Below are 288,358 nucleotides of genomic sequence, written 5' to 3'. Positions count from 1 at the left end.
ACGGGCTGAGTGGGGCCTCCTTGGGGGCATTGCCCAACTGGGCACACGTCATGCACCTGTGAACACAGTGTTCCAAGTCTGCATCAATTCCCGGCCACCATACATGTGACCGGGCAATGGCCTTCATTAGCACAATGCCTGGGTGCTTGCTGTGGAGTTCCCTTATGAATGCTTCCCTTTCCTTCTGGAGCATGACTACCCAGCTGCCCCATAGTAGGCAGTCGGCTTGGATGGAGAGTTCATCCATCCGTCTGTGAAACGGTCTGACCCCTTCAGGGCATGCTCCGTGTGCAGGCGCCCAATCCCCAGTCAGGACACATTTCTTAATCAAGGATAGGAGGGGATCTCTGGTTGTCCATGTTTTGATCTGGTGGGCTGTGATGGGGGAGCCTGCGCTGTCGAAAGCATCGACAGCCATGACCATCTCAGCAATTTGCTCCGCTGCCCGGTCAATTCTCGGTGCCTGGCCGGTGCCGTATGGTGTAGTCATACGCAGCCAGCGTGAGAGACCATCGCTGTATGCGAGCTGACGCATTGGCATTGACAGCTTTGCTGTCAGACAGCAGGGATGTTAACGACTTGTGGTCCATTGCTAACTCGAACCTTCTGCCAAAAAGGTACTGGTGCATCTTTTTCACCCCGTAGACACATCCCCTTTCTGCTTGGGAGAGCGACCTGGAAGCATAAGCCACAGGTTGGAGTTGGCCCTCATCATTACTCTGCTGCAACACGCACCCAACCCCATAGGATGATGCATTGCATGTCAAAATCAATTTCTTACAGGAGTTGTACAGGGTCAACAGCTTATTAGAACAAAGCAGGTTCCGCGCCCGATTGAAAGCCCGTTCCTGACAGTCCCCCCAAAACTAATCGCAACCCTTACGCAGGAGCACTTGTAGCGGCCCCAACAATGTGCTTAAGTTCAGCAGAAAGTTCCCGAAATAGTTCAATAGTCCCAGAAATAAACGGAACTCCGATGTGTTGCCGGGCCTGGGCGCGCAACGGATCGCCTCTGTTTTGGATTCGGTAGGCCGGATCCCGTCTGCGGCAACCCTCCTGCCCAAAAACTCGACCTCTGGGGCTAAAAACACACACTTGGACTTCTTTAGTCGCAGGCCTACCCGGTCCAGTCGGCGTAGCACCTCCTCCAGGTTGTGGAGGTGTTCCTCGGTGTTTCGACCCGTGATAAGGATGTCATCCTGAAATGCGATTGTTCCGGGGATGGATTTGAGCAGGCTTTCCATGTTCCTTTGAAAGATGGCGGCTGCTGAACGAATGCCAAATGGACACCTGTTTTAAACAAACAGCCCCTTGTGCGTGGTGATGGTGGTCAGTAGCTTGGATTCTTCAGCCAGTTCTTGGGTCATGTAGGCTGAAGTGAGGTCCAACTTGGTGAACAGCTTGCCGCCTGCCAGTGTGGCAAAAAATCCTCCGCTCTCAGAAGCGGGCATTGGTCTTGTCATGACACTCGGTTGATGGTGGCCTTGTAGTCGCCACAGGTCCTGACCGAGCCATCCGTTTTTAGGACAGGGACGATGGGGCTTGCCCAGTCGCTGAATTCAACGAGCGAAATTATGCCCTCTCTTAGCAACCTGTTCAACTCACTCTCAATTTTCTCTCGCATCGCATATGGCATAGCTCTGGCTTTATGGTGCACTGGTGTGGCATCCGGGGTGATGCGCATCACTACTTTGGTACCTTTGAAAGTCCCGACACCAAGTTGAAATAGTGACTCAAACTTTTGCAGGACCTGTGAACATGAACTTCGCTCCACAGATAAAATGGCGTGCACATCCCCCCATTTCCAGTTCATCTCGGCTAGTCAGCTCCTCCCCAAAAGCGCGGGACCATTTCCGGGACAATCCAGAGTGGCAGCCGGTTCTCTGATCCATTATGTGTGACCACCAACATTGAACTGCCTAGCACTGGGATGATCTCTTTGGTGTATGTCCTTAATTGCGTGTCAATGCATTCTAGTTTGGGTCTGCTAGCTCTGAGTGGCCATAGTTTCTCGAATTGTTGGACACTCATAAGTGACTGGTTGGCTCCTGTGTCCAGCTCCATGCATACTGGGATGCTGATTAACAGTACTCTCATCATCATAGGTGGCGTCTTTGTCTATGAGCTGTGGACGTTTGCCACCTGAACCCGCTGAACTTCAGCATCCATTGCTGTGTCCCAAGCATAACCCTGCCTTGCAGACCCCTCTTGTGGTTCATCCACTTCATAAACCAGCACATTCTGGCGAGATGTCCACTGAAGTTACAATTTCTGCAGATAAATTGTTGAAACCTGCAGATTTTCGCTGCATGTCTGCCCCCGCACCTCCAGCAAGAGCTGAGATTGTTGTGAACAAAACAGCTGTTACCAGGCATTCCTCTCTGATTGTCTCTTTGATTAATCTTGAGCACTCTGTTAGTGGGTGTCAATGGCCCCATCCCGGGACGTATTGTCTCTTGTGATAGTGTAAATGTCCATTCAACCTGCCATTGTCTGTGTTGAGGACTCACCCTAGAGTCTGTTACTGCCTGGTTGGTGTCGAATTGCCCTTGCCTGCCTGAGGGGTTCTGAGTTGCGTTTACCATATTAACTCCCTGCTCCATCGCCATGTTGAGAGCAGAGTTGCGCGCGTATATGATCTTGGTTTCCTCCTCCCCTGCCATGAAGGTTTGAGCCATCAATGCCACTGCTTCCAAGGTCAAGTCCTTGGTCTCAATTAGCTTCCTAAAAAGCTCGGCATGACCAATGCCCTCAATGAAGAAATCCCGTAACATCTCCCCCCTGCAGGTGTCTGTGAACTTATAGAGGCTGGCCAAGCGCTGAAGGTCCGCAACAAAGTGCGGTATGCTCTGCCCTTCCCGACGTCGCTGCATATAGAATCGGTGTCGGGCCATGTGTATACTGCTCGCCAGTTTGAGGTGCTCACCGATCAGTTTGCTGAACTCCTTAAAGGTTTTGTCCGCCAGCTTCTCGGTGCGAGCAGTTTTTTCATCAGCGCGTACGTCTTAGGTCCACAGCTGGTCAGTAGATGCGCCCTTCGCTTGTAAGCCGCTGCCGCTCCCAACCAGTCCTCCGTGACAAAGCTCTGCTGGAGCCTCTCAACAAAATCGTCCCAGTCCTCACCAACACAGTACCGTTCCTCAGTGCTACCAGTGGCCATTCTCGTGAGTTGTTGATTCCCATTTCTCGTCGCCAAATGTTGTGTCCTTAGAGTCTACTGTAAATCAACACAAGGTACATACTGGAGGCAAGGTCACTCTGTGACCTGTACCTTTATTCACAGGTCCAAGAAGTGATGACCCTGCGTGGGACCTCCCTTTATATACCTGGATGACCAGGTGAGGAGTGTCTCTCACAAGTTCACCCCCTGTGGTCAAGGTGTGCATTACTTAGGTGTATACAGTGTACAGTGTTGTTACATGAAGGTTACAGTTACATGAAGGTTACATACATGACAGTTCACATACCAGATACGAGACTCCCTTAACAAATGCTTTATGCGGAGCTCCTTCATGGTAAATGAGCCAAAGGTGGGCAGCGGAAATGTTATAAAGACACCCTCAAAGCCTCCCTGGTAAAGTGCGACATCACCACTGACGGCTGGGAGACCCTGGCCGAAGACCGCCCGAGGTGGAGAAAATACATCCGGGAGGGCGTTGAGCACTTCGAGTCTCAACGCAAAGCATGTGAAGAGGTCAAGCGCAGGCAGCAGAAGGAGCGCGTGGCAAACCAACCCCACCCACCCCTTCCCTCGACGAATGTTTGTCCCACCTGTAACAGGGTCTGTGGCTCTCGAATCGGACTGTTCAGCCATCAAAGTACTCAATTTGGGAGTGGAAACAAGTCTTCCTCGATTCTGATGGACTGCCTATGATGAGCATCCTCCTCACAGCTCACACTGCCACCCAGCTTAGTGCCATCTGCAAACTTAGAGATCTTACATTCAATTCCTTCGTTTAAATCATTAATGTATATTGTAAATAGCTGGGGACCCAGCACTGAACCTTGCGGTACCCAACTAGTCACTGCCTACCATTCTGAAAAGGATCCGTTTATTCCTACTCTTTGCTTCCTGACTGCCAACCAGTTCTCTATCCACATCAATACATTACCCCCAATACCATGTGCTTTCATTTTACACACTAATCTCTTGTGTGGGACCTTGTCAAAAGCCTTTTGAAAGTTCAAATACACCACATCCACTGGTTCTCCCTTGTCCACTCTACTAGTTACATCCCCAAAAAATTCGAGCAGATTTGTCAAGCATGATTTCCCTTTCATAAATTCATGCTGACTTGGCCAGGTCTTGTCACTGCTTTCCAAATGCGCTGCTGTTACATCTTTAATAATTGATTACAACATTTTCCCCACTACCGATGTCAGGCTGACCGGTCTATAATTCCCTGTTTTCTCTCTCCCTCCTTTTTTTTTAAAGTGGGGTTTCATTAGCTACCCTCCAATCCATAGGAACTGATCCAGAGTCTATAGAATGTTGGAAAATGACCATCAATGCATCCATTATTTCTAGGGCCACTTCCTTAAGTACTTTGGGATGCAGACTATCAGGCCCTGGGGATTTATCGGCCTTCAATCGCATCAATTTCCCTAACACAATTTCCTGACTAATAAGGATTCCCTTCCATTCCTCCTTCTCGCTAGACCCTCGGTCCCCTAGTATTTCCGGAAAATTATTTGTGTCTTCCTTAGTGAAGACAGAACCAAAGTATTTGTTCAATTGGTCTGCCATTTCTTTGTTCCCCATTATAAATTCACCTGATTCTGACAGCAAGGGACCTATGTTTGTCTTCACTAATCTTTTTTCTCTTCACATATCCAAAGAAGCTTTTGCAGTCAGTTTTTATGTTCCCTGCAAGCTTACTCTCATTCTCTATTTTCCCCCTCCTAATTAAACCCTTTGTCCTCCTCTGCTGAATTCTAAATTTCTCCCAGTCCTCAGGTTTTCTGCTTTTTCTGGCCAATTTATATGCCTCTTACTTGGATTTAACACTATCCCTAATTTCCCTTGTTAGCCACAGTTGAGCCACCTTCCCCGTTTTATTTTTACGCCAGTCAGGGATGTATAATTGTTGAAGTTCATCCATGTGATCTTTAAATGTCTGCATTTGCCTATCCACCGTCAACCCTTTGAGTATCATTCACCAGTCTATCCTAGCCAATTCACATCTCATACCATCGAAGTTACCTTTCTTTAAGTTCAGAACCCTAGTCTCTGAATTAACTGTGTTACTCTCCATCTTAGTGAAGAATTCTACCATATTATGGTCACTCTTCCCCAGGGGGCCTCGCACAACAAGATTCCTAATTAATCCTCTCTCATTCCACAACAGTCTAGGGTGACCAGCTCTCTAGTTGGTTCCTCGACATATTGGTCTAGAAAACCATCCCTTATACACTCCAGGAAATCTTCCTCCACCGTATTGTTACCAGTTTGGGTAGCCCAATCCATATGTAGATTAATGTCACCCATGATAACTGCTGTACCTTTATTGCATGCATCCCTAATTTCTTGTTTGATGCCATCCCCATCCTCACTACTACTGTTTGGTGGTCTGTACACAACTCCCCCGAGCGTTTTCTGCCCTTTGGTGTTCCACAACTCTACCCATACAGATTCCACATCATCCAAGCTAATGTCCTTCCTTACTATTGCGTTAATCTCCTCTTTAACCAGCAACGCTACCCCACCTCCTTTTTCTTTCTGTCTATCCTTCCTGAATATTGAATACCCCTGGATGTTGGTCACCCTGGAGCCATGCGTCTCTGTAATCCCAATTACATCATATCCGTTAACAGCTATCTGCGCAGTTAATTCATCTACTTTATTACGAATGCTCCTCGCATTGAGATACAAAACCTTCAGGTTTGTTTTTTTAACGCTCTTTGTCCTTTTAGAATTATGTTGTAATCTGGCCCTTTTTGATTTTTGCCTTTGGTTTCTCTGCCCTCCACTTTTCCTTATCTCCTTTCTACCTTTTTCTTCTGCCCCCATTTTACTTCCCTCTGTCTCCTTGCATAGATTCCCATCTCCCTGCCATATTGGTTTCAATCCTCCCCAACAGCACTAGCAAACACTCTCCCTAGGACATCAGTTCTGGTCCTGCCTAGTTGCAGATCGTCCGGTTTGTACTGGTCCCACCTCCCCCAAACAGGTTCCAATGTCCCAGGAATTTGAATCCCTCCCTCTTGCACCATTCCTCAAGCCACATATTTATCTTAACTATCCTGCTATTTCTACTCTGACTAGCATGTGGCACCGGTAGCAATCCTGAGATTACTACCTTTGAGGCCCTGCTTTATCATTTAACTCCGAGCTCCCTAAATTCAGCTTGTCGGACCTCATCCCATCTTTTACCTATATTGTTGGTACCTATATGCATCACAACAACTGACTGTTCATCCTCCCCCTCCAGAATGCCCTGCAGCTGCTCCGAGACATCCTTGACCCTTGCACCAGGGAGGCAACATACCATCCTGGAGTCTCAATTGCAGCCGCAGAAACGCCTATCTATTCCCCTTATAATAGAATCCCCTACCACTATAGCTCTCCCACTCTTTTTCCTATCCTCCTATGAAGCAGAGCCACCCATGGTGCCATGAACTTGGCTGCTGTTGCCTTCCCCTGATGAGCCATCATCCCCAACAGTATCCAAAGTGGTATGTCCGTTTTGGAGGGAGATGACCGCAGGGGACCCCTGCACTTCCTTCCTACTCCTGCTGTGCCTGATGATCACACATTCCCTATCTGTCTTTGTAACCTTTACCTGCAGTGTGACCAACTCACTAAACATGCTATTCACGACATCCTCAGCATCGCGGATGCTCCAAAGTGAATCCATGCGCAGCTCCAGTGCCTCAATGCGGTCTGTCAGGAGATGCAGCTAGATACACTTCCTGCACACATAGTAATCAGGGAGACTGGAAGTGTCCCTGATTTCCCACATAGCACAGGAGGAGCATGACACGGGTCTGGGCTCTTCTGCCATGACTTAACCCTTAAATTAACTTAATTTTGCAACAATGCCAAAGGTTTCTTACTGATACGAAAAAGAAAAAAGAAAAAGAAAAAAGAAAAACTACTCACTAATCAACCAGCCAATCACTTACCCTCTTGACTGTGACGTCACACCTCGATTTCTTTTTACTTCTTTGTTTTACCTTCGACCTCGATCTCCAGAACTGCTGCTCCTCGTCCCGAGCTCCGCGCCCTTTTATCAGGGCCTCGATCTCCTGAACTGCTGCTCCTCCTCCCGAACTCTGCAACTTTTTATCAGGGCCTCGACATCCCAAAATGCATTGGTTAATCTTCACTTGCTCACCCAAGGGCCCATTCATTATATATGAGTAAGCTATGGCAGTGAGTGCTATTCGGCTGTGGATTGTGATCTTGTCCTTATTTGGCATCCGCGGCCATATGCATTTGCACTCGGGGCCGAGCAAATCATGAGTGGGAACTCTGCAAGGTCATCCCTTCCCTAACCCGGGTCACTGTGGCCAAGGCCAATTACACCACACCTGCTGCTGCCCTGGCTGAAATCAGCAAATTGAATACAGATTGAGCATCAAACCTGGGACCATCTACATCTGTGTGGGTCAGAGATGAAGGCTTCACCTCCGGGCAGGTTTCACAAGCAAAATAAAACTTCTTATATGTACTGCGTTCCTAACATAGATGAGGCTGCACATAGGGAGGTTAAAGTAACAATGACCTCAGTCTTTAATAAGACACTCCAGAGTGAGGAACAGGCCTTAGGGGCCGGCTTATATACAGTGCTCTCAAAGGATGCTGGGATCCCTTGGGACTTCATGGGATGAGCTCCCTGGTGGCGGAACATGGGAGTGCATGCTTTACAGATACACAACATCACTCCCCGCCCAAAGTCAAAGTGAAAACTATTTACAAGGTGAGGCGGTCGGGAGCCTTTCTTTCCCTGATGGACCGCCTCGGTACAAATGTCTGTTCTGGTGTGTTGGCTGTGCCCTCGCTGGGCTGGCGTGTTGTTGGCCCTGCAGGGCTGCTAGGTGAGCCTGACCTTGCTGGGCTGTTGGGCGTGATGGGTTTGGTTTCCTGGTCCGGCGTGGTGTCGTTGATCCTTTGGGTGTGTGTTGTGGGCTCGAAAAAGGTGATGTCTGCTGTGGGTTGTTCAGGGCAGTCTGTGAACCACAACCTCGCTTGGTCCAGGCGCTTTCTGCAAATTTGTCCATTGTCTAGTTTGACTACAAACACCCTATTCCCTTCTTGAGCTATCACTGTGCCCGCGATCCACTTGGGACCATGTCCATAGTTTAGCACATACACAGGGTCATTCAGATCAATTTCCCGTGACACAGTGGCGCGACCATTGTTTACATTTTGTTGCTGCCACCTGCTCTCTACCTGATCATGCAGGTTGGGGTGAACCAGCGAGAGTCTGGTTTTAAGTGTCCTTTTCATGAGTAGCTCAGCCGGGGGCACCCCTGTGAGCGAGTGGGGTCTCGTGCAGTAGCTGAGCAGTACTCGGGACAGGTGGATTTGGAGTGAGCCTTCTGTGACTTGTTTAAGGCTCTGTTTGATGGCTTGTACTGCCCGCTCTGCCTGCCCATTGGAGGCTGGTTTAAACGGGGCCGAGGTGACATGTTTGATCCCATTGCGGGTCATAAATTCTTTAAATTCGGCACTGGTGAAACATGGCCCGTTGTCACTGACCAGTATGTAATGCAGGCCATGGGTGGCAAACATGGCCCTCAGGCTTTCAATGGTGGTGGTGGCGGTGCTTCCCAACATTATTTCACATTCAATCCATTTTGAAAAAGCATCCACCACCACCAGGAACATTTTACCGAGAAACGGGCCCGCATAGTTGACATGGATCCTTGACCATAGTCTGGAGGGCCAGGACCACAAACTTAGTGGTGCCTCTCTGGGCGCCTTGCTCAACTGAGCACTCACGCTGCATTGCCGTATATACGACTCTAAGTCAGAGTCGATACCGGGCCACCACACATGGGATCTGACTATCCCTTTCATCATCACTATAACCGGGTGTGTGCTGTGGAGATCCGAGATGAACGTCTCCCTGCCCTTTTTTGGTAGCACTACCTGGTTACCTCACAACAGGCAGTCTGCCTGAATGGACAGCTCGTCCTTTCGCCGCTGGAACGGCTTGATTGGCTCTTGCATTTCAGCTCCCATGCAGTACACAGTTTTTTTACTAGGGTCATCAGAGGATCTTCGTTGGTCCAAGTCCTAATCTGACGGGCCGTGACAAGTGATTTATCATTTTGAAACGCTTCCATGACCATCAACAAGTCTCCGGGCTGCGCCACCATCAACAATTTTGCAGGCTGCGCCATTTCTACCAACTGAGAGCATCCGCACAGTTCGCAGTGCCTGGCCTGTGGCGGATGGTACAGTTATACACTGATAGCGCGAGTGCCCACCTTTGTATGCGGGCTGAGGCATTAGTATTTATCCCCTTGTTTTCAGCGAACAGGGATATGAGGGGCTTGTGATCGGTTTCCAGCTCAAATTTGAGGCCAAACAGGTACTGATGCATTTTCTTTACCCTGAACACACACGCTAATGCCTCTTTCTCAATCATGCTGTAGGTCCTCTCAGCCTTAGACAAGCTCCTGGAAGCATAGGCGACAGGTTGCAACTTCCCCGCAACTCTAGCTTGTTATAATACATACACGATTCCATAGGACGACGCCTCACATGCTAGCACAAGTTTTTTTACACGGGTTATACAATACAAGCAGGTTGTTGGAGCATAAAATGTTTCTGGCTTTCTCAAAAGCAATTACTTGGTTTTTTTTCCCATACCCAGTTCTCACCTTTGTGCAATAACACATGTAGGGGCTCTAAAAGGGTGCTTAACCCCGGTAGGAAGTTACCAAAATAATTGAGGAATGACCGCAGCTCCATGACATTCTGTGGCCTGGGCGTGTTCCTGATAGCCTCTGTCTTGGCGTCTGTGGGCCGAATGCTGTCCGCTGCGATCTTTCTCCCCAGAAACTCCACTTCTGTTGCCGTGAAGACGCATTTCGACCTCTTCAGCCGCAGCCCTACGCGATCCAGTCACTGGAGGACCTCCTCCAGGTTTTGTAGGTGCTCGGCAGTGTCCCGACCCATGACTAATATGTCGTCCTGAAAGACCACCGTGTGTGGTACCGACTTGAGTAGGCTCTCCATGTTTCCCTGGAAGATCACTGCAGGCGACCGAATTCCAAACAGGCATCTGTTGTAGATGAACAGTCCCTTGTGCGTGTTGATGCAGGTGAGGCCCTTCGAAGACTCCTCCAGCTCCTGCGTCATGTAGGTTGAAGTCAGGTCGAGCTTGGTGAATGTCTTGCCTCCTGCCAGCGTCGCAAATAGTTTGTCTGCCTTAAGTAGCGGGTATTGGTCCTGTAGCGAGAAACGATTAATAGTTGCTTTATAATCGCCGCAAATCCTGACCATGCCATCACTTTTGAGTACTGGAACAATCGGGCTGGTCCACTCGCTGAATTCCACTGGGTAGATGATGCCCTCGTGTTGCAGCCTGTCCAGCTCGATTTCCACTCTCTCCCTCATCATGTGAGGTACCGCTCGCGCCTTGTGGTGAATGGGTCGTGCCTCTGGGACCAAGTGGATCTGCACCTTCGCCCCGGAAAAGTTTCCAATGCCTGGCTCAAAAATGGAAGGAAATTTGTTAAGAACCTGGGTACATGAGGCTTCATCGACATGTGATAGCGCTCAGATGTCATCCCAGTTCCAGCGGATTTTGCCCATCCAGCTCCTTCCAAGCAGTGTGGGGCCATCGACCGGGACAATCCAGAGTGGCAGTTCGTGCACTGTGCCCTCGTAGGTGACCTTGACCATGGCACTGCCCAGGACAGTGATAAGCTCTTGGGTGTATGTTCTCAGTTTCGTGTGGATGGGGCTCAGGGTTGGTCTGAGTGCCTTGTTGCACCACAGTCTCTCAAACATCTTTTTACTCATGATGGTTTGGCTGACGCCAGTGTCCAGTTCCATGGCTATGGGTAAGCCATTCAATTTTACATTTAGCATTATAGGTGGACATTTCGTCGAAAATGTGTGCACCCCATGTACTTCAGCATCTGCCTCCTCTCTCTGAGGCTCAAAATTGCTTTGATCCACCATGGACCGATCTTCCTCTACCACTTGGTTGTTAACAGGTTTTGCAGAGCTTGCAGCTCGTTTGCAAGCTCGTTGGAGGTGCCCCATTGTTCCACAGCTCTTGCAAACATACCCTTTGAAGCAGCATTAATAGGCTGAATGGAAGCCTCCACAACGCCAACAAGGTGTGAGTCATCTGGGTCACCTGAGGCCTGCTGGCTGTTGCAGACTCGTGGTTTCTGCCCTGTACATTTCTGCTCGCAAACACAGTTCCAGTTAATTTATAAACATTGCTAGCACTTGTGTACTGAGAGATTTGTTTGGTGTTATCACTGGTGGACATAAACGCCTGTGCTATCGCAATGGCCTTACTGAGGGTCGGTGTCTCTACAGTCAAAAGTTTTCATAGGATGGTCCCGTGGCCAATGCCCAGTACAAAAAAGTCTCTGAGCAATTGCTCCAGGTAGCCATCAAACTCACATTGTCCTGGCAGTCGCCTTAGCTCAGCGACATAGCTCACCACTTCCTGACCTTCAGATTGCTGGCATGTGTAGAACCCATACCTCGCCATCAGCAAGCTCTCCCTCGGGTTAAGATGCTCCCGAACCAGTGTACACAGCTCCTCACAGGACTTATCTGTGGGCTTCACCGGAGCCAGAAGATTCTTCATGAGGCTCTAGGTCGGTGCCCCGCAGACTGTGAGAAGGACCGCTCTTCTTTTTACAGCACTGCCTTCTCCGTCCTGCTCATTGGCTACAAAGTACTAGTCTAGCTGTTCGACATCGGCTTCACAGTCCTCACCCTCCAAGAACTTCTCCAGGATGCCCACAGTTTGCTGCATCTTTGCGTTGAATTCGTGTACTCATCGCCAGTTATTGTGTTCCTCACACAGATGAGGCTGCACACAGGGAGGTTAAAGTAACAGTGACCTCAGTCTTTAATAAGACACTCCAGAGTGAGGAACAGGCCTCAGGGGCCAGCTCACAAGGGATGCTGGGATCACTTGGGACTTCAGGGGATGAGCTCCCTGGTGGCAGAACATGGGAGTGCATGCTTTACAGATACACAACAATATAGAATATCACATTCCAGACGGTGTTGAGTCCTATCTCTGTAATCTCCTTCAACCCCACAACCCTCGAAGTATCTCCTCTCCTCTAATTCTTCCCTCTTGAACATCCCTGATTCTAATTGCTCAACCATTGGTGGCCATGTCTTCTGTTGCCTAGGCCCTCAGCTCTTACAATCCCTGCCTAAATCTCTCCACCTTTCTGCCTCTCTTTCCTCCTTTAAGACGCTCCTTAAAACCTACCTCTTTAACCAATTTTTTGGTCACTTGCCCTAATTTCTTTTTATGTGGCTCGGTGTCAAATGTTTTGTCTTATAATACTCCTGTGAAGTGCCTTGGGACGTTTTACTATGTTATAGGCGCTAAATAAATGACCTGATTGCTGATCCTTGGAGGATAAGACACACCCAGCAGTTTCTCTGGAATGTGCAATTAGAACTGTCCTGTCTACATAATCAGTGACTTTGCAAATTATAATTTGAGCCATTCTGATTGTTGATTCCAGACAGGATAGAGCTCACTCTCACAGATTAAGACCTCCCCCACCGCTCCAAAGTTCCTGCCCCATCCCCCAGCCCAGTTTACTGACACCCCTCAGCCAAGTTCATGTCCCATTTGAGCCCAAGTTCTTGACCCCACCAGCCCAAGCTCCTGGCCCCCACAGCCCATGTTCATGCCCCATCCCAGCCCAAGGCCCTGCCCCATTCCCCCATCCCAGGTTCATATGAAACCCATAAGAAATAGGAGCAGGAGAAGGCCATATTGCCCCTCGAGCCTGCTCTGCCATTTAATACGATCATGGCTGATCCGATCATGGACAGGTCCACTTCCCTGCCCACTTCCCATAACCCCTTATTCCCTTATTGGTTAAGAAACTGTCTAATTCTGTCTTAAATTTATTCAGTGTCCCAGCTTCCACAGCTCTCTGAGGCAATGAATTCCACAGATCCACAACCCTCCGAGAGAACTAATTTTTCCTCATCTCAGTTTTAAATGGGCGGCCCCTTATTCTAAGATTATGCCCTCTAGTTCTAGTTTCCCCTATCAGCTGAAACATCCTCTCTGCATCCACCTTGTCAAGCCCCCTCATAATCTTATACGTTACGATAAGATTACCTCTCATTCTTCTGAATTTCTATGCATAGAGGCCTAACCTACTCAATCTTTCCACATAAGTCAACCCCCTCATTTCTGGAATCAACCTTGTGAACCTTCTCTGAACTGCCTCCAAAGTAAGTATATCCTTTCGTAAATATGGAAACCAAAATTGCACGCAGTATTCCAGGTGTGGCCTCACCAATACCCTGTACACCTGTAGCAAGACTTCCCTGCTTTTATACTCCATCCATTTGCAATAAAGGCCAAGATTCCATTGGCCTTCCTGATCACTTGCTGTACCTGCATACTAACCTTTTGTGTTTCATGCACAAGTAGCTCCAGGTCCTGCTGTACTGCAGCACTTTGCAATCTTTCTCCATTTAAATAATAACTTGCTCTTTGATTTTTTCTGCCAAAGTGCATGACCTCACACTTTCCAACATTATACTCCATCTGCCAAATTTTTGCCCACTCACTTAGCCTGTCTATGTCCTTTTGCAGATTTTGTGTGTCCTCCTCACACATTGCTTTTCCTCCCATCTTTGTATCGTCGGCAAACTTGGCTACGTTACACTCAGTCCCTTCCTCCAAGTCGTTAATATAGATTGTAAATAGTTGAGGTCCCAGCACTGATCCCTGTGTCACCCCACTGGTTACATGGATGTGGGTTTCAGCAATAGTTGGGCTGAGGCAGAGGTGGAGCTGGGCAATGAAACGGAGATGGAAGTAGATGGTCTCGGTGATGGAGAGGATTTGGAGTCAGCTCAGCTCAGGTTCAAATAGGATACCAAGCTTGCAAATGGTCCGACTCAGTCTGAGACAGTGGCCAGGAAGGGGGATTGAATCGATGACTAGGGAATGGAGTTTGTGGCGGGGATCAAAGACAATGGCTTTGATCTTCTCAATATGTAATTGGAGGAAATTCCGTCTCATCCAGGACTGGATATCAGACAAGCAGTCTGACAACTCAGAGGCAGTGAAGGAGTCGAGAGAGGTGGGTGAGTGTACACAGAATACTTGAATGTCATAGTTGTCATGTAATTTTGGTGCAGGGCCAAACAAAATGGACATCACATAGGAAGGTTGTAAACTTTTCAGGTGGGATAGATGTACGAGGTAGAGTTTCTTTTTATATAAAGCAGGGCATAAAAGTTCAGGAAAAGCAAGACAGCAGAGAGGATGCAGAAAAGACTGGATGGAGCTAAATGAGGGAAATGAAGGAAAACTGGCATATTTGTAACTACAATGTAACACCACTGTATTACTGTATACACTCAACTTAGATACACACCTTGAGCACAGGGATGAACTTGTGGGAGACACTCCTTACCTGATCACACACGTATATAAAGGGAGGTCCCACGCAAGGTCATCATTTCTGGAGTCCTGTAGTAAAGAGCTAAGGTCACGGAGTGGCCTTGTCCCTGGAATGTGCCTCGTGTGGTTTCATGCTGTAGAGTAAGGACTTTACATTGGCGACGAGAAACGGGAACTCACGGCTCACGAGAATGGCCACCGGCAGCACAGAGGAACGGTACTGTGTTGGGGAAGCTTCGTAACTAAAGACTGGCTAGGGCATGCAGCGGCTGACAAGCGACGGGCTCATCTCCTTACCAGCTGCGGGCCAAAGACTTATGCGCTCATGAAGGACTTACTGGCACCCGAAAAGCCGTCAGACAAAACCTTTGAAGAGTTCAGTGTCATGTGTCTCACACTACTGTACACAACTGTATCTTACCATGCTATACATGACTGTAACTCTGTAACTAGATATGACCTGTAACCACCAGTATACCTTACCACCAGGGGTGCACTTGCAGGAGACACTGGATACCTGTCCCACACAGATATGTAAAAACAGGTCTCAGGCAAGTGTGGCATTCGAGTGCTGTGTAATAAAGGTGCAGGTCCTGAGTGACCTTGACTTCAACATGTGCCTCGTGTGAGTCTGTACTACGGGGACAGGACTTCACAGTGGCGACGAGATACGGGATTACAGAATCCACAGAATGGCGACCAACGGCTCAGATGAAAAATACAATGCTGGAGATAATTGGGAGGACTTTATAGAAAGGCTCCAGCAAAGCTTCGTAACCAAAGACTGGTTAGGCGACGATAAGGCAGACAAGAGAAGAGCCCATCTCTTGACAAGCTGTGGCTCGAAAACATACGCCTTAAGGAAGGACCTGCTGGCACCCGAGAAACTAGCAAGCAAGTCATTTGAAGAGCTGAGCACACTGGCAAGAGACCACCTGAAGCCAGTGAGCAGCCTACACATGGCCAGACACAGGTTTTACAACTACAGACGCTGTGTGGGCCAGAGCATACCTGACTTCGTGGCGGAACTTCGGAGTTTGGCTAGCTTATGTGAGTTCTCCGATGAACTAAGGAGAGAAGTACTGAGAGACTTTTTTATTGAAGGAATAGGCCACGCAGGCATATTCCAAAAACTCATAGAGACCAAGAATTTGACTCTAGAGGCAGCAGCATTGGTTGCACAGACATTCTTGGCAGGAGAAGAAGAAACGAGGTTGATCTACACTGCGGGTACGACAACTAACGAAACATCGGAACAAGGGGTTCACAGCTTGAAATAAGCCGCTACCCCCACACACAGACAAAGGCAGGAGAGCAGGCCCTCAACAGCAGGCAGTGGCACCAGAAGCCATCAAGGGCCACATGAACGGCCGTTCACACCTCATCAACCCACAATGTGAGCAATCAACTACAATCTGACAGAAGTTCAAGAGAGATCAGCCAGACGCAGCTCATCTTTCGGAAACAATGGAAGCGGTCTGTACTGGAGATGTGCAGGAAGGCACTCATCAAGGGGGTGTCGATTTCAGCACGCCATTTGCAGAAACTGCAGCTATACAGGGCATCAGGCCCGCACGTGCAGGAAAACAGCAGCTCGGCTGGTATACGAATCAGAAGGGTCGGAAAGCGGACCAGAAGGCGGTTGGGACAGTACCCGGGACACCGAGATACAGCAGGTCAACGCGATCAATGGCCACTGTTCTTACAACAAGATGCCTCCAATAATGATGAAGGTCCTACTCAACGGGATACCCGTCAACATGGAGCTGGATACTGGAGCGAGTCAATCTCATGAGCGCTCAACAATTTGAACAGCTGTGGCTGCACAAAAGCAACAGACCAAAACTCACAAGGGTCGACACCAAACTAAGGACCTATACCAAAGAAATCATCCCAGTCCTTGGCAGCGCCATGCTCTCAGTCACACACAAAGGGACAGTGAACCGACTTCCCCTGTGGATTGTTCCTGGCGATCTCCCAGCACTGCTGGGGAGAAGATGGCTGGCTAAACTAAATTGGAAATGGGATGATGTTCACGCCATGTCATCAGAGGAATGGACCTCCTGCTCAACAGTTCTAAGTCGATTTGAACATCTCTTTCAGCCAGGTGTGGGCACCTTCAAAGGAGCTAAAGTCAAAATCTACGTCACACAGGATGCTAGACCGGTCCATCACAAGGCTAGAGCTGTACCCTATGTGATGAGGGAAAAGATTGAACATGAACTAGACAGGCTTCTGCGGGAAGGCATTATATCACCCGTGGAATTTAGTGACTGGGCAAGTCCCATCGTCCCAGTCATGAAGCCTGATGGATTTGTACGAATCTGTGGGGATTACAAATCTACCATAAACAGAGTCTCCCTACAGGACCAATACCCGCTGCCCAGAGTGGAGGACTTATTTGCCACATTAGCTGGAGGAAAACTTTTCTCGAAACTGGACCTCACATCTGCGTATATGATCGAAGAGTCTAAGCTACTCACCACCATCAACACACATCGAGGCCTTTTCATGTACAGTCGATGCCCATTCGGCATCAGGTCGGCAGCTGCTATATTCCAGCGCAACATGGAGAGTCTGCTCAAATCCATCCCAGGGACGGTTGTATTTCAAGACGACATACTTATCACGGACAGCGACACCGACTCCCATCTCCGCAATTTGGAGGAAATACTAAAGCGGTTGGATTGGGTAGGCCTAAGAGTTAAGAAATCCAAGTGTCTGTTTCTCGCGCCCGAGGTTGAAATTTTGGGCAGAAGGATTGCCGCTGATGGAATCCACCCAACAGAGTCCAAAACTGAAGCAATTCGCTTGGCACCCAGGCCCCGGAATATCTCGGAACTGCACGCCTTTCTCGGGCTGCTCAATTTCTTTGAGAACTTTATGCAGAACCTAAGCACATTGCTGGAGCCTCTCCACGTGCTACTCAGAAAGGGGTGTGATTGGTTTTGGGGGAACGCCCAGGAACGCGCCTTCAATAAGGCACGCAACCTTCTGTGTTCCAACAGTGTTTTGGCTTTTTTTGATCCAGGTAAAAAGCTAGTTCTTACATGTGATGCGTCAGCGTATGGGGTCGGGTGCGTTTGACAACATGTCAATAGTGCGGGTAAATTACAACCCATAGTTTATGCCTCCAGGTCACTTTCGCGGGCGGAGCGCGGGTACGGTATGGTGGAGAAGGACGCGCTCGCGTGCGTGTATAGTGTCAAAAAGATGCACCAATACCTTTTCGGGGCCAAGTTCGCATTAGAAACCAACCACAAGCCCCTCACGTCCCTGCTATCCGAGAGCAAGGCAATAAACGCCAACGCCTCGGCGCGCATTCAACGGTGGGCACTCAGGCTGGCGTCTTACGACTACACCATAAGGCACAGACCAGGCACAGAAAACTGTGCTGACGCGCTTAGCAGGCTACCCCTGGCGACCACGGAAGGGTCTGACGAACAGGACTGTGAAATAGTCATGGCAATCAATGCCTTTGAGTCCACAGGTTCGCCCATGACAGCTCGCCAAATCAGAGCCTGGACGGCCAGTGACCCCACGTTATCCTTAGCAAAAAGATGTGTCTTAGCCGGTGGCTGGGCAGAGGCTCGCGATGCCTGCCCCGAGGAGATCAAATCCTTTCATAGGCGCATGCATGAGCTATCACTACAAGCAGACTGCCTGATGTGGGGCAGCCGAATAGTTATGCCTCTGCAAGGCAGAGAGGCATTTGTCTGGGAGCTCCACCGCGAGCACCCGGGGATCGTTCTCATGAAGGCCATAGCCAGATCCCACGTCTGGTGGCTTGGCATTGACGCGGACTTGGAGCTCTGCGTCCGACGGTGCGCCATTTGTGCTCAACTAAGTAATGCCTCCAAGGAGGCTCCCCTGAGCCCCTGGCCCTGGCCCACCAAACCGTGGTCGCGGGTGCACGTAGACTACGTGGGTCCATTCATGGGCAAAATGTTCCTCGTAGTTGCAGATGCATTTTCAAAGTGGATTGAATGCACCATTGTGGAGAGCCTTGCAACCATGTTTGCAACGCATTGAATTCCTGACATATTGGTCAGTGATAATGGTCCGTGCTTCACCAGCGCAGAATTCCAAGATTTTATAAATGACCACGGCATAAATCACGTTAAGACGGCACCGTTCAAGCCGGCCTCCAACGGCCAGGCGGAGCGAGCAGTGCAAATCATTAAACAAGGCATGCTTAAAATCCAAGGTCCCACGCTGCAGGGCCACCTGTCGCGACTGCTGCTGGCATACAGATCTCGTCCGCATTCGTTGACCGGGGTTCCCCCCGCACAACTATTGATGAAAAGGACCTTAAAGACAAGGCTCTCATTAATCCTCCCAGACATGCACGAAATCGTTGAGACAAAGCGCCGTAAGCTACCGAGTGCCATGACCGAAACTCGAGGGGGAGGTGGAATGTGATAGGGGACAAAGTGTTTGTACTAAACTATGGCAGGGATCCCAAATGGCTTGCAGGGACAGTAACGGGTGAGGAAGGAAACAGGCTACTGGTAGTACAAATGGACAATGCCACACCTGCCGGAGGCATGTAGACCAAGTCAAAAACAGATTCACCAACAACACTGCTGAACCAGAGGCAGACTACAATGTGGAACTCACACCACACCTGGTGGGCAGACAGAGGGAACAACCTGAGGAAAGGGCAATCCCAACAGACAGCCCAGGCGAGATACCAACAATCACACTAAACGAAACAGACAGTCCAGGCGAGATACCAGCAACCACACCCAAAGAAAAACAGATACCAAGGCAAACAACTGAACCACAACTAAGACGCTCCACACGAGAGCGTAGACCACCTGAGAGACTGAACCTGTAAAGACAATAAGACCTTGGGGGAGGGTGATGTCATGTATCTCACACTAATGTACACAACTGTATCTTACCATGCTATACATGACTGTAACTAGATATGACCTGTAACCACCAGCATACCAAGGTATGCTGGTGGTTATAGGTCATATCTAGTTACAGGAGACACTGGATACCTTTCCCACACAGGTATATATAGACAGGTCTCAGGCAAGTGTGGTATTCGAGTGCTGTGTAATAAAGGTGCAGGTCCTGAGTGACTTTGACTTCAACATATGCCTCGTGTGAGTCTGTACTGCGGGGACAGGAGTTTACACTCAGCAAATTAATCAGGGAGCACCTCAAACCGGCGAGCAGCATACACATGGCTCGACACAGATTCTACACCCACTGACATCGTGAAGGACAGAGCATACCGGACTTTGTAGTAGACCTCCGGCGTTTGGCCAGCCTCTGTAAGTTCACAGACGCCTGCAGGGGGGAGATGCTAAGTAACTTCTTCATCGAGGGTGTCGGTCATGCGAGAATTTTTCGCAAGTTAATTGAGACCAAGAACTTGACCTTGGAAGCGGCAGCTTTGTTAGCTCAAATTTTCATGGCGGGGGAGGAAGAGACGAAAATGATTTACGCGCGCAATTCTGCCTCTAACGTGGCGATGAATCAGGGAGTCAACATCATAAATGCTACTCAGAGCCCCGCAGGCAGGTAGGGGCAGTCCGACATTTACCAGGCAGCAATAGATCCCAGAGCAGGTACTCAACAGAGACAATGGCAGGCTGAACAGACGTTCACACCATCACAATGGACAATGCGGCCCGGGATGGGGCCATTGACACCCACTAATAGGGTACTTAAGAGCAGTCAAAGGGACAGTCAGCGCGGAATTCCTGGCCATAGTCCCTTTGTCCCCAACAATGGAAACTTTAACTCATGCTGGAGGTGTGGGGAAAAACACTCAGCCAGATCTTGCAGGTTCCAACATTTTGTCTGCAGAAACTGCAATCTCAGTGGCCATTTAGCTCGAATGTTTAGAAAACCTGCGACCAGACTGATATATGAGACAGAGGGACCAGAAGAGAGTTCTGTGAGGCAGGATGACTTTTGGGGCAAATCGATGGACGGCGAGGTTCAGCGGGTCCATGCGGCGAATATTCACAGTTCATACACCAAAACGCCACAATGATGATGAGGGTTTTGTTGAATGGCATCCCAGTACGCATGGAGCTGGACACTGGGGCCAACCAGTCACTCATGGATGTTCAGAAATTCGAGAAGCTATGGCCACTCAAAGCTAGTAGACCCAAATTAGAACATATTGAGACACAGTTACGGACTTACACCAAGGAAATCATTCCGGTGCTAGGCAGCGTAATGATGGCTGTCAAACATAATGGGCTAGTGAACCGGCTGCCACTCTGGATTGTCCCGGGCAATGGTCCCGCTCTGTTGGGGAGGAGCTGGTTAGCCGAGATGAACTGGAAATAGGGGGATATTCACGCAGTGTCCTCGGTGGAGCGAAGTTCGTGCTCACAAGTCCTACAACAATTTGAGTCACTATTTCAACCGGGCTTCGGGACTTTCAAAGGCACTAAAGTAGTGATACACATCACCCCAGATGCCAGGCCAGTGCAGCACAAAGCCAGAGCGGTGCCGTATGTGATACGGGAAAAAATCGAGAGCGAATTGGACCAGCTGTTGCGAGAGGGCATCATCTCGCCTGTTGAATTCAGCGACTGGGCGAGCCCCATCATTCCCTTTCTAAAAGTGGATGGCTCTGTCAGGATCTGTGGCGACTACAAGGCCACCATCAATCGGGTGTCCCGACAAGACCAAGACACGCTCCCAAGAGCGGAGGTCCTTTTCGCCACGCTGGCAGGCAGCAAGCTGTTCACCAAGTTGGCCCTCACTTCAGCCGATATGACCCAGGAACTGGCCGACGAATCCAAACTACTGACCACCATCACTACGCACAAGGGACTGTTTGCGTATAACAGGTGCCCATTTGACATTCGATCAGCGGCTGCAATTTTTCAACGTAACATGGAAAGCCTGCTTAAATCCACTCCTGGAACGATCGTATTCCAGGACGACATCCTCATCACGGGTCGAGATGCCGAGGAACACCTCCACAACCTGGAGGAGGTGCTACGCCGACTGGACCGGGTAGGCCTGCGACGCAAGAAGTCTAAATGTGTGTTTTTAGCTCCTGAGGTTGAGTTTCTGGGCAGGAAGGTTGCTGCAAATGGGATTTGGCCCACCAAATCCAAAACAGAAGCGATTCGACGAGCACCCAGGCCCTGCAACACATCGGAGCTGCGTTCATTCTTGGGACTGTTGAACTATTTTGGGAACTTTCTGCCAAACTTGAGCACATTGTTGGAGCCATTACATGTGCTCCTGCGTAAGGGTTGCGATTGGTTTTGGGGGGACTGTCAGGAACGGGCTTTTGATCAGGCGCGAAACCTACTTTGTTCAAACAGATTTTTGACCCTGTACGACCCCTGTAAACGTTTAGTTCTGACTTGTGATGCATCGTCCTATGGGGTTGGGTGCGTGTTGCAGCAGGGCAATGCTGAAGGTCAGCTACAACCTGTGGCTTATGCCTCCAGGTCGCTCTCTCAAGCAGAACGGGGATATGGCATGGTCGAGAAGGAAGCGCTTGCATGTGTCTATGGTGTAAAAAAAATGCATCAGTACCTCTTCGGTAGAAAGTTTGAATTAGAGACAGACCACAAGCCACTCACATCCCCATTGTCAGACAGCAAGGCTGTCAATGCCAACGCATTAGCTTGCATACAGCGGTGGGCCCTCACACTAGCTGCTTATGACTACTCCATCCGGCACCGACCCGGCACTGAGAACTGCACTGACGCAATCAGCAAGCTCCCACTGGCCACCACCGAGGGGGCAGCTGAGCAAAGCGCCGAGATGATCATGGCTGTCGATGCCTTTGACAGTGCAGCTTCCCCATCACAGCCCGCCAGATCAAAATCTGGACAAACAGAGATCCCCTCCTATCCTTGATTAAGAAATGTGTCCTGACTGGGGATTGGGCGCCTGCACACGGGGCATGCCCTGAGGAGGTCAGACCGTTCCACAGGCGGGTGGATGAGCTCTCCATCCAAACCGACTGCCTACTATGGGGCAGCTGTGTAGTCATGCCCCCGAAGGGCAGGGAGGCATTCATCAGGGAACTCCACAGCAAGCACCCAGGCATTGTGATGATGAAGGCCATTGCCCGGTCACACGTTTGGTGGCCTGGAATTGATTCAGACCTGGAACACTGTGTTCGCAGGTGCACAACCTGTGCCCAGCTGGGTAATGCCCCCAGGGAGGCCCCGCTCAGCCCGTGGCCCTGGCCCACCAAGCCATGGTCACGCATTCACGTTGACTACACGGACCGGTTCATAAGAACATAAGAACATAAGAACATAAGAATTAGGAACAGGAGTACGTCATCTAGCCCCTCGAGCCTGCCCCGCCATTCAATAAGATCATGGCTGATCTGGTCGTGGACTCAGCTCCACTTACCCGCCCTCTCCCCGTAACCCTTAATTCCCTTATTGGTTAAAAATCTATCTATCTTTGACTTGAAAACATTCAATGAGCTAGCCTCAACTGCTTCCTTGGGCAGAGAATTCCACAGATTCACAACCCTCTGGGAGAAGAAATTTTTTCTCAACTCGGTTTTAAATTGGCTCCTCCGTATTTTGAGGCTGTGCCCCCTAGTTCTAGTCTCCCCCACCAATGGAAACAACCTCTCTGCCTCTATCTTGTCTATCCCTTTCATGATTTTAAATGTTTCTATAAGATCACCCCTCATCCTTCTGAACTCCAAGGAGTAAAGACCCAGTCTACTCAATCTATCATCATAAGGTAACCCCCTCATTTCTGGAATCAGCCGAGTGAATCGTCTCTATACCCCTTCCAAAGCTAGTATATCCTTCCTTAAGTAAGGTGACCAAAACTGCATGCAGTACTCCAGGTGCGGCCTTACCAATACCTTATACAGTTGCAGAAAGACCCCCCTGCTTTTGTACTCCATCCCTTTCGCAATGAAGGCCAATATTCCATTTGCCTTCCTGATTACCTGCTGCACCTGCAAACTAACCTTTTGGGATTCATGCACAAGGACCCCCAGGTCCCTTTGCACCACAGCATGTTGTAATTTCTCCCCATTCAAATAATATTCCCTTTTACTGTTTTTTTTCCCAAGGTGGATGACCTCACACTTTCCGACATTGTATTCCATCTGCCAAACCTTAGCCCATTCGCTTAACCTATCCAAATCTCCTTGCAGTCTCTCTGAGTCCTCTACACAACCCGCTTTCCCACTAATCTTAGTGTCATCTGCAAATTTTGTTGCACTACACTCTGTCCCCTCTTCTAGGTCATCTATGTATATTGTAAACAGTTGTGGTCCCAGCACTGATCCCTGTGGCACACCACTAACCACTGATTTCCAACCGGAAAAGGACCCATTTATCCCGACTCTCTGCTTTCTGTTCGCCAGCCAATTCTCTATCCATGCTAATACATTTCCTCTGACTCCGCGTACCTTTATCTCCTGTAGTAACCTTTTGTGTGGCACCTTATCGAATGCCTTTTGGAAATCTAAATACACCACATCCATCGGTACACCTCTATCCACCATGCTCGTTATATCCTCAAAGAATTCCAGTAAGTTCGTTAAACATGATTTCCCTTTCATGAATCCATGCTGCGTCTGCTTGATTGCACTATTCCTATCCAGATGTCCCGCTATTTCTTCCTTAATGATAGCTTCAAGCATTTTCCCTACTACAGATGTTAAACTAACCGGCCAAAATTACCTGCCTTTTGCCTGCCCCCTTTTTTAAACAGAGGCGTTACATTAGCTGCTCTCCAATCCGCTGGTACCTCCCCAGAGTCCAGAGAATTTTGATAGATTATAACGAATGCATCTGCTATAACTTCAGCCATCTCTTTTAATACCCTGGGATGTATTTCATCAGGACCAGGGGACTTGTCTACCTTCAGTCCCATTAGCCTGTCCAGCAATACTCCCCTAGTGATAGTGATTGTCTCAAGGTCCTCCCTTTCCACATTCCTGTGGCCTGCAAATTTTGGCATTGTTTTTGTGTCTTCCACTGTGAAGATGGAAGCAAAATAATTGTTTAAGGTCTCAGCCATTTCCACATTTCCCATTATTAAATCTCCCTTCTCATCTTCTAAGGGACCAACATTTACTTTAGTCACTCTCTTCCGTTTTATATATCTGTAAAAGCTTTTACTATCTGTTTTTATGTTTTGCGCCAGTTTACTTTCGTAATCTATCTTTCCTTTCTTTATTGCTTTCTTAGTCATTCTTTGCTGTCGTTTAAAATTTTCCCAATCTTCTAGTTTCCCACTAACCTTGGCCACCTTATACGCATTGGTTTTTAATTTGATACTCTCCTTTATTTCCTTGGTTATCCACGGCTGGCTATCACTTCTCTTGCCGCCCTTCTTTTTCACTGGAATATATTTTTTTTGCTACTATGAAAGAGCTCCTTAAAAGTCCTCCACTGTTCCTCAATTGTGCCACCGTTTAGTCCTTGTTTCCAGTCTACTTTAGCCAACTCTGCCCTCATCCCACTGTAGTCCCCTTTGTTTAAGCATACTACCCTCGTTTCTGATACAACTTCCTCATCCTCAATCTGTATTACAAATTCAACCATATTGTGATCACTCATTCCGAGAGGATCTTTTACCAGGAGATCGTTTATTTTTCCTGTCTCATTACACAGGACCAGATCCAAGATGGCTTGCTCCCTTGTAGGCTCTGTTACATACTGTTCTAAGAAACAGTCCCATATGCATTCTATGAATTCCTCCTCCAGGCTACCCCCTGCGATTTGATTTGACCAGTCGATATGTAGGTTAAAATCCCCCATGACTACTGTCGTTCCTTTTTCACATGCCTCCATTATTCCCTTGATTATTGCCCGCCCCACCGTGAAGTTATTATTTGGGGGCCTATAAACTACGCCGACCAGTGACTTTTTCCCCTTACTATCTCTAATCTCCACCCACAATGATTCAACATTTTGTTCATTGGAGCCAATATCATCCCTCACAACTGCCCTGATATCATCCTTTATTAACAGAGCTACCCCACCTCCTTTCCCTTCTTGCCTATCTTTCTGAATCGTCAGATACCCCTGTATGTTTAATTCCCAGTCTTGGCTACCTTGCAACCATGTTTCTGTAATGGCCACCAAATCATACCCATTTGTAATGATTTGTGCCGTCAACTCATTTACTTTATTTCGAATGCTGCGTGCATTTAGGTAGAGTGTTTTCATCCTCGTTTTTAAAACCATGATTTTTAGTTTTTACGCCTCCTGCAGCCCTTTTATATTCAGTGGCCCTTTTTGTTTCTTTCCTTTGGTTTCTCTGCCCTCCATTTTTACTCATCTCTTTTCCGTTTTTTGTTTTTGTCTCCTTTTTGTTTCCCTCTGTCTCCCTGTATTGGTTCCCATCCCCCTGCCATATTAGTTTAACTCCTCACCAACAGCACTAGCAAACACTCCCCCTAGGACATTGGTTCCGTTCCTGCCCAAGTGCAGACCGTCCAGTTTGTACTGGTCCCACCTCCCCCAGAACCTGTTCCAATGCCCCAGGAATTTGAATCCCTCCCTGCTGCACCACTGCGTAAGCCACGTATTCATCTGTGCTATCCTGCGATTCCTACTCTGACTAGCACGTGGCACTGGTAGCAATCCCGAGATTATTACTTTTGAGGTCCTACTTTTTAATTTAACTCCTAGCTCCTTAAATTCGTCTCGTAGGATCTCATCCCTTTTTTTACCTATGTCGTTGGTACCAATGTGCACCACGACAACTTGCTGTTCTCCCTCCCTTTTTAGAATGTCCTGCACTTGCTCGGAGACATCCTTGACCCTTGCACCAGGGAGGCAACATACCATCCTGGAGTCTCGATTGCAGCCGCAGAAACGCCTATCTATTCCCCTTATGATTGAATCCCCTATCACTATCGCTCTCCCACTCTTTTTTATGCCCTCCTGTACAACATGGGGAAGATGTTCCTCATTGTAGTAGATGCGTACTCGAAATGGATCGAGTGCATCATCCTGAATTCATGCACGTCATCCACCACCGTGGAAAACCTATGTGCAATCTTTGCAACCCATGGCTTGCCGGACATCCTAGTTAGTGACAATGGCCCGTGTTTCACGAGCTATGAATGTCGGGCAATGGCACCAACCACGTCAGGACTGCGCTGTTCAAGCCGGCCTCCAATGGCCAGGCGAAACGGGCAGTCCAAATCATTAAGCAAGGTATGCTCAGGATTCAAGGACCCTCCCTACAATGCCGCCTATCACGCCTCCTGCTGGCCTATAGATCCCGCCCACACTCGCTCACGGGGGTCCCGCCTGCAGAGCTACTCATGAAACGGACACTCAAAACTCGGTTGTCCCTCATCCACCCAGTCCTGACTGACATAGTTGAGGGCAAGCGCAAGTCACAAAATGAGTACCATGATCGTAATTCAAGGGGGAGATGTATAGAAATAAATGATCCTGTATTCATCCTCAATCATGGGGCCCAAATGGCTTGAGGGTTCTGTAATTGACAAAGAGGGGAATAGGATCATCGTGGTAAAACTCAACAATGGCCAGATATGCCATAAGCATCTGGACCAAGTAAAAAAAAGGTTCAGCATGGACACGGAGGAACCTGAAGAAGACCATGAGATGGAGCTCACACTATCACCAGCGAATATGCAACAAGAGCAATCATAAGAATGCACAGTCCCTGAGGTCAGCCCGAACAGGCCGGAATCACCACAGGTGACAGACACTCACATCAGCGTCCAACAACCAGAACCCCAACTGCGGCGCTCCACGAGGGAACGTAGACCACCTGAAAAATTGAACCTATGATCCCAGTAAGACTTTGGGGGGGGGGGGGGCAGGAGAAGGTGATGTCATGTTTGTAACTACAATGTAACACCACTGTATTACTGTATACACTCAACTTAGATGCACACCTTGACCACAGAGGCTAAACTTGTGGGAGACACTCCTTACCTGATCACACAGGTATATAAAGGGAGGTCCCATGCAGGGTCATCATTTCTGGAGTCCTGTAATAAAGATCTAAGGTCACAGAGTGGCCTTGTCCCTGGAAAATGCCTCATCTGGTTTCATGCTGTAGAGTAAGGACTTTACAAAAACTACTGGTGAGAATTTGCTACAGACTGACAGTCCAGAAAGACGACACTAATGAGTCAGTTCACAAGGACGTAAGGAAACCATCTAGCCAACAACGGGGGATTTTACCTACCTGAATAGTGAATGGAATTTGAATAGTGCCAGAGTAAAAGGAGTCAGGAATTTCTGGATGCCGTAAGGGACCAGAAATCTGGCCGCACCTGATTCTGTGCTGACAAATAATTAGGACATTATGGCAGGAGTTGAACTACAATAGCAGCTGGGGAGAGCATAATGATAGGGTGGTAATTGAAGGGAAATAAAAGAGTAACAATAGCATTAGACTATTAAACTTTGGGAAGAGAGTGGCAGCTAAATGGAACAGACTTCAAAAACAATTGACAGGCCAGTGACAGTATGTATAACTAGGAATCGTAGGAAGAATAGTGAGCAATAAAAGCCAGCCTGCGTGACAGGGATGGTAATTAAAGCTATTCAGAATGAAGCTTACACATTCAAATCCGATTAGTTGTCTACAGCAGAGGATAGTAATGGCCAATATAAATAAAGACATAGAGGACCTAAAGGGACTTTTAAAATGGCATGTGAATTTAGGACTGCTGTGAAATGAAAACATAATGACAAAAAACATTAAGTAAACAGGAAATCTTCTTGTGGATGCAGCGGGTATGGCTGAGGTACTAAATGAGAACTGAGCATCTGCCTTCACTAAAGAAGAGGATGATGCCAGTGTCACAGTAAAGGAGAAGGTAGTAGAGAAATTGGATAGAATAAAAACAGATAAAGAGGAAGTACTTACATGGTTGGCAGTGCTCAAAGTCGAAAAGTCACTCAGGATGCATCCTTGGTTGTTCAGAGAAGTAAGGGTGGAAATAACAGAGGCTTTGGCCACAATCCTTTAATCCTCCTTGGGTATGAGAGTGGTGTCAGAGGACTGGAAGGTTGCAAATTTTGCATTCCTGTTCAAGGTTCAATCAGCCTAACATCGCTGTTGGGGAAACTTCTCGAGGCCATAAACCGGGACAAAATTAATTGGCATTTGGAAGAACATGGGTTAATAAATGACAGCCAACATGGATTTGTGAAAAGGCAAATTGTATCAGACAAACTTGATTATGTTTTTCAATGAAATATCAGTGAGGGTGATGAAGGTAGTGCAGTTGATTTCAAAAGGGTTTGATAAAGCGCTACATAATAGAATTGTTAGCAAAATTGAAGCCCATGGGATTAAATGTGAAGTGGCAACATGGATACAAAATTGGTTAAGAAATAGAAAGCAGTTAGTGGTGAACGGTTGTTTTTTGGACTGGAGGGAAGTGTACAGTGGTGTCCCCCTGGGGTCAGTATTAGGACCACTGTTCTTTTTGATATATATTAATGACATGGACTTGGGTATAGGAGCATAATTTCAAAGTTTGCAGATGCCACTAAGCTTGGAAATGTAGTAAAAAGTGAGGAAGATAATAGCAGACTTCAGGAGGACATCGCCAGACTGGTGAAATGGGCAGGCACATGGCCGATGAAATTTAATGGCGAGAAATGTGAAGTGATGTATTTGGGAAGGAAAACTGGGAGAGGCAATATAAACTAAATGGTACATTTTAAATGGGTGCGGGAACAGCGACCTGGGGATTCACATACATATATATTTAATGGTGGCAAGACAAGTTGACAAAGCTGTTATAAAAGCATACGGGATCTTTGGCTTTATAAATAGAGGCATAGAGGGAAAAATGCATCCCCTTAATGCATTTCCCATTAGTAACAGTAGATGGCATTAATGGGGTGCTAGAATCCAATACCGCACGCTAAGTCCGCCCCGCCACCCCACCCGCCAGTGCCACCGGTAAGAGATATCGCCGGGGGCGTCAATGCCAGGTAGAACATGAAGTCAGTGAGTGTGCAACGCTCACTGACCACCCAATTTGCGAACTTGAGTCTCGCCAGTTACCTCACCACCTGGAGTAAATGCTGACAGGGAGAGCTGGCGTGCAGCACCAGAAAGCCGACTCCGGGGACATTATTTAAAGGGATCATCAGTAGTCACTTGCAGCTGTCAGGTTAGTGCAGTTTCAGTGGATTTTTGTTAGTTTCACCCACTGCAACAGTTTCATTCAGCAATGTCAAGGTTCTTTTGTATCAGGAGTCTTCTGTAAACTAAAAAGTAGCTACACTTATTCTTCAAAGATTCAAACTGCTACGCTTAGTATAGACTGTGGGCCGAAGCCTGTTTTCTTGCCTAGATTTTTAGTTTCGTAGTCTCTGTATGGGAAGTACCTAGAATCATGCTTGTGATGTATGCATCTATGAGGATGCACATAGGTTTGAGCTGCCTGCGGGAAATCCCCTCCGTGCCTTTCAGTTCTGCACAGAGGGGATTCCTGTATGGGCTGCTCTTGCACACCCTCCATTTTTCCATCCTTGTCTGCTATCCGGACACGCCATGGCACACTATCTTTCTGTCTGAAGGAGGCAGGTGTCCCCAATGGAGGGCTCTCTAAGCAGGAGTCCTCCCTTTATCTATTGGGGACTTGGCCTGGAGGGTGTTGCATGGGGCAATCCCATGCAATAAGTTTTTAAGTCGGTTCACGGACTCCCAGGCCGCCTGCATTTTCTGTGGTCTGGAGGAGTCCGTCTTCCATGCTTATATGAAATGTGTGATGTTGCAGCCCCTATTCCATTATTTGAAGGGGCTGCTCTTCAATTTCTAGCTGCACTTCAATCCCATGCTCCTGATGTTTGTGCACCCAGTGCGGAGGGGAGCGGGCAGGTCGGAGGGCCCCCTCGTAGGATTGCTCCTGGGCCTGGCCAAGGTGGCCATTAACCAGTCCAGGCAGCGGGCAGTCGAGGGGGGTCATTGAGCCCGACTGCCTGCCTCTCTTCTGCGGCTACGTTCATGCCAGGATGTCCCTGAAGATCGAGCATGCAGTGTCTACAGGTACGCTTGCGGCCTTCTGTGAGAAGTGGGCACCGAAGGGACTGGAGTGCATCAAAACCTCCGGCAACCAAATTCTAATTTGATTGGTTAAAGTTCCATTTAAAGTTTTATTTGTTAATTTGTGTGTTCGAGTGTCCCTTTAATAAGGGGTCACTCGGCTTTATCTGTTTATTTAAAATAGTTGTAGAGCTGTTAAATGGGAGTGGTTTAGCCAGTTAGGTGATGTTCACAAGACTCAATAAAACCCCGCCCAGTTGGGTTTGGGGAATCCATAATGAGGCAGGTGGTTGTGAACCTGATGGATAAACTGGTAATGTGCTGTGTGATTGTTCAACCTTTTGCTAATAAACCAACTAGTTCTTAATAGCAATGTGTTGCTATGAATTCTTAAGCAAAGAACCTATGAAGCAAAAACATTATAGTAAACATATGTATCTGAAGCAAAAACCAAGTGTTCCCAAGTCTGAAAATTGAGTGTTACCAAGAAATGGCCAAAAACAAAGAAAAACATAAAAATGGTTGTTATGGGCTTTCTTTTCCCTAGCAACAGTGACATATCAGTGCTCCTGATAAATTTTAAGGATGGATAGTGTAAGAATTGGTTAAAAGAAGTATCACTGAGGACATCTGAGGTGTGGACGCATCATATGGTGCAATTATACATAAATCTAAGTTTTGTTTTCATATCCGTTGCTAAGAAAGAAATCTACCATAGCAACCATTTATTTCATACACACTTATTGACATTTCAGACGGACACCCGCACTCATTTGTCAACCATATAATTATAAATAATAATAAAAGTAAGAGTATTGATTTTTTTAAAAAGATAGAAATGCTGAAAAAAATAGACCTGAAAAAAAGTTAGAGGCTGAAAAGGAAAGCATATCGAGAAATCATCATCAGAATCAAGGGTATCTGTTTCCTCAGCCCTAGAAGTCATGGGCAAAGATGCAACATTCTCACAACCTACACACGATGAAAGATAGCTTGTTGAGAAGACAAGAGCACCTTCCTTGTGCACACTGGGTCTTTTTGCATTAACAATGTGCAAGCTCCATTACACTTACTGGAGCTGGAGGAAGGGTCATCCAGTCTCTGACAAGTGCAACGTCTTCAAGTTTCCACCCATGGTCCTTTGGAGATGGGATTTCCGGCATATTCTCAAGACATCGCTTGTGAATTGCGGACGGGCAATTGGCACGCTGTATATGCTTGTACAGTGAATCTTTATTTGGTGGCAAGCACTTCTCTGCATAACTTCCAGTCTTCAACATGTGACATCTGGCCTGATTCACATCTTTGCATCCACTCTGCCCATAGAGTTTGCAAATGTATGCCTCTAGTTCTTCACAAAGGGATTGTGAAACAGCAAATGAGGTCCCTAACTTCTCAAATGTCGAACAGTGCTATTTGCTGGCAATCAGGACTTTCGCTGATTTCACCTTCCCCATTCCATACAGAGCACTCACTGAATCACAACCGGAAAAACAGTGAAACCCTATGAAAGCAGCATATACATCTTTCCCAAAGTGATCAAAGGTGCGATGAACATCTATTGTACACGTGTTGTTTCCTCTTCCTGTGCGAGAGTAGAGCTTGGCATCAATGTCCTTGCAGAACACCAAACACAGTACAAAGACATCAGTGTCAGGACTGTTTATGACGACATGCTCACTGGAACTGGCAGCAAATGCGCTGTGAAGCAGTAGTCGTGTGTCGGCTTCTTCCTGGTTGGAGAACAGTGCTGGGGTTGGTACCATCTCCAGATCTGTTTTGCTGTCATTCTGACATATAGCATGACACTCACTTCCATGTCCAATAAAGAGTGTTACATCATCAATAAGCTCCTTTGCAGATTTGCACCATCTTTCATGGAGGAACTGGAGAAGATTTTCCTTGTTGTCACTGCAAGAAAGACATTTTGTCCACTGCTTTGGAATTTTCTCCAACAGACCTCTGCCCCCTTTCACCACTTTTGACACTGTTGGTCTTGGTATCTGTCTGGAACAAAATGGATCACTCTGGACTTATCCATCTTTGCTTCTTTGCTTGTCTCACAAAAACTTTCAGTACTTGGTCAACAAACTGTCCAAATATTGATTGTGGTTTCAAGACTTGAATCAATGCCATAGCATCCCATACTCATGTTGAACCACTTGCGATCAATGGTTGGGGGGGTAGGGTTTGGTTTCACTTGTGCCTGTTTCTGAAAGCAAATCTCTTACTGCCTCCTTAACAACTTCTTTTGTTGCAAGACCTTCTACAAAAACAAAATCACTCTCATTACTGTGTGGTGATCTGACAAATTTCAGGAAAGGATAAGATTTCTGCATTCTACGTTTAAGATTATACATTTTATAAGAAGAAGCATCGATATACTCTTTCCCAAAAATGCATTTCTTAAACAAACTGTTCAGCTTTGTCATTCTAAGAGCTTCACGGTTCTTTACAATCCTGTCCTCTATCACAGAAGTGTCTATATCTTGTCTGGTAGAGGTTTCCTTCTGGAAGGCCTTCTTGTTCCTTTCTGGTCAGAAATCTGGTGTAGCTCTGGTAGCAGCTTTGATGATACCTTGCTTCAAGGGCAACAAAATCTTGTCTACGAATATGCAACAGGATTGCCTCATCTTTGTGGGTTTCTGCTGCAAAGAACAGCTTATCTGCAGTTTTAGTCTCACATTGTACCAGCCTCTCTTTTCGTCTCTTTCAGATGTGCCTCGCCACAATGTTCTTGTCCTTCTTGCAGAGAAGGCATTGCACTGAAGAAGCCCTCGCAGGTATAACCTTGAGATCTGTTGTCTTTGAGTGAAGCAGTCGAACCTTGGTGGTAGCTATATCCCCTGCTCTTCTTTCTGTACTGGTTCTGCGATGACTCCGAAGGAATGATGAAATGGATATTTTAAACAGCCCCACTGACAACGACCCTTGTTCAAAAAAACTGTTTTTTGTTGTGTTTGTGTGTGTTATGACCTGAATGAGAAGTTTAGAGTCAGTGGGGTCGAAATTGCTCCTTCCCTTAAGGCCTGTTACCTATTGTCCATGGTGATTTTGGAGTGGATTTCCCCCATGGTGATTTTCGAGTGGAGTTTGCCTTATGGGGATTTTGGAGTGGAGTTTGTCCATGGGGATGTTTGAGTATAGTTTCCCCATGGTGATGTTGGAGTGGAGTTTGTCCATCGTGAATTTGGAGTGGAGTTCACCCCATGGTAATGTTGGAGTGGAGTTTGTCACTTGTCGATGTTGGAGTGGAGTATGCCCCAAGGTAATGTTAGAGTCGAGGTTGTAATTAGTGATGTTGCAATGGAGTTTCCTGTATGGCTATATTGGAGAGGAAATTGCCCTATGGTGATGTTGGTGTGGAGTTTGTCCATGGTGATATTGAAGTGGTATTTCCTCATAGTGATGTTGGAGAGGAGTCTGTCCATGGAGATGTTGGAGTGAAGTTTCCCCCATGTTGAATTTCGAGTGGTGTTTCCACATGATGATATTGGACTAGAGTTTCCCCATGGCTATATTGGAGTGGGGTACATCCATGGTGATATTTGTGTGGTGTTTTTCCATGGTGATATTGGAGTGGAGTTCGCCCCATGGTGATATTGGAGTGGAATTCGCCCCATGGTAAAGTTGGAGTCGTGTTTGCCCTCGGTGTTGTTGGACTGAAGGTTGCCCATGGCGATGTAGGAGTGGAGTTTGTCTATGGTGATATTTGAGTGGAACTTGATCATGGTGATGTTGGAGTGGAGTTTTTCCCATGTCAATGTTGGAGTGGAGTTTGTCCGATATCGATGTTGGAGTGGAGTTTCACCATGGTGATAAAGAAGTGGAGCTTGCCCCATGGTGATATTGAAGTGGAGTTTCCTGCATGGTGATGTTCAAGTGGTATTTCCCCACGGTGATGTTCGAGTGGTATTTCCCCATGGTGATGTTGGAGAGGTATTTCCCCATGGTGAAGTTGGAGAGGTATTTCCCCATGGTGATGTTCGAGTGGTATTTCCCCATGGTGATGTCGAGTGGTATTTCCCCATGGTGATGTTGGAGAGGTATTTCCCCATGGTGAAGTTGGAGAGGTATTTCCCCACGGTGATGTTGGAGAGGTATTTCCCCACGGTGATGTTGGAGAGGTATTTCCCCATGGTGATGTTGGAGTGGTATTTCCCCATGGTGATGTCGAGTGGTATTTCCCCATGGTGATGTTGGAGAGGTATTTCCCCATGGTGAAGTTGGAGAGGTATTTCCCCACGGTGATGTTGGAGAGGTATTTCCCTACGGTGATGTTGGAGAGGTATTTCCCCATGGTGATGTTGGAGAGGTATTTCCCCATGGTGATGTTGGAGAGGTATTTCCCCATGGTGATGTTGGAGAGGTATTTCCCCATGGTGAAGTTGGAGAGGTATTTCCCCATGGTGATGTTGGAGTGGTATTTCCCCATGGTGATGTTGGAGAGGTATTTCCCCACGGTGATGTTCGAGTGGTATTTCCCCACGGTGATGTTCGAGTGGTATTTCCCCACGGTGATGTTGGAGAGGTATTTCCCCACGGTGATGTTCAAGTGGTATTTCCCCACGGTGATGTTCGAGTGGTATTTCCCCATGGTGATGTTGGAGAGGTATTTCCCCATGGTGATGTTGGAGAGGTATTTCCCCACGGTGATGTTGGAGAGGTATTTCCCCACGGTGATGTTGGAGAGGTATTTCCCCACGGTGATGTTCGAGTGGTATTTCCCCATGGTGATGTTGGAGAGGTATTTCCCCATGGTGATGTTGGAGAGGTATTTCCCCACGGTGATGTTCGAGTGGTATTTCCCCATGGTGATGTTGGAGAGGTATTTCCCCATGGTGATGTTGGAGAGGTATTTCCCCACGGTGATGTTCGAGTGGTATTTCCCCATGGTGATGTTGGAGAGGTATTTCCCCACGGTGATGTTGGAGAGGTATTTCCCCATGGTGATGTTGGAGAGGTATTTCCCCACGGTGATGTTCGAGTGGTATTTCCCCATGGTGATGTTGGAGAGGTATTTCCCCATGGTGATGTTGGAGAGGTATTTCCCCACGGTGATGTTCGAGTGGTATTTCCCCACGGTGATGTTCGAGTGGTATTTCCCCACGGTGATGTTGGAGTAGAATTTGTCCCACATTGAAGTTGGAGTGGAGTATCCTTATGGTAATTTTGGAGTGGTTGCCCATGGTGATATTAGAATGGAGTTTGCGACATGGTGATAAAGAAGTAGAGTTTCTCCCTTGTAGATATTGGAGTGGAGATACCCTCACGGTGATGTTCAAATGGAGTTTCCCCATGGTGAAGTTGGAGTAGAGTTTGCCCCATGGCGATGGTGGAGTTGGATTTCACCATGGTGATGTTGGAGTGGAGTTTTCCCCATGCTGATAAAGAAGTGGAGTTTGGAGTAGAGATTGATCCATATCGATGTTGGAGTGGAGTATCCTTTTGGTAATGATGGAGTGGGCTTTGCCCATGGTGATATTGGAGTGGAGTTCGCCCCATGTGAAGTTGGATTTGAGTTTGCTCTCACTGATGTTGGACTGAAGATTGTCCATAGTGAATCATCATAGAATCATAGAAACTTATAGCACGGAAGCAGGCCATTTTGGCCCATCGTGTCCATGCCAGTCTAATCTCACTTTCCAGCTCTAAACTCACTTTCCAGCTCTATGTCCGTAGCCTTGCAGGTTACAGCACTTCAAGTGCACATCCAAGTACTTTTTAAATGTGGTGAGCTTTTCCACCTCTACCATCTTTTCAGGCAGTGAGATCCAGACCCCCACAACCCTCTGGGTGAAGACATTTTCCCTCAAATCCCCTCTAAGCCTTCTATCAATTACTTTAGATTTATGCCCCCTGGTTGTTGACCCCTCTGCTAAGGGAAATAGGCCCTTTCTATCCACTATATCTAGGCCCCTCATAATTTTATACACCTCAATGAGGTCTCCCCTCAGCCTCCTCTGTTCCAAGGAAAACAAACCCAGCCTATCCAATCTATCCTCTTAGCTATGATTCTCCACTCGTGGCAACATCTTCATAAATCTCCTCTGTACCATATCCTATATAAAAAGGAAAAGAATGGCTAAAGTAAATATGTCGACTATGTCTTGGAGTACATGCGCAGACGCAGGCGTCGTCCGCGTACTGTAGCTCGACGACAGAGGTTGGGGTGGTCGTGGACCTGGCCTGGAGATGGCGAAGGTTGAACAGGTTCCCACTGGTTCTGTAGTTTAGTTCCACTCTAGCGGGAAGCTTTTTGACTGTGAGGTGGAGCATGGCAGCGAGGAAGATTGAGAAGAGGGTTGGGGCGATGACGCAACCCTATTTGACCCCAGTCCGGACATGGATTGGGTCTGGACATAGTCGACGTATTTACTGAGGCGTACGAAAGCATGGGCCTTACGCTAAACATCCGTAAGACAAAGGTCCTCCACCAGCCTGTCCTCACCGCACAGCACTGCCCCCCAGTCATCAAGATCCACGGCGTGGACCATTTCCCTTACCTCGGGAGCTTCTTATCAAGAAGAGCAGTCATTGATGACGAGATTCAACACTGCCTCCAGTGCGTCAGTGCAGCTTTCGGCCACCTGAGGAAAAGAGTGTTTGAAGACCAGGCCCTCAAATCTGCCACCAAGCTCATGGTCTACAGGGCTATAGTAATACCCGCCCTCCTGTATGGCTCAGAGAAATGGACCCTGTACATTAGACACCTCAAGTCGCTGGAGAAATACCACCAACGATGTCTCCGCAAGATCTTACAAATCCCCTGGGAGGACAGACGCACCAACATTAGCATCCTCGACCAGGCTAACATCCCCAGCATTGAAGCACTGGCCACACATGATCATCTCCACTGGGCAGGCCACATTGTCCGCATGCCAGACACGAGACTCCCAAAGCAAGCGCTCTACTCGGAATTCCTTCACGGCAAATGAGCCAAAGGTGGGCAGAGGAAACGTTACAAGGACACCCTCAAAGCCTCCCTGATAAAGTGCAACATCCCCACCGACACCTAGGAGTCCCTGGCCAAAGACCGCCCACGTGGAGGAAGTGCATCCGGAAGGGCGCTGAGCACCTCGAGTCTCATCGCCGAGAGCATGCTGAAATCAAGCGCAGGCAGCGGAAAGAGTATGCGGCAAATCTGTCCCACCCACCCTTCCCTCAACGACTGTCTGTCCCATCTGTGACAAAGACTGTGGCTCTCGTATTGGACTGTTCAGCCACGTAAGGACTCATTTTAAGAGAGGAAGCAAGTCTCCCTCGATTCCGAGGGACTGCCTATGATAATGAAAGAGGATGAGACAGGGCAATTAATAATGGGGAACAGGGAAATGGCAGAGACTTTGAACAAATATTTTGTATCGGTCTTCACAGTAGAAGACACTAAAAACATCCCAATAGTGGATAATCAAGGGGCTATAGGGAGGGAGGAACTTAAAACAATCACTATCACTAAAGAAGTAGTACTCGGCAAAATAATGGGACTAAAGGTGGACAAGTGCCCTGGACCTGATGGCTTGCATCCCATGGTTTTAAAAGAAGTGGCTGCAGAGATAGTGGATGCATTGGTTGCAATTTACCAAAATTCCTTGGATTCTGGGGAACTCTCAGCGGATTCTGGGGAACTCCCAGCGAATTGGAAAACCGCAAATGTAACACCGTGTGTTAAACACGAGGCAGACAGAAAGCAGGAAACTACAGTCCAGTTAACCTAACATCTGTAGTTGGGAAAATGTTGGAATCCATTATTAAGGAAGCAATAGCAGGACATTTGGAAAAGCATAGTTCAATCAAGCAGAGTCAGCATGAAAGGGAAATCATGTTTGACAAATTTATTGAAATTCTTTGAGGATGTAACGAGCAGGGTGGATAAAGGGGAAACAGTGGTGTGGTGTATTTGCCTCCACGGAGTCGGCTTCGCCATCAAAAACAAGCTGGTTGACCGCCTCAAAGACTCCCCCTGTGGGGCTAACGAACGCCTCATGACTCTTCGACTCACCCTATCCCGTGCGCCACAGTTATCAGTGCGTACGCCCCAATACTCGATGCAACTGATGAGGCCAAAGAGGGTTTTTACACCAACCTCGAAAAATCCCTGTCCTGCGTCCCCGCAGGCGACAAACTGATCCTCCTTGGTGACTTCAATGCCAGGGTTGGCAAGGACACAGACTTCTAGGGGGGGCATGATTGGCAGAGAGGGGGTAGGGAAATCCAACTCCAGTGGTACCCTACTCCTGACAAAATGTCTAGAGAATGAAATTGTCATAGAAACATAGAAAATAGGTGCAGGAGTAGGCCATTCGGCCCTACCATTCAATAAGATCATGGCTGATCATTCCCTCAGTACACCTTTCCTGCTTTCTCTCCATACCCCTTGATCCCTTTAGCCATAAGGGCCACATCTAACTCCCTCCTGAATATATCCAATGAACAGGCATCAACAAATCTCTGCGGTAGAGAATTCCACAGGTTAACAACTCTCTGAGTGAAGAAGTTTCTCCTCATCTCAGTTCTAAATGGCCTACCCCTTATCCTAAGACTGTGTTCCTTGGTTCTGGACTTCCCCAACATTGGGAATATTCTTCCCGCATCTAACCTGTCCAGTCCCGTCAGAATCTTATATGTTTCTATGAGATCGCCTCTCATCCTTCTAAACTCCAGTGTATAAAGGCCCAGTTGATCCAGTCTCTCCTCATATGTCAGTCCTTGTTCCAACACTTTGTTCCACCAGAAGCACAAATACAAGGCATTGTGGCAACATCCTCGCTCCAAGCACTGGCACCTGCTCGACTATGTCATCATCCGAGCCAGGGATCGCAAGGATGTGCACATTACCCACAACATGACAGGAGCCAACGACTGCTGGACGGACCACCGCCTAATCTGATCCATCATCGACACCAACATAGCCCCAAAGCGGAGGGGGCAGCAGAAGTATTGCCGCAAAAAAGTCAATGCCGGAGCAATTAAGGGCCCAGCTAAGAGAGCCCTATACAGCCAGTGCCTCACAGCTAACCTGCCGTGCCTTGACGACCCCGAGACGCAGAATGCCCACAGCACTTGGTCTGCCCTCCAGGCCTCCACAACCAGTGCCTGCAAAGAGACACTCGGTTACTCAACCAGGAAACACCAGGACTAGTTTGATGAGAATAATAAGGAGATCCAAGAGCTAATAGATCGCAATGCAGAGCATTTCTGAGCCTTAAACAACAACCTAACGCGGGAGCGGCAAAGCAGCATTACAGACGGCTCAAGGCTGAGGTCCAACAAAAAACCCGGGACCTAAAGAACAGGTGGTGGATGGAGAAAGCACAGGAGATACAGCAGCTCGTCGACAACCATAATGTGCAAGGATTCTTCATCGCAGTCAATGCCACCTACAGGCCAAACACCCAAGGCCCCACCCCACTGCTGGCCAAGAACGGTGAAAACACTCATCAAGGACACCAAGGCAGTCAGGGCCCGCTGGAAGGAGCACTTCAAAGATCTCCTCAATCGAGACTCTGTCTTTGACTCGAGTGTTCTCGACTTCATTCCGCAGCATGCTACCCACCACCACCTCAGTGAGACCCCAACACTGCACGAGGTAGAAAAAGCCATAGACAGCTTAAAAACAACAAGGCTACGGGTGCGGACGGAATCCCTGCTGAGGCATTGAAGTCTGGTAGAGAGACACTGCTGGCACGAATACATGACCTCATCTCTCTCACCTGGAGGGAGGAGAGCATGCTGGGGGATCTCAGAGATGCAGTAATCGTGACCATCTTTAAAAAAGAGGACAGGTCCGACTGCGACAGCTACAGAGGAATCTCCCTGCTATCAGTCACTGGGAAAGTCGTCGTTAGAGTCCTCCTCAAACGTCTTCTTCCCGTGGCCGAGGAGCTCCTCCCGGAGTCACAATGCGGATTTCGTTCCTTATGGGGCACAACAGACATGATTTTTGCAGCGTGACAGCTACAGGAAAAATGCCGGGAACAGCGCAAGCTCTTATACATGACCTTCTTCAACCTTTGACACTGTCAACCGCGGGGGTCTATGGAGCGTCCTCCTCCATTTCGGATGCCCACAAAAGTTCATCACCATCCTCCGTCTGCTCCACGATGACATGCAGGCCGTGATCCTTACCAACGGATCCATCACAGACCCAATCCACATCTGGACCAGGGTCAAACAGGGCTGCGTCATCGCTCCAACCCTCTTCTCAATCTTTCTCACTGGCATGCTCCACCTCACAATCAACAAGCTCCCCGCTGGAGTGGAACTAAACTACCGAACCAGTGGGAACCTGTTCCGTTTCCAGGCCAGATCCAAAACCATCCCAACCTCTTTTGTCGAGCTACAGTACGCAGATGATGCCTGTGTCTACGCACATACAGAGGCTGAACTCCAGGACATAGTCGACGTATTTACTGAGGTGTACGAAAGCATGGGCCTTATGCTAAACATCCGTAAGACAAATATCCTCCACCAGCCTGTCCTCACCGCACAGCACTGCCCCCCAGTCATCAAGATCCACGGCGTGGCGCTGGACACCGTAGACTACTTCCCATATCTCAGGAGCCTCCTATCAACATGAGCAGGCATCGACGATGAGATCCAACACCGCCTCCAGTGCGCCAGTGCAGCCTTCGGCTGCCTGAGGAAAAGAGTGTTTGATGACCAGTCCCTCAAAACTGCCTCCAAACTCATGGTCTACAGGCCGTTGTAATATCTGCCCTCCTGTATGGCTCAGAGACATGGACCATGTACAGTAGACACCTCAAGTTGCTGGAGAAATATCACCAACGATGTCTCCGCAAGATCCTACAAATCCCCTGGGAGAACGGGTGCATCAACATCAGCGTCCTCATTCAGGTTAACGTGCCCAGCATTGAAGCACTGACCACACTCGATCAGCTCCGCTGGACAGGTCACATAGTTCACATGCCAGACATGAGACACCCAAAGCAAATGCTTTACTCGGAGCTCCTTCACGGCAAACGAGCCAAAGATGGGCAGCGGAAACACTACAAGGACACCCTCAAAGCCTCCCTGATAAAGTGCAACATCCTTACTGACACCTGGGAGTCCATGTCACAAGACCGCCCTAAATGGAGGAAGTGCATCCGGGAGGGCGCTGAGCACCTCGAGTCTCGTCGAGAGCATGCAGAAATGTGCAGGCAGCAGAATGCACATGCGGCAAACTAGTCCCACCCACCCCTTCCCTCAATGACTATCTGTCCCACCTGTGACAGAATCTGTGGCTCTCATATTGGGCTGTTCAGCCACCAAAGAACTCACTTCAAGAGTGGAAGCAAGTCTTCCTCGATTCCAAGCGACTGCCTATGATGATGATGTATTTGGATTTCCAGAAGGCATTTGATAAGGTGCTACATAAAAGGTTACTGCACAAGATAAAATTCACGGGGTTGGGGGTAATATATTAGCATGGGTAGAAGATTGGCTAACTAACAGAAAACAGAGAGTCGGGATAAATGGGTCATTTTCTGGTTGACAAACAGTAACTAGTGGGATGCCGCAGGGATTGATGCTGGGGCCTCAACTATTTACAATCTACATTAAAGATTTGGATGAAGGGACCGAGTGTAATGTAGCCAAGTTTGCTGATAATACAAAGATGGGTAGGAAAGCAAATTGTGAGGAGGACACAAGAAACCTGCAAAGGGATATAGACAGGCTAAGTGAGTGGGCAAAACGTTGGCAGATGGAGTATAATGTGGGAAAAGGTGAGGTTATCCACTTTGGCAGAAAGAATAGAAAAGCATTTTTTTTTTAAATGGAGAAAAATTGCAAAGTGCTGAGGGATCTGGGTGTTCTTGTGAATGAAACACAAAAAGTTAGTATGCAGATACAACAAGTAATCAGAAAGGTAAATGGAATGTTGGCCTTTAATGTAAGGGGGATGGAGTATAAAAGCAGAGCAGTCCTGCTACAACTATACAGGGTATTGGTGAGGCCACACCTAGAGTACTGCGTACAGTTTTGGTCTCCGTACTTAAGAAAGGATATACTTGCAATGGAGGCAGTTCAGAGAAGGTTCACTAGGTTGATTCTGGAGATAAGGGGGTTGACTTATGAAAATAGGTTGAGCCTATACTCATTGGAATTCAGAAGAATGAGAGATGATCTTATCAAAATATATAAGATAATGAGGGGGCTCGACAAGGTGGATGCAGTGAGGATATTTCCACTCATAGGCGAAACTAAAACTAGGGGGCATAGTCTCAGAATAAGGGGCCACCCATTTAAAACTGAGCTAAGGACGAATTTCTTCTCTCAGAGGGTTGTAAATCTGTGGAATTCTCTGCCTCAGAGAGCAGTGGAGAGTAGGTCATTGAATATATTTAAGGCAGAGATAGACAGATTTTTAAGCGATAAGGAAATAATGGATATATTAAATAAATGGTTATGGGAAGCGGGCAGGGAAGTGGAGCTGAGTCCATGATCAGATCAGCCATGATCTTATTAAATGGCAGAGCAGGCTCGAGGGGCCAAATGGCCTACTCCTGCTCCTGCTCTTGTTTCTTATGTTCTTATGTTGTCTCCAATGCAATCACACCTTTCCTGTAATGTGGTGATCATAACTGCACGCAGTACTCTAGCTGTGACCTAACTAGTGTTTTATACAGTTCAAGTATAACCCCCCCCCATGCTCTTGTATTCTATGCCTCGGCTAATAAAGGCAAACATTCCGTATGGCTTCTTAAACATCTTATCTACCTGGCCTGCTACCTTCAGGGATCTATGGACATGCACTCCAAGGTCCCTTTGTTCCTCTACACTTCTCAGTGTCCTACCATTTAATGTGTATCCCCTTTCCTTGTTAGCCCTCCCCAAATGCATTATCTCACATTTCTCTGGATTGAATTCCATTTGCCATTGTTCTGCCCACCTGACCAGTTGTTTGATATCTTCCTGCCATCTATTGCTTTCTTCTTCATTATCAACCACACTGCCGATTTTAGTATCATCTGGCAAACTTTTTAATCATAACCCCTATATTCAAGAATAGGTAATTGATGTATACCACAAAAACCAAGTACTGAGCTCTGTGGAACCCCACTGGAAACAGCCTTCCAGGCACAAAAACACCCATCGACCATTATCCTCTGCTTTCTGCCTTTGAGCCAATTTTCCATCCACCTTGCCACTTTACCCTGGATCCCAAGGGCTTTTACTTTCGTGACCAATCTGCCATGTGGGACCTTATCAAAAGCCTTGCTAAAATCCATACACACTACACCAAACGCACTACCCTCATCGACCCTCCTTGTTACCTCCTCAAAAAATTCAATCAAGTTAGTCAGACACAATCTTCCCTTAACAAATCCATGCTGACTGTCCTTGATTAATCCGTGTCTTTCTAAATGAAGATTTATCCTGTCCTAATTAAATCTTTCCAATAATTTTCCCACCACCAAGGTTAGGCTGACTGATCTGTAATTACTCGGTCCATACCTTTCTCCCTTCTTAAACAAGTGTATCACATTAGCAGTCCTCCAATCCTCTGGCACCACACCTGAAGCCAGAGAGGATTGGAAAATGATGATCAAAGCCTCTGCTATTTCCTCTTTTGCTTCGCTTAACAGCCTGGGATACATTTCATCCAGGCCTGGGGACTTATCCATTTTCAAAGCTGCTAAACCCCTTAATACCTCCTCTCTCACTATATTTATTTTATCTAATATTTCACACTCCTCCTCCCTGATAGCAATGTCTGCATCGCCCCTCTATTTTGTGAAAATAGGCAGAAAGTATTCATTAAGTACCATGCCCACAACTCCTGCCTCCACACACAGATTACCCTCATGGTCTTTAATAAGCCATCCTCTTGCTCTTAATATATTTATAAAACATCTTTGCGATTTCCTTGATTTTACTTGCGAAAAATGTTTCTTGCTCTCTCTTTGCTTTCCTAATTTCCTTTTTAATTTCACCCCTGTACTTTCTATACTCCTCTGGAGATTCTGCAGTATTTAGCCCTCGGTATGTCATAATCCATCCTTTTTTTCTTTATCCTACCCTGTATGTCCCTCGACATCCAGGGGGCTCTAGATTTTAGTCCAACCCTTTTTCTTTAAGGGCACATATTTGGCCTGAACCTTACGGATCTCCTCCTTGAATGCCTCCCACAGCTCTGTTTACCTTCAAGTAGCTGTTTCCAGTCCACTATGACCAAATTATTTCTCAGCTTAGCAAAGTTGGATTTTTCCCAATTGAGAACTTTTATTCCTGATCTATCCTTGTCCTTTTCCATAACTACCTTAAATCTAACTGAATTGTGATCACTAGCACCTAAATGCTCTCCCACTGATACCCCTTCCACCTGCCCAGCTTCAGTCCCTAAAACAAAATCCAGAACTGCCCCCTCCCGTATTGGGCTTGCTACATACTGGCTAAAAAAGTTTTCCTGAATGCATTTTAGGAATTCCACACCCTCTATACCGTTCACACTAATTTTATCCCAGTTAATATTAGGATAGTTAAAATCCCCTACTATTACTGCCCTATAGTTTTTGCACGTCTCAGAAATTTGCCTACATATTTACTCTTCTATCTCCCTCTCACTGTTTGGGGGTCTATAGTACACTCCGAGCAGTGTGATCACATCTTTTTTGTTTTTCAGTTTGACTCATATGGCCTCTTTTGATGATCCCTCTAACATATCATCCCTCCTCACAGCTGTAACAGTTTCTCTAACCAATCCCGCGACCCACCCCCCCTCCTCCCTTTTTACCCCACTCTCTATCCCGTCTGAAAATCTGTAACCAGGAATGTTGAGCTGCCATACCTGCTCCTCTTTCAGCCACGTCTCTGTGACAGTTATATTATCATATTCCCAAGTTCTCAGCTGTGTTCTCAGCTCATCTGCCTTATTCGCTATACTCCTTGCATTGAAGTATATACCATTTAGTACAGCCAAATCTCCTTGCTGACTACTTTGTTTCCTCTGTCCTTCTACAATTTTGCTTTTCAATTAGAGCTTTACTTCTATCCCTACTGAATCTATTCTCAGGTTCCCATCCCCCTGCCAAGCTAGTTTAAACCCTCCCCAACAGCACCAGCAACTCCCCCTGCGAGGATATTGGTCCCAGCTCCGTTCAGGTGCAACCAGTCCGGCTTGTACAGGTCCCACCTCCTCCAGAAGTGTTCCAATACCTCAGGAATCTAAAGCCCTCCCTCCTGCACCATCTCACCAGCCACGCATTCATCTGCTCTATCCTCCTATTTCTGTTCTCACTAGCTCGTGGCACCGGGAATAATCCGGAGATTTAATCTCTCTTCCAGCTGCCTAATCTCTGCCTGCAGGACCTCATCCCTCTTTCTTCCTATGATATAGACCACAACCTCTGGCTTTTCACCCTCTCCCCCCAGAATGTCTTGCAGCCACTCGGTGCCACCCGGGAGGCAACATACCATGCTGGAGTCACGTCTGCGGCCGCAGAAATGCCTGTCTGCTCCCCTGACTATTGAATCCCCTACCACTATAGCTCTTCAATTCTTCTTCCTCCCCACCCCTGTGCAGCTGAGCCACCCGTGATGCCGTGGACTTGGCTCTGGCTGCACTCCCCAGAGGCACCATTGCCCTCACCAGTACTCAGAAGAGAATACCGGTTGGAGAGTGAGATGGACTCAGGGAATTCCTGCACTACCTGCCTGCTCCTCCTCTTCTATCTGGCGGTCACCCACTTCCTCTCTGCCTGCACACTCTTAAGCTGTGGGATGACCACCTCTAGAAACGTGCTATCCACATAGCTCTCAGCCTCGCGGATACACCTTAGTGACTCCAGCCGCCGCTCAAGCTCCGAAACCTGGAGCTCGAGTAGCAGTAGCTGGTAACATTTCCTGCACATGTGGTCATCCAGGCTACGCAAAGTGTCCAGGACTTGCCACATGGCACACACAGGGTGTGCATTCCATGGGACTGAGCTGCCCTACCATGCTTCTATTTAATGGACTAAGATCTAAACCAGCAGAAATAAATTTATAAAAAAGAACACTCACCAGCTACTCACAAATCAGTTCTTTCCCTCTATTTTATAGATTATGAACTAACTTAGCAGAAATAAACTTAAAACCTAAAACAATACACTTACCAGTTACTCAGCAATCAGCTCCTTCCCTTGTGCCGACGTCAAATTTTCAACTCTGACATCACTTTTTCAAAAACCGCCTGTGTTGATTTGCTGCCGCTGGGGACTGCTCTGCGCTCCTCCAATACTGCCACCGCTGTTTAAACCTGGTCAGGCTGCTCCCTTGGTGCTCTGCCTTGGTGAAGTTGGAGTTGAGTCTGCACCATGGTGATGCTGAAGTGGACTTTATCCATGGTGATGTTGGAGTGGAGTTTCCCCATGGTGATTATGAAATGAAGTTTGGAGTAGAGTTTGACCCATATCGATGTTGGAGTTGAGTATCCTTTTGGTAATGTTGGAGTGGGCTTTGCCCATGGTGATATTGGAGTGGAATTTAGACATAGACATAGAAAATAGGTGCAGGAGTAGGCCATTCGGCCCTTCGAGCCTGCACCGCCATTCAATGAGTTCATGGCTGAACATGCAACCTCAGTACCCCATTCCTGCTTTCTCGCCATACTCCTTGATCCCCCTAGTAGTAAGGACTATATCTAACTCCTTTTTGAATATATTTAGTGAATTGGCCTCAACAACTTTCTGTGGCAGAGAATTCCACGGGTTCACCACTCTCTGGGTGAAGAAGTTTCTCCTCATCTCAGTCCTAAATGGCTTACCCCTTATCCTTAGACTGTGACCCCTGGTTCTGGACTTCCCCAACATTGGGAACATTCTTCCTGCATCTAACCTGTCTAAACCCGTCAGAATTTTAAACGTTTCTATGAGATCCCCTCTCATTTTTCTGAACTCCAGTGAATACAAGCCCAGTTGATCCAATCTTTCTTGATATGTCAGTCCCGCCATCCCGGGAATCAGTCTGGTGAACCTTCGCTGCACTCCCTCAATAGCAAGAATGTCCTTCCTCAAGTTAGAAGACCAAAACTGTACACAATACTCCAGGTGTGGCCTCACCAAGGCCCTGTACAACTGTAGCAATACCTCCCTGCCCCTGTACTCAAATCCCCTCGCTATGAAGGCCAACATGCCATTTGTTTTCTTAACCGCCTGCTGTACCTGCATGCCAACCTTCAATGACTGATGTACCATGACACCCAGGTCTCGTTGCACCTCCCCTTTTCCTAATCTGTCACCATTCAGATAATAGTCTGTCTCTCTGTTTTTACCACCAAAGTGGATAACCTCACATTTATCCACATTATACTTCATCTGCCATGCATTTGCCCACTCACCTAACCTATCCAAGTCACTCTGCAGCCTCATAGCATCCTCCTCGCAGCTCACACTGCCACCCAACTTAGTGTAATCCGCAAATTTGGAGATACTACATTTAATCCCCTCGTCCAAATCATTAATGTACAATGTACAATGGGGCCCCAGCACAGAACCTTGCGGTACCCCACTAGTCACTGCCTGCCATTCTGAAAAGTATCCATTTACTCCTACTCTTTGCTTCCTATCTGACAACCAGTTCTCAATCCATGTCAGCACACTACCCCCAATCCCATGTGCTTTAACTTTGCACATTAATCTCTTGTGTGGGACCTTGTCGAAAGCCTTCTGAAAGTCCAAATATACCACATCAACTGGTTCTCCCTTGTCCACTCTACTGGAAACATCCTCAAAAAATTCCAGAAGATTTGTCAAGCATGATTTACCTTTCACAAATCCATGCTGACTTGGACCTATCATGTCACCTCTTTCCAAATGCGCTGCTATGACATCCTTAATAATTGATTCCATCATTTTACCCACTACTGAGGTCAGGCTGACCGGTCTATAATTCCCTGATTTCTCTCTCCCTCCTTTTTTAAAAAGTGGGGTTACATTGGCTAACCTCCACTCCATAGGAACTGATCCAGAGTCTATGGAATGTTGGAAAATGACTGTCAATGCATCCGCTATTTCCAAGGCCACCTCCTTAAGTACTCTGGGATGCAGTCCATCAGGCCCTGGGGATTTATCGGCCTTCAATCCCATCAATTTCCCCAACACAATTTCCCGACTAATAAGGATTTCCCTCAGTTCCTCCTCCTTACTAGACCCCCCGACCCCTTTTATAACCAGAAGGTTGTTCGTGTCCTCCTTCGTGAATACCGAACCAAAGTACTTGTTCAATTGGTCTGCCATTTCTTTGTTCCCCATTATGACTTCCCCTGATTCTGACTGCAGGGGACCTACGTTTGTCTTTACTAACCTTTTCCTCTTTACATATCTATAGAAACTTTTGCAGTCCGTCTTAATGTTCCCTGCAAGCTTCCTCTCGTACTCTATTTTCCCTGCCCTAATCAAACTCTTTGTCCTCCTCTGCTGAGTTCTAAATTTCTCCCAGTCCCCAGGTTCACTGCTATTTCTGGCCAATTTGTATGCCACTTCCTTGGCTTTAATACTATCCCTGATTTCCCTTGATAGCCACGGTTGAGCCATCTTCCCTTTTTTTATTTTTACGCCAGACAGGGATGTACAATTGTTGTAGTTCATCCATGCGGTCTTTGTCCCATATCAATGTTGGAGTGGAGTTTCGCCATGGTGATAAAGAAGTGTAGCTTGCCCCATGGTAATATTGAAGTGGTGTTTTCCCATGGTGATGTTGGAGTTTAGATTCCTCACTGTGATGTGCGAGTGGTATTTCCCCACGGTGATGTTCGAGTGATATTTCCCCACGGTAATGTTCGAGTAGAATTTGTCCCACATTGAAGTTGGAGTGGAGTATCGTTATGGTAATTTTGGAGTGGTTGCCCATGGTGATATTGGAATGGAGTTTGCCCCTTGGTGAAAAATAAGTGGAGTTTGTCCCAAGGTGATAATGGAGGGGAGTTTCCCCCATGGTGATGTTGGAGTGGAGTTGGCCCAAGGCAATGTTAGAGTGGAATTTGTCCTATTGAGATGTTGGAGTGGAGTTTCCCCATAGTGATGGTGGAGTCAAGTATCCCCATGGTGATGTTAGAGTGAAGTTTGTCCCATGTCAATTTTAGAGGGATTTTATCTCTTGTCGATGATGGAGTGGAATTTTTCGGTGGTGATGTTGGAGTGGAGCTGGTCCATGGTGATTTTGGAGATGAGTTTTCCCCCTGGTGATTTTGCAGTGAAGTTTGTCCATGGTGATGTTGGAGTAACGTTTGTCCCATATAGATGTTGGAGTGGAGTTTCCCCATGTCAATGTTGGAGTGGGCATTGCCCATGGTGAGATTGGAATGCAATTTGCAAAATGTTGATAAATAAGTGGAGTTTGTCCCATGGTGATATTTTAGTGGAGTTGCCCCCATGGTGATGTTGGTGTGGTGTGTCCCCATCATGATGCGGAGGTTAGAGTCAAGTTTGTCCATGTCGATTTTGGAGTAGCGTTTGTCCCATATCGATGTTGGAATGGAGGTTCCCCGTGGTAAAGTTGGAGTTGACTTTGCCCATGGTAATAAAGAAGCGGACTTTCCCCATGTTGAAGTTGGAGTGGAGTTTGTCCATGTTGATGATGGAGTGGAACTTTCCCCCTGGTGATGTACAGTGGATTTTGTCCTTGGTGATGTTGGAGTCATGTTTCCCCCATGGTGATGTTGTAGTGGAGTTTGCCCCATGATGGTAAAGAAGTGGAATTTGTCTCATGGTGATATTGAAGTTCTGTTTTCCCATGGTGATGTTGGATTGGAGATTCCCCCACGGTGATGTTGGATTGGAGATTCCCCCACGGTGATGTTGGATTGGAGATTCCCCCACGGTGATGTTGGATTGGAGATTCCCCCACGGTGATGTTGGATTGGAGATTCCCCCACGGTGATGTTGGATTGGAGATTTCCCCACGGTGATGTTGGATTGGAGATTCCCCCACGGTGATGTTGGATTGGAGATTCTCCCACGGTGATGTTGGATTGGAGATTCCCCATGGTAATATTTGAGTGGTGATACTGGGACACAGTTTGCAAGGAAGATTATTCCAGGCTGTACTAAGTCCTCAACTTGCTCTGGACATGTCCAAAGTGGAAACAGGACCCCTTCATAAATCAAAAGGTCTTTGCATTTCAGCTATTTTAATGATACCACTGAATATTTTAAAATATTGGACAAGAATCAATGCTCTCATCATATTATTGTCCCTGTAAAATGCTTTAAAACTGACAAGAATGCAAGTCCATTTTTTCCTGCAGGTTTGGTCCACCACTCTTCCGCCTTCATCCTCTCTCCTGAAACTGTTACCTCCTAACTGGGGCCTAGTAGTAGGTCAGCCAAGTGACCATGTCTGAACCACGACATTGAGCATCAGCAAGATATTCAGCCACAATTTGCATCACAGCCGTCGTATCCTGGACCAATGCCAGCACATGAGTCTACCGGCAAGAGTCACTGGTCAGCAGCCAGAAAAGCTCGAACCCTGGCTCATTTGTCCCTCCCTAAGTGCTAGATGCACTGCATTGGCTGAGATCTGCTAACTCAGCACAGATCAGGAATATAGGGTTAGATTTTACACTTTTGTGCTTATTGCCCAAAAATGGGCGTTATTTCTGGCGTGGGTGCTAAAAATGGGTTTTCAGGTTGTCGCCCATTCTCAAAGCACCTAATCTCCATTTTTGAAATTGGGCGTTACTGCGAGCGATATGAAATGGGCAGTAGTGTTAAATCTCTCTGACCTTCTACTGTAAAGTGTCGCTATCCTTAGCAACGGCATGGCAACGCTCAATTCTCACGATTCAGAAGGTCAAGGGTCATCATGACATGCGCAGAAGAGGAGACATAGAAAGAGGGAGCTGAGAGGGACTGAAAGTGTGTGTGGCTGTGGTGTGTGCTTGTTTGGCTGTTGTGGGAGGCACGAGGGAGATTCACCAGCAGCAAAAAGCCTACTAAGCACCAAGAACATAGTTGGCACCGAGTTTATGTCCAACAAACAAGATATAACATAGAAGGGATGGTGGAGGCCCTGGAGCTGTTAGCCAGGAACACTAGTGGCAGAGGGCTCACAGTGGTCCCGGAGTGCGGCACTGCACCCCAAGGTGCTGCAGCCCCCATTGCCAACGACACATGAGATCCAGGAGCAACACCTTGCTTCTAGCTCAGAGCACTTTTCCACCTTGGGACCGTACTCTCCTGTATCCATCCAAGCAGCAGTTCAGTCATCATCACCACTGCCCGCCCCCCCCCCCGGCAATGAAGCATCACCTGAGGAGCTCCTCGGCCAGGCGGCTTGGAGTCAAGAGGGGGAGGGGAAGGGGAAGGGGTAAAGGTGGTGAGGAGAAGCGGGAGGAAAGGATTGGATTTTACAGAAATACTGATGATTTCAGACAAATGTTCGGTTTAAATGTTTTTTATTTAACAAACCTTGTTGTGCATTGGCTCAGATGGCTACACCATTATGCGCTGGTGATTCCTTAACATCAAAGAATATAATTACACTTAACTTCAATCAGCTTAAACTTTAACTGTCACCAAGGTGATGCCCACCACTGATGTATGACCTGCACACCCAGCAGTATGTCAGCCTTGTAAATACCACCAACGTTCTTTCAGGCAAAGCGATCATTGATGAGCTCCTGATGTAAGGCTCCTGCAGCTATCATGCCACCACGGGCCCTTTCATGCGGTCTACAGGATGACGGGGGCATGGCTTCAGCGTCAGCCTGATTGTGTGGGCCGATGTTAGCGTCCGTCTCCTCATCCTCTTCTTCTTCTCTTTGCTGAGGTGGACTGTCAGACTCAAACTGGCAATTCTTGTCCCCTTCTGATAGCCAAGTTGTGCAGCATGGAGCACACCACCACGAATTGAAGGTGGTATTGGACATCGCCTCTTGAGTGGTCCAGGCATCTAAAGCGCTGCTTAAGCACTCCGATGGTTTTCTCCACGATATTGCGAGTGGCTCTGTGGCTCTTGTTGTATCGCCTCTCGGCTTCGGTGTGGGTATCACGCAGGGGGGTGTCATCAGCCAGTGGCTCCAAGCATCCAGCATTGACCTTGTGGCTGATTGTTAAACAAGTCAGATACAGTATTCTCATGCAGGATGTGAGCATCATGGATGCTGCCCGGAAATTGAGCATTCACTGCCATAATAATTTGCTGGTGGTCGACAACGAGTTGCACATTCAGGGAGTGGAATCCCTTGCGGTTCCTGAAAACCTCTGCATCCTGAAACGGTGCCCACATCACGACGTGCATACAGTCTATTGCTCCCTGCACCTTGGGGAAGTTTGCAATTCTGGAGAATCCTTGAGCCCTCTCACTCTGTGCCTCCCTAGTCATAGGGAAGCAGATCAAGTCCCTTCTGCATGGGTACAGGGCTTCAGTGACCTGTATAATGCAGCAATATGTGGCATGCCGAGACAGACTGCAAATGTCACCAGCTGAGGCCTGAAAAGAACCCGACGCATAGAACGAGAGTGCCGTGGTGACTTTGACTTCGACGGACAGTGCAGTACTGATGGTGCTGGCAGGCTGCAGATCTCCCCTTATGAGCTGGTATACCTTAGTGATAACCTCTTTGTGGAAGCGCAGTCTCCGAAGGCAGATGGTGTCGGGCAAGTCGAGGTAAGACTGCTTCTCCCTGTACTTGTGGGGGGTGTAACGTCTGGTCCTCCTCATCAGTCTGGCACATCTTACATTGGGCACATAATGTTGTGGAGCGTACCTTCGACGATCTCGATTCTGCTGCATGTAATTGGGCATCAAGAGAGGGTGAGAAGGTTAGGCCCCATTGCAATAGATCTCTGTTTTCCATCGACTGGTCACAAACAATGAATGTCCCGACTAAGACACCTATTCAATTCCAATCGGTCACAGTATGGTCAAGATGTTTGAGGAGATGTTCACATCAACTCCAACGATCTCCAGAGTACATCCGAACTCCCCCGAGGTTGAAGCACAGCAGCCTTTTAAAGGATGCGACATGTGATGGCGCCCACATGGCGTCCATAACGCTGTGAGTAGTTCCGGTTAGTTCCATTTATCCTGGGTGTTTTTTTGGACGAGCGATATTGTGGGTGGTATGTGTGCGAGGTGGTGAAATTGAAGCTGGGTGATCTCATGGCTGCTAGTTTCGGGAAATATGCTCTTTATGACAAAAAAAAATGGGTGGGCAGTATTACTGAATCTCGGCATTAATTCCATGCGGAAAGTAACACTGGGCGATATTATGGGCATTGATTTCGCCCATTCTGATGATTCCGCCCAAAAAAAGTGGGCGGGTGGTATTATTTGTCCCCGGCATTAGGCACATGGGGAAAGTAACGCTCGGCGATAAGTGTCCGAAAAATGCCTGCCAGTTTCCATTTTGTGGCTAAATGGGCGATATATGGGCATAATACTTCATTTCAGCGGTAAAATGGGCATTAAGTGGGCGTTAAGCATGCAAATAAAAGTGGAAAATCTAGCCCATAGAACTGACTTTACATGGCTCAATTATTCACCCTCTAAGCTATCAGAGAACCTGGGTCATTTCGGTACGTATTAGGCTGCTGCTAAGGTTCTCATCTCTGCTGAGTCTCCTGTCGGATGCACTGAGCAGGGTCTAAGTACCTGCTTTGATGAATTGGAGGGAAAATAGGACAATGAGTCAAACTAGGCCCAGTTAATGCACCTGATAGAGTCACACTGGCAACCGGGTACTTCCTCCCTCTGTCCCCAGTGAGGGATGACAGGTGTTGGGAGGGCTTTCTAAGGAGAAGTGTTGATGCCTTTAAAAGTGAGACAGGAGCAAACTTGTCTTTAACAAATCCATCCCTTTTCATTGTCTGCAATCTCTTCCATTTTCATGACTAGCTGGCCTGATGCCATTAGCTTATAGGAGCTGCCTGTGAGTTCTCATGTGCCCATTAAATACTGCTCCTCGCCCCCAGTAACTGTCGGGGAGGTGAAATATGTAGGTATGGATCTGACTAGAATTTTCCTATTCTAACACATGAACAATGGAACCAGTGTCCCCCATCAGATGCTCGAGGCTTTGCTGTATAATAAGCTTTCGTTATTGGCAGATTGGAGCTTTGTGGCAGATTTACCTGTGGAAATAGAAAGCTCTCCGGGTTTAAAGCTTGTGTCATTATTGAATGTGCTGTTAAAAGGCATCACTTGTCCGAGTCATCAAGACAAGTGATGGGGATTACAATTGGCCTTAGGGTTCCTTGGGCCAGGAAGGGATGATTGACCAGACTTCCAAACTTCTGAATACTACCATGCGACCTCTGCTGGAAGGCACATAGGCAGGTGCCGATGGTGATTGGATCAGGCCAACAAGGCTCGCACTTGACTACAACCTTAGGAAAAAAGGGGAGAAACGCGGCTTGGCTGTAACATGCATCACAGAACATGTTAATAAACAGGAACGTGCAGCGATGTTCCCGGCAACACATGCTACCAACAGCGTCTGGCACTACACCTTTTCTTTCTCTGAGTTAATATGGCTCATTTTGGAAGCAATTTTGTTCTAATTACTCCAGTTGGAATTCCCAACAACTGTGAGCCATCAATGAGTGAGCCATTCCTGTCAAGCAATAAGATGCATGGGAACTCCCAAGGTGGGAAAAATAGCTGATTCAGTAGTCCTATGGAGAAGTATGCTCCTGTCCAAATGTCAAAATATAGGTGGAGAGGAAAAGGCCTGGACTTGCACCAACGCTGCTTTAAAACCAGTCACTAGAATGACAAAAGAGCCCTGGCGACAACTCCAACTTTGATTTTCTTCTCTTCCTATGATCGTGCAATTGAGATCAATGGGTGTTTGTTTCCTTGGTGCTATCCAATTGTTTTTCGCTTAAACTTTTCTTTCTCTAATTTTCTCCTCTCCCCTTCATCTTTTGAAGATGTTGACTTCTTTCTGGGTACAGTTCCACAGGTGCCAGTTGCCCAAGTGGCCATTATTTATATTGGTGGTGGGAGGCTATTGGACTGTGAAGCACATCACAAACAAATCCAATTGTGTCCTCGCCCCATGTCGAAAGTGGAGTTGAGGTTGAAGATCAGCCATGATCTTATTGAATAGCGGAGCAGGCTCGAGGGGCTGTATGGCCTACTCCTGCTCCTATTTCTTATGTTTTTTTGTTGCACAGTGATTGGAGCAGAGATACAAATAAATAGATGCAGGGTAATCCTATTATACTGATGACGGTTTGCAGTGATCAGTTGATTAGAATGATCAAAATCTGCCTTTCAAAATCACACCCTGTGATATGTTTTTCCACTTGTTCTCGTCATTGGGTTGGTTGTGCTGTCACTTTAGTGCAGTTCCGCACTGTTGAAAGATAATTGCTTCAGTTGTGATATCTTTAATCTGCCTGATGAGTATGTGTGGCCGACAGCTTTATGAATGGGCTGGTACTTATCCTGAACTGGTTATCTGTAAAGCTGATGATAAGTAAATGATTGCACTGTTGAACAGTAGCTGCTTGACACTCACCAGCACCTGAGGCAGCTGAACAGTGCTCCAATCAGAATGCCGTGTTTTTGTTGAGAGCAATGAATGGAACAAAGTGAAAACACGGACACACTTTGGCCTTGAGCGTGCTTCAATGCCCCTCCCCTTCGCTTAAAGGGGAGGGCCGCTGTGCACTCTGCAAGGCCACTGATGGCCTCCACTTGGCACCCAAAACAGAGTTTCGGGCTGCACGATAGCGGCCACGCTAGGTTGCGCTGGTTTTTTCGATGCAATTCACCCAGAATTGGCGAAATTAGCGTAAAAGATCGGGAAATTTTAAGCACAAATTGCGTTCAGCGCAAATCGAGTTTCCGCATCTATTGCGCTATTTAAAAAAACATCGTGCTAGAAGCCAACTCCTCCCACAAAATCAGTCATGCCCAGATGTAATTAATTACCATTGGGAGTTTCTGTTAATTGCGCCCGTTTGTGGGCCTCCGAGAAGGCTCTAAAAAATTAAGTTGGTCAATTGGGTGCAAGGTCACTAAAAGGCACGTTTTAAAAGCTTTTCAATATAATTTTTAAAAATTTACTAAAGAACTGTCTACAGTGCACCAATAGAACTAGCAAATGGTCTGTATATCTTTTTAAAGTCATTTTCATATATTTAAAATCGGTTACTTAGAGGTGGTGGACTAGACACTCTGACTAAAAGGCTTATTTTTATGATAAACCCATTTTCAGCTATATTAATCAAACTGCACCAAGTTCCACTCTTAAACATATCAAGGAATATTTTAGAAAATGATATTTTTTTTGAAAAATTAAGTTGTAAAACGCTGCCGGATTGCGCTGGCTCACGGGAGATTTTGCATTCAGCGATACGCAAATAAGTTTGAGTAGAAACTTGAGATGAAAAAAAAATTCTCAAAATCAGCACAACTTTGGGCGCCGGGATTGCTGATTGCACCCAAAGCAGAAACTCTGGGGGTGAAATTTCCCTGTGCCCAAATTGGGAGCGGTTATCAGCTGGGTGTGCAGAGGTCACGCCCCCGCCGCTGAATTGGGATTAGCGCCCCTCAAAGGAAGCCGAGCGCAATCTCGCACACTCCACGTCCTTTAGGGGTGCTTCCCAGGGTGGTACATGGGCAGGGAGTGAGGTGCTTTGCGGAGCATGCTTCAACGCCCCTCCTCTTCGCTTAAAGGGGAGGGCCACTGCACACTCTGGAAGGCCTCGCGGCCTGTGGGGCAATTTCCCTTGCGGGGCAGTAAGGGGTTGGCATGGAGTGGTGAGGGGTCACCGTGCACAACGATGACATCATTGCTGGTTGTGCGGCGGCCCAGGGCACTACCTATAGGGCCTTCGCAAACTCCCGGGCAATTTCCCAGGAGCCAATAGCGCTGCCCCCAACACCCACCCACCCCCCCCCCCACACTGGTGAAAAGTCTCTCCTGCCCCATTAGAGCCTCCTAATTGGCCTCTAAAAAAAGGAGCAATTTTGCCCCCTCTATTTTAAATGGCACTAACATTGAGAGCAACACCTTGGAAAGGCTGAGCAGCTAGAGAGTCAGCTGTTTAAAATGCTGGTGAGTGTGAGCAGCACTGTTTCAGAGAGCAGTGCACCACATGTATCATGGGACGCGCCGCACATGCTGTCTATCATGGGATCACCAGCCTACATCAGGCTAGGTTTTCGTCTGTGGCTGGTTTTCGGATGGAAACTCACTGGACTTCCCTTTTTCCCGTCCATGCAGCCATTCTATGCACTCAGTCCAGGAAATTATTTCACCCCCAAACGCAAAGGAGGAAAATCCATTCACACAATGAATAATTTTTTGTTGGGAGAGTGCATTAACCATTGTCGTGTTCAGTTAATTCAGCACAGACCAGGGATTGCATCTGAACCTTTCCTATTCTGCATTTGGCTCAGATATGGCAGTATCTTTATCGCTGAGCCATCAGGAGAACCTTGATAAAACCACAAACAACACATTGGAAAAGTTCCCAGAGCAGTGATACTTGCTCTTTCCACAGCAAGGCTGGCAGGGTTGCTGGAATCAGACATTCTTTGTTCGTCCAGTAATTGGGCTTCTTAATGAGGCAATAATGTTTCTTTAAATATGGTGTTGTGCAAGCAATTGCTAGAAATTGTATGCATCTTCCTAATGTTCTTCCAATTGAGCCGCAACACTGCCAGTTCATCAGTGGTGTGCCAGAATCTGTGGTGGGAACGCAGTCAAACGTTGGACCTTTGGGACAATTGTTTTATATTAAGTCAAACCAAGCTCCTCTGATGGATAAACCATTACCACATGTGGTACGGAGTCATGTAGACACATGTTTCATGCCAGGTCTGTGCTGAGTTAGCTTATTTTACAGTAATAGGAGGCACTAAAATTGTCTTCAGCGCCTCTGGGCAGGGGAGGGCGACATAAATCAATCAGTGTTCCTCTTTCTAATTGTTGCAAAATGAGTATCGATGGATGCTGGGTGAGGGCAAGATCAATCTTGGCTGGGATGCCTGCCCGGTTGAATTGCCTGTTGCTAGTCACTATCTATGCCCGCATGTTAAAGAATTACATTTATCTAGCGCCTTTCATGTAGTCAGGACGTTCCACGGCGCTTTGCTGCGCATGAAGTCACTTTTAAATGTGGTCACTGTTGTATTGTGGGAAACGCAGCAACCAATGTGCACACAGCAAGCTCTCACAAACAGCAATGTGATAATGACCAGATAACCTGTTTTAGATGTTAGCCAGGACACCGGGGAAACTCCCATGCTCGTCTTTGAAATAGTGCCATGAGATCTTTTACATCCACCTGAAAGAGCAGATGGCGCGTCAGAAAGTGCAGCACTCCCTCAGTAATGCACTGGAGTATCAGTCTAGATTTTTGTTAAGTCTCTGGAGTGGGACTCGAACCCACAACTTTTTGACTCAGAGGCAAGAATGCTACCCATGGTATGGGGGTGCGGGGGGGGGGCTGCAGTGGGAGGGTTCAGGGGTGGTGCGCAGGGGGTGGGGTGTGTGGGGCCAGGTGCGGGGGGTTTCTGGGGTGGGATGTGGGGGGTTGCGGGGGGGGGCTGCGATGGGGGTGCGGTACAGGGGGATGCGAGAGAAGTTACAGTGGGAGGGTCAGTGGTGTGGGGTATGCGGGAGGTATGTGGTGGGGTGTGTGTGGTGGGGTATGCGGGGGGTAAGTGGTGGGGGGTGTGCAGTGGGGGGTGCGGTGGGGGGATGCGGTGGAGATGAGGTGTGGGGGGTGGTGCGGTGGAGATGAGGTGTGGGGGGTGGTGCGGTGGAGATGAGGTGTGGGGGGGGGTGATGCGGTGGGGATGAGGTGTGGGGGGTGGTGCAGTGGAGATGAGGTGTGGGGGGGGGTGCGGTGGGGATGAGGTGTGGGGGGTGGTGCGGTGGGGATGAGGTGTGGGGGGGGGGTGGTGCGGTGGAGATGAGGTGTGGGGGGTGGTGCGGTGGGGATGAGGTGTGGGGGGGGTGCGGTGGAGATGAGGTGTGGGGGGGTGCGGTGGGGGGTGCGGTGGAGATGAGGTGTGGGGGGTGCGGTGGAGGGTGCGGTGGAGATGAGGTGTGGGGGGGTGCGGTGGAGATGAGGTGTGGGGGGGGTGGGGGGGCAGTGGGAAGGTGCGGGGCGGTGAGGGGGTGCAGGGCAGAGGGGTGTGTGGGGCGACAATGCAGTGGGACGATGCGAGGGGGTAGGAGGGGTGCTGTGTGGAGGGGGAGACTGCCAGGTAGGAGCGGTTGCGGGGGGGGGGCGGGGGGAGGATGGTGGTGCAGGGGTGTACCGGTGTGGGGGTGCGGAGCTTGCAGTGGGGGGGGGGGGGGGTCGGTGAGGTGGTGCGGTGGGGTTTGCGGGGGGGCGCGGGACTGCGTGGGGGGGCTGGGTGGTGGGGGAGCGTGGTGCAGTGGGAGTGTGCGGGTGGATGTGGGGCGTTGCGGGGGGTGGGGTGAGTGCGATGCACTGGGGTGGGGGGGTGCAGTGCGGTGGAAGGGTGCGGGGGGGAGGTGCAGTTCATTAGTGGGGTCATAATGGGGGGTATGGGAGGGGCCACGGTGCGGTGGGGGGTTGGGGGTGATGTGCGGGGGGGTGGGCCGCGGTGGGAGTCGGCTGTGCGGGGGGTTGGTGCCGGGTGTGGGGGTGTGGTGCTGGGCGGGTTCGGTGGGGGGGTAGGGGCAGACTTTGGGTGATGCGGTGCGGGTGTGCCAGGGGTATGTGGCAGGGGGGTACCAGAGTTGGTGCGGTGGGGACGGTGTAGTGGGGGATGCGGGAGGGAGCATGGGCGGGGCTTTGCCAGGGAGGAGGGGTTGTGGTGGGGGAGGGGAAGCAGGGATGGCGCGGTGCGGTGGGACTGTGCCCTGGGGAGTGCGGTGTGGGGGTGTGGGGGCAGGAGGGGGAGGTGCGCAGTGAGGGGGGTACAGTGAGGGGGTGTTGTGAGGGGTTGCAGCAAGGGTCTTCAGTGAGGGGGTGCAGTGAGGGTGGTGCAGTAATGGGGGGTTCGGGCGGGTGTGTGTGCACAGTGAGGGGGTGCAGTGAGGGGTTGCTGCGAGGGGGGTGCTGCGAGGGGGATTCAGGGAGGGGGTGCAGTGAGGAGAGTGCAGTGAGGGGAGTGCAGCAAGGTGGGTGCGGAGGGGTGCGGGGGGTGCAGCAAGTGGGGTGCAGTGAGAGGGGTGCGGGGGGGGCTGTGGTGAGGGGGGGTGCTTTCTGGGGTGAAATTGGTCTTGGGCGTCGACACAAAACAGACAATAACGGATCAGCAGCCTAGTTTTACACTTGGTCCAGGTTTTCTTTTCCATTGGCTGATTTAGCAGACGGGTTTGGAGAGCTTCCTGAATATGACCAGGTGAAGGAGCTAAATTAACCCAGAGGTACATTAAATCGACCACTGCTTCATTTGAATTGTGTGCAATAGTTCGGCTCTCTCATCCTGCTGACTTCCTGACATCTGCACTCACTGTTGAATCAAAAAATTCATGACATCTGCTGAAATAATATGAGTAATAAGAATGTTAAAATGAATAATGATACTTTGATTGCTGTAGTTTAAAATGCACTGACGGTGAGACTGGCTCTGTAAAGGTGGTCCTGATCATAATGCTCATCTCTCTTTTATTAAATGGTGTGTTGTTAGTGAATGGTATCCTTGAAAGGAACACCCTCTTCGAAAAGAGTCGCCATGAAGGGAAGACACCTTATTGGAAAAGGTTCTTCCTTGGGGGGCACCATCTTAAGTGTGGCACGGATGGGATGATAACATCCTTTAGTTAAATGGTGATGATGTAAAGATTGAGCTCCACGTGAGGCCAACAACAGTGCGAACACTGCTATTGAACAAATTATACTTTGCTACGACAGACAGAATGTCAAAGTAAACGAATGCAAATGTCAGAGAAAAAATAAATCTGTTGTTTTTAATTAAGCCAGGAGTTAATGATACATTCAATCATAAAAAAACTGCAAAACATTACACATTGAACTAATAGTCTTATTGCACAAAATGGCAGCTTAGGTTACTTGGGCAAGAAAAGCTGCTACATTCAATGATCACACAATGCTATAAAAATGAACAAAGTTGGCTAGATCTCTTTTGAGAAAAATTCTTAATTTTATTTTGAAAAAAAGAGATAATTGGGGTGAAAGTGTGGGACACAGTGGTTTTCGAACACTATGCTTTCACCCCGCGGGGACCTGGGTTTGAATCCAGTCCAGACTAACAGGGTGAAAATTTCATCTGGCCTGCTGACTGGAAGAATCTTGGAGTGAAACAAGCCGCCGCAGACTAATGGATGCATGTCCACAAGCAAAAAAAAAACTTTCACACCAATTCGGCAATCTCACTCCGAAAGGCCACAAGGCCAGCTGTTGCCAGGAATGGAATTTCACAGTGATGTGGCTGTCAGTGAGACTGGAGGTTAAGGCATGCCGTCGGGGCAGTGTAGAGGAAGCCTCATTACACAACTCAACCGTGCTGTACCTGCCCTCGGAGTGCTTAGTGCAAAGACTGCGACAAGCAGCACAGCCATCCCGCACCTGGAGTGCGGAAAGGTCACATGATTCATATTATCGTAGAATAAACTCATCTTCAAAGGTAGACTGAGCCAAAGGAAGCTGTTCAGACAGATTTTGTTTTAATTTCAAACGAAATTAAAATAAGAAGTATGAGGAAATAGGATTAGCAGTGAAGCCAGAAAGCATTAAGGATCAACTTCACTTCAGGTTCTCTCATTTTTGATGTGCAAGAAAAGAGTTGAATTATGGACTCCCCTCTCCCCCTACTCCGCAAGGAAAAGTCAATGCGTAGAATCGGCACTGCGCTTGAGGCAATGCAGGAAGGAGTGAAGTCAGATTGTACAACAGACTGAAAATTATAATCAGTGCTCTGACAAATCTAAACTCATTGGTACTCCCAGTCCTGTCAATTAGGCCAACCTTGCACTGAGCAATCAGTCATGTGGCTAGTTTTGATGCTGTTACAGGCTGAACTGATTGAATGTTTTGGCTGGCCCAGCAAACCCAGACATTATAAAAAAGATCATTTAAGTTCCTCTAAAAACAGGACAAAGCCATAATTAATTTGCCAACTTTGGCCCACAGCTGCCTGAAAGATTATCCAACTCGTTCTGAAAAATGTGTCATCCGTTTTGCCGAAGGCTTCTGAAATTAAAAAGAGAGAAAAGATCCATCTCCCAGACACCGTTGGCTGGGCTGACTGCAAGGCGGGAAGGTCTGTCCATGCCGAGGGTGGTGGGGGCGGGGGGGGGCGAGAGTGAGGGGGAGAGGGGTTCTCTCTTTGGGCTACTTATTTTCACTTTTCTCCGGTCTGGTATCTTGAAACTCGTGAGAATTTTGAGCCAATTTGTCTTTTTTCCTGTGAAGGAAAAAAAAAGCGATGAATAATATCGATGTGCTTGATCGAACGGCAGAGCAGGTGCTAGACTGTCTGAAAATAAGGATGGATATATGGATATAAGGTTTGCTCTTAAAATAGACAAAGCACCTCATCCAGACGCCTTGCACCCAGGATCTTTAATGGAGACGGAGCCTTAAACGATATTTTTGCACAAAATTCTTAAGGATTAGAAAGTGGCTAATATAACTGCATTATTTTAGAAAGGGTCAAGGGATAAAGTCTTCCACTTATCTTCAATGGTTCTTCAATGGCCTGCCCCTAATACAGTAACAGTAAGACATTCCCCCAAACCAGCTGTATATTCCTCCGTGACCCATCCTTTTCGTTACACACCCCTTTGCTTTCTTTGCAGACAAATAGAAGGAAGTGTTTGCAAACCGAAGGGAACACATCGGATCTCAGGTCCTCAACGTTCCTGGAAGAGCTGATCTTGGATGGAGTGGGCCAACATGCCATGGTCCCCATTGGAGAGGAGGGCATGGAGGTGGTGCATCTCTCTCTTTTCTCCAGGATGTGAAACTCTTCTTCATCCTCCATCTCCCAGAGGATGGAGGAATATAGGGCCCAAATTTCCCCAGGAGTTGCTCCGTTATTTTTGGAACAATGTGATTTTTCTGGAGTATCTTTTTAGTTGCAATTCTGGCCATTTAATTTGCGCCAGTGTAAGTGAGTTAGTTAGGTTTTTTATTAGTTTAGTTTTTTTTTCAAAAGTGGGCGTTACCAGCCACTTATGCCTGTTTTGGCCAATTAAGCAAGTTTAGCCAGCTAAATGTTACTCCAAACTAACTTAGGCCAGCGTAAGTGGGCAGTCTTGTATGTTCAGAAAAACCTTGCGGTGACTTAAGAAATCAGCGCAGAGATGGGGGGGGGGAAGGGGACCTTGCGAAGCACTAAATACCTTCACAACAACATTAAAGAAGCATAAATGCATTTAAAGCACCAAGCACTAAACAAAGCACAAAAAGTAATAAGCAATTAATTAACAAATAAAAAATAGAAGGAACCCTGCACCTAAAGCACCAAAGTAATAAGCAATCAATCAATCAGTAACAAATAAAAATAGAAGTTCTACCGTAGGGAACGTAGCAAGCCGCCGATGAGGGAGTCCATTCGGCCAGGGCTAGGGACGGCGTGCTTCAGGACTCTAGCGTGCATGTGCAGAGGTCCCGGCACTGTTTTCCCTGTGGTGGCGTAGCGTGATCCCCAATCCACTGGGCCACGCTACGCCACCACCGAGGAGAGGCTAGGGAGCGGCCAGAATCGGAAGGAAGATTTTCGGCGCGCTTGGAAGCGGACAAAAGCGGCGCATCTCAGGCGAGGGCGCCAGATAAAGTGGTTGGGGAAATTTGAGCCCATAGACACTACCAGTACCTATTTAGGTAAACCATCTTCAATGGAAGGGGGAGGCATTTAAAATTCTCATCCTTGTTTTCAAATCCCCCCGTAGCCTCACCTCACCCTCTCTCTTTAACCTCCTCTAGCATTTCAACCCTCTGAGATCTCTGCGATCTTCCAATTCTGTCCTCTTGCACATCCCTGATTTTAATCACGCCACATTAGTGGCCAAGCGTCAGCTGCCTCGGCCCTAAGTTCTACAATTCCCTCCCTAAATCTCTCTCTCCTTTAAGATGCTCCTTAAAATGTACCTATTTGACCAAACTTTTGATCACCTGTCCTAATATGTCCTTTTTTGCATGGTGTCAGTTTTTTGTCTGATTACACTCCTGTTCAAGTGCCTTGGAACGTTTTACTACATTGAAGGCATTATATAAATTGCAAGTTGTAATCTGATCCAAACACACCCTGAGCCAATGACCGTACAACGTGAAGAAAAGAAAAGCTGCACCAAAAAAACAGTTCTGCTAATTCACCATAATAGGTCAGGTAATACAGCTTTAATAGTACTTGTGGTGGCTATACGCTGACAGAAGTGTGTTTTGTTCCAGGCAGTGATGGACTCGCACCAAGGCCACATGGTGCAGGAATTCCTGGGGCAGCCAGCAGGCACACATGGCCCAAAATGAATGGTCCAATGAGGCTCACTGCACCATCAACACAGGCACAGCAGAAAATCCAGGCCCAGCACAAAACTGGTGTAAGGTCTGTGCCCATTTTACGGTCCCTTTGCACCCGGTTTCCCGTGCCAGGTTTTCCACTCCCTCTGTGCCTGGTTTTCTGCTTGCTCTGCTCTGGATTTACATCCCACTCTGCGCTGGGTTTTCCGTTCCCTCTGCATCTGGTTTTTCTCTCCCTCGCTGACGGGATTTCTACTCCTTCCGTACCCGGTTTTCCAGCCCTGGTTTTCCACTCCTTCTGATCCGGGTTTTCCATTCCCTCCGCTCTCGGTTTTCTGCTCTTTCTGCATCTGGCCTCCCTCTGTGCCGCCAGGAACAGATATGGTATTTCAATCCTGAGCAGATGTTATGCCATGAACACTTAGCACAATCATATCGACTTCCTCCTTCGCTGTTTCACTGGGTTGATACCTCCATTAAAATGGCTGTCAGAGGAAGCTGATACAAGTGCTGTACCGCCAGTAGTCATTTCCAGCCTTTGATAAGTGGTAAATGGAGTTGATTTATGAAGAAGAGATGGGCTTGTTGAGTCCAATAGCTGCTTTCTGTTCCTGATGCACTGTTGGGACCATAGATGAGTCACCTGTGGAATTCAACTGAGTTAACTTACAGTTTTTTTCTGGCTAACCAAGCATCTGAAAGACACAGTACTCATCCCGTACTTAACACTCTCCAAACAAATCACGGGATGAATCACGTAAGTAGAATTCCCATTTGCCCAACACAGACTGTGTGCACTCGCTCCTCTCACCCCACTTACAGAAACCCAGAGAACCTTGTCAGGGGTTGATAGGAGCCAAAATATTGTTCAACCAAATTTTAAAAGCATGCCCTGCAATAATGCCTGCACAACAGGGACTACACTTCAGAAAAGGTCTTTCATTGGTTGTGAAGATGTGAAGGCTCCTGCCTGCTGCTTTTTTTCTGTAGTCTGGGGCTAGATATTCTCATCATTGAAATGAATAGGCCCTAATTAGAGACTTGCTTAGTTAGCCGTGGTTCTTAGTGGAGAAGTCATTTATGAACCATTGGAGATGTGTTCCAAACCAGCCATCTGTTATCTCCATATGATTAATTAGCAACATTTGAGCAAACGCAGAATTACAAGCAGTTCATAAATGTTGAATGTGATGATACTGTAATATTCTTTCATTTATTCCCCATTGATTTGCAATATACACAGGAGTATAATAGTCCGTTAAAGTCTTCTTTTAATGTAACACTCTCCTGACACATCAGACAGCCCCGCTAATGGCCTAGTGATTAAAGTATGGCACTGAGCTGTAAAGTCTTAGGTTCAATCCACAGTCGGTAATGATTTAACTGGGGCAACGGGTCAGGCACTGGCATGAGCTTCAGTGGCTCTGGGGAGGAGGAGAAGGGGGAAAGTATCAGCCAGGATCCCACTCCTGATCGTTATCCGGTGACTCCTGTTGGGAAATACACATGCGGACATCAGGGGAGGTCAGGATCAGGCTCAGCTGTGATACGCCCTCCCCTCCCGATGGTACTGAAGGAATGATCAGCCATGATCTTATTGAATGGCGGTGCAGGCTCAAAGGACCGAATGGCCTACTCCTGCACCTATTTTTCTATGTTTCTATGTTTCTATGTTAAATAGCTCACCAAGGCTCACATTTCTAGGCTCACACGTGAAGATTGGTCAAGGGGATGAGGTGGGGGAGGGTGGGTACTCCAGAACAAGTCGGTGCTTCCAAGAGAAGTATAAATTTCTCCTTCTGCCTGACACATAGCAGCAAATCACATGGTTCTGACAGACGAAGGAGAGAGGAGGAACGGACAGCTGTGGCAGAATATACAAACCCCACCAGCAAGACTTGAGTCTGGATATGAAAAGGGCAGGGGGTGGAAGGAAAACTATATACAAACAATAATTGATGCAAAACGAGTATCTATGGATGCTGGGTGAGGGCAAGATCAATCTCAGCTATGATGCCCGCACGGCTAAATTGCCTGTTGCTAGTCACTAAGCTCGCATGTTAAAGAAAGACTTACATTTGTACAGCGTCTTTCAAGGCCTCAGGGAATCCCAAAGTGTTTTACAGCAAATGAAGTACCTGTGAAGTGCAGTCGCTGTTGTGATGTAGGAAACACGGCAGCCAATTTGCACACATCAAGGTCCCACAAACAGCAACATGATAATGGGCAGATGTTGGTTGAGGGATAAATATTGACCAGGACACCAGGGAGAACTCCCTTTCTCTTCTTGGTTTAGTGCCATGGGATCTTTTACATCCAGGATCTCGGTTTAACATCTCATCTGAAAAATGACTCCTGTGACAGTTCAGCACTCGCTCAATACTGCACTGAAGTGTCAGCCGAGATTACACGCTCAAGTCTCTGAAGTAGGACTAAAACCCACGAGCTTCTGACCCAGAGGCAAGAGTGCTGCCAACTGAGCCATGGCTGACTGAACACTATACTGGATACAGCATCAAGCTGGGCGGAAATATATTCTAGACCATGAACCATACGTAAAGATACTCTGGAACTTTTTTGGGCTCCTAAAGAAAGTCTCAGACTTGCAATACACTTTCGGCCATCTCTTATTCATCCACGCAACTAATACTAACTCTGTGAGGCGGCGAAACAAATTGCTTGTGGGAGGTGAAATTGTTTTTGGGCTGTAATGCAAAATGAGCGATGGCGATCGGCTGCCCGTTTTACACCCGCCTGATTTTCTTTTCAATTGAAGTCGCTGATGCCCAAGGCCAAGTACCCTCCCTTGGAGTGTGACCATGAATATCCTTTATAAAATATAAACCCTTGCAAGGAAGGTTCGCTTTAATGGCCAGGAATTCCCTCCGAGCTACTCCCGGTCGGCTGCCGCCACTTTGCCAGAGCTGCTGCAGAAACTCCATTTACATAAAGGTGAGTTTATTAAAATATACTTCGCTCTTTGGTGGTGGCCTCCTTTTTGCTGGTTAGGCTGCATTGGGAATCCACTGGAAGAGGCCCGCGCCGCCATCATATCCCAGAGAAGCTTTAAACAGGCCTCAAACCCCTCATTAACATATTCAAGGGGCTCAATGCCTGTCTCAGGCAGCCGCTAGCGACGTCTTGAAAATCGCCTTTACCAAATGCGGCGCCCCTAATGCAGACACAGATCGGGCGCCGGACGTTAAGCTTCAAGAGTGGCCCATTTTTCCCCCCTTCTTCGCATGAAAAATGGGCACAACGAGGAAGAATTTCCCCCCAGCGTATCTTTGTCAGGACTAGAATGATGAGACCAAGATATCTGCTGCTTCTATTGTTGAGTAGATATAAACATAGAACTGTTACTAAATGTCTACGGGTAAACTGATAGCTGGATTCACTCTGTACAGAAAAAGACGACTGACACTGTCCACTTCTTTCATGCCCACCACTTTCAGAAGCTAACAGGGCCCAGCTTCCCAGCCTATTTCCCTCTTGTTTGCCCCTGTACCTGCTGCTCCCTGGGACCACCAGATAAACACTTTCGGTAGGCCCAGGATAGCAGTGCGAATGTCCCTAAATGCTGAAAATGGAGGGAAAATGCCTAGAGAGGTATTGTCTGCCTCCAATTTGCCCCGAACGTTTACCTGCTGAAGGCCTCAGGCTTGGTCAAGCCCTTCAGTGGGCAACGTCTTCAAGTCTTCGAGGCCCTGTGGTCCCTTTAAGTTTTCTTCTGGTCACTTCTGGTGCTGTAGACGTGGCCCTGCTGCAGAATCACCTGGCCCGCTGGCAGGCTCACACTTGCTATCGGAAATTTGCCATGAATACATAGTGACCCCCTAACTCAGGAAACTGGCCCAGGGCCATGATATGGTCAGGGGCTTAATGCCTGTTTCGGGCAGCTGCCTGAAAAAAGTCTGAGGTCAATATAGTGGCAGACATTTTGCAGGCACCCATGAGGCATAGCCCAGCTATATTGGCCATTGTTGACCCTGTTTCCCATGTGGAAAACAAGCACACCAATGACCAATTTCTACCCCAAAAACTTTAGAGATATTTAAGAGACAGTTAAATGCTGTGGTAGGTTTGAGATGGATAAAGAAAGGAAAAGAGAAAGGGAAAGGGAAGTCTGCATTTCTGCAGTGCCTTATCAAATCTTTTAGGAGCATCCTGAGACGGTTCTCGTACAATAAGTTAAAGCACAAGGACTGCCAGAACACTCAGCCATTTTGCACATAGATAACAGTAAGATAAGTGATTGGTTAATCTGTTCCTGGTTGTGTTGTTTCGGGGAGGGATATCTGCTAATGGTCACCAGGAGAATTCACTACTCTTTTTTGGAAAGTGTCACTGCATCTATCATATCCACCTGAACTACTGGGAACTCGCTTTAATGGCTCCTTCCAAAGATAGACTGATCAACCTTCCTGATCTGTACTTATATTGTGATCTGCTCCCTTGCTACTCGCCCACCCCCCCATCTCACAGTATAGGTTGATCAGATTCTACAGCACCAACAGCCTCAGTGTGTTACTAAATTCTTCCTCTTAATCTGGCTCTATAAAAAGGGACAGAGATGCTCGGGCACCTGCCGAAAGATTTTAGCAGAATTCTACTCGATATTTCCCCAGTAAGGCATTCCTAGCAAACGTCCAGGCACATAGACACCTGGGACCAAGTCCCAAAACGGGTCACTTTTCCTTTCTCATTCTGAGATAACTGGGAGTGAAGATGCACAATGGAGAGAGTCTGCTTTGCTGCAATAAGTGAGGTGTTGCCACTCTATGAGACAGCACTTTGTGCACTCGGTCAACTCTATAGAATAAAGGATACTCGGTACACCTGGGTGTAGGGTTTGTTCAACATTTGAAAGCTATTTCCTGCCAGGGATTATGTTTACAATACAAGTCACAGAGTGAAACCCTCTTATCAAATGGTTTTAAATCCTGTTCTTACTTACAGATTTCAAAATGGTTGAAGTCGCTCTGCAATACGATAATCACCTGTCATTAGGAATCAAAGTCTGGTAGGTACTTTTTTTGGAACTGGTTTGTTGGTGATTAAGGTGAGGTGCAATTTTTAAGTGTCAGCAGTCTGTCTCCACCGTGGCCAAGTGACTATTCCTCCTGTATGACTCTAAACGGTGCCTGTCTTTGGGTTATTTTTAGGGGTTATCACAGCCAGGCCTGATCCTTGTTCTCATTCAATGTCCACACACACACACACTTTCCAGCAGGGGTCCCTGGCCAGCACTCAGGAATGGGAACTGTAAAGTCCTGTCCCCGTAGTACAGACTCACACGAGGCACATGTTGAGGTCAAGGTCACTCTGGACCTGCACCTTTATTACACAGCACACGAATGCCACACTTGCCTGAGACCTGTCTTTATATTCCTGTGTGGGACAGGTATCCAATGTCTCCTGCAAGTGCACCCCTGGTGGTAAGGTATGCTGGTGGTTACAGGTCATATCTAGTTACAGTCATGTATAGCATGGTAAGATACAGTTGTGTACAGTAGTGTGAGATACATGACAGGAACATTGGCTGATTTCTCACTTTCCCTAGTCCAGGGAATATAAAGCCTCTAACACTAGGCCCAGCTGAGTTTGGCTTCCTCAACACAGAGCAGGAATCGAACTTTGGGATGCATGGCTCAGATTGGAGTTCGATATTTACTCACTGAGCCAGTTAGAGGAGCATAAAATATTTGTATCCACTCATTCCTTCCTTCCTGTGGAAGCCTGGTCATTAAATAAATTGAAAACAGAGATAGACAGCTTCTTAACCGATAAGGGACGATAAGTGATTAAGGGGTTCTAGGGAGCGTGCAGGGAAGTGGACCTAAGTCCATGATCAGAACAGCCATGATTATATTAAATGGCGGAGCAGGCTTGAGGGGCTGTATGGCCTACTTCTGCTCCTATTTCTTATGTTCTTATGTTCTTTCATTGTTTCACCCATTCAGTTCGTTGTGACGTGCCTTTCAATATCAAAATTATTTGGCATTGAAATGTTTCACATCTGCTAGGGAGGACGATGATAATGGCAGCCATATTAACTTGTACATCCAGAGTAAGTGATGCCATTCTGCACTATGGATAAGGATTATCAACAATTTCACTTGCAAGCTGCAGCCCTCATTAACTAGGGAGGGGGTACAACAACAACAACAACAACTTGCATTTATCTACCTGCAGCCAGATAGGTTACTCCTGCCCCCCCACCCCCCCGAAGAACGTCCTGGTGCAAGTACCACTGCCAGCTTTTTTGGGGAGTTCCCCTGTGTTTGGGCATAAAAGGTGAGGAAGGAGGATCAGGAATGCCTCCTCCCACCTTATTAACATAGGAACCCTGAAAGGCCCATTCAGAGAGGCGCAGGAACTGCCCAGGCAGCGTGGTGGTGGAGACTTGATGCAGCAGGTCTCCATCCTTCTCTCTGCACCCGGGTTCCTGGATACTGTGAGGAAGAAAATAAGTTCTACTGGTGTCAATTATAGTTTCATGATTTCAAGGCTGCCCATTCAAAAGCCAGACTATCTGACCCAAAATCCCCCTTTCCTCCCCTCATTGTAACTCGCCCCTTGGAAGATAAGCATTGAATGTTATAGTGGAACAGTTCCTACATTGACTATTCCATAACACATAGAAAAAGGTTATACCCCCCCCACGAGAGTGAATAGTTTGAATAGTAATGCACTGCCTGAAAGAGTGGTGGAAGTAGTTTCAATAATAATTGGATCAATAATTGAAAAGAAAAAATGTGCAGGGCTATGGGGAATGAGCGGGGGAGTGGGACTAATTGGATCAATCTTTCAAAGAGCCGGCACAGGCACGATGGGCCAAATGGCCTCCTTCTGTGCTGTATCACTGTATGATTAAACAAACAGGAAATGTCTGTCATTCCCGCACAGGTAATAAAGAGGATGAGCTGCTGTGAAATCCTCAACTTCCAGACAGAGGCAAAGAAACTGATATGGAAAAAGAAGAGGAGGCAGAGGCTGGGAGAATAATAGTAAAAGAAAAATATCCAATTGCCTTTTACTCACTCTTTTTAAGGTACTTTTCTACTGTGCCCTGGATCATCCCTGGCACACAGACTAATCAGCCTACTTATTCCTGTAGTGGTCCTTGCTGTAACCCGTATTGTGCCATACCCCACTGAATGCCTGTGCCACACAACTACCGCACTCTCAGTTGGTCAGATACGCAAAGGAGATATTGTTTCCTTATTAAAGAACTCAAGACGAAGGGCCAAGAATCATAGCACAGGACACTGAAAACAGGAGGAGGGAAGATAAAGCGAATGTGGTTGAATGATGTGAAGCATGAGTCTTGCAGATTGTAGATTACAGGTAAAAGGAATGACTGAGGGAGGCAAGTAGTTCCACAGCTGTGGTCCGAGAAAAGAACGAGTTGGAGGAGATTGTGCAATGAATCTCAATTTCAATACAGGGAGGAGGAGAGTGTGCAAGATGGTGTGGTGAAAACAGAACGAGTGAGTGACCCAATAGTTGAGCGAGCTGTAAAGTTGTCCCTCACATGTTACATATAAATACACCTCAAGTTTTCCCACCACTTATTCTATTTGTGATCGGTAAGATTCGGGTTTTTAAAGCATTGTTTTCCCTTTAAACTAATTCCAGTCAGTGAACCTCGTCGTACACAATCTGACAAATGCTACGACCAAATTCTCTGACCTTAGAGTCTCCCGACACGATTTAGAACTTTGCCACAACAGCAGTAACATTTGATGGTTTCCTTAGTGCTGATCCAGACTTCCAGTTTGACGTCAAACCTGTACATAAGTATAAACATAGAAACATAGAAAATAGGTGCAGGAGTAGGCCATTCGGCCCTTCGAGCCTGCACCACCATTCAATATGATCATGGTTGATTATGCAACTTCAGTACCCCATTCCTGATTTCTCTCCATACCCCTTGATCCCTTTAACCGTAAGAGCCACATCTAACTCCCTTTTGAATATATCTAACGAACTGGCCTCAACAACTTTCTGTGGTAGAGAATTCCACAGGTTCACAATTCTCTGAGTGAAGAAATTTCTCCTCATCTTGGTCCTAAATGGCTTGCCCCTTATCCTTAGACTGTGACTCCTGGTTCTGGACTTCCCCAACATCAGGAACATTCTTCCTGCATCTAACCTGTCCAATCCCGGCAGAATTTTATATGTTTCTATGAGATCCCCTCTCATTCTTCTAAATTCCAGTGACTATAAGCCTAGTCGATCCAGTCTTTCTTCATATGTCAGTCTTGGCATCCCGGGAATCAGTCTGGTGAACCTTCGCTGCACTCCCTCAATAGCAAGAATCTCCTTCCTCAGATTAGGAGACCAAAACTGTACACAATATTCAAGATGTGGCCTCACCAAGGCCCTGTATGACTGCAGTAAGACCTCCCTGCTCCTATACCCAAATCCTCTCGCTATGAAGGCCAATTGGCATTTGACTTCTTCACCACCTGCTGTACCTGTATGCCAACTTTCAATGAATGATGTACCATGACACCCAGCGACAACTCTTTGAAAGGGTAGAGAGAGAAATTATTTCCTCTGGTGAGGGAGTCTAGAACAAGTTGGCATAACCTTCAAATTAGAGCTAAGCCCTTCAGGCACAATGATAGGAAGCACTTCTTCACACAAAGGGTATTAGAAATCTGGAACTCTTTCCCCTGAAAAGCTGTCGAGACTCGGGGTCAATTGAAAATTTCAAAACTGAGATTGATATATTTTTGTTAAACAAGGGTATTAAGGGATATGCAACCAAGGTTGGTAAATGGAGTTAAGATACAGATCTGCCATGATCTAACTGAATAACGGAACAAGCTCAAGCAGCTGAAAGGCCTATTCCTGTTCTGATGTTCCTATGTAAAGACAATTAATTTTGCAATGAGTAAAGGGCTCCAATTTACAGTATGGCTGTGACTTGATTCAACAAATACAGATGCCGATACTTGCGTACGGCTATTTAATCACACGTCCCGAATTTCCCATACAAATCACAGCTGAGCAGGAGCTGGCAGGCTTTTTGGATTTAGAGGCAGGGGCAGACCAGTATCTGATTTTTGTGACATCAGAATTTTAAAAATAATTTTAAATTATCAAAAAGGTGAATTGTCCATATTCTGCAAAGCAACACGCACGCATTTTAATTCTTCTCAAAGATGGACTCTCACTGGGCACCTTAAAAACCGAGGGGGCAAATCTCCACTATTCCGAGATTTCCAGGGCTCTTCTGCCGAAGTTACGGGAGACGAGAGGGAAAATCCCCTTGGAAATTCTAACGCCCTCCAACCCGCAAGAGCTTTATAAAGGTTCATCACCAACGTCCTTTTGTTTCTTTCTGTGCTGTTTCCACTGGTTTTGAACAAAGATAGCAGGGGCAATTTTAACTTTGGCGGGGGTATAAAATAGGCCATGTCGAATTGTCCGCCGGTTGTACGCTCCACCTAATGTTCCCTCTACTGACTTCAATCCACAATGGGAGACAGTCTTCTTGTGAGTACAAGGCATAAACATGTTTTCTATAAAACAAGGTACACCGAACACACAAAGAAAACTGTCATGTATCTCACACTACTGTACACAACTGTATCTTACCATGCTATACATGACTGTAATAAGATATGACCTGTAACCACCAGCATACCTTACCACCAGGGGTGCACTTGCAGGAGACACTGGATACCTGTCCCAGACAGGTATATAAGGACAGGTCTCAGGCAAGTGTGGCATTCGAGAGCTGTGTAATAAAGGTGCAGGTCCTGAGTGACCTTGACTTCACTGTGTGCCTCGTGTGAATCTGCACTGAAGGGACAAGACTTTACAGTGGCGATGAGTTACGGGATTACAGAATGCACAGAATGGCGAACAACGGCTCAGATGAAAAGTACAATCCTGGAGACAATTGGGAGGACTTTATAGAAAGGCTCCAGCAAAGCTTTGTAACCAAAGACTGGTTAGGCGACGACAATGCAGACAAGAGAAGAGCCCATCTCTTGACCAGCTGTGGCTCGAAAACATACGCTTTAATGAAGGACCTACTGGCACCTGAGAAACCAGCAAGCAAGTCGTTTGAAGAGTTGAGCACACTGGTAAGAGACCACCTGAAGCCAGCGAGCAGCCTACACATGGCCAGACACAGGTTCTACAACTACAGACGCTGTGTGGGCCAAAGCATACCCGACTTTGTGGCGGAACTTCAGAGGTTGGCTAGCTTATGTGAGTTCTCCGATGTACTAAGGAGAGAAGTACTGAGAGACTTTTTTATTGAAGGAATAGGCCACGCAGGCATATTCCGAAAGCTCATAGAAACCAAGAATTTGACCTTAGAGGCAGCAGCACTGGTTGCACAGACATTCTTGGCAGGAGAAGAAGAAACGAGGTTGATCTACACTGCGGATACGACAACTAACGAAACATCGGAACAAGGGGTTCACAGCGTGAAACAAGCTGCTACCTCCACACACAGACAAAGGCAGGAGAGCAGGCCCTCAACAGCAGGCAGTGGCGCCAGAAGCCATCAAGGGCCACATGAACGGCTGTTCATACCTCATCAACCCACATTGCAAGCAATCCACTACAAACTGAGAGAAGCTCAAGAGAGATCAGTCAGACGCAGCTCATTCTTTGGAAACTGTCATGTATTCAACCAGCATTGTAACCCATGCATAATCTGACCTAAGTTGTACACTGTGAGAACAATGACCACTAGGTGGGAGACACTCCTAACCTGGACCTTCAGGTATAAAAGGGGAAGCTCCACCCACCTTCATCATTTGAGTGCTAAGGAATAAAGGACAGGCCACAGACTGACCTTCTCTCAATCATGGGCCTCGTGTGCATTTATATTGTATAGTAAGGACCTATCAATGGCGACGAGAAACTGGGATTTAAACCACACGAGCATGGCCACTAGCAGAACAGACGAGAGGTACTTTGTTAAGGAATGGTTGGGACAGAGATTCAACATTGTTAAAGCAGCACACAGTTCTCCAGGCAGACAAGGGCAATCGGGCATGCCCCAACATGTAGTCGAACCCAGAAGGGGAGTTCGACAGAGACAATGGCAAGTTGAACGGCGATTCATGCCATTGCAAGGGACAATGTGGCCAGTAATGGGGCCATCAACACCTGTTAATGGCGCATTGAAGGACAGTCACAGGGGCAGTCAGGGACGATCGACTGGCAAGGGACCTTTTGTTTCAAACAACAGCTCATGTTGGAGGCATGGAGGCACACACTCAGCCGGAGTTTGCAGAGATGAGCAAAATACCAGCAGAAATTGCAGAAGTGAACGCTGGGGGAAATCCCTGGAAGCTGAAGTTCAGCGAGTTCATGTGGAGCACCTATACAGTTCATACACCAGGACGCCACCGATAATGATGAAAGTGCTCCTCAATGGCATCCCAGTATCAATGGAGCTAGACACGGGGGCCAGCCAGTCCCTGATGGGTATCAAACAGTTTGAAACGTTGTGGGCGTCCAAGGCCAGGAGGCCAAAATTATCGCCGATTGACGCACAGCTACGAACTTACACAAAGCAGATCATTCCGGTGCTAGGCAGCGCCACGGTAGTCATGACCCACAAAGATTCGGAGAACCGGTTGCCACTCTGAATTGTCCCAGGGGACGGTCCCGCACTACTGGGGAGGAGTTGGCTTGCTGTCATGAACTGGAAATGGAGCGATGTCAATGCAATTTCCTCTGTGGAACGAGTACCATGCTCACAGATCCTGGACAAATTTGACTCATTATTTCAACCCGGTATCGGCACTTTCATGGGGGCCAAGGTAGTGATTGATATAAACCCGGACGCCAGGCCAGTACACCACAAGGCCAGAGCGGTGCCGTACGTGATGCGGGAAAAGATAGAAGGCGAATTGGACCGCCTGCTGAGGGAAAGCATCATCTCGCCAATCGAATTCAGTGACTGGGCGAGCCCGATCGTGCCGGTGCTCAAGGCGGATGGGTCAGTCAGGATATGTGGTGATTACAAAGCCACCATCAATCGGATGTCACTCCAAGACCAGTACCCGCTACCGAGAGCGGAGGACCTCTTTGCGACGCTATCCAGTGGCAAACTTTTTTCAAAATTGGACCTGACCTCAGCTTACATGACCCAGGAGCTGGCGAGTGAGTCGAAGAAGCTGACCACGATCATGACACACAAGGGGTTGTTTGAGTACAACAGATGTCCATTCGGCATTCGCTCGGCTGCCGCGATCCTCCAACGAAATATGGAAAGCCTCCTCAAGTCGATTCCAGGGACGGTAGTTTTTCAGGACGACATCCTCATCACGGGTTACGATACTGAAGAACACCTCCACAACCTGGAGGAGGTGCTACGCAGACTGGACCGGGTAGGGCTGCGACTGAAAAAGGCGAAGTGCGTCTTCCTAGCTCCAGAGTTAGAATTCCTGGGGATGAGGGTAACAGCAGACGGGATCAGCCCTACTGCGTCCAAGACGGAAGCGATCCAGAGAGCATCCAGACCCTGTAACACGACGGAGCTGCGTTCGTTCCTGGGGCTCCTGAACTATTTTGGTAACTTTCTTCCCAAATTGAGCACGCTGCTAGAGCAGCTACACATGCTCCTATGCAAAGGTCGCGAATGGGTCTGGGGGGACAGCCAGGAAAGGGCTTTTAATAGAGCACCCAATTTGTTATGTTCCAACACTCTGTTAACACTATTCGACCCATGTAAGAAACTTGTGTTAACGTGCGATGCGTTGTCCTATGGTGTCGGGTGTGTGTTGCAGCATGTCAATGTCAAGGGTCAGTTACAGCCGGAAGCTTATGCCTCCAGGAGTCTGTCCCAGGCAGAAAGGGGCTACGGGATGGTCGAAAAGGAGGCGCTCGCATGTGTAAATGCTGTAAAGAAAATGCACCAGTACCTGCTTGGCAGGAAATTTGAGCTGGAGACAGATCACAAACCCCTAACGTCCCTTTTGGCCATAAATGCAAACGCATCAGCCCGCATACAGAGGTGGGCACTCATGTTAGCCGCCTATGACTATACAATTCGGCACAGACTGGGCACCGAAAACTGCGCCGATGCACTCAGCAGGCTCCCACTAGCCACCACTGAGGGGCTACCGAGCATGCTGCTGAGATGGTCATGGCTGTTGAAGCTTTCGGAAGCGAAGGCTCACCCGTGACAGCCCGTCAGATTAAAGTCTGGACAAATAGAGACCCGCTATTGTCTCTAGTCAAGAAATGTGTCCTGAATGGGGACTGGGCAGCCACGTACAGGGCATGCCCTGAGGAATTTAACCATTTCTCAGACGCAGGGATGAACTCTCGATTCAGGCCAATTGCCTACTGTGGGGAAACCGCGTAGTCATGCCCCAGATGGGCAGAGAGGTGTTCATCAGAGAACTCCACAATGAGCACCCGGGCATTGTCATGATGAAGGCAATTGCCAGGTCACACGTTTGGTGGCCAGGGATAGACGCAGATCTGGAACTTTGTGTTCGCAGGTGCAACACGTGTGCCCAGCTGGGCAATGCACCCAGGGAAGCCCCCCTTAGCCCCTGGCCATGGCCCGCCAAGTCTTGGTCACGCATCCATGTGGACTACGCAGGTCCTTTCATGGGAAAAATGTTTTTGGTTGTAGTAGACGCCTACTCCAAATGGATCGAGTGTGTCATTTTAAATTCAAGCACAGCCTCTGCCACGGTAGAAAGTCTACGGGCAATGTTCGCCGCCCACGGTCTACCGGACGTCTTGGTCAGCGACAATGGCCCGTGCTTCACAAGCACTGAATTCCAGGACTTCATGGCAGGCAATGGAATTAACCATGTCAGAACGACACCATTCAAGCCGGCCTCAAACGGCCAGGCAGAACAAGCAGTGCAGATAATCAAACAGGGGATGCTCAGAATCCAAAGGGGTTCCCTACAAACCCGCTTATCATGCCTCCTGTTGGCCTATAGATCCCGACCACACTCGCTCACAGGGGTTCCACCCGTAGAGCTGCTAATGAAAAGGACGCTCAAAACCCAGCTATCCCTTATACACCCCACTATGAAAGAAATTGTCGAGAGCAGGCGCCAGCCACAATATGACTACCATAACAGGAATGCGAGGGCGCAATGTATTGATGTAAATGATCCTGTTTTTGTCGTCAACTACGCTGCAGGGCCCAAATGGCTCGCAGGCACTGTGATTGCCAAAGAGGGAAATAGGATTCTGGTAGTTAAACTTACCAATGGACAAATCTGCCACAAACACGTGGATCAAACAAAAAGGAGGTTCAGCAACCCCATAGAAGAAGCAGAGGAAGAACATGAAATAGAGTTCACTCCACCACAGGTGACCGAACACCGGAACCAAAGGGTGGAAAGTCCAATCACTGTGGGCAGTCTGGATAGGCCTGAGGCACCACAAACAGCAGACACTCAGGCCACCGCCCAACAACCAGAGCCCCAACTCAGGCGCTCTACAAGAGAGCGTAAACCACCAGAGAGACTCAACCTGTGATCCCAATAAGACTTTGTGGGGAGGTGATGTCATGTATTCAACCAGCATTGTAACCCATGTATAATCTGACCTAAGTTGTACACTGTGAGAACAATGACCACTAGGTGGGAGACACTCCTAACCTGGACCTTCAGGTATAAAAGGGGAAGCTCCACCCACGTTCATCACTTGAGTGCTAAGGAATAAAGGACAGGTCACAGATTGACCTTCTCTCAAGCATGGGCCTCGTGTGCATTTATACTGTATAGTAAGGACGTATCAGAAACAATGGAAGCGGTCTGTGCTGGAGATGTGGGGGAAGGCACTCATCAAGGGAGTGTCGATTTCAGCATGCTGTTTGCAGAAACTGCGACTATACAGGGCATCTGGCCCGCATGTGCAGAAAAACGGCAGCTCGGCTAGTATACGAATTGGATGGGTCGGAAAGCGGACCAGAAGACGGTGGGAACAGTACCCGGGACACCGATGTACAGCGGGTCAACACGATCAATGGCCACTGCTCCTACAACAAGATGCCTCCAATAATGATGAGGGTCCTACTCAACTGGATACCTGTCAACATGGAACTGGATACGGGAGCGAGTCAATCTCTCATGGGCGCTCAACAATTTGAACAGCTGTAGCCGCACAAAAGAGACAGACCAAAACTCACAAGGGTCGACACCAAACTAAGGACCTATACCAAAGAAATCGTCCCAGTCCTCGGCAGCGCCATGTTCTCCGTCACACACAAAGGGACAGTGAACCGACTTCCCTTGTGGCTTGTCCCCGGAGATCCCCCAGCACTGCTGGGGAGAAGCTGGCTGGCAAAACTAAACTGGAAATGGGATGATGTTCATGCCATGTCGTCAGAGGAACGGACCTCCTGCTCAACAGTTCTAAAGCGATTTGAACATCTCTTTCAGCCATGTGTGGGCACCTTCAAAGGGGCTAAAGTCAAAATCTACATCACACAGGATGCTAGACCAGTCCATCACAAGGCAAGAGCTGTACCTTATGTGATAAGGGAAAAGATTGAACATGAATTAGACAGGCTTCTGTGGGAAGGCATTATATCACTTGTGAAATTTAGCGACTGGGCAAGTCCCATCGTCCCAGTCATGAAGCCTGATGGATCCGTACGAATCTGTGGGGACTACAAATCTACCATAAACAGTCTCCCTACAGGACCAGTACCCGCTGCCCAGAGCGGAGGACTTATTTGCCACATTGGCTGAAGGTAAACTTTTCTCAAAACTAGACCTCACATCTGCGTATATGACGCAAGAATTGACCGAGGAGTCCAAGCTACTCATCACTATCAACACACATCGAGGCCTTTTTATGTACAATCGATGCCCATTCGGCATCAGGTCAGGAGCTGCCATATTCCAGTGCAACATGGAGAGTCTGCTCAAGTCCATCCTGGGGATGGTTGTATTTCAAGACGACATACTTATCACGGGCAGGGACACCGACTTCCATCTCCGCAATTTGGAGAAAGTACTAAAGCGGTTGGATTGGGTTGGCCTAAGAGTTAAGAAATCCAAGTGCCTGTTTCTCGCACCCAAGGTTGAAATTTTGGGCAGAAGGATTGCCGCTGATGGAATCCGCGCAACAGAGTCCAAAACAGAAGCAATTCGCCTGGCACCCAGGCCCCGGAATGTCTCAGAACTGCGTGCCTTTCTCGGGCTACTCAATTACTTTGGGAACTTTATGCAGAACTTAAGCATGCTGCTAGAGCCTTTCCATGTGTTTCTCAGAAAGGGGTGCGATTGGTTTTGGGGGGACGCCCAGGAACGTGCCTTCAATAAGCCACGCAACCTTCTGTGTTCTAACAGTGTTTTGGCTTTCTTTGATCCAGGTAACAAGCTAGTTCTTACATGTGATGCGTCAGCGTACGGGGTCGGGTGCATTTTACAACATGTCAATAGTGTGGGTAAATTACAACCCATAGATTATGCCTCCAGGTCACTTTCGCGGGCGGAGCGCGGGTACGGAATGGTGGAGAAGGAGGCGCTCGCGTGCGTGTACGGTGTCAAAAAGATGCACCGATACCTTTTCGGGGCCAAGTTCGCATTAGAAACCGACCACAAGCCCCTCACGTCCCTCCTATCCAAGAGCAAGGTAATAAACGCCAATGCCTCGGCGCGCATTGAACGGTGGGCACTCATGCTGGCGTCTTACGACTACACCATAAGGCACAGACCAGGCACAGACAACTGTGCCGACGCGCTTAGCAGGCTACCCCTGGCGACCACGGAAGGTTCTGACGAACAGGACTGTGAGATAGTCATGGCAATCAATGCCTTTGAGTCCACAGGTTCGCCCATGACAGCTCGCCAAATCAGAGCCTGGATGGCCAGCGACCCCACGTTATCCTTAGTAAAAAGAGGTGTCCTAACCGGTGACTGGGCAGAGGCTCGTGATGCCTGCCCCGAGGAGATCAAACCCTTTCACAGGCGCATGCATGAGCTATCACTACAAGCAGACTGCCTGATGTGGGGCAGCCGAGTAGTTATTCCTCTGCAAGGCAGAGAGGCATTTGTCTGGGAGCTCCACCGCAAGCACCCGGGGATCGTTCTCATGAAGGCCATAGCCAGATCCCACGTCTGGTGGCCTGGCATTGATGCGGACTTGGAGCTTTGCGTCCGATGGTGAACCATTTGTGCCCAACTTAGTAATGCCCCCAGGGAGGCTCCCCTGAGTCCCTGGCCCTGGCCTACCAAACCGTGGTCGCGGGTGCACGTAGACTATGTGGGCCCATTCATGGACAAAATGTTCCTCGTAGTTGTTGATGCATTTTCAAAGTGGATCGAATGCACCATTTTAAGCTCGAGCACCAACTCCACCACTGTGGATAGCCTCGCAACCATGTTTGCAACGCACGGAGTCCCTGACATATTGGTCAGTGACAATGGTTCGTGCTTCACCAGCGCAGAATTCCAAGATTTTATAATTGACCACGGCATAAATCACGTTAAGACGGCACCATTCAAGCCGGCCTCCAACGGCCAGGCGGAGCGAACAATGCAAATCATTAAACAAGGCATGCTTAAAATCCAAGGTCCCACGCTGCAGGGTCGCCTGTCGCGACTGCTGCTGGAATACAGATCTCGTCCACATTCATTGTCTGGGGATCCCCCCGCGCAACTGTTGATGAAAAGGACTTTAAAAACAAGGCTCTCATTAATCCTCCCAGACATGAACGAAATCACTGAGGCAAAGCGCCGTAAGCTGACCATGACCGAAATTTGAGGGGGAGATGGAATGAGATAGGGGATAAAGTGTTTGTACTAAACTATGGCAGGGGTCCCAAATGGCTTGCAGGGACAATAACGGGCAAGGAAGGAAACAGGCTACTGGTAATACAAATGGACAATGGCCAAACCTGCCGGAGGCATGTGGACCAAGTCAAAAGTAGATTCACCAACAACACTGCAAAACCAGAGGCAGACTACAATGTGGAACTCACACCACACCAGGTGGACAGACAGAGGGAACAACCTGAGGAAAGGGCAATCCCAACGGACAGCCCAGGCGAGATACCAGCAACCACACCCAAAAAAAAACAGACACCAAGGCAAACAACTGAACCACAACTAAGATGCTCCACACGAGAGCGTAGACCACCTGAGAGACTGAACCTATAAAGACAATAAGACCTTGGGGGAGGGTGATGTCATGTATCTCACACTACTGTACACAACTGTATCTTACCATGCTATACATGACTGTAATAAGATATGACCTTTAACAACCAGCATACCTTACCAGCAGGGGTGCACTTGCAGGAGACACTGGATACCTGTCCCAGACAGGTATATAAAGACAGGTCTCAGGCAAGTGTGGCATTCGAGAGCTGTGTAATAAAGGTGCAGGTCCTGAGTGACCTTGACTTCACTATGTGCCTCGTGTGAATCTGTACTGAGGGGACAGGACTTTACACAAACCTCACTCACCCCCCCTCCGCCCCCCAGGTTACCCTTCATGCTGAGTAGCAGAGGGGGTATATTGATTGGGTGGATAGGGAAACTATTCACTCTCGTGGGGGGCATAACCTTAAAATTAGAGCTAAGCCATTCGGGGGTGATGTCAGGAAGCACTTCTTCACACAAAGGGTAGTGCAAATATGGAACTCTCTTCCCCCAAAAAAGCTGTTGAGGCTGGGGATCAATTGAAAATGTCAACACTGAGATTGATAGGTTTTTGTCAGGCAAGGGTTTAAGGTTTACGGAACCAAGGTGGGTAAATGGATTTAAGATATAGATTAGGTATGATCTAATTGACTAGCAGAACAGGCTCAGGGGGCTGAAAGGCCTACCCCTGTTTCTATGTTCCTGCTTATGTGCACAGCTTCACTCATTGGCAAACTCATGTTGTCCTGCCTGGTCTGCACCAACGTTCCATTATAATAAGAGCACAAGTAGACCATTGACTGCATTGGAACTGAATATCAGGCACTATGTATAACCAGCGGCCGACCTGATACCGCTCATTTTGCACCACCGCCCAACATAAATTTCTAGGCCAATGTGTTTGGACATTAGGGGCCCGAAACTGGGCAGAAATTGTGCCGATCCCTTACACATCTACATACAAAATAATATATACTTGTTTTAAATCACTTGGTGTAATATTAGTAGGTGCTCAAAACGAGCATTTAAATAGCATTCCACGGATTAAGACATCAATCCAACTTTTAAAATAATACTAAATCCTCACAGCATTCTGCTGCTGCTCACCCTTGAATAGTAGTAAGAAGAGGAATCAAACCTCACCCTTACTGGTCCGAGGGTTTGAACTCTGTACTTGTCATTTGGGAATGTTATTTTTTTATTCATTCATGGAATGTGGGCGTTGCTGGCAAGGCCAATATTTATTACCCATCCTTAATTGCTCTTGAGAAGGTGGTAGTTAGCCGCCTTTTTGAACCGCTGCATTCCTTGTAGTGAAGGTACTTCCACAGTGCTGTTAGGGAGGGAGCTCCAGGATTTTGACCCAGCAATGATGAGGGAACGGCGATATACTTCCAGGTCAGGAGAGCGTGAAAGTGATGGTGTTCCCATGCGCCTGCTGCCCTTGTCCTTCTAGGTGGTAGAGGTCGTGGGTTTAGGAGGTGCTGCCAAAGAAACCTTGGTGAGTTGCTGCAGTGCACACTAGTACATACTGCAGCCACATTATGTCGGTGGTGGAGGGAGTGAATGTTTAAGGTGGTGGATGGGGTGCCAATCAAGCGGGTTGCTTTGTCCTGGACGGTGTCGAACTTCTTGTGTGCTATTTGGAGCTGCACTCATCCAGGCAAGTGGAGAGTATTCCATCACACTCCTGACTTGTGCCTTGTGGATGGTGGAAAGGCTTTGGGGAGTGATGAGGTGAGACACTCGCCACATTATACCCAACCTCTGACCTGCTCTTGTTGCCACAGTATTTATGTGGCTGGTCCAGTTAAGGTTCTGGTCAATGGTGACCCCCAGGATGTTGATGGTGGGGAATTGGTGTGAGTAAGCATATGCAGGAGTAGGGTAGGGAAGGCAGAGTGATGAGGATTTGATGAGTTGCACAGCAGGGTGAGGTTGAGTGTGGCTTGCAGTAACGTTTCGTGATCTACTGAGATCATTGAAAGGTTTGCGCCACTGCAGCCAAGCCCTCCTGACGACATCCCTGCTTGTGCCCTCCTGTGCAATGTGCAGCCAGGCTGTGTTGGTCTCCTGGGGAGGTCTCTTCCATCCATTGGAAGGGAAGAGAATCTCCCTGTGTGCTGTGACTCCCTCCATAAGCATCTGGAGGGAGTCATGGGAGCGGCTAGGTGCAGCCGTGCACCATTGTTCAGTGATTGTCAGTGTTTGCAGCACCTCAATGCTGTAGAACACTGACAGCATAAGTGTCAAAATTAATTTGTGCATGGTCCCTTTAAGGAAACAAGGCTGATGCCACGTCATCAAAAGACGTCAGCAGACCTGCTTCCGTCAATTGGCCGGGAACCCCACAGGGTGGGCTGAGCAAGCTCAATCAGCGGAGAATCATCGTACACAGCGGGCTGGAGCCAGCAATGGGGTAGGGACCCGCCACCGATGTCGCCCGCCACAGATCCGCCAAGGTAGGGGAAATCTCCAATCTCAATTCATTTAAATGAGAACAATTTTAAAAGATGAAAGTCAGGTGGGCTCCATTAGTCATGTGATCCTCCACACCCAGTTTCTCTCTGTGCGCTCGGTCCAGGTGATGACTAAATGCCCAAGCCCAAAAAGGAAAAAGCCTGCCCCTTATTTGCCAATTGAGACACTGGTAGTGCCCAGTGGGCCTAGTAAGCACAGCAACTGTGAAGTCACCTCGACACACAGACCAGGTGGTCAATTGCCAGTCTGTGCTAACCTGAGCTAAGTCAGCTAATCTCAGCCAAGGCAACAGTAGAGTCCTCGGTGCCCAGGGACAAGTGAAGGTGACAGAATCAGAGTCCCAGCCTTGATTGACAATTTCTGAAAAGTGCCATGTGGGTGACTTGGTGAGGACAGGATCAGACTTGGCTCTTCCATGATCTTACCTCCTCCCAACACTCAGGAGAACAGTTCAAGTAAATATCTATAAAATGCTTTTGCATCTTTTTCCTGGACATTCCCTTTAAGGAGTTAATGCTGATATGCATAAAAGTAATTTAACTAATTACAGTAGGAGGTCTTATGATGCCACTTTGTTTTGCATTCTGACTAGTACATTAAAATATAAATCAATTATTGAAGCACTCTGTGTACCGATAAATTATGCAGAAAGATTGGGGGTCACGAAGATATCATTAACTTAATGGTGCCACATTCGCAGACACAGAAGCTTACAGACAGCTCTGCTTTCTCACTTATTTAATTAAAAAAGGGGTAGGTAGCTCCCCCAGTGGCTCCAGTGATAACTGCACTGCTCAGTAAACTGCTGAGCTTCACAGAGCAGGGTATCAGCTTCAATCTGTCCTGAGGTAGTCAATCTCAGCTCGGGTGGTGATAGGGATGTTAACAACAACAACTTGTATTTATATAGCGCCTTTAACGTAGTGAAATGTCCCAAAGCGCTTCACAGGAATATTATGAGATTAAAATAAATGAAAGCACCCCCATAACTAGCGGTGAGTGGGGAAAACATCAGGCAGGCTTCCCACTCCTAACCACTATCCAGTTGCTTGTGTTACATAGGAACAGGAGCAGGCCATTCTGCCCCTCGAGCGCATTCCGCCATTCATGGCTGATCTCTATCTTAACTCCATTCACCTGCTTTGGTTCCATATCCCCGAACAACCTTACCTAACAAAAATCGAGCGATTTCAGTTTTGCAATTTTCAATTGACCGACCCTCAGCAATGTTTTGGGGAGAGAGTTCCTGACGGGTGAAGAAATGCTTTCTGACATCACTCCTGAATGGCCTAGCACTCACTCACTTCTGCCCCCAGAGGAAATAGTTTTTCTCTATACCCTATCAACTCCTTTAATCATCTTAAACACCTCAATTAGATCACCCTTTGATCCTCTATACTCAACGGAAAACAAGCCTAATGTATGTCTGCGGATGTTGAGTATCCCAAAACCTCTTTGCTTCTCCAGCTCTCCCTCTTCTCCTTTAAAAAACTCCTCAAAAACTTTCTTCTTAGACTAAGCTTCTGACCACCTGTCCCAATATCTCCTTCTTTGACTCTGCACCAATTTTTGTTTGGATTATGCTCCTGTGAAGCACCTCGAGACATTTCACTATGTTAAAGGCATTATATAAATGTAAGTTGTTTGTGAGTGAGGGCAGGGTCCGGTTCAGTTGATTAGCCCACTGGCACATTTTGGGCAGGCGCGTCAGCAAAGGCCAGGGGGGTGAAAGATCAGAGAGTGGCTTGTGTCCCCGGGGCGAGTATCCCAGCGCGAGTCGCTCCTTCGGCAGAAGAGGACAGAGGATTGAGGGAAGGGGGAGGGGGGAAAGAGATGAAAAGCACCAACGGTGAAGAGTTTCACAAAACCATCACGCACCTTTGCAAACGCTTTTCGTTCAAACACAAGATCACTCCAATTAGAACCAGGGAGAAGACAGCAAGTAGACTTCCCAGCACGATGCCCAGAATGTTTTCTGTAAAACAAAGACACTTAAAATGACTCGAGTCAGATGCTTCAAAGATACCTTTCCCTAATTATATTTCATGTGCCTCAAAATGTAAACAAACACAAATTAAAAATGACTTTGATGGGTAATTTTTCCCAATTTGTTCTGGTGATATGACTTATTCACATCAAAACACTTGGAATAAGGTGGCCTTCTAATACACTCCTAGTCACTGATTATTCTCCGTGGAAAACATTGTTGATGATGATTTATCCCGAGGTCGCTTCACACAATCTTGTGACCTTCCTCTGTCTGCTATTTTAACTCAAGCATCATACCATTTATGCTAACTAGGTTGACTCCTCTGCTAAATTACAAATGCAGGTCATGCATGCGAAGGCAGTAATGCAGCCAGCAATAACTTATCTCAGCTCAGGTTACTGTCACTGTGTCCATGTTGTCTGAACATGTTAGCCACAATAGGGCCAAAGAACTTCCTTTTCAGTGTGAACTGTTGCTATATGTGGTTCCTTTACACCTCAATAAAAGATCAACCCAGGGGTATATTTTAACTCAAGTGAGTTACAGACAGGCAAATTGGTTATGCACCCAACAGCAGCAGGAGGCCTTCACAGAGTGTAACCACCACCACCAACTACTTCTATTTATATAGCACCTTTAACATAGTAAAACATCCCAAGGCACTTCACAGGAGTATTGTAAGACAAAAAAATTGACACGGAGCTATATAAGAAGAAATTAATGCAAATGACCATAAGCTTAGTCAAAGAGGTAGATTTTAAGGAGCATTTTAAAGCAGGAGAGAGAGGTAGAGAGGCAGAGAGGTTTAGGCAGGGAGTTCCAGAGATTAGGCCACCAATGGTTGAGCGATTATAATCAGGAATGCTCAAGAGGGTAGGATTAGAGGAGCGCAGATATTTCGGGGGGTTGTGGGGCTGAAGGTGATTGCAGAGATAGGGAGGGACAAGGCCATGGTGGGATTTGAAAACAAGGATGAGATTTTTTTAACTGAGGCGTTTAAAATCGCATAACCGTGAGCCAATGTAGGTGAGCGAGCACAGGGATGATGGGTGAACCAGACTTGGTACGAGTTAGGAAACGGCAGCCGAGTTTTGGATGACGTCATGTTTATGTAGGGTAGAATGTCGGAGGCCAGCCAGGAGTGCGTTGGAATAGTCAAGTCTAGAAGTAACAAAGGCACGAATCAGGGTTTCAGCAACGGATGAGCTGAGCCAAGAGCGGAGATGGGCGATGTTACAGAGGTAGAAATAGGCGGCCTTAGTTATACCACGGATATGAGATCGGAAGCTCATTTCAGAGTCAAACATGATACCAAGGTTGCGAACGGTCTCAGACAAATGTTAGGGAGAGGGATGGAGTCAAAGGCTAGGGAATGGAGTTCGTGGCAGGGACTGAAAATAATGGCTTCGGTCTTCCAAATATTGAATTGGAGAAAATTTCTACTCATCCAGAATTGGATGTCGGACTAACAGTCTGACCATAGAGGAGTCGAGAGAAGTGGTGGTGAGGTAGAGCTGGGTGTCATCAGTGTACACGTGAAAATTGACGCTGTGTTTTCGAATAATGTCGCCGAGGGGCAACATGTAGATGAGAAATAAGAGGGGGCCAAGGTTAGATCCTTGGGGGACACCAGACGTAATGATGCAGGAGTGGGAAGAGGAACCGTTGCTGGTGATTCATGCAGCTGAACCACCGGGCTTCAGTTAAATGCCATAGAAGCTGCCAGCTGATGAAGATTGGGGGGCCTTGGCCTCCCGCTGGCTTGCAGTTAAATGGCAGAGTGCGCTTCTCGAGAGGGTTTCACAGGAGAGGGCGGGGGGGTGGGGGGTGGGGGGTGGACTGTGACTCTCCTCTGGGGCCTGGAGCAGCAATCCTGCTCCTCCTGGCCCCAGTAAAGGTAAGTTTCTGGCACATCTTTTTGGGACTCTTCATCCTTCTCGACAGCTACCAACCTGCTTTCGGCCTGGCCGGAGTGCTTTCTCCGCTCAGGCCTAGGTTAAAATGCAATCGGTGTCCTATTGACGTATATGAGCCGATGGCCTAAACTCGCTAGGCCCCTGCCTGCTTCAGGGCCGGCTGCAGAACCCTACAGGTTACGATCGCAGGCAGCGAGAAAGGGGAGAGTTCCAAGCGACTAAGTTACTGCTCGGTTTTAACTGTCCACCCACCTAATTTCCACTGGATTGAGAGGGTTAAAGCCAATCCCCAGGTGTTAGCCTTGGCCCAGTAGTAGCACTCTTAGCTCTCAGTCAGAAGAGCGTGGATTCGAGTCCCAATCCAAAAACCTGAACACACAATCTAGGCTGACACTTCAGTGCAGTACTGAGGGAGTGCTGCACTGTTGGAGGTGCTGTCTTTTGGAGGAGATGTTAAATTGAGGCTTCTTCTGTCCTCTCAGGAGAATTTTAAAGGTCCCGTGGCACTATTCGAAGAAGAGCAGCGGAGTTCTCCCTTGTGTCTTGCCTAATATTTATCCCTCATCTCTCAACCAAATATCACCTGATTATTTATCACAATGCTGTTTGTGGGACCTTGCTATGCACAAATTGTCTGCTGCGTTTCCTACATTACAACAGTGACTACACTTGAAAAGTACTTCATTGGCTTTGAGATGTCCTGAGTAGTGAAAGGAAAGGCCCTATATAAGTTCTGTCAAAGGGGTGGGAGAGAATGAATTCCTCCTAAGGGGCAGGGAGGGAAGTTCCTCCTCTCCGCCCTCTATGAATTTCTGTTGCCCTCTTTCGAATAGCTGCAGCTCGGTTCCACAGCTGCTGGTCGCTCTCTGGAGCTTCACCCAAGTAGCCATTCTTCATGTATGAGCTTGGACAGACAGTGCTGGCAGGCAATTCAACTACAGGGTCATCACCCTCGAGCCTGACCCTGCCCTCACCCAATTCCACACTGATACATTCCAATGAGAATTACCGGATAACGATCATGAATTCATGATCTTAAACTCTGGGTAAGCCTTCTCCTCCTTGACCCAGAGACGGTGATAACAACTACAGTGACCCTCCTTCTACCCACTCCCCGCACAGCCCCAGCAGAGGTCAACTGGCTCAGCACAAACCGGTGATGAACCCCATGGCCCTGGTTGCTTTTACAGCTCAGTTCCCACACTACATGGTACATTTACCCAATGAGCAATCCAGTTCCCACCAAGACACAAAATTCAATAGCATGGCAAGCGAAGTCAAGTTAAAATTTCCGTGCAGCCTTCAGTAGACTCAGTGCCAACATACTGAATGTGTTTGAAGTTTTATTGTGCTCTCTGCACAGAGACACTGCTGTTTACATGATAGCTGTCTCTCTTCCTGCTGGTAAGGAATCTAATATTCTGGTTTACGACAGGATGTGGCCACTTTATTGCCGTAATAATATTCTGGAGTTTCACCAATACAGGCACAATCAGATCCTTCAATAAATAAGAAATGTTTTCATTTCAAAATCTTAAATGGAGTCATACCATCTAATTTCTAAATGTGTTCCTTAGGTGGGGTTTCGTGTCTGCTTGAAAGAAAGGAGTAAAAATGATGGAACGTCGTGGTCATTCTCAGATGCGTTGGGAGTGCAGAGGGGCAATTATTTTTATCTGTAGTATGCATTTATATAACATTATCTTATCATCGGGACATCCTAATGTGTTTCCCATTTAAAGGGCCGTCACTTCAATGTTTCTCTTGCTAGATGAGGGAGTGCTCCCACTGCAGTACTCCTACTGCCCCATTGATATTAGATAACCCCCTATAGATAACCCCCTATAGACAACTCCCTATAGCCAATTTGTGCACTGTAAGGTCACACAAACACAAAGTAATGAATTACGCGGCAATCAGATTTTTGGTTGCTTTGGTTAAGGGAGGAATGTTGGGACAACTGACTGATTTTCTTCAAATCGTACAACAGGATCTTTTGCCTCCACCTGATCCCACCTCTCGTCTGAAAGATAGCACTTTCAACAATGCATCCCTCACTCAGTACTTGTCTGAGGGTGGTGCAGTATGAGGTGCTCCATTCTGGGGCAAAAACCTCATAGAATAGCACTGCAGCATTCCTGGAAGGAGATGGAGGCAGATTTGAGGCTGAAGCTATCTGTTATTGTCACTGGTTGTGCCAGGCCTGTCATGCAAGTTAGCTGCTGGTATACTTGCAGCAGATGGCACAGCTCTATATCTGCCTCTCTGCTGACCTAGAGTCTGTGATGTCAGTTCTCCATGGTTGTTGCCAAGCAGGTGTCCCAGGATCTGCAAATATGGTTGGTAGCATCATGGTGCATTTAGCCATCAGGCTCTGCTGGTCTCCCTGCCATGGTGGGTGCAGCCAATCAGGCTCTGCTGGTCTCCTTGGCATGGTGAGTGCAGCCAATCAGGCTCTGCTGGTTGCTGGATTCCCTGACATGCCTTCTTTCATGCAGTGCCACCTAAAGCATGGAACACTGTGAAAATGCAACTAATGTAGAGATCAATTTGGAAGTTTCAGTCTCAGAGCATTGGCCCATCCCAAGTCCCAATTTTTCCCGAGGCCCGTTTTCTGGCATATTGCCAGACTTACACCCGTTTTTCTAAGCCAGAAATGCACCAGAAATATTTTGCCAAAGTTTCCCCGATGTATAATTCGAATTTGGTGCCGCGCAGCGTGTCCAGTCGCCTCGGGGGGTGGGGGGATGGAGCCTGCTGTCTGCGCCGAAAAACAATGCTGTACCTTCTGCGCATGCGCGGGAAAAAAAGGTATGTTTTTGACGTCGTTCCAATGGACACGCATGATCAGTACAACTTGGATTTGGCAATCGGTTGTGTGTGAGAGAATGTTGAGTGCTGTGTGAGAGCATTGGTCTTGTGTAACGAGAGAGGATTAATTAGCAATCTGGTCGTGCTTCCCTTGGGGAAGAGTGCCCATAATATGGTAGAATTCTTCATTAAGATGGAGAGTGACACAATTAATTCAGAGACTAGGGTCCTGAACTTAAAGGAAACTTCGACGGTATGAGACATGAATTGGCTAGGATAGACTGGAAATGATGTTAGGGAAATTGAAGGGACTGAAGGTTGATAAATGCCCAGGGCCTGATAGTCAGCATCCCAGAGTATTTAAGGAAGTGGCCCAAGAAATAGTAGATGCATTGGTCATCACTTTTCCAACATTCCATGGACTCTGGATCAGTTCCTATGGATTGGTGGGTAGCTAATGTAACCCCACTTTGTAAAAAAGGAGGGAGAGAGCAGACAGGGAATTATAGACCAGTTAGACTGACATCGGTGGTATGTTGGAATCAATTATTAAGTATGTAATAGCAGCACATCTGGAAAGCAGTGACAGGGTCGGTCCTAGTCAGCATGGATTTATGAAAGGGAAATCATGCTTGACAAATCTTCTAGATTTTTTTGAGGATGTAACTAGTAGAGTGGATAAGGGAGAACCAGTGGATGTGGTGTATTTGGACTTTCAAAAGGCTTTTGACAAGGTCCCACACAAGAGATTAGTGTGCAAACTTAAGGCACATGGTATTGGGGGTAATGTATTGACGTGGATAGAGAACTGGTTGGCAGACAGGAAGCAAAGAGTGGGAATAAACAGGTCCTTTTCAGAATGGCAGGCAGTGACCAGTGAGGTACCGCAGGGTTCAGTGCTGGGACCCCAGCTATTGACAATATACATTAATGATTTAGACGAAGGAATTGAAGGTAATATCTCCAAGTTTGCAGATGACACTAAGCTGGGCGGTGGTGTGAGCTGTGAGGAGGACGCTAAGAGGCTGCAGGGGGACTTGGACAGGTTAGGTGAATGGACAAATGCATGCCAGATGCAGTATAATGTGGATAAATGTGAGGTTATCCACTTTGGTGGCAAGAACAGGAAGGCAGATTATTATCTGAATGGTGACAGATTAGTAAAAGGGAAGGTGCAAAGAGACCTCGGTGTCATGGTACATCAGTCATTGAAGTTGGCATGCAGGTACAGCAGGCAGTAAAGAAAGCAAATGGCATGCTGGCTTTCATAGCGAGCGGATTTGAGTATAGGAGCAGGGAGGTCTACTGCAGTTGTACGGGGCCTTGGTGAGACCACACCTTGAGTATTGTGCGCAGTTTTGGTCTCCTAATCTGAGGAAGGATGTGCTTGCTATTGAGGGAGTGCAGCGAAGGTTCACCAGACTGATTCTTGGGATGGCAGGACTGACATATGAAGAAAGATTGGATCGGCTAGGCTTATACTCACTGGAATTTAGAAGAATGAGAGGGGATCTCATAGAAACTTATAAAATTCTGATGGGACTGGACAGGTTAGATGCTGGTAGAATGTTCCCGATGTTAGGGAAGTCCAGAACCAGGGATCATAGTTTAAAGATAAGAGATAAGCCATATAGTACCGAGATGAGCAGAAACGTTTTCACCCAGAGAGTTGTGAACCTGTGGAATTCTCTGCCACAGAAAGTTGTTAAGTCCAGTTCGTTGGACATATTCAAAAGGAGTTAGATGTAGCCTTTACGGCTAAAGGGATCATGGGGTAAGGAGAAAAGGCAGGGGTGGGGCACTGAGGTTTCATGATCATATTGAATGGTGGTGCAGGCTCGAAGGGCTGAATGCCCTGCTCCTGCACCTATTTTCTATGTTTCTATGTCACAATAGTGTGCTGCAGCGAGGCACACCCACGACCCCACCGTCCCAGGCTGAGGGTCCCAGTGGTGTGGTGCAGCGAGGCACACCCAAGGACCCACCTTTCGAGGTTGCGGATCCCAGCGGTGGGTGCAGCAAGGCACACCTGTGGGGAGGAGGGGAAGGAGAGCTCAACCGCGCTCTCCTGAGGTGCAGGATCTAATAGATGTGGTTCAGATGATGTCATTGAGTGCGGAGAGCATTGACCTTACCCGATCACTCCTGAACGCCATGAGTGGGGTGAGTGATGAGGCAGTGGGACTGTCAGGAGAAGTAACAATGATACAAGAAATGGGAACGATATCTGGGAACATCAGTGAGGGAATAGTGGCCATGAGGGAGGGAATGTCAGAGGTATTTTGCCAAAGTTTCCCCGATGTATAATTCGAATTTGGTGCCGCGCAGCATGTCCAGTCTGATTATGTCGTTACTATACAGTACAAATGCACACGAGGCCCATACTTGAGAGGAGGTCATTCTGTGACCAGTAACCTTTAATTCCCAGCACTGAAGTGATGAAGGTGGGTGGAGCTTCCCCTTTTTTACCTGAAAGACCAGGTTAGGAGTGTCTCCCACAAGTTCACCACCTAGTAGTCAATATTCTCACAGTGTACAACTTAGGTCAGTTTATACATGGGTTCAATGACAGTTAAATACATGACATCACCTGCCCTCCAAAGTCTTATTGGGATCACAGGTTAAGTCTCTCTGGTGGTTTACCCTCCCTTGTAGAGCGCCCGAGTTGGGGCTCCGGTTGTTGGGCGCTGGCCTGAGTGTCTGCTGTTTGCGGTGCCTGAGGCCTGTCCAGACAGTGTCTGGGCTCTCCTCCACTTGGTTCTGGTGTTCGGTCACCTGTGGAGGAGTGAAGTCTACATCAAGTTCTTCCTCTGCTTCTTCTATGGGGTTGCTGAACCTCCTTTTTGTTTGATCCAGGTGTTTGCGGCAGATTTGTCCACTGGCAAGTTTAACTACCAGAATCCTATTCCCCTCTTTGGCAATCACAGTACCTGCGAGCCATTTCTGCCCTGCAGCGTAGTTGAGTAGTTGAGAACAAACTCAGGGTCATCAACATCAATACATCACGCCCTCGCATTCCCGTCGTGGTAGTCACATTGTGATCGGCGCCTGCTCTCAACAATTTCTTTCATGGTGGGGTGTATAAGGGATAACCTGGTTTTGAGCTTTTCATTAGCAGCTCTGCGGGTGGGACCCCTGTGAGCGAGTGTGGTTGGGATCTATTAGCCAACAGGAGGCGTGATAAGCGGCTTTGTAGGGAACCGCCTTGGATTCTGAGCATCCCCTGTTTGATTACCTGCATTGCTCGTTCCGCCTGGCGGTTTGAGGCCGGCTTGAAAGGTGCCGTTCTGACATGGTTAATACCATTTCCTGCTATGAAGTCCTGGAATTCAATGCTTGTAAAGCACGGGTCATTGTCATTGACCAAGATGTCAGGTAGACCATGGGCAGCGAACATTGCCCGTAGACTTTCTACCATGGCAGAGGATGTGCTTGAATTGGGAATGTCACACTAGATCCATTTGGAGTAGGCGTCTACTACAACCAAAAACATTTTTCCCATGAAAGGACCTGCGTAGTCCACATGGATGCATGACCATGGTTTGGCGGGCCAGGACCAGGGGCTAAGGGGGGCTTCCCTGGGCGCATTGCCCAGCTGGGCACACATGTTGTTCCTGCGAACACAAAGTTCCAGGTCTGCATCTATCCCTAGCCACGAAACGTGTGACCTTGCAATTGCCTTCATCATGACAATGCCCGGGTGCTCATTGTGGAATTCTCTGATGAACATCTCTCTGCCCATCTGAGGCATGATTACTCGGTTTCCCCACAGTAGGCAAACGGCCTGAATCGAGAGTTCATCCTTGCGCCTGTGAAATGGTTTGAATTCCTCAGGGCATGCCCTGTATGTGGCTGCCCAGTCCCCATTAAGGACACATTTCTTGACTAAAGACAGTAGCGGGTTTATATTTGTCCAGACTTTGATCTGACAGGTTGTCACAGGCGAGCGTTCGCTTTCGAAAGCTTCCACAGCCATGACCATCTCAGCAGCATGCTCAGTTGTCCCCTCGCTGGTGGCTCGTGGGAGCCTGCTGAGTGCATCGGCGCAGTGCCCGGTCTGTGCCGAATTGTATGGTCATAGTCGGTTAACGTGAGTGCCCACCCCTCTGTATGCGGGCCGATGCATTTGCATTTATGGCCTTGTTGTCGGCCAAAAGGGACGTTAGGGGTTTGTGATCTGTCTCCAGCTCAAATTTCCTGCCAAACAGGTACTGGTGCATTTTGTTTACAGCATATACACACGCAAACACTTCCTTTTCTGCCAGCCCGTAGCCCCGTTCTGCCTGGGACAGACGTCTGGAGGCATAAGCTACCGGCTGTAACTGACCCTTGGCATTAACATGCTGCAACACACACCCGACCCCATAGGACGACGCGTCGCACATTCAAATAAGTTTCTTACATGGGTCATATAGCATTAACAGATTGTTGGAGCATAATAAATTTCGTGCTCTATCAAAAGCCCTTTCCTGGCTGTCCCCCCAGACCCATTCACGACCTTTGCGTAAGAGCCGCTACACGTGCTCCAACAGCATGCTCAATTTGGGAAGAAAGTTACCAAAATAGTTCAGGAGCCCGAGGAACGAATGCAGCTCTGTCATGTTACGGGGTCTGGGTGCTCTCTGGATCACTTCTGTTTTGGACGCAGTAGGTCTGATCCCATCTGCTGCTACCCTCATCCCCAGGAATTCTACCTCTGGAGCTAGGAAGATGCACTTCGCCTTTTTCAGTCGCAGACCTACCCGGTCCAGACTGCGTAGCACCTCCTCCAGGTTGCGGAGGTGTTCTTCAGTATCACAACCCGTGATAAGGATGTCGTCTTGAAAAACCACCGTCCTTGAAATCAATTTGAGGAGGCTTTCCATATTGCGTTGAAAGATCGCGGCAGCCGAGCGAATCCCAAATGGACATCTGTTGTACTCAAACAACCCCTTGTGTGTCGTGATGGTGGTTAGCTTCTTCGACTCACTCACCAGCTCCTGGGTCATGTAAGCTGAAGTTAGGTAAATTTTGAAAAAAGTTTGCCACTGGATAGCGTCGCGAAGAGGTCCTCCGTTCTCGGTAGCGGGTACTGGTCTAGGAGTGACACCCGATTGATGGTGGCCTTGTAATCACCACGTATCCTGACCGACCCATCCGCCTTGAACAGCGGCACAATCGGGCTCGCCCAGTCACTGAATTCGACTGGCGAGATGATGCCTTCCCTCAGCAGGCGATCCAATTCGCCTTCTATCTTTTCCCGCATCACGTACGGCACCGCTCTGGCCTTGTGGTGTACTGGCCTGACGTCCGGGTTTATGTGAATCACTACTTTGGTCCCCATGAAAGTGCTAATGCCGGGCTGAAATAGTGAGTCAAATTTGTCCAGGACCTGTGAGCATGATATTCGCTCCACAGAAAAAATTGCATTGACATCGCCCCATTTCCAGTTCATGACAGCCAGCCAACTCCTCCCCAGCGGTGCGGGACCGTCCCCCGGAACAATCCAGAGTGGCAACCGGTTCTCCGAATCTTTGTGGGTCACGACTACCGTGGCGCTGCCTAGCACCGGAATGATCTTCTTTGTGTATGTCCGTAGCTGTGCATCAATTGGCAATAATTTCGGCCTCCTGGCCTTGGACGCCCACAACTTGTCGAACTGTTTGATACTCATCAGGGACTGGCTGGCCCCTGTGTCTAGCTCCATTGATACTGGGATGCCATTGAAGAGCACTTTCATTATTATCAGTGGCGTCCTGGTGTATGAACTGTACATGTGCTCCACATGAACTCGCTGAACTTCAGCTTCCAGCGATTTCCCCCAGTATCCACTTGGCCTTGTAGGGCTTACATTGTCCCCGTCCTGCTCGTACATCAACCTGGCCGCAGGCTTCCTGCACATACGCGCCAAGTGACCGCTGACGTTGCAATTTCTGCAGGCGTATTGCTGATACCTGCAAGCTCTGGCTGCGTGTTTGCCTCCACACCTCCAACATGAGCCATTGTTGGAAACAAAAGGCCCATTACTAGTCGATCGTCTCTGGCTGTCTGTGTAACTGTTTTTAAGCACACCATTAACAGGTGTTGATGGCCCCAGTACTGGCCGCATTGTCCCTTGCGATGGCATGAATCGCTGTTCACCTAGCCATTGTCTCTGTTGAATTCCCCCTTTGGATTCAACTACATGCTCGGGCATGTCCGATTGCCACTGTCTGCCTGGAGAACTGTGTGCCGCGTTAACATTGTTGACTCCTGTCCATTTGCTGCATTTAAACCAAGATTTTTGTCAAACATCATTCTGGTCTCTTCCTCCCCTGAGATAAATGTCTGGGTCATCAAAGCCACTGTTTCCAGGGTCAAGCCTTTGGTGTAGATTAGTTTCCTGAAAACCCCAGCGTGCCCGATGCCCTCAATAAAAAAGTCTCGCAGCATCTCCGCTCTGCATGCATCTGGGAACTTACATAGGCTCGCCAGTCGCCGGAGGTCTGCCACGAAGTCTGGAACGCTTTGCCCTTCTCGCCGCCAGTGCGTATAAAACCGGTGTCTCGCCATGTGCATGCTGCTCGCCGGTTTAAAGTGTTCCCCGATCAAATAACTGAGCTCTTCAAAAGTCTTGTCCGCCGACTTCTCTGGCACTAGAAGGTCCTTCATCAGGGAGTACGTCCTGGACCCACAAACCATCAGGAGATGAGCCCTGCGTTTGTCGGCCGAATCCTGTCCCAGCCATTCCTTAGTGATAAAACTTTGCTGTAGTCTCTCAATAAAGTCATCCCAATCATCACCAACACAGTACCTCTTGTCTGTGATGCTAGTGGCCATGCTCGCGTGGATCAAATCCCAGTTTCTCGTCGACAATGATATGTTCTTACTATACAGTACAAATGCACACAAGGCCCATACTTGAGAGAAGGTTGTGACCAGTAACCTTTAATTCCCAGCACTGAAGTGATGAAGGTGGGTGGAGATTCCCCTTTTATACCTGAAAGACCAGGTTAGGAGTGTCTCCCACAAGTTCACCACCTAGTGGTCAATGTTCTCACAGTGTACAACTTAGGTCAGTTTATACATGGGTTCAATGACAGTTAAATACATGACACAGTCACCTCGGGGGGGTGGAGCCTGCTGTCTGCGCCGAAAAACGAAGCCGCACCTTCTGCACATGCGCGGGAAAAAAACAGTTACATTTTTGATGGCGTTCCAATGGACGCACATGCTCAGTACAGCTCGGATTTGGCAATTGGCCATTTTTCAAGAGCCAGTTGTGTGTGTGAGAAGGAGTGCCGTGTGAGCATGGAGAAAATTGCAGCTGCAGCAATAGAAGATGCAAAGCAGTGCAAGGACCAAGAATTTCTTACAGGAAGAAGTGGAGGCACTAGTTACTGCGATTGAGAACAGATGGCAGGAGCTGGACACCAGCAGAGGTTACATAAAAGTTCCACCCGGGTTATGCGTCGGGGCGTCACGAGCCAGGTGGCGAGGCCTTACCCTTTGTCTCCCAGTAGCCAGCTCTGCCCTTCTGGCTGCTGCTGAAACATGGCAGATATAGCGCTGTCACGGAGGATGAACACATCATGGATGCTGCCAGTGTATCTTGCATCAACTGACATGATATGATTTATGTCGTCACACACGAGCTGTACATTAATGGAGTGGAAGCCTTTTCTGTTCCTGTACATCTCGGAATCCTTCACAGGTGCTCACAAGGCGATGTGGGTACAATCAATGCAGTCCTGTACCTTTGGGAAGCCAGCAATCCTGGAGAAGCCTCAGCGCTGTCATGGATTGCTTGGGCGGTCAAGGGGAACTTTATGAAGTCATTCCTCCACGCATATAGTGCAGCCGTCACCTGGCGAATGGAGACATTTGTTACATGTTGAGAGATGGCGCACACATCCCCAGTTGTAGCTTGAAACGATCCGGAGGCGTAGAATGAAACCTTCATTTCAACTGACAAAGCAGTCCTCCTTATGCTTCTAGGTTGCAGGTCTGCTTTGACCAACTCACATATCTCACTTACAACTTCTTTGCGGAAACGCAGCCTTCTGACACAGTCTGCATCACTCAGCTGGAGGTACGAACACCTATCTCGATATACCCGAGGTAGGTAAGGCCTCCTGCCCAGCACCCTATAGGCTCTGATGTTCCTGATGCGATGAAGTCGAATCAATTATCTCCTACATAGCACCATGACGCAGAAGGCTTGCACAAGGAATGGCATTGTCACTATTGCCCCCATACTTAAATTTAACCTTTGAAAGAAGCTCAAAACGGCAGGGAAGCAGGCAGCACAGGTTTGCAGTTGTATCTCTCCAGGTCTGTATAGATGGACCACATCCAAAGGTCTTGTGACTTCTCCTCTCTTCCCTGCTCCCCCCCCCCCCCCCACCTCCCCCTTGAGTCTTGTGACTTCTCTCCCCCCCCCTCCCCGGGCTCCAAGCATTCCAATCAGCACTTCTCTCTCTCTCTCTGTCTCTCGCTCCTCTCCTCCCCGCCTCCCACCAGCCTTTACTAATTGGAGTCTTGTCTCTCACTCTCCCCCTCCCCGGGTCCAAGTCTTTCGATCGGCACCTCGCTCTCTCTCTCTCTCTCCTCCCCCTGGCCCCCACGGCTTGTTTTGTAGCCAAACCCCGAGCCCCTGTGTCTGGGCACGGGGCCGATTCTGCCGGCCAAAGCTATGACCCTCCAGCCCTGCTTCAAGTCGTTTAGTGGTGGCATGTGAGTGAGTAAAAAATGAGAAAACTTTATTATTGATTTTGACAGATTTCTTGACTCCCTCCAAAATCTTCGATTTAAAAACAATGGCGTCTTTCAGTGCTGATTTGTCAATATGCGCTGGTTTTCTTAAGTGCCCAGAAGGTTTTTTGGGAGTGGCCAGATACGCCGACCGAGGAGGAAAAAATGTTGGCCAATCTGCGAACAATTGAAACAACCGGCGCAGACATGAGGAAACGCCTCATGACATAAAAAAAAACTGGCCTAGAAAAATTGTAACCAAGTCAGTTACGCCGGCGCAGATCGCAGGGGGAAACTTGTAAAAAAATAAATACGCCAGAAAAAATGGCACGGGCCAAAAAAAACGGTGCAAATGACCAGGAAAAATTGAGCCCCCAGCTTTCCATCTGGCAGACAGCACTGCTTATAACTTTGAAAGCTATTCATATTTACACCTGTCTTTATGTAGGCAAATTAGGTCCAGATGGCAGTACTGAGTAATAACAACAGTACAGTTCCTCAGATTCAATCCCTGGTCTGTGCTGAGTTAGCCGATCCCAGCCAGGGCAGTAGTTGGGACAGTATGATTGGACACATTATCCTGGGATGGGGGAATACCAGCTTGGCTTCCTGCACCGTATTGCTGTCCAGTAAGCAACGATGGAAGATGCTCAAAGTTGGACTTCAGCCAAGGACAGCATTGAGCAGATAGACACTCAACCAGGCTCACTCGTGAAGAATGGTAACTTGGACAACATACTGAAAGGGCAGCCAATGGCCATGGAAGTGTGTGGAGGAAAGGAAATAGTAGTGTAACTGTGTGTATAGCACTCTAGCCTTTTTATGAGGGAACTGCCTTACCAGATATGCAGAAAGTGGGTTCCCCAGACCACTGTCCAGCTGGCAGACATGTGCGCACCTGCGATCCTGAAAGAACGTGGCCCTGATTACAAGTAAAATTCACGGATGATCCAACCAAGTAGATGTTCCCTTTCTTTTTCCCATTCTTGGGCTCTTCCAGAAGGCCACAGGAGGTCACTGAAGAAGAAAACAACATCAAAAAGGAGAGTCAATGATGTGAAATCCAATATTCACAAACACAAAGAAGCTTCAGAAGATTATAAGATCCAGTCTGTCACAGAGTCTCATTTATTCATTGGGATTATCTTCGTGTGACAGTACTCTCTGCAACTAAACATTTTATCTAACACCGACTGCTTTAGGAAATCATGATTTATGAATTCCTTCCTCCTGAGCATTGATCTGAAAAATGTATCTGAAACCAAGAGAAGCTGTATTTAAAAATCTGATCCTTTAGATCACTGATTCAGAACACACAAATTATAAATTCCCAAGGGATCTCATATTGACTAGCATCAGCTCAGTAAGTTTTAGAGTATCAATGATTCTGATGAGCAGCCCATTTTTCAGTAAAACCATCTTAGTCAAAGACACCAACAACATCCACGTTATCCCCGAGTCCTGCTTGACCTTCCTGCTGCATTCAACATGGCCCACCATTGCATCCTCCTCTGCCATCTCTCCTCCCATTGCCCATCAAGCCATGAGCCAGAACCATCTACAACTGAACAATGGCCTTCTATTCAGCTCCCACCAAAAGCTCTTCACCCATCCCACTCTCCTACTGCTCTCGCAGGCTGAACCCGATACCGCACAACCTCAAAGTCCCATTTAACCCCAAGATGAGGTTTGAACCCCATATCCTTTCCAAAACCAAGACCGCTCACTTAGATTGCAGCAAAGTCGCTTCACCATTCCCTCACCTCCCACCACCCAAAAGCCATAGCCATACTTTCAAAATTAGTAACTTTCAAAAAGGAATTGGTTAAGTACTTGAAAGAAAGAAGTTGCAGGACTATGGGGAAAGGGTAGCGGAATGGGACTATTTAGATAGCTCTTTCAAAGAGCCAGCAAATATGCTGCATAAATTACCTCCTTCTGTGCTGTAAGATTCTAAGCTTTTGATATCCCCAAGCCTGACTTTTCCCAAGCTCTTTTCATGGCCTGCCAAGCACCACCCTACATAAACTCCAACCATTGAAGACTGCACTGTTCACACCTTGACCTGCAGGTCCAAAACCTTTATCTTCAGGATCTCCCATTGGCTCCCATCCTTGTTCTAATTTACAACTCTCTCCACAGCCTTGCCCCACCCAACCCTTTGCAACCGCCCAAGGCCCATATCCCGGCTCATGCCCTAAAGTCTTCCACCTCAGGTCTTCTGTCTATTGCCCTGTCTCTCTGTTCTATTGCTAGTGTCACAGCCTTCAGCTGCATCTGCTCTACACATTAAAACGAACTCCTCCACATTTCTACCCATCAAGCAGCCCCGTCAAAATATCTTTAACCATGCCTTCAGTCATCTTTCCAAACTTCTCTCCAACTAGGTTAATAGTTGGCCCCACTTCAGGAAGAAAGCACATAATCCAGGCTGATAATTCAATATAGTGCTAATGGAATGCTGCATTTTTGGAAGTACCATCTTTCAGATGAGATGTTAAACCGTGGCCCCATCTGCCTGCTCGCTGAACATAAAACAATACCATCGCGCTTTTTGATGATGATCAGGGAGTTCTCCCAGTGTCCTGAGCAACATTCTTCCCTTAACCAACGCAACCAAAATCAGAATATATGGTTATTCATTCATTTGCTGTTTGTAGTCCCTTGCAGTACCCAAATTGGCTGCTGTGTTTACCTACAGAACAATAACTACACTTAAACAGTAATTTATTGGCTGTAAAGCACTTTGGGGAGGACCTGAGAATGTGGTAAGTTACTATGCAGATACAGTTTTTTCTTTAGTACTTGTTGATGTCTGTTTTTCTTCTGTGAAATGTCTTGGGACATTTACTATGTTAGACATTCTGGGGTGGGAAATTTCCCTCTGCCCTGTTTCGGGCGGATAATATGAATTATTTGAGGGGGGGAGGGAGGGACGAGGCGGGAAACTGGACTCTTTAAATCAAAAAATGTCTGCTGTTGGCGGCGGTAGCAGGGCGAAAGCACGTCAGTGTTCACTTAAAGGGGAGGGACGCTGCGAGGCCGAGTGAGGCCTCCGTGGCACCCACTGGACCACCAGGGAGGGATTCAACCGGGCCAGAGGCCTGGCACCCAAGAGGGGGTGCTGGGCTGCCTGTTGGCGGCCCAGCCGAACCAGCAGCCGCCCTTTTAAGGGCCGCGCCACGCCCAGCCACCTATGGCACTCCTGCGGGGCGCAAAAGGGGTCAGCGCCGGGCGGTAAGGGGTCAGCGCACGAGCGAACCCCTCTCTGGTGGCCCAGTGGGTGCCACAGAGGCCTCACTAGGCCCCACAGTGTCCACTTCATTGGCTGTAAAGCGTTTTGTGACGTCCGGTGGTCATGAATGTAAATTAATAGACACAAAGATTTAATCTTTATGTGTGCTCCCCACCCAGATTCAATGGTACACAGTCATGCAGTCCACAAAAAGCAAAAAGAATGGATGGTCCTAAATTAGAAAATCGTGTGGCCATCACGGTTCGTGCACTGCATCATCCACATCCAGGATCACAGATTGAAGGTCCCAAAGCAGTAGGAATGTAAATATCAAAGATGGAAAGGATATTGAGTTAAAATTATGAAAGGGATTGATCGGGTAAATGTAGAGAAAGTGTTTTCGCTTGTGGGGGAACCCAAAATTAGAGGTCATAAATATAAGATGGCCATCATAAATATAAGATGGCCATTAATACATCCAATAAGTTATTCAGCAGAAACGTCTATACCCCGAGAATGGTGAGAATATGGAACTCGCTGCCATATGTAGTTGAGGCGAATAACATCGATCATTTAAGGGGAAGCTAGAAAAGTAGATGAGGGAGAAAGGAACAGAAAGGGGTGCTGATAGGGTGAGATAAAGTAGGATGGGAGGATAAATATTAATATAGACCAGTTAGGCCAAATGGTCTGTTTCTGAGCTATAAATTTTATGTCAACAGGTTAACATTTGAGGTGGAACAGAGATTACATATCTCACCTGGCTCAAGGCTTTTCATCAACGTAGCATAACTTTCATAGGAGACCTTTGTTGCATTTCCCACCTGGAGGCTCTTGGTTACAAGAGTATCAAACCGGCAAAACTTATCCCCTTGGCACAGGGCAGACATGTCAGCATACAACGGATCTTTTGGGTTGTCTGCCACAGAGAAGACGGGAGTGAAGTCCGGGTCGTGCTTGGGAGCGTGCAAGTAATTGTCCAGCAAGAACTGGCTGTCGTAAGTGAAGAGAGAGCTTTTATTTTCAATCGCCCCTAAAAGGAAAATATTAAATTAGTGAAGTCTACATACGCATCAGAAACCACCAAACAGTGCGTGGTGACAGATTTATAGAATCAAAGCTGGTTATTATAAACTGCTCAGAACAAAAAAATATTTGCTGCTTTTATCTGAAAAACCCAGTGAAGGGTCCAGACTGGTTGGTGAAGAGATCACAGAGATTGGAAAATGTGAAAGAGATGAGGTGAATCACAAGGCAGTGACTAGGCAAAGCCAAGATTGGATTTGAAAAACCTGAGAATTATACAATCATAGAATGATACAGCACAGATTGAGGCCATTCGGCCCATCATGTCTGTTCTGGCCCTTTGAAAGGGTTATCCAATTAGTCCGACTCCCTGCTCTTTCCCCATAGCCCTGTGGATATGATCTGATAGTCTTTTATAGTGACTGAACCGGAGGACAGAAGACATTATTTTGCATTAAATACACTTTAAGTGCAAAGTACACTTTTATAACCTGGGGGTCAATAATTAATCTTGTAACCCCAAATCTGCAATCATTAATTGTTTTATCACTTCACTGACTAATTGTAAAATAAAAGGGATGACTTGAGGGAGGAGAAGGGTTCCACATTTCTGAGGCCCTGGGGCAGTCTGAGCCAGGCGCGGAAGTCTCGCCCCTCACGAGGGTTGCACGGCTCAGCGGCGCTACGCACTGGGCTACGTGGCGTTGCCGCATATGAAGGGCTCTTCCCTGAATTAAAGGGAAGGGTCCAAGCTACATACTCGGCATAACAGGAGTCCACCTACCTGGAACCACCGAGCAGCGGTGGTATAGCGCTATCAGTCCAGCACTCAAAGCAGAATGCTGGGCTGAACGATCGCGGCACCAATGACGGGACCATAGCGGCCCCGGAGCAGGAAGTGAAACGGGAGGTTCTTTTTCAGCAGCAGCCAGCCGCTTCCCCTTTAAATGTTGCCACGGTAGCGGCCGGCCGCTGGGTACGCGTCCCCTGAAGCTGTCGCTGTTACCGCCCGCCGCAGCTTCAGGGGGCGAAACCCAATTTAGCTGCTGAGGCGTTAACAGGACGATGCGCACAGCGATGACGTCACAATCTCTGGGTGCAGGAGATCAGGGCGCAACACCGTAGTGCCGCCGCTAAACTCTGGCTGAATTTAACGGGAGTATCTAGTGGCACCCGGTCGTAAAGTCATTTGGCATCTGGTTAACGGGAGGCGCAAATGACCCCAATTTCTCCCCCTAAAACTCTAGGGCCCCGGTTTTCATGAGCTGCAAGGCCCGCCCGTTTGCAGCCTAAAGGACCGCCATGGCAGCTGAGAGACCGGGCGGTACTTTGCCTGAAAGATTCCTCTGAAAGAGGTGGCAGTACTGGCTGGCGCCCAACTAATGGCTTATGCCGTCAATCTGGGCGGCAGTGGGCGGGAGCTCTCAATCTCGGCGGCAAATGAGCTTGCCGCCCAAGTGCCGCCGAGGATGGAGTCAGGCCCAGGTAGGGTGGAAGAACTGAAAAGTAAAAAACATGACCAAAACAAATGCCACCGGAACACCTTCAGAGGACCCCGTCCAGGTAAGTCGCTGTAAAACATTTTTTTAAAATATGTTCACTAACCTTTTCTTACAGGTCTTCATACCTACCGTCGGGGTTAGACCTGCCTCCACGCAGCAGTCCTTCTCCCGACTGGTGCCGACTCCCGCCAACTCCCGCCTGCACCAATCTGGCAGCTCAGCGGGCAGGAGGCCACTTACGTGACTTGGCTGCCAGAGGACGTCAGCGGGCGGTTCCCGGCGGTACTCCCGTCCCGCCCACTCCAGCCCAAGTGGAAAATGGCGAGGAGAGGAAAACGGCAGCAAAGCTCGGCGGCAGTCGGTGGCAGTGGGCGGTAAGGCCACCAATATCGGGGCCTAGAATACTGAGCATGATCACAAATCCCTTGAGGTGGCTGTGCTGACATAGTGCAAAGGCTTTCCATAGGATTCAATCGAGGAATTATGTGGTCATTTTGGAATAAGTTGAAATTTATGTGGGAAACATTGCATTAAGTATTAAATTGAAATGGAAGCGCATTCCAGAGAAATTGTGGTAGAAATTTATCTGAGCCCATCTTTGGTCCCAGAACCGGCACTGCGCAGGCAGCACACACCCTATCTGAGAGGTCAGAGGCCGGCCTATAATTGTGCCTCATTTCAATAATTTAGGCAACTTTTCGGCACCTGTTGTGCCTCCACACAGATCGCCCATTTAAAGACATGAATACTGGGTCATTTTCCTCGTCGGCAGTGGCCCAAAGGTAACTCCCGGGAGGGGTGGGGGGTGGGGGGTGGGGGAGGCATGGGGGGGGGGGGGAAATGGAACGGCAATGAGGGGTAGGCAATCAGGAAATTGTGGAATTGGGGGAGCACTCCCATTTCCACAGCAACTTTTTAAATCTTACCGTTTATTGCCAACCGCTGCTCAGGCTGCAGCGGCCACTGAAAAATGCGAAGCCGAGCAGGACTGACACCAGTTCCACTCTGCGATATCCAATTTCTGAAACCGGCGTTAGGCCCCTCATTTACATATGTAAAGTGTCTAATGCCTGTTTTCGGCAGGCTTCAGGAACTCCTGAAAATGGCCCAGCCCAATTTTCGCAGAGATCTCGGAGGGCTGTAGGAGGTTAGAGAGATAGAGAGGAGCGAGGCCATGAGGAATTTTACACACCGAGAATAAGAATTTTAAATTCGAGGCGTAGCTGGACCAGGTAGGTCACGAGAACAGGGGTGAACGGGACTTGGTGCGAGTTAGGATACAAGCAGCAAAGCTTGGGATGAGCTGAAGTTTGTGAAGGGTAAAAGATGGGAGGCCAGCCAGGAGAGCATTGGAATAATCAAGTCTGGAAGTAACAAACGCACGGATGAGGGTTTCAGCAGCAGATGGCCTGAGGCTATAGGGGTGGGGAGACGGAGATGTTAGAGATGGAAGTAGGCAATCTTGATTATGGAGAGGATTATCGAGTCGGAGGCTTAACTCAGGGTTGACGAGAATGCCAAGCTTGCAAAAAATCTGGTTCAGACAATGGCCAGGGAGAGGGATGGAATCGGTGGCTAAGGAACAGAATTTGTGGCAGGGCTCAAAGACAATGGCATCAGTCTTCCCAATATTTAATGAGAGGAAATTTCTGCTCATCCAGTACTGGAGGTCAGACAAGCAGCGTGACAAATCAGAGGCAGCAGTGAGTTAGAGCTGGGTGTTGTCAGCATACATGTGAAATCTGACGTGGTTTTGGGTGATGATGACAAATTTGAAGGAGAGTGAACCATTTACTATATTAGCTAGCATGGGGGCCAGAGAGGGAAGTTGGGTGGTCAGTGGTTTTCTGGGAATAGGGTCGAGGAAGCAGGAGGTGGGCTTCATGGATAAGATGAGCTCAGAAAGAGCGTGAGAAGAGATAGAAAATAAACTAGAGAAAGATGTGCATCCAGGGATGGGGCAGAGTGGAATCTTAGGGGAAGTTTGGCTTGGTGGGTAAAGGGAAGGGAGGGAAGTGACAGAAGTAGCTGAACGGATGGTCTCAAACTTAGTGACAAAGAAGTCCAGGAGCTCCTCGCACTTGTTGGAGGTGAGGGTGGAGGAAGCAGGAGAAAGGTGTTTTGGAAGATGGTTGGTAGAGGAGAAGAGAAGTCGGGGGTTATCAGGATGATCCTGGAGTAGTGAACAGTTTTGGCAGAAAAGAGGAGCACCCAATCAGACAGGGAAGAAGCTGAGTTGGCATCCCATACTCTATTGCAGAAACTTGTTAGCTTGTTGGCCCAGAAATTGCTTCCAACTGCAATAATTTCTATGAAAGTACCTGGTGGTCCCGGAGATTCGGCGACTTGCAGTCCTGGGGCTCTATGCGAAGGCCCAGCGTAGGGGCCCACAAATCCCAGGATTGTACAGGTTTTGTACGGATCTCTGGGATCACGTGGGCCAGCCCAACCTATCAAAGTTGGGGGAATCCCCATTCATATGTATGTTCCGTATGTACAGAGCTGCAATAAGCATGAATGGGAATGTCCCCAAAAACAGACAAATATTGAAAATAATTTAAATAAAACATATTACATATTTAAAATGAATTAAAATGCAATTTAATTAAATATTTTATGCAAACATTTATTTTTTGAATTTTTATTAATATGTTTTAACAGGGCCAAAATTAAAGTTACCTTAATGGACAGGGTTTTAAATATATAAATGAGTGATAACATTTTATTTTTCAATTTTTTAAAACTCTTACGCTGCTAAAAACAGGCCTTATGCTTTTACCAACATAAAAATTTGAAGGAAATTCGCTGGGCAGGAGTTGGGCAAATAGCCTAACTCTCTGCCCGCCGAGGCCCTTTTCCTTCGCATGCTTGCGATTTTTTGACAGATCACAAGTGATGGGTTTAGGCGTATGCGCAGTGTATGCCTAAACCCAGAACTTGCGCGCCCCTATGGGTCTGTGTGCACCTCATAAGCACCCGCAGGGGCAGCGATTTCTGGCATGTTATGTTAGTTTTGTTCACCAAACTTGGCATCATAAAATTAGAACTTGATTTGGATTGGTCTAAAATGTTATACGCCAAAGCATATTTCCCTCAATGTTGCTCGAAATGGAGAGTGAGCATTACGGGAAGCCTTTCTACTCACAGCTGGCACCCAGTTCGTAGAGCATTTCCAGACTGGAGTCGGCTGGGAGGAGCGATCCGTTTCTGAAGGTGAAGTCATCATCTGGATAGTTATTCATCACTCCAAAGAGACCCTCCGTCTGGTTCCTGAACGTCTCCGGCAACAGGACCGTGATGCTCAGGATCGTACCCCTGGCCTGCGCTTCCACGCCAGCTCCGGAGGGAAACATGGTGGTAACGTTCCACAGGTTGGGCGAGTACACAAAAACACCTGGGAGACGACAAGCAGCCAAATAAATACCTCCTTGATGTCACACTGTGGTCATGTGATGCATTTACCTGAAAAGATGGCCCATTACAATAATAAAAAGAAAGATTTGCATTTATATCGCACCTTTCATGACCTCAGGATGTCGCAACATGCTTTACAGCCAACAAAGTACTTTCTGAAGTGTAGTCACTGTTGTAATTTAGGAAACACGGCAGCCAATTTGTGCACAGCAAGCTCCCACAAACAGCAATGTGATAACCACCAGATAATCTGTTTTAGTGATGTTGTTTGAAAGATAAATATTGGGTAGGACACTGGAGAAAACGCCCCTGCTCTTCTTTGAAATAGTGCCATGGGATCATTTACATCCACCTGAGAGGGCAGACTGGGCCTCAATTTACGTCGCATCAGAAAGAGGGCACCTCCGACAGTGCAGCACAACCTCAGTACTGCACAAGGGTGTCAGCATATATTTTCGGAGTGGGACTTGAACCAGACGAGAGCATGACTGAGACACGGCTGACAGACTATGGCCATGATTTTCCCTTCCTCGGCGAGCGATGTCAGTGGTGGGTCATGACCCCAGTACTGGCTCCAGCCCATTGTCTAGAATGACTTTACGTTGGTAGGGCTTGTTAAGCCCATGCAGTGCATTTCCCGGCCCAATTAGAGGAAGCAGGTTTGATGACATCATTCATGATGCATCATCAGCCGGTTTTCTGAAAGGGACTATGACCAACTTTCTTTTGACATTTGTGCTGTCAGTGTTCTACAGCATTGCAGTGCTGCAAACACTGACAATTACTGCACAGAGCTGCACCCAGGTTCTCTCATGACTCCCTCCATATGCTTATGGAGGGAGCTCGAGCATGCAGGAAGATCCTCTTCCCTTCTAATGGGCAGAAGACTCCCCAGGAAACCAAACCAGCTTTGTTGCACATGGCAGAGGAGGGCACAAGCAGGGTTGTGGTCAGCAGGATCTGGGTGCAGTGCTGCAAACATTTCAATAACCTCATTAGATCACGAAACATTAGTACAAAGCCACACTCAACCTCATCCTGCTGTGCCTCCCATCACATCCCCATCACTCTGCCTTCCCCTATCCTACTCCAACACATCCTTACTCACACCAACTTACCTTGCACCTCCACCCATCCCTCTCTATCTACATTATCACATTCCCATCTCACTAGCCATCTCTCACACTCGCCCTAATCCTAATGCAATCATACCAACGAACACCACATAAGGGTAGGCACTTGGGTGTTTTATCCAATGTTTATGTAAAGCTTTTATAAATGTGTTGTCAAACATTGAAATCTTTATTTTCAACACTTTCTGGTCTTGGACAGATTTGTGTGCACCTTTGGAAGGGGCTTAGTGAGTTGCAGTGAAAGGTGAGATATAACGGTAACCTCTGCAAAGGTGATGAGTGTGAAAGGAATGACTTGGTCATTGTAGGGATTATTTATGGTGTTGGTGTGGGGTGGTGCCAACCTGGCGCATCATGTGTACAGAGTAAAGTTAAGTAACTCTGGCCATGATAAGGCCATCTCTGGTGTCCCAGGCAGCAATGTGGTCAGGTGCTGATGCCCTGTGTCCTGTGCAGCATCAGGTGATTACGGAGAAGGTTGATGGTGTTGTTTGTGTCGCTGGTGTGCCTGATGCTGCTGGTGTTGGGGCTCATCGTGGTCCAATTCTGAGGACCATGGTACAACAGCATAAACAGCAACCATGCTGATGGAATCATCATCCTCATCCTCATCATAGGCAGTCCCTCGGAATCAAGGAAGACTTACTTCCACTTTTAGCATGAGTTTTTAGGTGGCTGTACAGTCCAGTACGAGAACCACAGTCTCTCTCACAGGTGGGACAGACAGTGGTTGAGGGGAAGGGTGGGCGGGGAGCTTGATTTGCCGCACGCTTCTTCCACTGCCTGCGCTTGATTTCAGCATGCTCTCGGCAACGAGGAGCTCAGCGCCCTCCCGGATGCACTTCCTCCACTTAGGGTGGTCTTTGGCAAGGGACTCCAAGGTGTCAGTGGGGATGTCGCACTTTATCAGGGAGGCTTTGAGGGTGTCCATGTAACGTTTCCTCTGCCCACCTTTGGCTCGTTTGCCGTGGACGGGTTCCGAGTAGAGTGCTTGCTTTGGGAGTCTCGTGATTGGCATGCGAACTATGTGGCCCGCCTACCGGAGCTGATCGAGTGTGGTCAGTGCTTCAATACTGGGGATGTTGGCCTGGATGAAGGCGCCAATGTTTGTGCGTCTGTCCTCCCAGGGGATTTGTAGGATCTTGCGGAGATATTGCTGGTGGTATTTCTCCAGCGACTTGAGGTGTCTACTGTACATGGTCCACGTCTCTGAGCCATACAGGAGGGCAGGTATTACTACGGCCCTGTAGACCATGAGCTTGGTGACAGTTTTGAGGACCTGGTCTTCAAACACTCTTTTCCTCAGGTGGCCGAAGGCTGCACTGGTGCACTGGAGGCGGTGTTGGATCTCATCGTCAATGCCTGCTCTTGTTGATAGGAGGCTTCCGAGATAAGGGAAGTGGTCCACATTGTCCAGAGCCGCACTGTGGATCTTGATGTCTCGGGGGCATTGCTGTACAGCAAGGACAGGCTGGTGGAGCACCTTTGTCTTACTGATGTTTAGCATAAAACCCATGCTTTCATACGCCTCGGTAAATACGTCGACTATGTCCTGGAGTTCAGCTCTGTGTGTGCACAGATGCAGGCATCGTCCGCGTACTGTAGCTCGATGACAGAGTTGGAGTGGTCTTGGACCTGGCCTGGAGACAGCGAAGGTTGAATAGCTTCCCACTGGTTCTGTAGTTTTGTTCCACTCCAGCGGGGAGCTTGTCAACTGTGAGGTAGAGCATGGCGGCGAGGAAGATTGAGAAGAGGGTTGGGGCGATGACGCAGCCCTGCTTGACCCCGGTCCGGATATGGATTGGGTCTGTGATGGATCTGTTGGTAAGGATCACGGCCTGCATGTCGTCGTGGAGCAGGCAGAGGATGGTGACGTACTTTTGGGGGCATCCGAAATGGAGGAGTACGCTCCATAGACCCTCGCGGTTGACAGTTTCAAAGGCCTTTGTAAGGTCGAAGAAGGCCATGTATAAGGGCTGGCGCTGTTTCCTGCATTTTTCCTGCAGGTGTCGCACTGCAAAAATCATGTCCGTTGTGCCCCGGAGGGAATGAAATCTGCACTGTGACTCCGGGAGGAGCTTCTCGGCCATGGGGAGAAATAATGGCAGGTGAAGTACAGGTAACAGAAGCAATCTGTCAATGGTGAGAGAGGTAATGAGGTGAGACTGCGTTGAGACATGTGAAAGACTTGCAGCATGCTGAATCTGTTATGGTGATCTCTGTCAGGTGAGAGCTTTAACTGTACATTTGATGCTGTTAAGTAATCAGTTGGAACAATGGCCACTGACTGCCCGCCTCAGGATAACAGACGTGGTCACCGAACAGCGTGGTTCCCATGGCCATGAAGTTAAAGTTAAGGGTCTGGTAAGTACATTATAATTCGTTTAATTGGGTCGCATACCTCTGCCTGTTGGGTTTGCTCAGCGCTGACAGATCCGACATTAGGAAAAGTGGTTGTGGCCGGTTGAGAGCGGCTTCTTAACCAGCTGTCAAAAAAAAAACACTTTCCCACCCCAACTGCCACTGATCCCGCCAGCTGACACCCAGGAAAATTCAGGATTGAGATTCATCAGCCAGGGGACCTCATTCAGTAGGTGGGTGTATTCAGATCATCTGAGCACTCACTAATTCAAGATGGCACTAACCTTTAAGATCCATCCACTTCTGTTCATCGAAAGTAACAATCCCATTGTTGATCAGCACTTCCAAGCTCTCACCACTGGAATGGTTAGAGAAACGAACTTCAACCACATCAGAGTTACCTTCCTGCATAGCAACAGCAGTAAACGCAGTCGCATTTGCATCTATTCCTGTAAAAAGAGAGTGCAGCTAATCAATATTTCACTGACATTAACCAGAACCGTATAAAATTGCAGCAATATATCTCAGGGAAATCTAATGCCAGCCCTACTTCTTACACTGTGATAGTGCCAATTGTACAATGCTAATGACCGGCCACTGTAATACTGCCCTTATTTGCCAATTGTCATAATGCTCAAACTGCCTAATGCTGTTGTGCTACATTATCTTGATTATAATGCTATAATTAGCCACTGTAAGTGCTATAATTATTCAGTTATAGTTCTATAACTTCCCACAGTTATAATGCCAACTTTCATAGTGCTGCAATAAGCATGTTATACTCATAAAATTACCCACTGTTATATTCTATACTTACACATGGTTACATTCTATAATTACCCACTATTATATTCTATACTAACCCACTTTTATATTCTTTAATTACATGTGGTTATATTCTATAATTACCCACTATTTTATTCTATAATTACCCACTGTTATATTCTATAATTATACATGGTTATATTCTATAATTACCCGCTATTATATTCTATAATTACCCACTGTTATATTCTAAAATTACACGTGGTTATATTCTATATTTAACCATTGTTATATTCTATAATTACCCAAAGTTATATTCTATAACTACCCACTGTTATATTCTATAATTACACATTGTAATATTATATAATTACCCACTGTTATATTCTATAATTACACATTGTAATATTATATAATTACCCAGTTATATTCTATAATTACCCACTGTTATATTCTATAATTAACCATTGTTATATTCTATTATTACCAGCTTTTATATTCTTATAATTATCTACTGTTATATTCTATAATTACTACAGTTATATTCTATATTTACCAGCTGTTATATTTTAGCATTACCACTGTTATATACTATAATTACCACTGTTATATTTTATCATTACCACTGTTATATTCTATAATTACACATTGTAATATTCTATAATTACCCACTGTTATATTCTATAATTACACATCGTAATATTCTATAATTACCCACTGTTATATTCTATAATTACACATCGTAATATTCTAGAATTACCCACTGTTATATTCTATAATTACACATCGTAATATTCTAGAATTACCCACTGTTATATTCTATAATTACCGCTGTTATATTGCATAATTACCATTGTTATATTCCATAATTGCCGCTGTTATATTGTATAATTATCCACTGTTACATTCTATAATTACCCACTGTTAGGGCCCAAGTTTCCACATGATTTGCGCCTGATTTTTAGGAGCAACTGGTGGAGAACGGACTATCTTAGAAATCGCAATTCTCCACATTTTTTTTTCTGCAGTTCGAGTCAGTTAGAACAGTTTCACTTTTAAACAGAATTTTTTCTTCAAAAGGGGCGTGTCCGGCCACTGACGCCTGATTTCAAAGTTTCCACAGTGAAAACGCACTCCAAACTAACTTAGAATGGAGCAAGTGAAGATTTTTGTAGAACTGAAAAAACCTTGTCTACACTTTAAAAAATAAGGCGCAGGTTACAAATTAGGCGTCCAGAACGAGGTGGGGGGGGGGGGGGAGGGGGGGGGAGGGAAGTCATTAAATTCTACAATAAATCCTTATTTATACTTATACAAATATTATACAAATAAATCCAACCTGAATAAAAATTTATAAGCAAAGAAAAGATTAAATAAACCATCTTCCTACCTGTGTGAAAGTGCTTCAGGCAGGGAGAATGCTGCAGGAAGCCTCACAAGTTGAGGCAGCCGTTCATTCGATGGCAGGGGGGGGAGGAGGAAGCCGTTCCAGACGACGGGCGGGCGGGAGTGGGGGGGGGAGGGAGGGAGGGAGGGAGGGAGTGCGGGCCCGACCGACCGACCGATCGACCGAACGCAGCGGGGGGGGAGGAAGCCGTTCCAGACGGCGGGCGGGGGGGGAGGGAGGGAGTGCGGGCCCGACCGACCGAACGCAGTGGAGGGGGAGGAAGCCGTTCCAGACGACGGGCGGGCGGGGAGGGAGGGAGAGAGGGAGGAAGGGAGGGAGTGTGGGCCCGACCGACCGACCGAACGCAGTGGGGGGGGAGGAAGCCGTTCCAGACGACGGGCGGGCGGGAGTGGGGGGGGGGAGGGAGGGAGGGAGGGAGGGAGTGCGGGCCCGACCGACCGACCGAACGCAGTGGAGGGGGAGGAAGCCGTTCCAGACGGCGGGCAGGCGAGCGAGCAGGGGGGGAGGGAGGGAGGGAGGGAGTGCGGGCCCGACCAACCGACCGAACGCAGCGGGGGGGGGGGAGGGAGGGAGGGAGGGAGTGCGGGCCCGACCGACCGACCGAACGCAGCGGGGGGGGGGGGAGGGAGGGAGGGAGGGAGTGCGGGCCCGACCGACCGACCGAACGCAGCGGGGGGGGGGGGAGGAAGCCGTTCCCGACGGCAGGCGGGGGGGGGTGGAAGGAGACAGTGAGAAGGCTGCAGGAAGCCTCACAAGTTGAGCAGCCATTCCCGACGGCAGGTGGGGGAGGCCGTCGGGAAACGGCTGCCTCAACTTTCTGCTGCTTTCTGCAGCCTTCTCACTGCTGCAAGAAGCCTCAGTGCTGATGTGCTGATGGCAATGTGCTTTTATTAAAAAATGTTCAAAAATTAAACAGCTATAAAGAACTACAAAAATGGCCGAGTGCCAATGTTTCCTTCACACTGCGCGAACGCTCCAACGCGCACGCGCAGGGTTGCCGGCAGGAAAAAAACTAATTTAAATGGTACCCGCCCCCTCCCACTTACAAAATTGGCGCGAGTGGTAGGCTCCGCCCCCCTGGGCGCCGCGCCAAGCAGACATGGAGCTGCCGGGCGCTCCAGAATCGCGCGTTTTTTTTCCGGCGCCGTTTTCGCCGCTAAAAACGGGCGCCCAGCTCAGAGGGGCGCCCGTTTTTTATCGTGTGGAAACTTGGGGCCTTATATTCTATAATCATCGCTGTTATATTCTATAATTGCCCATTTATATTCTATAATTACCCGTTGTTATATTCTATAATTAGCGCTGTTATATTCTAAAATTACCCAGTTATATTCTATAATTACCGCTGTTATATTCTAAAATTACACATTGTTATATTCTATAATTACCCACTGTTATATTCTATAATTAGCCATTGTAATATTCTATAATTACCCACTGTTATATTCTATAATAATCCAGTTATTTTAAAAAATACTAGCAATTATATTCTATAATTACCCACTGTTATATTCTATAATTACCCCGTTATATTCTATAATTACCCCGTTATATTCTATAATTATCCCGTTATATTCTATAATTATCCCGTTATATTCTATAACTACCCCGTTATATTCTATAACTACCAGTTATATTCTATAATTACCCCGTTATATTCTATAATTACCCCGTTATATTCTATAATTACCCCGTTATATTCTATAATTACCACTGTTATATTCTATAATTACCCCGTTGTATTGTATAATTATCAGTTATATTCTATAATTACCCCACTATGTTCTATAATTACCCCGTTATATTCTATAATTACCGCTGTTATATTCTAAAATTACACATTGTTATATTCTATAATTACCCATTGTAATATTCTATAATTACCCACTATTATATTCTATAATAATCCAGTTATTTTCAAAAAATACTAGCTATTATATTCTATAATTTCCCACTGTTACATTCTATAATTAATCGCAGTAATATTATATATTTATCAGCTGGTATATTCAAAAATTAGCAGGTATTATATTCTATAATTACGCACTGTTATATTCTATAATTACCCGCTGTTTCATTATATAATTACCCACTGTTATATTATATGATTACCCACCATTATATTCTATAATTACCAATTGTTATATTCCATAATTACCCACTGTTATATTCTATAATTAAAACTAAATCCTCATTCAAAACCAGTTACAACAGGAATCATCTGAAATTTTCAGTCAAACTTTAAGGCAGCAAAAACTTTTCTAGCATTACAAATGTCAGTTTATTGAGGGAGCAGTGGTCAGAAGCACAAAGTCCGTTGCATAAATTCTCCAATGAAACTACAAGTTGTAGCTCTCCAGTCCGGCACTCTTGGGACCTGATCAATGCTGGACCAGAGAATTGCCCGAATCATGGGCAGCATGTACTCATCCAGGAAGCGGCGAAGAGAGAAGCGGCAGGGCATGGAAAGGCGGAGAGAGAAATGGCGGGTCGGAGAGAAAAGCAGCGGGGCGGGGCAAGAAGCCGCGGGGAAGGGGAGGGCAGGGCGAGAAGCCACAACGGTGCGGGGCAAGAAGACGCAGGGCGGGCCGAGAAGCGCAGGGGCAGGGTGAGAACCGGCGAGGCGGGGCGAGAAGCATCGGGGAGAGGCGAGAATCGGCGTGGCAGGGCTAAGAGCGGCAGGGCGGGGCGAGAAGCCTTGGAGCAGAGAGAGAAGCGGTGGGGCGAGAAGCGGCGGGGCAGGGCGAGAAGTAGCGGGGCAGGGCGAAAAGCGGCGGAGCAAAGCGCGAAGCGGCGGGGTGGGGCGAGAAGCGGTGTGGTGGGGCGGGGCGAGAAGCGGCGAGGCGAGAAGTCACGGGGTCGGGTGAGAAGCAGCAGGGCAGGGCGAGAAGCCGTGGGGCGGAGACAGAAGCGGCGAGGAGGGGCGGGGCTAGAAGCGGCGGGGCAGGGCGGCGGGAGAAGTGGCCGGTGGGGCGGGGTGAGAAGCTCCGGGGCGAGAAGCGGCAGTGCAGGGCGAGAAGTCATGGGATGGGGTGAGAAGTCACGTGGTGGGGTGAGAAGCAGCAGGGCAAGGCGAGAAGCGGCGGGGCAGGTTGAGAAGCGGCGCGGTGGGGCGGGGCGTGAAGCGGTGGAGCGGGGCGAGAAGCGGTGGAGCGGGGCGAGAAGCGGCGCGGTGGGGCAGGGCGAGAAGCGGCGCGGTGGGGCGGGGCGAGAAGCGGTGGAGCGGGGCGAGAAGCGGCGCGGTGGGGCAGGGCGAGAAGCGGCGCGGTGGGGCGAGAGTGGCACGGTGGAGCGGGGCGAGAAGCGGTGAGGTGGGGCGGGGCGAGAAGCGGTGAGGTGGGGCGGGGCGAGAAGCGGCGAGGTGGGGTGGGGCGAGAAGCGGTGAGGTGGGGCGGGATGAGAAGCGGCGAGGTGGGGCGGGGCGAGAAGCGGTGAGGTGGGGCGGGGCGAGAAGCGGCGAGGTGGGGCGGGGCGAGAAGCGGTGAGGTGGGGCGGGGCGAGAAGCGGCGAGGTGGGGCGAGAAGCGGCGAGGTGGGGCGGGGCGAGAAGCGGCGAGGTGGAGCGAGAAGCGGTGGGGTGGGGTGGGGCGAGAAGCGGTGAGGTGGGGCGAGAAGCGGTGGGGTGGGGCGAGAAGCGGCCAGGTGGGGTGGGGCGAGAAGCGGTGAGGTGGGGTGGGGCGAGAAGCGGTGAGGTGGGGTGGGGCGAGAAGCGGTGAGGTGGGGTGGGGCGAGAAGCGGTGGGGTGGGGCGAGAAGCGGCGAGGTGGGGTGGGGCGAGAAGCGGTGAGGTGGGGCGGGGCGAGAAGCGGCGAGGTGGGGTGGGGCGAGAAGCGGCGAGGTGGGGGTGGGGCGAGAAGCGGCGAGGTGGGGCGGGGCGAGAAGCGGCGAGGTGGGGCGAGAAGCAGTGAGGTGGGGCGAGAAGCAGTGAGGTGGGGTGGGGCGAGAAGCGGCGAGGTGGGGCGAGAAGCGGCGAGGTGGGGCGAGAAGCGGCGAGGTGGGGTGGGGCGAGAAGCGGTGAGGTGGGGTGGGGCGAGAAGCGGTGAGGTGGGGTGGGGCGAGAAGCGGTGAGGTGGGGCGGGGCGAGAAGCGGCGAGGTGGGGCGAGAAGCGGTGAGGTGGGGCGAGAAGCGGCGAGGTGGGGCGAGAAGCGGCGAGGTGGGGTGGGGCGAGAAGCGGCGAGGTGGGGCCAGAAGCGGCGAGGTGGGGTGGGGCGAGAAGCGGCGAGGTGGGGTGGGGCGAGAAGCAGTGAGGTGGGGTGGGGCGAGAAGCGGTGAGGTGGGGCGAGAAGCGGCGAGGTGGGGCGAGAAGCGGCGAGGTGGGGTGGGGCGAGAAGCGGCGAGGTGGGGTGGGGCGAGAAGCGGTGAGGTGGGGTGGGGCGAGAAGCGGCGAGGTGGGGTGGGGCGAGAAGCGGTGAGGTGGGGCGGGGCGAGAAGCAGTGAGGCGGGGTGGGGCGAGAAGCGGTGAGGTGGGGTGGGGCGAGAAGCGGCGAGGTGGGATGGGGCGAGAAGCGGTGAGGTGGGGTGGGGCGAGAAGCGGTGAGGTGGGGCGGGGCGAGAAGCGGTGAGGTGGGGCGAGAAGCGGTGAGGTGGGGCGAAAAGCGGTGAGGTGGGGCGAGAAGCGGCGAGGTGGGGTGGGGCGAGAAGCGGTGAGGTGGGGCGAGAAGCGGTGAGATGGGGCGAGAAGCGGTGAGGTGGGGCGAGAAGCGGTGAGGTGGGGCGAGAAGCGGCGAGGTGGGGCAGGGCGAGAAGCAGTGAGGTGGGGTGGGGCGAGAAGCAGTGAGGTGGGGCGAGAAGCGGTGGGGTGGGGCGAGAAGCGGCGAGGTGGGGTGGGGCGAGAAGCGGTGAGTTGGGGCGAGAAGCGGTGGGGTGGGGCGAGAAGCGGTGGGGTGGGGTGGAGCGAGAAGCAGTGAAGTGGGGTGGGGCGAGAAGCGGCGAGGTGGGATGGGGCGAGAAGCGGTGAGGTGGGGTGGGGCGAGAAGCAGTGAGGTGGGGTGGAGCGAGAAGCGGCGAGGTGGGGTGGTGCGAGAAGCAGTGAGGTGGGGTGGGGCGAGAAGCGGCGAGGTGGGGTGGGGCGAGAAGCGGCGAGGTGGGGTGGGGCGAGAAGCGGTGAGGTGGGGCGAGAAGCGGTGAGGTGGGGTGGAGCGAGAAGCGGCGAGGTGGGGTGGTGCGAGAAGCAGTGAGGTGGGGTGGGGCGAGAAGCGGTGAGGTGGGGCGAGAAGCGGTGAGGTGGGGTGGGGCGAGAAGCGGCGAGGTGGGGCGGGGCGAGAAGCAGTGAGGTGGGGTGGGGCGAGAAGCGGTGAGGTGGGGTGGGGCGAGAAGCGGCGAGGTGGGGTGGGGCGAGAAGCAGTGAGGTGGGGTGGGGCGAGAAGCGGCGAGGTGGGGTGGGGCGAGAAGCAGTGAGGTGGGGTGGGGCGAGAAGCGGTGAGGTGGGGCGAGAAGCGGTGAGGTGGGGTGGGGCGAGAAGCGGCGAGGTGGGGCGGGGCGAGAAGCAGTGAGGTGGGGTGGGGCGAGAAGCGGTGAGGTGGGGTGGGGCGAGAAGCGGCGAGGTGGGGTGGGGCGAGAAGCAGTGAGGTGGGGTGGGGCGAGAAGCGGCGAGGTGGGGTGGGGCGAGAAGCAGTGAGGTGGGGTGGGGCGAGAAGCGGTGAGGTGGGGTGGGGCGAGAAGCGGCGCGGTGGGGTGGGGCGAGAAGCGGCGAGGTGGGGCGGGGCGAGAAGCAGTGAGGTGGGGTGGGGCGAGAAGCAGTGAGGTGGGGCGAGAAGCGGCGAGGTGGGATGGGGCGAGAAGCGGCGAGGTGGGGCGGGGCGAGAAGCAGTGAGGTGGGGTGGGGCGAGAAGCGGCGAGGTGGGATGGGGCGAGAAGCGGCGAGGTGGGGCGGGGCGAGAAGCAGTGAGGTGGGGTGGGGCGAGAAGCAGTGAGGTGGGGTGGGGCGAGAAGCGGCGAGGTGGGGCGAGAAGCGGCGAGGTGGGATGGGGCGAGAAGCGGCGAGGTGGGGCGGGGCGAGAAGCAGTGAGGTGGGGTGGGGCGAGAAGCGGTGAGGTGGGGTGGGGCGAGAAGCGGTGAAGTGGGGTGGGGCGAGAAGCGGCGAGGTGGGGCGGGGCGAGAAGCAGTGAGGTGGGGTGGGGCGAGAAGCGGTGAGGTGGGGTGGGGCGAGAAGTGGCGAGGTGGGATGGGGCGAGAAGCGGTGAGGTGGGGCGAGAAGCGGCGAGGTGGGGCGGGGCGAGAAGCGGCGAGGTGGGGCGAGAAGCGGCGAGGTGGGGTGGGGCGAGAAGCGGCGAGGTGGGGCGGGGCGAGAAGCAGTGAGGTGGGGTGGGGTGAGAAGCAGTGAGGTGGGGTGGGGCGAGAAGCGGCGAGGTGGGATGGGGCGAGAAGTGGCGAGGTGGGGCGGGGCGAGAAGCAGTGAGGTGGGGTGGGGCGAGAAGCGGCGAGGTGGGGCGAGAAGCGGCGAGGTGGGGCGGGGCGAGAAGCAGTGAGGTGGGGTGGGGCGAGAAGCGGCGAGGTGGGATGGGGCGAGAAGCGGCGAGGTGGGGCGGGGCGAGAAGCAGTGAGGTGGGGTGGGGCGAGAAGCGGCGAGGTGGGATGGGGCGAGAAGCGGCGAGGTGGGGCGGGGCGAGAAGCAGTGAGGTGGGGTGGGGCGAGAAGCGGTGAGGTGGGGTGGGGCGAGAAGCGGCGAGGTGGGATGGGGCGAGAAGCGGTGAGGTGGGGTGGGGCGAGAAGCGGTGAGGTGGGGTGGGGCGAGAAGCGGCGAGGTGGGACGGGGCGAGAAGCGGCGAGGTGGGGTGGGGCGAGAAGCGGCGAGGTGGGGCGAGAAGCGGCGAGGTGGGATGGGGCGAGAAGCGGTGAGGTGGGGCGAGAAGCGGTGAGGTGGGGCGAGAAGCGGCGAGGTGGGGCGGGGCGAGAAGCGGCGAGGTGGGGTGGGGCGAGAAGCGGCGAGGTGGGGCGAGAAGCGGCGAGGTGGGATGGGGCGAGAAGCGGTGAGGTGGGGCGAGAAGCGGCGAGGTGAGGTGGGGCGAGAAGCGGTGAGGTGGGGCGAGAAGCGGTGAGGTGGGGCGAGAAGCGGCGAGGTGGGGCGGGGCGAGAAGCGGTGAGGTGGGGTGGGGCGAGAAGCGGCGTGGTGGGGTGGGGCGAGAAGCGGCGAGGTTGGGCGAGACGAGAAGCGGTGAGGTGGGGCGAGGCGAGAAGCGGTGAGGTGGGGCAGGGCGAGAAGCGGCGAGGTGGGGTGGGGCGAGAAGCGGCGAGGTGGGGCGAGAAGCGGCGAGGTGGGGCGGGGCGAGAAGCAGTGAGGTGGGGTGGGGCGAGAAGCGGTGAGGTGGGGCGAGAAGCGGTGAGGTGGGGTGGTGCGAGAAGCGGCGAGGTGGGGTGAGAAGCGGCGAGGTGGGGCGGGGCGAGAAGCGGCGAGGTGGGGCGAGAAGCGGCGAGGTGGGGCGGGGCGAGAAGCAGTGAGGTGGGGCGAGAAGCGGTGAGGTGGGGTGGGGCGAGAAGCGGTGAGGTGGGGTGGGGCGAGAAGCGGTGAGGTGGGGCGAGAAGCGGTGGGGTGGGGCGAGAAGCGGCGAGGTGGGGTGGGGCGAGAAGCGGCGAGGTGGGGTGGGGCGAGAAGCGGCGAGGTGGGGGTGGGGCGAGAAGCGGCGAGGTGGGGGTGGGGCGAGAAGCGGCGAGGTGGGGGTGGGGCGAGAAGCGGTGAGGTGGGGCGGGGCGAGAAGCGGCGAGGTGGGGTGGGGCGAGAAGCGGCGAGGTGGGGTATGGCGAGAAGCGGTGAGGTGGGGCGAGAAGCGGTGAGGTGGGGCGAGAAGCGGTGAGGTGGGGCGAGAAGCGGCGAGGTGGGGCGAGAAGCGGCGAGGTGGGGTGGGGCGAGAAGCGGTGAGGTGGGGTGGGGCGAGAAGCGGCGAGGTGGGGCGAGAAGCGGTGAGGTGGGGTGGGGCGAGAAGCGGTGAGGTGGGGTGGGGCGAGAAGCGGCGAGGTGGGACGGGGCGAGAAGCGGCGAGGTGGGGTGGGGCGAGAAGCGGTGAGGTGGGGCGAGAAGCGGTGAGGTGGGGCGGGGCGAGAAGCGGCGAGGTGGGATGGGGCGAGAAGCGGTGAGGTGGGGTGGGGCGAGAAGCGGTGAGGTGGGGTGGGGCGAGAAGCGGCGAGGTGGGACGGGGCGAGAAGCGGCGAGGTGGGGTGGGGCGAGAAGCGGTGAGGTGGGGCGAGAAGCGGTGAGGTGGGGCGAGAAGCGGTGAGGTGGGGCGAGAAGCGGCGAGGTGGGGCGGGGCGAGAAGCGGCGAGGTGGGGCGAGAAGCGGCGAGGTGGGGTGGGGCGAGAAGCGGCGAGGTGGGGGTGGGGCGAGAAGCGGTGAGGTGGGGTGGGTCGAGAAGCGGCGAGGTGGGGTGGGGCGAGAAGCGGCGAGGTGGGGCGGGGCGAGAAGCAGTGAGGTGGGGCGAGAAGCGGTGAGGAGGGGTGGGGCGAGAAGCGGCGAGGTAGGGTGGGGCGAGAAGCGGTGAGGTGGGGCGGGGCGAGAAGCAGTGAGGTGGGGCGAGAAGCGGTGAGGTGGGGCGGGGCGAGAAGCGGCCAGGTGGGGTGGGGCGAGAAGCGGTGAGGAGGGGTGGGGCGAGAAGCGGTGAGGTGGGGCGGGGCGAGAAGCGGTGAGGTGGGGTGGGGCGAGAAGCGGCGAGGTGGGGCGGGGCGAGAAGCGGTGAGGTGGGGCGGGGCGAGAAGCGGTGAGGTGGGGCGGGGCGAGAAGCGGTGAGGTGGGGCGGGGCGAGAAGCGGTGAGGTGGGGTGGGGCGAGAAGCGGCGAGGTGGGGTGGGGCGAGAAGCGGCGAGGTGGGGCGGGGCGAGAAGCGGCGAGGTGGGGCGGGGCGAGAAGCGGTGAGGTGGGGCGGGGCGAGAAGCGGCCAGGTGGGGCGGGGCGAGAAGCGGCGAGGTGGGGTGGGGCGAGAAGCGGCGAGGTGGGGCGGGGCGAGAAGCGGTGAGGTGGGGTGGGGCGAGAAGCAGTGAGGTGGGGTAGGGCGAGAAGCGGCGAGGTGGGGTGGGGCGAGAAGCGGCGAGGTGGGGTGGGGCGAGAAGCGGTGAGGTGGGGCGAGAAGCGGTGAGATGGGGCGAGAAGCGGTGAGGTGGGGCGAGAAGCGGCGAGGTGGGGTGGGGCGAGAAGCGGCGAGGTCGGGTGGGGCGAGAAGCGGCGAGGTGGGGCGGGGCGAGAAGCGGCGAGGTGGGGCGAGAAGCAGTGAGGTGGGGTAGGGCGAGAAGCGGCGAGGTGGGGCGAGAAGCAGTGAGGTGGGGCGGGGCGAGAAGCAGTGAGGTGGGGTGGGGCGAGAAGCGGCGAGGTGGGGTGGGGCGAGAAGCGGTGAGGTGGGGCGGGGCGAGAAGCGGCGCAGAGGAGCGGTGCGAGAAGCGGTGAGGTGAGGCGGGGCGAGAAGCGGCGAGGTGGGGTGGGGCGAGAAGCGGTGAGGTGGGGCGGGGCGAGAAGCGGCCAGGTGGGGTGGAGCGAGAAGCGGTGAGGTGGGGCGGGGCGAGAAGCGGTGAGGTGGGGCGGGGCGAGAAGCGGTGAGGTGGGGTGGAGCGAGAAGCGGTGAGGTGGGGCGGGGCGAGAAGCGGTGAGGTGGAGCGGGGCGAGAAGCGGTGAGGTGGGGCGGGGCGAGAAGCGGTGAGGTGGGGCGGGGCGAGAAGCGGCGAGGTGGGATGGGGCGAGAAGCGGTGAGGTGGGGTGGGGCGAGAAGCGGTGAGGTGGGGTGGGGCGAGAAGCGGCGAGGTGGGACGGGGCGAGAAGCGGCGAGGTGGGGTGGGGCGAGAAGCGGTGAGGTGGGGCGAGAAGCGGTGAGGTGGGGCGAGAAGCGGTGAGGTGGGGCGAGAAGCGGCGAGGTGGGGCGGGGCGAGAAGCGGCGAGGTGGGGTGGGGCGAGAAGCGGCGAGGTGGGGCGAGAAGCGGCGAGGTGGGGCGAGAAGCGGCGAGGTGGGATCGGGCGAGAAGCGGTGAGGTGGGGCGAGAAGCGGTGAGGTGGGGCGAGAAGCGGTGAGGTGGGGCGAGAAGCGGTGAGGTGGGGCGAGAAGCGGTGAGGTGGGGCGAGAAGCGGCGAGGTGGGGCGGGGCGAGAAGCGGTGAGGTGGGGTGGGGCGAGAAGCGGCGTGGTGGGGTGGGGCGAGAAGCGGCGAGGTTGGGCGAGACGAGAAGCGGTGAGGTGGGGCGAGGCGAGAAGCGGTGAGGTGGGGCAGGGCGAGAAGCGGCGAGGTGGGGTGGGGCGAGAAGCGGCGAGGTGGGGCGAGAAGCGGCGAGGTGGGGCGGGGCGAGAAGCAGTGAGGTGGGATCGGGCGAGAAGCGGTGAGGTGGGGCGAGAAGCGGTGAGGTGGGGCGAGAAGCGGCGAGGTGGGATGGGGCGAGAAGCGGTGAGGTGGGGCGAGAAGCGGCGAGGTGGGGCGAGAAGCGGCGAGGTGGGGGTGGGGCGAGAAGCGGCGAGGTGGGGGTGGGGCGAGAAGCGGCGAGGTGGGGTGGGGCGAGAAGCGGCGAGGTGGGGTGGGGCGAGAAGCGGTGAGGTGGGGCGGGGCGAGAAGCGGCGAGGTGGGGTGGGGCGAGAAGCGGTGAGGTGGGGCGGGGCGAGAAGCGGCGAGGTGGGGTGGGGCGAGAAGCGGCGAGGTGGGGTGGGGCGAGAAGCGGTGAGGTGGGGCGAGAAGCGGTGAGGTGGGGCGAGAAGCGGTGAGGTGGGGCGAGAAGCGGCGAGGTGGGGCGAGAAGCGGCGAGGTGGGGTGGGGCGAGAAGCGGCGTGGTGGGGTGGGGCGAGAAGCGGCGAGGTTGGGCGAGACGAGAAGCGGTGAGGTGGGGCGAGGCGAGAAGCGGTGAGGTGGGGCAGGGCGAGAAGCGGCGAGGTGGGGTGGGGCGAGAAGCGGCGAGGTGGGGCGAGAAGCGGCGAGGTGGGGCGGGGCGAGAAGCAGTGAGGTGGGGTGGGGCGAGAAGCGGTGAGGTGGGGCGAGAAGCGGTGAGGTGGGGTGGTGCGAGAAGCGGCGAGGTGGGGTGGGGCGAGAAGCGGCGAGGTGGGGCGAGAAGCGGCGAGGTGGGGCGGGGCGAGAAGTGGCGAGGTGGGATCGGGCGAGAAGCGGTGAGGTGGGGCGAGAAGCGGTGAGGTGGGGCGAGAAGCGGCGAGGTGGGATGGGGCGAGAAGCGGTGAGGTGGGGCGAGAAGCGGCGAGGTGGGGCGGGGCGAGAAGCGGCGAGGTGGGGTGGGGCGAGAAGCGGCGAGGTGGGGCGAGAAGCGGCGAGGTGGGGCGAGAAGCGGCGAGGTGGGATCGGGCGAGAAGCGGTGAGGTGGGGCGAGAAGCGGTGAGGTGGGGCGAGAAGCGGCGAGGTGGGGTGGGGCGAGAAGCGGTGAGGTGGGGCGAGAAGCGGTGAGGTGGGGCGAGAAGCGGCGAGGTGGGGCGGGGCGAGAAGCGGTGAGGTGGGGTGGGGCGAGAAGCGGCGTGGTGAGGTGGGGCGAGAAGCGGCGAGGTGGGGCGGGGCGAGAAGCGGTGAGGTGGGGTGGGGCGAGAAGCGGCGAGGTGGGGCGGGGCGAGAAGCGGTGAGGTGGGGTGGGGCGAGAAGCGGCGTGGTGGGGTGGGGCGAGAAGCGGCGAGGTTGGGCGAGACGAGAAGCGGTGAGGTGGGGCGAGGCGAGAAGCGGTGAGGTGGGGCAGGGCGAGAAGCGGCGAGGTGGGGTGGGGCGAGAAGCGGCGAGGTGGGGCGAGAAGCGGCGAGGTGGGGCGGGGCGAGAAGCAGTGAGGTGGGGTGGGGCGAGAAGCGGTGAGGTGGGGCGAGAAGCGGTGAGGTGGGGTGGTGCGAGAAGCGGCGAGGTGGGGCGAGAAGCGGCGAGGTGGGGCATGGCGAGAAGCAGTGAGGTGGGGCGAGAAGCGGTGAGGTGGGGTGGGGCGAGAAGCGGTGAGGTGGGGTGGGGCGAGAAGCGGTGAGGTGGGGCGAGAAGCGGTGGGGTGGGGCGAGAAGCGGCGAGGTGGGGTGGGGCGAGAAGCGGCGAGGTGGGGGTGGGGCGAGAAGCGGCGAGGTGGGGGTGGGGCGAGAAGCGGTGAGGTGGGGCGGGGCGAGAAGCGGCGAGGTGGGGTGGGGCGAGAAGCGGTGAGGTGGGGCGAGAAGCGGTGAGGTGGGGCGAGAAGCGGCGAGGTGGGGCGAGAAGCGGCGAGGTGGGGCGAGAAGCGGCGAGGTGGGGTGGGGCGAGAAGCGGTGAGGTGGGGTGGGGCGAGAAGCGGTGAGGTGGGGTGGGGCGAGAAGCGGCGAGGTGGGGCGAGAAGCGGCGAGGTGGGGTGGGGCGAGAAGCGGCGAGGTGGGGGTGGGGCGAGAAGCGGTGAGGTGGGGTGGGGCGAGAAGCGGCGAGGTGGGGTGGGGCGAGAAGCGGCGAGGTGGGGTGGGGCGAGAAGCGGCGAGGTGGGACGAGAAGCAGTGAGGTGGGGCGAGAAGCGGCGAGGTGAGGCGGGGCGAGAAGCAGTGAGGTGGGGCGAGAAGCGGCGAGGTGGGGTGGGGCGAGAAGTGGCGCGGTGGGGTGGGGCGAGAAGCGGTGAGGTGGGGCGGGGCGAGAAGCGGTGAGGTGGGGTGGGGCGAGAAGCGGTGAGGTGGGGCGGGGCGAGAAGCGGCGAGGTGGGGTGGGGCGAGAAGCGGCCAGGTGGGGCGGGGCGAGAAGCGGCGAGGTGGGGTGGGGCGAGAAGCGGCGAGGTGGGGCGGGGCGAGAAGCGGCGAGGTGGGGCGGGGCGAGAAGCGGTGAGGTGGGGTGGGTCGAGAAGTGGCGCGGTGGGGTGGGGCGAGAAGCGGCGCGGTGGGGTGGGGCGAGAAGCGGTGAGGTGGGGCGGGGCGAGAAGCGGTGAGGTGGGGCGGGGCGAGAAGCGGCGAGGTGGGGTGGGGCGAGAAGCGGCCAGGTGGGGCGGGGCGAGAAGCGGCGAGGTGGGGTGGGGCGAGAAGCGGCGAGGTGGGGCGGGGCGAGAAGCGGCGAGGTGGGGCGGGGCGAGAAGCGGTGAGGTGGGGCGGGGCGAGAAGCGGTGAGGTGGGGTGGGGCGAGAAGCAGTGAGGTGGGGTAGGGCGAGAAGCGGCGAGGTGGGGTGGGGCGAGAAGCGGCGAGGTGGGGCGGGGCGAGAAGCGGCGAGGTGGGGCGAGAAGCGGTGAGATGGGGCGAGAAGCGGTGAGGTGGGGCGAGAAGCGGTGAGGTGGGGTGGGGCGAGAAGCGGCGAGGTGGGGTGGGGCGAGAAGCGGTGAGGTGGGGCGAGAAGCGGTGAGATGGGGCGAGAAGCGGTGAGGTGGGGCGAGAAGCGGCGAGGTGGGGTGGGGCGAGAAGCGGCGAGGTGGGGTGGGGCGAGAAGCGGCGATGTGGGGTGGGGCGAGAAGCGGTGAGGTGGGGCGAGAAGCGGTGAGATGGGGCGAGAAGCGGTGAGGTGGGGCGAGAAGCGGCGACGTGGGGTGGGGCGAGAAGCGGTGAGGTGGGGCGAGAAGCGGCGAGGTGGGGCGGGGCGAAAGGGCGGCGAGGTGGGGTGGGGCGAGAAGCGGTGAGGTGGGGCGAGAAGCGGCGAGGTGGGGTGGGGCGAGAAGCGGCGAGGTCGGGTGGGGCGAGAAGCGGCGAGGTGGGGCGAGAAGCGGCGAGGTGGGGCGAGAAGCGGCGAGGTGGGGCGAGAAGCGGCGAGGTGGGGTGGGGCGAGAAGCGGCGAGGTGGGGTGGGGCGAGAAGCGGCGAGGTGGGGTGGGGCGAGAAGCGGCGAGGTGGGATGGGGCGAGAAGCGGTGAGGTGGGGCGGGGCGAGAAGCGGTGAGGTGGGGCGAGAAGCAGCGAGGTGGGGTGGGGCGAGAAGCGGCGAGGTGGGGTGGGGCGAGAAGCGGCGAGGTGGGGTGGGGCGAGAAGCGGCGAGGTGGGATGGGGCGAGAAGCGGTGAGGTGGGGTGGGGCGAGAAGCGGCGAGGTGGGGTGGGGCGAGAAGCGGCGAGGTGGGGTGGGGCGAGAAGCAGCGAGGTGGGGTGGGGCGAGAAGCGGCGAGGTGGGGTGGGGCGAGAAGCGGCGAGGTGGGGCGAGAAGCGGCGAGGTGGGGCGAGAAGCGGCGAGGTGGGGTGGGGCGAGAAGCGGTGAGGTGGGGTGGGGCGAGAAGCGGTGAGGTGTGGCGGGGCGAGAAGCGGTGAGGTGGGGCGGTGCGAGAAGCGGTGAGGTGGGGTAGGGCGAGAAGCGGTGAGGTGGGGCGAGAAGCAGTGAGGTGGGGTGGGGCGAGAAGCGGCGAGGTGGGGTGGGGCGAGAAGCGGCGAGGTGGGGCGAGAAGCAGTGAGGTGGGGTGGGGCGAGAAGCGGCGAGGTGTGGTAGGGCGAGAAGCGGCGAGGTGGGGCGGGGCGAGAAGCGGCGAGGTGGGGCGAGAAGCGGTGAGGTGGGGCGGGGCGAGAAGCGGCGAGGTGGGGCGAGAAGCGGTGAGGTGGGGCGGGGCGAGAAGCGGTGAGGTGGGGCGGGGCGAGAAGCGGCGAGGTGGGGCGAGAAGCAGTGAGGTGGGGTAGGGCGAGAAGCGGCGAGGTGGGGCGAGAAGCAGTGAGGTGGGGTGGGGCGAGAAGCGGCGAGGTGGGGCGAGAAGCGGCGAGGTGGGGCGAGAAGCGGCGAGGTGGGGCGGGGCGAGAAGCGGCGAGGTGGGGCGAGAAGCGGCGAGGTGGGGCGAGAAGCGGCGAGGTGGGGCGGGGCGAGAAGCGGCGAGGTGGGGGTGGGGCGAGAAGCGGCGAGGTGGGGCGGGGCGAGAAGCGGCGAGGTGGGGGTGGGGCGAGAAGCGGCGAGGTGGGGCGAGAAGCGGCGAGGTGGGGCGGGGCGAGAAGCGGCGAGGTGGGGGTGGGGCGAGAAGCGGCGAGGTGGGGCGAGAAGCGGCGAGGTGGGGCGGGGCGAGAAGCGGCGAGGTGGGGCGAGAAGCGGCGAGGTGGGGCGGGGCGAGAAGCGGCGAGGTGGGGTGGGGCGAGAAGCGGCGAGGTGGGGCGAGAAGCGGCGAGGTGGGGCGGGGCGAGAAGCGGCGAGGTGGGGTGGGGCGAGAAGCGGCGAGGTGGGGCGGGGCGAGAAGCGGTGAGGTGGGGTGGGGCGAGAAGCGGCGAGGTGGGGGTGGGGCGAGAAGCGGCGAGGTGGGGCGGGGCGAGAAGCGGTGAGGTATGGTGGGGCGAGAAGCAGTGAGGTGGGGTGGGGCGAGAAGCAGTGAGGTGGGGCGGGGCGAGAAGCGGCGAGGTGGGGCGAGAAGCAGTGAGGTGGGGTGGGGCGAGAAGCGGCGAGGTGGGGCGAGAAGCAGTGAGGTGGGGTGGGGCGAGAAGCGGCGAGGTGGGGCGGGGCGAGAAGCGGCGAGGTGGGGCGAGAAGCAGTGAGGTGGGGTGGGGCGAGAAGCGGCGAGGTGGGGCGGGGCGAGAAGCGGCGAGGTGGGGTGGGGCAAGAAGCGGTGAGGTGGGGCGGGGCGAGAAGCGGTGAGGTGGGGCGGGGCGAGAAGCGGTGAGGTGGGGCGAGAAGCGGTGAGGTGGGGTGGGGCGAGAAGCGGCGAGGTGGGGCGGGGCGAGAAGCGGTGAGGTGGGGCGAGAAGCGGTGAGGTGGGGTGGGGCGAGAAGCGGTGAGGTGGGGCAGGGCGAGAAGCGGTGAGGTGGGGCGGGGCGAGAAGCGGTGAGGTGGGGCGAGAAGCAGTGAGGTGGGGTGGGGCGAGAAGCGGCGAGGTGGGGCGAGAAGCAGTGAGGTGGGGCGAGAAGCGGCGAGGTGGGGTGGGGCGAGAAGCGGTGAGGTGGGGTGGGGCGAGAAGCGGTGAGGTGGAGCGAGAAGCGGTGAGGTGGGGTGGGGCGAGAAGCGGTGAGGTGGGGTGGGGCGAGAAGTGGTGAGGTGGGGCGAGAAGCAGTGAGGTGGGGCGAGAAGCGGCGAGGTGGGGTGGGGCGAGAAGCGGTGAGGTGGGGTGGGGCGAGAAGTGGTGAGGTGGGGCGAGAAGCGGTGAGGTGGGGCGAGAAGCGGCGAGGTGGGGTGGGGCGAGAAGCGGTGAGGTGGGGTGGGGCGAGAAGTGGTGAGGTGGGGCGAGAAGCGGTGAGGTGGGGCGAGAAGCGGTGAGGTGGGGCGAGAAGCAGTGAGGTGGGGTGGGGCGAGAAGTGGTGAGGTGGGGCGGGGCGAGAAGCGGTGAGGTGGGGTGGGGCGAGAAGCGGTGAGGTGGGGTGGGGCGAGAAGCGGTGAGGTGGGGTGGGGCGAGAAGCGGTGAGGTGGGGCGGGGCGAGAAGCGGTGAGGTGGGGCGGGGCGAGAAGCGGTGAGGTGGGGCGAGAAGCAGTGAGGTGGGGTGGGGCGAGAAGCGGCGAGGTGGGGCGAGAAGCAGTGAGGTGGGGCGAGAAGCGGCGAGGTGGGGTGGGGCGAGAAGCGGTGAGGTGGGGTGGGGCGAGAAGCGGTGAGGTGGAGCGAGAAGCGGTGAGGTGGGGTGGGGCGAGAAGCGGTGAGGTGGGGTGGGGCGAGAAGTGGTGAGGTGGGGCGGGGCGAGAAGTGGTGAGGTGGGGTGGGGCGAGAAGTGGTGAGGTGGGGCGAGAAGCGGTGAGGTGGGGCGAGAAGCGGCGAGGTGGGGCGAGAAGCGGTGAGGTGGGGCGAGAAGTGGTGAGGTGGGGCGAGAAGCAGTGAGGTGGGGCGAGAAGCGGCGAGGTGGGGTGGGGCGAGAAGCGGTGAGGTGGGGTGGGGCGAGAAGTGGTGAGGTGGGGCGAGAAGCGGTGAGGTGGGGCGAGAAGCGGCGAGGTGGGGTGGGGCGAGAAGCGGTGAGGTGGGGTGGGGCGAGAAGTGGTGAGGTGGGGCGAGAAGCGGTGAGGTGGGGCGAGAAGCGGTGAGGTGGGGCGAGAAGCAGTGAGGTGGGGTGGGGCGAGAAGTGGTGAGGTGGGGCGGGGCGAGAAGCGGTGAGGTGGGGTGGGGCGAGAAGCGGTGAGGTGGGGTGGGGCGAGAAGCGGTGAGGTGGGGTGGGGCGAGAAGCGGTGAGGTGGGGTGGGGCGAGAAGCGGTGAGGTGGGGTGGGTCGAGAAGCAGTGAGGTGGGGTGGTGCGCGAAGCGGTGAGGTGGGGCGAGAAGCAGTGAGGTGGGGTGGGGCGAGAAGCGGTGAGGTGGGGTGGGGCGAGAAGTGGTGAGGTGGGGCGAGAAGCGGTGAGGTGGGGCGAGAAGCGGTGAGGTGGGGCGAGAAGCGGTGAGGTGGGGCGAGAAGCGGCGAGGTGGGGCGGGGCGAGAAGCGGTGAGGTGGGGCGAGAAGCGGTGAGGTGTGGCGAGAAGCAGTGAGGTGGGGCGAGAAGCGGTGAGGTGGGGTGGGACGAGAAGCGGTGAGGTGGGGCGAGAAGCGGTGAGGTGTGGCGAGAAGCAGTGAGGTGGGGCGAGAAGCGGTGAGGTGGGGTGGGACGAGAAGCGGTGAGGTGGGACGAGAAGCGGTGAGGTGGGGTGGGGCGAGAAGCGGTGAGGTGGGGCGAGAAGCGGTGAGGTGGGACGAGAAGCGGTGAGGTGGGGCGAGAAGCAGTGAGGTGGGGTGGGGCGAGAAGCGGTGAGGTGGGGCGAGAAGCGGTGAGGTGGGGCGAGAAGCGGTGAGGTGGGGCGAGAAGCAGTGAGGTGGGGTGGGGCGAGAAGCAGTGTGGTGGGGCGAGAAGCAGTGGGGTGGGGCGAGAAGCGGCGAGGTGGGGTGGGGCGAGAAGCGGCGAGGTGGGGCGGGGCGAGAAGCGGTGAGGTGGGGCGAGAAGCGGCGAGGTGGGGCGGGGCGAGAAGCGGTGAGGTGGGGCGGGGCGAGAAGCAGTGAGGTGGGGCGAGAAGCGGTGAGGTGGGGCGAGAAGCAGTAAGGTGGGGTGGGGCGAGAAGCGGTGAGGTGGGGTGGGGCGAGAAGCGGTGAGGTGGGGCGAGAAGCAGTAAGGTGGGGTGGGGCGAGAAGCGGTGAGGTGGGGCGAGAAGTGGTGAGGTGGGGCGGGGCGAGAAACGGCGAGGTGGGGCGAGAAGCGGTGAGGTGGGGTGGGGCGAGAAGTGGTGAGGTGGGGCGAGAAGCGGTGAGGTGGGGCGAGAAGCAGTGAGGTGGGGTGGGGCGAGAAGCGGCGAGGTGGGGCGGGGCGAGAAGCAGTGAGGTGGGGCGAGAAGCAGTGAGGTGGGGCGTGGCGAGAAGCGGCGAGGTTGGGCGAGAAGCGGTGAGGTGGGGCGAGAAGCGGCGAGGTTGGGCGAGAAGCGGTGAGGTGGGGCGGGGCGAGAAGCGGCGAGGTGGGGTGGGGCGAGAAGCGGCGAGGTGGGGTGGGGCGAGAAGCGGCGAGATGGGGTGGGGCGAGAAGCGGCGAGGTGGGGCGGGGCAAGAAGCGGCGAGGTGGGGTGGGGCGAGAAGCGGTGAGTTGGGTTGGGGCGAGAAGCGGTGAGGTGGGGTGGGACGAGAAGCGGTGAGGTGGGTTGGGGCGAGAAGCGGTGAGGTGGGTTGGGGCGAGAAGCGGCGAGGTGGGGTGATGCGAGAAGCGGTGAGGTGGGTTGGGGCGAGAAGCGGTGAGGTGGGGTGATGCGAGAAGCGGTGAGGTGGGTTGGGGCGAGAAGCGTCGAGGTGGGTTGGGGCGAGAAGCGGTGAGGTGGGGTGATGCGAGAAGCGGTGAGGTGGGGTGGGGCGAGAAGCGGCGAGGTGGGGCGGGCCGAGAAGCGGCGAGGTGGGGCGAGAAGCGGCGAGGTTGGGCGAGAAGCGGTGAGGTGGGGCGGGGCGAGAAGCGGCGAGGTGGGGTGGGGCGAGAAGCGGCGAGGTGGGGTGGTGCGAGAAGCGGTGAGGTGGGGCGAGAAGCGGTGAGGTGGGTTGGGGCGAGAAGCGGTGAGGTGGGGTGGGACGAGAAGCGGTGAGGTGGGTTGGGGCGAGAAGCGGTGAGGTGGGTTGGGGCGAGAAGCGGCGAGGTGGGGTGATGCGAGAAGCGGTGAGGTGGGTTGGGGCGAGAAGCGGTGAGGTGGGGTGATGCGAGAAGCGGTGAGGTGGGTTGGGGCGAGAAGCGGCGAGGTGGGTTGGGGCGAGAAGCGGTGAGGTGGGGTGATGCGAGAAGCGGTGAGGTGGGGTGGGGCGAGAAGCGGCGAGGTGGGGCGGGCCGAGAAGCGGCGAGGTGGGGCGAGAAGCGGCGAGGTTGGGCGAGAAGCGGTGAGGTGGGGCGGGGCGAGAAGCGGCGAGGTGGGGTGGGGCGAGAAGCGGCGAGGTGGGGTGGGGCGAGAAGCGGCGAGGTGGGGTGGTGCGAGAAGCGGTGAGGTGGGGCGAGAAGCGGCGAGGTGGGGTGGGGCGAGAAGCGGCGAGGTGGGGTGGGGCGAGAAGCGGCGAGGTGGGGCGAGAAGCGGCGAGGTGGGGTGGGGCGAGAAGCGGCGAGGTGGGGTGGGGCGAGAAGCGGTGAGGTGGGTTGGGGCGAGAAGTGGCGAGGTGGGTTGGGGCGAGAAGTGGCGAGGTGGGTTGGGGCGAGAAGCGGTGAGGTGGGGTGGGGCGAGAAGCGGCGAGGTGGGGTGGGGCGAGAAGCGGTGAGGTGGGTTGGGGCGAGAAGTGGCGAGGTGGGTTGGGGCGAGAAGCGGTGAGGTGGGGTGATGCGAGAAGCGGTGAGGTGGGTTGGGGCGAGAAGCGGCGAGGTGGGGTGGGGCGAGAAGCGGCGAGGTGGGGCGGGCCGAGAAGCGGCGAGGTGGGGTGGGGCGAGAAGCAGTGAGGTGGGGCGGGGCGAGAAGCGGTGAGGTGGGGCGGGGCGAGTAGCGGCGCGGTGAAGCGGTGCGAGAAGCGGTGAGGTGGGGCGGGGCGAGAAGCGGTGAGGTGGGACGGGGCGAGAAGCGGTGAGGTGGGGTGGGGCGAGAAGCGGTGAGGTGGGGTGGGGCGAGAAGCGGTGAGGTGGGGTGGGTCGAGAAGCAGTGAGGTGGGGTGGGGCGAGAAGCGGTGAGGTGTGGCGAGAAGCAGTGAGGTGGGGCGAGAAGCGGTGAGGTGGGGCGAGAAGCGGTGAGGTGGGGCGAGAAGCGGTGAGGTGGGGCGGGGCGAGAAGCAGTGAGGTGGGGTGGGGCGAGAAGCAGTGAGGTGGGGTGGGGCGAGAAGCAGTGAGGTGGGGCGAGAAGTGGTGAGGTGGGGCGAGAAGCGGTGAGGTGGGGCGAGAAGTGGTGAGGTGGGGCGAGAAGCGGTGAGGTGGGGCGAGAAGCGGCGGGGTGGGGCGGGGCGAGAAGCGGTGAGGTGGGGTGGGGCGAGAAGCGGTGAGGTGGAGCGAGAAGCGGTGAGGTGGGGTGGGGCGAGAAGCGGTGAGGTGGGGTGGGGCGAGAAGTGGTGAGGTGGGGCGAGAAGCGGTGAGGTGGGGCGAGAAGCAGTGAGGTGGGGTGGGGCGAGAAGCAGTGTGGTGGGGCGAGAAGCAGTGAGGTGGGGTGGGGCGAGAAGCGGTGAGGTGGGGCGAGAAGCGGTGAGGTGGGGCGAGAAGCAGTGAGGTGGGGTGGGGCGAGAAGCAGTGTGGTGGGGCGAGAAGCAGTGGGGTGGGGCGAGAAGCGGCGAGGTGGGGTGGGGCGAGAAGCGGCGAGGTGGGGCGGGGCGAGAAGCAGTGAGGTGGGGTGGGCCGAGAAGCGGTGAGGTGGGGCGAGAAGCAGTGAGGTGGGGCGGGGCGAGAAGCGGCGAGGTGGGGTGGGGCGAGAAGCGGTGAGGTGGGGTGGGGCGAGAAGTGGTGAGGTGGGGCGAGAAGCGGTGAGGTGGGGCGAGAAGCGGTGAGGTGGGGCGAGAAGCAGTAAGGTGGGGTGGGGCGAGAAGCGGTGAGTTGGGGTGGGGCGAGAAGCGGTGAGGTGGGGCGAGAAGCAGTAAGGTGGGGTGGGGCGAGAAGCGGTGAGGTGGGGTGGGGCGAGAAGCGGTGAGGTGGGGCGAGAAGTGGTGAGGTGGGGCGGGGCGAGAAACGGCGAGGTGGGGCGAGAAGCGGTGAGGTGGGGTGGGGCGAGAAGTGGTGAGGTGGGGCGAGAAGCGGTGAGGTGGGGCGAGAAGCAGTGAGGTGGGGTGGGGCGAGAAGCGGCGAGGTGGGGCGGGGCGAGAAGCAGTGAGGTGGGGTGGGGCGAGAAGCAGTGAGGTGGGGCGTGGCGAGAAGCGGCGAGGTTGGGCGAGAAGCGGTGAGGTGGGGCGAGAAGCGGCGAGGTTGGGTGGGGCGAGAAGCGGCGAGGTGGGGTGGGGCGAGAAGCGGTGAGGTGGAGCGGTGCGAGAAGCGGTGAGGTGGGGCGGGGCGAGAAGCGGCGAGGTGGGGTGGGGCGAGGTGGGGTGGGGCGAGAAGCTGCGAGGTGGGGTGGGGCGAGAAGCGGTGAGGTGGGGTGGGGCGAGAAGCGGTGAGGTGGGGTGGGGCGAGAAGCGGTGAGGTGGGGTGGGGCGAGAAGCGGTGAGGTGGGGTGGGGCGAGAAGCGGCGAGGTGGGGTGGGCCGAGAAGCGGTGAGGTGGGGTGGGGCGAGAAGCGGCGAGGTGGGGCGAGAAGCGGTGAGGTGGGTTGGGGCGAGAAGCGGTGAGGTGGGGTGGGGCGAGAAGCGGCGAGGTGGGTTGGGGCGAGAAGCGGTGAGGTGGGGTGGGGCGAGAAGCTGCGAGGTGGGGTGGGGCGAGAAGCGGTGAGGTGGGTTGGGGCGAGAAGCGGTGAGGTGGGGCGGGGCGAGAAGCGGTGAGGTGGGTTGGGGCGAGAAGCGGTGAGGTGGGGTGGGGCGAGAAGCGGTGAGGTGGGTTGGGGCGAGAAGCGGCGAGGTGGGGTGGGGCGAGAAGCGGTGAGGTGGGTTGGGGCGAGAAGCGGCGAGGTGGGGTGGGGCGAGAAGCGGCGAGGTGGGTTGGGGCGAGAAGCGGTGAGGTGGGTTGGGGCGAGAAGCGGCGAGGTGGGGCGAGAAGCGGTGAGGTGGGGTGGGGCGAGAAGCTGCGAGGTGGGGTGGGGCGAGAAGCTGCGAGGTGGGGTGGGCCGAGAAGCGGTGAGGTGGGGTGGGGCGAGAAGCGGCGAGGTGGGGCGAGAAGCGGTGAGGTGGGTTGGGGCGAGAAGCGGTGAGGTGGGGTGGGGCGAGAAGCGGCGAGGTGGGTTGGGGCGAGAAGCGGTGAGGTGGGGTGGGGCGAGAAGCTGCGAGGTGGGGTGGGGCGAGAAGCGGTGAGGTGGGTTGGGGCGAGAAGCGGTGAGGTGGGGCGGGGCGAGAAGCGGAGAGGTGGGTTGGGGCGAGAAGCGGTGAGGTGGGGTGGGGCGAGAAGCGGTGAGGTGGGTTGGGGCGAGAAGCGGCGAGGTGGGGTGGGGCGAGAAGCGGTGAGGTGGGTTGGGGCGAGAAGCGGCGAGGTGGGTTGGGGCGAGAAGCGGTGAGGTGGGTTGGGGCGAGAAGCGGTGAGGTGGGGCGAGAAGCGGTGAGGTGGGGTGGGGCGAGAAGCGGCGAGGTGGGGCGGGCCGAGAAGCGGCGAGGTGGGGTGGGGCGAGAAGCGGCGCGGTGGAGCGGTGCGAGAAGCGATGAGGTGGGGCGGGGCGAGAAGCGATGAGGTGGGGTGAGGCGAGAGGCGGTGAGGTGGGGCGGGGCGAGAAGCGGCGCGGTGGGGCAGGGCGAGAAGCAGCGCGGTGGGGCAGGGCGAGAAGCGGCGCGGTGGGGCAGGGCGAGAAGCGGCGCAGTGGGCCGAGAAGCGGCGAGGTGGACTGGGGAGAGGGAGAGCTGAGTTACGGCGGCAGTGGGAGAGAGATGGAGCTTGGGACCAGGCCCAGCTTCGACGCCTCAGTCAGCCATCTGCCTTTCCCTTCCCTTTCCATGCTCGGCCCACTTTCCTCAGCGAACAGCACGGGATGCCACCCACGCCACGAATGATGCTGGACCAGGGATAGTTTGACAAATTTGTTGGAATTCTTTGAGGATGTAACGAACAGGGTGGATAAGGGGAAACCAGTGGATCTGGTGTATTTGGATTTCCAGAAGGCATTTGATAAGTTGCCATGTAAAAGGTTACTGCACAAGATAAATTCTTACGGGTTTGGGGGTAATATATTAGCATGGATAGAGGATTGGCTAACTAACAGAAAATAGTGTTGGGATAAATGGTTCATTCTCAGGTTGGCAAACAGTAACTAGTGGGGTGCCGCAGGGATCAGTGCTGGGTCCTCAACTATTTACAATCTGTATTAATGACTTGGATGAAGGGACCGAGTGTAATGTTGCCAAGTTTGCTGATGATACACAGATGCCTGGGAAAGCAAATTGTGATGACAGAAGAAATCTGCAAAGGGACATAGACAGGCTAAGTGACTGGGCAAAAATTTTGCAGATGGAGTTTAATGTGGGATTATCCACTTTGGCAGAAAAAATAGAAAAGCAAATTATAATTTAAATGGAGAAAAATTGTTAAGTGCTGCAGTACTGAGAGACCTGGGGATCCTTGTGCATGAAACACAAAAAATTAGTATGCAGGTACAGCAATTAACGGGAAGGCAAATGGAATGTTGGCCTTTATTGCAAGAGGGATAGAGTATAAAAGCAGAGAAGTCCTATTACACCTGTACAGGGTATTGGTGAGGCCAGACCTGGAGTACTGCGTGCCATTTTGGTCTCCGATTTAAGGAAGGATGTACTTGCATTGGAGGCTGTTCAGAGAAGGTTCACTAGGTTGATTCCAGAGATGAGGGGGTTGACTTATGAGGATAGGTTGAGTAGATTGGGCCTATATACATTGGAGTTCAGAAGAATGAAAGGTGATCTTATTGAAATTTATAAGATAATAGGGGGCTCGACAAGGTGGATGCAGAGAGGATATTCCCACTCATAGCGGAAACTAAAACTAGGGGACATAGAGCTAGATTTTACACTTTTGTGCAGATCACCCAAAAATGGGCGATATTTCTGGCATGGGCGGTAAAAATGGGTTTTCAGATCGCCGGCTTGTCGCCCATTTTCAAAGCCCCTAGTCTCCATTTTAAAAATTGGGCGTTACCACAAGCGATCTGAAATGGGTGTTAGCGTTAAATCTCTCTGACCTTCTGCCGTAAAGTGTCTCCGTCATTAGCAATGGCATGGCAACGCTCGTTTCCCGCGATTCAGGAGGTCAGGGGTCATCATTACATGTGCAGAAGTGGAGAGAGAGGGAGAAGAGAGGGACTGAAAGTGTGTGTGAGTGTAATGTGTGCTTGTTTAGCTGTTGTGGGAGGCACGAGGGAGATTCACCAGTAGCAAAAAGCCTACTAAGCACCAAGAACATAGTTGGCACCGAGTTTTTGTCCAACAAATAATATACAAACATGGAAGGGATGGAGGAGGCCCTGGAGCTGTTAGCCAGGAACACTGGTGGCAGAGGGCTCCCATGGTCCCGGAGCGCGGCACTGCACCCCAAGGTGCCGCACCCCCATTGCCAATGACACATGAGAGCTTGGAGCAACATCTTGCTTCTGGCTCGGAGCACGTTCCCACCTCAGGACCGTCCTCTCCTACATCCGTCCAAGCAGCGGTTCGGCCGTCACCCCCCCCCAAATGAAGCAGCGCCTGAGGAACTCCTCAGCTAGGCGGCTTGGAGTCAGGAGGGGAAAGGGTAGAAGTGGGGATGAGAAGCAGGGGGGTGGGGGGAGGGTTGGTTTTTACAGATATACTTCTGATTTCAGACAAATGGTCGGTTTAAATGTTTTTTATTTAACAAAACCTTGTTGCGCATTGGCTCAGATAGCTGGACCGTTACACACTGGTGATTCCTTATCAAAGGGTATAATTACACTTAAGTTCAATCAACTTAAACTTTAACACCAAGGCGATGCCCACCATTGATGTATGACCTGCACACCCAGCAATGTGTCAGCCTTGCAAATAACACCAAAGCGTTCATTTATGAGCTCCTGACGCAAGAGTCTTGCAGCTATGATGCCACCAAGGGCCCTTTCCTGCAGTCTACAGGGAGGCGGGGGCATGGCTTCAGCATCAGCCTGATTGTGTGGCCCTAGGTCAGCATCCACCTCCTCGTCCTCCTCTTCGTCTCTCTCCTGAGGTGGACCGTCACACCCTTCTGGCAATTCTTGTTCCCTCCTGATAGCCAAGTTGCGCAGCATGGAGCACACCACCACGAATTGAGCTACCTGCTCAGGGTGATATTGGAGCTCGCCTCCTGAGCGGTCCAGACATCTAAAGCGCTGCTAAAGCACTCCAATGGTTTTCTCCACGATACTGCGAGTGGCTCTGTGGCTCTCGTTGTATCGCTTCTCAGCTTCGGTGTGGGTGTCACGCAGGGGGGTCATCAGCTAGGTGGCGAGGCCATATCCTTTGTTACCAAGTATCCAGCATTGACCTTGTGACTGATTGTTAAACAAGTCAGATACAGTGCTCTCACGCAGGATGTGAGCATCATAGATGCTGCCCGGAAATTCAGCATTCACTGCCATAATAATTTGCTGGTGGTCGACAACGAGTTGCACATTCAGGGAGTGGAATCCCTTGCGGTTCCTGAAAATCTCTGCATCCTGAAAAGGTGCCCGCATCGCGATCTGCGTACAGTCTATTGCTCCCTGCACCTTGGGGAAGTTAGCAATTCAGTAGAATCCTAAAGCCCTCTCAGTCTGAGCCTCCCTGGTCACAGGGAAGCTGATAAAGTCCATCCTGCCTGCGTACAGGGCTTCAGTTACCTGTCTAATGCAGCAACATGTGGCATGCTAAGACATACCGCAAATGTCGCTTGCTGAGGCCTGAAAAGAACCCGACGCATAGAACGACAGTGCCGCGGTGACTTTTACCTCGATGGACAGTGTGGTCCTGATGGTAGGCGGCAGATCTCTCCTGATGAGCTGGCATATCTCACTGATAACTTATTTTTGGAAACGCAGTCTCCGAAGGCAGGTGGTGTCGGGCAAGTTGAGTTAAGACTGCTTCTCCCTGTACTTGCGGGGAGGTGTAACGTCTGGTCCTCCTCATCAGTCTGGCACATCTTACATTGGGCACATGATGCTATCGAACGTACCTTTTGCCATCTTGAGTCTGCAGCATGCAAGTGGTCATCAAGAGAGGGTGAGAAAGACACGCCCCATACCAATAGCTATCTGTTTTCCACCGATTGTTCACAAGGAATGAATGCCCCCACTAAGACACCTATTAAATTTCAATCGTCCACAGTAAGATAAAGATGTTTGTTCAGATGTTCACATCACCTCCAGAGTACATCCGAACTCCCCCGAGGTTGAAGCAGAGCAGCCTTTTAAATGATGCGACATGTGATTTAGAACATGGCGTCCATACCGCTGTGAGTAGTTCCGGTTAATTTAACTTTTTCCCGGCGTTTTTTTCGGTGAGCGATATTGTGGGCGAGATGTGTGCAAGGTGCCGAAAGTAAGGATGGGCGATATACTGGCCGTTAGTTTCGGAAAATGTGATCTTTACGACAAAAGCTAGTGGGCGGGGTATTATTAAATCTCGGCGTTAATGACATGCCGAAAGTAATGTTGGCCGATATTATGGGCGTTGGGATTGCCCATTCTGATGATTCCGCCCAAAAGCAGTGGGCGCACGGGTATTATTTTTTCTCGGCGTTACGCACATGTGGAAAGTAACGCTCGGCGATAAGTGACCCAGAAATGGCCGTCAGTTTCTATTTTGTGGCTAAATGGGTGATATCTGGGCATTACAAGTCACTTCAACATTAAAATGGACGTTAAGTGGCCGTTATGCATGCAAAAATAATGGAAAATTTAGCCCATAGTCTTAGAATAAGGGGCCGCCCATTTAAAACTGAGATCAGGAGAAATTTCTTCTCTCAGAGGGTTGTAAATCTATGGAATTCTCTGCCCCAGAGAGCTGTGGAGGCTGGGTCATTGAATATATTTAAGGCGGAGATAGACAGACTTTTGAGCGATAAGGGAGTAAAAGGTTATGGGGAACGGGCAGGGAAGTGGAGCTGAGTCCATGATCAGATCAGCCATGATCTTATTGAATGGCGGAGCAGGCTCGAGGGGCCACATGGCCTACTCCTGCTCCTATTTCTTATGTTCTTATGCTCTTATGTTCTATGTTTCCGGACTAAAGAGTCCTGGACTGGAGAGGTACAACCTGTACTTCATTTGGAAGAGAAAGAGAGTAGCTTGTTTTGAATAGCACTCATCAGTAGCATTAAATCGTCTTTCTCTTTCAGATAAAAGGAAGCAAAAAGAGAATGAGGCCTTGCATTTATGTAGAATCTCACTATGTTCCTTTTCCTGGGTTTTCTTTTATATGTACTGCATTTTCTAGTCCCGCTACCAGACGGTGGAATATTGAAAACCATTTCCCGAGTGATACCAAAGAAGAGAAGCTCGGCTTGAGCTCTCTCCTCCTCTAATTTGGAGTAATGAACGTACAGCTCAGCATATTAAGTTGAAAAACATCGAACATGGTAAATACTTGATGAATACCAAAGCAATGCTATATATTCAACATTGGCAATTTTGTAAAAGATCACTATTAAAAAGAGCCCACATTTTTATTACACAAGGCATTGATTGGGCTCCCTGCTCCGTGAATACACTCACAACAACAACTTGCATTTATATAGCACCTTTAATGTAGTAAAACATCCCAAGGTGCTTCACAGATATGAAATAAAATTTGACACCATGCCACATAAGGAGATATTAGGGCAGGTGGTCACAGAGGTAAGTTTTAAGGAATATCTTAAAGGAGAAGAGAGTGGTGGAGATACAGAGAGGTTTAGGAATGGAATTTCAGAGCCTAGGATCCCGGCATCTGAAGGCACGGCCGCCAAAGGTGGAGTGATTAAAATCAGGGACGCGCAAGAGGCCAGAATTGGAGGAGTGCAGCGATCTCAGAAGGTTGTCGGGCTGGAGTAGGTTAGAGAGATAGGAAGGGGTGAGGACATGAAGGGATTTGGAAACAAGGATGAAAATTTTAAAATCAAGGCGTTGCCGGACAGAACACACAGTCTGGTATTGACTGGGCTCACTGCTCTGTGATAACACTCAACACAGAGTCTGGACTCGGACGCATCCATTTATGGACCAAGATCAAACTCATCTCTTTCAAAGGTTTCGCTTCATCCACATTTATTGTAACAAAGCTCAGATTGGAGATTTGGGAAGGGGTTAGTTTTTCAGGGGTTTTATTCTCGATATTCTCCTTAGGCTCAGTATCAGTGGCTTCTCCTGTAATTTGAACTCCTGTTCCTTACAAAACAGAATGAGCCTTGACTTGCCCCATATCTAGTTAAATAGATGGAGCCCTAGGAGTGGTATAGGGAACCCTTGTCATAGTACTCTGGCTAAAATATATCATAATTACTTGCATTTATATAGTGCCTTTAACGTAGTAAAATGTCCCAAGGTGTTTCACAGGAGCATTATTGGACAAAAATTGACACCAAGCCACAAGGAAATATTCAGAATTCTCGCTCTACCTCGACCCCTCCCACTAGCCCCTTACTCTCTCTAGATCTTTTCATTGGGAACTGCCGGTGTGACTTTGGCCGTCTCAATTTTTCTACTCCGCTCTCTCACTCTAACCTACCTCCCTCTGAATTTACAGCAGTCCATTCTCTCAGGTCCAAACCTAACAGTGTTATTAAACCTGCTGACAAGGGTGGCACTGTTATTGTTTGGCAAACTGACCTTTACCTTGCGGAGGCTGAACGCCAACTCTCTGACACCTCCTCTTACCTCCCCTCCACCAACGAACATCAAGTCATAATTTCCCAGACTGTCACTGACCTCATCTCCGCTAGACAATTTCTCTCCCAGTGTTAGCCGTGGCTCAGTGGGGAGGACAGTCGCCTCTGAGTCAGAAGGTTGTGAGTTCAAGCCCCACTCCAGGGACTTGAGTCCATAAAAATCTAGGTTGACACTCCAGGGGAGTGCTGCACTGTCGGTGGTACTGTCTTTTAGTTAAGACATTAAATCAAGGTCCCATCTGCTTTCTCAGGTGTTTGTAAAAGATCCTATGGCACTATTCCAAAGAAGAGTAGGGGAGTTATCCCTGATGTCCTGGCCAATATGCATCCCTCAATCAACACAGATTATCTGGTCATTATCACATTGCTGTTTGTGTGAGCTTACAACAATGACTACACTCCAAAAGTACTTCATTGGCTTTTAAAGTGCTTTGAGACATCTGGTGGTTGTGGAAGGCACAATATAAATGCCAGTCTTTCTTTCCACGGCATTCAACCTCATAGCCCGCTTCTACCTCCTTCCCAAGATCCACTGTCGACCCATCGTTGCTGATCTCTATTTGGGATCATCAAAATCTCGAGGGACCAACTGGATATTTTCCACCTTCAGGTATCTATCCAATTCCCTTTTTTCAGTTATTATTGAAACTGCTTCCACCCCCGTTCAGCCAGTACAGTCCAGATCATCACAACTCACTGCATATAAAATGGTTTCCTCATGTCGCCTCTGGTACTTTTGCTAATTACAGAGACTAAAACAATTCCGTCAACTTTTTCTTCCCGTAAAATTTTTTTAGACCTAACTTTTGTTTATTTACTTTTTTTTGTCCCATTACCATCTCCTTTTGCCTTGGACCTTCATCCCTTTTGTCATTTAATATCTCCTGCCTTCCACCCAATCACAGACCTTCCCTTTTGTTCTTTCCTCCCCTCCCCCTTTCCCTGCCTATGTATTTGCTTAAAATCTGTTACATCTCTAACTTTTTCCAGTTCTGATGAAACGTTAGCTTTGTTTCTCTCTCCACAGATGCTGTCTGACCTATTGCATACTTCCATAAGTTTTGGTTTTTATTAAGGAAATATTAGGACAGGTGACCAAAAGCTTAGTCAAAGAGATATCATTTAAGGAGCGTCTTAAAGGAGGAGAGGAAGATGGAGAAGTGGAGGGGTTTAGGAGGGAACTGCATAGCTTAGGGTCCATGGAGCTGAAGGCACGGCTAACAATGGTGAGGCGAAGGAAATGGGGGATACAAGAGGCCAGAATTGGAGGAATGCAGAGTTGTTGGAGGGTTGTGGGACTGCAGTAGGTTTCAAAGATAGGGAGGTGCATTGTACACGTGGATGAGAATTTTAAAACCAAGGTGTTGCTGGACCGGGAGTCAATGGAGGTCAGTGAGCACAGGGGTGATCCCCCTCATGCTGATGTTTATGGAGGGTGGGCGATGGGAGGCCAGCCAGGAGAGCTTTGGAATAGTCGAGTCTGGAGGCAACAGAAGCATAATGAGGATTTCAGCAGCAGATGGGCTGAGGCAAGGGCGGAGGCGGGAATATATAAAAGAGCAATTTCAGTCCATTGAGTTATTGTAGAGGGTGCTGCATAATATTTACAACACAGACAAAGGCTATTTGGCCCAACAGGTCTACGCCTGTATTTATGCTCCACAGGCATCTCCTCCCACTTTACTTCATCCAACCCCATCAACATATTCTTCCCTTATTTTCTCCCTCATGTACTTATCTCGCTTCCCCTTAAATGTATCTGTGTTATTCGCCTCAACTGCTCCTTGTGGTAGCAAGTTCCACATTCTAACCACTGAGTAAAAAGGTTTCTCCTGAATTCGTTATTAAACTTATTAGTGACAATCTTCATTTATGGCCCCAAATTTTGGACTCCTCCACAAGTGGAAACGGGTGGGGGGGAAAGAGGGTAGGCCCTGAAAATGGGCGTGGGGATCGGGATGTGCAATTAAACCGTGCCCATTAAGTGGAATGAAGGCAGCTGCCAACTCCATGCTGCCTGCTCATTATAATGATTTCAGCATGAAGCCTGTGCTACCCATGCTGTTCATTGTTGCATGCATCAGCAAAGAGCCCAATATCGTTACTAACGCCCACGACTTAAAGCTAGCCTGCCTCTTAAATGGAAGGTGCAATCTGGCTGCAGCAGGTGCTTGGAGTCGTTCTGCAACTGAATCTGACCCAGGAAAGAGTGAAGAGTGGGAGAGAGCGGGCCACCAGGTTTTTGAACACTGCACTGGAGGTCTTGTTGGAGGAGATGGAAAGGAAGAGAGATGTCCTCAGGAGGGCAGGAGGGAGGAGATCAGATAGCCGTGGAGGTTAATGTCAGGAGTATAGTCCCAAGGACCTGGATGCAGTGCCGGAAAAGGGTTAATGACCTCACACGAGTGGTCACGATCAGTGAATGCATCTTCAAATGCCATATCTCACCAACTGCACCGCTAACCTCAGCCACTGTTCAATTCAACACACCCCCATCACTCATCTAGCAACAATCTGTATCAATCGGGACTCATATCTAACATTCATTCCTTCACCTCACCCTCACACACTTAGCACTGTTGTAAGCCTCACATCCACATCTCACAGTGTGCACACACTCGCAGTTATTCAACCATGACAGCCACATCACCCAAACAAATTGCATGACACTCACTAACACATTTCCCTCTCTCCTGCAGGAGATGGTGGCGCACAATCAGAGGCAGCAGGAACTAATCGGAGGGGGAGAGGCGCATCTGCATGTTTTAACCCCCATGGAGGAGATGGTGCTGGCCACTATGGCAAGGGTCATCGCTGAGGTCATGGCACCTGGCGGGGCTGAAGCCATTGAAGACGATGGTAAACTCATACCTAATCATCCTTCTCACATCCCACTTCTTCCTCATTCCTAACTCTCTTCTGACAGAGAAGCTGCTGATGGTGTAAGCACGCACTTCTTACTTTCTCCTGTCCCTTCACCATGACCCTACCCTTGTTCCTTTTTCAGTTCAGATACCCAAGAACTGCGACCTGCCTAGGCAGTGGGGGAAGGGCAGGAAGGCAGTGAAGATGAAGACACACCGTCACTTGATTTCACATTCACAGCCACCAGCTCAGAAACTGACACCGTGCGTAATTCAGAGGACAGCATAGAGGTGGGACCTGCAGGTGGTGACACACCGGAGCCAGGGCGGGGGAAAGAATAGCGCAGGTGCCAGCTTGCCAGAAGGCGAGGGCGCGCACTAATTCTGCTGCAGAGGACTCAGAGAATAAGTTTGATGGGCCGGGCTACTGAAGAAGGCTGATGGGTGTACACACCAAAATGCATGGTGCACTGGAAAGCCTGCCAGTAAGCATGTGTTCAAAGTCAAGGAGCATGGAAGAATCCTGCTCTAACTTGGTATAGGGCTTTGCGCAGCGCTTGGAACCCATCTTTTCCAACATGGAATGGGTGGGCACCTCCATCAACACACCTGTGGAGCCAACCATGATGCAGCATCTGATGGCTGATGTCTCAGCTTCCACTGCAGCACAAACAGCTTCCATCCAACGTCAGAGTGCTGCAGTGGAAGCTCAGACTGTTGTCATCATGGCGTTGGAGATGAATCTATAAAGGGCCTTCCAGGGTATCACAGCACTCCTGAAATCTGTTCTCGAACAGATCTGCTCCCTAACCACCCTCCGTGGATATGGCCTCTTGCTGAGAGCCCTTCTCCCCACCTCCTCCTCCCTCTTCTAGCAGCTTGTACTGCTCTGTGCAGCCTCTGCCCATTCTCTCAGTCATGCTTGACGCCAAGATGACTCCCTGCTAGGCCACCATGTGTGGAAGCAACTGGTTTGTCCACAAGTCACCAAAAAAGTACATCAGCACCAACCAGACCACTCCCTGAGACTACTGAAACTTTTAACAAGTATGGAAAAGCACCCAAAACATGAAGAATTACAGCAACAGCCAGAATAAATAATCCAGCAACTAACCTGTAAGTAGCACTGGTGGGGGGTTGCTCATGTTGTTGAGCACGAGTTCAGCTGTGGGAGGTTAAAAGAGGGCTTAGGCTGAAGCATGGAACTCCAAAATGGCAGCGCTGGCATCAAACCAGCATTGCACTCTGATTGATGTCATGATCTGCATACTTCCAGTGGACGCTGGGTGCACATGTGCGCTAACCCCTTTACCAATATGGCGCCCGGTGCACTTCACGGCAGAGTGCCAAGGACACCATTTTGGAACCTTAAGAGGCCTCATAACACCCAAAAAACGACCTCTACTGAGCCCAATTTCATCCGCATAATCTCCATGTCTATCCTATGGAACCTCTTCATAATTTTAAAGATCTCTGTTATGTCACCACTAGAGAAAAGAGCCCCAGCCTGTCCAGACATTCCTGATAGTAATAACCTCAGAACAGCCCAAATGATCCAATTAATTTTAAACAGAAGCAGTTGATACGTACTTACTGCCAGTTACGTGTGTCTTGCCCATCACAAAAAATGTAGATCTCTACATGGGATCATCAAAATCTCAAGAGACCAACTGGATATTTTCCCTGCAAATTTTCCACCGTCCACCTTCAAGTATTTATCCAATTCCCTTTTTTTCAGTTATTATTGAAACTGATCCACCACCCGTTCAGGCAGTACATTCCAGATCAGCACAACTCGCAGCACATCAAATGGTTTCCTCATGTCGTCAATTACAAAGACGAAAACAAATCAATCGACATTTTCTTCCCGTAAAACATTTTGCAACAGCACATCCTATCATTTACCCAAGCTGGGAGCCTTTTGTGTGGTCAGTCATTAGAATTCCTGAAGAACTCCTGAAGTGTTACAAATAACCAGTTTTTAACCCATTAGATGTTACAACTGACACTCCACTGTACTACATAGGCAACCGACACGGAAGAAAGAAATAATATAAAACATCAAGACATATCTGGGAGATATGAGTCACCTTACGCCATTCGCACCCGGCTTTACAATACAACAACCCACTTCTTGTGCATCAATGATAACACAGACTGGCATGTGTGGACAAACTCAGCGACATGTCGAGAAATGGGAATGGGATCATAAACCATGAAAGGGACACGCAGCACCACAGCAGGGCTGCTGCACAGTCAATGTTCGCTGCCGGAGGAGTCTTACCATTTATATTCTTGACTACTTCTGTCCTTCCTTGGACTTGCAATACTCCACTCGTGGTGTTTCCTTCTCCTTTTACCAGCGTGTACTCCCCCCTCCCATTGAAGGTGAAGTTAGCACCATCAAACGTAAAGAAATGTGGCTCTCCAAATGCTGTGCCTGGAAAAAGAGTTCAAGAAATCCGACAACGTTTGTTAAACTTTGGAACTATTTATGTATTTTATTTTTAAAAGGAGATGTATCCTTGTTTTTATGATTTGGATTCATGGTTTACTATCTTACAATCAAGGGGGTCACGTTCAACTAGCCGCCCGAGTGTGAAACTGGTGTTGCGGATCAGATATCCGTTGCAGACACGACCGGATTTTCATTTCGGGTGACCCGTGTGGCCCAAGGATCTACCAGTCACTTTGCTCTGCCAGTCTCAGTTAGGTCAAAGTTCACAGTCAGTCCACTGCGGTGAGCATCTCACCTATCGTGGCATTGTGAGGGAAGAACTTGGAGCATTCGGAAAACCTTGGTGCTGTTTCTAGGCAACACTACCACAATCATCGCACCATGTTTCGGAGAATGGGGCCCTATTTTCCTCATCAGCGGATCTGCCACCAGAAGTTCACTAGAATTGTTCTTCAACCTGTCGCCGTTATACTGCGGACGATGAGCCCAATTCTCCTCAGTGCAACTTCATTATATATTCACGGCTGGCCCCAGGCTGGCCCCACGGCTAGCACCCTTTACAGGCCGCCCACCTCAGGGAGGGCAGGAAATCCAATGCTGCCCCAGCAGCTGAATGGATCAAGGCAGCCATGTAGTATTTGTGACCGGGCGGCTCAGTGCAGGGTCTGAGCTTGGTGCTTTATCAGAGCATCGGGTACACAAACACTTCAGCTGCAGGGCTGTGCTAGTTACAGTGCCGCCTTGTGGCGGAAAACTGTCAGACTAAAGATTTGCAAATCTGATTGTTTCAGCAACAACTTGCTTTTATATAGCGCCTTTAACATAGTAAAATGTCCCAAGGCCCTTCACAGGAGCCTTATCAGACAAGAATTGGCACTGAGCTAAAGAAGGAGACACTAGGACAGGTGACCAGAAGCTTGGTCAAAGAGGTAGATTTTAAGGAGTATCTTAAAGCAGGAGAGAGAGGTGGAGAGAATTCCAGAGTTTAGGGCCTAGACGGCTGAAGGCATGGCCACCAATAGTGGGGCGAAAGATGTTTTCTACATTCTAGCCCCTTCCTTTTTTGGCAGATACCTCTAGTGTCAGCTGTGGCTCAGTGGCTAGCACTATCACCTCTGAGTCAGAAGGTTGTAGATTCAAGTCCCACTCCAGGGACTTGAGCACAAAAATCTAGGCTGACACTCCAGTGCAGTGCTGAGGGAGTGCTGCACTTGTCGGAGGTGCTGTTTTTCAGATGAGACGTTAAGAGAGCAGACAGGGCCTTGGTTTAAGTGGACGTAAAAGATCCCATTTCAAAGAAGAGCAGGGGAGTTAGTCCTAGTGTCCTGGCCAATAGTTATCCCTCAATCAACATAACTAAAAACAGATTACCTAGTCATTATCACATTGCTGTTTGTAGGAGCTTGCTGTGCGAGAATTGGCTTCTGCGTTTCCCATATTACAATAGTGACTACACTCCAAAAGTACTTCTTTGGCATAAAGCGCTTTGAGACATCCAGTGATCGTGAAAGGCGCTATATAAATCCAAGTCTTTCTTTCTTTCTAGCACCACAAATCTCCAATAAGCTGGGGTAGATCAGAGCTCTTACGTGTTTCATTAGGGATTTCAGTGTTTCATGTTCAGCAAATACATTAGCTGTTGAACTATATAGGCAAACTGTCGCTAGGCCTCACTATGAATGACCCCGCTTCATAGGCGCCATATTGGCAGCCAGGAAAAGCTCGAGCCACACAGATACTTGTGCTGGCAGCACCCTAGCTGTTGGTGATCTTGGGGGGGCAGTTCTATCTTGCCACTGTTGCATCACATTGCAGCAACACAGAGTCAGAGGAAGAGGAAGGCACGATCAAACTCTACAGTGCTCTGGTCAGTCCACAGCTTGAGTACAATGCCACTGGGGGTAATTTTGACTGGTGTAAAACCGGCGACGTCTTCAATGGAGTGAAGTTCGAGAAGCGATGTATGACGGGCGGCTGATCCAATAACGCCCGACTTACACTGTCACCTAAAGTCAATTGTGCGCAAAACTCTGGTCGCTGGCTGGTAAATTTTGATCATTTTGACAGTGCGGGCGGAAGTGCCCAGGCTCTCAAATCATTGCTAAAAAGCTCCATTGAAATTCATAAAAGGTCCAACAGAGGCTTTAAACTTAGCTTGAGATTATTCCTCGTACAGCATTTAGCCCAAGTGGTGTAAGGTGGCTGCCTTACAGGGGGTTTCATGCTGCTCCGTCCTACAGTCAGATTTTAAACTGGCTCCCGAGTTATACTGTCGTCTCTGTATCACTGCAATGTGATGCAAAAGTAGAACTGCCCCCCAAGATGACCAACGGCTTGGGTGCTGCCAGCACAAGTATCTGTGTGGCTCGAGCTTTTCCTGGCTGCCAATTTGGCGCCTGTGAAGCGGGGTCATTCATAGTGAGGCCTAGCGACAGTTTCCATTGGCAGAACGTCCGCACATCCTCCCCAAAAACTACAACAACACCCCTTTAACAGTCCTAATGCTAAAACTCCATAAGCTGCAGTTGGTTACCATAAACTGTTATGTTTACTGTTACATAATAAAAACTGGATTTTGGCTGGTTCGACTAAGAGAACGATTCTGACAAACAAATCTTAGCTTTCATCTCGTTTGGCAAAACACTCTCCTCGGGCACTTAGACTAACCATTATTGCCTAACTGTTGCTTCGTGCGTCATTGCACTATTAAACCATTGTTGCTGGCATCACTTACCGACTTTTGGAGGTCTGTAGGTCGTGCAGTCACTTGAGGGCCGGTGCAGGAAGTAGTACTGGCAGTTATCAGACCACAGACAGCAGTAAAAAAAACTCATCACATCGTAGATGCCATGAGAGAAGCCGGGGATTCTCGGTGGATTCACATATGGTGGGGACCCCCAGTCGTGCCCTCGGTCAGGGGTGCTGCCTCCGATGGAGTCGCCGGTCAGAATCTGTCTGCCTTTGGCATCGTAACAGCACTGCTGTCCCGATCCATACTGGGGGCTGGTGGAGCAAGAATGGTACCAATAGGAAAGGTCGTCAGTAGGAAACAACAGCAGCTTGCATGTATATATTGCCTTTAATGTAGTAAAATGTCCCAAGTCACTTCACAGGAGTGTAAACAGAAAAATATTGACATAAGAAGATACTAGCACAGGCGACCAAATGCTTGGTCAAAAAGGTACGTTTTAAGGAGCCTCTTAAAGGAAGAGAGTGAGGTAGAGAAGCAGAAAAGTTTAGGGAGGAAATTCCAGATCTTAGGACCTAGATAGTTGTAGGCACGGGTACCAATGGTGGAGCAAAGGAAATTGGGGATACATAAGAGCCCAGTATTGGAGGAGCGCAGACATCTCGGATGGTTGTAGGGCTGGAGGAGGTTATAAAGACAGGGAGGGGCGAGGTCCTGGAGGATTTTGAACACAAGGAAGAGAATTTTAAATTGAGATGTTACTGAACCGGGAGCCAATGTAGGTCAGCAAGCACAGAGGTGATGGGTGCACTGGACTTAATGCAAATGAGGATACTCAGGAGCTGAAAAAGCCCCCCGCTCCACTTACCGATATAATTATTGATTTGCTGCCCCGATCGATGGGGTGGTGATCAGTGCAATTTTGTCCTCTTTTTCAATTTAAAAGTGCAGGGGCGGCAACGGGGCGCAAGTGGGGCAGAAGTGGATTGGAAGGCGGGCAGTATCATGAACGCCGTGTTGAGCATGTCAGTGCGACACATATGTGCCACATACCTCCCCTTCAGTTAAAGGGGGAGGGCTGCTGCGAGCTCTGCAGCCACTTTAGTAACACTCACTGGACCACCAGCGAGGGCTTCGGCCCAGCCAGTGGTCCGGTACCCAAGAGGGGTTCCCGCGCTGCCTGTTGGCGGTGCCCCCCCTTTAAGGGCGGATGCGCCGCCCAGCCACTGGCAGCTTCCCACCGGGAAAAGCTGTCGGGGGCAGGCACCGACCGGTTGCTCCGCTCCCGCAGGGCAATTTCCCTCGCCGGGCGGTAAGTGGTCACCGCCGGGTGGTAAGGGGTCAGCGCATGGCCGACGGGGCAGGAACACAGGCGGGTCAGTAATCTTCTCCGCCAGAAAAAGGGACAAGGGCAATGTCCTGTATGTCGGCCACTCTGCCCCAACTGAGCGGTCAAAAGGGGCAATTTCGGCCCCTCCAGTTCTGAGTATTCCGGCAAGCATGTCAGCAGGTGCCATCTCCTGTAAGGGGCGCTGTTCTGGCTTTCCAGTCGTCAAGCAGAGAATTCTTGCGCAAACATTAGCACTATGCAGCAAAGTTAAGATATAGACATAATAATCAACCTTGGGATAAACCTACTGTGTATTAGAGTCTATAACGCAATGAAGTAACAAATTATCTGTTTATTTAAACAGAACAGAGGGATGGGTCCTGAAATATCTAACTTTCCAATCCAGTGACAGTCACTGATAACTCCTGTAACACTCGGGATCACATAAATAAACATTCTATGAGCATCCCTAACTTGGATATAAGCTGATGTTGCCCAACTATACTGCTCTTGTCCCTCAGTAAAATCCACTATTTTGGATCTGTAACAACTCATTAACATAAATGCTGACCACTCTAATCCATTCCTCCAATGATCCCCTACCCATCCAACTCATCTGGTTCTATAGTAACAGTGACAATGTGACGGAGGCATTAAAGATACAATACCCCGAGTGGGCTGTGAGGTGAGGTGGTGCCATTTTACAGTTCTGCCACTAGGTGGAGCACACTGCCAGTGAGAGAGACACAGACAAGCAGAGAGAGAGAGAGAAAAAGAGAGACAGAGATGGAGACAGAGAGAGCACAAGTGTACTCGCTAATGCTGTGCTGCTGGGATTCCTGCAGGATATAGAATTGAAAATCGGCAACACAAATAAAACAATAAAGATTATATTGAATGAAAATGTATGTTCAGTTGTTATCGTCAACCATCAAATGCTGACTTTGTGGCTAAGATTTGAGTTGTGCTGTTTGGAAATCTGGTCAATGATGATTGGACATATTGCAGGGCCCATCGCCCCAGGGAACCAGGGAACCATTAGTAATATAATGGTCATTAATAATCAGTGGCCCAGAGTAATAGAGAAGAAGTATTTATATAGCTCCTTTCATGATCTCAAGACATCCCAAAATGTTTTACAGCCAATGAAATATTCTTGAAGTGCAGTTACTGTTTTAAAGTAGGAAATGCAGCAGCCAATTTGCGCACAGCAAAGTCCCACAAACAGTAATCTGATAACGACCAGATCATCTGTTTTAGTGACGTTGGTAGAGGGATAATTATTGGTCAGGACATCGGAGATAACTCCCCTGCTCTTATTCGAATAGTGTGTGGGATCTTATACATCCACCTGGAGGGCAGACGGGGCCTCGGTTTCATGTCTCATCTGAAAGATGAGACATGAAATATTTTTCAACATTGTCATCTAGCCAGTAAGCAGGCAGAACTGATCTCCCGCCCGTTATAGAACCTGCCCGTTTTCACTCCATGGATTTCAGGCCTCACAGAAACAAAGTTACCTTCCTTGCCCCTTCCCCTTACCTCCTCCGCACACTCATACAGTTCCTCTCGCTCTTTCTTTCTTTTCCCCACTCTCTCCACCTCCTCTTGCCCCTCTCTTTTCCCATATTCCCTCTTGTTCTGCCTCCTCTACCCATCTCTTCACTGCCTTCTTTTCTCAGCCCTCCTCCTGTCCCCCTCCTCTCCTGCTCAGCAGAACCCGTCCCCCTTTCCCCCATCTTCTGCCTCTCCACCTTCCCCCTTTCTCTCTCCTTCCTCCCCTCTCCAATTTGACTCCTCCCCTGACTTGGTTCCGGTATGTCCCTGCCCTCTAACCCTCTTTAACCTGAGAAGTGCCCTTGGTCTTGACTCTCTCAGCACCTGCCTGCGGTGTAGCTGCACTGGCCCCAGCAGCTTGCCTTCCATATGCAGTGCTATTGTCTTCTTGTCTGTGAGATGCACATCCTGCACAGGGAAAGTGCTCCACCTAGTGGCTTGCCTGTGAAATGCCAATGACTTGCTCTAAACAGCAAGACATTTACATAGAATGACACAGAATTGACAGGACTAGGACGGGTATACAGGCTAATGGTTGTGGTACTGGTCTGGTAAACTGGAGTTCAATTGCTCAAATCCCACCACGCCATGTTTTGAAATTGAATTCAATGAGTCTAGTCATTTGTGGCCTAGCACCAGAAAATTACCATGAAAAGCTGCCGGATTGTCGTAAAAACCCAAGTGATTCAACTAATGTCCTTCAGGGAAGGTATCTAGTCATCCCTACCGGGGGTGATCGGGATTTTGGCCAATAATGTAAAGCGGGAGATATCGGATCAACCACCCGTTTTCTATCTCACCGGATTTTCATTTCTATTGACGTCAATGGAATGAAAATTGAGAGAGATGGTTCATCCATAATCGCTCGTTTTACACCACCTCCTAAAGTCAAAATGACCCCCTCCCAGTTGGGCCTATGCATGACTCCAGCCCTGTGGTTATGTTCTCAGGGAAACCAGCAATGGGCACGAAATGTGGCCTGGCCAGTGTCACCCACATCCTGAAAACACACATTCAAAAAAATGCCGCTTTTGTTTGGTCATTGAGTGAAGAATGTCGCTGCTGGGAAATAAAATTTCAGGCAGCCGGTGTTAGCTTCAAGCACTTCTATGTCATGTGTAACACATTCAAATACAAATTAAAGCTCCTTCGACTGTGCCCCAACTTGTTCATTGGCCTCACCTTTTCCACAGGATTTGATAGGTGGATAGAGAGAAACAATTTCCTCTGGTGGGAGAGTCCAGAACAAGGGGGATAACCTTAAAATTAGAGCTGGGCCATTCAGGGGTGATGACAAGAAGCACTTCTTCACACAAAGCGCAGTGGAAATCTGGAACTCTCTTCCAAAATGGCAGTTGAAGCTGGGCCAATTGAAAATGTCAAAATTGAGATTGATAGATTTTTGTTAGGTAAGGGTATTAAAGATTAGGGAATCAAGACAGGTAGATGGAGTTAAGATAGATCAGGTATGATCGAATTGAACGTTAGAGCAGACTCGAGGGGCTGAATGGCCTCCTCATGTTCCTATGTTCCCACAGCCTCTCCGAGTGAGGTTGCCAATTGGTGTCAAACTGACGTCAGTTTTATTCAGTAAAAGAAAAAAATAGAAAGTCTTGCATTTATATAGCGCCTTTCATGACCTCAGGACGTCCCAAAGCACTTTACAACCAATGAAGTATAGTAGGTTTCTTGTGTGTCTAGGGATTTGCCTGGTGCTGTTCAAACTCATTTTATACAGGACCTTTACAGCCAACAGACAGAGGAGTCTTTCAGCTTAGCTTCTGGGCTGGATATGTACCCTGGTCCCAGGGTTAAAGGCCAGTGTCTGACCCCAGCTCCTGTAAAGTGCTTCAAAATTACACAAGTTAAAAACAGATATTCTGATTCACGCCACCACTCTATCGGAATCCAACTAGCCAGGCCTCTGAGACAGGTGCTGGCTTTTTCGCTTACCTTGCCTGTATGGCTCGAACACAGTGTGCAGCTCCTGGGTGGTAGGTACATATACTCCCCTTTTCAATGTCACACCCGTAGTCTGTCTGCATTAGAAATGAAATCTTCCAGTCAATCCAGCCTCCTTCATCTTTAGTCCCTCATTGTCAATTCATACTCCCTCCCCCCGTAGCCCTGCCATGAACAGAATTGAGTTTGTGCCTCTGTGGTGGGTTCAAGCACCACTGATGACCCCTCTTCTACCATGTCGTTAAGGGAGAAAGAAAGCCTATTCTGTTCTCCTAGCGTGTCTCAGGAGAAATTTTATTGTAAAAAAATTTTACCATTTATCAAAAAGCTGCTCGATTATTTTGTAGGCCTTCTCGTCTCCTCAGGCCCTCCTGTGACATTACTAAATTGGGAGGCGATGCTAACATCCCAGTGCAGTACCATTCAATTCAATGGGAGCAGCTCGGCTCGGCAACAAACAAACAAAAAAACTTGCTGTTGGCGGGGGAACTGCCAGACACTGAGTGCAGTGAATCCAAGCCATGCAGCACAATGTCAGGAAATCCGCCCACTGGTGTGAATTTCAGAAGGTAGCAAAAATATCTTCCTTTTCCTGGCCACCCTGAAGTATAGCGACTGTTGTAATGTGGGGAAACGCAGCAGCCAATTTGTACAGAGCCAGGTGCCATGAACAGCAATGAGATAAATGATTGGATAATCTCTTTTGGGTGGCATTTGAGAACTATACACATAAGCGAGTTGATTGTAGAGTTTCCCGATAGCTTTGTGGGTAGATGCACCACCGTGGTGGTACTGAACACAAAGCTCCGAAAATCCCCAGGTTCGATTCACGGACTTTGCAGGGGTCGTTGGTTCTCAGCCAGACCGGCAGGCCTTGGGGTGCTCCAGTCCCCTTGCAGGCAAAAACAGGGTTCCCACTCACTGCCCAGAGAACCCTGCCTAGAAAGCGCAGGCATGCGGGCGTCAGGCAAGGGCAGAGTTAGATGCAGCTGTGATAACCTCCTTGGGATAGCCTAGTTTTCCCAATCGGAATACCAACAGGGTTTCATTTAAAATGAATGGGCTCCCATCAGAGAAGCCTAGGCTTTCTGACCGTAATAATGTCAGGGCTCACACATGAAGATTGGTCACATGAACAAGGTACCAGAGGTGATTGACACGCATCAGACCGCACTGCAGAAAAAAAATACTGCGTGTTATGGACAGAGGAAAGAAGAAAATTGGGCCAGAGGGGGTGAATATTTATAAAAGAGTCTGTTTTAAATGGAAAAGTAGTTCAGTTTAGTCCTTTCCTCCATGAAATGCTGTACTTACATGAAATCTGCCCGTATCTGCCCTGGATTGTGCCAGGGTACAAGGACAATCTGCAATCTCCAACAGGAAGTTTGGCAGCTGCTGTTCAGTTTTGTGCCAGTTCAAGCACTTTTTGTATGCCCAGGCAGCAGAGTCTCTCCGGAACAATTCCTCCAGGTGCCAGGCTAGAGTATGGCTTGGACTCCACAATGCTCTGACATTTCTGAGTCAAAACAAAAGACACAAAAGATGAGGTGAGTTCTGTACTTTATACACCACTCAAATCTACAGAAAACCTACACAGTCTGGTAAAAAGGCCTTGTATATATGTGTTGCCTCTGAGCGCTTAAAACAACTTTGTGTTGATCAAGATATGGGTAGTCAATGTTGATCATATGGCCAACAATAACCGGTTAGATGTAGAGTATCAACAATGTGCTCAGCTCAAGTCTTGTCATTCCAGGACTGGCACACTTCCATTCCCCCCACCAGCCACCTTTATGGCCTCTCCTGAGTGACACTGTCAATCAGTACAGAAATATGGGCGGGGTTTGTGCTGGGGGCTCGTATCACGTGGGAAATGAAAAAATAATTACTGACTATAGACTGAAGACTGGTCAGGTCAGTCCTGGAAACAGTCCATCTTTGTTAGTGCCAGCCACTGCTGTGTTCTACAGGACTGCATCTATCTATTGTTGCCTTGTTACAGAAGCAACTCATCTTTTACTCTAGGATTCAAGTCAATGTAAAGTCATGGACAGTAGTGGCCTGATGAGGATGTCTTACTCTGTGCCATGGTAGTGCGCTTTAGAATATACACGCTGTTTGATGCATTGTTGGTGGTGTGCAAGAGGAATTTCATTGAGATCAAAATATTTTTTAGAAACATAGAAACATGGAAATTAGGTGCAGGAGCAGGCCATTCGGCCCTTCGAGCCTGCACCGCCATTCAATAAAATCATGACTGATCATTCAACCTCAGTACCCCTTTCCTGCTTTCTCTCCATACCCCTTGATCCCTTTGGCTGTAAGGGCCATATCTAACTCCCTTTTGAATATATCTAATGAACCGGCCTCAACAACTTTCTGCAGTAGAGAATTCCACAGGTTAACCACTCTCTGAGTGAAGAAGTTTCTCCTCACCTCAGTCCTAAATGGCTTACCCTTTATTCTTGGGCTGTGACCCTTGGTTCTGGAACTCCCCAGCAACGGGAACATTCTTCCTGCCTCTAACCTGTCCAATCCCGTCAGAATGTTATATGTTTCTATGTGATCCCCTCTCATTCTTCTAATCTCCAGTGGATACAAGCCCAGTTGATCCAGTTTCTCCTCATATGTCGGTCCTGCCATCCCAGGAATCAATCTGGTGAATCTTCGCTGTACTCCCTCAATAGCAAAAACGTCCTTCCTCAGATTATGGGACCAAAACTGAACGCAATAGTCCAGGTGTGGCCTTACCAAGGCTCTGTACAACTGCAGTAAGACCTTCCTGCTCCTATACTCAAATCCTCTAGCTATAAAGGCCAACATGCCATTTGCCTTCTTCACCGCCTGCTGTACCTGCATGCCAAACTTCAATGACTGATGTACCATGACACCCAGGTCTCGTTGCACCTCCCTTTTTCCTAATCTGTCACCATTCAGATAATATTCTGTCTTCCTGTTTTTGCCACCAAAGTGGATAACCTCACATTTATCCACATTATACTGCATCTGTCATGCATTTGCCCACTCACCTAACCTGTCCAAGTCACCCTGCAGTCTCTTAGCAACCTCCTCACAGCTCACACCGCTACCCAGCTTAGTGTCATCTGCAAACTTGGAGATATTACATTCAATTCCTTCATCTAAATCATTGATGTATATTGTAAATAGCTGGGGTCCCAGCACTGAGCCCTGCGGCACCCCACTGGTCACTGCCTGCTATTCTGAAAAGGACCCGTTTATTCCGACTCTCTGCTTCCCGTCTGGAAACCAGTTCTCTATCCACGTCAAATACATTACCCCCAATACCATGTGCTTTAATTTTGCACACTAATCTCATGTGGGACCTTGTCAAAAGACTTTTGAAAGTCCAAATACACCACATCCACTGGTTCTCCCTTGTCCACTCTACTGGTTACATCCTCAAAAAATTCTAAAAGATTTGTCAAGCATGATTTCTCTTTCATAAATCCATGCTGACTTGGACCGATCCTGTCACTGCTTTCCAAATGCGTTGCTATTTCATCTTTAATAAATTGATTCCAACATTTTTCCCACCACCGATGTCAGGCTAACCGGTCTATAATTCCCCGTTTTCTCTCTCCCTCCTTTTTTAAAAAGTGGTGTTACACTTTGTTTTGTTCGGTAAGGGTAAATAAATTTGAGGTATAGATCATTTAGAAATAAAAGTAAAAACTTGCATTTATATAGCAGCTTTCATGACCTCAGGATGCTCCAAAGCGCTTTACAGCCAATGAAGTACTTCTGAAGTGCCGTCACTGTTGTAATGTAGGAAACGCGGCAGCCAATTTGCGCTCAGCCAGCTCCCTCAAACAGCAATGTGATACATGGCCAGATAATCTGTTTTTGAATGATGTTGGTTAAGGGATAAATGTTAGCAAGGAGACCGGAGAGAACTCCCCTGCTCTTTTTCAAGAATAGTGCCATCCACCTGAGGGCAGATGGGGCCTCGGTTTAACGTCTCATCCAACATTGCAGCACTTCCTCAGCTCAGCACTGAAGTGTCAGCTCGGATTATGTGCTCAAATCGCTGGAGTGGGACTTGAACCCACAACTTTGAGAGTCAGAGCTGAGAGTGCTACCCATTGATGCCTAATGGCAGGTGAAATCCATAACACGATCAGGAAATGTACTGCGGGAGGAGGAAAAGATTGGCTTTAAAGATCGCAGCTGAGTCACAGACGATTATAATCTTTATAACTTTGTTTACTCAAAAGGCCCTATAGTTTAGATCCAACACAGATAATTAAGAGATAACATTTATCTGCCAAATCATTAATTGTGGGTTTGTGCAATACACTGCTAAAAAATGTCAGGACAAAAGTCCTATAAAACTAGGAACAAATCCCATTATATCTTTTGCCAACTCTCTGCCTGTTGAACAGAAGAGAAGGAAATGGAAGGAGACGGCGAAGATTTGAATTTTGCACCAGCTCGCTCGGCGATGATCAGCGATTGTAGGTCCCACCGCTGAGGTTGAACTGGCAAACATTTACTGGTACCCACTCCTCCCCCGGTCGGACCCCCCATACCCTTCCGAAGTTGTGACACTGATGGTGTACAGTGTTACATTTGCACACACTAATAGCTTCTACAACTCTCCCACTGTGTTTGATTCCCAACATGAGCAAAATTAGGATTCGACTGTGGATCGATACGGCTAGAAACAGTACTGAACTGCATAATGGAATACAGTCCAATACTGTCATTAACCTCATCACACTGGAAATGAAAATCAAGCCGAATACCTGGGCTCCAGGGTGAAGATCTACCCCAGAGTCTTTCATCATACAACCAACGTAGATGCCCAAAGACAGATTCGTGTACTCACAGTGTCCCATCCGGTTGTCTGGAGTCCGTGAGGCGCAACATTCCAATTTCCCACTCACAAAAGGGTTTTTGAGCAGGTATGGGAGTGAATTTGAACATCCCATTGTTTTCAACGCCTTCTGCAAGTGAGTACAGGTAACTCCATTTTCCTTTCCAGGATTCTGAGTAAGGTATACCTGATGGAAGAAGTTCCCAAATAGAGAAAAGAAAGAAAGACTTGCATTTATATAGCACCTTTCATGACCACTGGACGTCCTAATGTGCTTTATGACAACAACAACTTTTATTTATATAGCGCCTTTAACGTAGAAAAACATACCAAGTCGCTTCACAGCAGTGTTATGCTCATACAAAAGTTAGTATGCAGGTACAGCAAGTAATCAGGAAGGCAAATGGAATGTTGGCCTTTATTGCAAGGGAGATAGAGTATAAAAGCAGAGAAGTCCTGTTACAACTGTACAGGGTATTGTTGAGGCCACACCTGGAGTACTGCATACCATTTTGGTCTCCGTTTTTAAGGAAGGATTATTATCATAGGCAGTCCCTCGAAACGAGGATGACTTGTTTCCATGCCAAAAAAGGACGTGGTCACAGGTGTTTCAATGAAGGACCTAATATTCCAGATCCCGAACTACATCTTGAAGGGTGGAAGATGCCTGTGCGGGATTTTTTTTAACGTGTGGTGGCCGTTGCATACCAGCCACCACACGGGCTTGACAGAGTTAGGTCTTGGTCCAGTGGCAAGGGGATTACCCAAGATGACTGGAGACCAACTCTGCTGCACGGGCCGAGTGCGCACACATATCGCAGTGTGGGCTGGCCCATGCTGCCCCTGGGCACTCGCCTCTTCTGGCCCCAAACTCACGCCTCTCCATGTCCCAATCACATTCATCTACATTCCCTCGCCTCTCCTTCGCCCCGACCTTGACGCTCTTGCTGTATCTGCCCACGCTCCAATCACTGAACTGGACCTTGATGTCGTCCCTCTTCACTGCCGTCGCCCTCCTGCACCAGCTCGCGTTGTACCTTGAAGTGGTACGCCGTTCGCTGCTCCTTTTATGGCCCCGACCTGCCGCTGATGGTCTCTCGCAGGTCGGGGCCGCCACGTAGGAAGGATGTACTTGCATTGGAGGCTGTTAAGACAAGGTTCACTAGGTTGATTCCGGAGATGAGGGGATTGACTTATGATGATAGGTTGAGTAGGTTGGGCCTATACACATTGGAGTTCAGAAGAATGAGAGGTGATCTTATTGAAATATAAGATAATGAGGGGGCTCGACAAGGTGGATGTAGAGAGGATATTTCCACTCATAGGGGAAACTAAAACTAGGGGATATAGAATAAGGGGCCGCCCATTTAAAACAGATGAGGAGAAATTTCTTCTCTCAGAGGGTTGTAAATCTTTGGAATTCTCTGCCCCTGAGAGCTGTGGAGGCTGGGTCATTGAATATATTTAAAGCAGAGATAGATAGATTTTTGAGCGATAAGGAAGTAAAGGGTTATGGAGAGCGGGCAGGGAAGTGGAGCTGAGTCCATGATCAGATCAGCCATGATCTTATTGAATGGCGGAGCAGGCTCGAGGGGCCAAATGGCCTACTCCTGCTCCTATTTCTTGTGTTCTTATGTTCTTATAAGACAAAACAAATACATTTGACACCGAGCCATATAAGAAGAAATTACAGCAGATAACCAAAAGCTTGGTTAAAGAAGTAGGTTTTAAGGAGCGTCTTAACGGAGGAAAGTGAGGTAGAGAGGCAGGGAGGTTGAGGGAGGGAATTCCAGAGCTTAGGGCCCAGGCAGCTGATGGCACGGCCACCAATGATTGAGCAGTTATAATCAGGGATGCTCAAGAGGACAGAATTTGAGGAGCACAGACATCTTGTCGGGTTGTGAGGCTGAAAGAGGTCACAGAGATAGGGAGGGGTGAGGCCATGGAGGGATTTATAAACAAGGATGAGAATTTTGAAATCGAGGCATTGCTTACCCAGGAGTCAATGTAGATCAGCGAGCACAGGGGTTATGGGCAATTGTGACTTGGGGTGCGAGTTAGGACACGGGCTGCCAAGTTTTGGATCACCTCAAGTTTACGTAGTATAGAATGTGGAAGGTCAGCCAGGTGTGCATTGGAGTAATCAGGTCTCGAGGTAACAAAGGCATGGATGAGGGTTTCAGCAGCAGAAGAGCTGAGGCAGGGGCAGAGACGGGCAATGTTACGGAGGTGGAAATAGGCGGTTTTAGTTATGCCGCGGATATGTGGCTGGAAGCTCATTTCAGGATCAAATATAACATCTAGGTTGTGAACAGTCTGGTTTAGCCTCAGATAGATACTAGGGAGAGGGTTGGAGTCAGTGGTTAGGGAACGGAGTTTGTGGCAGGGACCAAAGACAATTGCTTCGGTCTTTCAAATATTTAATTGGAGAAAATTTCTGCTCATCTGGTACTGGATATCGGACAAGCAGTCTGACAATTTAGAGACCATGGAGGGGTCGAGAGAAGTGATAGAGAGGTAGAGCTGAGTGTTGTCAGGGTACATGTGGAAACTGACTATATTTTCAGATGATATCGCCAAGAAGCAGCATATAGATGAGAAATAGGAGGGGGCCAAGGATTGATCCTTGGGGGACACCAGAGGTAAAGATGCAGGAGTGGGAAGAGAAGCCATTGCAGGTGATCTGGCTACGATTGGATAGATAAGAATGGAACCAGGCGAGTGCAGTCCCACCCAATTGGATGATGGTGGAGAGGCGTTGGAGGAGGACGGAGTGATTAACTGTGTCAAAGTGCTGCAGACAGGTCCAGGAGGATGAGGAGGGATAGTTTACCTTTGTCACAGTCACAAAGGATGTCATTTGTGACTTTGATGAGAGCCTTTTCGGTACTGTGGCAGGGGCGGAAACCAGATTGAAAGGATTCAAACATGGAGTTCCGGGAAAGATGGGCACGGATTTGGGAGGTGACAACACGTTCAAGGACTTTGGACAGGAAAGGGAGGTTGGAGATGGGGCAGTAGCTAGCAAGCACAGTGGGGTCAAGGGTTGTTTTTTTGAGGAGAGGGACAATGACAGCAGATTTGAGGGAAAGGGGAACAGTACCTGAGGAGAGAGAACTGTTAACAATGTCATCTAACATGGGAGCCAAAAAAGGAAGTTCGGTGGTCAGCAATTTGGTGGGAATAGGGTCAAGGGAGCAGGAAATGTGTCTCATGGACAAGATGAGCGTGGAGAGGTCAAGAGCGGAGTTCAAAGGGAAACTAGAGAAAGATGTGAGTTCAGGGCTAGGGCAGGTGGGAGCCTCAGAGGAAGTTTGGCCCGGTGGGCTAGGTGAAGGAAGGGAACTCGCAGAGGCAGCTGATCGGATGGTCTCAATCTTTGAGACAAAGAAGTCCATGAGCTCCTCACCCTTATTGTCAGAAGTGAATGTGTTGGAGACAGGGGAGCGGGGTTTAAGCAGACGGTTAGCAGTAGAGATTAGTAGCCGGGTGTTATCTTTGCATTCCAGAATGATCCTGGAATAGTGAGCAGTTTTTGCAGCCAAGTAGGACCCGATAATGCTTTATGTGGTCGAGCCAGATTTGGCAAAACCAGTTGACCGCCACATACGTTCAAGTCTACGGCCCTTGGACTTGAACTTGAGGGAGCAAAAATAAGGGTTGTACCAGGGGGAATGGCCAGGGTGAGAGAGAGTAATGGTTTTAATAGGGACTAGGGCATCAAAGGTGATGGTGAGGATGTGGTTGAGCAGATCGATGGCTACAGGAATGTCATGGTTAAAGGAAGGCCAAAGGTTGGACAGTTTGGAGTTGATAAATGCAGTTGTAAGAGAGTCAATGAAGTACTTATTGAAGTGTAGTCACTATTGTAATGTAGGAAATGCAGCAGCCAATTTGTGCACAGCAAGCTCCAACAAACAGCAATGTGACAATGACCAGATAATCTGTTTTAGTGATGTTGATTGAGGAATAAATATTGCTAGGATACCGCGGATAACTCCCCGGCCCTTCTTCGAAAAAGTGCCGTGGTATGTTTTATGTCACCTGAGAGGGCAGACGGGGCCTCAGTTTAACATCTCATCTGAAAGATGGCACCTCCGACAGTGCAGCACTCCCTCAGTACTGCACTGGAGTGTCAGCTTAGATTTTTGTGCTCATGTCTCTGGAATGGGACTTGAACCCACAATCTTGTGACTCAGAGGCGAGGATGCTACCAACTGAGTCACAGCTGACATAGTTATTTTAAGTTACACTTAATAAATTATTATAAATTTGCCATACAATGCAAAGTTTGTAATTGCAAAGCATGTATTGACCTAGAACTGTAAATTAAATCTTTCTTCTTCGGCAGTCCCTCGGAGTCGAAAATGGTTTGCTTCCACACTAATACAAGTTCCAAGGTGCCTGACGTTACAGGTCCCAAACTTCATTCTAGAGGGTGGAAGATGCCTGTGGGTGAAGTGGCCATTGCACATCAGCTACCACATGAACTTGACAGAGCAAGGTCTTGGTCCAATGGTAAGGGGACCCAAGACAATTGGAGACCAAGCGCTGCTGCATGGGCCTAGCAGAAACACATAGTCCCAATTAACCCCCTCCCTCCCTCCCTCAGGTCCTCACATCCTGATCTTCAGGGACCGCAGTGTGGGTGAGCATCTTGAGCTTGGAGCAGCTTGTGAGTTTGTCCATATAGTACTGACACTGTACCCTGGGCCCCACGGCTCCTCTGGCCCTAGCTTCAGCATGCTGCTCTCCATTCACAGCCTCTGCTGCACTTTTCCCTCCCTCTCTCTCCCTCCAGTCACTCATACTTTGGCCTTGCATCCCGGCCTCACTGCTGGATTTGACCAATCACAAAAACTCTATTTACACGTGTAACAGAGACCCACCTGAAAACTGCAGTCCAAAGGACCTGGATTTCAACTGGCAGCGGATTTCTGGCCAGAAGTTGCACCGGCGAGTAAATTTTCCAATCGCCTGTGGCAGAATGACTCTCGGCCTATTTTAATGACCGGGCCTCATTTAAATGCTGCCGGCCAACTCGGCGGACTGGTGGGAGATTGTGCAGTCCGGAGGCCGTCCACCAACAACAGGTAAGTGGTGGGATTGGCTGCTGGGCCGTCTTGCCGGGGGGGAGGGGGGGCAGGGTCCTGTAATCAAGCGGGGCTCCCACCTCCCCATCCCACAAGGAAAGTAAAACATTTATTTTAAAACATGCCTTTTTCGACCTCTTCTGGCCCCGATCCACTTCCTCGCTGGGTTGTCCTGGTGGGAAATTCATTGCCACTTCCCACTCAGGCCGATAGTTAAAATGGCAGTCGGGTCCTGATGTCCTCAGTCAAAAAGGACCCCGCTGGATTTGGGTGAGTTTCCGTGCCCCCTCCTCAATTGAGAAAGTTGAAATTGCGATCGGTTGGTTCCCAGCGGCTTGAGAGCGGGCAAATAAAATTGCCCACTATAAGTCTAGACTTTGAGTGTAGGAAGCTGTCATTTAAGGAGGCAAGAGATGTGAATTGGCTATCGCAAATGTCGATCCAAGACTGAGCTACAAAGCAGCAGGAGAGGTGCTGATATTTTAACTGTTTAGCACAAGGAGCTGCCATTCAGAGAGGGGAGACCCTCAGATTGGTTGGCCCAGGTGCTAGTCAAGGAGTCAGTCATACAAAAGCCAATTGAAAAAACCATTAGCCAAAACTTCTGGTCATTAGGAATGCTGTGGTTTGACTGTCAGGTGCTGGAGTTCTTTATGCTGTGGTTTGAACAAACTTTCATTCATTCCAACTTATAATTGAACTGTATGTCAACAATTGCTGTGCCCTATGGTGGCTAATAAATGTTACCATCATTTGTAACTTGAACGTGCCCCATGACTCAGTGTGCACAGTAATCAGGGCCATCAGGTAGCAGGATATAGCCGTTATACATTTGAGGCAATTTGATGAGGCTCCTGTACTGGTGCTAGACATGAACACAGGGTGGAGGTACAGCTACAAACACGATAGCCTCAATTCTCCAACCCACAGTGACGCCTAGTGAAGCTCCACGCCAGAAAAGCAGCTTTGTGAAGTTATCCCTGTGGCGTCCTGGTGCCATTTCTTGCTGTTGTTGACTAGCTTTGCTGCTTTCACAAATTCCTAGGATGATATAATATAATCAAAGCGCTGGTTGGCTGAAATTAGTACTTTAAAGGGACAAGACCTCTCGTGCATCATCACACCAAGATTGCAAAGTGACCAGAGAGCGTGCATGTACATAGTGCCTTTAATGTAAAAACATCCCGAGGGACTGCAGGTGGCGCAAGGAAAACAGACGCTGAGCCAGGACGGTAGAGATTAGGAGAGGTGACCGAAAGCTTGTTGAAGGAGAGGAGCTCTGAGGAGGTTTTTAAATAGATAGAGATGGAGAGGTTTAGGGAGAGAAACCCAGAGAGCTGGTCCAGGTGACTGAAGGCTCTGGCACTAATGGTGAAGCAATAGGTGGAAGGGATGCCCAAAGACCAGAGTCAGAGCAACAATTATTCAGGCTGTATAGGGGTCGGGGGGCTGGCAGATATGGGATGAGGCCATGGAGGGATTTAAAGAGACAAAGATGAGACAAATCAAGAAACAGTGACAAGATTGGCTTTTGAAAGCCTGCAGTGGAAATATGGAACTTGCTCCCCAAAAAGGCTGTGGATGCTGGGTCAACTGTGTCAAGAAATTGTCAAGACTGAGATTGATAGTTTTTTGTTAGGTAAAAGGTTTAAAGGTGAGTAAATAGAGTTACGTTACAGATCAGCCATGATCTAATTGAATAGTGGAACAGGCTTAAGGGGCTGAGTGGCCTTGTCCTGTTCCTAGTATTTAGGTTCTCCCTCCAGCGTGAGCTGCTCCAAGTATGCGACGATTTTGAGATGGACGACTGGGTGATGTCATCAAAACCTTGGTCGCCGTTTTGGAGGGTGGGCAGGAACATCAGCAGGACCCAGGTACAGAGGTGTGGGAAGGTCGGAGCGGATGAGATAAGCACATGAAGGAGAAATTGATATGTTGATACAGTGAGATAAAGTAGGGTGAGAGGAGGCTTGTGTGGAGTATAAACACCAGCATAGACTAGTTGGGCCAAAAGGCCTATTTCTGTGCTGTAAATTCTATGTAACTCTTCCATGGACAATGGAAAAAAATGGGAATAAAAGCAGTGTAGTTGTCAAACTCCTTGCAAAACTGCTGCATGTGATATTGTGCTGTGCTCTTCCTCAAGCTGCCTGATGTCACACAAAAAGCTGCAGTTTACCTTCTTCTTTGTAACCCCAGAGTTCAACTTTCAGAGAGGCTGCTGGGAGCAACGATTTATTCCACTTCAGAGTCAGGTCTCCTGTGACGTTGGGCGTGCCGTAGTACTGCCATTTGGTTTCATTTACCAACACGCTTTTCTTCAAGTGTGAAAATTTGCCGTGATGTACTGCGGGGTTTAAAAAAAACAATAAAAATTGGATTAAAATAATTCACGTCAAACAGTTAATAACAACAGCAATTCTGGAGTCCTGAGCTCCCAGCGGGCAAGGGGGGTGGGCTGTAGAATCGCAGGAAGCATGAACTGAAGATAAGCCTACAAAGATATAGCTCCGATTTTCTGACCCGCACTCCCCGAGAGTCTGGCTCCCCTTTGGGAGCAGAGAATGACACAACTCCACAACAAGTCATGCTTCTCGATAATGCCATGCCAGTGGAATTGACGATAATCAAATATCCATTGGTATAATACTTCATTTTAGTGGAACAATCTGGGCAAACATCCGGGACTTATTGCGCAGGACACTATGAAATCTGAAAAGAGTGCGAGAGGAGATGAGGTGCGTCAAGAGGCAACAGTTAGATGATGTCAAGTGTGGATTTTATACGTCTGAAGATTGTAGAAAGAAGGGAGTAGGAGTTCTACATTTTTTAGGCTGGAAGAATGTTAGAGCAGGAGACTACGTGCAGCTTTTTGAGTTATATTTGTTTTGATTAGGAGAGAGATGTTCAACAATTTGTCTCCATGGGATGCATATGGGCATAGCATGGAGCCTCTGCACTTTCACTCCATGTTCTCACTAATTTACATGTGCCTCATGTTGCTGATACTAACAGAGCGAAGTGCCCTGTTAGGACTCCCTACCAATAAGGCAACAGTGAATATAGATGGCACAAATTATGAAAAAATAATGTGGACAAAATTGTCCCTTTAAAAATCCCCATTAGCTCCTCCAGGGCGTCAAGACAGTTTTCGCCCAGGGGGCGGCGGGCGGAGCGGGGGACGCTGCCAACTCCTGGGAAATTGAATGGGAGTTTGCGGAGGCGCTGCCACAGCAGCGGTTAGTACCCCGGGCCGCCGCGCACCCGACGATGACATCATTGGCACACACGACGACCCCGCACCGCCCCGCGCTGACCCCTTAATGCCCCGTGTTGACCAGGCCTATGAGCCGCGAGACCAGCGGACATCCGCTATCGGAGCAATGATTAAAGGGGAGGACACTAGCGCCCTGGGCCGCCATCTTCTTCTGTCGGCCGACCCTCACATGGTATGGGCCGCCATCGTGCAGCTCGGCACTCCAATCTGGGTGCCAGGCTGCTGGCCCAGTCGCACGTTGCCTGGTGGCCCAATGGAGGCCATCAGAGGCTGTGCAGGGGAGGGGCGTTGAAATATATCAGCATTACGCGGCGCATCCGCGTACGCCAAACATTTCGCTCCAGAAATGCCTGAGACCAAAGGAAATGGAGTGCTGGAGATTTCTCCACTTCCTTTGAGGGGCGTTAAGCCCAATTCAGCAGCGGTGGCAGCACTATCACGCCGGGCGTTAAAAGTCCCGACTCTGGAAGGCTACCGCTCCAATCGGGGCGTGGGGTAATTTCGCCCCCATATACCTTAGCACTGGATTCCCATGCCATTAATTCCCATGGAGGATGAATTGCCAGAGGGCTTCTTCTGATAGCCCGCCGTAACTTTGGAGGAAGATCCACGAAAACCCTGGGGAAGTGGTGCAAATGGTGCTTCCTGAGTTCTGGCAGATGATCGGAGAAACCTCCTGCAGTAGGTTAGCTCCTTCAATTTGTTTGACGTGGAGATGCTCTATAACTGAAACCCTAGAGGCATCAGATCCCAGCTCTTTCTGATTGATTTCTCTTCACTGTGTCACATATCGCACTTGATGACTGACTGGAGTCATTGCCACTGGCCTCTGCTAATGCTACGTTGTCATTTAATTTGGACCATTTATGTTAGAGAATGCCTGAGCACCATATGCCAGCCCCTCCAGCACTGTACCAACACCTTTGCTGTCTATACAGTCAATTGTTTTCGAGAACAGATCAACTTTTGTTTGTCCCCAACAAAAAAATCTTTCTTTTAATAAGTGATTAATTAACATTCATCGGAAACTTTGCACAAAGTTGTAATCAGCCTTAAGCAATGTGCTTCAAAGAAGTGAAGCCTGTAAAACACAGCACAGTTCAGTAACCTTTAGAAATAATGAAGGCCACACTCTTTGCTGAAGGTCATATACTTAAAACATACCAAAAACAAGTGTAATATTGCAGAGAGGTTACTGGGGACACTATGAGCCTGATATTCCAATGGTCCTTCCTGTTCATGTATACTTAACGGTGTTGTGTTGGAGTTCGCAAGACTATGTGTGCGGAATCGATGATACCTTGCACCTGGGGGATGCCTGCAATCCTGAAAAAGCTCAGAGCCCTATCTTCCAGCTTCATAGCCTGCATAGGACAGGAGATGTCTCCAGCCCAGAGGCATCTTGATGCAGGCATACACAGCTGATTAACTAATGTTGCTAATGCCACTTGCTGCTGCCTGAAATGACATATTCTATTAGCATACATAACAGAATTTATTAGGTAGATCAACAGATATTCATTTTTGATTTGTGATACTGAATGATCAGATTTGTCTCTGTGATTTAAAATCTATCCTAATAAAGTCTATAATAAATGAATTTTAAATTCTTAGATTGTGCTACCGGATAAGATGTGTCTTTGTTATTCAAAATGTTGTACGGCAGTAATCAGAGACTGTAAATTTATTAAAATCTTCTTTCTGAATTAAGTAAACAGTATTTAACAGTTAATTTGTTGACCTTGACGATTTATTGTCCCTTAGGGCAAACAGTGAATGATTTTGTGATATGCACAAGCCGCTATGATCTTTACCTTCCATAGTTTGCTAGTGACAGGGCATCTGAGGGATGTAATCAAACACCCAATAGTTCCACCATAAACCTTTTTTGAGAATTGCTTGTTGATGTAGAAATCTGAAAGCACTACACTAATTTGAAATGATTGCATTTTGAACTTTTTTTTGCTGCACAGTCAGCATTTAGAAAATAGCAGTGGTTGGAAAATCTCCATATAAATATTGATAGTGAGAATGTGCAGTGAAGGTTCACCAGACTGATTCCCGGGATAGCAGGACTGACATATGAAGAAAGACTGGATCAACTAGGCTTATATTCACTGGAATTTAGAAGAATGAGAGGGGATCTCATAGAAACATATAAAATTCTGACGGGTTTGGACAGCTTAGATGCAGGAAGAATGTTCCCAATGTTGGAGAAGTCCAGAATCAGGGGTCACAGTCTAAGGATAAGGGGTAAGCCATTTAGGACCGAGATGAGGAGAAACTTCTTCACTCAGAGAATTATGAACCTGTGGAATTCTCTACCACAGAAAGTTGTTGAGACCAGTTCATTAGATATATTCAAAAGGAAGTTAGATGTGGCCCTTACGGCTAAAGGGATCAAGGGGTATGGAGAAAAAGCAGGAATGGGGAACTGAAGTTGCATGATCAGCCATAATCATATTGAATGGTGGTGCAGGCTCAAAGGGCAGAATGGCCTACTCCTGCACCTATTTTCTATGTTTCTATGTTTCTATGAATTGTGCAAACTGTCAGAAACGATAAAACTGGAAGCATCTGTGCCCCGTGCATCATCTTCTTCTGTTCTGTTTATACATCATCGAGTTTCAATTATCTCTTACATGACAGCCCATGTACTGCACATGGGGCCTGTGCCAATATTTTCTTATTTGAATCCCAAAGGGACTGTTTTAAAAAAAAATGTAAACTAAACAAAGAAAGCCTTTTTAATGGTTTTGAAGATCCTTCGCAGATTGCAGACAGAAGAACCCGAGCATGAAATTTTCTGTTATCACCTGCACTTGGGCATCACTAACAGTAATTGCACAGAAATGTAAACAGCCAGTCTACTTAACCTGCAATTAAACAGACAGCATATTGACTATGAATCCGTGTTGGGCGAATGCAGGGAGCAGAAAACTGTGGGATTACCACGGTGCCTGATTTTCTGCCTATTAATTAACATGGATGGATAATCAAGTGCTGCAATTTCCCAGCCGGAGCTCCTTGCGGTCATTGTTCTGCACTCAGAGCGTCCAACTGCAGAATGATCCCTTGTCTTGAGCTTAAATTTGATCAGGGTTCAGTGGAAAGAAACATTGTGCAGAGGTGCATGACTTGGGGCCAATCCCCTACCACCAATTTTCCACCCGCGCCCTGCCATGTCTTTCATGGGCGTGAAATCACTCGGAATTGTCGTTCTGCTGTGTCAGGACTCTTGTTGCTATATCTATTGGGTCAAGTTTATAACCCCAGATTTACTTTAGCACAGGGCTTTGCTCACACTAGGTTATTTAATTGATCGTAAAATTTTGCAGTAATAAACTGAAAATATTTTTTAATCAATAAACTCGTAATAATAATGCCACAAGTAATGAACATTTGGTATGAATGTCGATCTAACATTAGCAAGTGAAGGATGCTAGCAATTGTCCTCAGCTTTGAGTGCACTCCCCTGCAGAAGTACAGGCTAAGCACCAAATAAAAACATCTCAAACCACAATTATTATTAGTATTAATTGAGCAGGGATTGATTTCAAGGCTACAAATAAAAAATTATAATCTATTTGGACTTTGCTCTCCCAATTGGTCGTGTTGATGTCAAGACGTTACGGAATTGGCAACATGAGAATGGAATTGTGAGACGTACACTGGGCTTGCTGCCTCCTGAACCCTGATAACGGGAAGTGGGTTGTTTAATACCATAATCCACTGGCATATCTTCATCAGAACAGCCGTAACAGTCCACTTGGGAAAACTATTCTTCCCTTCTTCCAGAGATCAGTTTGAATACTTCTGCCATTTAAAAAAAAATCTTTTTGTCAGCCTTTGCACAATATCGAATGGTTTGCAGGCACTATATATAGAATAGTGGATATCTGGGAATGATTACAGAGCAGCAATCTAATCAAGGGGTTCACTAAGCTGGGAGAGCAAAGTTCAAATGGCTTATAATTGTTAAATTATAGCCTTGAAGTCATTCCATGCTTCATTAGAATTAATAATAAATAGGGCGTTCCTTTTATGAGAAGGTTTTATGTGGTTCTCAGCCCACACTTATATTGAGGAGAATTCTCAGTGTCCTTAATATTGTTGCTGTTGATTGAGTTCCATATTAGACGGCTAATTGCGACCTTATTATTACAAATTCAGCGCTAAAAATGATTGAAGTTCATAACTGGAAAATTCCATGACCAGTACTCAATCTGTAGAAGACTGTGGAAAAGATCCCTCTGCTTTCCAGCAGAAGCAAATTCAAGGGAATCGAATCTCACAAGGCATGATCTGATGTTCTTTGCCTACTGTCAGCCCATGAAGTCCTTGACCTTTCATACCTCCAGTCACAACTCCCCTCCTCACCCCCATTCCCATTGATCGCCATGCGAGTCTAGTGCAGGACCCAACGTAATGTCGGAAAACCCAAGTACAGTGCAAAAGCCAGCCAGCAGAGTGATCCACATGCTCAGTGGCCATATTTCTCAGCTGGGGTCAAATAATAAATCAAACTTGTGGATAAAATCATAATTCAAATGAATTCCCCATCCAATTTTGGATTTAGCCAAAGATGGCATGCTACTTTATCACTCACCAAGTATGGGTAAGTCAAGGATAAATAAGTTCTACTGCTGTAAAAGGTAGTAAATGCCCAGGCAGATTTGCTTGGTTGCTAATGCCAAGCTGGTATCACTTATGTTTAGGTGCATTCAAACAAGTGAAGAGGCACCAGGCGCAGAGAGCTCGAGGAGTTCTCTGATTAAACTTGTATTGCATTTGAATTATATCGTTCAAGTTGCCTCATATAGGGCTGAAGTTTCCCCAGGATTTGCTCCTTTTTTTTTGGAGCAACTTGATTTTTCTGGACTATCTTTTTAGTTGCAATTCTGGCCATTTAATTTGCGCCAATGTAAGTGAGTTATTTAGGTTTTTTTTTAGTTCCGTTTTTTTTTCAAAAGGGGGTGTTCCCAGCCACTTACCGCTGTTTTAGGCATTTGGCCAGCAAATAGTTGCTCCAAACTAACTTAGGCCAGCATATGTTGCCACTTCTGTCCGCACAGAAAAACCTTACCTAAAGTTAAGGAATCAGCGCGAGTAACGACATTTAAAGCACGACCAAGCACCAAACAAAGCACAAAAAGTAATAAGCAATTAATTAACAAATAAAAAATAGAAGGAACCCTGCACCTAAAGCACCAAGACCAAAGTAATAAGCAATCAATCAATCAATAACAGATAAAAAATAGAAGTGTTACCAAAACATGGCCCGGGAAGGCAGCGGGCCGCCGATGAGGGAGACTATTCGGCCAGGGATAGGAGGGGGGGGGGAGAGGAGAGGAGGGGAAGAGAGGCGAGGGGGGAGAGGAGAGGAGGAGGGGGGAGGTGGGGGAGAGGAGAAGGGAGGGGGGAGAGGAGGGGGGAGAGGAGAAGGGAGGGAGGAGGGGAGAGGAGAGGGAGGGGGAGAGGAGAAGGGAGGGAGGAGGGGAGAGGAGGGGGGAGGGAGGAGGGGAGAGGAGGGGGAGGGGGAGAGGAGGGGGGAGGGAGGAGGGGAGAGAAGAGGAGGGGGGGGAGGTGGAAGTACCCTCTTGATCAAATGGTACAAATCCTCTGGAAGGTCTGGAGCTAGCCCCGGACTTCAGTATCCTGAGAATCTTGTTCGCCTGAGATACGGTAGGCTTTCCCTCCGCACAGACGCATCTGTTCTTGCTGTCAAGGCTTCTTACTAGGCTGCCTGCGCGACGCAGTTACTCCCATCCTCACTCACAGAGGGCCTGGCTTCATGTTTGGGGCACTGATCTTGGAGGGCTTTGGTGATGACCGCTTGCTGATGACAATGGTCCACAAACCACTTCAGAGTCCTGTAAGAGTTTGGCATGTCTAGACTGATGTCCGTCATGGCATCAAACACCCACCTGAATCCCCGGTTTATCTGGTCTAGAGTACAAACCCAGACCCACAGAAACTCTTCAGGAGAGATTTGACACAGCCTGCAGAACACACTGTGGCTGCCGATGAGGAAGCCCATTCGGCCAGGGCTAGGGGCGGCGTGCTTCAGGCCCCTTCCACACAGCCTGGAGCAAGCATTTGCAGAAACGGCCTGCCAGGAGCTACTGCACATGCGCACAGACTCTAGCACGTATGTGCAGAGGTCCCGGCCCTGTTTTCAGAGCCGGGACCTGGCTCCGCCCCCAATCCATTGGGCCACGCTGCGCCATGACTGGTGAGAGGCTGGGGAGCGGCCAGAATATGGATGTCTTTTTTCGGCGCACTTGGAGGCGGACAAAAGCGGCGCCCCTCAGGTGAGGGCGCCAGAAAAACAGGTTAGGGAAACGCTAGCCCTTAGAGTCTAGCACTCATTTTACCTGTTTGGGGTTTTAATTGTGTTCAAATGCAATATCAAGACCTTTGACCTCCAGGTTAAGCCAGTTCCATTTAGTACAATGTATTTCACTAAAACTTTGACAAGGGCCATGTCCAACAGTATTTTTCTCAAAGGGTTACTCCCAAGAATATTGCAACACAGTGTACCAGTGGGTCATGAAATATGGGTCTGCATCCACAAGTCCCACACAGTATGTCCCCATGGGCAGTTGCTGAGTGGAGACCAAATATATCCCCACAGACCAGGAAAGGACACATAACTCTATGGGACTGATTGTTCTATTAAAGTGATAGGTTCTGTAGCTTAAAGGCTCTTCCACTTTCTCTCTCTTGATGATTAGATAGTCCCTTCTTCAGACAGCAGAGGAAAGTGAAGGATGTTGAATCCCAGGTTTGATGACACCCCAGAGTAGGACAGCCATGAACGGAGGCTTAGCACTTCGAGCAGCAGGTTGTCAGCAGGCCTCGCTGGCTTCACATGGCCCCTGCAGTTTATTAAAACACCACTGCTTATTGACGTCACCAAGATAATAGGAATGAAGAAACTTGCCTCCCTTGCGACAACAGTGCTCCCAAAGAATTTAAACTGAACGTTCCAGAATTCATTTATTTTACTGGTTTTCCAATCTGCTACCAATCAAGAAAGTCACTTGTCAGAACATAAAGCTTTAGTAGTCAAAGGATATCACCTGACCTGACACCCATGTCCCACGGTGATTGAAAGTTTTTCCGTTGTCTGTTGACAACTCAAAAGGTACCCGTCCATTTTCATACAACAACGGTGAGATGCAGTGGGCACTCCCTTCGTTATCAACATAACCATTGGTAATAATGTCCAACTTGAACCTGAAATGGGATAGTGTTGGTGTTTAATCCATTTGAAACTCACATCAGACAGGACTTTTCGATGAACTTGGGAGCGAGTACGGATACATCAGCACTGGTAACCACCACCTGCACAAAAATAGAGCCAAAGCTGACTAAAGCTCGCACGTGAAATTAAAATAGCATTTATATTTTATATTAAAAAGTATCAGGGAGTGACGGCTAGTTACAGATTATGGCTCTGCAGCTCTTGCAGTGCAGCACATTGGGCTCAATTTTCCCCGGTCGTTTGTGGCGTTTTTTGTGGCCCTTGCCGTTTCTTTTGACGTCTTTATTTTTTTCCAAGTTTCCCCCTGCGATCTACGCCAGTGTAACTGACTTAGTTACGATTTTTCTAGGTCAGTTTTTTTTTACGTTCCCTCATGTCTGCACCGGTTTTTTCAATTGTTGCAAATTGGCCAACATTTTTTTCTCTTAGGTCGGTGTATCTGGCCACTCCCGAAAAACCTTCTGGTGAGTTAAAAAAAACAGCGCACATTCACAAATCTGCGCTGAAAGACGCCACCGTTTTTAAATCGAAGCTTTTGGGGGGAGTTAAGAACACTGTCAAAATCAATAATAAAGTTCAACCTTTATTTAACCTGTCAACATACAAGTGTAAATTTATTGGATTTCAGAAGTTCTCTCGTTTTTTAACTCACTCATACGCCACCAGCAGGGCTGGGTGGGTCGTAGGTTTGGCCAGCAGAATTGGCCCCGTGCCCGGACACAGCGGCTCGGGGTTCAGCTACAAAACAAGACTGGGGGGTGGGGAGAGGGAGGAGAGAGAGAGAGAGAGAGAGAGAGAGAGAGAGAGAGGTGCTGAAGGCTTGGACCCGGGGAGAGGGAGGGAGAGAGCAAAGTCACAAGACTCCAATTATTAAAGGTGCGGTGGGGAAGAGGAGAGAGAGCAAAGTGCCGATCGGAAGGCTTGGAGCCCGGGAAGGGGGAGGGAGAGAGAGAAGTCACAAGACTCCAATGAAGGAGGGGTGAAGGTGAGAGAGGAGAGGTCACAAGACGTTTTGGGTGTGGTCCATCCATACAGACCTGGAGAGGTACAACTTCGAACCTGTGCTGCCTGCTTTCCTGCCGTTTTGAGCTTCTTTCAAAAGTTAAATTTAAGTATGGGGGCAATATTGGCAATGCCATACCTTGTGCAAGCCTTCTGAGTTTTTGATGCCGTTCCAATGGACGCGCATGCTCAGTACAGTTCGGATTTGGCAATCGGCCATTTTTAAAGAGCCAGTTGTGTGCGTGAGAAGGAGTGCTGTGCGAGAGCATTAGGAAAATCGCAGCTGGAGCAATACAAGATGTAACACAGTGCAAGGACCAAGAATTTCTTACAGGAAGAAGTGGAGGCACGAGTTACTGTGAATTGAGAACAGATGGCAGAAGCTGGACACCAGCAGAAGTCACATAAAAGTTCCACCCAAAGAAATGAAGAAACGCTGGAACCAAGTTGCAGAAGATTACTGTGCAATGGTCACCATCACGAGATCTGGAGGCCAGTGTAAAAAGAAATGGCAGGACCTTGGTCAAGTAGTTAGTGTAAGTAATATTTTCATTTATTCAATGGAATTGCAATTGCAATTGCGTGACCACCTGTATATGTCCCACCCAGCAAAAGACACCCTCTCTAAAAAGTTGCATTTTCATCTTTGCAGAAGAAGGTGGCACACAATAAAAGGGAAAGAACTCGAACAGAAGGAGGCCCAGAAATCTGCACCCACTGGGACCCTTGGAAGAAAGGGTCGCTGCTTTGATGGGTTCTTTTTGGAAAAAAGCAATCAGTACTGCACAAGCTGGGCCCACACCGAGGGAGAGGGTAAGTCCTGCAAATTCATCATGGTCCTTCAAATCAGTCTGCTGCCTGGCCTGCGATGTGTCAGCCTACTCACGCCACCCACCCTGCCCCCGCCTCTGCTGCTAACCATTTGGCTGTTCTGTTATATTTTGCAGAACTTGAGGCCAACCCTGATGATGCAGAAGATTCAGATGAGGATGAGCCTGAAGAGCAGGGCATCTTCCAATCCAACCGTCCAGACCAAGAACATGGGGGTGAGGGTTAGGGGATGGAGCTGGATGAAGCTCCCACTGTTGTACGGACTTTGGAGGAGGTGCCGTTCATGGAGGTGACAGCCCCTTCCATGACTAGTGGTTTGACTGTTGGTGGGACATTCCATGGTTTCACATCTTCCGAGGTTGTGGTCCCAGCAGTGGGTACAGTGAGGCACACCCAGGGCCCCACCTTCCCAGACTGCATGTTCCAGTGGTGGGGTGCAGCCGAGCCACACCCGTGGGGAGGAGGGGAAGAATAGCTCGACCGCACTGTCCGGAGGTGCAGGATCTAACAGATGTGGTTCAGATGATGTCATTGAGTGTGTAGAGCATTGACCTTACCCGATCACTCCTGGTCACCATCAATGGGGTGAGTGATGAGCTGGCAGGACTGTCGAGAGATATAACAGCAACGACACAAGAAATGGGAATGATATCTGGGACCATCAGTGAGGGAATAGTGGCCATGAGGGAGGGAATGTGATAGGTAGTGTAAACTACGTCAATGATCATGAGGGAGGGAATGTTGCAGGTAGTTCAGACAGTTTTGCTCAACATGAGGGAGGGAATGTTGCAAGTCGTTGAGACACTGTCAGGGTGCATGAGGAATGGTATGTTGGAGTTAGCTGCTGCAATAAGGGAACACGCCCAGATCCCGCGCCCATTGACAGAATCAACTGTCACTCCACTCCAATCCCCACACCAGCTTCTGAAGAGCCCAAAGCTGGGTCCTCCAACTTGCCGCCTGATGCCGACACCCCCCCACCCTCAGTAGGTGCACAGTACCTGAGATGTTAAAAAGAATAAGCTTGGTATCAAGCCCAGAAACACTGCGCTGCTGCCTGTGGGCAGGGGTGGTGCAGTATCGAAGACCAAGCGCAGCGGGCATTCTTAGAATAAGGGGGATGAGAGATGGGTGCAGCCTTTCTTTGCTGGTGCTGTTGTTGTTATTATTATTATTGTTATTGTTGTAACTGTTCTCAAATTAAAGTTTTTTGTAAGTTATGTAAATTTACAAGTTTATAAGTGATCTTAAAATTTTTAAGTGATCTTAAAGAGTGATGCTAAAGTAAAGTTTGATGCAAGAATAATTTTATTAAAGTTAAGTTAAGTACATTGTAAACTTTTGAATAAAATATATTTTACATTAAAACTGAATCATGTTCCATTAACACAACACAACATTACGGAACAGCTCCAAACAGTAAAAATGTCCATGTGGAATAGTTGTCGCTGGGCCCTCAGGCATCAGTAAAGTGCTCATGGATGAGCTTCTGGCGCAAGGCTCGAGCAATCGTTAAAGGAGCTCGATGGCTTGCCCTCCTCTACCATCGTGCTCTGGCCTCAGGTACTTGCATGGCTTCCTCATCCTCATCCTCATCGTCATCCTCCTCCTCCTCCTCCTCCTGTTCGTCATCTGCATCTTCTACATCATTATCACCAGCCACTTTCACCGACCGCAGGTGAGTCTTCCACTACCAGGTGCTGCTGCCTCTTGATGACTAAGTTATGCAGCATGCAGCACACAACAGTGAACTGGCCGACACCCTCCGGGGAGTACAGCAAGTAGCCTCCGGATTGGTCCAGGCATCGGAAATGTTGTTTCAATATGCCAATGGTCCTCTCAATGCTGCTACGCATTGCAATGTGCGACATGTTGTATTGACGGTCAGCTTCCGTCCGGGTTACATGTAGGGGCATTATGACCCAGGAGCAAGACGGTAGCCTTTGTCTCCCAGTAGCCAGCTATGCCCTTCTGGCTGCTGCTGAAACATGGCAGATAAAACGCAGTCACGTAGGATGAACACATCATGGGTGCTGCCAGGGTATCTTGCATCGACTGACATGATATGATGCATGTCGTCACACATGAGATGCACATTAAGTGGAAGCCTTTTCTGTTCCTGTACATCTGGAAATCCTTCAAAGGTGCTCAGAAAGCTTTTACAGATATATAAAATGTAAAAGAGTGACTAAAGTAAATGTTGGTCCCTTAGAAGATGAGAAGGGGGATTTAATAATGGGAAATGTGGAAATGGCTGAGACCTTAAACAATTATTTTGCTTTGGTCTTCACAGTGGAAGACACAGAAACCATGCCAGAAATTGCTGGTCACAGGAATGTGGGAAGGGAGGACCTGGAGACAATCACTATCACTAGGGGGGGGTAGTGCTGGACAGGGTAATGGGACTCAAGGTAGACAAGTCCCCTGGTCCTGATGAAATGCATCCCAGGGTATTAAAAGAGATGGCGGAAGTTATAGCAGATGCATTCGTTAAAATCTACCAAAATTCTCTGGACTCTGGGGAGGTACCAGCGGATTGGAAAGCAGCTAATGTAACCCCTCTGTTTAAAAAAGGGGGCAGACAATAGGCCGGTTAGTTTAACATCTGTAGTGGGGAAAATGCTTGAAACTATCATTAAGGAAGAAATAGCGGGACATCTAGATAGGAATAGTGCAATCAAGCAGATGCAGCATGGATTCATGAAGGGGAAATCATGTTTAACTAATTTACTGGAATTCTTTGAGGATATAATGAGCATGGTGGATAGAGGTGTACCGATGGATGTGGTGTATTTAGATTTTCAAAAGACATTCGATAAGGTGCCACACAAAAGGTTACTGCAGAAGATAAAGGTACGCGGTGTCAGTGGAAATGTATTAGCATGGATAGAAAATTGGCTGGCTAACAGAAAACAGAGTCGGGATAAATGGGTCCTTTTCGGGTTGGAAATCGGTGGTTAGTGGTGTGCCACAGGGATCGGTGCTGGGACCACAACTGTTTACAATATACATAGATGACCTGGAAGAGGGGACGGAGTGTAGTGTAACAAAATTTGAAGATGCCACAAAGATTAGTGGGAAAGCGGGTTGTGTAGAGGACACAGAGAGGCTGCAAAGAGATTTAGATAGGTTAAGCCAATGGGATAAGGTTTGGCAGATGGAATACAATGTCGGAAAGTGTGAGGTCATCCACCTTGGGGAAAAAAACAGTGAAAGGGAATATGATTTGAATGGGGAGAAATTACAACATGCTGCTGTGCAGAGGGACCTGGGGGTCCTTGTGCATGAATCCCAAAAAGTTAGTTTGCAGGTGCAGCAGGTAATCAGGAAGGCGAATGGAATGTTGGCCTTCATTGCGAGAGGGATGGAGTACAAAAGCAGGGAGGTCCTTCTGCAACTGTATAGGGTATTGGTGAGGCCGCACCTGGAGTCCTGCGTGCAGTTTTGGTCACCTTACTTAAGGAAGGATATACTAGCTTTGGAGGGGGTACAGAGACGATTCACTAGGTTGATTCCGGAGATGAGGGGGTTACCTTATGATGATAGATTGAGTAGACTGGGTCTTTACTCGTTGGAGTTCAGAAGGATGAGGGGTGATCTTATAGAAACATTAAAAATAATGAAAGGGATAGACAAAATAGAGGCAGAAAGGGATGTTTCCACTGGTTGGGGAGACTAGAACTAGGGGGCACAGCCTCAAAATATGGGGGAGCCAATTTAAAACCAAGTTGAGAAGGAATTTCTTCTCCCAGAGGGTTGTGAATCTGTGGAATTTTCTGCCCAAGGAAGCAGTTGAGGCTAGCTCTTTGAATGTATTCAAGTCACAGATAGATAGATTTTTAACCAATAAGGGAATTAAGGGTTATGGGGAGCGGGCGGGTAAGTGGAGCTGAGTCCACAAGATCGGCCATGATCTTGTTGAATGGCGGAGCAGGCTCGAGGGGCTAGATGGCCTACTCCTGTTCCTAATTCTTATGTTCTTACGTTCTTATTATTTGGAACCTTTAATTATAATACTGCCTTGAAAACACTATCTAGAGAACGTCTCCCAATGTCTCTGAACATAAATACCTAACCTGGCGTGCTTCTGAGCTGTACCAATCAGGAAGTGCCCAGGATCAATCGTGCTGAAAAGACTGATCTAAGCCAAGGAGGCACTATGGGTGCTATAACTGACCTTAGCACCCGTGTGCTAAAGGAAAGGATAAAAATTCAGAGTTCCTGCTTCTGATTGGATGTGGATATTGGGTGAGGGCAAGATTGGGTCTGGCTGTGGTGTCCCTACATGTCAAATAACCTACGATCACTCACTATGTTGTATTCACAGAGAGTAGATACTTACACACGGTACCAGAGGGCTGACATACCTCTTGAATGCTCTCTGCACTCAATGACATCATCTGAACCACATCTGTTAGATCCTGCACCTCAGGAGAGCGCCATCGAGCTCTCCTTCTTCTCCTCATCCTGGGTGTGGCTCGCATCTCAACACTGGGACCCACAACCTCAGAAGGTGTGAAACCATGGGATGTCCCACCAACACTCAAACCACTTGTCATGGAAGGGGCTGTCACCTCCATGAGCGGCACCTCCTCCAAAGTCCGTACAACAGTGGGAGCTTCATCCAGCTCCATCCCCTCACCCTCACCCCCATGTTCTTGGTCTGAAGGGTTGGATTGGAAGATGTTCTACTCTTCAGGCTCATCTTCGTCTGAATCTTCTGCATCATCAGGGTTGGCCTCAAGTCCTGCAAAATATAACAGAACAGCCAAATGGTTAACAGCAGAGGAGGGGGCAGGATGGGTGGCATGAGTAGGCTCATACATCGCAGGCCAGGCAGCAGGCTGATTTGAAGGACCATGATGAATTTGCAGGACTTACCCTCTCCCTCGAGTGTGGGCCCAGCTTGTGCAGTACTGATTGCTTTTTTCCAAGCAGGACCCATCAAAGCAGCGACCCTCTCTTCCAAGGGTGTCAGTGGCTGCAGATTTGCCGGACCTCCTTCTGTTCGAGTTCTTTCCCTTTTATTATGTGCCACCTTCTTCTGCAAAGATGAAAAGGCAACTGTTTAGAGAGGGTGTCTTTCTGCTGGGTGACACATATACAGGTGGTCACATTTACAATTGCAATTGTAATTCCATTGAATAAATGAAAATATTACTTACACTAACTACTTGACCAAGGTCCTGCCATTTCTTTTTACACTGGCCTCCAGATCTCGTGGTGGTCACCACTGCGCAGTAATCTTCTGCAACATGGTTCCAACGTTTCTTAATTTCTTTGGGTGGAACTTTTATGTGGCCTCTGCTGGCGTCCAGCTCCTGCCATCTGTTCTCAATCACAGTAACTAGTGCCTCCACTTCATCCTGTAAGAAATTCTTGGTCCTTGCACCACGTTGCATCTTGTACTGTTGCAGCTCCGATTTTTCCAATGCTCTCGCACAGCACTTCTTCTCACGCACACAACTGGCTCTTTAAAAATGGCCGATTGCCAAATCCGAACTGTACTGAGCATGCGCGTCCATTGGAACGGCCTCAAAAACGTAACTTTTTCCCCCCGCGCATACGCAGAAGGTGCGGCTTTGTTTTTCGGCGCAGACAGCAGGCCCCACCTCATGAGGTGACTGGACAAACTGCACGGCCCCAAATTCGAATTATACATCGGGGAAACTTTGGCAAAATATTTCTGCCACATTTCTGGCCTAGAAAAATGCGCGGAACTCTGGCAATATGCCAGAAAACGGGCTTGGGAGAAATTGAATCCCATATGATTTGGAACCTTTAATTATAATACTGCCTTGAAAACACTATCTAGAGAAGGTCTCCCAATGTCTCTGAACATAAATACTCAACCTGGCATGCTTCTGAGCTGTACCGATCAGGAAGGGCCCAGGATCAATCGTGCTGAAAAGACTGATCTAAGCTAAGGAGGCAGTATGGGTGCTATAACTGAGCTTAGTACCCATGTGCTAAAGAAAAGGATAAAAATTCAGAGTTCCTGCTTCTGATTGGATGTGGATATTGGGTGAGGGCAAGATGGGGCCTAGTTGTGGTGTCCCTACATGTCAAATAACCTACGATCACTCACTATGTTGTATTCACACACAGAGAGTAGATACTTACACACGGTACCAGAGGGCTGACATACCTGTAAACTGTACTCCACTGTGAGCCAGAGCCTTCATTCGGCAAGGGGAAAACTGGCAAAAAAATGTAAGCCCTGGTTTTAACTCCCTCCCAAAACGACTGCAAATGGAGCGTGTTGGACGGGCTTTATATCCTTCGCATTAGTGGATGCACGTCAGCCCCTCACCACAGGCAGGCAAGGGCCTCATAAATATTCAAAGGTTGGGGTCCAATAACATTACAAAAAGGTTCAAAATCATTTAAAAGTTTCCACAGGTTCAGCCAGCTATGTGGGAACCCATTAAAGTTCGCCTTGCAACAGTTGCAGCCGATATGAAGTTGAAGCAGTGCGAAACTATCTCCACCAGGTGATCTCACAGTGCTCTTTAAACTTAGTTCAGGCAGCTGCATGACCAGGTCCTAGCCCAGCTACTGTATCGATGCAAGGCAACAACTACATTGCATCAATGCAAACTGTGTAGTATTACTGGGTACTCACTTCATGTAGTATTATTGGCTGGCATTTTTGCAGAATGCCTCTTGAAAATAGGTAGGAAAAGAAAGTGACCTAAATTAAACTGACAGAATACATAGTCAACTGTAACAGTGGGAATGAAAATCAGACAGTTTCTATAACGGGCGGCAGATCTGCAACATTAGGTTTATGCCCTGGTGACAAATTGTAATTCTACCCCGATGAATAGACTCACTTGCAGACTATCTTGTCTTCAGCATTAAATGTTGCGTTGATGATGACAAAATCTGCTCCTCCCATTAAGGTTCCTGATTGAGGAGATACTCGCAGGCAGAATTTCCAGTAATCCGAGCAACATCTTTCCAATGATTCGCAAGTCACATGACAGGAACAGTTAGCCAGGTTTTGTCCGCAATTGTTTTCACACAAATTCTGAGCATCTAGAAATTAAAAATAAAATGGAATCTAATTTCATTCACTGGTCACATGTTCAAGCTTTAATCATATACTTTCAAGTAACCTAATTGCTAATCTAAGGAGCGGCGTGTGGCGGCACTGCAAGGTACAGCACGAGCCAGTCCGGGAGGACGACAGCTGTGAAGGGGGCGACTGGATTGGACGTCACGATAATCCAGGTTGCTGATTGGGAGTGTGGGCAGGTACAGCAGGAGCAGCCAGAGATTGTAGAGCGATGTGATCAGGGCCCAGGAGAGGTGTGAGTTCGGGGCCCAGAAGAGGCATGGGCCCAGGGGCAGCACGGGCCAGCCCACACTGCGATATGCAGCAACGCTGATCTCCAGTTGTCTTGGTTAATCCTTGCCACTGGACCTAGCTCTGTCAAGCCCGTGGGTTGGCTGGTGTGCAACGGCCATCACACATTAAAAAAATCCATGCACAGGCAACTTCCACCCTTCAAGATGTAGTTCGGGATCTGGAACTCATCCCTTTTTGGTGTGGAAGCAAGTCATCCTCGATAACGAGGGACCACCTAAGAAGGAGAAGAAGGAATGACAGAACAGGCTGAAGGGGTTGAGTGGCCTACTCCTGTTCCTATGTGCTTATAAGTCCCAGGCACACATCCCCATTTAGAAGACAATCATTCCACTCACTCTATTGCTTTCTACATCGCATGCAATAGTGACCATCTTTCTTTCAATTTAAAAGAATTGAACACCTAGCTTCTGATTGAGTAACTTCTACTCATTGGAATAAAAGTCCATCAGAACAGCAGCAAAATATCACACAGCAAACACACCAATAGAAATGTAATGAATTTGGATCAGTGCTCTCATTCTCGACATCTCACACTCATTCATGCTGCTAGTCGCCTCCATTTTGAAATGAAAAGTTTACACAGTTGCTCCGCCTCTCTTGGCGTGACTTGGATAAATGGGCATTTTAAAGAAATGCTAAATTACGAAGTGAATGAGATTGTTAGAATACTGAAACCCATCAGTTGCACAAAAAGCATGAGATAGCTTTATCAGGATTGGTCAAAGCCCTTGATCATCATTTATTACTGTGCTGCTGATTGCAAATGCTACCTCCTTGTTTAAAAAACGGGTGAAGGTTAAACCTGGCAATTACAGGCCAGTCAGTTTAATGCTGTCGGTGAGAAAGCTTTTAGAAACAATAATCCGGGATAAAATTAACAGCACTTGGACAAGCATGGACAAATAAAGGAGTGGCAGCACAGATTTGTTAAGGGCAAATTGAGCTTTTTGATGAAGTAATGGAGAGGATGGATGAGGGCACTGCAGTTGATGTGTATATGGACTTTCAAAAGGCGTTTGAAAAAGTACCAAAATTGAAGTCCATGGGTTAAAATGGCAGTCACAGCATGGATACAAAATTAGCTAAGGGATAGAAAACAGAGAGCTAGGAACACAGGAACAGGAGTAGGCCATTTAGCCCCCGAGCCTGTTCCACCATTCAGTGAGTTTATGGCTGGTCTGCGACCTAACTCCATAACCTGCCTTTGCCCCATATCCCTTAATACCTTTGGTTAACAAAAATCTATCAACCGCAGATTTAAAATTAGCAACTGATCTAGCATCAACAGCCATTTACAGGAGAGAGTTGCAAACTTCTACCACCCTTTGTGTGTAGAGGTGTTTCCTAATTTCACTCCTGAAAAGTCTGGCTCCAATGTTTAGATATGCTCCATAGTCCTAGGGCCGAAATTCAGTACCCCTGGAAAGCTGGTGCTCCCCCATCTTTTTGGGGCCATTAGCACCAACATTTTTGGGGGGCTGAGCCACCCCATATTCAGCTCCAAAAGTGAACAAATAGGTTCCAATGCTAATGAACCCTTCCAAAGTGGATTTTTCAACAGTGTGGCTGTCTTAATTTGAGCGTTATCACCACTGAGAAATTCAACATGCAGGTAAGGGTTTCTAATGAGTCAGCTGCTCCCTGGCCTTTTTAAAGGCCTGGGTTTGCAGTAAGGCCCTGTGGGGGAAGGAGGTTGGAAGGATGGCTGGTGTAAGAAGTGCAAGGAGAGCCAACAGGTTCACTGATATGGAGCTGGAGACACTGATGGACGGTGCAGAGGACAGAAGAAGAATACTGTTTCCTGACATGGGGAGACCTGGCAGACCGCCAGTACATAATGCATGGAGGAAGTTTGCAGGGGAGGTATCAGGCACCTCCATATATGTGAGGATGCACCCTCGCAGGAGTGTGCTGGCCAGTCTGCACCCGGCCCTTCCAGAGTGGCGATGGGTCGATGCCTCCTAGCTCTGGGGCGACGGGGATCCTCCTCCTCCTGCTACGCCTCCTCCTCCTCCTCAGGTGGTACTGCTGGCTCGACCTCCAGTGGCTGTCCCCTCATGATGGCCAGGTTGTGCAGCATGCAGCAGACCACGATGATTATGGAGACCCATTGAGGAGAGTACTGCAAGGTGCCACCAGAGCGGTCCAGGCACCGGAACCTCTGCTTAAGGATGCCTATGCACTGCTTGATGATGCACCTGGTGGCACAATGAGCATCATTGTATGCACGCTCTGGCACTGTCCTGGTGTTCTGCAGTGGAGTGAGCAGCCATGTGTACAGGGAATATCCCTTGTCCCCAAGCAGCCAACCGCAATCCTGATTCAGGCCGGTGAAGACGGCGGGCACACTGGTCTGACACAAAATGAACGAATCATGGCTGCTGCCTCCCTTGCCCGCTGCCTGTCTGCAAGGTGCTGACGGAGACGCCTTCTCCTGCGTGCTGCCCTGCTTCTGAGCAGGTGTACCAGGTGGCACCCTCCTAACACTCCTCCCATCCTCAGGGTGAACTTTGCCAAGCAGGTCTCTGCAGCCCACAGGACTCTACTAAAGAGTCAGACCTGAAAGTTGTACAAGAGTATGTGCAAGCCTCTGAGCAGCACTCAGCAGGTTGAATGGAGCCAAAACAATTAATAAAACTATTAAGAGATAAATACAGTGGATGCTGTAATCTTAAATAAAAACACTAATAATTAATAAAATTATTAAAAGTAAATACAGTGAATGGAATCTTAGCCTTTATTGCTAAGGGGTGGAATACAAAAGCAGGGAAGTCTTGCTACAGTTATACAGGATATTGGTGAGGCCACAGCTGGAATACTGCATACAATTTTGGTTTCCATATTTAAAAAAGGATATACTTGCTTTGGAGGCAGTTCACAGAAGGTTCACTAGGTTGATTCCGGAGATGAGCGGGTTGACTTATGAGGAAAGGTTGAGTAGGTTGGGCCTCTACTCATTGGAATTCAGAAGAATGAGAGGTGATCTTATCAAAAGGTATAAGATTATGAAGGGGCTTGACAAGGTGGATGTTTCCACTGATAGGGGAGACTAGAACAAGGGGGCATAATCTTAGAATAAAGGGTCGTCCATTTAAAACTGAGATGAGGAGGAATTTCTTCTCTCAGAGGGTTGTAAATCTGTGGAATTCATTGCCTCAAAGAGCTGTGGAAGCTGGGTCATTGAATAAATTTAAAACAGAGATAGACAGTTTCTTAACCAATAAGGGAATAAGGGGTTATGGGGAGTGGGCAGGGAAGTGGACCTAAGTCCATGATCAGATTAGCCATGATTGTATTAAATGGCAGAGCAGGCTTGAGGGGCCATATGGCCTACTCCTGTTCCTATTTCTTATGTACTTATAGTTAGGGCATCTGCAATGTGCTCACCTACTTCCTTTAAAACCCTGGAATGGAAACCGTCTGGCCTTGGGGATTTGTCACTCTTTGGTGCCGTTATTTCCTTCATTACTGTTATTTTGCTTACATTAATTTGGTTAAGTCCCTGTCCCTTATTCACTATTAGTCTCCTCGGGATTTTCTCTACTGTAAGTACTGACGCAAAATTATTCAACATGTCCGCTATTTCCTTATCATTGACGATATCACCGTTATCAGTTTTCAAGGGGGCAACATTGCTCCTGAATACCCTCTTTTTCCGAATATAATTGTAAAAAGATTTTGGGTTGATTTTGATATCCTTTGCAAGTTTATTTTCATACTCCTTTTTGCAGCTCTTACAATCTGTTTTGTCACCCTTTGCTGTTTTTTGTATCTTTCCCACTCACCAGAATCGGTGCGATTTTTTGCATTTTTGGATGCTTTTTCTTTTAGTTTTATGTTGTCTCTTTCCTCTTTAGACATCCAATACTGTTTTCTTGGCAAGTAGAGCTTTTACTCCTTAGGGGTATAAACTGGTTCTGTATCACATTAAATTATTTTTTGAACACCTCCCACTGATTGTCTGTCATTTTACCCATTAACAGATTTGCCCAGTTTACTGTGGACAGTCTCTGTCTCATCGCATTGAAGTCATCCTTACCTAAATCTAAAATCTTAGTAGCTGTATTGCGTTTCTCCCTTTCAAACACTATGTTGAACTCGATCATGTTATGATTGATATCAGATAAATATTCACGCACTGTTAGGCTGTTAACTAAATCTGGCTCATTACTCATTACTAAATCTAATATGGCATGCCTCCTTGTTGGTTCTAGGATATATTGTTGCAGAAAACTATCACGGACACACTCAAGAAATTCACTACCTTTCTGGCATGTGCTAGTCTGCTATCCCAATCTATATGAGTTGTGGTGAATGGCTATTTTCTGGACTGGAGGGAGATATACAGTGGTGTTCCCCAGGGTTCCGTACTTGGAACACTGCTGTTTTTGATATACATTAATGACTTGGACACGGGGATATAGAGCACAATTTCAAAATTTTCAGATGACAAAACTTGGAATTGTAGTATACAGTGGAAAAGAAAGTAATATATTTCAAGAGAACATAGACAGGCTGGTGGAATGACATATGGTAGATGAAATTCAATGCAGAAAAATGTGAGGTGATACATTTTGGTAGGAAGAATGAAGAGAGACAATACATGCTAAATGGTACAATTTTAAAGGGGGTGCAAGAACAGAGAGACCTGGGGTGTTTATCCACAAATCTTTGAAGGTGGCAGGACAGGTTAACAAAGCAGTTAATAAAGCATATGGGATCCTTGGCTTTATAAATAGTGACATAAAGCACAAAAGCCAGGAAGCTATGCTAAACCTATATAAAACATTAGTTCAGCCCCAGCTGGAGTACTGTATCCAATTCTGGGCACCACACTTTAGAAAGGATGTGAAGGTTTTGGAGAGGGTACAGAAGAGATTTACTAGAATGGTTCCAGGGATGAGGAATTACAGTTACGTGGATAGACTGGAGAAACTAAGGTTGTTCTCCTTAGAGCAGAGAAATTAATAACCAGGAATTATGGAAAGTACAGAAGAGAATTGAAAAAGTTAATAAATGAGGCAAAGAGAGAGTACGAGAAAAGATGAGATGGCAACATTAAACTGACCCCTAAAACATTTTATAAACATATAAAGTGTAAGTGGAGCGCAGGCCCGCATTTCTGAACTCCTTGCTTCAGTGCGGTCTGGAGATCGAAAGGTTAAAAGACACACACACACACACACACACACGGAATCTTGGAGAGCTGCAAGCAGAGAGTTTGTTTAGTATGAATGTCTAATTAAAAGACCCGATCTTGCCTTCATTACAACTGAGTGTGTGCGTAATTCGACGTTTAAAGCAAAAAAGCGAAAAGAGCGAGACAGCCGTTACAACAACCTGGTCCAGATGGAATGCATCCCAGGTTGCTGAAAGAAGCAAAGGTAGAAATAGCAGAGGCATTGGTCACAATCTTTCAATCCTCATTGAAAACAGGAGTAGTGCTGGAGGGTTGCTAATGTTATGCCACTATTCAAGAAAGGGGAGGGAGATAAACCAGGAAACTACAGGCTAGTCAGCCTAACATTGGTGGATAAGTTTTTGGAAACTATTATCAGGGACAAAATAAACTTTCATTTGTAAGTCCTTTGATGGCCCACAACACTCTGGGGACTAAGCAGCCTTTATCTGGCTACAGATACATCCTGTGTTCCCTGGCATGCATAAATGACCTTTGGAATGGAAGTACTGGGGCACATCCCTTTAAGTAACGCCCCACCAGGTGCCAGCTGGTTTGTTCAAACCTCAGCTCCCTGTTGCTGTCAGTGTGAGGCGGTAAGGCGAGGGGGCGCTGCTGAAGTTTGCAGATCAGACGCTAACTGTTGTCGCCGGCGCTATGGGACCGGCGAATGTGACGTGCGACGTAGGATTCGCCCCGCCGCGCGCTACTGCCTGAGCACACAGTTAGCGCCCCTCCCCCACCCCGCCCCAGGCGCCAATGCTAAGCAGCTGAATCTCCCACCCATTGTTACTTACTGCCTCTCTTACTTTACTAGAGAAATAAAAGAGAGTGAGGAGAATGACAAAGTGAGCCAGATGAGAGCTTCCGACCATTCAGAGTCAATGTTGAAGAAATCTAGTTTGGAAAAAGAGAGACTCGAGCAGAAGAGTAAGGAACATTAAAACGAGAGAACTGCAGGTGACTGAAATGAATGAAAACAGCTCCAAATTCAGCTGGGCATTGTGAGTTACAATCTGCAACCATCACACTTCATTTGTAACTAAATTGATAGTCCCTCCACAATCTGGTTGTTACATAGATCTGAAGATCTGCTATCACAATTTAGTCTACTATAAAATAATCTGTGGCTAGGAACCAGAGGCAATAAGGAGTATCAACAGTGGTTGGGTACAATCAAGTACTTATTGGGGTATGTCTTCTTGAGTTCAATTACCACAAATAAAAGCATTAAGACATATCTTTATATAAAGACTTATCAGTTACCTCAAGAATTGTCCCGGAAACTACAATCATGTTGAGAGAAAGGTATAAACTGCTGTTTAAATATTAAATTATGTTAATCATAAGCTCCATTCATAGTATCTTTCCTCCACACCAATCTGAGCACTCAAATAAAAAGAGCATTCTCTTTGCTGTGCACAAGTCCAGCCAAACCTTTAACTATCTTTTCATGGCACAGCACCAATAGATGGGGTTCCAGGCAATAGCATTACATCTAATGTCCAGCACAGAAACAGGCCTTTTGCCTAACAGGTCCATGACTGTGTTTATGCTCCACACAAGCCTCCTCCCACTCCTCTTCATCTCATCCCATCAGCACATCCTTCTATTTCTTTCTCCCTCATGTGTTTATCTAGCTTCCCCTTAAATGTATCTATGCTATTCGCCTCAACTACTCCTTGTGGTAGCAAGTTCCACATTCTCACCACTCTCTAGGTAAAGATAGCAGATCTCAAGGTTTTCAGCTTGTGGTAGATTGGAGATGCGCATGTGAGGGCATGTACAAAAGGCACAATATCCAGTTCAGATACAACAGGATCCTATTATTACACACCCAGGTTACACTAGCATATGGTTGGATATTGGGTCGTATGGGTGTACTCCTGAACAAAAAACACAGAGACCATTTACAGGAATGACCGCTACCACTGAGCCTGAGGGAATATTTAAGGCAGGCCTGAAATTTGTAACAGGAACATAGGAATGTGCAGTACCGAAAAATAATCCGCAGTCCATAACCTTAAAATTGAAGTGAATTCAAGAAAAATATTCTTCACACAAAATGTGGCAAGGATTTGAAACAGACTGCCTAGGAATCAATTGAGTGGTTTTAAAAGACGACTAAAAAAAGTTAACTTCTTAGGAACTAAGGGTATTTAGGGATTTGAAAAGAGAGCAGGAAACTGGGACTAAAGAGATCTTCCATGGCCAATAAAATGATCAGGCTCATGGATTAAATATTGGCGCTGAATTCGCAGCCCCTACGGGCGTGTACAAGGTGCGCACGCGTCCATAGGGGCTCCGCAAGTTCCGGGTTTAGGCATGCGAAGCCTAAACCGGGAACTTTTGATCTGTCAAGAATCCTTTCGACAAATCGCATGCATCCGAAGATAAAGGGCCACCACAGGCAGAGAGTTGGGCTATTTGCCCAACTTCAACCCACTGAATGCCCTTGAAACTGACTTTTAAAGAACAGAAAAATAAATTCTCAATAATTTAAACATTTAAAATCCTGTTAAATAAGGTAAGTTTATTTTTAGACCCTTTAATATATGTAACTTTATTTTTCAAAAAGTTAAATTTTTGTTTTAAATAATTAATGTAATTTTGATTAATTTTAAATGTGATGTTTTTTTAATTTATTTTAAGTGCTTGTGTGTTTTTGGGGCATTCCCATTCATACTTATGGTGAGTTCCGTATATTACATTACAACAGTGACTACACTCCAAAAGTACTTCATTGGCTGTAAAGCACTTTGAGATGTCCGGTGGTCGTGAAAGTAGGATCCCCTACTTTGATTGGTTGGGCCGACCCACATGATCCCCAGGATACATACGGAGTATTCAAGTCCCTGTGATACGGGGGCCTCTATGCAGGCCTTTGCATAGAGGCCCAGGACCACAAGTCTCCGTACCTCCTGGACCACCAGGTCAATTCGTAGAAACTTTTCAGGTCAGAGGCATCCGCCCGAGGGAACCCTCTGACCGTAATTTCTGGGCCATTGAATATACTCCTGTTCCTATGTTTTAAAATGTAGTTTACTCGAGTCAAATATATTAATGGGAGATTAATAGGACACAATTATAGGCATCTGTATGCAAGCAGTAAGGGTAACAAGTAACATGGCAAAAAGAAAATTACGAGAAAAACAAGGGGAGACTAAAAAACGAAAGAAAGAAATTTAAAACAAGACAAATGAAGGCATGAAGGAAATTGAGCTTAGCATTGAGTCGAGCTACCCACCCTCACCAGCATACTTAATTTGTAACTACACCGATAGTCACCCCATGTGGGAGAGGGAACCAACCTTGATCAGGTTACCACACAGATTTGCTATCAGAGTAATCTATTATAAAGTAGGCCATGGCCAAGGACTAGTGGCAATAATGATTTTGCAGCAGTTTGGTCCAATGAAGTGCCAGCATTGGTATGACTTCTCGGGTTCAATTGGCGCAAGTAAACACATTAAGACATAGATTTATGTAAAGACTTACCTTTTCAAGTTAACAGTTATCTGCAATTGTTCTTGAGCAAAACACATAAAGGACTGTTTGAATATTACATTTTGTTAATCATAAGCTCCATTTACACTCAATCCATAGCACTTACTTGGTACACCAATCTGAGCACTCAGATAAAGTTATAAAAACACATTTTATTGTTAAAAACCCTCCCCACTATGGTAAGTTTATTTTAAAGCATAATTTAAAAAATGTTTTAAAAATCGGGAAAATATTTTTTTTTAAATACATTAGTAACTTTAATTTAAATTAATAAAAATATGTTGTGCATTCTTTCTATCTTTTATTAGTGTTTTTGGGGTGTTTCTCATTCATAGTAATAGGAGTTTCGTAAGTCTGAAACTCCTATTACTATGAATGAGAATATACTGCACCTGATTGGCTGCCCAGAGCCATGTGACTCCAGCTCCAGGCCTGCGCATGTCCTGATGTGCATGCGCTGCGAAGCACAATCAGGAGAGGCCTCCGGACTGGGATCTTGCGTGGCCACAGCAGCTTCTGGTAGGTGGGCATCTTTTTTCTAAAATCTATCCGAACGCCCGCAGGAAGGAAAAAACGGGCTTTCTGGGCCAACGTCTTTGTTGTACACAGATCAAGCCAAGCCTTAATAATGACGTTCATGGCACATCACAAATGGATGGGTTCCAGACAAGACCATTAGCTTGTTGTAGCATGGAGGGAATTTTTACAGTAAAGAGCAAGTGGGTTTGGGAGTAGGTGGGTGGTTAAAAGTGCTGACATTGACAGCATGTTGAGAAGTCAGCTCCAAGCCGCCAACTTCTACATTTAAATGGAGCACGTTCGGCTGCTTTGGAAAACCCCCCACCCCCCGAGAGAGAGAGAGGAGAGAGAGAGAGAGAGAGAGAAAGAGAAAGAGGCGAGTTGCCAATGTAAATATGTTAAGAGGTAATTAACAGCTTTTAACAGGGGTTTTCACATTTATATGTAGGTAGACGGGTTTCCCAGGCTTCCTGCACCTCGCTAGTGAAAGCAAAGAGAGAGTACAGCGGCAATTGAGGGGGCTGAACAAATGACAGGCGGAAAGTCCCATAACTGTTTCCTTGCCTAAGTGAAAGGCTTTTGCTCCCAGTACTTGTTCTGAGAATTTTCTTTTAGTACTTTGGAGATGATTTCTACTACTTTGGAGGTTTGTGTGTCTGATCTTCACTTTCCATCTGTCATACATCAGATCAGCATGGTTGCCGCTTGTGCTGTTTCACCTTGGACCTCAGTTGAGGACCAAGATGAGCAGCAACACCACCACCAGCAGGAGCAGCCTTCTCACTGACCTGCCGCTCCACAGGAGAGGGGTTGAGCACAGAGGTGCAGCTCGCAGGAGGCGATACCCGCCACACAGGGTATACAGGCAGAGGATAAGCTTCCTTGGCATGTCCAAACACCAGTGCTTCAGGAGGCTCAGGGTATCGCGTCAGGTTGTGGCAGACATTTGCAGTCTGCTGGAACAAGACCTGCTGCCAACTGGACCTGGTTGACATGCTTTACCAGGCTGTCAAAGTGACCACCGCCTTCAAATTTTTTGCCTCCATCTCCTTCCAGGCATCTGCAAGTGACATTCGTAGGATTTTGCAGTCGACCACTCACAAATGCATTACACAGGTGACCGATGTCATGATTGCCAGGGCAGGCAATTATCTGCGCTTTGCCTCCGATGAAGCCAGTCAGAATGAGTGGGCGCTCAAGTTAGCAGCTCTGGCTGGCTTCCAACAGGTGTAGGGCATCATTGACTGCCCACTTGTGGCAACCACCCAGGAGTGCTTGTGATCCAGAAGGGCTTTCACTCCACGAATGCGCAGCTCGTCTGCAATCACAAAAAGATAATTATGCAGGTGTGTGGAAGATTCCCATGGAGCTGCCATGGCGCATTCATCCTGCGCCAGTCCACCCTCACGGAGCTCTTCACACCTCTGAACAGACGAACCGGCTGGCTGCTGGGAGACTAGCGCTATCGACTTAAAACACAGCTGTTGACACCCAGAATGAGCCCAAGCAATGAGACTCAAGTGCACTACAATCAAAGCCATATGACGACAAAATATGTCATTGAGCAAGTCATCGGCATGCTGAGGATGCGCATCAGGTGCCTTGATAAATCTGCAAGCACCCTTCAATACACACCAGCAAGGAGGAGCAAGGTGCAGAACCTCTTCAGAGGAAGTACAGGAAGAGGAATGGCATGTGACCATGGCACCAGCAGCAGTGCACAGTGCTGCCTGAGATGCCTGGAATGGACTCATAATGGCAAGATTTAGTCAGGTTGCAGCACTGCCACGTTTGATGCTCCAGGCAGGTGGCCACTGTTTCCATAGACAAACACATCAGAGCAAAGGCCTGCAACATCATGCCACTCGTGCTTGAGACAGACTCGTCCATTCTCTCGGCAAAAGATCCAGGTGCGGCTGGAAAGCCTGCCAGAACCTCCCACGTGTTTTGCTGTTGCTCCAGAATTAGCCTCTTTGTCAACGGCCCCCAAGGTTCAGCATCTGCGTCCAGCTGAGCAGAGCTTGGAGCATCCTGTGTATTCCCTCCGATGAGTACTCTCCACTTTTTTCCTTGTCTCCACCATCTGCTCTTGCTCACGTGATGTGAGAGACATCATGTTACCTGTCTGTTAGCTATCTGTCTCACTGGTGCATGGTCTGCATGAGTTCAGCGACAATGCACCCAGAGAGTGAGTGACCTCCTCTGATGAATCATCATCCTCCTCCAACACCACTACCTGCGGAACACTTAGTGGGCCTTTGGGAGATTAAAGACATGAATGAGAACTGTCACGGTAAGAATGTTTCAAGAGAACATTATGCACATGAACATATTTCATTGGCTGCTGACATCCAGTCAACATGAGTGAGTGCTGTATGCCATGTGGCTGTGTGATATTTAATTCTGTCACCAGGTAGCTGGGAGGCCACATCTCTCCATCGCCAGGTATGTCGACACTCGGCTTATCTCAGCGTAACCGCCTCTGCAGCTGTCAGTGTGTGGATGACTGGAGGGCCACCTCTGGTTCTCTGCCTATCCCTGGGGTTCTGTAGTCTCTTCTCCCGCAAGGAGGGAAACAAGAGACCTTTGAGTGAGAGTCATGGAATGAGTAGAATGGATAGATGGACAATATTTGTTGAGGGTGTCTATGAGGGAGAGGCATGATATTACATTAAGATGAGGTTGAATGTCAGTGGTGGATGGTCAGATGTAAGGAAGTGCATAGACAGAGAGGGATGGGTGCATCTGCAAGGTAGGTTGGTGTGAGAAGTGATGTGCAGGAGTAGGCTTGGGAAGGCAGAGTGAGGGGATTGGGGTGACATGCACATCAGGATATAGTTGAATGTGCCATTTTACATACCTTTCCTATCCTCATAAAGAGTCCAATTTTGGCCATGACTTGCTCCAATTTTTTTGGAGTAAGTTGGTTTTTCTGGCGCAAGTTAAAAAACGCCATTTTCTCCAATCAACTTGCTCCAGAGTAACTCAGTTAGGTACGATTTTTTTTTAGTTCAGGTTTTTTTTTCCAACAGGGTGCGTTCCCAGCCACTTACGCCAGTTTTGGCCATTTAGGCAATTCTGGCCAGCTAAAAGTTACTCCAAATCCACTTAGGTCAGCTTATGTGGCCAGCTCTGAAAAACCTTGCGGGATAGTTAAGAAATCGGAGCAGGTAAGTAAGTAAGGACCTGTATCCAAGCACCATGCACCAAATATTGTAAATAAAAGTTGAAATAACTCAATAAAAATAAAGAACTCAGGTAAACAATTGAATAACAAATAAATAATTGTAGTAAATCCTATCTTGAATTGAACTCGGCTGGGGAAGGCAGCGGACCGGCCTATACGGGAGGCCATTCGGCCTGGGAAAGAGGCGGCCGGCAAAGACACATCGGGAGGCTGAAGGGGGGGGGGACTCAATTCTCTAATACAAAACAGAAGACCCGCTGGATCTGATAAACAATAAGCTACAATGTTGCTTTTTGATTCTATCTGGGCGGGTGGGCAGCGATTGTTGTTGTACTTATTGATTTTCCTCACTTCTCCACTAACAGCAGCCCGATTCTACTACGTATGCGCGGTCAGTTAAAAGTGCAGTTCTCACTCACTCACCCACCCACCCACTGACCCGATTCTACAACGCAAGCGCGATCACGGCAAATCCCGATGCTACTGCGCAGGTCCAGCGTCCCGGCACTATTTCCAGCGAGGGACGCTGGCTCAGCCCATAGACCTAGTCGCCACTCCACGTCAGCAGCTAGAAGACCTAGGACAGCGGCCAAAATCGGCCCGAAGATTTTTGGCGCACCTCTGGTAAGTACGCCAGAAATCTCTTGTGTCCAAAATTGAGCCCTAAGTCATTAATCAAATTCTGACACTGTATCCAGGAGTGTGGCACCACACTCCTGCCACTGACATCCTCAGCGATCTCCAGCCATGCCTTCTTGGACTCTGAGGCTGTTTTCTTCCTCTCATCAGCAGGGAACAGTATTTCCCTCTGGGCCTTTCTACACCACCACATCAGCTCTATGTAGGCATAATTGAATCGAGGTGCAGCCTTGGCACATTGTGAGTCCATTCTTGCTTCCTCTGTTTCCCCTACCTCCACAATCCTTCAACTGTTACCTTTGCAGTGTTCCTTTTAAATACTTCAGCTGAATTAGATCCATGTGTGTCATCATCATGCCCGCTTGTACTAATTGGTCAAGAAACCCAGAAGACATGCAAATGCAATGGCTGGGTTAAAAAGCCGCTGCCAGACAGGCTGCAACTGGCCACCACCCCTGCCCCCGCTCCCAGCGGGTCAGCAGGTGAAAGTTTCATTGGGAAAGGATTTTATGTTGCTTTCGTTCTGGGAAACAAATAATAAACATTGGGGCCGAAATTGCTCCTTTCCTAAAGGCCTGTTACCGCCAGAAATCAGCGGCCATGCTGCGCAGTGGAATGGCCGCCGATTGTTCATGGAATGGCCCCACTTTGAAAATTCCGCTCCTGCGGTATCCCGGCGGTGACCCACTCCCCGCACTACCGCTCCGCTGCTGCTGATCCATCCTAAGTGCATCATCAGAGCGCGCACCACTGATGTTCCCTCCCGATCACAACATTCCGCAGAGAAAATCTTGCCGCCGCTCGGTGCCACCAGCTGCTTTTCCTGCTGGTGCACTGTGCCTGGAGTTCTTCTAAAATGGCGGTGTGGCTGCCACTAAAGAGGAGGACCTACTGCTGCAGACGGCATCTTAATTTTTTTTGTCGGCCGACTGCCATGTCGGGTGCCAGGTTGCTGGCCCGGCCGAAACCTTCCCTGGTGGCCCAGTAGACTGAACTTCAAAAATTGCGCAGGCTTGCCCCTTTAAGTAAAAGGGGAGAGACGTGGTGACCCCCCCAGTGCGATGACATCATCAGCTTTACGCTGATGAGTGACGTCAGCGGACACTCCGCCCGTTCCCCACTTCCGTCCCTCTAGACTGCGAACTTCCTCTCACCGCCGCACTTCCGCCCCCATTATGACCGACTTCCGGGCCGTTGGGTAAAAAAGGCCAAAGAGCGGAATTTCACTCAAGAGGCCACCGCATCCACTGCGCTGATAAAAACATCTGAAACAAGGAAAGTGCGCTGCGTTTTCGGTGGGGTCAATTTCGGCCCCATTCAGTTTATGGGCGGCTCAGTACAAGGCAGTTGTACACATTTTAGGGCAAGGATATACTTTCTGTCCAATATAACATGTATATGGCCTGAAACTGAGCAGTAGAGTTATAGCGTGTGAATAATTACTGTGTTCATCCTTGCCCGATATTTTGGTGGGGACTTTAACCCATTTATTTTAATGTATTAAGCATTTGTACACTTTAATGCCACAGTATGATTTCAAGGCCAGTGGGTTTTAAGTTTAGTTTAGTTGACTCTACTTCAAGTTAAACCATGATAGGGGGTGCAGGTTCAAATTGGGCAAAGGCAAATTTAGGACTGATGTCAGCAAGCTCTTCTTCATGTAACGGGTGATCAACAATTGGAATGGACTTCTGGGTATGGCAATGGAGGCAAAAATGTTGGAATCATTTAAGAAACAGTTGGATGTCGGAATGGGAGCACTGTAGGTTTTTTTAGATGGGTGAGCTAAGGTCAGGTGACTGGCCTTCCTCATCCATATTTATCTAGTGATTGGACACAGTTCACTTGACCATGACATAGTAAAATAAAAAAATAAAGACTTGCATTTATATAGCGTCTTTCATGACCTCAGGACGTCCCAAGCGCTTTACTGCCAATTAAGTACTTTTGAAGTGTAGTCACTGTTGTGATGTAGACAAAAAGTTTCCCTCACAGTTCCTACCAGGACCACTTTGCGTTCTCTTTTGGACTCCTCTGGATGGAAAATGCCAGGCAATAGTGCAGCAGTTCACTGACAAACATCAATGGCTATCTGACGCAAGTAGATTTCAAGTTAATATCATCTTAGCATTGCAAGTTACTGCTTACCCCTATTTGTTAACTACATTGATTGTCACCCCATAATCAGATTATCACTTAGATCCAAAGATCTAATATCAAAAGTTATCGACTATAAAATAATCCTTGGCCTAGAGGCAATAATGATACTTAATGCTTGAAATATGAACTATTTTCATCACTGTTGCCTCAGTCCCACAGTTAATTGTCTCAGGAAAAGACAGGTTCTGATTCTACACACTATAGCCCCAGGGCTGTCAGAACTAAGATCAATAATTTGTTGCAACAATGTGCTTTGAACTAAGCATGCTGGAGATTAGATTACAATTGTTAGAATTTTGTTAACGTATCCACAATTACTATTAGATATAGGTGACCTTGGACACATATCCTTACGAAAAAAACTAAACTTAGATTTTCAGAGGGGAAGAGCAATGTAGGAGGGAGGTAGTTTATTACAGGTACAACAGTGTTGCAATTCCATTTCCCACAGCAATCACTATCCTGGCTTCTCTGCACAAGATTTATGTCAATTTATGTTGAATTCTGATCACTGTGGGCTGTGAGCACCAACACGACTCCAGAAGATCAGAGGGATGTTTGGGGGAAAGCACAGGGTGAGACTCACAGCAATGATAGTTAAGGGTTAGCAATGGTGCTGGCCGGGAGAGTTGTAGCATTGCTGCCTCTGAAACTAATGGGTTAAAGGACTACTCCAAACAGCTCTGTCTAGCTTAGCTGAGATTTCCTGTCCCTGAATTCTGGGCTGACATCCAGCAGAGTACTTGTATCTGATAAGAGCGGAGATCCCTCCATCCTGCGCTCCCAATCGAGTGCTCAGGCCTCTGAATACTAGATTGACTTCTAGCGAGGTACTCGTGTCCGATGGGAGTGGAGTGGTAAACCCCCCATCCCGTTCCATCATATCTAGCCAGTTAGCCTCCCACTCCGGTCAGGCTAACGACCAGTCCACATAAAACGGGGTATTTGTTACAGGAACAACTCAGATCATGATCTGCTGGATGTAAAGGCAGTGGAAGATATGGGTTACCTCATGTGCTGCTAGGCATGGAAGAGAAAAAGAGACGCTGGACTCTCGTCAGCAGTGGCATGAGTGGAGTGGCAATAGGAACAGCTGGATAACACCCATATTGCAATTAATTCTTGTGCCCCGATACAAGAGATAGTGAATAACACCCACAGCGATCCCTCTAGCACTTTTACAGCTCCAACAGCGCAGATACAACAACAATGTGCATTTATGTAGCGCCTTTAATGGAATAAAAAGTCCCAAGGTGCTTCACATGATATTATCAGACAAAATTTGACACCGACTCAAAAAAAGAGATATTAGGACAGGTGACCAAAAGCTAGGTCAAAGAGGCAGGTTTTCAGGAGCGACAGGAGGAGAGAGGGGTAGAAAGACGGAGCGGTTTAGTGGGGTTATTCCAGAGCTTAGGACCCAGGCAGCTGAAGGCATGGCTGCCAATGGTAGAGCGATGGAAATTGGGAATGCACAAGAGGCCAGAATTGGAGAAGTGCAGAGATCTCAGAGAGTTGTAGAGCTGGAGGAGGTTACAGAGATAGGGAGGGGTGAGGCCAAGGAGGGATTTGAACACAAGGAAAATCGAGGCGTTTAATAGAGGGCCCTTCTGTATCTTCTGCAGATAGTCAATTGGCTATACAGCTAGATCAGTGCTACCTCACTTCTCTCATTGCTGTGATGATACCTTGTAATGTTCATGTTCTTTAAGCTCATGAAGAGTAAGCCTGACCTGGCATAAAACACTTACTCAGCTCCTCATTAATAACATTAACAAGGACTTAATGTTAAAATTCAGCCTTTTCCCCTCATTTTGCATTAATTTTGTGAATTAGAACAGCACTAAGCATCGAGGAATTGGCAGTTTCTACCTACATTCCACTAACTTTCACCTATGTCTACCTTTCCACAAAAACTAGCAACGGTACAAAGAAAATAATGAAGAAATATATGAATTTGTAGAGAGGAAGCACTAGAATATGAGGAATAATTCATTGGGTGACATTGGGAAGAAAGGTTGCAAGGTTCCCTGACATCACAGGTTGAATTATTTCCCTGTATCGCAGTTCTCAGCTTGATAACTCTCTTTACCCCACCTATTTCTGTAAGGCAATAACAGAATGAAAAATGCCAGTGTAATTAATCATTATTATCATAGATAGAAATATTGCTAATGCTCATGACTTCATTTTACCATAGGTCACATGACATCATTATGTTTGAATTACAAAATAAACAACTGTAAATAACACACCTCCTCTCAGACCACAATAATTCCCCAAATACAGGATAAAATGTAAATGTAAAAATCAATTTGCCATCCAAACCAGTGCCACAAATAAATGGTTCTGTTCTTTGCGAAAGTACCATTTTGAAACTGCTGGTTACAAAGTTATTTTATTCGGGACAGTTATGTTTGCAGAGTCAGCAGAATAGATTTTTAACTTGGCCTCTTGGTGTAAAATTAGAGTTGGCCATCCATTATAGGAATCCGTCCTATTTGCATTACACCTGAAACCAATGGCCAATGTAGAACACCAATTTCACGGCCAGGCAATAAGTTGCAAATCTATCTCACCAAGTCGAGTCCAGCTCATGCTCTACCACATTGTTAAAGGAGAATTAATCTCTCTATGAAAAATTCTGGATTGACTAGGTTGGTTGGCAATGCCCATATAGACAAGGAAGGCTGGACACTTATGTGATCCCTGCTGGAAAGTGTATGTATATGGAAATTGGGTGAAACAGGATCAGACTCAGCTGTGATGCCCATCACAGTTCTCCCAGTGCCTGCTGACTCAATAGCCGTGGCTATTTTACATCTGAGTCAGGTGGTCATGGTTTCAAGCCCCAGTCCAGGATTTGAGGACACAATCCTGGCTGGCACTCCAGTGCATTACTCAGAGGGCTGGATTTTCGCCGTGATTTGACCCTCCACGGCGAAAACCCGGTCGGCGGGATCTTCGGGTACCTCTTTGCGGCGGTGTTTTCAAGTACCGCCAGGGAGAGGTGCGTCAACGTGAAACAAGATGCAATGCCACAGATTGCGTTACCGTCATACTTTCGGCACTCTTTGCTACGCCCAGAACACCGACAGGGTCAAACCTGTCGGTGCAGCCCTGCCAGCAGCGGTAAGAATGAAGACCTGCAAAAAAGTTAAGTTAATCTTTTGGCCCCACATTGGTGGCCTTACCGCCCAATGCCACCTGCTGCTGCCGAGTTTTGCTGCCATTTTCCTCTCACTCCCAGTTTCCATTTGGGCTGGAGTGGGCGGGCGGGGAGCACTGCCAGAAACTGCCCGTTGATGTCCTCGGGCGGCCAAGTCACATAAGTGGCCTCCCGCCCGCCGAGATGCCAGATTGGTGCCGGTGGGAGTTGGCGCCAGCAGGGGGAAGGACCGTTGCTTGGAGGCTGTTCTTACCCTGACAGTAGGTATGAAGACCTGCAAAAGAAGGTTGGTGAACATCTTTTAATTTTTTTTTTACAGTGACTTACCTGGATGGGGTCCCCTGAAGGTGTTCCAGTGATTTTTTTTTGTGATGTTTTTGCTTTTCAGGTCTTCCACCCTCCCTTGACCTGACTCCATCCTCAGTGGCACTTGGGCGGCAAGCTCACTTACCGCCGAGATTGACAGCTCCCACCCGCTGCCGCCCAGTTTGACGGCTTAAACCGTTATTTTGCCGCCAGGCGGTACTACCACCTCTTTTAGACGAATCTTTCAGGCAAAGTACCGCCCGGTCTCTCGGCGGTCCTTTGGGTGGGCCTTGCAGCTCATGAAAACCGGGGCCAAAATTTTAAAATTATTTTTCAGCGATTTAGTAGGTGAATGTTTTGTGAATGTTTTTTTGAATGTTTTTTGCAATTCTTTTTGGTTTGTTTTTCCCCGCTCCCAAGGCCTCTCTCGCAACTCTACCGGCCTCGGACTAAAGTTGCCGAAACCGATGCAGACGTAAAGGCCGAAAGTTAGGCCTAAAAACTACCGTTTTCACCGAAAACCGAAAATCCAGCCCAGAGAGTCCTTGGGAGTCTGTGGGAGATGCCTTCTTTTGAATGAGACATTAAACCGAGGTCTTGCCTGTCCTCTCTGGTGGATTTAAAATATCTTGTGGCACGATTTAAACAGGAGAAGGGGAATTCCCTCAGTGTTCTGGCTGACATTTATCCCTCAACCAACATCACTAAAACAGATTATCTAGTCATTTATCTCATTGCTTTATTCTGTACAAATTGTCTGTCATGTTTCCCTACATTACAACAATGGCCACACTTCAAAAGTAATGAATTGGCTGTGAAGTGCTTGGGGATGTCCTGAGGTCGTGAAAGGTGCAAGATAAATGCAAGTTATTTCTTTCTATCTGAGTTCCACACATAGAATGGTCAGTGGATGAGGCATAGGATGGTGGCTGCCGCTGTTGGACCCCCAGCACAAGTCAACATGTTCAGAACAGAGAGCAGAAAGAAATTACAATTGTAAAATTTGATGGGAAACAATACCTAAGGGGAAGAAGTGGTTTCAAGTTTAAGTGGTCTCTCTGTAAAGCTTCTGAAACAAAAAAACATGGTTATTGTTTCACCGGTTTGTGCAGCGAAATTACAACTCTTACAGTGACAGCACAGCGTGCCAAAGACCTGTCGTGTCAAACCTGCTAATGGACACTGACATATGAGGATGGTCTGTTAACAGTATTAAGCCCAGATTGGCATCTCTCCCTATTCTAGATGCAAGTTCCAGAGTTCTAAATAGAATAAACTTAACGGAAAAAAATTCTGTTCCAAATGGAAATTGTGTAGAAAGTTTTAAATCACAGCTAGAGAGCAAAAGCCATCTTTAGTCATGTTATCCTGTCCAGAACATACGGAAAGACAGCAGACCCATTTTAAAGAACATTGGACCCTCTCTAAAAGTGATACTGTGTGCCAAATACACTCTTAAATATCTAGCTCTGTTAATTGTGTTTTCATTAATTACATGCTTTAAAATATTTCTTATCAACTCTTATTAATATATTGTGCCAGATTGCCTACCTGCCTAAAGGACCTAATCGAAATGTAAACCTCAGAAACAAAGTCTTGCACCAAAGGGAAACAGCAACAATATTGCACTATTTACAATTATTTATTTCAACATACCTGCTTGAAGTGCAGAGCAGGAGATAATTCCGAACATTAGAAAGCAAAAATGTTGAATCTTTTGCCTTTTGCCTTTGACCATGGTGAGGTGTTGATTCTTCAACCACTCTCTGCACTGTGGTTTCAAAACAAGGACACGAGACTGAGTCCGTTAATGTTTTCAGAAAGGCTTGTGAAGCTCACAAGAAAATAAATCACACTCTTATTTGCCCAGGAGAGGAAATGGATCCATCCACTGCTTGGAATGCCTGGAGTTTAAAAATAACTGAGTAAGTGTACAATGAAACTGAAGGATTATTTATTGAACCTAATTTCGTTTCAAAGGTCAGTGCCTGCTGATGATGTAAAAATCATAACACTGCCCCTTTCCCCAACTTGGGTTAACTGCCCTAAGCACAGCATGATGTGTTTAGTTGTCCCCTAAGTGGACTGCGATGTTTGTTTGAATATACAAGTTTTGATTAGTACAGGTGTCAATATTAATTCATGAGATTGTAGTACACCAGACAGCACTGAACATTCAAACTGCTGATGTCTCCCAATCATTAACTTTCATGTCAATTCATTTAAAATGGTGAAATGGCCCAATGCATTACCATGGTTTGGGGAAAAAAGAAAGACTTGCATTTATATAGCACCTTTCACAACCTCAGGACGTCCCAAAGTGCTTTATGGCCAATTAAGTACTTTGGAATTGCAGTCATGTTTGTAATGTAGGAAACGTGGCAGCTAATTTGCACACAGCAAGCTCCCTCAAACAGCAATGAAATAAATGACCAGATCAGATACTAAGCTGAGATTTGATTTAGCCAAAGTGGACTGGAAACAGCTACTTGACGGTAAATCAATGTCAGAGCAGTGGGAGGCATTCAAGGAGGAGATTTTGAGGGTTCAGAGCAAGTATGTTCCCTTAAAGGGTGCAACTAACAAATTTAGAGCCCCTTGGATGTCAAGGGTAGGATAAAGAAAAAAAAGGAAAGCTTATGACAGATACTGAGGGCTCAATACTGCAGAAACCCCAGCAGCGTATAGAAAGTGAAGGGGTGTAATTAAAAAGGAAATTAGGAAAGTAAAGAGAGAGCATGAAAAAATGTTGGCAAGTAAAATCAAGGAAAACCCAAAGATGTTTTATAAATATATTAAGAGCAAGAGGATAATTCAAGAAAGAGTAGTGCCTATTAGAGACCATAAAGGTAATCTGTGTGTGGAGGCGGACGACATGGGTATAGCTCTTAATGAATACTTTGCGCTGTTTTCAGCAAAGAGAGGGGTCATGCAGACATTGCAATCAGGGAGGAGGAGTGTGAAATATTGGATGAAATATGTTACGTTTAGGATAACTCCACAAGACTGTATATCTTGAGCTCAAACTGTTGTGACCTTGGTCTCTTTATTGTAACTCCAGAGTGAGGAGGCAGCAGGGTAGACTGCCTTTTATACTGGCTTGCTCAAAATATACAAGTGACCCTTGGGTTTCTCTCAGGTGCGCCCCCTGGTGGCAAGTCTTACACATTGGTAATGTTTACATACATAACATCATTCCCCCCCAAAGTCTTATGTATAAGTTATTTACAAGTTGAGGCGACCCGGGGCTCTGTATTCCCGGGTTGATTGCCTGAGTTGAAGTCCTGGCATGGGTGAGCCAGTCGGATCATTGCTGCACTGCAGTGTGGCTGGTCTGATCGGACTATCAGGCATGGTAGGTTCATCCTCGTGGTTGACCGCGAGGTCGATTGCTGGATGGGTGTGTGTGAGTGGATCAATAATGGTAATGCCTCTTCAAGCTGTTCTTGGTTGTCAGTGAACCGCAGTTTGGTCTGATCCAAGTGCTTTCTGCACGTTTGTCTATTCAAAAGTTTGATACAAACACTCTATTCCCCTCCTTGGCTAACACAGTGCCAGCAACCCATTTGGGACCATGACTATAATTAAGAACAAACACAGGGTCATTAACTTCAATGTCGCATGATACAGCCTCGCGATCGTGGTACATGTTATGCCGGTGACGCTGGGTTTCTACATGATCTTTGAGATCCGGGTGGACTAAGGAGTGTCTGGTTTTGAGTGCTCTATTCATTAGCAATTCTGCAGGGGGAACCCCGGTAAGCGAGTGGGGTTGCATGCGGTAGCTGAGCAGAATCCGAGATAGCCAGGTCTGCAGGGAACCGTCCGTCACGCATTTCAAGCTTTGCTTGATGGTTTGGACTGCCCGTTCCGCTTGACCATTGGATGCAGGCTTAAACGGCGCAGACCTGACATGCTTGATGCCATTGCGGATCAAGAACTCTTTGAATTCCGAGCTGGTGAAGCATGGTCCATTGTCACTAACGAGGATGTCGGGCAAACCATGGGTGGCGAACATGGCCCGGATAATGGTGGCAGTAGACATACATGACAACATTATTGTATATTCAATCCATTTAGAGTAAGCATCCACTGCTGCTAGGAACATCTTTCCTAGAAAGGGGCCAGCAAAATCTATGTGGACCCTTAACCACGGTTTGAATGGCCATGACCACAGACTCAGTGGGGCCTCCGTTGGTGCATTGCTCAACTGTGAGCAAGTGTTGTATTGGTATACGCATGACTCCAATTCCGAGTCAATGCCGGGCCACCAAACGTGCGACCTTGCGATAGCCTTCATCATAACTATGCCTGGGTGGGTACTGTGAAGGTCGCATATAAATGTTTCCCTGCCTTTTTTTGGCAAAATTAGATGATTCTCCCATAGGAGGCAGTCCGAATGGATGGACATTTCGTCCTTGCGTCGGTGGAACAGCTTAATTTCGTCTTGCATTTCCCCTGGGACCGCCGACCAGCTCCCATTGAGGACACAGCTTTATACTAGTGATAGCACCGGATCCTGGCTAGTCCAGGTCCTGATCTGGCGAGCCGTGACGGGTGACCTCTCGCTCTCAAAAGCATCCATTACAAGGAGCAAGTCTGCGGGTTGCGCCATTTCCACCCCGGTAGTGGGCAATGGTAGCCGACTGAGGGCATCCGCACAGTTCTCCGCGTCTGGTCTGTGGCGGATTATATAATCATACGCAGATAACGTTAGTACCCATCTTTGGATGCAGGACGAAGCTTTGGTGTTAATATCTTTGCTTTCTGAGAACAACAAAATGAGCGCCTTGTGGTCAGTTTCGAGCTCGAACCGGAGCCCAGATAGGTATTGGTGCATTTTTTTAACCCTGTATATACATGCTAATGCTGCTTTTTCAACCATACTGTAGGCTCTTTCAGCCTTGGATAAGCTTCTGGACGCATATGCAACCGGTTGCAGTTTGCCTGACCCATTGGCTTGCTGTAACACACAACCGACCCCGTACGAAGATGCATCACAAGCTAGTACCAAACATTTACACAGGTCATACAATACAAGTAACTTGTTGGAACATAGCAGGTTCCTGGCCTTGTTAAAGGCTATCTCTTGAGCTTTACCCCAAACCCAGTCCGTCACCCTTGCGTAGCAATAGCAGTAGAAAGTTATCAAAATAGTTGAGGAGTCCAGGAACAAACACAGCTCCATCACATTCTGTGGTCTGGGTGCATTCTTGATGGCCTCCGTCTTGGAGTCTATGGGTCTGATGCCGTCCGCCGCAATCTTTCTCCCCAGAAATTCGACCTCTGGCACCAGGAAAATACACTTGGAGCATTTCACCCTGAGTCCCGCTCTGTCCAGTCGCTTAAGAACCCCTTCCAAGTTGTGCAAGTGTTCAGTGGCGTTGTGGCCAGTGATCAAGATGTCGTCTTGGAACACCACGGTGCGCGGAAACGATTTCAGCAGACTCTCCATGTTCCTCTGGAAGATGGCCGTCGCCGAACGAATCCCAAAGGGGCATCTGTGGTATATGAACAGTCCTCTGTGCATGTTGATGCATGTTAATTTTTTTGAAGGTTCAGCCAGCTCCTGTGTCATGTAAGCAGAGGTTAGATCCAACTTGGTGAACGACTTCCCTCCCTGATAGTGTTGCAAACAGGTCATCCACTTTGGGTAGTGGGTACTGGTCCTGTAACGAGACTCGATTGATTGTTACCTTGTAGTTCCCGCGGATTCTGACCGTCCCATTGCTCTTCAACACCGGAACAATTGGACTGGCTCACTCGTTGAACTCGACTGGTGATATGGTCCCCCTCTTGTTGAAGTTTGTCCAACTCGATCTCGACTTTCTCTCGCATCATGTACGGAACCGCTCGGGCCTTGTGATGAACGGATCGTGCATCAGGGACTAGATGGATCTGCACTTTGGCACCTGTGAAGTTGCTGATGCCTGGCTCGAATACAGACGGGAATTTGTTTAGCACTTGGGCGCACGAGGCGTCATCCACCGAAGTGCTTTAATGTCGTCCCAGTTCCATCGGATCTTTCCTAGCCAGCTTCTGCCAAACAGCGTTGGGCCATCGCCTGGTACAATCCATAGTGGTAAAAGCACAGCTCCATCGTACGATACCTTCACTGTCGCACTGCCAATGACTGGTATGAGCTCTTTTGTGTAAGTGCGCAGCTTGGTGTGGATTGGACTTAGTTTTAGCCTTGTTGCCCCACAGTTTCTCAAAAGCCTTCTAGCTCATAATTGACTGACTCGTCCCCCGTGTCCAATTCCATGGAAACTGGAATGGCGTTTAATTTGACTTTTAACATTATCGGAGGGCTTTTGGTGGCGAAGGTGTGTACCCCATACACTTCCTCTTCAGCCTCGGGTTGAGTTTCCTCTTACTCGTTCAGCGTGATCCATGCCGGATTAGTCATCTTCTGCCGACTGCCACGTGGTAAGTCGCAGCACGTCTGCACATTCACTGGTGGTGCCCCATCGTTCCACAGCCCTTGCACACGCAGTGCTTGAATCAACATTGATGGGTTCGATGATTACCCCCACAGCGCCAACACAGTGCTAATGGATTCGCATTCATGCCCCACGGCGGACTCTGAGTCATCCTAGGTCTGGCCTCTGCGGGCGTGTAGGCCCTTCCATGTACAGTTCTGCTTGCTGAAGGCATTATTTTATGCACAGTACTTGCCGGTGAGTTCCGATGTTTCAATGATATCTGTTTAGTATTATCGTTCGTGGACATAAAACCCTGGGCTATCGTGATGGCCTTGCTCAGATCTAGGAATTCGGCAGACAGCAGTTTGCGAAGAATGACCTCGTGGCTGATTCCAAGCACGAAAAAGTCCCGCAACACTTCTCCCAAAAATCCAGCAAATACGCATGGTCCTGCAAGACGTCTTAGGTCGGTGACATAACTCACCACGTCCTGGCCCTCAGAGCAGTGGTGTGTATAAAAGCGATACCAGGCCATCAAGATGCTCTCCTTCGGCTGAGGTGTTCCCGAACCAGCGTGCACAACTCTTCATATGTCTTGTCCGTTGGTTTCGTCGATGCTAGCAGATTTTTGATGAGGCCATATATCGTGGACCCACAAATGGTGAGGAGAATCGCCCTGCGCTTGATCGCGGTTTCTGCCTTTTCCAGCTCATTGACCATGAAGTACTGGTCAAGACACTCAATGGAGGCTTCCCAATCATCACCCTCAACAAATCTCTCAAGAATTCCAACGGCAGCCATAACTGCGTGAAAGTTCATGATCTGTTACTCGTCGCCAATTGCTACGTTTAGAATAACTCCACAAGACTGTATATCTTAAGCTCAAACTGTTGTGACCTTGGTCTCTTTATTGTAACTCCAGAGTGAGGAGGCAGCCTGGTAGAGTGTCTTCTATATCTGCTTGCCCAGGGTGTGCAGGTTACCCTTGGGTCTCCCACAGGTGGGCCACCTGGTGGCAAGTGTTATACAGTGGTAATGTTTACATACATAACAAAATATCATCATCATCATAGGCAGTCCCTTGAAATTGAGGAAGACTTGCTTCCACTCAGTGAGTTCTCAGGTGACTGTACAGTCCAATGCAGGAATTACAGTCTCTGTAACAGGTGGGGCAGACAGTGGTTGAAGGAAAGGGTGAGTGGGGAGTCTGGTTTGCCGCACGTTCCTTCCGCTGTCTGCGCTTGATTTCAGCATGCTTTCAGCGACGTGACTCGAGGTGCTCAGCGTCCTCCCAGATGCGCTTCCTCCACTTTGGGTGGTCTTGAGCCAGGGCTTCCCAGATGCCAGTGGGGATGTTGCACTTTACCAACGAGGCTTTGAGGGTGTCCTTGTAACATTGCCTCTGCCCACCTGGGGCTCGCTTGCCGTGTAAGAGTTCTGAGTAGAGCGCTTGTTTAGGGAGACTCGTGTTGGGCATGCGGACGATGTGACCCGCCCAGCAGTGCTGGTCGAGTGTGGTCAGTGCTTCGATGCTGGGGATGTTGGCCTGAGCGAGAACGTTGGTGCATCTATCCTCCCAGTGGATTTGCAGGATGAAATAAACATAGTGAGAGAAGAAGCATTAAGGGGTTTAACATCTTTGAAAGTCGATAAATTCCGAGGCCTGGATGAAATGTATCCCAGGCTGTTAAGGGAAGCAAGAGAGGAAATAACAAAGGCTCTTACCATCATTTTTCAATCCTCTCTGACTACAGGTGTGGTGTCAGGACTGGAGGACTGCCAACATTGTTCTGAGTAATTATAGGCCAGTCAGTCTAACCACGATGGTGGGAAAATTATTGGAAAAATTCTGAGGATCAGGATAAATCTTCATTTAGAAAGACATGGATTAATCAAGGACAGTCAGTATGGATTTGTTAAGAAAAGGCCACGTCTGACTAACTTGATTGCATTTTTTGAGGAAGTAACGAAGAGAGTCGATAAGGGTAGTGTGTTTGATAAGGTCTCACATGGCAGACTTGTCACGAAAGTAAAAGCCCATGGGATCCAAGGCAAAGTGGCAAGTTTGATCCAAAATTCGCTCAGAGGCAGGAAGCAACGGGTAATGGTCAATAGGTGTTTTTGTGATGGGAAGGCTGTTTCCAGTGGGGATCCGCAGGGCTCAGTACTAGGTCACTTGCTTTTTGTGGTATATATCAATGATTTAGACTTGAATGTAGGGGGTATGATTAAAAAGTTTACAGATGATACAAAAATTGGCTCTGTGGTTGATAATGAAGAAGAAAGCTGTAGACTGCAGGAAGTTATCAATGAACTGATCAGGTGGGCAGAATAGTGGCAAATGGAATTCAATCCTGAGAAGTGTGAGGTAATGCATTTGGGGAGGGCTAACAAGGCAAGGGAATGCACAAAAAATGGTAGAACATTGAGAAGTGCAGAGGAACAAAGGGACCTTAGAGTACATGTCCAGAGATCCTTGAAGGTAGCAGGACCGGTAGATAAGATGGTTAAGAAGGCCTATGAAATATTTGCCTTTATTAGCCGAGGCAGAGACTACAACAGCAGGGAAGTTATGCTTGAACTGTATAAAACACTAAGCCAGAGTACTGCGTGCAGTTCTGGTCACCACATTACAGGAACAATGTGATTGCATTAGAGAGGGTGCAGAGGAGATTTACAAGGATGTTGCCTGGACTGGAGAATTTTAGCTATGAGGAAAGATTGGATAGGCTAGGATTATTTTCTTGGAAACAGAGGAGGCTGAGGGGAGACCATATTGAGGTGTATAAAATTATGAGGGGCCTAGATAGAGTGGATAGGAAGGACCTATTTCCCTCAGCAGAGTGGTCAACAACCAGGGGGCATATATTTAAAGTCATTGGTAGGAGGTTTAGAGGATTTGAGGGGAAATATTTTCACCCAGAGGGTTGTGGAGGTCTGGAACTCGCTGCCTGAAAGGGTGGGAGAGGCAGAAAACCTCACCATATTTAAAAAGTACCTGGATGTGCACTTGAAGTGCCATAACCTACAAGGCTACAGACCAAGAGCTGGAAAGTGGGATTAGGCTGGATAGCTCTTTGTCGGCCGGCACGGACACGGTGGGCCAAAATGGTCTCCTTCCGTGCTGTAAATTTCTATGATTCTATGATCATCTGTTTTTCGTGGTGTTAATTGAGGGATAATCTCTCAGGAGTAGGAGGGGAGATGAAGCAAGTCAAAAAATAGAAGTTAAGTGATGCCAAGCTTGGGTTTTAAGAGCCTGCAGATCGCGATTTTCAAACAGGGATCCAGTCCATAAGGGGATCCCAAGAGGTCATAAAATCATCAGACATCTGTCCATCTGGGATTCAGGCATACTATGAGCCACAAGCACAGTATCTTCTGCTAACTCTATATCCTATACTTTTGCTGTAATTTGTTACTAACTATGATGTTATTTCTGTTGCTGTATATTTAAAAAATCATCAATGATCGCCCTATTATCCTTGAAGTAGTTGACAGTATCTTTTAGAAGTGAGGACAGAAGCTCCTTGGGAATGTATCAATAATTGCAGAAGATTTCTGGGCATGTGTCAATGTTTGTAGGGGTCGCCGATCAGAAAGGTTTGAAAGCCACTGGTGTATATCATAGGAAGAAAGGAAGAGAAGGTTGAGGGGGAGGAGAAATTCAACAATGTCTTGTGGAAAATTGAATTAGAATATCATTATATAGGGCAAAATGACTAATGGCCTCAGCATGTTGATTCAATCTCTTATACAATAATTCAATGTTGACTCAAACCTCTGATCTCCTGAAAGCAACTCAACAACACATCAGTTGTCATAGGAACAGGAGGAGGCCCCTCGAGCCTGTTCTGCCATTCAATGCAATCATGGCTGATCTGTATCCTAACTCCATCCACCCACTCCATATCTCTTAATACCCTTGGCTAGCAAACATCTATCAATCTCAGATTTAAAATTATTGATTGGGCTAGCTACTATTTTTTTGTAGATAAGAATTACACACTTCTACCACCCATGACGGGTCAAATGGTCTCCTCCTGTGCCATAAATTTCTATGATTCCCAAGTGTATCCTAACTTCTCTCTTGAATGGCCTGGCTCTGATTTTAAGGTCATGTCCCCTTGTCCAAGACTCCCCCAGCAGCGGAAAAAGTTTCTCTCTATCTACCCTATCAATTCTTTTCAAAATCCTAAAAACCTCAATCAAATCACCCTTTAACCTTCAGTATTCCAGGGAATACAGACTAATTTATGTAATCTCTCCTCATAATTTAACCTTTGGAGCCCTGGTAACATTCTGGTGAATCTGCGCTGCATGTCTTCCAAGGCAAATATAACCTGTCTGAGGTGCAGTGCCCAGAACTGCATACAATACTCCAGATGTGGTCTGATCAGGGTTTTGTATAATGTAGCAAATCTTCCTTGCCTTTATATTCTAGCCCTCCAGTTATAAAGGCTAACACTCCATTAGGCTTCTTGATCATTTTTTTGTACCTGACCACTACATTTTAGTGATCTGTGTACATGGACCCTTAAATCTCTTTGGACCTCCACTGTTCATCGCTTCTCACCATTTAACTAATGCTCAGATATTTTTTGCTCCAAAGTGGATGACCTCACACTTAGCTGCATTGAAATCCATCTGCCACAGTGTTGCCCACTCACTTAATTTATCAATGTCTCTTTTTAATGTTCTGCTCCCATCTACACTACTTACTCTGCCACCAATCTTTGTGTCATCAGCAAACTTCGATATATGTCTGTTTATTGTGTTATCTAAGTAATTAATAAATATAGTGAGGTCCCAGCACAGATCATTGTGGGACACCACTAGTCATTTCCTTCCAATTCGAGTACATACCCATTAACCCTACTTTGTCTTCTACCACCTAACCAATCTCCTAATCAGGTCAATAACTTGCCTTCAATTCCATGAGCTTTCATTTTAGACAACATTCTCTTAAATAGAACCTTATTGAATGCCTTCTGGAAGTCCATATAAACTACAACCATAGACATTTCTCTGTCTACTACTTTAGTTACTTCCTGAAAAAATTCAATTACATTCATTAGACATGACCTACTCTTTACAAATCCATGTTGGCTCTCTCTAATCAGTTCAAATTTCTCTGTCATATCACATCAACTTCTTGGGCATCCAAGCAGCCTTTAACGGGCATCAGCAAGTACAAGATTTGGCTGGAGTATGACTAGGCAAATTGGCAGCTCGCCTACCAGTCCAAAGACTATGCTCAGAGCAAGCAAAAAATATCCATTGCTGCACAGTGCCAAATATCACACAAGCACAATACATCAACACTGTTTTACAGCCATGGGCTATTGAAAGATGAGCTACAGCACTGGCCAGCAGGTTTTTGACAGGTGGGAAGATCAGGAACCAAAAGTATATAGAACCATAGAATCTTAAAGCACAGAAGGAGGCCATTTGGTTCATTGTGGCTGTGTTAGCTCTTTGAAAGAACTATCCAATTAGTCCCACTCCCCATAGCTTTGCAAATTTCTCCTTTTCAGGTATTTATCCAATTCCCTTTTGAAAGTTACTGTTGAACCATCTTCTACATACCACCTTTACAGGCAGTGCATTCTAGATCACAACAACTCACTGTGTAAAGAAAATTCTCATTTCCCCTCTGGATTTTTTTACCAATTATCTTAAATCTATGTCCTCTGGATACTGCCCCTCCTGCCAGTGGAAACAGTTTCTCCACATCAAATCTATCAAAACCCCACCTAATTTTGAATGATTAAAGTTACTGAATTACATGGAAGCCTATCTTTTGCCAAGTTTCTTTCTGGAAAGATCATGTAATCAGTTCACTGGAGGTGCAAACCTAAAATCACCTCCTAGCATGATGGCTTTCGAGCAAACTTCAAGTACTGATGGAATCCGTTTTCAACAATGAACCCAACTCCAGTTCCCTCTTCTTGAGAAGAACATAATCATAGGCACCATCTCTGTCACAGGTCACCATGGGGTTGAATTACCATCAGTGGACAAAGGCTTAATCTATTTGTATGATATCCACCCCAACCACCCCCACCCCCCCCCATCTGTTATTTCAGTCGAAGCATGAACGAATTCTAAATGGGTTAGTGCCCCCACTGAAATGATGGACAGAGGAATGAACGAGTTAATCATTTCTCCATTAATATCACCAGCTGTAATTTCAAGCCGAAAAGTCAAATATTAAAATGCCATTGAGGTACAGAAATACAGAAGTCAGAAGGGCCCAATAAAGATCAGATACAAGAAGATTAAACACATCGTTGACAAGTTTGATCCAAGATAACTTACTGGCCCCAATGTCATAGGTGCTCAAGTTGCCAAGCCCAATCAGAGAGGTTAACTGTTCCCTATCTCAGTTATTCCAACTTGAAAGGAACAAGCATTAAAGATCATAAATGATGAGTAACTGAAAGAAGAGTTCCATTTTACTACTCATTTGGAGCTATAATGCCAAATCTTAGCATCATAGAATTGTTCAGCACAGAAGGAGGCCATTTGGCCTATCTTGTCTGTGCCGGCACTTTGAAAGAGCTATCCAATTGGTCTTACTCCCCTGCTTTTTTCCCACAGACCTGTAAACTTTTCCATTTCAAGTATTTATCCAGTTCCCTTTTGAAAGTTACTATTCAATCTGCTTCCACCACCCTTTCAGGCAATGCATTCCAGATCATAACTGCCTCTGGTCACAGGTTGAGTCCTTAGTTAACCTACACAATGAAGCCATTTAGAACTGATGGTTCTAGCACCAGAAATATAATGGGGTGGAAACTGTTTTTACCAGGTGTAAGGGTTTGGTGGGTATTCGTTGGGCAAATAGCCAAACTCTGCACCAGCGAATGTCAATTTCCAGCGAATGTGTACAATCTGCCAAGCTGCAACTTGACAGATCGCAAGTTCCGGGTTTTCGCACATGCACATCACAAGATTGGTCAATAGCTGCTCATTCACATTTGTCCAACAGAAAATAGCTCTTTCTGTTTACTCCACATTGGCATGGCATGGAAATTAAGCTAATCAGAAGATCTTGTTTGTAGCAGAGCCATGTATCTGTGACTTGCTGTACATCAGATGACAGGAAATTCCTACACTAATTATTTCTCTATTTGTTAACCAGGTTTGGCAAAACACAAAACGAGAGGACAAAATATCAACTGCAAATAAACAAGGCAAATTGAATAATCTGGGGAGGGTCAAGGCGGTCAGCAACAATGCAGGGGAGACTGTGCCTGGTTTCAGTAGGATGTTCAATGTATTTACATGTTCATTCTACAAAAAATTGCATTAAGTGTCTGTGCCTGATGTCAAACTTTTTTTACAAGTAGCCTCTGGCACGCTATACTGTAACTGACTCCTGTTCTAATTCAAGTGACCCAAGTCATATGGCCACAAATTGCATTCCTGTCCCACATTGACCATGTACTGCAACTTCTTTACTGCACCAGTAAACTGCAACAATGTATTTGTGATTTCAGTATTTTTACAATGCAGACAGTTGCACAATGTAGCTCTAACATGAAAAAAAATTGAAGTACGCGCAGCTATAACATAATTTAAATTTGTCACGTTTAGCAAAGGCACAGATCTACATGCTGTCTCGAGTTGTCACTGCTGGTAGTCACATGTGTACTTACTGTAGAACAGTGGAGTCTATAATACCACTTTCTGGGTAGCGAGCTGCTAAAGTAATTCGCCACACGCCGGGATTCTTTATAAAGGGATGTCCTTGACAGAGACGAACGTCAATGTTACTGGCTGTTCACAATTCTCACACCAGCACCATTTTGAACTCCAAACGAGGCTTGTAACTCAAGCTCCGAAAAGTATTTTCGGAAAAAAAAATGGCACCTTGCCATGTTGATATCCTCGCCAGAAGCCTGGGTCCATTGTGCCCCATATATATCGGTTATGATTTTACCGCCTTCCCATTGATAAAAATGACAGGGTTGATTGAATTAAAATTTAAATTAAATTAAATAAGGCTCTAATGCTTCGTGAAAATGATTTGTCTTCAAATTTACTTCAATTGATATTTTTTATTATTTAATATCCACAGATTCAATATAGGCAGTGCTGGTACTTTGATTTTTATGAGTAATTATTGCTAATGGTAATTTTCTCAAGGGTAAATTATGTTAATTAAGAATTACCAATGCCAAAATGTCCAAAATGTACAGTTAATCTGGAATAACAACTTTTGGCCATAAACGAATGCAGGCCACCAGCAACATACAACCTCCAACTTCATATTACCACTGGTGTCCCTTGGTAGCACTCTCATCGCTGAGTCAGAAGGTTGTGGATTCAAGCCTCACACCCGAGACATCAGCCCAAACCCTAGGCTGAGAGTCCACTAACACAGGCACTCCAACCAGTCTTCATGAGCACAGATATTTCAAGCTCACACTGTCACTAATACTATTGAGGGAGTGATGCACTGTCGGAGGTGCCGTCTTTTTGATGAGACGTTAAACCGAGGCCCCGTCTGCCCTCTCAGGTGGACGTAAAAGATCCCATAGCACTATTTCAATGAAGAGCAGGGGAGCTTTCCCCAGTGTCCTTGCCACTATAAACTATACAGAGACTACACTTCAAAAGTGCAGGTTGAACCTCTCTTATCCAGAACTCTCTTATTTGGCACCACCCCTCATCCGGCACCATTCCCGGCCACTGGGTGGCGCATGCGCAGACACTTCTCGGGGCCCGCCGGCCCGCCAACACTTCCCGGGGCCTGCTGGGCCCACTTGGGCCGCCAACCTCCTCCCCCGCCCCCCCCCCCCCATCCCCCCCATCTCCCGATCTCAGGCGACTTTCTCCCCCCTCCCCCCTGGGCCAATGACCTCCCCTCATCCGGCAAAATCCTTCATCCGGCACAGGCCAGGTCCCGAGGGTGCCGGATAAGGGAGGTTCAACCTGTACTTCAATGACTGTAAAGTGCTTTGGGATGTCCTGAGGTTGTGGAAGGTACTTTAGAAATGCAATGCGCGATTAACCCGTGCCCATTCAATGTAATGCAGGCAGCAGGCCAAATTCATGCTGCCTGCTCATTTCAATGATTTCGGTGTGCAGCCAGCTCTAAATGTGCTGTTGATTGGTTGTACGCATTAGCAAGGGGGCCGAAATCATGAAGGGCTAGCACCAGTTAAAGCTAGACTGCACTGCTTAAAGGAGAGATGCATTGTGGCTTGAGCAGTGGCTGGAAGTTGTTCAAGAGCTGAATTTGACCTGCAAAACAGTGAAGAATAGCACAACATGGGAGAGAGCAGGCTCCAAGGTTTTCCGATGCTGCATTGGAGGTCTGGGCAGAGGAGGTGGTAAAATGGAGAGATGTCCTGTATCGGCAGGGGGCCAGGAGGCCCTCCAGACACATGCTCAGAAGGCAGTTTGAGTAGATAACCATGGAGGTCAATGTTCGGAGTCAAACTTCAAGGACCTGGATGCAGTGCTGCAAGATGTTCAATGACCTCACATGAGTGGTCAAGGTCAGTGAATGCAGTTTAAAATGCCATATCCTACCAATTGCACCACTAGCCTCAGTCATTGCTCAATGCATCACACCCGCATCACTCACCTATCAACCATCTCTAGCAATCAGAACTCATACCGAACATTTATAGCTTCACCTCACCCTCACACGTTTAGCACTGCTGCAAGCCTCACACTCACATCTCACAGTTTGCATGCACTGCCAGCTATTCAACCATGACAGCCATATCACCCAAATAGATTGCACTACACTGATGCACTTCCCTCTCTCTTGCAGAACAAGCTCGCAAGAGACAAGCATACCTGCATATCTTAACCCCCATGGAGGAAACAGTGCCATTATTGGAATGGCCATTGCTGAGGCAATGGCCAGCGGCGGGGCTGAAACCAACTAAGGTGACAGTGTCCTCATACATAATCCTCCTTCTCACACCCCACTTTCCCCTCATCCCACAATCTCTTCTGATTTACAAGCTGCAGATGGTGTAAGCATTACCTCTTACTTTCCCACTCTCCCCTCACCGCAACCTTACCCTTGTGCCTTTTTCCTTTCAGATACCCAAGAACTGCAACCTGGCCAGGCAGTGTTGGAAGAGCATCAAAACAATGATGATGAAGACACACCGTCACTAGATTTCACACTCACAACCACCAGCTCAGATACTGACACTGCGCATAATTTAGAGGATAGCATAGAGGCAGGATCTGCACATGATGAGACACCGGACACGAGTAGCCTACAGCCAGAGAAGGGGGTAAGGATAGCACAGGTGCCAGCTCGCTGGAGGGCATATTCGCACATGTGTTCGGCTGCCGAGGACTCAGGTGAGGACTTTGATGGGGCAGGCTTCAGAAGAAGGCTGAGGGATATGCACAATGAAAAGCTTGGTGTATTGGGAAGCCTGCCAGAATCCTGCGTGCAATGTCAAGGAGCATGGCGGAATCTGGCACCAACTTGGCACAGGGCTTTGCGCAGATCTTTGTGGAAGTGGTGGCTAACTGCATTTCTTTGCCTCTCCATTTATCTTTCCTCCTTTAATGATGCTCCTTACAACCTAGGTCTTTGACCAAGCTTTGGGTCACCTGTCCTAATATCTCCTATTTTAACTTCTTGTCAATTTTTTTCTGATTCCGCTCCTGTGATGCGCCTTGAGACGTTTTATTATGTTAAAGGCCCTATATATGTTGTTAATGTTCTTGTTTAAGATGGGACAAAGGGAACGGTGGGTGAACATAGAGGGCCAAGGATAAGAGCAGAGCTTAGAGCAAAACAAAGCAAAAGAAACTGGAGCTCAGAAGTATGCCAAGGAAAGAATGACTGGGTGGGAGCAGAAAGAAAGTGTGAGGAGAATGGAGACACGGGAACTATCACCATGATAACCACAGATAGGAAAGAAAGGAAGAGGTGTCATTAGTTTAACTTAATGATTACTGGATTATTGGCATTCACCCTATGGCTCCCATTTCATAAATTTCCACAATTAAAAGGAGAAATTAATTAATTAAAGGCTTTCTTTATAATCAACTTAAACTGAAAAGAAAAGTAAAGTGATATTTGGGGGTTCTCCACTATCCTTTCTGGAAGTTTATTCCACGTGCTGATCACTCCTTGTGTGTAGACAAATTTCATGCTTTCTATCCTAACAGGACCTAAATTGAACCTGTGTCCTTTAGTTCTACTCCCGCAGTTTAATTTAAAGTAATATTCCTGGCTAACTTTTTCTATACCCTTATATATTCAAGATCCACCCCTCAGATGTCTCCCTTCCAGGCAGAAAAGCCCCAGGTTTCTCCATACCTCAGACCCCCAACACTGGGAATCAGCCTCATGGCTCCTTTCTGAGTCCAGATCCTGAATGTCTTCTTGTGAACCTGGACAGCCAGGCTGGGATTTCCGACTCAAGGGGAATCTGGGCGCGTCTTTGGCAGGGGAAGGGTTTGCTTGAAACCATGGTGCAACCCGCAACATGTCATGAGCAGCAGCCCCAAGTGCTGCCCCGTGGGCAAATCATGGGGCTGGAGGGTTGAATCGTCGAATCAACTCCTTTCCAAGTGGCAGTGGTGTGGGGGGGGTGGGTGTGATTTAATATTTAAAATCCCTTTCACCACCCATAGCAACACTGGATCCCAGAACCCACTGGCTTTTCTCGTGCAATGTTGCTAAGGTGCTAATGATGGTGAGCGACCGAGATCCCTGCCAGTTGGGAAAATGGAGGAAAATTACCACGGGCCTTTTTAAGGGCGGGGATTCGGTGGTAGGCTCTCACTGCTCTGTTTTCCCTATTGCACTGCTTTGTTAAATGGCCCGGTCGCTGAAAGGAATCCCATGCCATTATGTACCTGGTGACACCTTTTCTGGAAAATACCGGAAGAGACAGGGCAAGCAGAGAGCCAGCAGAGCAGCTGCTGAAGAACTTTCGGACGCATTCCGTCTAAGTTACATCAGGGAGCCAGGGTAATTCGAGAGAAAACCTCTGACTGTAGCCATCAGGCCTAAACCTAATACCGTCCTCACTCACATCTATCATCTACCCGGGGTAACTGGATAGCAATGATTCTTCCCCTATCTATTCCCTGGACTTTAAGGCAAATTGTAGCTGCTGCTTTACTGGGACTGAATAATATGAAACAGAGCAGATATAAACTGTGACCTTTTTGGTCAGTATAGTTCAGGGGCTGGCTAATTATTTATTAAGTGCTTATTGACACAGAGTTAAAGGGTGTGGTCAATTATTTATTGACATAAAGTCAAGTGAAAGAGGTGAATAATTTTCCATTACTGGTTGACTTTGAACTATGAGTTGAAGGCAGCTATTCCATCTCATTGACTTTTTGTACCTTTTACACTACATTACAGCGGCCGATACAGCACGTATGGATTTATATCACATGTCGCTCGGCTGCAATAACAGACCCAGTTCTAAATGGAATCCCAAAACAAAATCTCCTTTTGTTTTAGATTTTACTTTGCCTTGTGGTTGTGGGACATTTCTAGGATTTAGCCTCTCTGTTCCCCTCCAAAGAAGGAAAAAGTGGGAAGCATTTTACAAAACCATCCAGGGGAATGCCATAGGTTGGAGAGGAAGATGTCTCGGAATTAATAGTGGTATCACAGTGGACACAGTCTAAGGATAAGGGGTAAGCCATTTAGGACCGAGATGAGGAGGAATTTCTTCACCCAGAGAGTGGTGAACCTGTGGAATTCTCTACCACAGAAAGTTGTTGAGGCCAATTCACTAAATATATTCAAAAAGGAGTTAGATGAAGTCCTTACTACTAGGGGGATCAAGGGGTATGGTGAGAAAGCAGGAATGGGGTACTGAAGTTGCATGTTCAGCCATGAACTTATTGAATGGCGGTGCAGGCTAGAAGGGCCGAATGGCCTACTCCTGCACCTATTTTCTATGTTTCTATGTTTCTATCCCTTACAGCAGAACCATCCAAATGATGTCCCAAAGACCATCATCAAGGCCCAGGTGCCCTGGCAGTCTATCTAGGTTTGCCAACCCTCCAGGTTTGCCCTTGAGTCTCCAAGAATTAATCTCCTGGACATTGCTGCATCATAAAGGCATTAAAAATGGTGGTGTTAAATTTTCTTTGAATTCTTTTGTTTATTAGTTAGAAAAATATAAGACTCAGTCAAGAATCATCTAATTGAGCAATGACGAGTCTGTTCGCTTTCCAATTGGCGCGGGAAGGCAGTGTGCTGTGAGGATGGGCTTGTTGGGCGATCAATGGCAGGAGTGAAGGGACAGGACGGTCGGAGGCAAGAAGTCATGTGATGACATCTTCAGGAATATGTCCACCCAGAGTTGGCAACCCCAAGCCCATCCCACATAACCTAAGCTGCTCATTTCTATTAGCACTTGTATTTCATACTCAGTGGTTTCTCCTGTTTGAAATTTGTGAGTCTGGAGCTTTGAAAAGGCCTCGTCGCTGGATCAACCCTCAATCACGACAACATGATCTGTCAGTATGTAATTGGTCGAACAGCTTGTACTCATTTTCTCAGCTTGCATGTGAAGAAAGGTCACCTGGGCAAGGTCACCTGGGATCGCACACACCATCCATGGAACCGTACCTCAGCAAGGAGTCATCAGCACTTCCAGGAGAGAGGGAGGGGAGGGGGAAATATTGATGAGAAAAGGAGTAAAACACTTCTTTAAAAATGAACTAGTTGCCAAAATGCTTTTAATCAGACTCAAATTTAATCCAAAGAGCCTGTCAAATAAATGTGATTCCCTTAAAGGGCCAAGCTCCAGATTGTAATCCCTGGAGCCACACACATCTTTTAGGAGGTTACAAATTATCTTTTCAGTACACCACAACCTTGGAGTGTTCCATTAATATATAAACTAACGTACACTCCCTCTTGCTGCACCTCCAACAGGTTCCATCAATTCCACTTTCAAGACAGCAGTAAAATCTTCTCAAACCTTCAAGAGCACAGAAGAGGCACGTCAAGTTAAAACTTAACCAGCAAATGCTTTATTGAGCAGCTGTTTATCTTCCAGAGCTGGGTTGTAAAAATAAAATAAACGATAGAAAATAAAAATGACTTTCTCTTGGAAAATAAATCTTGTTATTGCTCTTCTTCCTTTCTTCAAACACATAGTTTAGAGAGCTCACTTCACCATAACTTCATCCAGCCAAAAATAGATGGAACTAAGGCCTCGAGTTTAGCCTCCGACGGACCGGAAAGGGTCGTGCAAGGGGTTCAAGTCCTAACAATCAAGGTCCCGCCTCCAGCCACCCTTGTTCCCACCTGAATCTCAATATTTGAGATTCAGGCCCTGAATGAGACTCCCGCTAAAAGCAGTGGGGGCCTACTTAAGATTCAACGGTCGTGGCCTGATGGCGTAATTTAAACATCCACGCAGATAGAATCCCACATTGCCTGGCGGAAACATGGTGGGAGGAGCCAACTGGCTAGAAATGGCCACAGTAAGTTTTAAAATGTTATCTCTTTTTGAACTCCTTGGAATCCTTGAACCTCCCCAGCTCCAGCCTCCCCCAGATCTTCAGGGAACCCTCAGCCCCCATCATCGCGTATTGAGAAGAAGAAGGTGACCTCAGATCGAATTTGATATCCTGTGGCCAAATTCCCATTCCCCTCCCTCCCTCACTGGTCAGGGGGTGAATCTGGCTGGGTGTCGGGAAGTTTTATTTAAATGAGGCCCTGCCATTAAGAACAGCAGGGTTCCACGTCCCCGACCTGGCTAGGTGTGCACGTATCCTTCCTGCCCCCTCGTTACAATTAAGGCCTAAGTCTAGTTGTGAAAAGCACTAGTACTCAAGCTATGCTTTCCACATCACAAGATTATAGTAAAGAACGCCTTTCGGCCTATGGTAGCTTATCAATCTAGAAAAAATTACAGTCCGGCACCACAGCATCCAAATGTCTCTTAAATGTTTCTGTGCCTTCGTCAAATTGCCAAACGGTCCATTCCAAGTATTGCTCACATTTATATTTCTCATTTTCTCATAAAGCTGCTTTTAGTATGGGTTATTACAATTGTGCTCCATAATTCTCAGGTTGTTGACCTCCACCATGATACAACTGTTTGAGCAGATAAGAAGTTATCTTGGTTTAGACTCATGGAAGAGTCAGACAGAAGCAGCACAAGGCAGATAGGAACTATAACAAAAGGCCCAAGGCCAAACCAGACAATACAGCTGCCTAAAGTAGCAAAAAGGAGAGCAAATAGACAGCAAAGATTAACAAACCCTGGAGAACTAGAAGTTACAAAGGGAAGCAAGGCAGCACAACATAAGACACTGGGTCAAGAGAAAAATCTGTCTAACAGTTAGCATGGCGCAGCACAGCTGATTAGAGATAGTACAGTTCCATTAGAAACAAAGGGGGCAAAATTGCTTCTTTTTATAGCCCTGTTAGTGCCTCTGTGGGGCGTTAACAGGGCACAATGGTGTTTTTGTTCGGGGGAGGGGGGCACTACCACCTCCTGGGAAATTGCCCTGGAGGTTTGCGGGGGGGGGGAGGGGGCGTTATCTCGGCAGCGCCGTGCCCCGCGATTAACGTCCCGGGCCGACGCTCAACCAGCGATGACATCGTCGTGCGTGCTAACCCCTCACCGCTCCGTGCCGACCTCTTTCCGCCCTGCGGGTGGGATTGCCCCACGGACCACGAGGCTGGCACGGGCAGACGTGAACACCTGGCAGACATCTACCGCCGGGGCGCCCCTTAAAGGGGAGGCCTTTAGCTCCCCAGGCCTCCATCTTTATTTGTCGGCCGACTCTTGGGTCAGCCCAAAAATGGCGGCCCTCGCGTCGACTGGGCCGCCATCGTGCAGCCTGACACTCCGTTTTCAGTGCCAGACTGCTGCCCGGTTGATTGCGTCTCTGGTAGCCCAGTGATGGCCACCAAAGGGCCTGCAGAGTGCGCAGCGGCCCTCCCCTTTAATGAAAGGGGAGGGGTGTTGTAGCGTGTCAACACTACGCAGAGTAGTCGCATAATACTGACCTGTTCCACGCGGCGCAGGACTCAGTGCCGCACTTCCACCCCAGGACAGCGTCCGCTTCCTTTGAGGGGCAGAAGGCCCAATTATGTGCCAGGGGCGGGATTTCCGGGCCAGGCACAAGAAGTCCCGGCCCCGGAAGGTTACCACCCCCAATCGGGTCAAGGGGCAATTTCTAGCCCAAAAGGTTTTGTGTAAGGCTGGGTCGAGGTAAACAATAAAGTTTTAAAAAGGGACGGCTGGAACTCTGAAACAAAATCAGAAAATGCCAGAAATGCACACGAGGGTAAATTTTGCCAGGCTTCATCGCAGCCAGCAAATAGCGGGAAATCATGGAGCCTGAAAGGATAGTAGAGTGAGGGCAACTTTTTCCTAGTGTGCTCTGGCTCCATGCAAGGCCTCGACTGGCAGCATAAGGCCATAAAAAATAAACCCAAATGGGTACGTCTGCACCTGAACGAGGATAGGGTAATGTCTCAAATGTGACCCTCTTCCTCAGAACGCTGCCAAGAATTATTATTAACTCTTGCCACACGTAGAAGACTTCAAGGAATTCACACAACAACCTATGTGCTATTTTATTCAATGACAGCCCTGAGCATCAGCAGAAGGTTTTGTCTCAGTGATTAAAGTAATATAATTTCAAAGGTACAAAAGCAAAATACTGCAGATGCTGGAATCTGGAATAAAAACAGAAAATGCTGGAAATCTCTGCAGGCCCTTTGGTGGCCATCGAAGATTGACCCGAAACGTTAAACTCTGCTTTCTCTCCACAGATGCTGCCTGACCCGCTGAAATTTCCAGCATTTTCTATAATTTCAAAGGTGACTGGCACAAACCAATAGAAATTAAATCATCATACGTCCGACAATAAACTTGATTTCGGGATTACTGCACAATAACATAGCAAGAGCCGAGTTCAATTTGACATTAGAACAAGTCACTTTCCAAGATTAGCGTACCTGCCTGGCAAAGTTATCTTTTGTCGTCCTTGATCAGGTAACAGATTGACTGGTGTGCTGAAACAGTTCGGCTTCTGTCTCTGATGTTCTTTGGGTTTCTAAGGTCCAACAGCAACAATTCCTTTGCCGTTATCTTTCTGTCTGGCTCAGCGGCAATCTTCTTCCACTAGCTACCATCCGGCCTGTACCTGTCCACTGTCCTGCTACACTCAGTGCTTCTACTTCATGTAGCCAAACTGAACTTTACCAACACAGACACTTTGTGCATTTACCATGTGGGAGAATCTCGGATCGTGGCACATTATTGCTGATAATTCTGTCTCAAGGATTTATTGCATAATGCTGTCTGTCACTAAAAACAAGAGAAAATAAATTCCCTTTTGTCTTAAGTTGCTTTGCCGACTCATCACTCTCGATTGCACATCAGAATTGTGTCATACACTGCATCAGTATTAACAGAAGAATTTTATTTAATCATTGTTTTTTAATTCACAATGGTTTTCTTCCAGCAACCTAAAGTTTCCTTGCTAGTGTGTTGGTCCATGCCCTCTGGTGGCTTGTAGTCATTATTCAAGTGCAAGATGTTGCAAGCTATTCAACTTTGGAGGCATCATAACTACGCTCAATCTCTTCTTCACAAAAACAGCCACGTGCCCATATGTCCAGAAGGGTTCCCTGGATAGTGATCAGGAGAAGGAGTCATTTTCCTTTCCCTAACTGAAGGGCACTGATGGCAACTGTAGTGCCCATTCTACAGACATTGCAGACATCAGCGAACTCAGCAGAAATCAGAGATTGAAACTCGGTCTTCTCTAGTCTGGGTGGCTCAGCTACTCCTTAGATAATCTGTCACCTACAGACGACAATGCTATCCTGGCTGGCCTCCTATCATTCACCCACCGTAAACTCCAGCTCATCGAAAACTCTGCTACCCATGCCCTATCTACTGTGCAGTAATCCTGAAATCAAGTCTCTCTTACCCATTACGCTGCGCTCGCTGACCTACATTGGAACCCAGTCCCCCATCAAATTTTAAATTCTTATCCATGTGTTTAAATCCCTTCATGTCTTCGCCCTTCCCTCCTTTTCTGTAACCTCCTCCAGCCCTACAACCCTTTAACAACTCCTTCATCTCTGGCTTCTTGTGCATTCCTCACTCCCTTCACCCCACCCATGGCAGCCATGCCTTCAGCCGCCGAGGCCCTAAGCACCAGAATTCCCTCATTAAACACCTCTGCCGCTTTCGTCCTCCCTCACCTCCTTTAAGGCCCTGCTTAAAGCCAACCTCTTTAACAAAGCTTTTAGTCACCCTATTATCTCCTTCTTTGACTCAGCGTCCATTTTTGTGTGATTAGGTTTCTATGCAACTTTTTCAAGTTTACAGATGCTATCTGAAGTTGTTGCAGATAAACTCGCCAAAGTAATTGATGAACATCCAAATTGAAAGTATTATCTTCAGTCACTCACTGATAGCCTGGTGGAAAATGGATTACTGATTGTTCAATAATGCCATACAGACCAGAAGGCCACAAATTTGACTCTCAGTCTGTGCTGAGTTAGCTGGCTCACTTGGAGCACTACAAATGGCTTCACTTTCCATTGGCTAGGGAAGGGAAAACAAAGTCAGCCAGGGTTCCCATCATCATCATCATCATCATAGGCAGTCCCTTGGAATCGACGAAGACTTGCTTCCACTCTTAAAAATGAGTCCTTCGGAGGTTGTACGGTCCAATACGAGAACCACAGTCCCTGTCACAGGTGGGACAGATAGTTGTTGAGGGAAAGGGTGGGTGGGACTGGTTTGCCGCACGCTCTTTCCCTGCCTGCGCATGATTTCTGCATGCTCTTGGCAATGAGACTCGAGGTGCTCGGCGCCCTCCCGGATGCACTTCCTCCACTTAGGGTGTTTTTTAGCCAGGGACTCCCAGGTGTTGGTGGGGATGTTGCACTTTTTCAGGGAGGCTTTCAGGGTGTCCCTGTAACGTTTCCTCTGCCCACCTTTGGTTCGTTTGCCATGAAGGAGTTCTGAGTACAGCGCTTGCTTTGGGAGTCTTGTGTCTGGCATGCGAACTATTTGGACTGCCCAGCGGAGCTGATCAAGTGTGGTCAGAGCTTCAATGCTGGGGATGTTGGTCTGGTTGAGGACGCTAATGTTGGTGCGTCTGTCCTTCCAGAGGATTTGTAGGATTTTGCACAGATATCGTTGGTGGTATTTCTCCAACGACTTGAGGTGTCTACTGTACATGGTTCATGTCTCTGAGCCATACAGGAGGGTAGGTATTACTACAGCCCTGTAGACCATGAGCTTGGTGTCAGTTTTGAGGGCCTGGTTTTCAAACATTGTTTTCCTCAGGCGGCCGAAGTCTGCACTGACGCACTGGAGGCGGTGTTGAATCTTATCGTCAATATCTGCTCTTGTTGATAAGGTGCACATTGTCCAGGGCCGCACCATGAATCTTGATGACGAGGCGGCAGTGTGCTGTGCGGCGAGGACAGGCTGGTGGAGCACCTTTGTCTTACTGATGTTTAGCGTAAGGCCCATGCTTTCGTACGCCTCAGTAAATACGTCAACTATGTTCTGGAGTTCAGCCTCTTTATGTGCGCAGATGCAGGCATCGTCTGTGTACTGTAGCTTGACGACAGAGGTTGGGGTGGTCTTCGACCTGGCCTGGAGACGGCGAAGGTTGAACAGGTTCCACTCCAGCGAGGAGCTTGTTGAGGTGGAGCATGGAGGAAGATTGAGAAAAGGGTTGGGGCAATGACGCAGCCCTGTTTGACCCCGGTCCGGATGTGGATTGGGTCTGTAATGGATACATTGGTAAGGATCACGGCCTGTATGGCAGGGTTCCCACTCAATCACTAGCCAGCGACCTTTGTGCATGTTTGGATGTTGAGCTTGGCACCTCCATGGTTGAATAACCTGCCAATGCCCGCGATCTAGGTTCACGCATAAAGAATGGCCTGTGGGCGAGGTATTGAAGGGCTGCTGCCTCCAGTGGCGATGCATTGCAGCATAACTTAACCCCTTCAAGAGAGGAGAAATGGATAAAATTGACAACAAAAATATTACCGTTGTACTTTGAATATCACCTCCTTCTTGTAACAAAAGATCTAAGAGGATATTTCTACAGTACAAAACCAAATTGAAATTGCAACTGGGATACAACAGGTGTAATTCAGACTTTGGGTGTAAAATGGGCAATTTCACATTTCACCTGATTTTCTTTTCTTTTGAAGCCAAGGAACTATAAATCGGGAGAGATGTAAAATGGGCGTCTATGTTACCAGACCTTTGTGCTCCTAATACTTGTACACTCCACAAGCCCTTAACTCTGGGACTGCCTCTCCAGTACTTCCACACCCCAGCACCATTCACAAATCTTCCTAGATCGCATGATGCCCCGCTCACTACTCAAATATCCTGTGACATGTCATACTGTTTGGATATCCGAGGAGCAGGACCACCCATAAGCCCCACCATAGTCCAATTCAGATGGTCCTTCTCCTCCTCAACCCACAATTCTACAATTTCAATAAGCAGAAATGGGACGAACTCCCACATAACAGTCACACATGAAACTGTCTGCATTTCTTGTGGGCATCAGCATTTTGAGGCCACTGTTTGCTTGTCTGTGCTTGCAGAAGAAAATCAGCACTGCTTTTGTCTCCATCTCTCAGTGCTGTTCCTGAATCCGTCCCTGGGAGCTGCTCCTGGGCTCACGTTTCAGTGCTGTTCCCATTATGTATTAATTCTTGGGGGTCACCAGACACCACAGGGCACCACGGTCGGAGGTCATCGGGGTGTACACATGTGGCATGTGTGCTTGGTTACCTGTATATAAGCTGTGTGTCTTTGTCAAGCTGGCACTCTTGGGTGGAAATAAAGTTGGATCAGGTTGCACCTGAGTGAGTTTACAGTAACCAGACTCTTGAGTCATTACAATTGGCGACAAGGTAATTTAACAACCTTCGCATGCACAATGGGCATTGTTGGAATCCTGGAGAGATTCGTGGGGGGCGAGGATTGGGCAGATTTTGTTGGCCGCCTGGATCAGTATTTTGTGGCCAAATGCATGGAGGCAGAGGCCTATGCAGTTAAGCGCAGGGCAATTCTCCTCATCGTTTATGGTCCGAAAATGTAAGGCCTCGTGAAGAATCTTCTCTCGCCTGTACGTCCGGTGGAAAAAGGGTATGAGGAATTGTGTACATTGGTGGGTAACCATCTGAAGCCAAAAGAGGGGATCATCATATCACGCTACCATTTCTACTGAGGGCCAGGACGTGTCAGGATTTGTCGCCGACCTGTGACGTCTTGCTGAGCCGTGTAAGTTCGGGAACATGCTGAAGGACAATGCTGCGTGATGTCTTCGTGATGGGCATCAACCATAATGCGATCCTCAGGAAGCTGTTGGCTGCAGAGACGCTGGATTTGAAAAAGGCCATCATGACTGCCCAGACATGCATGATGACGGATGATAATTTGAGGTAGATATCATTGACGAGTCAGAGTTCCACGGCAAGTACTGTAAACAAAATGTCGTCATCTTTATGCGAAACCTGCCACTGCTCAGAGCCCGCCAACTGGTTCGAACCAGATTTCACCCAGTTGGCGTTGTGGGGGCAATCATCAGCCTCATCAGTGTCGGTTTTGACAATACTCATGTAACGGATGTTCGAAAGTGGGGCAACTTCACAGGATGTGTCCACAACAGAGCAAGCGTGGTGTGGCTCACCATGTGGTTGATGAGGACCAGTTCAGTGATGGCCCGGATACGCAACCCGAGGAGGAAGTGAATGGACTGTATTCGTTCCTGAGCAAGAGCCAGCCGATAGTCATTAATGTGAAGCTGAATGGCGTGCCTGTATCAATGGAGCTGGACACGCGTGCAAGAAAGTCGATAATGAGCCAAAGGAGGTTTGACAAGCTGTGGGACACTAAGGCTGCGAAACCGAAGCTGAGTCCAGTCAATGCCAGGTTGCGTACTTACAATAAGGAACTCATACTGGTGCTCGGCAGTTCTGCAATCGAGGTATCATATGATGGTGTGGTTCACGAGCTACCATTATGGATTGTCCCAGGTAATGGTCCAACGGTGTTTGGCAGGAATTGGCTCGAGAAAATCAAGCTGAACTGGAATGATGTCAACATGACCTCAGTGGATGATACTTCGTGTGCTCAAGTATTGAAAACGTTTCCTTCTTTGTTTGAACCAGGCATTGGCAATTTTAAGGGAGTCAAGGTGCAAATTCACCTGGACTCCAATGCAAGACCTGTCTATCACAAAGCCCGGTCTGTTCCATACATGATGAGGGAGAAGGTTGAAATTGAGCTTGACAGACTTCAGCGTGAAGGGATCATATCACCAGTCGAGTTTAACGAGTGGGCTAGTCCCATTGTTCCTGTGTTGAAGAATGATGGCACTGTCAGGATTTGTGAAGACTACAAGGTTATGATTAACCGATTTTCAAAATAGGATCAGTATCCGTTACCGAGGGCTGATGACCTGTTCGTCATGCTAGCTGGTGGAAAGTCGTTCACGAAACTGGATCTGACATCGGCCTATATGACACAGGAGCTTGTCGACACTTTGAAGAAACTCACCTGCATCAATACCCATAAAGGACTGTTCGTCGACAACAGGTGTCCTTTTGGGATTCGTTTGGCTGCAGCCATATTTCAGAGGCATCTGGAGAGTTTACTGAAGTCCGTTCCTAGAACTGTCGTGTTTCAAGATGACATTCTGGTCACAGCTCACGACACTGCTGAACACCTGAACAATCTTGAAGAAATCCTACAGCATCTGGACAAAATGGGACTCAGGCTGAAACACTCAAAATGTGTATTCATGGCACCTGAAATCGAATCCAGACGAAGATTGCTGCTGATGGCATCAGGCCCACTGATTCAAAAACTGAGGCGATCAAAAATGCATCCAGGCCTGAGAATGTGACGAAGCTGTGTTTGTTCCTTGGGCTACTCAGTTACTTTGGTAATTTCTTACCCAGATTGAGCACTTTACCAGAGCCACTGCTTGTGTTTCTAAGAAAAGGCGACAACTGGGTCTGGGATGCATCTCAAGATAGAGCCTTTGAGAAAGCCAAGAATCTGCTATGTTCAAACAAGTTGCTTGTTCATTATGGTCCATATAAGCGTCTTGTATTGGCCTGTGATGCTTCATCATATGGAGTTGACTGTGTACTCCAACAAGCAAATGAATCGTGCAAGGTACAACTTGTTGCGTATGCTTCGAGAAATCTGTCTAAGGTGGAAAGTGCTTACAGTATGGTAGAGAAAGAAGCTTTGGCCTGTGTGTATGGGGTAAAAAAAAATGCACCAGTACCTGTTTGGTCTTTGTTTTGAACTAGAAACGGATCACAAGCCATTCATTTCATTGTTTGCGGAAAACAAAGGTATTAATACCAATGCATCGTCCCGCATTCAAAGGTGGGCACTGACATTGTCTGCCTATGATTACGTCATCCATCGTAGACCCGGTACTGAGAATTGTGCCGATGCACTGAGTCGTCTGCCCTTACCCACAACTGAGATGGAGACGCCTCAACCTTCAGGTCTACTGTTAGTAATGGATGCTTTTGAGAGTGAAGGAACCCCCGTCACTGCTCAACAAGTTAGAATCTGGACCAGCCATGACCCTATTTTATCGGCTGTGAAACAGGGTGTACTCAGTGGCGATTAGTCTGCCCTACCTATGGAGATGCGTGAGGAGACCAAACCTTACAACCGTCGCAAGGATGAGCTGTCCATTTAGTCAGACTGTTTACTGTGGGGTAATCGTGTAATCATGCCTAAGAAAGATAGAGAAAACTTTGTACGTGAACCACACAGCACCCATCCCGGCATTGTCATGATGAAGTCCATTGCTAGGTCTCATGTATGGTGGTCTGGAATTAACTCTGATCAGGAATCATGTGTGCATCAGTGCAATACTTGCATGCAGCTAAGTAAAGTACCAGCGGAATCTCCGCTGAGTCTTTGGTCATGGCCATCCAAACCATGGTCGAGGATCCACATTGATTTTGCGGGCGCGTTCCGAGGAAAGATGTTTTTTGTGGTTGTGGATGCATATTCTAAGTGGATAGAGTGTGTTATTATTTCATCCAGCACGTCTACAGCTACCATTGAGAGCCTTCGTATCATGTTTGCTACTCATGGTTTGCCTGACATTGTTGTGAGCGACAACGGATCTTGCTTGACAAGTCTTGAGTTCCAGGAGTTCATGAAACTCAATGGCTTCAGACATGTGAGGTCAGCTCCATTCAAGCCTGCTTCTAATGGTCAAGCAGAGCGTGCTGTTCAAATGATCAAGAAAAATATGAAATGTGTAACTCAGTGTTCACTGCAGAGACAGTTGTCATGTATATTGCTCAGTTACAGGTCAAGACCTCATATGCTTACTGGGGTTCTTCCTGCTGAACTACTGATGAAGAGAAATCTCAAGACCAGGCTTTCTCTTGTTCATCCTGATTTGAATGATTGTGTTGAAAACAGACGTCAAAGTCAGCAATGGTGTCATGATCGTGTTGCAGTGTCACGTGACATCTCGGTTGACAATCCGGTTTATGTACTGAACTATGGTCAAGGTCCAAAGTGGATCGCCAGCACTGTTACAGCCAAGAAGGGTAACAGAGTGTTTATTGTCGTGCTCAAGAATGGGCAAACATGCAGGAAACACCTTGACCAGGTTAAACTGCGGCACATGGATGAACTGGAACCGAGTGAGAAAGATGCAGTCAGTGACCAACCAACCATTGTTCACTCATCAGAGGACTCTGCTAACGTTACTGACTCTGAACCTTCAGTGTTTGATGTGGTAATGACCACTCCCATCAGATCGGTTACTCGGCCCTTAGTCTCAACGGACTCAGAACACTCGCCCAGAGCCAAAGTTGAACTGAGAAGATCAACTCATGAGAGGAAAGCCCCAGAACATCTTAATTTGTAAAAAGACTGTTGTTAAGATTTTAAAAGGGGGATGTTGTTATGTATTAATGCTTGGGGGTCACCAGACACCAGAGGGCGCCACATTCGGAGATCATCGGGCTGTACGCATGTGGCATGTGTGCTTGGTCACCTGTATATAAGCTGTGTGTCTTTGTCAAGCTGGCACTCTTGGGCTGGAATAAAGATGGATCAGGTTGCATCTGAGTGAGTAACCAGACTCTTGAGTCATTACAGTTCCTGACCCCGTCCCTGGGAGCTGCACCTGGGCCCACGTCTCAGTGCTGTTCATGACCCCGTCCCTCAACCCAGAGCCCCCCACTGCACTCAGTGCAACTACAGGTTATGGCCCGTTTTTGAGGAATCAGGTTTTTCTGAAGTCACCAGTCAGCTTTGCCTGGTTTTCAGGTTGGCATGTACAGAGTATTCACAAACATACTGGTGTCAAGGTTGTATGACAGTAAAATTTGGCAGCCAAGCAAGAGCCAACAGTGTCATTTTAAATTTTTCGTTGCCAATCTGTATATTGTTAGAAAGAAGAAAGGCTTTAATGACCCCAGAATATCCCAAAGCGATTTACATCCAATTAAGTACTTTTGGAGTGCAGTCACTGTTGTAATGTAGGAAACGTGGCAGCCAAATTGCACACAGCAAGCTCCCACAAACAGCAACGTGCAAAGTACCCTGGCGAATAATGTACACCAATCGACCTTCAAGAAAACCTGACATTCAATTGTCAGGTTCAGACAAGGACAGTCTGGGGGAGGATGGTGGAGCAGCAGTCTAGAAAGTTATCCCTCCTCGAGATGGCCACATCATCGGCCAATCCTTCGGGACGTGGAGCTGGTGACGCTGGAGGAGGTTGGTCATGTGATGCTCAGTTTGTGCGACTGACAAGGAGTGGAACATTGACAGGGAACGCACAGTAACACTGCAATATCACAAAGTACAGCACGTCCTCCCGAGCCCAGCCAGTCCAAATATCACATCTGTTATTTTCACACAAATGCAGGAAGAGTGAGAGCCTGAGGTCAGACTGCCCCCGTACTCTGTGTCATCATCACCTGAAAAAAGAAACACATTCAGAGAGCCATATGCCGAAGGGTCCCAGTTCCGAGACAGAAAGTGGAACACAGGGTGAAGTCCAAAACATGGGTGAGCAACGGCAAATGAATGTAGGCAGCAGAGTGGCAATCTGTTGTTGGGCTAATAATCTAAGATTTGCACCGGCCATGCTGGGTCACCTTGGGATTCAGTCCTCATAAGACCTGTTTGCAAAAGGAGAATGCAACATTACTGCCAACATATCGACCAGCCTCTTATCTCCATAGACAACACTACACTAGGTTTAAGGGGCTGGTGGGAAGGAGATCACCACTCAGTTTTGCGCAGCCATAGGGTAACGGTTTTCTGCAGTCTCCCACGGAGTGCAGGGCAGACAGCTGGCAACTGAAATAGAAACCCTGGTGACACCTGGCATCAACACAGAGGGTGTCTCTACCATGATTTATCAAACTGCTGCTATGGAGACCAAAGGACCCAAGCTCCAGGAAGCAGTTGTGGCCAGTTTCCAGTCTTTAATGGGAAGGATTTATCAACCTTGTGGGAGGCCACCAGCCACTGACTTATGCTCACACAGATGCCTTAAGGACTTGATCCCAAGCAGTATCCCATGAACAGGCAACTGGCTCTTAAGGTAGTGCTAAACGTAGGCCATTCCATGTCTTTGCACAAGTGATAGTGGACATCCCACAGCCTCCCTTGACCCACCAAGAGCATTCAAGCCCAAACGCCAGAAGTGCACACAGTGTTTTTGCCACAGACACAGGACTTGTTAAGTCAATGGCACCTGGAACTCATGAAATCCCCATCACAAGAGGTTCCCTTAGAAATTGCACAACCAGCCAGCAGACTGGGCCCTTCCATCTGGGATATGCATAGGAAAGGCTCAATAGGTTGGTCATGTCACACGACTGCACTGCAGTGAACTTCTTTACCGAGAGCGTGCTGAGAATATGAAACTTGCTACCACATGGAGTAGTTGAGGCGATTGGCATAGATGCAATTCAGGGGAAGCTAGATAAGTAGAGGAGGGAGAAAGGAATAGAAAGCTATGCTGATGGGGTTAGGTTAAGTAGGGTGGGAGGAAGCTCGTGTGGAGCATAAACACCAGCATCGAGCGGTTGGACGAAAGGGTGTTTTTGTGCTGTACCTTCTGTTATTCAATCACATTGCCTGCATGCAGGAATACATCATAGGTATTATTCACCATGGTTCAAATATTTTAACTTTTTAGTTTTAGTATTATAGTTATAACATGTGAGGGGGAAGTACCAGTGAGAACACATATAAAAGAAAGGAAAATAACATAAAAAACATCAGAGCACAACAGCAACAAACCTAAATACAAGGATTATTTAAAAATGGATAATCTTTCCAGCTCCTAATTCACCGGAGAACCCAGAGTGAGCACAGGGTCATATAATTTGAATGTTGGTACCTGCACTGCAGGGAGCACCTCGTGGGTGCCCAACAGAGGAGAGAATGGAAAAAGCAGCACTGGCAAATCTAGGCTGACACTCCAGTGCAGTACTGAGGGAATGCTGAACTGTCGGAGGTGTCATCTTTCAGATGAGATGTTTAAACCGACGCACCGTCTGCTCTCTCAAGTGGACGTAAAAGATCGAATTACACTATTTCGAAGAAGAACAGGGGAGTTATCCCCAGTGTCCTGGCCAATATTTATCCCTCAGTCAACAATACAAAAAACGATTATCGGTCATTATCACATTGCTGTTTGTGGGAGCTTGCTTGTGCTCAAATTGGCTGCTGCGTTTCCTTCATTACAACAGTGACTACTCGCCAAAAGTACTTAATTGGCTGTAAAGCGATTTGAGACGTCCGGTGGTCGTGAAAGGCGCTATATAAATCCATGTCTTTCTATCTTCTTTCAAAGCGCTTTACAGTCAATTAAGTAATTTTTGAAGGGTAGTCACTGTTGTAGTGTAGGAAACATTATGTACACAATTACATCCCCTTACCCCCTTTAAAATGGGACCAATATTATTTATGTTGCTGGCGCTCTTAACGGAGATGGAAGTCAGGAACCAGGCCTTGACCCACAGCTGTGCCCTACTTCTACCACTGAGCCAACCTGTACACCAGGTCCATCCCGAGTCCCAGGTCACTCGGTAGCAGGGGGGCCCTCGCCCCACCTGCTCGGACATCAAGAGCCCTGTTTAGGACGGCTGGAGATTCCGCCTGCCCCAAACTTCTGCGCGAATTGAGAGGTTGAGATTCTGAGTAAGAATTCCTGCCTTCTCCACAGGACTTTGTGCCACAGGAGTGCCATTGGGGCTGAGGAAGTTTGGTTCCTGTGGGTCATTTTAACTAGTGTCTTATTAACTATCCATTAAGTTCTTCTGTTCGGGAAACCAGTATCTCTTTACTTCCATCAGTTTCTAGCCTATGTGGAATGGAATAGGTTCTCCACTGAGAGAGAAAGAATGGAAAATAAGTAGCTGAGGTCTGGTTATTAACAATTCTGTCATTTCCTAAAAGGAGAGAAGGGGTCTTTTACAGCCCTGAAAGTCCATCTCTGTCTAGTTGAAATGACCAATTAGCAGCTGATCTCGACCCCAGCATCTCTTGTCACTGGGCAACCAAATGAAGTCCAGTATAACTCATTGGCTTGCTTTGGAGACCGGGTCAGTGTTTCCACTGACTTGTTCCCAGTTATTTTATATATGAAGCATCTTGCGATATGACCTGCGTAGGAAGATAACCAACACGCACCCATTTGAAAACAGCCCCTGAAATAATTTAATGGGTAATTAAAAGACGGTCCAAAAACCCAATCACCAGCTCTCAAAAGTAGTGCACAGCTCTGGTTCTCCCACTGAGGAGACAGCAGGGTGAAATCAACTCCCCCATCAAACAGTAGTAGTCTTGGCCAGTGGTTCTCGTACTCTAAACCCAGGCCCATTCTCACTCAACTGCTGTTCTTGGCATCTTTGCTGCTCCATGTATCTCTGGGCCTCTTCTCCAAACCCACCCAGCTGTGGCTGTCAATCAACAAGAGCAAATGCTTTTAGAGATAGGGTTATCCCAGCTTCCATACAGCAAGTGAGTGGGCTCTTATTACAATAGAACTAGTCAACACAACGATTGGTCCTGAAGATGTTTTGTCTCTTCCTGTGGAGAAGCTCTGAGCCTTTATTTGACAGCGGCATGATTCAAAAGTGTAGTTTATATAGCGCCTTTCACATCCTCAGGATGTCCCAATGCTCTTTACAGCCAATTTGGAACTTTTGAAGTGTAGTCACTGTTGGAATTTGCGCACAGCAAGATCCCACAAACAGCAATTAAATAAACGACAAGATAATCTGTTTTAGTGATGTTTGTTGAGGGATAAATATTGGCCAGGGCACTGTGGACAAGCTCCCCTGCTCTTCTTTGAAATAGTGCCGTGGGATCTTTGACGTCCACCTGAGGGGGAAGACGGGGTCTTGATCTCACATCTTATCTGGTAGACGAGCGGACAGCCTGGCCAGCCGGCGGGCAGGAGAGAACACCAGTGGCAGAAGACTGCAGCCGGGGAATCTTGGAGACATTCCCTGGCAATCGGGAGCAGGTGGGAAAGATCAGCAATTGGGGCTTGGGGAGTGGGGGGGGGGCGGGGGGGAAAGAGGTCAGCAATTGGAGCTTGTGGAATGGGGGGGTGGGGGGAGGTCTTCAATCGGGAGGTAGTGAACCCTGCAATCGGGGCTGAGTGGTGGGGGGGGGGGCTGCGATTTTTGAGGAGGGGGGAGGGAAGCTGGAGATTGGAGCTGAGGGAGGCCGAAGGCTTCGTTTGGGGGCCTGGGGGGGAAGCACTCCTCCTGGCCCACAAGGAGTGCTGAAACAGCCACTTATCTTGTGGTGCTGGCAACTCCCACCTCCCTTTCACTGCCGTGTTTTCCCGGCACCTGCGTGACAACAGTCAATTGCTAATTGGGCTCTCAATTGCTCTGTAGGAGCCCGATTTAAATAGGTTAATGAGCACTCTTCTTCTCCACGTGGACACTTGGATGCCGCAAAATATGTGGCAGGCATGTGTGTGACGGGTTGGGGACGCATTTTGAGCAGTTCACTTTTTAACCCCCCCCGCCCATCTTTGGGGGCTTAATATCGAGGCCCATGACTCCATCGTGCAGCATTCCCAAGAGGGTTTCCCAAGTAAGATATTGGTTGGGATTCTGGCCCTCATCAGCACATTAGTGAATAAGATTGCCCTCCTGCAGAGGGTTGTCCTGGAGTCTCCAGGAATTAAAGATTCATCTTCTGCAAGTAACCCAGGAAAAAAATTTAAATTAAAAATAAAAATTTGTTATTTTAATTTCTTTGAAGATTTTTGTTTACACATCTTTTGGATGAGACGTTAAACTGAGGCCCTGTCTGCCCTCTCAGGTGGACGTAAAATATCCCATGGCACTATTTTGAAGAAAGGGAGTTATCACCAGTGTCCTGTCCAATATTTATCCCTCAATCAACATAACAAAAACAGATTATCTAGTCATTATCACATTGCTGTTTGTGGGAGCTTGCGTGTGCAAGTTGGCTGCCGCGTTTCCCACATTACAACAGTGGCGATACTTCAAAAGTACTTCATTGACTGTAAAACGCTTTGAGACGTCTGGTGGTGGTGAAAGGCGCTATATAAATGCAAATCTTGATTTTCTTTCTTTTACTCGTTGGAGAAATACTGGAAATGGGGAAGAAAAAACATCTGCTTGACTGAGTCAACGATCATCCAATCCAGTAACAAAGAGCCTGTTCGCTGCCCAATTGGTGTGGGAAGGTACGGTGCCGCGAGGGTGGACATGTTGGGTGATCAACTGCGGGAGTGTGGGGGCAGGACAGGGTGGCTGGAGGCGGGAGATCAAATGATGAAACCTCCCAGAATATGTCTATCCAGGGTTGGCGACACTACTCCTTCCTGCCTTAACACAGAGTGCAGACCCATATAAGGAACTGCTGTCCGATTCCCATCTGCTACATGGTATACATTACAAATGGGCATTCAACCCAGTCAAGTGCCTTTGTGACACCAAGGGAGACAGCTGAGGCTGACCACATAGATTCCCTGCCCACAGTCAAGGCAACACGGGAGAACTACTTTGCTGCAACTCACCCGTACCCTTGGCTTTTATAAACCTGGCCGATGTGTACTGAAGTTAATAATGCAATCCCCAGCCACTGAGTGAGGATATTAGCAAGATTCAGGAGAGAGATAAGGGAGTTGAAAATCCACTGGTCATGATCCCGGCCATTACACTGGGATTGCACCCACCAGTGCCCTTCCAGCACTTAGCACTGCCGCAGTTTACGGGGTCAGTGGGAGGGCTCCTCATGAACATGAGGCTGGCTGGCACCGGCACCATTCTGGGAGGCATCGCCAGCGTCTGTCTGCCCATGGTGGCGGGAAACTCTTTCAGCCACACTTTAGGAAGGGCAGCTCCTGAGGCACACCTCCATCCCAGCTAGCCCCCGCTCCCCCCCGCCCCTACCTCCCCAACTCTTGTTATGTATTCCTCAGCCCTCAGTGTTAGGGAGCTGAGGTTTCAGGGAGCACCCTTTGGGGTGGAGGAGGACCAGGCAGATTCCCTAGTCTGGAACCAATCGGTGGGGCCTACATCCATCCACATGGGGGCTGGTGTGCCTCAGTTCACAAGATACGCCAGGTCTGGACTGAGCCAAAGGAGCGGGAACTTCTGGCATCGGGATTCCCCACCCCTGACCCCACCCATTTGCCTTGGAAAGGGCTGGCAGAGGTACTAATGCAACCAGATCGCTGCCCCATTCCGAGGGGCCCCGCCAGTCCCCTGCCGGAATCGCCGAGGAGTTTCGGCCCCTGGCCACCAACACTGGGGGCCTTTCAGCAACAGCCAGAATGCTCCAAAGTCCAGTGATGAAGCTGAGAAGGATACAAGAGGCCTTACTTGCTGATAAATGACACCTTCAGCTCGCTGCAGGCCGCTCTCAAACACTCCAGTCTATGGAGGGTCCGGGCACAAATCACAATGCCAGAATTTTGGGGAACGCCCCGCTACCCACTCATTAACAGAACGCTGGACCTATTGCAGCAACACGCCCAGTAATGCGCAATTGGGGAAGCCCAGGAAATCCCAGGGGGCAGAGACCTGATGTAACAGTCACCGCCCCATTTTCCTCTTGGCTGCACCTCAGAACCAAGTCTTCCATTGGTGCAGTAAAGGGGAGGATCGCCCCTATCCTGTTCACCCAGTTGCAGGAGATGCTGCACGTGTGGCAACATTCCATGAAGTGCAGCTCAATAAAACTGTATCTTGCAGGAAGAATGTGAAGGAAGTTGCATTTTTTTTAAAAACTGTTTTGAATAACATTTGCTAAGTTTGATTGCAGTTTTTGCTGTTTGATAATCACAATAGCAGAAATTTTGTAAATAGCCAATATTTTAATGTGCAATTTTCATTTCATACTAACTTGGCAATTCTGCACTGACTCACTCTTTGCTGAGTAATCAAGATTTAACACTTCTCTAAATCCCTGGTAAATCTTCCTGAACAAGGCAGACTACCAAAACAACAGCCACCTCCTTCCTCTCTGCAGCCTGTCGAAGAGAGAGACCAGGTTAGACTCCAGGGCTCTGGTAAGAAAAGACCCCGACAATGGAGGATGGTCATGCTACTGTAGGTGATGGTGTCCCATAAAGCAGCCTTGCTATAAGTTGGCTCTGAAGTCACTTGCATCAGCCATACTTAATATTAGATCCTGGATGCTCACTTTGAATTCAGGCAACACGCCTCAAAGAATAAACAGAATTTAAAAAATCAGTGTATCTCTTTAAAAAAAGCTTTGGTGCAACCTAAATGTATTTTGGAAATTCTTGAGAAAATGTTATAATATATAACCTCAAGTTACATAACGTGCACTTCTAAAGCAGACAGATTAACTGTTAGTGCATTGGATTGATAAGATTCTGATTATCTGCAAGAAGACCTGGCATATCAATACATGTCCTTAAAATATTATCTCCCAATAAGTAGACTAAACATTATCATGCCAACATGATAACTAATGTTAACTAAACATTAAACAATGATCCTTCTGCACCACTGCAGTGAAAGTGAATTCAGGCAGGGGTGTCCGTTAGGAATATCTGTACCTTTTATTGTAGGGTGACCATATTTTCTAAACAGAATCCAGGAGCACATAGAGTGAGAGCACAGCAAAGTAGCCAGGACAGAAAATGGAGGTTGCGTGCGTAGCGAGGCAAATTTTTTTAGCAGCCTATATTTTAACAGTTGCACATATACACTACAAATGCAAAATAAATATGCCTTTAATTATCCCAGATGTGACATCACACTAATAAAGCGCATCCAGACATCTGATCCTTCCCCCAGTGACTAAGGTCACACCTGACAACCGCCCCCAGTGACTGAGGTCACATCTGACCCCGCCCCCAGTGACTGAGGTCACACCTGACCCCACTCCCAGTGACTGAGGTCACACCTGACCCCACCCCACCCCAGTGACTGAGGTCACACCTGACCCCTCCCCCAGTGACTGAGGTCACATCTGACCCCTCCATGCCCCTAGTGACTGAAGCCACACCTTGACCCTCCTCGACCCCAGTGACTGAGGTCACACTTGACCCCCTCCCTCAGTAACTGAGGTCACACCTGACCCCGCCCCACCCCAGTGACTGAGGTCACACCTGACCCCCTCCTCCAGTGACTGAGGTCACACCTGACCATCCCCAGTGACTGAGGTCACACCTGACCCCTCCCCTAGTGTCTATGATTAGCTCCCCCTCCCCCCCCCACCCCCCCTTCCCCCGGTGCCTGTGACTTGGTCCTCTCTCTCACCCGTTCTGGTTGCCATGCTCCCAGGCACTGCCAGCACCAGCAATCCAGCTGCAGGAGCCCGACCGGAAACTCAGACACAACAACCCGGCACATGCTCAGAAAGAGCACCCAGTCACATTGTGCAGTGAATCACTCTGGCCATTAAACAATTTATTGTTTAATTTGTTGTTTAGAGCCGCAAACTGACAGCTTGGGGGTGCACTCACTGCCCAGGGATACACGTCAGGGACGAGTTTCCTGAACGGAGACTCTTCCAGGGACACTGTTTGCTGGGGAGACAGTACTTATTTTATAGTATATCAGTCAGTCTCCTGTGCCAGTGCCCAGGGTATTTAAAGAGCACGGCCCAGGTGAAGATCAGGGTTCCAGATAACACTGATATGGGGGAAAGTTGATAGACACAAATGAATATACATTAAAAATCAGTCAGAAAAGATTCAAAATACAGTTCTAAAAGCTGAAAACTTACAAGAGCTTCAGGCAGGTCAGAGGTGATGCACACAGGTCAGGAATGAAACCCAAATTGCTCGGGGACAGACAGAGGGGCTGCCACAGCACCAACTACTGGATGGAGGACTGAGTCATGCCAGCCCTTTTACATATAATTTGCACCACAGAACCAGGCCATTCGGCCCAACTGGTCTGTGTCGGTGTTTATGCTCCCCACAAACCTCCTCCTACCCTACTTCAACTCACCCTATCAGCTTTTCCACTGTTGTACAGAAGTAGATAAGGAATTTCTGTTAAGAATAGTGACTTTAAATCCTGACAGAAATGTTGACAGAAAAGCATTACAAAAAAAATCATAAGAACAGGAATTTATGTTTTCAGAACAGAAGTGTGTGCTTACACATGATTTTTAACATCATATATATATAGGGAGGGGGACCCAAAAATCCCTCAGCGTTCCTCCGCCAGTGTAAATTAGGCAGAGCTTTGCTACTGACCTCCACTCCACTCCCGTCTCAACTGATGTATCCAGAGTTAGGGCTGGGTTAATTAATTTACAAACTCATCAGGAATCCACACCAGTATGGGTGGACCTTGAATACTCACTACATGAGGGGGTACTGGAAATGCAGTGCCAGATCGTGAGTTCTGCCAAAACTCCAGGCAATTCCACCCCAACCTGCCCACAGTTAATCTGCCTACTTTAATAAAAACATAAGACATAGGAGCAGGAGTAGGCCATTCGGCTCCTCGAGCCTGCTCTGCTATTCAAAACTATCATGGCTGATCTTCGGCCTCAACTCCACTTTCCCGCCCTATCCCTATATCCCTCGATTCCCTTATTGTCCAAAATCTATCGATCTCAGTCTTGAATATACTCATAGGCTGAGCATCCGCAGCCCTTTGGAGTTGAGAATTCCAAAGATCGTAAGACTAATCAAAACTTTTTACTGATGCATTTCCAGGGCATTTCAGGCCTCACCCTGTCTAGGTGCATCCCAGGTTGCAGGATAGTAAGGAAGCTGGGACACAGGAGGTTCCTCTAACATCATGGACCATGTGTTATGTATGCGTGCCAATGATATAATGGTGTACTGTAATACTAGACCTGTATATACCTTACCTGTACACCAGAGGGTGTTGCTGCTGGAGACCTAAGGGTCACCTGTACACTGCAGGCAACCCAGTATAAAAGGGAGCTCACCTCTTGGTGTCCTCACTCTCGGAGTTGCAAGAAAGCAAATGGCATGTTGGCCTTCATAGCGAGGGGATTTGAGTACAGGGGCAGGGAGGTGTTGCTACAATTGTACAGGGCCTTGGTGAGGCCACACCTGGAGTATTGTGTACAGTTTTGGTCTCCTAACTTGAGGAAGGATATTCTTGCTATTGAGGGAGTCCAGCGAAGATTCACCAGACTGATTCCCAGGATGGTGGGACTGACCTATCAAGAAAGACTGGATCAACTGGGCTTGTATTCACTGGAGTTCAGAAGAATGAGAGGGGACCTCATAGAAACTTTTAAAATTCTGACCAGTTTAGACAGGTTAGATGCAGGAAGAATATTCCCGATGTTGGGGAAGTCCAGAACCAGGGGTCACAGTCTAAGGATAAGGGGTAAGCCATTTAGGACTGAGATGAGGAGAAACTTCTTCACCCAGAGAGTGGTGAACCTGTGGAATTCTCTACCACAGAAAGTAGTTGAGGCCAATTCACTAAATATATTCAAAAGGGAGTTAGATGAAGTCCTTACTACTCGGGGATCAAGGGGTATGGCGAGAAAGCAGGAAGGGGGTACTGAAGTTGCATGTTCAGCCATGAACTCATTGAATGGCGGTGCAGGCTAGAAGGGCTGAATGGCCTACTCCTGCACCTATTTTCTATGTTTCTATAAAGGACTACAGTCTGTACAGTTCAAGTGCCATACCCCCTGCCTCATGGAGTCATTAACAGAGTGCCTACATACACAATACCATGTTAGGCGAAAATGGAGATGCTGCTTGCCTCAGACACCATTGGAAATTGCCGATTTTGGCTGGGGCCCAGCATATCTGGATCCCTCCACTACCACTGTACTCCTGACCAACTTACACTGGCAGTGCACCTCTGGCTCCAAGGAAATTCAGCACTAGGGCATTTAGCTTGTGCAGCAATTTAATTAAAATAAAAAATAATTATGCAATGTTATTCAATCATTCAATGATTTGTGAGGCACTGGCAAAGATTATGAGCAAGTCACTGGACATTAGGTGGTTGTTAACCATGGCTTAGTGGATAGCACTCTCGCCTTGGAGTCAGAAGCTTGTGGATCAAGTCCCACTACAGAGACCTGAGCACGAAATCTAGGAAGACACTACAACGCAGTACTGAGGTCTTTCAGAGGAGATGTTAAACCAATTCACTTATGTGGCTCTGTCTTCCCTCCCAGTTGAAGGACAAAGATTCCATGGCACTATTTTGAAGGACAGCAAGTGTCCTGTCCAATATTTATCCCAACATCACTAAAACAGATTATCTGGTCATTATAACATTGCTATTTGTGGGACCTTGCTGTGTGAAAATTGGCTGCTGTATTTTCTACATTATAACCATGACTACACTTCAAAATTATTTCATTGGCTGTAAGCTGTTTTGGGATGTCCTGGGGTTGTAAAAGGCACTATATAAACATAAGTCTTTCTTTTTTCTTCTTCTTTACTTGTGGATTGGAAACAGGTCCACGTGGTGCCCATATTCAAAGAAGACTATTAGTCTCATATCAAGTCCGTGTAAAATAATGGCATCAATTATTAGGTGTAAATTTTAGAACTATCTTTATAATGGGCCTGAATTCGCGGCCCCTACGAATGCAAAAGAGGTGCAAACGCGCCCATAGGGACCCCACAAGTTCCGGGTTTAGTTATGTGAAGCGCATGCACCTAAACCCACAACTTACGATCTGTCAAGAATCCTCTTGACAGATCCATCGCATCCGAAAGTAAAGGGCCTCTGCGGGCGGAGAGTTAAGCTACTTGCCCAACGAAAAATAAGGTACGTTTATTTTTAGACCCTTAAAAATATGTAAATTTACTTTTCAAAAAATTACATTTTTGTTTTAAGCAATTAATTATTCCTCTGAAATATGTGATTTTTTTTTTTTAGTTATTTTCAGTGGTTGTGTGTTTTTGCGGGTATTCCCATTCATACTTCTGCTGATTCCATATATCGGAACTCACCATTAAGTATGAATGGGAACACCCCTACTCTGAGAGGTTGGGCCGGCCCACATGATTCCAGTGATGCGTACAAAACCCATACGCTCCTTGGATAAGTGTGCCTCTACGCAAGTCTTGGGTGGGGTGGCTTGACCCATCCACCTCCACGGAGGTGTGTGGGGGGCCTGACCCATCCACCTCCATGGCACGAACCTGGTATTGCAGTACTTCCAGGAACGGTGCAGTGGCTCTCGGCCTTTTGGCTAAGAGCATTGGCGCAGAGTGATCCTTGATGTGTGCAAGGTGACCTCTGGCGTTTGTGATTTGACAAAGAATTGGAAAGATTGGCTACGAATTTAAAAAAAAAATAGAGGCCCAGGACCAGAAGTATCTGAATCTCCCGGGCAACCCGGTACTTTCGAGGTAATTTCTGAGGTCAGAGGCATCTGCCCGCAGGGTGCCGCCAATCGCAATTTCTGGGCCGTAACACCCAGGAAACAGCGTCGATATGGATTCAGAAATGGAAGATCGTGCCTGACCAACTTCCCCAACCTCTGAGGAAATAACACCCTAAGTGAACTGTGGAATGCCCCATGACATAGCATTCCTAGACTGCCAAAAGGCAGCTGACAAAGTTCCTCACAAAAGGCTTTTCGGCAAATTCAAAGCTGTGAGGATTCGGGGTAAACTCTGGGAATGGATAAGAAACTGGCTGAAGGGCAGGAAAGAATGAATACTCGTTAGAGAAATTATGTTGGATGAGAGGAAGTATTAACTGGGGTGCACCGGGGTACAGTGTTGAGCCTGCTGCTGTTTCTTATTTACATAAAAGACTCAGAAACTTAATACAAAGTGGTCAAATGTGCAGATCATACCAAAATGGGAGGGGCAGTGAAATCAAAGGGTGCAGCTCAGAATTTACAAAATGAGTTGGATGAGATAGGTATGTGGGCAAAACCTAGGCAGATGAAATTAAATGCTGACAAATGTAAAATACTACTTATAGAAAAGAAAAGTAAACAACATGAAGAGTGCTGAAATAGTTAAGGATGATGTTGAAAGACCAGAAGGACTAAGAGGACACAACATTTTAAGAATGTAAATTATTCCTGTGTCATTCAGTTGCTATGGTAAAGCTGACCAGTCTCTTCAAGGCCTCTGCTCCACCTGGAGTAGTGCTCCAAATAGGCACATGCCGAGATAAATTTGAAGCCAACTGCTGTCACCTTACGGATGTTTGTCTCTAGTCTGGCAAATGCTTTTAAGAGCCAGCACCTCCCCTTTGCGAGAGACCAGCTTATCAAGGTCGGCAGATACCAGTAGGAAATCACTGACTTTCTTTCTCTTTTTGAATATACTTCTTTTTATAATTGCTTAGTTGTGATTGTTACTAATTTATGAATATGAGAGTTGAGCCAATCATGTGCAGGTGTGACATGTGCTTTGCATGTGGAACATATTCAAGTGCAAATCCTTGAGACGTGCTAAGCATTAGGCATAGACATTTTTATTTTTATGTGTGAGCATTAGACAGAGCTTTTTTTTTAAAAACACGGAAACATTTAGCAGCCTCCTGGTGATATCATGAGGTCAGCTTCCATTGGCATGCACTGACACCCACCTTGGCTCCTCCAATAGTGTTGAGATGCCACCTGCCTATCTGACATCAAGGATCAAGGGGTATGGCGAGAAAGCAGGAATGGGGTACTGAAGTTGAATGTTCAGCCATGAACTCATTGAATGGCGGTGCAGGCTAGAAGGGCCGAATGGCCTACTCCTGCACCTATTTTCTATGTTTCTATCAAGTGAACAACAACAACTCGCATTTATATAGCATCTTTAATGTAGTAAAACGTCCAAGGAGTTACACAGGAGCTTTAGCAGATAGAATTTGACACCAAGCCACATAAGGAGAAATTAGGAAAGGTGGCCTAAAGCTTGGTTAAAAAAAAAAAGGTTTTAAGGAACATCTTAAAAGGAGGAGAGAGAGGTGGAGGTGGAAAGATGTTTAAGGAGGGAATTTCAGAGCTTTGGGCCCAGACAGCAGATTGCACAGCCGTCAATGGAGGGGCGTTGGAAATTAAGGGCAATTTTGGGACATTTTGAGAAATTAACACAAATTCACAAAGATGCCGGTAATGCAAATACAAAGAAAGACTTGGAACCTGTTTTTATCTTCATTAAAACAATGCAGATTATGGGGCAATATGATAGAAGTATTTAAAATTATGAAAGGATTGGATAGGATAGTGATCTGCACAGAGAGGTCTTAAACAGAGTGGAGTTAAACAGGCTGGTTTATTCGGGAATTTGAAAAAAGTGGGAATTTGGAGAAGAGGGGGAAGATTAAAATCAATTTAAAAAGTAAAAATAGGTAAGTGATATTTCACTAGCTACTAGGTTGGTCAGTTTGGTCAGTTTTTCTCTCTTTTCTTGGGCATTAGTTTATAATCTCAGCTCTTAACTTAAACCAAACATTCAAAACTTCAAATCTTAACTAATTGAATACATTAGAGATGGCAGGGCAAGTGGTGTGTTCCTGCTGTTGCATTAAGGTCCACGACAACCACATCTGCAGCAAGTGTCTGCAGCTCGAGGAACTTTGGCTCCGTGTTGATGAGCTGGAGTCCGAGCTGCAGACACTGTGACATCAGGGAGGGGGAAGAGTTATCTGGACGCCGTGATCCAGGAGCTAGTCACACCAATTAGATTAATTCATTCAAATTTGATCCGTGGTCAGGGACAGGAGGGTGTGACTATGAGTGAGGAAGGTATGCGGGGTCAGGATGGAGTGATGGAGGGGCCTCAGCCCTTGCTCTTGTCCAACAGGTTCGAGGCTCTTACTCCGTGTGTGGACGGGAGCAGGGACTGCAGGGAGGATGAGCAAACTGACCACATCACTGTGGTACAGGGGGCCATTCAAGTGGGAGGAGTATAAAGAAACATTGTAGTGGTAGGGGACAGTATCATTAGGGGGATAGATCAGGTTCTCTGCAGCCGAGAGCGTGAGTCCCGAAGGCGGTATTGCCTGCCCAGTGCCAGGGTTAATGACATCTCCGGGCTGGAGAGGAACTTGGAATGGGAGGGGGAAGATCCAGTTGTCGTGGTCCACGTGGGTACCAATGACATAGATAGGACAAAGAAAGAGGTTCTGCTGAGGGAGTATGAACATCTAGGGGCCAAATTAAAAAGCAGAACCACAAAGGTAATAATCTCTGAATTACTACCCGAGCCACAAGCAAATTTGCATAGTGTAAATAAGATCAGAGAGTTAGACACGTGGCTCAAAGACTGGTGTGGGAGAAATGGGTTTTGGTTTGTGGGACACTGGCACCAGTACTGGGGTAAGAGGGAGCTGTTCCGTTGGGACGGGCTCCACTTAGAGTGTGCTGAGACTAGGATCCTGGTGCATCAAATAACTAGGGCAGTAGAGAAGGCTTTAAACTAATTAGTGGGTGGGGAGGGTTCAGGTGAGTGGAAATTTAAAATGTCAAAGAATAAGGAAAAGGCAATAGAGCAGGGTAGCACTGGGGGAAATGAAAACCAGAGCATGACAGGAAGGAACAGAATGTATAAACATAAAAGTGAATCAGAAATTGGGGTCAAAACAGGAAAAAATGGTAAAAAAACTATTTTTAAGTTCTCCATCTGAATGCACGTAGCATTCGTAACAGAATAGATGAGTTGACGGCACAAATAGATATAGCTGGGTTTGATCTGATAGCCATTACAGAGATGTGATTGCAAGGTAACCAAGGCTGGGAACTAAGTATTCAGGGATATTTGACAATTCAGAAGGACAGACAGAAAGGAAAAGGAGGTGGAGTAAGCTCTATTAATAAAGGATGAGATCAGTGCGTTTGTGAGAAACGATATTGACTCAGAAGTTCAAGTTGTTGAATCAGTTTGGGTGGAGATAAGGAATAATAAGGGGAAAAAAATCACTGGTGGGATTAATCTATAGACCCCCTAACAGTAGCTACACTGTTGCAGAGTATAAATCAAGAAATAACAGAGACTTGTAAAAAAAGGATTGGCAATCATGGGAAATTTTAACCTTAATATTGATTGGACAAAGCAAATTGGCCAGGGTAGCCTTAAGGAAGAGTTCATAGAGTGTATCCAGGATAGTTTCCTTGAACAGTACATTGCGGAACCAATCAGGGAGCAAGCTATCTTAGATCTGGTACTATGTAATGAGACAGGATTAATAAACAATCTCCTAGTTAAGGATCCTCGAGGAATGAGTGACCATAGCATGGTTGAATTTCAAATTCAGTTGGAGGGTGAGAAAGTTGGATCTCAAACCAGTGTCCTAAGCTTAAACAAAGGAGCCTACAGAGGTATGAAGGCAGAGTTGGTTAAAGTGGACTGGGGAAATAAAGTGTGGGACAGTTGATGAGCAGTGGCAGACATGTAATGAGATATTTCATAACTCTCAACAAAAATATATTCCAATGAAAAGGAAAGACTGTAAGAGAAGGGATAACCATCCGTGGTAACTGAGGAAATAAGGGATGGTGGCAAATTGAAAACAAGTGCCTACAAAGTGGCCAAGACTAGTGGGAGGCCAGAGGATTGGGAAACTTTTAAAATCCAGCAAAAAATGACTAAAAAAATAATAGAGGGGGAAGATAGATGATGAAAGCAAACTAGAACAAAATATAAAAACAGATAGTAAGAGTTTCTACAGGTACATAAAAAGGAAAAGAATGGCTAATGTAAATGTTGGTCCCCTAGAGGATGAGACTAGGGAATTAATAATGTAGAACAGGGAAATGGCACAGACTTTGAACAAATATTTTGTATCGGTTTTCATGGTAGAAGAGACTAAAAACATCCCAATAATGGATAATAAAGGAACTATAGGGAGGGAGATATATCACTATCACTAAAGAAGTAGTACTCGGTAAAATAATGGGACTAAAGGCAGACAAGTCCCCTGGACCTGATGGCTTGCATCCTAGGGTCTTAAAAGAAGTGGCTGCAGAGATAGTGGATGCATTGGTTGTAATCTACCAAAATTCCCTGGATTCTGGGGAGGTCCCAGCGGATTGGAAATCTGCAAATGTAACGCCCCTATTTAAAAAAGGAGGCAGACAGAAAGCAGGAAACTATAGACCAGTTAGCCTAACATCTGTCATTGGGAAAATGCTGGAGTCCATTATTAAGGAAACAGTAGCATGACATTTGGAAAAGCATAATTCAATCAAGCAAAGTCAACATGGTTTTATGAAAGGGAAATCATGTTTGACAAATTTGCTGTAGTTCTTTGAGGATGTAATGAGCAGGGTGGATACGAGGGAACCAGTGGATGTGGTGTATTTGGATTTCTAGAAAGCAATCAATAAGGTGCTACATAAAAGGTTACTGCACAAGTTAAGAACATAAGAACATAATAATTAGGAACAGGAGTAGGCCATCTAGCCCCTCGAGCCTGCTCCGCCATTCAATAAGATCATGGCTGATCTGGTCGTGGACTCAGCTCCACTTACCCGCCCTCTCCCCGTAACCCTTAATTCCCTTATTGCTTAATAAAAGTTCATGGGTTTGGGTGTAATATATTAACATGGATAGAGGATTGGCTAACTAACAGAAAACAGAGAGTCGGGATAAATGAGTCTTTTTCCGGTTGGCAAACAGTAACTAGTGGGGTGCCGCAAGGATGGGTGCTGCAAGGATGGATGCTGGGGCCTCAACTATTTACCATCTATATTAATGGGCCCAAGTTTCCACATGATTTGCGCCTGATTTTTAGGAGCAACTGGTGGAGAACGGACTATCTTAGAAATCGCAATTCTCCACATTTTTTTTTCTGCAGTTCTAGTCAGGTAGAACAGTTCTACTTTGGAACAGAATTTTTTCTTCAAAAGGGGGCGTGTCCGGACACTGACGCCTGATTTGAAAGTTTCCACAGTGAAAACGTACTCCAAACTAAAGTAGAATGGAGCAAGTGAAGATTTTTGTAGAACTGAAAAAACCTGTTCTACACATTAAAAAATCAGGCGCAGGTTACAAATTAGGCGTCCAGAATGAGGTGGGGGGGGGCGGGGAAGGGAAGTCATTAAATTCTAGAATAAATCCTTATTTATACTTATACAAATATTATATAAATAAATCCAACCTGAATAAACATTTATAAGCAAAGAAAAGATTAAATAAACCATCTTCCTACCTGTGTGAAAATGCTTCAGGCAGGCCTTTCGGGACCGAAGGCTGAACGGGCCGCCCGAGACTTCGGGCAGGGCCCGTCCCCAGCACCAGATTTACAGGTAGGTGGCGTTGGGTTGGGTCTGGTCGGGGAGAGGGGGGGGGAGGGGGAGGGAGGAGGGGGGAGAGAGAGAGAGAGAGAGAGAGAGAGAGAGAGAGAGAGAGAGAGAGAGAGAGAGAGAGAGAGAGAGAGAGGGGGAGGGAGGGAGGAGGGGGGAGAGAGAGAGGGAGGGAGGTCGGTCAGTCAGGTCGGATCCAGTCCGGGAGCGGGAGTCGGGTCAGGTCGGGTCAGGTCCAGTGGGGGGGGCGGGTCGGGTTGGGTCCAGTCGGGGGGGGCGGGGAGCGGGAACAGGAGCGCGGGTCGGGTCGGGTCCAGTCAGGGGGGCGGGAACAGGAGAGTGGGTCGGGTCGGGTCCAGTCGGGGGGGGGGGGGGGGGGCGGGCGGAGGCGGAGCAGGAACAGGAGCGCGGGTCGGGTCTGGGGGGGGGCGCGGGTGTCGGGTCTGGTCCGGAGGCGGGGGGGGGGGGGGCGGGGGGAGCGGGTGTCGGGTCTGGTCCGGAGGCAGGGTGGTGCGGGGAGCGGGTGTCGGGTCTGGTTCGGAGGCAGGGGGGGGCGGGGAGCGAGTGTCGGGTCTGGTCGGGGGGGGGAGGAGCAGGAGCTGGCCGTGGGAGGAGCCTTATTCATGCAGCCCCAGTGAGGCCATTCAGCCAGGGATGGGGGCTGCGTGCTTTGGGCCCCTCCCACACAGTTCGGCGCCTGGAGCTACTGCACTTGCGTGCCCACTGTAGCGCGCATGTGCAGAGGTCCCGGCACTGTTTTCAGCGCAGGGACCTGGCTCCGCCCCCCCACAGCTTGTGCTGGCTGCGCCGAGGGCCAGAGGACCTGCAGGTAGGTGGAGAATACCGAGGATTTTTTTAGGCGTACTTTGTAGCGCGAAAAACGGGCGTCCAGGTCGGGACAGCGCCGTTCTAGGCGCGTGTGGAAACTTGGGCCCAATGACTTGGATGAAGGGACCGAGTGTAATGTAGCCACATTTGTTGATGATACAAAGATGGGTGGAAGAGCAAATTGTAAGGAGGACACAACAAATCTGCAAAGGGATATAGGCAGGCTATGTGAGTGGGCAAAAATTTGGCAGATGGAGTATAATGTAGAAAAATATGAGGTTATCCACTTTGGCAGAAAAAAATAGAAAAATAAATTATAATCTAAATGGAGAAAAATTGCTAAGTGCTGCAGTACAGAGGGACCTGGGGGTCCTTGAGCATGAAACACAAAAAGCAGGTACAGCAAGTAATCAGGATGGCAAATGGAATGTTGGCCTTTATTGCAAGGGGGATGGAATATAAAAGCAGAGAAGTCCTGCTACAACTATACATGCTATTGGTGAGGCCACACCTAGATTACTGTGTACAGTTTTGGTCTCCGTATTTAAGGAAGGATATATTTGCATTGGAGGCTGTTCAGAGAAGGTTCATTAGGTTGATTCCGGAGATGAGGGGGTTAACTTAAGATAGTTGAGTAGGCTGGGATTATACCATTTGAGTTCAGAAGAATGAGGAGTGATCTTATCGAAACATATAAGATAATGAGGGAGCTCTACAAGGTGGATGCAGAGAGGATATTTACACTCATAGGGGAAACTAAAACTAGGTTTCAGAATAAAGGACCGCCAATTTAAAACTGAGATGAGGAGGAATTTCTTCTCTCAGAGGGTTGTAAATCTGTGGAATTCTCCACCCCACAGAGTTGTGGAGGCTGGGTCATTGAATATATTTAAGGTGGAGATAGACACATTTTTGAGCAATAAGGGAATAAAGGGTTATGGGGAGCAGGCAGGGAAATGGAGCTGAGTCCATGATCAGATCAGCCATGATCTTATTGAATGGCGGAGCAGGCTCGAGGAGCCAAATGGCCGACTCCTGCTCCTATTTCTTCTGTTCTTATGATAGATAGGAGCAGACTGTTTCCAGCAATTGAGTGGCCATGGATACAAAAGTAGATATAAAAGATTCAGAACAAAGAACAAGGGAAGCTTCGTTACACAGAGAGTAGTGAGACTGTGGAACTCATTTCCAGGTTTAGGCAGAAACTATATCAATATTCGAGATCGCCCCTTAACAATTCTGATGGTTTCTAAGTTTTTAAGGGCTAACTTGTAAATCCATTTTATCAAGGGAGCAAGTCACTAAGTATGGTAAAAACTAAAGAAAATGTATTGCTTTCTGCTGCTAATACACCCCCTCCTTGTTTATTCACGTCTATGTTTTTCATTAAACAGAGAAAAATATGGGCTCCAAATAGTTATTGACTTGGAAATGAGCGGGTAAGGCAGAACTAATTATTTCATCAGCAGCAGCTGACTTTCAATCAGAGTGTGAGAGAAAATATATATTTTTTGACGTGGACTTGAAGGGATTGAAGTGAACTATTTAATTCATTAATTATTTATTGACTTAAAGTCAAGATGTGTACAGAACTGATCATTTTGTAATTAATTGTCTTTTAACTGGCATATAAAGAAAACATTTTCAGTTAATAATTTATCTACTTAAAGCTGAAGTGTCAATGAAAAAAAGGAGATCTTTCATAATTTAGTGGCTTTGAGCCAGCTCATGAGGAAAATGTGATAAAGAATTTATTGGCTTCAAGCATGATGGAATTTTTTAAGTTACTGCTTGAAGGAGTCAAGTAAAGGGGAGAAGAAAGAATGTCATTAATAATGAATTGGTTGGGGGCCAGGTCTCTGCGACATGCCTATTTAGGGATGGAGTAATCAAAAGGAAGAATCAAGCAGGGGGTGCAAGGGATAAGTTATATCAGAGCTGTGCTCCAATGTGATTCATCAGAGATAGTTATTGAAACAGATGATTATTTTTTAATGCAAGAGTCCTGAATTTTTTACTACTAGAACTCATTGCTTTTGAATTCAATTTGTAAAATCATTTTCCTGAACAGTTTTATCAATATTTTGCTCAGTAATCATCAAGTTACTGTTCAATTCCGTTCATATAATTAAAAATATGTGTACAGTAATATTAGCAAAATATATTCCTACCTGTTCCAGAGGTTGCTCCCCTTTCAATTAAAATGCTTTGGTTCTGTAGTTTTCTTTGTGACTTTGGTGGCCATGTCATGGAGTATAATCGCTCCATAACAAACCTGTGAATCTATCCCAGTGTGAAATCTCCACCTCAGAATAAACTCCCTACTTCAATGATGTTTCTGTTACAAATAGGGTCACTATAACACTGAATCCAAGCCCAACGCTGAACCTAACTCTAACTCTCCATTCCCACATGAAGCTCCAACTCTCTAACTTCCTCTTAAAGCTTACTCGAACTTAATCTGGTTTCTCAAAATTCCAACTCGCTGGTAAGACTGCAACTTTCTCTTAAACAACAACAACTTGCATTTATATAGTGCCTTTAACATATTAGAATGTCCCAAGGTGCTTCACAAGCAATATCAAACAAAATCTGACACGAGCCACATAAAGAGATATTGGGACAGATGGCCAAAAGCTTTATCAAAGAGGTAGGTATTAAGGAGAGCTTAATGGAAGAGGCAGAGAGGTTTAGGGAGGGAATTCAAAAGCTTAGGGCATAGGTAACTGAACGCACGGCTGAGAAAGGTGGAGCGATGGAAGTTGGCAATGCGCCAGAGGTCAGAATAGGAGCAACGCAGAGGAACTTGAAGGGTTGTCGGACTGGAGCAGATTACAGAGATCGGGAGAGGCCAGGTCATGGAGGGATCTGAACACAAGGATGAGAATTTTAACTTCGAGTCATTACCCGACGGGAGCCAGTGTAGGTCTGCGAGCATAGGGGTGATGGGTGAATGGGACCTGATGCAAATTGCGATATGAGCAACAGACTTTTGGATGAGCTGTAGTTTATGGAGGGTTGAAAAGTTGGAGGCTGGCCCAGAGAGCATTAAAACTCTCTCTTATAACTCCAGCTTCGCTCCAAAGGGTAAATTGTCCACTGGGCAGAGACTCACAATTTCAGAGCTATAAAATATACTGGGGAGTTTTGACAGGTTGTTTTACTTAGCTTTGGGTTCATTTATTTTTGCCAGTAACTGTCATGGCAGATGCCAACAGACAGTATTCAGCAGCACTGGTGCAGTCAGGCTGACACCCATACTGATGGACCAAGGTTGATTATCTGGAAATATATACTATCAGCTTATATACTGTACAGAAGTATATTTTTGAAAAAATATTTTGCACTACAAAAGCTTGACAAAGATAAATGTTGCCCATGTGATGCCTTGTATCCAGTTGGATACCTACTAAGTATAAACTGATGACAGTTTTTGAGGTATAATGAGTACTTTGTGGACACTATTTTCTTCATTAAGAAAACCTGAAGGAAATAAGAAATAGTCAACTGAGATAGGTGGCATAGAAAATTTGTGGTTCAACAAATTGCACCAAGGAATGGTGGGATGTGAATTTGTGCCCTTTGCCTCTCTCACAGGAAGTCCTTAGCTCCACTGGACTGGCTGGCAGAGGGAGGGACTCAAAGAGAAGGTGGGCACTCCTTGAAGCATTGTTCACCACAGGTCAGTGTAGCATGGAGCAAGTGGCCCACTTTCCACTCAGCTGGGGAATGATATTGGTTGTGTGCATGGACCTAAAGTTCAAATAAAACACAAAACAAAATGTTAAAGGCAAAAAAGAATACTTGAAAGAATTTGCTTAATAAAGAAATATTATTTTGAAATAGCTTTATAAATCTGCTGCTGTGCCACATATCCCATCCCTGCATCTGCACACTCCCAACATGTGGCCTAATCCATGCTGGGAACAATGAACGATTACTTAAATAAGTGGACCGTGCAAAATTCTTGTGATGTCCTCCAACACAAGATGGACTTGGACTTGCCACATTGCTTTTGGGGGGGGGGGGGGAAATCAGTCCTAAAACTCCAAGACAAGTTTATCCTGACACTATGTCATTCAGGATCTGAGGGGAAAACACACACACAAAGTGCACCTGTGCAAATTTGACTGTGCATCATTGCGTTCCTGTGCACAGGAGCTCCGACACACAGGAAAGTCACTACGGACACTCACTCCTGCTAGCACATGTGTACTCCTGTCAGCTGGCTTTATCCCTCACTTTTAGACACAGCAGGGTAAAAAAAAAAAAACTTTGCCTGCATACACGCACGGTTAGCCTAGCCAGTACTAGAACGGAGCTCTATCAGTGGCTGCTCTTACCTGGAGAGTTACTGTTCTTTTTCAGTGAGTGCTGTCAGCACATAGGAGTGTTTCAAACTAGGCTTCAGTGCAACATTGTCCAATGCATTAGTCACTAGCCACAAGTAGCTAATTGGGAATCTAGTTGTCGATAATTGCATTTCTGACTAATAGAAAATGAGTAATAGACATTGTCATTGGGGGTGTGATTTCAATATCCATACTTGCATAACATTTGCACGTGTACTTTAACCTTTTATTGCCTTTCTTGGTAAAATGGTGAAACAAAAGGCGGAGTGCATGAGTGTTTTTTAATTGTTGTGAGTGCTTTATTTCTTTGATAGACTCCTGTCAGCTGGTGGTAGATGTCTGTCAAGTAAATATAGACGTGAACTACATCTACCTGTATTCTGAGTGTGTGTAAGGTGTTTTCTACTAAAATTGGTACAGGTGGCTACAATGGTGTTGCCATAGTTACACCTGTGGCTTGTCAGTAATTTCTATTGAACAACACTATTCTATTGCAGCCGCAAACGTGACTCCAGGATGGTATGTTGCTTCCCTGGTGCCAGGGTCAATGATGTCACTGAAGAGCTACAGGATATTTTGAGGGGTGAGGGTGAACAGCCAGAGGTCATGGTCCACATTGGTATCAACGACATAGGTAGAAAGAGGGATGAGGTCCTGCAGGCAGAATTTAGGGATCTAGTAGAAAGATTAGTAAGCAGGACCTGAAAGGCAGTATTCTCTGGATTACTTCCGGTGCCACGAGCTAGTGAGTACAGAAATAGGAGGATAGAGCGGAAGAATGCATGGCTGGAGAGATGGTGCAGGAGGGAGGGCTTTAGATTCCTGAGTTATTGGGACTAGTTTTGGGGGAGGTGGGACCTGTATAAACTGGGAGGAGAGTTGTGTATCGCCTGGACTTGATACCACGTGGAGTATAAATCCACTCAGGTTTCAAATCCATTGGACCTCATGCATACTTTATAAATTTAAACAGAATATTTTTAGTATTGAAAATTTGACATTCAAAATATGATTGCAACAAATACAGCTCAGCACCTGCCTATAGGTGTGCAAATTCTGAACCAAGCATCGCCAACAGCGAACTGATTCTGCAGCTACCTGCCTCACCCAGTAGCCTAATACAACTGCAGCCAAAGCCATCCAGTCACTCAATTTAATGAATCGTCTTCACAAGAAATCTTTGAAGTGAAGCCTTTCTAGAATGTTCTGTCCTTTTCTGCTGGGTAAGTAAAGTGAATAAATCACGACATTATCACAGGACTCAAGTAATGGGAGGTACCTAACTTATTAGTGATCATATACACACACTGAAGCAAAGTGCCCAATGCAAATTTCTCTGTTGCAGACATGAACGCTGTCTCCAAACAACTAGTTGCAAGTTATATAAGACAGTTTTTACATCTAAATACCTTGACATACTGTACACATTAACACATTACTACACAGACTCAACATTTACTGGGATTGCACCTAATTAGTTACTTAAAGCTGCATGTTACGTTCAGGTTGCTTAATGCCTATTAAACATTAATACATTAACTGCACAATCCAGCCTTTTACTCCACGGACTCTCTTGAGTTGTAGTTGGCCTTGGCTCCATGGATTCAGCTCCTTCAATGCATTCCTAGTACTCTAGACCACCCAGTGCACAGTCCTTCCTGGAGTCTGTACTCTGCCTGCAATCACTGACCCTTAATGCTTACTGCTCCTGGGCCCCACTCTTCTGCTTGGCCTAGTCCTTCTGCACCCACTCCCCGCCTATTCCACTTACTCAGCTCAGGAGTGACCCTTTAATTCCTGACCTCCCCAAAGAGTGAAGCCCAGAATGCATTAAGATCACACATCAGCTCCCTCTCTCAGCTACGCAGATCTCAAGTAATTGGCCGATCTCCCGTGGTGTCGCTCACTTTAAGACAGATGAAATTCTGGGCTGACCTTTCAACTTTGGTGGGATCGTAAAACAGGTGCTAGCGGATCAGCCATCCATAATACACTCCCTCCCCTCCCCTCCGCCATTTTAATTTCAGTTGTAGTCAATGGAAAGGAAAATCGAGTGAGCTGTACAAAGACCATCCAATCTGCTGCCGCCCACTTTACACCTCCATCATAGTCTAAAGTCATGCCCGCTGTCTTATAACTGGAGCGTGCTGCCATATGACGCACAATGTATTGTTCTGCTGCTAAGATGCAGCCGTGTTTTCAATGAGGCCTGCCCTTTTAAGCCTTGATGGCAGGTGTAATGGCTATAAACAGCACACCTGCCATCAATGAAAGCCGAATTACAGTAGAGACATTTTCAGGTGAATTCGACATTGCAGGAAACCAGCGTCAAATGACAGCCCTTTTATTTAATAAATAGATTTGACATTTTGAGATGTACATCTGAATTGTGACGTTTGTGCGACAGACTGAATTACGTACACTTACTTGGCATATTTACAAATTAAGGTGGCTAATATAGTAATTCTGTGTGATTTAGAATAACTCAGCGATGTTTCATCGACAGGCAACAGCCCTGTCGACGACAACCAGCAACCCCACCAAGGCGTAGACCTGTCTCAGCACCTGCCTCTATGTTTTGTGTAATCTGAAACATAGCATGTACTCTGTAGTTTAACACGTAGTATATGTTTGCATTATTCTTTACAAAAACAGATTAACCAGCTAATCCTGCCTGATGTTGTCACCCATAGCATTGGTTAAATTCAGTTCTTCAGGATTGTGCTCTCTATAATTTAACTCACTGAAGATCGCTCTGCCTCATAACAGATCAAATTGCCCAGTTAATGAAGTATCCTCAGTGCTACTCATTATTTTGGCTGCTTGCATAGAATCAATGTTCCCCGTAACTTTATTTTTGGGTGCAGGGCCCCTTTAAGTGGCTGCACATCCGTGAAATGTAATATTTGAAAACCCGCTCTCAGGCTGCGCGGGACTGCGGAGATCCGCTAAGAGGGAATGTTGCATAGAATTACATAAGATTTACAGCACAGAACAGGCCATTCGGTCCAACTGATCTGTGCTGGTGTTTACATTGCACACAAGCCTCCTCCTACCCTATCAACATTCCCTTCTATTCCTTTCTCCCTCATTTACTTATCTAGATTGGTCTTAAATGCATCTATGCTATTCACTTCAACTATTTGTGGCAGCGAATTCCACATTCTTACCACTCTTTGGGTAAAGATGTTTCCTCTTGAATTTCCTACTGGATGTATTGGCGACTATTTTATATATATGACCCCTAGCTATAACTTGCCAGACTCGGCATTAACGGTCTCAAAATGGGTTCGGAAGACTTACCGCCCCGATAACCCCCAGTCAAGGTAACTTTTAAATTAGGTGAGTGAGGAGGAGTGCTCCTCGGGGCCCCACAACATTAATCTGGGCCACAGCATCAAACAAGAAATTAAGGATGCATGCAATAAAGGTACAGCAGTTATCATGGGTGACTTTAATCTACATATAGATTGGGCTAACCAAACTGGTAGCAATGCGGTGGAGGAGGATTTCCTGGAGTGTATTAGGGATGGTTTTCTAGACCAACATGTCGAGGAACCAACCAGGGAGCTGGCCATCCTAGACTGGGTGATGTGTAATGAGAAAGGACTAATTAGCAATCTTGTTGTGCGAGACCCCTTGGGGAAGAGTGACCATAATATGGTAGAATTCTTTATTAGGATGGAGAGTGACACAGTTAATTCAGAAACTAGGGTCCTGAACTTAAGGAAATGTAACTTCGATGGTTTGAGGCGTGAATTGGCTAAAATAGACTGGCAAATGATACTTAAAGGGTTGACGGTAGATAGGCAATGGCAAACATTTAAAGATCACATGGATGAACTCCAGCAATTGTACATCCCTGCCTGGAGTAAAAATAAAACGGGGAAGGTGGCTCAACCGTGGCTAACAAGGGAAATTAAGGATAGTGTTAAATCCAAGGAAGAGGCATAGAAATTGGTCAGGAAAAGCAGCAGACCTGAGGACTGGGAGAAATTTAGAGTTCAGCAGAGGAGGACAAAAGGTTTAATTAAGAGGGGGAAAATAGAGTACGAGAAGAAACTTGTCGGGAACATAAAAATTGACTGCAAAAGCTTCTATAGATATGTGAAGAGAAAAAGATTAGTGAAGACAAACGTAGGTCCCTTGCAGATAGATTCAGGTGAATTTATAATGGGGAACAAAGAAATGGCAGACCAATTGAACAAATACTTTGGTTCTGTCTTTACGAAGGAAGACACAAATAACCTTCCAGAAGTATTAGAGGACCGAGGGTCTAGTGAGAAGGAGGAACTGAAGGATATTCTTATTAGGCGGAAAATTGTGTTGGGGAAATTGATGGGATTGAAGGCTGATAAATCCCCGAGGCCTGATAGTCTGCATCCCAGAGTACTTGAAGTGGCCCTAGAAATAGTGGATGCATTGGTGATCATTTTCCAACAGTCTATCGACTCTGGATCAGTTCCTATAGACTGGAGGATAGCTAAAGTAACACCACTTTTTAAAAAAGGAAGGGAGAGAAAAAGCGGGTAATTATAGACCAGCTAGCCTGACATCAGTGGTGGGGAAAATGTTGGAATCAATTATTAAGGATGAAATAGCAGCGCATTTGGAAAGCAGTGACAGGATCGGTCCAAGTCAGCATGGCTTTATGAAGGGGAAATCATGCTTGACAAATCTTCTGGAATTTTTTGAGAATGTAACTAATAGAGTGGACAAGGGAGAACAGTGGATGTGGTGTATTTGGACTTTCAAAAGGCTTTTGACAAGGTCCCACACAAGAGATTGGTGTGCAAAATCAAAGCACATGGTATTGGGGGTAATATACTGACGTGGATAGAGAACTGGTTGGCAGACAGGAAGCAGAGTGTCGGGATAAATGGGTCCTTTTCAGAATGGCAGGCAGTGACTAGTGGAGTGCTGCAGGGCTCAGTGCTGGGACCCCAGCTATTTACAATATACATCAATGATTTGGATGAAGGAATTGAGTGTAATATCTCCAAGTTTGCAGACGACACTAAACTGGGTGGCAGTGTGAGCTGTGAGGGGGATGCCAAGAGGCTGCAGGATGACTTAGACAGGTTAGGTGAGTGGGCAGATACATGATAATGTGGATAAGTGTGAGGTGATCCACTTTGGGGGCAAAAACGCAAAGACAGAATATTATCTGAATGGTGGCAGATTAGGAAAAGTGGAGGTGCAAAGAGACCTGGGTGTCATGGTTCATCAGTCATTGAAAGTTGGCATGCAGGTACAGCAGGTGGTAAAGGCGGCAAATGGTATGTTGGCCTTCATAGAGAGGGGATTTGAGTATAGGAGCAGGGAGGTCTTACTGCAGTTGTACAGGGACTTGGTGAGGCCTCACCTGGAATATTGTGTTCAGTTTTGGTCTCCTAATCTGAGGTAGGACGTTCTTGCTATTGAGGGAGTGCAATGAAGGTTCACCAGATTGATTCCCAGGATGGCTGAACTGACATATGAGGAGAGACTGGATCAACTGGGCCTTTATACATTGGAGTTTAGAAAAATGAGAGGAGATCTCATAGAAACATACAAGATTCTGACGGGACGGGACAGGTTAGATGCGCGTAGATTGTTCCCGATGTTGGGGAAGTCCAGAACCAGGGGACACAGTCTTAGGATAAGGGTTAGGCCATTTAGGACTGAGATGAGGAGAAACTTCTTCACTCAGAGAGTTGTTAACCTGTGGAATTCCCTACCGCAGAGAGTTGTTGATGCTAGTTCATTGGATATATTCAAGAGGGAGTTAGATGTGGCTCTTACGGTTAAAGGGATCAAGGTGTATGGAGAGAAAGCAGGAAAGGGGTACTGAGGGAATGCTCAGCCATGATCTTATCGAATGGTGGTGCAGGCTCGAAGGGCCAAATGGCCTACTCCTGCACCTATTTTCTATGTTTCTATGCTGCTGCAGACACCACTGTTTAATTGAGGCCTGGCTCTTTGAGGCCAGTGCAGGCCGACAGTCAATGACAAAAGTTATAATTGACTTCAATGGGCAGAACTTTCAACCTCGCCAGAGGCGTAAACCTGCCGAATTGGCCACCCTTTATACATCCCCTCCCAAACGAAAATTGCGGAGGGTGTATAATGTGCAGCCAATCCAATAGCAACCATTTAACGCCATCGTTGGAGAATAAAATGACCCCCATAACTTCCTAAAAACCAGAGGGATTTAATTGGATGCACTGGTTGAACTCATAACATATTCTCAGATAGCCGGCTGCAGTATTATCTCTTTTTACTTTCATAACGACTTCAATCTCTCGTGAATGAGTATAATAATATCATGTTACCTTGGGACTTGCTGCCCCCTATTGGGTTAGACTGGTAATACTGTGTTACCTCAGGACTTGATGCTCCCTGATACAATCTTACCTCTTATCTTACTGGTCCCTCCTGCTTTGTCTGTTGGAGCTGTTGCCCAGGGCTGACCCTGTCTGGGTTTGGACCACACTGTGGTTCTTGATTGGGGTTTTCAGAAATTGCTAAATTGTAAACAAGGCACTAAGACAGATTTCATTTTTCTTTGCCATTTACTTCTGTGTCTCATGTCTTTACACAGAATGACATTGAGTGTACAGCAGGTCACTCGGCCCAAGTGATCTGTGTCAGTGTCTATGCTCCACACAAGCCTCCTCCCATCCTTCTTTATCTCACTCTATTAGTGTATCCTTCTATTCCTTTCTCTCTCTCATGTGTTCCCCTCCCTTTAGTCCTTACCTGGTCTGGGCCTACATGTGACTCTAGTTCCTCACCAACATGGTTGACTCTTATCTGCTGTCTGAAGTGGGCCTAGCGAGCCACTCAGTCATATCAAAACCACTGACTGGCAGCTCAAAGAGAAAACCCACCACCACCGTCTCAAGGTGCAGCAAAGGATGGGCAATAAATGTCAGCCCTGCCAGCGATGCCCACACCCCGAGAATCAACAATAAAGAGAAATTGTGAAGCTGTGCCAACCTACGATGCCCATGCATGGGAACCAGCTCACCCGCTGGCTCTGGGGACAGGAGGGTGGAGGGGAACAGAGGGGATAGGACATCGTTCTGCACAGTGGCATCCCGAGCCATAGCAGGAAGGTGCTAGGCTTTGTCACCAGTCTGCGCAGAGGCACTGTTGTCCTCTGGCCCCCGGGACTGGGAACCCGGGACTGGTTTACCCTCCCCCCCCCCCCCCACCGGCCCGCTCACACTCCGGATCATTATCTGCTGATCCACCTCCTCCTCCCAGCCCCACTAGAAAGTTTGTGGACAGGATTGGGCAAGGCCGTGAAGTCCAAGGTGGTCGAATAACACGCCAGCTCTCAATGTCTAGACTCACAAATGCGCGAGAGGCGGTGGCCCCTCCCCCAGCATGGAGTTGTACTCCAAGAACCAGTGTAGTGTAGTGGTTATGGTACTGGACTAGCAATCTGGACGTTGCGAGTTCAGAATCCCACTGTGGTAAGTTCAATGCAGTGAATCTGGTAACATGAAGATGTTCACCAAGAAAACATGACCATGAAGCTGGACAAATAGTCAACCCTCATTCAACCCTCTCAAGTCTGTAATATTAGGAACAGGAGACCACCCATTTAGCCCCCAGAACTTCAGAACCTTTTACAGCAGGAATAGGTCGAAGCCCATGCAGCCCCCTCATGCCTGTTACATAAGAACAGGAGGAGGCCATTCAGCCCCCTCAATCTGTTACAGGAGGAAGCCATTCAGCCCCCTGGGGCCTGGTCTGTCAATCTGTACCTCAATTCCATTTACCCACCTTATCTCCATATCCCTACCTAATAAAAAGGTTAGGTCTTATTACCTACTACCTTAAAATGAAAACAAAATCTGACCCTATTCGGGAACCAGGAACCTAGACAGAATAAATGAGTGGGCAAAACTGTGGCAGGTGGAGATTAATGTGAGCAAGTGTGAGGTAATCCACGGCTGTTCTGAGAAAGAAAAATTGGAATATTTTCTTAATGGGGAGAGACTAGGAACTGTGGAGGAGCAAAGGGATTTAGGTATCATATACATAAATCATTAAAAGCTAGTGCACATGTTCAAAAAGGCACCGCACCTCAGAAAGGATCTATTGGCCTTGGAGGAGGCGCAGTGCAGATTCACCAGAAGGATACTGGGGCTAAATGCGTTAAATTCTGACAGATTGCACAGACTAACTTGCCTTGCCTTAAGAATACAAGATTGTGGGGTGATCTAATTGAGGTGTTTAAGGTGACTAAAGGATTTGATAGGGTAGATAGAAAGAAACTTTTCCTCTGATGAGGGAGTCCAGAACAACCTTAAAATTAGAGCTTGTCCGTTCAAGGGTGATGTCAGGAAGGACTTCTTCAAACAAAGGATAGTGAAAATCATGAACTTTCTCCCACCAAAAGTTCTTGAGGCTGGGGTCACTTTAAAATGTTATGTCTGTCCCTCTTTGTCTCTGCCTCTCCATGTCTCTCTCTCTCCCCATGTCTGTCCCTCTTTGTCTCTCTCCCGATGTCTGTCCCTCTCCCGATGTCTGTCCCTCTTTGTCTCTCTCCCGATGTCTGTCTCTCTTTGTCTCTCTCCCGATGTCCGTCCCTCTTTGTCTCTGCCTCTCCACGTCCCTCTTTGTCTCTGCCTCTCCACGTCCCTCTTTGTCTCTGCCTCTCCACGTCCCTCTTTGTCTCTGCCTCTCCACGTCCCTCTGATATTTTCACTCTCGCTCTCTCTCTCCAGACCTGCCCCTGTTTTTTTTACTCCCTCTCATCTGTCCCTCTCCCTCTCCATGTATGTCCTGCTGTTTCTCTCTCTCCATGTCTGTCCCTCCCTCTCCATTACTGCCTTATTGAACGTGTTAATAGTTTTGGTAGAAATATTGATCAAAGAACTTCTTTATTAACTTAGTTATAAAGTCAGTACACATAGTCCCGGAATTTTCTCTGAGACGTAACTTTACCGGAAGAGCGACAGAACCCCATTTACTTCTGGCAAAGTGACAGTGGCAGTGAAATTCCTTGCCATAATGAGCAGAGCAATTCCTGCTGATAGTGTAACAGTTATATAATGTGTAGCAAATATGGGTAGAGCTGCAGAACACCAAAGGGCAGAAAACGCTCATGGGAGTTGTGTACAGACCACCAGTCGGTAGTAGTGAGGTTGGGGATGGCATCAAACAGGAAATTAGAGATGCATGCAATAAAGGTACAGCAGTTATCATGGGTGACTTTAATTTACATATAGATTGGGCTAACCAAGCTGGTAGCAATACGGTGGAGGAGGATTTCCTGGAGTGTATAAGGGATGGTTTTCGAGACCAATATGTCGAGGAACCAACTAGAGAACTGGCCATCCTAGACTGGGTGTTGTGTAATGAGAGGGGATTAATCAGCAATCTTATTGTGCGAGGTCCCTTGGGGAAGAATGACCATAATATGGTAGAATTCTTCATTAAGATGGAGAGTGACTCAATTCATTCTGAGAATATGGTCCTGAACTTAAAGAAAGGTAACTTCGATGGGATGAGACATGAATTGGCTAGGATAGACTGGTGAATGATACTCAAAGGGTTGACGGTGGATAGGCAATGGCAGACATTTAAAGATCACATGGATGAACTTCAACAATTGTACATCCCTTTCTGGCGTAAAAATAAAGCGGGGAAGGTGGCTCAACCGTGGCCAATAAGGGAAATTAGGGATAGTGTTAAATCCAAGGAAGAGGCATATAAATTGGCCAGAAAAAGCAGCAAACCTGAGGACTGGGAGAAATTTATAATTCAGCAGAGGAGGACAAAGGGTTTAATTAGGAGGGGGAAAATAGAGTATGAGAGGAAGTTTGTAGGGAACATAAAAACTGACTGCAAAAACTTCTATAGATATGTGAAGAGAAAAAGATTAGTGAAGACAAATGTAGGTCCCTTGCAGTCAGAATCAGGTGAATTTATAATGGGGAACAAAGAAATGGCAGACCAATTGAACAAATACTTTGGTTCTGTCTTCACTAAGGAAGACACAAATAATCTTCCGGAAATACTAGGGGACCGATGGTCTAGCAAGAAGGAGGAACTGAAGGAAATCCTTATTAGTCATGAAATTGAGTTCGGGAAATTGATGGGATTGAAGGCCGATAAATACCCAGGGCCTGATAGTCTGCATCCCAGAGTACTTAAGGAAGTGGCCCTAGAAATAGTGGCTGCATTGGTGATCATTTTCCAACATTCTATAAATTCTGGATCAGTGCCTATGGACTGGAGGGTAGCTCATGTAACCCCACTTTGTAAAAAAGGTCGAGAGAAAACAGGGAATTATAGACCAGTTAGCCTGACATCGGTAATGGGGAAAATGTTGGAATCAGTTGTTAAAGATGTAATAGCAGTGCATTTGGAAAGCAGTGACAGGATCGGTCCAAGTCAGCATGGATTTATGAAAGGGAAATCATGCTTGACAAATCTTTCAGAATTTTTTGAGGATGTAACTAGTAGAGTGGACAAGGGAGAACCAGTGGATGTGGTGTATTTGGACTTTCAAAAGACTTTTGACAAGAGATTAGTGTGCAAAATTAAAGCTCATGGTATTGGGGGTAATATATTGATGTGGATAGAAAACTGGTTGGCAGACAGGAAGCAAAGATTGGAAATAAACAGGTCCTTTTCAGAATGACAGGCAGTGACTAGTGGGGTACCGCAAGGTTCAGTGCTGGGATCCCAGCTATTAATATATATTAATGATTTAGATGAAGGAATTGAATGTAATATCTCCAAGTTTGCAGATGAAAATAAGCTGGGTGGCAGTGTGAGCTGTGAGGAGGATGCTAAGAGGCTGCTGGGTCACTTGGACAGGTTAGGTGAGTGGGCAAATGCATGGCAGATGCAGTATAATGTGGATAAGTGTGAGGTTATCCACTTTGGTGGCAAAAACAGGAAGGCAGATTATTATCTGAATGGTGACAGATTAGTAAATGGGGAGGTGCAACGAGACCTGGGTGTCATGATACATCAGTCATTGAAAGTAGGCATGCAGGTACAGCAGGCAGTTAAGAAAGCAAATGGCATGTTGGCCTTCATAGCAAGAGGATTTGAGTATAGGAGCAGGGAGGTCTTACTGAAGTTATACAGGGCCTTGGTGAAGCCACACCTTGAATATTGTGTACGGTTTTGGTCTCCTAATCTGAGGAAGGACATTCTTGCTATTGAGGGAGTGCAGCAAAGGTTCACCAGACTGATTCCTGGGATGGCAGGACTGACGTATGAAGAAAGACTGGATCGACTAGGCTTATATTCACTGGAATTTAGAAGAATGAAAGGGGATCTCAGAGAAACATATAAAATTCTGAAGGGATTGGACAGGTTAGATGCAGGAAGAATGCTCCCGATGTTGGGGAAGTCCAGAACCAGGGTCACAGTCTAAGGATAAAGGGTAAGCCATTTAAGACCGAGATGAGGAGAAACTTCTTCACTCAGAGAATTGTGAACCTTGGAATTTTCTACCACAGAAAGTTGTTGAGGTCAATTCGTTAGATATATTCAAAAAGGAGTTCGATGTGGCCCTTACGGCTAAAGGGATCAAGGGGTATGGAGAGAAAGCAGGAATGGGGTACTGAAGTTGCATGATCAGCCATGATCATATTGAATGGTGGTGCAGGCTCGAAGGGCCGAATTGCCTACCCCTGCACCTATTTTCTATGTTTCTATATATGTATCATACAGCACACTATTGATGGATATATGGAATTGAAAATATCGCAAAATGTAACACAATGAGTTACTTAGTGAATTCTCTCCACTCCCAAGTTGGAACTTTTGCTCGGTTGTTGACCTGAAGAATCTTACTTTCCATGAGGAATCACTTAAATCTGCATATGGTTGTGAATATTAAAGTAAACCGCTTTAAATGCTCTATGAGAGGGTTACTGTGTAAAACAGAGTTCCCCATTGATCTGGTAGATACATTGAGCTAGTTTGTAAAAAAAGTATCAGGTTTAAATATTGGGAAATCAGTGTCATGGCAGCGTAGTCAATGTAAATGACCTAAATAATTCTAATTTTCGGTAGTGTCCTTTCACCTGCAATGAGAAAGATAAATACTTCTGCATTCAACTCCTAATAAGGTTCAGCTTTCTAACACAAGAAAAAAAGGTCTATTGGTCAAAGAGACATGTCACAAGAATGTGGCACGTCCTAACCCATCACCAGGATCAGTTGCCATTGTATTAGAACTTTTCATTTTGAACGTGGCACAAGTGAATGCTAGTCGAGGTGCATTTTGAAATAGGTAGTGACATATCTGAAGTAAAAAGGGGGGATTTCAACTACCCTGATATTAATTGGACAGAAGAGGTAAGTAAAGGGGATAAGGGAATGAAGTTCCTACAATGTGTACAGGATTCTGCAAAGTGGTTACCCAATTTGCTTCTGGTATCCCAATGTAGAGGAGACTGCATTGTGAGCAGCGAAGAGTTTCTGAATTGCAAGAAGTACACGTAAATCGCTGTTTCACCTGGAAGGAGTGTTTGGGGCCCTGGACAGTGGGAAGGGAGGAGGTAAAAGGGCAGATGTTGCATCTCCTGTGCTTGCGCGGGAAGGTGCCGTGAGAAGGGGAGGGGGTGCTGGGGATGATTGAGGAGTGGACCACAGTGTTGTGGAGGGAGCGGAGGGAGCAATGCTGAGAGGGGAGGGGAGAGGATGTGTTTGGTGATGGAATCATGCTGGAGGTGGTGGAAATGGTGGAGGATGATCGGTTGAATGTGGAGGTGGGTGGGGTGAAAGTTGAGGACAAGAGGAACCTTATCATGGTTCTGGGAGGGAGGAGAAGGGGTGAGAGCAGAAGTGCAGTAAATGAAATGGACACAGTCGAGGGTCATGTTAACCACGGCGGAGGGGAATCCTCAGTTGAGGAAAAAGGAAGGCACATCAGAACCACAATTATGGAAGGTGGCATCGGAAGAACAGATGCGACGGAGATGGAGAAACTTGGAAGAATGGAATAGAGTCAAAGAGGAAGCGGAGTGGGAGAAAGTGAAGTTCAGGATGCTGTGGAAGTCAATGGGCTTATAGTGGATGTTTGTCAATATCCTACCCCAGAAATGCAGAGAAGTCGAATATGGGAAGGGAAGTGTCGGAGATAGATCATGTGAAGGTGAGGTAAGGGTGGAAATTGGAAGCAAAGTGAATGAAATTTCTAAATTCTTTAACATTTCGAACATCTCTAACTTCTTTCAGTTCTGACCAAAGATCAACGACTTGAAACATCGGCCCTGATTTTGCAGTCGGAGGCTTCCTGACGGGAAATGCCTCCGATCCGCAAATGAAATGCCCGCATACCTGATGGTCCAGGAGCTCCGGAGATTCACAGTCCTGGGCCTCTCTGGGTACCTGCTGGTAGAAGCCCACATATCCCACGGGCACACATGGTTCACAAGCACCCCTAGGATCACATAGGCCGACCCAACAAATGAAAGAAGGGTATCCCCAAGCATGAATGGCAATACCCAAAAAAATACATCTGCACTTTAAATACATTTTTTAAATTACATATTTAACATTAATTAAAATGGCATTTAATTAAATATTTAAACCAAAAATTTTATTTTTTGAAAAATAGCTTTACATGTTTTAACGGGACTCAAAAAGAAACTTACCTTATTGCACGGGGTTTTTAAATGTATAAATGAATTAAAACATTTTATTTTTAGGTTTTGTTAAACTCTTACGCTGGTAAAAGCAGGCCTTACGCTGTTACCAGCAGTAAGAATTTCACAGAAATTCGCTGGACAGAAGTTGGGCAAATAACCCAACTCTCCACCTGTGAATACCCTTTTCCCGGGATTGTGGATGATCTGTCAAGAAGATTCTTGTCAGATTGCAAGTATTGGTTTTTCGTGCATGCGCTTTGTGCGATAACTGGAACTTGCGTGGCCCTTACAGCCGCGTACGCACCCGTAGGGGTGGCAAGTTATGGCCCTCTAACCCGGTTTCTCAGCACAGACGTTGCCTGACCTGCTGAGTATTTCCCTCATGTTCTGTTTTTGGTTCACATTTCCAGCACCCGCAGTATTTTGCTTTTGTATACCAGCTTGAATTGGGGTAGAGGAGGAGAGGTTGCCAGCTTCAATGAAAGAAAGTTGCTTCTAATTCTTGACAAATTTATTGTGGAGGCAAAATAGAGATAGTAAATGAAGATATTATTTGTGATGTGAATAATCTTTGAAAGTGAATGTGAAGCAGGAATAAATATGAAAGATTTGCCGAAAGTGATTAATTTTAAAAGTGTAAAATATGGAATGCTTCATGAATTTGCGTGTCATCTTTGTATCATTCTAATTTTAGTATATGTGCTGCCAAAGCAAGCACAAATGTACAGTGAAGCACAGAGCCTTATGAAGCCTCAATATTGTAAACACTTTGTGACAGCGAGTTCGGATTTTGCTTGTCAGATTTTGAATTAACTTTGTGCCACAACATATTTCACTAAACAATGTTGTACAATAATTATCATTTTTACTTTAATATTTTATGACTTCATAACAAAGATATTGAAAGGAAAGTAGATTTCCGTGCCGAGGATTATGAGCGGTAGGTTCCAGAGGTTACAGATATCCTGTCAGGACATGCTGCTTACTGCTCTATATTCAGCGTGAGGATGCAGCAAAATAGGCAAACATGGTTTTTTGTTGAAGGATGTGGCCTTTCCAGGATAGCACAAGGCTGCTCTTGACTGCACCACATCGCCATTTAGCAAACATGTCATTTATCAACAGAACAGCATCACACTGGAAACATCCACATGGATGCAACAATCAGCAAAGAATTCTGCATGTCAGAGAAATCATATACATGCGAGCAAAATGTAAGCAACAGCTTCAAAAAAGCTAATGCAGTCCTTCAAAAATCCAACAACTCAAGTGCAACCTGACGCATGAAAACAAGTGGTTTACATAGGCTTTGTAACTTTAGCTGTAGGTATGCACAAAACATTGACTGATATTGGAGGAAAGTACAAAATCAATTCATTTCTCAAGGGGTATGGGAAAATGTTCCCCAGAAAATTTGTATTTTTGCATTAAAATTAATGATACATTCTAGTTAACTTTAAGCACTTTCATACTTCACAATTGATACATTACCATTCAATAAAAGGAAATTGATGTGTCATTTTGGATTTTCAACAGACCATTACTTACCCACAATTTACAAAGTCAGCCCACACCCTCTGGCTCAGTTCACAGACACACTGTACCCCATCCAACCCCTGAACCCTTTCATTGAGAAACTCTCTTCTCCCCTTCTAATGCAGTTAAGTTGGTATTCTTGTTCCATTCTAATTGGCCAAAGTGCCAAACTCAGCTCCTCACCTCTTCCCCAAAGCACAGTTGACAGCTTCCACCACTTTATTACCATTCATTTCGCCCATTAAGTGCATCTATTTCCCCCTTTCAAGGGCAGGAGCAAACACATTTGAAAATAATGCTTCAGCGGAACACCATGCTGGCGATTGGGTCCACAGCCTTGGTGTCAGCATGCTTTTCTCTTCCAGAAGGTTCCAGAAATATCGATATGTCTGTTCTCTCCATCTGACCTATCTGACCTGCTGAGTGTTATCAGCACATTGTTCCAGATTTGCAGCATGTGCGCTGTTTTTCTTTTTGTAATTATGAAAGTGTTACAGAAAATTGTATATTTTAAAGTGCAAAATATGGAAGCTTCAGCAATCTGTGGAGTCAGAAGAAGTTTGAAATGAGTTTTTTTTCCATTTGCCCACAGCCTCGCGCTCCCACTTTATGGGACAGTCAGAGGAGCAGTTTGGAGCGCGAGGCTGGAGCTGTGGGCAAATCAAAAAAAGCGATGAGGAGCAGAGGTCGGAATCGGCATGGAGTGGAGGTCGGAAGCGGCGTGGTGCAGAGGGAGGGACCGATGAGGAGGGGAGGTTGGAAGTGATGAGGAGTGGAGGTCAGAATCGTGGAGGAGCAGAGGGAGGGACTGATGAGAAACGGAGATCGGAATAGGAGAGGAGAGGATGGATGAGACACGGAGGAACGGAGAGGTCGGAGCCCACAAGTGGAGCAGCATGGACAAGACCAAAGGAAGATGCAGCAAGGGTCAATAGCGAGGCTGTGAGGTCATGAAGCTCACATTGCGTACTATGAATTCCACGTCCTGTGGGAAGGAGGAAGGAGGACAGTAGGGGTATGTTTGAGTTTGTGTGTACGTATTGGCACATGCGGCAGAGCCTGGTCTCCAGTCGTCTTGGATCCCTTTGCCACTGGACCAAGACCTTGCTCCATCAAGCCCGTGTGGTGGCTAGAGTGTAACGGCCACCCCATGTTAAAAGAATTTATGCACAGGCATCTTCCACCGTTTAAAATGAGTACTCATTTTTAGTGTGGAAGCAAGTCATCCTCGATCCTGAGGGACTGCCTATGATGATGAAATGAGTGAACTGAAGATGTAAATTTGTGTCACGACTTGTGTTGAAAGCAGGAGTAACTGAAAATTTTGCAGAAGGTGATATGTTTTAAAAGCATAAAATATGGAACGCTTCACGAATTTGCGTGTCATCCTTGCGCAGGGGCCATGCTAATCTTCTCTGTATCGTTCCAATTTTAGTATATGTACTGCCGAAGCGAGTACAGTTATAAAAGTGAAATGGTATGGTATATAAAGCATCAATGTCAATACTTTAAGGTAATGGTGTATTTTTGTTATTTTTTTTTCAGTTAAACGTTTGCTATCATACCGTCCAGAAGACGTAGCTGATCTCAAACGAAAAAGGTCTCCTTTCATCACATGATTTCTGAACACAACTATTGAAAGTGAAAGATTTCTGCGCAAAGGATTATGGGCTCCCGGTTTTAAATGTAAATTCCGGCTGTGGGCGGGACTATAACCGTTGGGCCGAGGCCTGTGGGGCTCAGGGGGCGGGGCCAGTTGCTTGCGGTGAGTGTCCCGGAGGGCGGGGTTTATCCCAAGCAGTCCCCGGGTGTATTGTGAGTAGTTCAAGGGGCTGGGAATTAAAGGCGCAATGCGTTCAAAAGTAATACAAATTAAAATCGTGAAAAAACGACGACTACTTTTCAAATAAAAACATAAACATTAAAAAGAATTCCCAAATGGCAGCCTTTAGCTCTTAAAGCAGAATTGTCTTCCACACCTAAAAATATGGGAAAAGTGCTTCAACACGAACACAAACGGCACAGCAAGCCAGGGAAGTATGGCGGAGAAGCACTATTGGCACAAGTGCATGACCTCATCTTGCTTATCTGGAAGGAGGAGAGCATGCTAGGAGATCTCAGAGATGCCATAATCGTGATCATCTTTAAAAAAGGGCACAAGTCCGACTGCAGCAACTACAGAGGAATCTCCCTGCTGTCGGCCACTGGGAAAGTCATCGCTAGAATCCTCCTCAATCACCTTCTCGCTGCGGCTGAAGAGCTCCTCCCCGAGTCACAATGTGGATTCCATTCACTAAGGGGTATAACTACAAGAGAAATGCAGGGAACAGCACCAACCCTTGTACATGGCCTTCTTTGACCTCACAAATGCCTTTGACACTGTTAACCATGAGGGACTATGGAGCGTCCTCTTCCATTTCGGCTTCCCCTAAAAAAGTTTGTCACCATCCTCCATCTGCTCCAACGATGAAATGCAAACCCATGATCCTGACCAACGGATCAACCACAGACCCAATCCATATCCAGACCGGGGTCATGCAGGGCTGCGACATCGCACCAACACTCTTCTCAATCTTCCTCGCTGCAATGATCCATCTCACTCTCAACAAACTCCCCGCTGGAGTGGAACTAAACTATAGAACCAATGGAAACCTGTTCAACCTTCGTCGCCTCCAGGCTAGATCCAACGTCATCCCATCCTCTGTCATCGAACTACAGTATGTGGGCGATGCTTGCGCCTGCGCACATTCAGAAGCTGAACTCCAAGCCATCGTCAACATCTTCACTGAGGCGTACGAAAGCATGGGTCTTACACTAAATATCCATAAGACGAAGGTCCTCCACCAACCTGACCCCGCCAGACAGCACTGCCCCCCCTGGTCACCAAAATCCATGGTGCGGCCTTGGACAACGTGGACCATTTTCCATACCTCGGGAGCCTACTATCAGCAAAGGCAGACATCGATGACAAGGTCCAACACCGCCTCCAGTGTGCCAGCCCAGCCTTCAGTCGCCTGAGGAAGAGAGTGTTTGAAGACCAGGACCTCAAATCTGGCACCAAGCTTATGGTCTACAGGGCAGTAATGATACCCGCCCTCTTATAGGGCTCAGAGACGTGGACTATCTACAGTAGACACCTCAAAGCACTGGAGATCCTGCAAATTCACTGGGAGGATAAACGCACCAACGTCAGTGTTCTTGATCAAGCCAACATCCCCAGCATCGAAGCACTGACCACATTCGACCAGCTCCATTGGGCAGGCCACACATCTGCATGCCCGACACGAGACTCCCTAAACAAGTGCTCTACTCGGAACTCCTGAGCCCCAGGTGGGCAGAGAAAACATTTCAGGGAAACCTTCAACGTCTCCTTGATAACGTGCAACCCACCGGCAACTGGGAATCCTTGGCCCGAGACTGCCCCAAAGTGGAGGAAGAGCATCTGGGAGGGCGCTGAACACCTTGAGTCTCGTCGCCGAGAGCATGCAGAAACAAAGCACAGACAGCGGAAGGAGTGTGCGGCAAACCAGATTCCCCACCCACCCTTTCCTTCAACGACTGTCCGTCCCACCTGTGACAGAGACTGTAATTCCCATATTGGACTGTACAGTCACCTGAGAACTCACTTTTAGAGTGGAAGCAAGTCTTCCTCTATTTCGAGGGACTTCCTATGATGATGATGAAATGGCGCAGCAAGCCAGGGGATGGGGCACCCAAGGTCTCACACGCAATCCAGCTTTGTTCAGCGGGTCAACATTGCAAGAGGTCTTTTAACCACAGAGGCTAGGTGGCCCTCCAGAAAGAACTGAATCACTCGCCTCACACATTGCTTAATGCATGACTTCCCGCCAATCAATCACTCATCTACCAAATATCTGTATCAATCATGAGGCACATCTCCCATTCCTAGCCTCACTTCACCCACTTGAAGGCACCCAGCAACACTCTCTACACATTGAATAAACTTTTAACATCTATTGCAGGCCACTAATTCAATAAAATCAAAATAAAACCAGTCAAAATGCCTAAATGCAAGTTTACCTGAAAAATGTGTGTCTCTTTAAGAGGTGCTGACAGCACCTGTCAGTTTCTTTACATGCTGGGTTTACCTGGCATGGTTATGACCCAACGGTCAAAGTTAGCCATGGTGACATTAAGTGGCCGTTGCACGCCGACTGACATCACCAATCTGCCATTTTTATTTTTTCAGGGCACTAATACTTACCGGCAATGTGATGGAGAGGACCAAAATGGAGTTCAAGTGGACCAAGCTCACGGGCAGGGACTGTTATAGGCCCCTGGGTTAAACAACTGAACATGATGAGTTATTATAGAAACAGATTGCAAATGCTTTGAATATAAAATGCCACCTTTGTCTGATGGGTGATTTAAATTTTCCTGCCATTCAATGGCATGATAGCTTATCCGCTATTGTGGTGGGGAATGCCGCTGAAAACTTAAATATTCATAACTTTTTCCTTCAAAACATGTTAATGAAGTAACTAGGAATAATCATATATTGGATCTAGTGCTTAGTAGTGAGCCTGATCTTGTGTCGGGCCTCCATGCAGAGGAACATTTTTGACTAACATTATACGGTTCCAATTGGCTAGTACTAAAGGTACTGAGAATATGCAACTCGTACCAGATTTGAGAAGAGCAAATTTCACCAAAATGCAGAGGATTTGGTAAATTGACTAACCGTACTGGGTGTTGATGAGACCGATGTAGAATACAAATTGAAAGTTTTTTTTAAAAAAGCGTGCAGTGCCCAGAATTGGACACAATACTCCAGCTGAGGCCTAACCAGTGTTTTTAGTGACTATCTTATATGAGCCCTAGTTTTGGACTCCCCTACAAATGGAAACATTTTCTCTACATCTTACAACTTTAAAGTTGCTATATAAATGAAAATTGTTGTAATATTTTATTAGGTAGGATTTCAACAACAACTTGCATTTATACAGTGCATTTAACGTAGTAAAACGACCCAAGGCGTTTCACAGGAGTGATTATCAAATAAAAATTGATACCAAGCCACATAAGGAGATATTAGGACAGATGACCAAAATCTTGGTTTTAAGAGGCATCTTAAAAGGAGGAGAGCTGGAGAGGTTTAGGGAGGGAATTCCAGAGCTTAGGATCCAGGCAGCTGGAGGCATGGCCGCCAGTGGTGGAGCAATGGAAATCAGGGATGTTCAAGACTTCAGAATTGGAAGAGCACTTAGATCTCAGGGGGTTGTACGGTTGGAGGAGGTTATAGAAGTAGGGAGGGGGTGAGGCTCATGGAGTGATTTGAACACGAGATGAGAATTGTAGGGCTGGAGGAGGTTACAGAGATAGGGAGGGGCGAGGGCCATGGAGGGATTTGAATTTTTTATTTATAAAAAAATATATATAAAATCAAGGCATTTCTGGACCGGGAGCCTATGGAGGGGATGATGGGTGAACGGGACTCGGTGAGAGTTAGGATACGGGGCAGTTTTGGATGAGCTGAAGTTTACGGAGGGTGGAAAAGAAGAGGCTGACCAGGAGAGCGTTGGAATGGTCGAGTCTGGAGGTAACAAAGGCATGCACGAGCAGAAGAGCTGAGGCAGGGGTGGAGTCGGGCAATGTTACGGAGGTGGAAATCGACGGTATTGGTGACAGCGCGGATATGTAGTCAGAAGCTCATCTCGGGGTCAAATATGACACCAGGTTGCGAACTGTCTGGTTCAACCTCAGAGAATTTCCAGGTTGAACAGATGACGCTATGTCCTATATAAACCAATTCAGTGAACATTGATCCAGAGACATCACAAGAACGAAAGCAGAACAGCGTTGGTTGTAATGCCAATTTATTCCTAACTCAACCCGTCACTATATCAAAGACTAGTCGAATTACAAAGTTACAAGGTATTAGACAGTATTTACAGCACAGAAACAGGCCGTTCGGCCCAACTACTCCACACGAGCCTCCTCCCACTCTACTTCATCCAACAATATCAGCATATCCTTCTATTCCTTTCTCACATGTGTTTATCTAGCTTCCCCTTATCTATGCTATTTGCCTCAACCACCCCTATGGTAGTGAGTTCCACATTCTCACCACTCTCGAGGTAAAGAACTTTCCCCTGAATTCCCTTTTCGGATTTAGTAGTGACTATCTTATACTTATGTCCCCCAGTTCTGGTCTCGCCCGCAAGTGGAAACATCTTCTCCACGTCAATTCTATCGAACCCTTTCATAATCTTAAAGACTTCTATCAGGTCACCCCTCAGCCTTCTCTTTTCAAGAGAAAAGAGCCTCAGCCTGTTCAATCTTTCCTGATGGGTACAACCTCTCAGTTCTGGTATCATTCTAGTAAATCTTTTTTGCACCTTCTACAGTGCCTCAATATCCTTTTTATAATATATAGACCAGAAATGTGCACAGTGCTCCAAATGTGGGCTGACCAATCATGCATTAAGAACAACAATTTTATTTAAGGCATATAAAGATAGGATTGTAGGGACAGGAGGATGCCATTCAGCCCCTCGAGCCTGTTCCGCCATTCAATTAGATCACGGCTTATCTATAACTTAACTCTATCTACCCATTTTGGTTCGGTAACCCTTAATACCCTTACTAACATAAATCTATCAAGCTCAGTCTTGAAAGCTCCATTTGACCCCCAACCGCAACAGCCTTTTGTGGGGGGGGTGGGGGGGAAGGAGTTCCAGATTTCCACTAAGTCTTTGTGTGAAGAAGAACTTCCTGACATCACCCCTGAATGGCTTAGCTCTAATTTTAAGGTACTCCCCGCACCCCCCGCTCCCTTGTTCTGGACTCCACCCAACAGAGGAAATAGTTTATTTCTATCTACCCTATCAACAGACTGATCACAGTATTGGAACTACAAGAGCACACCAGTGTAGGGCTAATTCAGTGGCAACAAGACTGGTTGGGGTCAAAATTACAGGCCAATGCCTTGCGATCTCCGTGGTGAGAAGTTTGCCTTTTTCGACATGTGATTGATTGCCGCGCTGTGCAACGGGAATCTCCAGCGCGGAGCTGCAGTGATGTCAACAAGCTGTCCCAGCAGCCAATCACACTGGAGAATTCTTGCAGTAGACAAACAGGGAAATAATAAAGCAGCTTTTATCTGCACTTCAAAAATAAATGTTAGAGAGTTAAATAAAGATTGGGGCTTTCATATGGGATAAGGTAGAAGCTGAAATATCATGAACAAACTTTACTTTTTTTTAAATTTAAATTTTTAATTTTTACCACAATGGAGAACTTTGACACTCCACAAAATAGTTTTTCAGGGCCAGAACCTTTATTTAGCAGTCGATACGCTGTTAAACTCCCAGTTATACCTGACATTTAAACCTTTAAATTATTACTGAATCTGCTTCCACCACCCTATCAGGCAGTGCATTCCAGATCACAACTCGCTGCATAAAAAAACAAATAAGGCACTGTATAAATTATCTATCTATCCATCTATCAGAAATTTACAACACAGAAGGCCATTCGGCCCATCATGCCTGTGCCAGCTGACAAAGAGCTATCCCAGCCTGATTCCACTTTCCAGCACTAGGTCCATAACCTGTAGGTTACGGCATTTCAAATGCACATCCAAGTATTTTTTTAAATGCAAATGAGGGTTTCTGCCTCTACCATCCTTTCAGGCAGTGAGTGCCAGACCTCCACTACCCTCTGGGTGACAATATTTCCCCTCAAATCCCCTCTAAACCTCCTACCAATGACTTTAAATATATTCACCCTGGTTGTTGACCCCTCTGCTGAGGGAAATAGGTCCTTCCTATCCACTCTATCTAGGCCCCTCATAATTTTAGATACCTCAAATTGGTCTCCCCTTAGCCTCCTCTGTTCCCAAGAAAACAATCCCAGCCTATCCAATCTTTTCTCATAGCTAAAATTCTCCAGTCCAGGCAACATCCTCATAAATCTCCTCCGTATCCTCTCCCTCCGTACCCTCAACTCCCCTCTAATCCTTCTACCAATTATTTAAAAAAAATCTATTTATCTCTTTCTTTATCTATCTAATCCTATCTATCTATCGATCTATTCCCAACGATCTAATCCTATCTAAAATCCTATGCTACCTATGTCCTATGATAAACCCCTGTCCACATGTCCAAGCAACACAAGCAGATCTCCTCAGTGCTAATGTCAACGTGATGCACTACCGGCAGTATAGCTCGGATCCATCAGGTGACCATTCGGCCTCCTCGTGCGCCGGTCTTTGAGGCTTTGCCCATCTCTCGGGGGAACGATCCGCCCCGCGAAGGCATCCAAAGTGAGGAGGGGGCGGAGGGGCAAAGGGGCAACTCCATTTGGAGGAAGACCAGGATCAGGATGGAGGCCATTCAGCCCCTCGAGCTGTGTCCTCCCCACCCCCCTCCCGCATTTGATTAGATCACGGGCGTACGTGGGGGGGCATATGCGCCGGTAAAGGGAGCTTGGATATTTGGACAGGCGCCTAGCAGGGAGAGGGAGGGAGAGGGAAGCAATGCTCCTGCCCACTAGGGGCCGCCCGTCTCTAGTGAGCCGCGGGTAACCTCCGGGGACCCCCGGCCGGCACTGGGGCTGGACGGGCGCGTCGCCTCCCCGCCACCGGTGCCGTGCGTGCGCTGGTGGGTCCGGAGCGCCGTGGACTGAGCAAAGGTGCGGCCGCAGTCCCGACAGCAGAAAGGCTTCTCTCCGGTGTGGACGCGCAGGTGGGCCAGCAGGCTGGAGGAGTCCACGAAGGCCCGGGCACAGTGTGGGCAGGGGAAGGGCCGCTCGCCGCTGTGGCCCAGCCGGTGCTTCGTCAGCGAGCCGGCCGTCAGCAGCCCCTTGCCGCAGTCGGGGCAGCGGTGCGGCCTCTCGCCGCTGTGCACCCGCTGGTGGTACTTGTAGGAGGAGCGGTGGGCGAAGGTCTTGGGGCACAGGGGGCAGTGGAAGGGCCGCAGCCCCGTGTGGATGCGGCGGTGGACCCGCAGGGTGGACCACTGGGCAAAGCGCGCCCCGCAGGTCTCGCAGGTGTGGGGCCGCTCCCCGCTGTGCAGCCGGCGGTGCAGGGCCAGGGCGGAGGAGCGGGCGAAGGTGCGGGGGCACTGCGGGCAGCGGTACGGCCTCTCCCCCGTGTGGACCCGCAGGTGACAGGTCAAGGAGCCCGAGGTGGCGAAACTCCGGGGGCAGCGGCTGCAGCGGAACGGCCGTTCCCCCGTGTGGACCCGCAGGTGCTGGGTCAGGCCGGAGCAGCGGCGGAAGGTCCTGGGGCAGTGGGGGCAGCTGAAGATGGCGGGCTGCCTGCTGTGCGAGCGGCGGTGGGCGGTCAGGGAGGAGGCCTGGCGGTAGCCCCGCGGGCAGTCGGGGCACCGGTATGGCTGCGACTCAGAGTGAAGCCGCTGGTGGAGCAGCAGGGCAGTGGATGCCAGGAAGGACTTGGGACAGCGGGCGCACTTGAAGGGCTTGTCGGCCAGGTGGGTGCGTCGATGGCGGGCCAGTGCTGGCGGGCTAGAGAAGCACTTGGGGCACTGGGGGCAGGGGAAGCTCTTGCCGTCCGGGTGCACACGCAAGTGGCCCAGCAGGGAGGCCAGGGTGCGGAAAGTGACCTCACAGTGCGGGCACTGGTGCCCCCGGCACCGGTGGCCTGCTAGTGCAGCCAGGCGGCCAAAGGTCCGCTCGCAGCGGGGGCACTTGCACCTGGCGGCCCTCCGGTGAGCGAGCAGGTGCTTCTTGAGCGAGAAGGAGTGGGCCAGGGTCCGGGGGCACTCAGGGCACTTGAGAGGTTTCTTCTTCTTCTTTCTCGGGGGCTGCGGGGAGGTGGGTGGGTCGTCCCCGACGGCAGGCTCCGGACCCTGGGGCTGCTGTCGCCTGGTGCTCCTGGGGGAGGCTGGAGCAATGCAGCTTCCTCCTTTATCACTTCCATGGGCTGCACGGACATTCTCCAGACCCCGGGGGCAGCGCTTCCTGGTGCTCCTGCGCAGGCTCCTGGAGATCGGTGGCGCTGGACTATCTGCGGTCGCCGGCTCTGTACGCTGTTCCCTGGCAATCCTGCGGCCACTCCGCAGGCTCAAGAAAGACCCGCTGGGGGCCAGCGGTTCTGTCATGGGCAGATGGCTCTCCATCAGTCAAGTGATCGTCCTCCTGTAAAAACAATGAGCATTTATAATTAGGGTGGGGGACCTCAATAAATCCTCTCAAAACTTCTCTCTGCGAGGGCAGATGGGGTGTTTCACACTAATGTCTCATCCGAAAGACAGCACCTCCGGCAGCGCAGCACTCCCACAGTACTGGCACCGTGGAGTGTCGGCCTAGATTATGGGGCTCGAGTCCTAGAATATATTCATCTACCTCCAACAGTGCAGCGCTCCCACAGTACTGGCACCAGGGTGTGTCGGCCTGGATTGTGGATCTCAAATCTCTAGAGCGAGACTTGAATTTACAAGCTTCTGATGCAGAAGAAGTGAGAGGTTTACCAAGTGAGCCACAGCTGAGACCTTAATTCCCAATTTGTCATCTCAATCCCCACATCCAGATAATTGGATAGTTACTGAGAACCAATCAACACAGAGCCCTTTTCCCTCCAGAAAACACTGTCCAGGTGATCCCATTCTCTTTAATTCCAGAGGCAGTTATCTTTACCAGAAGACCTTCATATCAGTATAGAAAAACAGAATATTTTTAAATGGTGTGAAGCTATTAAATGTTGGTGTCCTCATACAGGAAATACAGAGCGTTAGCATGCAGGTACAACAAGCAATTAGGTAGGTCTATGGCAGGTTGGCCTTTATTGAAAAGGGGGTTGGAGTGCAAGAATGAGGATGTCTTGCTTAAATGAGGGAGGAAGCGGAAGTGGAATGGCGGGGGGGAAGTGGGGTGGAGGGGGAGTAGAACGGAGGGATGGGGGGAATGTGGGGCGGAGGGGAATGTGGGGCGGAGGGGAAAGTGGGGAGGAGGGAAAAGTGGAGCGGAGGGGTTGAGGGAAGTGGGGGGCAAATAGGGCGGAGGGATGGGGCGGAGAAAGTGGGGTGGGGCGGAGGGAGGGGGGAAAGTGGGGTGGGGTGGAGAGGGGGGAAAGTGGGGTGGGTGGAGAGGGGGGAAAGTGGGGTGGGTGGAGAGGGGGGAAAGTGGGGTGGGTGGAGAGGGGGGAAAGTGGGGTGGAGGGGGGAAAGTGGGGTGGAGGGGGGAAAGTGGGGTGGAGGGGGGGAAAGAGGGGGGGAGGGGGGAAAGAGGGGGGGAGGGGGGAAAGAGGGGGGGAGGGGGGAAAGTGGGGTGGAGGGGGGGAGGGGGGAAAGTGGGGTAGTGGGGTAGTGGGGTGGAGGGGGGGAGGGGGGAAAGTGGGGTGGAGAGGGGGAGGGGGGAAAGTGGGGCGGAGGGGGAGGGGGGAAAGTGAGGGGGAGGGGGGGAAAGTGAGGGGGAGGGGGGGAAAGTGGGGTGGAGGGGGGGGGAAAGTGGGGCGGAGGAAGAGGGGAGAGGAGAGATGGGAGGGGAAGGGAAGGGAAAGAGCATAGTGGGGAGGAGGGGGGAGTAAAGGAGATGAGGGGGAATGGAATAGAGTAGACTAGAGGAGGAGGGGGAGAGGAGAAGAGACGGGAAGAGGATAAGCGGAGGACAGGTGTGGAGCATGATGGCATAGATGTTTTTAAGGAGAGGCTAGATAAACACATGAGCGAGAAAGGAATATGTTTTGGGGGTGAGATGAAGAGAGTGTGAGGCTCGTATGGAGCATAAACTGTATGGACCCGTTCGGCCGAATGACCTGTTTCTATGCTGTAAATACTTTGTAAATTCCGCACCGTGCATTTGTACAAGAAACTCGTGACTGAAACTTGACGTAGTCACCACTGCAACACCTTTAACATAGTAAAACATCCCAAGGCGCTTCACAGGAGCGATGATCAAACACAATTTGACACCGGGCCACATAAGAAATTACGGCAGATGACCAAAAGCTTGGTCAAAGAGGTAGGTTTTAAGGAGCGTCTTAAAGGAGGAGAGAGAGGGCGAGAGGTAAGGGAGGGAATTCTAGAGCTGAGGGCCCAGACAGCTGCAGGCAATGGTGGAGCGATGGAAATTTGAGTGTTCAAGAAGAGTGTGTTGGAATAGTCAAGTCTGCAGGAAACGAAGGCAGGGGATGAGGGTTTCAGCAGCAGATGAGCTGAGGCCACAGCGGAGACAGGGTATTGGTACATAGGAACAGGAGGAGGCTATTCAGCTCCTCGAGCCTGTTCCCCCATTCGATGAGATAATGGCTGATCTGCGACCAAACTCCATATACACATATACACAAACTCCATATTTACCCCATATCCCTTAATACTTTTGATTAACAGAAATCTATCAATCTCAGATTTAAAATGAATAATTGACCTAACATCAGTTGCCATTTGCGAAAGAGAGTTCCAAACA

General features: G+C 48.5%; 2 protein-coding genes and 1 non-coding gene across 4 annotated transcripts; all 3 read right to left on the bottom strand.

Annotated features, from left to right (window-relative positions):
• Positions 1–61,429: 61,429 nt before the first annotated feature.
• susd2 (sushi domain containing 2) lies at positions 61,430–219,721 on the bottom strand. Of its 2 annotated transcripts, none has more exons than XM_070887679.1 (16): positions 219,589–219,721; positions 207,156–207,403; positions 186,295–186,499; positions 177,446–177,597; positions 169,258–169,425; positions 161,998–162,172; positions 158,463–158,664; positions 157,140–157,225; positions 152,345–152,613; positions 149,437–149,592; positions 113,924–114,088; positions 109,877–110,125; positions 104,964–105,236; positions 101,809–101,985; positions 87,418–87,514; positions 61,430–62,888 (listed from the first exon to the last, which is right to left on the bottom strand). In XM_070887679.1, the coding sequence occupies exons 2-16, from the start codon at positions 207,235–207,237 to the stop codon at positions 62,816–62,818; spliced, it is 2,529 nt and encodes an 842-aa protein (XP_070743780.1). In that variant the 5' UTR covers positions 207,238–207,403; positions 219,589–219,721; the 3' UTR covers positions 61,430–62,815. The 2 variants fall into 2 exon arrangements, with proteins under 2 accessions (XP_070743780.1, XP_070743781.1); XM_070887680.1 differs by lacking the exon at positions 61,430–62,888 and adding an exon at positions 64,990–65,588.
• Positions 219,722–277,323: 57,602 nt separating this feature from the next.
• On the bottom strand, positions 277,324–277,430 carry LOC139270085 (U6 spliceosomal RNA). The gene has a single exon (XR_011594433.1). It is a non-coding gene; the product is annotated as a U6 spliceosomal RNA (small nuclear RNA).
• Positions 277,431–284,484: 7,054 nt separating this feature from the next.
• LOC139269237 (zinc finger protein ZFP2-like) lies at positions 284,485–286,074 on the bottom strand. Its single transcript, XM_070888326.1, has one exon. The coding sequence runs from the start codon at positions 286,072–286,074 to the stop codon at positions 284,485–284,487; it is 1,590 nt and encodes a 529-aa protein (XP_070744427.1).
• Between the last annotated feature and the right edge of the window lie 2,284 nt (positions 286,075–288,358).

This window comes from Pristiophorus japonicus, chromosome 8, assembly GCF_044704955.1.
Source record: "Pristiophorus japonicus isolate sPriJap1 chromosome 8, sPriJap1.hap1, whole genome shotgun sequence".
Taxonomy (NCBI): domain Eukaryota; kingdom Metazoa; phylum Chordata; class Chondrichthyes; family Pristiophoridae; genus Pristiophorus; species Pristiophorus japonicus.
Note: the sequence above shows the minus strand (reverse complement) of the source record. Positions and strands in the feature narration are given on the sequence as shown.

Bases quoted from the DNA above. Each gene is read 5' to 3' on its own strand.
- susd2 (XM_070887679.1), bottom strand. From the start codon at position 207,237: ATGGTCAAAGGCAAAAGGCAAAAGATTCAACATTTTTGCTTTCTAATG. The intron at 186,500-207,155 runs GTATGTTGAAAT...TTTAATTTCTAG, and splicing joins CTGCTCTGCACTTCAAGCAG to ATGCTCAGAATTTGTGTGAA. The intron at 152,614-157,139 runs GTAAGCGAAAAA...TTGCTCCACCAG, and splicing joins GTTCGAGCCATACAGGCAAG to CCCCCAGTATGGATCGGGAC.
- LOC139269237 (XM_070888326.1), bottom strand. From the start codon at position 286,074: ATGGAGAGCCATCTGCCCATGACAGAACCGCTGGCCCCCAGCGGGTCT.